The 269,514-nt window shown below is 38.6% G+C and overlaps 4 protein-coding genes across 5 annotated transcripts; 1 reads left to right on the forward strand and 3 right to left on the reverse strand.

Moving 5' to 3' along the window:
- Positions 1–95,911: 95,911 nt before the first annotated feature.
- Positions 95,912–97,151, reverse strand: FANCF (FA complementation group F). The gene has a single exon (XM_036325669.1). It carries the CDS (start codon positions 97,116–97,118, stop codon positions 96,036–96,038), a length of 1,083 nt encoding a protein of 360 aa, XP_036181562.1. The 5' UTR covers positions 97,119–97,151; the 3' UTR covers positions 95,912–96,035.
- A 24,084-nt stretch (positions 97,152–121,235) lies between these two features.
- GAS2 (growth arrest specific 2) lies at positions 121,236–241,213 on the forward strand. 2 transcript variants are annotated; one of them, XM_036325670.1, is made up of 9 exons: positions 121,236–121,542; positions 129,316–129,480; positions 140,706–140,827; positions 169,842–169,983; positions 181,174–181,237; positions 190,631–190,772; positions 197,953–198,060; positions 211,795–211,848; positions 240,025–241,213. In XM_036325670.1, the coding sequence occupies exons 2-9, from the start codon at positions 129,336–129,338 to the stop codon at positions 240,241–240,243; spliced, it is 996 nt and encodes a 331-aa protein (XP_036181563.1). In that variant the 5' UTR covers positions 121,236–121,542; positions 129,316–129,335; the 3' UTR covers positions 240,244–241,213. The 2 variants fall into 2 exon arrangements, with proteins under 2 accessions (XP_036181563.1, XP_036181564.1); XM_036325671.1 differs by lacking the exons at positions 121,236–121,542; positions 211,795–211,848 and having other exon boundaries at positions 129,224–129,480.
- Positions 241,214–246,483: 5,270 nt separating this feature from the next.
- LOC118664932 (small VCP interacting protein) lies at positions 246,484–253,536 on the reverse strand. The gene is made up of 4 exons (XM_036325672.1): positions 253,326–253,536; positions 251,234–251,284; positions 250,624–250,737; positions 246,484–247,373 (listed from the first exon to the last, which is right to left on the reverse strand). The coding sequence occupies exons 1-4, from the start codon at positions 253,377–253,379 to the stop codon at positions 247,359–247,361; spliced, it is 234 nt and encodes a 77-aa protein (XP_036181565.1). The 5' UTR covers positions 253,380–253,536; the 3' UTR covers positions 246,484–247,358.
- A 6,809-nt stretch (positions 253,537–260,345) lies between these two features.
- On the reverse strand, positions 260,346–263,359 carry CCDC179 (coiled-coil domain containing 179). Its single transcript, XM_036326890.1, has 3 exons — positions 263,315–263,359; positions 261,571–261,615; positions 260,346–260,474 (listed from the first exon to the last, which is right to left on the reverse strand). The coding sequence occupies exons 1-3, from the start codon at positions 263,357–263,359 to the stop codon at positions 260,346–260,348; spliced, it is 219 nt and encodes a 72-aa protein (XP_036182783.1).
- Positions 263,360–269,514: the final 6,155 nt, after the last annotated feature.

Genomic DNA, 269,514 nt, shown 5'->3' on the forward strand with positions numbered 1-269,514 from the left:
TGGGGGTAAGGGGGAAAGATCAACCAAAGGACTTATATGCAAGCATATAGGCCTAATCAATGGACATGGACAACGGGGGGGGGGTGAGGGCATGAGTGGGGGGGTTGGGGGGTAGAGGGTAACGTGGGGACAAGGACACATATGTAATATCTTAATCAATAAAAAATATATTAAAAAAAATAATAATGATTGTTACTATTATCCTATATAATAAAAGCCTAATATGCAAATCAACCAAATTGTGGAATGACCAGTCCCTATGACACACACTGACCACCAGGGGGCAGATGCTCAATGCAGGAGCTGCCCCCAGCCCGCAGGCCCCAGGCCAGCCAAGGTGGGTTCCAGTGGGGACCCCCCAATTGCCCCTTCAGTCTCCCCACAGATCGGCCCTGATCGCTGCCAGGCCTAGGGACCCTACCTATGCACAGGGCCTCTAGTATAGATATAAAGTTGATTCTGTATGAAAATATTCTAATATGCTAGCATGCTCAAAGATTTAAAAGATTAAGCAAAAGTTTGTGAGGCAGTAAAAGGGTACAGGAACTGAAGCTACTTATGTAGATGAGATAGCATTATCTGTTAGGGAAAATACAGAGGCTAAAAAGTAGTATTTCTACATCTAGTCAGCATCAACTATAGCAAAAGATCAGTGGCCAGCATAACTGATCATGATGGGACTTGGGGAACTCCTGGCTCAATCATTAAATAAGCTCCATTAGGCTGAGTTCCATGAGGGCAGGTGCAGATCATTTATTTCTTCATTCTTAGTGCTTATCACGAGACAGGCATTGACGGGAACACTTTTCACATTCTTGCTCAGAATAACCCTGTGAGTTAGACATTATTGTCCCCACTTAATAGATGAGAAGTTTGAAGCGAAATGGGTTAAATGGTTTGTCCGAAGTCAAATGAAGTAAACTGGGAGCCAGGTCTAGGACCACATTTTGGCCACCAAGATGTACTGCCTCTCATTGTCTGTTAAGTGCATCTATACATGTGGTACAAAATAGGTTTCTGGTGGAATATTTTATGTTTGTCATTTTAATCTAACCATTTTTTTTTTCCAGAAAGGAGAAGCAAAGAGATTATTAATATCATAAGCATTCTCAAAAGTCTACCAAATGCCTATGTATCCCATCTCAGTGATTTTTAAGCATACAAACTCCTTTGAGAACTGATGGAAACTATGAACAGTGTATATACAAAAGTTCTCTTGCAAATTAGGGGCTTCACAGTCAACCTGCAGGCAGGTTAAAAACGTCCTCAGAAAATAAATAAATAAATAAATAAATAAATAAATAAATAAATAAAACACACAAAAAAAAAGAAAAGAAGAAAATAAAAAGAACGTCCTCAGATATCTCACTTAGTCCTCAGAATAATCCCAAGAAGTAGGTATTATTACACCCTTCTACCAATGGAGAAGCTAAAACTACAGATTGAAAATAATTTGTTCAATGTGACATCATTGATGCGGAGTAACACCTAAGCTAAACTCAGATGAATCTGGGCCCAAGTTTGATCTATTTAAGTTATACCATGTGGTTTTATATCTAGCTTTTGGTGGTTTTTTTTTTTTTTTTTAATGTTCTCTATTACTTGGCATCTGCATTTTTCCCCTTGAAATTCAGATAAATTAAAAAGAAAAAGATGTGGTTCCTCTGGTTGTCCTGTGGCAATTATAATTTGAACTTTGAAATCTGGATATAAAAATAAGATGATTAAAAATGTCTGTCTGCTAGGAGTTTTTGACTTTGGAAAATAATGCCTCATTAACAAACACAGAAAGGCATTCTTACTGCCAGTCTTACTTTGATTTTGCAAACTGGGCACTGGTGTTATGGTTTGATATAGCTCTGGGGTCAAAGAGTTTATGGTAAGTTAATTCAGTTCAGGGTTTGGCCTAAAACACTAATTGGTTTTAGATGCAAAACTATATCCAAATTGTCTGAAAGTTTGAGTGGTACGGCACAAATAAAAAAGTACAATTAAGTTCCTAGTATTATGCTGGAAATGACTTCTGGCTTGGGAAGTGGTCCCAGGTCCAAAAGGATTGCAAAGACTTTAGTCTTTGAGAAATCAATATTGTGACATAACCATTGCTGCAGTTGCTTGGAAGATTCTAATTGAAATGAGAAATCAGTCAAAGAACAAAGAACAGCTCATTGTTTATTGTTTTTCCCATAAGGGAAAAAGTCTGAAAGCAAAATTCATAAATGAATGTAATCATCAACATGCAGTTCAAAACTAATTGACATCTTATCTATAGTATCATTTCTATTGTAGCTTTGATCTTTAATAAAAATGAGAATTGTGCACTGTATTTCACTCCCAATTGACCATGGGGGTGGGGTGTATGCATTGGGGGGGTGGGGGGGTGGGGGAGGGGGACAATGCTTAACAATATCCTTTTCAAGTTTTGAAAGAAATTAGCTTTGTGGTCTTGAATCAAAACCAGTGATAAACACGGATTCCAAATAACAAAGCTTTTCCATAATAGAAAGTCTGACTGACTTCTTTTGAGAGCCAAGGTCTCAAGATAAATAGCTCATTTCAAAGTATTTTATTTTTTTTTAAATTTATCTTTATGATTGAAAGTATTACAGATGTCCTACTTTTTCCCCCCATTGATCCTCTCCACCCAGCACCCACCCCTCCCAGGCCTTCACCACACTATTGTCTGTGTCCATGGGCTGTGCTGATATGCATGTAAATTCCCCAGTTAATCTCTCCCCAGCCCCCTACCACCACCTTCCCCCTGAGATTCTTCAGTTTGTTCCATGCTTCTATGTCTCTGGATCTATTTTGTCCATCAGTTTATTTTGTTCAAAGTACTTTTTTGTAATGTACTTGTAAAATAAACATGTCATTTCCATAAAGAAATGTAACATATGAGGAAAGTGCTGGAACTCATGGGCCAGCTATGTTGTGAGTCCTACACTATTTCTTTCCTAAAATGTTTTCCCTTCTCATAGCTTTATTGAGGTATAATTTACATAACATAAAATGTACTCAGTGTAAATATACAATTTAATGATTGTTAGTACATTTACAGAGTTGTGCAACCATCGCCATACTTGTTTTTAAAACATTTCTACCATTCCCAAAAGTTCCTTTGTGACCTTCTCAGTTTAACTCTGAGGTCCACACCCAGCCTCAGGCAACCATTGATTTGTGTGTGGGTTTTTTAATTTATTTTTGTTTGTTTGTTTGTTTTTGTCTCTATGAGCTTTGTCTTCTATATACTCACAAAATGCAGTCTTTGTGTGTCTGGCTCCTTGAACTTTGCACAGTGTTTTTGAGGTTCATCCATGTTGAGGTGACTCAGTAGATCATTCCTTTTCTATGGCTAAATATTATTCCATTAGATGAATACATTAAATTTTGTTTCTCCATTTGTCAGTTCATAATGTGGATGAAAAAGGGGCCACATGCTAACCTGACAAGTTTAGGGAAGGCCTTCATGGCAGTCTTGCAAACACAAAGACCTAAAGCAGGGCTGGGCAACCCCTGGCACGCATGCCAAACATGGCACGCCAGTAACTTTTGCTGGCACGCAAAACCCTCTCTTATAATCTTCCATTTACAATTTTTTTCTTAATATCGACTTTTTCATTTTTCAGATAAATTCAGTGTAGGTGCATCTTAGATAAATAAATAATTTTACATAACAAGTTAGCTTAAAGACCATAAACATGGCTGACTTTGAAATGCAGTTGATTGAATTTCAGAGTAGCTCAATTTGGAAGCAGAAATTTAATGACCTTAGAGTTGACTTGGAAAACATTGAAAAAAAAAAAGCAATTAGAGACAGGAGTACCAGAGAGAAGTGTTGAAAATGAACTATTGAGGACTTGGAATGCCATTCCAGAAAATATTTCCTGTTTAAAAAACTTTGCAACAGCGTTATTCTCCATGTTTTCATCCACATACGCTTGTGAATCTTTGTTCTCAGTGATGAATTTTGTTAAGCCTCGTAATAGGAGTAGCCTGACGGATGAAAGTAGTAGCTCGTGCATATCTCTGAAGGTCACGAAATATAAACTTGATGTAAAATCTGTCATCAGTGATGCAGCAGCAAAAGTCCCACTGATAATATCAAACGGAGTCATAACGTTTTCTGTCGGACTATCAGTGTACATGTATACATTAAAAAATAAATGTATTTTTCATCATCATATACTGTATTTTTGTCGCTCCAATGAATTTTATTATTTCTTCAAGGTTCTTCACATATGTACACCTTAAAAGATATCAAGCCCTAACCGATTTGGCTCAATGGATAGAATGTCGGCCTGCAGACTCAAGGGTCCCGGGTTCGATTCTGGTCAAGGGCATGTACCTTGGTTGCGGGCACATCCCCAGTAGGGAGTGTGGAGGAGGCAGCTGATCGATGTTTCTCTCTCATCGATGTTTCTAACTCTCTATCCCTTTCCCTTCCTCTCTGTAAAAAATCAATAAAATATATTTTAAAAAAAAGTGATATCAAGTAGGTGTAACATGTTCTCAAAAAATTAGGGTTGGTACGCAGAAGAATTTTGAGTCAGAGATTTTGCTGGTTTTGGCACACACTCACAAAAAGGTTGCCCACCCCTGACCTAAAGTAACCACAAAGGATGATCTGAAATTAAAACTTTAACTGGAAGCACTTAATGCTGGGTAGTCTCATCCTAGGCCTGTATCTTTTCTGACAAAGGTCAATCTTTCCCTTAACTGAGCCTATTGTCTTTGAAATGTCAGAGTAACTTTGTAACTTCCCTTTTTCCAGACCCCTCAGGGCACAACCAAATGTCTTGGCTTTAACAAATCCCTTCATTGTTATTGTTATCATGTTAATTGTTTACTGTTAACTATCCTACACCCACCTAAGTAAAAGAAATATCTGTCTATCATCTTTTTATCCAATCCCAGAGGTTCCCCCCTCCTTTTGCTCTCTCCCACCTCTCTAATCACCAATGGATTCCTGTAACCCACTTACATCTCCTTTGATTGTAATGTATAAAACAAGGTGAAAAACTGCCATTCCCCAGAGCAATACATTGAGATTCTGCTTCCTGGCAATTGTCACAGTTTGGCTCAAATAAACTCACAAAAATTCTTTACAGGTTTGAATATTTTTTTTACATTGACAATGGACATTAGAATTGTTTTATGTTTATAGCCATTATGAGTGATGCCTCTGTGAATACTCACAAGTCTTTGTATAAACATATATTAATCATTTTTTGTTGGATCGAATTAGCAATTTCTACAGAGGCATCTTAATCTCTCATCTTATTGAGGATATCATTGTCTTCTGACTTCTATTCTTGCTGCCAACAAATCTAATTATTATTCCTTTTTAGGTAATACTAGAGGCCCAGTGCATGAATTCATGCACAGGTGGGGTCCCTCAGGGTGGCCTGCTGGGATCGGGCCCCAGCTCACGCCCCCAGCCTCACAGTCCTGCAGCCCTGGCTGGCACTTTGCTATGGTCTGGCACCACCCCCTCACTTGCTCCACCATCCTGCCTGCGGGGCCAATCAATCGGGGCCGGGCTCCTTGCCCAGCTCCCTCAGTGGCTGGAAGCCAAGCCATGGCCTTGCCCCCTGATGCCGCTGCTGGTCGCCATTTGTAGGGTGATCAGCAGGGCGATCAGGCTCCAGCTTGCACCCACCTGGGCCTGGTGTCACCCGCTCACTTGCTCCACCATCCCGCTGTGGTCCTGCTCTCATTGGGGCCCATCTGGGCCAGCAGCACCTCCACTGCTGGCTGCTGCCAGTACCATGTCACTGACGCTGCTGTGTTCCGTGCCACCCCCTAATGATCAGCACACATCATAGTGAGTGGTCAAACTCCCAGTCGAACAATTTGCATATTAGGCTTTCATTATATAGGATTACTCTGGCTCTCCTCTTTGGTTGCTTCTAAAATGTTCTCTTTGAATTTGGCATTTTAAAGTTACATGATAACATGTCTTTGTGAGGATTCATTTGTATTTGGCCTAGTTTAGTCCTGATGTGATTCATAGATATAAGGATTGTGCTTTTCATCAATTACAAAATATTCTCAATCATTATGTTTTAATTATTAATTCTCTCTAATTCATTTTATTTACTTATTTGAGAAATTGTATGAGATATACGCTGAACCATCACCCTTTATTCTCCATTTCTCTTAACCTTTTACATTGTCCACATATTTATGATATTTATCATCATACATTTATAAAATTTTATATCACTACCAATTCTGGGTAATTCATATATATATATATCTTCTAGTTCATTACTTCTCCCTTCAAGTATACCTGATATATAAATCCATTAAAAATATAATTTCAATATTAATATTGTCAATTTCTAGAAGTTCTACTTATTTTCAGGTCTAATGTTTATTTTACAATATCCTATAATTTGGTATGGTCTTGATTTTTTTAATGATCATCTTTAATCACTTTATACCATACATACTTAGCTTAAACAGTCCTTTGGAATGTTTCATATGGCATATCAGTTCTCATGTGATTCCTAATTTTTTATTGTAAGTTCATTTCAACCACTTCCTGCCCTTCCCCACTGTGGTCATTCTGTGTTCACAGGGTATTAGTTCTATAAACACTTGTATAGGCTTTTGGCAGGTGCCTCAGAGGTTTTCCTCCTCAGACAAAAATATTTTCATTAACTTATTAGCTTGAGATAGCTTGTAATAGACTAGTATTTTTTATAAAGGTGGGGCCCTGATCCTATAGGATTAGTGTCCTTAGCAGAAAGTGCTTTCTCTCTCCCCCTCCCCGCCCCCTCTCTATCTCTATCTATCTCTGTCTCTATCTATCTCTATCTCTATCTCTATCTCTATCTCTATCTCTATCTCTATCTCTATCTCTATCTCTATCTCTATCTATCTATGTGAGGACATAGCAAGAAGGCAGCCAGCCATCTGTAAGCCCGGAAGAGAGCCTTAACAAGAAAATGAACTAGATTGAAACTTGATCTTGGACTTCTAGCTTTCAAAAATGTAAGAAAATAAATTTTTGTTTTTTAAGCTATCAGTTTATCCTATTTTGCTATGGCAGCTGAACTAATATCTAGTTTAGTTGAAAATAGCTAAATTTTGAAGCCACATAATTTTATTTTTAATGTAGGTTTTTGTTTTGTTTTTGGTCAGAATCAAGCTTCCTGTCCTTTTTCTAGACTGAGATTTTTTTTTTAAGTTCCACTTATATGAAGGAGGCTATTCTAATTGTGTCCTAGCTTTAAGGTCTTATGCTCCTAGGTAAGGAATAAAACCTTGAACCTAGATTATAGGACCTATATCAGAGTTTTTCTCTTACCTTTGCCTTATGACTTCCCTTCATTTTTTTTTTTCTGGGATCTGATATTTTTATTATTTCTTTGGATCCAGCTTTTATTTATTTACTTACTTATTTCTGTTAAACTTTACCCAGCATTACTCTGCATTTTCAGGGGAAAGAGCCTATGTTGGATCAGGTATTCCTTCTCCTCTCACACGTTTTTGTATATAATGCTATTACAATCAGCTCATTTATCCCATTCGAAATTCAAAACCTACAATAAGAAGGAATTTTTCAAGGGAAGAAGTAAAATTTTTCTAAACTAATGAAGAATTTCCTAACTTTTCTTTACATAAACTCAAAAAAAAAAAAATGTGGCAGATGTAATTGCTCCTTTTTGGAAACTATTCTTAGACAAATTTTTTTAGTTTCCACTGAATTGCAGTCAGTGCTCCCAGGTCTCGGAGCACTGTTAATAGGTAGGAAAAAAAATGAAAAGTGGATATATAAGAAGGAAACTCAAAGTCATAAATATGCCAACTGCAGTTAAGCAGTATTAATTACAGGCACTTGTGGATGACAGAAAATTAAAATACCCCTTTACAAGTTGCTTGATTTCTAAACCTCCACTTTCTCTCTTATTAAAATAGTTCACTGTGTACTTTGGCAAGAGCTGCATGGCATTACTCTGAAAGTACCTAGAGTTGGAATACCAGACTCAGAGTCCAACCATCAACCTCCTCACACTGTGTTCTGTTGGGAGGTTGCCATATCTCTTACGCTTTTTGTTGAGCCCTAATGGCAGGAGAGAGTTAAACTAAAATTTTCTTAAGTTTTTATATTCTCCTGGAAATGATCTTTATGGATACACTACACTTACACTTAAGTACATACAGAATGAATGATTTACTTAATTTAAGTCAATGCTTAGGCAAATAATCTTTATTGTATAAGATTTCTTAAGAGTGAGAGAATTGTATGTGGTAGGGAAAAAAGACTGTGGGCTTAATAGGCACAGACACAGCTTTGTCATTCATCTCTGTGTGACCTTTGGCATATCAGGCTACTCACTTGTAGAATAGAGACAGTATAAAATAGAGTGTTAGCGAGAACTCAAAAATAAAATAGATATACGGTATTGAGCCCAGCCCTAGCTGCTCAATATACGTTAAATGCCCTCCTTGCTTTTCTAAAATGTTAAAATAAATGCTCCAATTAAAAGACAAAGTTTTTTTGTTTTTTTTTTAGGTAGGATTGATAAAATACACATAATAGACTGTTTATAAGAGAAATATTAGAAACATAAAGTTTCAAAAAGCTAAAAAATAGAAGAATGAAATAAAGATATCTACCATGGAAAAACCAACTAAAAATTGTGTAGTTATTATCAGATAAGCAGGCATTAAGGTAGATAGCATGATATTAGAATAAGTCACTTCATAATGACAAAAAGTTCTACTCACTAGAAAAGTCAATAATTCTGAAATTGTAGTTCCCATAAATTTTACATATTTGTGATTTGTGTGATTTCTTTTCTTGTTCTAAATACACATATTGTGCTGGGCTGCATATCTGGCGCTTAGGCCAGGCGGGGCATGCTGTACTCTCTGTTCCTAGAACACATAGATAGGAAGGTAGTCACTATACTGATACTGTACTGTGTCAGGAACAAATCGTGTAAACAAGGCTTTGTAACTAACTTTGTGGTTTTTGCAAATAAAAACGCTGTAACTCCTGTAGTCGGCACTGCAGTTCAGCCTCTGCTTCGGCAGGGTGCTGTAACTGTAGTCACTGGCCAGCTTAATAAAGGCTCCTAAATCTTAATCTGAGTCCCTGGTGGTCGTCTCCACGGGTCACCCCATTAAAATCCTGAAATAATTTAAAGAATTTTATAACTATAAATTTGAACATAACTTTGCAGGTCTTCTTTTCCAACACAAGATTGTTGTGGAGGCTAGGAAATAATGAGTTAAAGTCACTCAAAAGCAGTGGTTCTCAACCTGTGGGTCGCGACCCTTTTGGGAGTCGAACGACCCTTTCACAGGGGTCACCTAAGGCCATTGGAAAACACATATATAATTACATATTGTTTTTGTGATTAATCACTATGCTTTAATTATGTTCAATTTATAACAATGAAAATACTTCCTGCATATCAGATATTTACATTATGATTCATAACAGTATCAAAATTACAGTTATGAAGTAGCAACGAAAATAATTTTATGGTTGGGGGTCACCACAACATGAGGAACTGTATTAAAGGGTCGCGGCATTAGGAAGGTTGAGAACCACTGATCTAAAGCTACCTCGAAGCCCTAATTCTAATTCACATTGACAGCCAATGTTGATGGCTTTCTGCTTTTTCTGTTGTTTAATAAAATGATGACTCTGTGCTACCTCTGTGAATCAGAAGGTTATCTTTTTCTGTAGGGTTTAAAATAACATTCTTTGTGTCTCGTGATATTGGTCTTGTTTTTTCTTTCCAATCTCTTGTCAATGCCTTTTCCCCATCTCTGCGACTGTTTTCGTGATGCTACTTGCTACCTCCAAGATTCACCTCCAACTCCTTACCTCAGTCCAGGTACAAGTGAGTCTAAGGAAATTCACCCCTTCCCTGACACCCAGAGGGTGCTGACAGACCTCTATACTAGGGGAACAGCCAGAACTATAGACTCTAAGAAATGGATAAAAGAAGAAAACAAAAGGGGAGAAGGGTCTTTAAAGGTTAGACTCCTACAGATTCTTAGGGAGAAAATGTCTTTCCCTTTCTATGGGGACATGAATGAATTTTTTATCTAAACCAAGCTTCTGAGACTGAATAGCTGGAAAATGACGAGCATTAATAATTTCTTCTTTGAGAGGTATGACTATAAAATGAAAGAATGAGTCATATTCTACTGTTTAGTCTATGAAACTAAGAACTGGTTTTTCCTTTGTTTCTTTTTCTCTTTCCCTCCTCAAAGGAACACATAGATGATTTAAGCAGCCTTCGATTACAACATACCTGAAATAATAAAGAATTGAGTGGGGAGGGGGAGTCAGCTGAAGGTGTAAACCCCCTCCAGGCTGAATGACTGCTTATTTCATCTTCTCATTCTAAATCAATGCTAAGCAAAGCACAGAAATGTTTACCTTTGTCTGATCTCTAATTCCCTAAATTTATGTGGAATCATGCACAGATGCGCTGGAAACCAGCCTGGAAAAGCATGGCATTTTAATTGATCCCAGAGCTTCTTGCCTCACGGCTCCTGCTGTGATGAAGTCGGCTACTTGTTCCAAAGATTCTCTGCCTGGTTGCCTAGCCACCAGCAGCTGGCCAATCAAGGTGTCCACATGGAGCAGAGGAAGTAACCAATCAATTTTTTAATTTCCTTTTGTAAACGGGAGTGAATCAGGGTGGATTTGAAATCTCATTAGTCAAAAGCACGATGTGTAGTGTGCATTTTAGCATATGTATCAGTTGCATACGTTTAGCATTGAGTCATAAATCCTGATGAATAATTTGAAAGCCCATTTCAGACAAGTTTGAACATCAAGTTACTGACATTCTTTTAAATCAGTTTTCTATTCTTACGAGCTCAGACTATGTATAAAAACGTCAATAGACTTTCCCCCTAATTTAACACCTGCTTCTTTGAAAAGCACCTCTTTATCAAAAATTCCTTCCAGAAACAATTACACCTCCTGTTCCAAATCGTTGAGATTCAATATATTAGATTCACATAACTAAATTTTTGCCTGCATTCTTCAATCCACCCACTCATCTGGTTTTTGTTTTGCCCTCCCCCTCTCCCCCCCTCCTCCCAATTTTGACCCTATTTCTCCATTCCCATGACCAATACTCTGGTCTAAGGCCCAGATTTCTTCACATTTGGATTCAAAAATAGACCTTGGCTTTAGTTCCTCTAGTGCATTCTATAAGCCATCATCATCTTTCATCACTTCTATTCTCTTCTGGAAAACCTTTACTCAGATGCAGACCAACATGAGTTAAAGTCAGCACTTATCAATTGGTATATTCTAGCAAGTTGTCTTGCATCTCTGTGCCTCAGTTTCCTCATCTGTAAACACACAGATAGTTAAATTAAAGGAGATAATGTTTGTACTTAATCCGGCTCATGTTATGTACATATTATTTAGTGTCTAAATATTTACAGGGTGGGACAAAGGTAAGTTTACAGTTGTTCATATGGAAAATAATACAAAATTAATAAATAATAATACAAGAAAAAACTCTATGTTTCGTGTACCTGCAACTGTAAACCTACGTTTGCCCAATCCTGTCTATTTTTATACATATCTTCTACTAGTATTTGCACTACTATCATTTAATGATCCCTATTTTCTTGTATTTTCAAGATCCTTCATAATCTGGCCTATATCACATTCATCCATCTTTATTTCCAATATCATTCTTCTCATACTCCTTTCCTTGCCATCATGTACCCATCTCTCTAAGCCAGTGGTTGGCAAACTGCGGCTCAGCAAACTGTGGCTCGTGAGCCACATGCAGCTCTTTGGCCCCTTCAGTGTGGCTCTTCCACAAAATACCGGCTCTTCCACAAAATACCGACTTCTGCACATGGGCCAGGAAGTTTCAATCGCACTGTACATGCATGCCCACAGGTGGTATTTTGTGGAAGAGCCACACTGAAGGGGCCAAAGAGACACATGTGGCTCTCAAGCCACAGTTTACCGACCACAGCAGTCTAATCAAATAGTCTCCTTACTGAATCTCAGATTCTTTCTGTTATATTCACTTGTGTCATCCCTAACTCTTCTTTATTCTTCAAACTCAAGCACTACTTCCTAGAGCAGTGATGGTGAACCTATGACACGCGTGTCAGAGGTGACATGTGAACTCATTTTTTTGGTTGATTTTTCTTTGTTAAATGGCATTTAAATATATAAAATAAATATCAAAAAAATAAGTCTTTGTTTTACTATGGTTGCAAATATCAAAAAATTTCTATATGTGACACGGCACCAAAGTTAAGTTAGGGTTTTTCAAAATGCTGACACGCCGAGCTCAAAAGGTTCACCATCACTGTCCTAGAGGAACGTTCCTTTATTGTATGCTTCCAAAGAACAACGTTCATTTACTTCAGAAGACCTTTTCCCATTTGTAACTATATATCTAGAATGACTATTTAATTAATTATTGTTTGTTTCCCTATTATACAGGGATTTCTGTAAGAACAGGGACAATGTACGTTTTTGCTTACCACTCTATTCCTAGTGCATAATGTGGTAAGTGTGGTATAAATATCTGTTATGAAAATGTTGCTGAATTTATGGAAATGTCCTCTACTCTTTGCCTCCTTTCAGACCTCAAAAAATTTATCTTCTGAAATATTTTATTAATTCCATTAAAGGAAATCAATATTCAAATAAACATTTATTAAAATCATTCCATGTGCCCTATACTATGATGGGTAATATAGAGGAATTATTTTTCTTGACTTTATGAAGAAATTATGAATTTAAAAAAATATTAGAGCAAATGTTTAACTGTGTGTGTGGGTGTGAGAGAAAGAGAGAGAGGGAGAGAGAGAGATAGTGGAGTTGGGGGTGAGTACTTAGAAAAAGTAGAATAAGGCAATGTGGTCCAGCAGGGAAAACAACAACAACAAAAAACAAACAAAAAAACAAGAGACTGAGAAATAAGAAACCTGCCATTTGATATGAGATCTTAGATAAACTTGAGTAATCACTTCTCCTCTCTAGGCCTCATTCCTTATCTTTTATATGAGCACATTGGACCAGTATTTCTTTAGGTTGTCTTTAAGTTCTGTGGGTCAAAACAAAACATGTGCTACTATTAACAAATCAACTGTGTGTCTTTGAAAAAAAATTTAATCCACACCTGAGGACATGTTTTTATTGATGAGAGAGAGAGAGAGAGAGAGAGAGAGAGAGAGAGAGAGAGATCAGTTGTCTCCTGTACACTCTCCAACCAGGGATTGAAACCCAACCTAGGTATGTGCCCTAACTGGTAATTGAGCTCCCAACCTTTTGGTGTGCCAGATGACACTGTAACCAGATGAGCTATCAGGCTAGGGCTCAGCTGTGTTTCTTTTAACTCCTTAAGTCTGAGTTCATGTGGATAAATAAAGGTATTTTATAATCTGTTATTAGAATGTTGTATTGTGCTTTTCTCTTGAATCGTATCCTATATAATAAAAGGCTAATATGCAAATTGACTAAACAGCAGAATGACCAGTTACTATGATGTGTACTGACCACCAGGGGGCAGATGCTCAATGCAGGAGCTGCCCCCTGGTGGTCACTGCACTTCTACAGGCGGAGTGCCACTCAGCCAGAAGCTAGGCTCTTGGCTGGCCAGTGCACAGCCGCAGTGGCAGGAGCCTCTCCTGCCTCCATGTCAGTGCTAAGGAAGCTGTCAGTCGGACATTCTCCAAGGGCTCCTGTACTGTGAGAGTTAGCAGGCCAGGCTGAGGACCCCTCATCCTGAGTGCATGAATTTTGTGCACCAGGCCTCTAGTAGAGTAATATGAGCCTTTCTCATGGTGTTACAAAAGACATTATAATCATCTTTTTTATTAATTCAATTCATACATGTTGAACAAGGGCTCTTTGATCAACACTGTGTGAAGGACTGTAGATAAAATGTAGACTGGGAGAGATGTGGTCTTGGTCCATAGGGAACTGATTGTTAGTGTGGGCTATATCTGCTAAGTGTAAGCTGCATATTGGATTCACCCTTTTTTTAGAGTTGAGATCTCACACATTTCAATACATGATTATTTACCTTGTCTTATGATTATTGGTTTACTCATGTGCAAGTAATGTATGTCTTTCAAAATTATAAAAATTTTAGAAGCTTCAGTATGTGTGTGTGATCCTAAATCACAGAATTTTCATGCCAATTTTGATTTTAAATATTTTATTTTATTATCACAAATGCACATAAGACTTGTCCCACAACATGTCCTAATGTGTATTTAGAAATTTACTCATGTATATGTAAATGTATGTAATGGTAACATATGTGGAATGCTTATTAGGTGACAGTACTTATCATGGACTATTTCATCTAATTCTAATAACTACAACTACCTTATGTGATGAATACTATCATCCCCATTTTATGGATGGGAAAACTGAGGCCTAGAGTGTTAAAACACTGCCCTGAAATCACATAGATAGTACATGGTATATGTAGAATTCCAAGCCAATTTCTGACCACTATGTTATACTATGCCTTTCCCATGCTATGCTTTTTTATGTATTTCTGTTCCTATACTTTACTCTGGTAACAGAATAAATGCTCAATAATTTCTTAGTGAATGTTATTTTGGAAATTTTATTTTGGAACCACATACATCTTTGCTTTTTTCTTATGAGCCATATCAGATTTAATAAGATGATCTGCATGAGAGAAAGGGGAAAAAACAGAAAGAAAGAATCCTGAAGATATTTTATGCCAACTTGGGAATCTCAATGATTCTAAATTCTTAGAGAAATTTTTAAAGGCATCTACTTTCCAACCACCAGACTTAGTGCTTTGGGTGCATGATATTATATGGTCTTCACAAATAATCCTATGAAGTAGGTGCTATAAATGTTCCCTTTTCAAGGATGAAGAAATGGAAGGTTTGCAAGATTAAGACACTTGCCTAAATTATTTACTCTGGATTGTAACACGGAGGGCTTTAAAAATACCAGTTGCCTTTACCCACATTATATTCAATAGTAAGATACCTTGTTCACTCTCTTCTCATTCTCTTCCCCTGCTTCCTTATTGAATTTTTAGTCTCCAGTACATGTTGCTTATTGTTGTCCCATTATTATTCCTTGCTGTAAGGAGCTGAGATAATGTTGAAATGTGTTAAGCATATATGCTGGTATAGTTGATTAGTTCCATTAATATTATCTATTAATAGTAGTAGTATAAGTATCATGTGCACTTGCATTTTGGGCACACATAAGCTTGCTTCCTCATCTCCATGAGGAATTGCTCTGTGTGTGTGTGTGTGTGTGTGTGTGTGTGTGTGTGAGTGTGTGTGTGTCCCCATCTGTCTGTCTATAATTGGTAAATAGTAGTAGTGTTAGATAAAGAGGGGACTCTATAAACCAGTATTCCAACAAATATAATAATTTATTTTCCAACTTTCTTGACAGTTTTGTTCTCTCACGTTCCTCTGACCTCTAGATGAATTCTGCTTAGGGAGTTCACTAGAAGACCTATTCACTTGATGGCTCTAATTTTTAGAAAGTCTTGTTTCATATTGAATTGAAGTCAGCTTTTCTAGAATGGTAGGTGATTGTACAGGGGGAAAATGGTGCATCCTTGCATCTTGAAATCAACTAGGTCTGGTCTTCACATATGACTCTATTATTACTATGGCTCTAACTGAAGTTACTCAGTATGTCTGCACCTCACTTTCTTTTCCTTAAAGAGGGATCATAATCCTTATTGCAGAGGATTATTGTGATGTTTGATTAGGTTACATCTGCATTGTCATGCTGTTCTCTCACAGAGTGCCTTTTACTCCTTCGCTCTGCCCCAATTCTTTCACATCTGGCAGGCGGTACCCTGTCCTTTGAGCTGCATTAGGCTAGCAGGAGGATCTTAGTTCAAATAGATGGAAAACCGGGGCTAAGGTGGCTGCCGGGGAAATGTGTGCTGGCTTCATTAGCTTCTATTAGATCCATTTTGCCACATTGCTCATAAGCTGGCCCTCTACAGTATCAAAGAGCAGAAGCCCTCACAGAACTATTGACCTTACCTCAAAATGGCTACCGGGGTTTCACTCAGGCACAAATCAAATCTGGAAACAGGTTCCCTAGAGAACTTAGCTATGAGCTGTGATGCAGCGATAGTCACTGGGGTAAAGGGAGAATGGGAGAAAGCTATTAGTTTCTGTGGACTGACAGACTGAACAGCTCACAATGTCAGCATTGGTCTGGAGGAGGGTAGTGGGTATTGAATGTTTGAAAAACATCAATTCTCTCAACTTCATAATGTAAAGAATTCTTCTAGAAAATGATGTGATGTATTGATATAAATAATACTCCTAGACAATAACATAGGAAGTGTTCCATAATATTCTTGGCAGATTAAATGCATGCATGATTCTATAAATTAATGTGTGACTAGAGAGTGCGTAAGAGTGATTCAAAGGTATGTATTCATCATCTATCCTTTGAACCATCCATTCATTTATTCATCAGACATTATATGCCAAACATTATGATAGAAGCTAGTGATTCAAATATTAATATACCACAATGGCTTTCTAATAATTCTTTAGTAAGAAAGGATGTGAATATATGTGTGTATGTACATATTCACATCCTTTGAACCATCCTGAATATATGTATTCAGGAATAACTAATACATAACATGATTAGGGTAGTAACATCATAGCAGGAACTATATTAGAGGAAAAAGAAAAGTGATTTCCGCTGTAGGATCTGACCTAGGAATGAAAGTGACATTGAAGAAACCATTTGAATTTGGCCTTAAGGAAAGAGTAGGAGTTTTCCAGATGGTAGAAGGAGGATGAGAAGTGCATTCCATGCAAAAGGAATAGCATTTACATTTACATGCAGCTTGGGGAAAGAGCAAATAACTGGGGTAAAGAGAGGTCTTTGAGAAAAAGCTATAGGATCTGAAGCTCTAGAGAAAGGTTGAAATAAGACTTGGATGGACTCTAAATTGAGAAAGGAATTGTTTATGGTAGATCAATAATTCTGACATTTATCTGGGCCTTTTAGGTTGTTGCGTACTTTCCAACAGGTTCATGGGTTTGATCTGCCACTCTTCCTACAGACAATGTCCTGCTGTGCTCAGCATTGCCACCTCTGGCCTGGCAACGTGCTGTCCTAACTAGGAGTCTTACAATTTTTCCCAAAGCTGTAAAACCCTGAAAGTAACTAAATAATGCTACTGTTATGACTTGTTAAATTAATGTTGGTCAAGTGGCGCACAGGATGCCAAATGGGGAGCCACAGTTCAAAACGAGATCACAGGAGAAGTTTATTACTCACATGTCCTGGGGGAAGTGTGGGACATGTGGCAAGGGGCCACACAGGGGGGCCGAAGCTGAGTGCAGGCAGAGAAAGAGGCAGGGCCTGGGACACATTAGTGTCCCTGGGTAAGTGGTTTGAGGGTCCCAGATTGGTCTATTCGAACCAAAAAGAACAGGGCCTTGGTAGCTCAAGGGGGCTGCTTATCTAAGGCCCACAAATGAAAGGCCACAGGAGGTGGGGAGACTGTTAGGCACAAGGGCTTTTTGGGAGTCCTATCAGGAATTTACATTTGCCTGGGACTGTCCTGTCATGCACTTGCATGAGGGGCTATTGTCACTTTAAGGCCCCTGCAGGAGAAACAAAATCAATAGTGAGACAGCAACACCATCAAGTAGTTTAGCTTCTGAACACCCTTGTGCCTGACAGTCTCCCCACCTCCCGTGGCCTTTCCTTTGTAGGCCTTAGATAAGCAGCCCCCTTGAGCTACCAAGGCCCTGTTCTTTTTGGTTCGAATAGACCAATCTGGGAACCTCAAACCACTTACCCAGGGACACTAATGTGTCCCAGGCCCTGCCTCTTTCTCTGCCTGCACTCAGCTTCGGCCCCCCTGTGTGGCCCCTTGCCACATGTCCCACACTTCCCCCAGGACATGTGAGTAATAAACTTCTCCTGTGATCTCGTTTTGAACTGTGGCTCCCCATTTGGCATCCTGTGCTCCACTTGACCAACATTAATTTAACAAGTCATAACAGTAACATTATTTAGTTACTTTCAGGGTTTTACAGCTTTGGGAAGAATTTTAAGACTCCTAGTTAGGACAGCACGTTATATTTTCCTGATTGCAAAGTCTTCTCATCCCTTTGTTTTAAATTTGCTGTCATGCTTTTCTTTTTAAAGCTGCCTTCTGTGGAGTTTCCTTATCAAGTCTGGCTCATTCATTTACTCATTTATGTCTTTTTAAATTTGATAAGTATTTAGCAAATACCTGTGGGTGGAGTGCTTTGTTTCTGGCAAAGGCCAGATTGGTCAAATCAAACCAAAGCCCATTATTATTATTTAATCAAAACCATTATTATTATCTTAATTCCTTCGATGTCATCATTCCTTGGATCTTCATCAGCTTAAATTTGCCTTATTCTTTCCCAGGTAGTTCTCACCCAATCACTTTTGTGTTTCTCAGATTAAAACACAAAATCCCTCAGGCGTATTGTCCCTGGGTTGTTTATTTTCACTGGAACTCTGCAAGTTCTCAGTTCTTAATTTCAGGACTTACCTTCCAGATCCTTTTAGCAAAGAAGCTACCATAGTAAAGAACTCACTTTTAAGATGGCAAGAATCAGCTGGACTTTCTGCATCTATTGTGAGCAATATTGTTGACTCATCAAAAAATACGAAACAACCCAAATATTTAGTATGCCATTATGCATAGGCCACTTTCCAAGAAATCCCCAATTATTTACTCAGTCCAACATAAAATTATGTATATCTTCTTGTGGACTACACTGCAGGGGCGGGGAACGTTCAGCCTGTAGGCTGTGAAGGCATTAGAGGTGAGTTAATTAATTAAATGTTAGGAGGCTAATTTTTAAGTTGATAATTTTATGTGGCCCGTGAATGATGTTATAAGTATCCAAATGGACCTTGGCAAAAAAAAGGTTCCCCACCCCTGGACTAAAGAGTATTCATAGAAAAAAAAATGCATCCTTTAGTTCTGGCATTATTTTTTCCAAGAAAATGAAATTTAATGGTAGAAAATAGAGTAAATGTTTGAGTGGCTAAAAAAAAAAAAAAAAAAAAGTCCTAAAACTTTCAATGAACTTATAATGATTCAGTGGCATTTCAAAATGTAAGATATTTACTGTAGAAAATAATTTTGCAAAACAATAGAGATATTACGATATCTAAATTTTGTATTTGCTATATTTTTCTGAAAATACTAAAAACATTGTTTATCACCAGAAAGCTCCAGTTAGCATGTGATCAGCTTGGAGAACAGTACCTAGAACACACTATTACTGTTTTCTAATGCAAACTAAGATAGTTTTTACAACTGTAGGGCGTGGATTAGTGAAAATGCCAAATGCCCAATTTAATGACAAAATTCTTGGACAAAAATCGGAAACACAAGTCAAGTTTAATGGACTGACAACACCTCATTAATGAGCTAAAACAGAGTTCTATGATATATTTTAGATTTTTTATTTTGTATTATTGCATTTGTTTTCTTTTCAGTTAAGTTTTTATTTCCTCAAATTAGTGACCATATTTCTCAGAGGCATATGAAGTTGTAGACATAAGAGTTAAGAAGGCACCAAAAGAACTGTATCCTAGTCCTAACTCATCCACTAATAGTAACCGTAGCAAGTCATTTGATCTCTGATTCCTATATAGTTTACTTATAGTGCCCATTCCCTCCCTTATAGAATTACAGTGAGAATTATGTGAAGCAATGCATGCAAATGTTTAGGGATTTTAGACTCTGTACAGTTTGTGGGACTATAATTCTAACTCATTCACATGTAAAAAAATAATCAGTAAATACATCAGATTTGTCAACAAATAATATGCTTGTGTCTCTTTGGGACCAAAGGAGGTTAGCTATTACTGCAAATTATACCTATATATTTTTTTTCAAAATCATTTCGTTTATACAGCTGGTTTAAACACACTGAGGAATGATGACTAAAACATTTATACTTAAAAAGCATAATTGTAATAATTTGATGTTCCCCTAGGTCTTTATTATGAGAATATTTTTTAAAAGCACGATTGAAATGATTTTTGTAGCTTTTGGCCTGAAAGGAACAAGTCCCATAGTGATCACAAGGAGCTGGGGCCTTTCCTACTCCGTGAGTTTTACAATCCTGAGTTAAACAGAATACAGATGTCTGCAGATGAAAAGAAAACATATGAAATTCTCACTCTTGGGCCAGGAGAATTCAAGCCAATTCAAGTGTGAAGGCTAATGTCACAGCTGAAATAGAAGTCAAGAGGGTAGCTTTGAATCTAATTAAGATATGACAGTTTCACTCAGATCCAAAACCCAGGCACCTAAAAGCTGAATGTTCTCCAAAGGTGTGAAGGTGAAAATAAAACGTTTCTGGGAATTGGGCTGTGATCCAAAACTAATGAATTTCCCATAGAGTTACTCATCATCTAGAGCCATGGCCATCGGACACAAGACTGGGGAGATGGCAATCCCCCTTGAAACTATTTGAACCTCTCCTCCCTTTGAGGTCTGCAAAACTATTCTTCTCATAAAGAGGAAAAAAACTGAATTTCAGAAATAATGGAATTCAGATTTTCTCTTTTTACCTAGATCCCTGTCTTCTAGGCATACTGTGTGTGTTGACTCCTTGCCAAAATTGCCAGGCATCACAAGGAAAATACCAGCACAGCTAGCTTAATGTTAACATTGTATAACCAGGTACGGATCTTTTGTTCCACCATGAGGCACTCCTTCCCAGAATGTTTCAAGTTTATTAAGGGTCACCCAGAAAGTACCCCAAAATGAAGTAAATAAAAAAAAACCCCATAAAACTGTTTAGTTGTGTTTATTTTACACACACACACACACACAAAAAAAAAAACCACATTGATTTTTTATCTTAAAGAACAGGAAAGATTATTCAACAAAGTCCACTTCAAAAAAAAATATATTGGAGAGGAAAATTGATAGCAGAATGAGAAAGAAATAAAAGAAAATAAAAAAGAGAAACGGGAAGAAAGGAGAAGAACCTGGGGACAGAAAAAGGAAAGAAAGCTGAAATGGGTGCTCTCACATGTCTCTTACTTTCCTAAAGTTGATTACATCACACCAATTAACGTATATTTGGCTTCAACTATGTGCCATCTACACTGTTAGAGACCTAGATGAGTTAGACCTGGTGCCTGCCTCCAAGAGTTCGCCATCCGCTGACGAGATGAGCTGCAAAGTAAGGAGAACCAGTATTTATAAAGACCAACCATGACCAGGCACAATGATGCTTTACATACATAATTTCAGCTTTGCGATGTCCGCGTTACATTCCCCTTTTATAAATGAAGAAACTCAGGCTCAAAAAGAGCCCCTACTATATGATGGAAACAAGACTAAAATCCAGATTTACTTAATGACCAAGCCCATGCTCTTTCCACTCTATCTTGCTTACAAAGTGATAAGTACTATATTTGATCTATGACCATAATGTTTTTGGAGAGCAGAGAAAAAATAATTTATCTTATCTGGAAAATGTCAATAACCATTGTTTTAAAGCTTTAATATCTTCAACATTCAAGACTTGAATTTAGAGCAAGGCTTACTAAAATATATTTTGCAAAATTTGAATTCTTTAAGTTATTGGCTAATGAGAAGTTCAGTGTTCAAAAAGTATGGGAAACTGCAATTGTTATATTCTTGTGAAAATCGTTAGTGTCTCCTGATCAAGAAAAGCCTCTCAAATCTCTTGTTGGCTTTAGTTCATTGTTATTCCAAGATTTATGGAATACGCTCTTGGAAAGTCTGATATAGAGGTAACATCTTGAGTGAGATATTTAGAACTTCTCACATCAGAGTGATCAGTTGAGATCAGAATGATAGTACAAGTGCTTCTTTTTTTTTCTGAATTAGTCTTTATGCAAAAATAATAGGTTGCTAGTATATTGCGGCAGAAATTAATGGTCATTATTATGGAAAATACTGACTTATCACATATCAACAATCACCATTCTTGCTTTCACAGCATCTAACAGTGTTTCCAACTGTGCCAAAAGAGTTCTAAATTGTAGCATTCATAATTCACTTCATGACTATAATGTTCATATTTATGGTTAATAAATATTTCTGTTGAAATAATCATCACATTATACCCTCCACTTAGTCCCTATATCCTGATTTTTAATCTAAAAATATGGTCTTATTATTAAAACAAGTCATTTATTGTTAATTTTTCATTAATTGATACGTTTATTAAAGTAATGTATGTTCGTGATAAAAAGTTCAATGAGTACAGAAGAGAATAAGATAAAAAAAATTTAAAGTCCCCTTTCTCACCCTCAGCCATTACTTCTTTGCTCTGAAGCAATTATCTATTACTTGTTTATAATTCTAGAAAGGCACATATATATGCATGTAGATTTTTTAAATAAAAAAGATCATTTTATACATGTTGTTCCATAATAATTTGACTTATAATTTGATACCTTTATTCTCTTTCCATAATGAAAACATTTTATTTATTTTATCAGCTTTATTGAGGTATAATTTACATATAATAAAATCCACCAATTTTAATTGTGCATTCTGATGAGTTTTGATAAATATGTATAGTTAATATAGTCCCAACACAATTATATTTCCATTACTAAAAAGATCCCCTTATATCCCTTTGCAATAAAGCTTCTTCTCATACCCTGGCCTTTAGAAACTACAGATCTGCTTTTTATTTCTACTGGTTTTACCTTTTCTAGCAATTCAAATAAATGAAATCACAGCTTTGTAATCTTTGTAGCTGGCTATTTTCACTCAGCAAAATGCCCTTGAAGTTCATCCAAGTTGTTGCATGCATTAATAGTTTATCTCTTTTTCTTTTATTTTAAGAGTTCATATCTTTTTTTATCGCCAAATATCATTCCATTGCATGGATATACCACAGTTTGTTTATCCATTCATTATATGATGGACATTTAAATGCTGCCCAATTTTTGGCTACTATAAATAAAGCTACAGTAAACATGCATATATTTTTGTGTGGATGTATGTTTTCATATTCTTGAATAAACACATAGAGTCAAATAGCTGATTTATATGGTAAATGTGTGTCAATAGGAAACTGCCAAATTATTTGCCACCAAGCTGTATCCCATCAACATGAGGGTATAGTTTGTGTATATGCTTTCAAGCTGGCATTATCAATATTTTTAATTTTAGCTCTTCGAGTGGCTATGTAGTGATATCTCACAGTGATGGTTTCAATGTACATTTCTATAATGATTAATGACTTTGAGCATCATCTTATATCAGCCGCGGGCCGAATCCGGCCTGTTTGAAATTAATAAAACTATTGAAAAAAAAGACCGTACCCTTTTATGTAATGATGTTTACTTTGAATTTATTTTAGTTCACACAAACACTCCATCCATGCTTTTGTTCCGGCCCTCCGGTCCAGTTTAAGAACCCATTGTGGCCCTCGAGTCAAAAAGTTTGCCCACCCCAGTCTTATATACTTATTTGCCATTTATATGTCTTTTGGTGAAATGTGTCCTTAAAATTGTTGCCCGTTTTTAATTGAGTTATTTTTATCCTTGTTATCAATAAGAATTCTTTGTAGGTTCTGACTACAAGTACTTGTTTTGCAAATATTATTCATAGTCTGTGGCTTGTGGTTTGATTCTCATCATAATATTTCTTGAAGAACAATTTTTAAATTTTAAGTAGGTCTAATTTATCATTTTTTATTATCTATTACTTTTTGTATCTTAGATAAGGTATTTTATTCAAGCCATGATCACAAAGATTTTCTCCTATATTTTCTCCTACAAGTTTAATATGTGTGATTCTTACATTTAGGTTTATTGTTACCCAATTCAAATTAATCTTTGCATGTCTTATGGCTTAAGAATAAAGGTTCATTGATTATCCAAATTTTCCAGCACAATTTGTGGAAATGCTTATATTTAGAATTGCTTTGGTGATTTTGTTTAAAACAATGAAGGATATAAAAGGGAGTCCATTTCTGGACTATCCTGTTTCATCTAGGTATATCCTATCTTTACATTAATATTACACTCTCTGATTATTGTAGCTTTGTAGTAAGTCTTAAAATCATGTAGTGAAAATTCCTAACTTTATTCTTCTTTCCCAAATTTATTTTCGTTATCCTATGTCCTTCACATTTTTATATAAATTTTAGATTTAGCTTATCAATTTTCACCAAAAAAAGGTATATTGAGATTTTAATTGTAATAGCGTAGCCATTTGAAGAAAACTGGCATCTTCTGGTCCATGAAGACATACATATACTTTATATATGTTGTTTTAGAACTTGTTTTTGACTTGTGTGTAAATAATTATTTCTTAACCAATGTTTCCAAAAGTAGAATTCTTGGCTCCAGGTGTATGGGCATTTAATATTTTGACAGATGTTGCCAAATTGCCCCCCCCCCCGAGGGTGTTAATAAGCATTCCTACCTATAATTATTAAAAAGTACCTTTACTGATACTGAATACTAGCAAATATTTAAATCTTTGCCAATATTACAGGCATTGTACTTCCTTATTTTAATTTGCTTTCCTTTAATTATATATTTCATAATGGTGAGGAATGATGCTGTGATATCAGTCATGTGTTGATGTGTTATTCCAGAAGTGTGGATATGAGTGCTGTCTGCACAAGAAAAATACTAGCAGCCAATTGAGAATCATTCACCATGTGCCAGGCTGCACTGCCCCAAGTCCTTTTCTCACGTTATATCATTTAATTGTCACCACAACTCTATAACATCTGTAATGGATAGAAAAATTAGATATTTGCCTAACTACCCAGCATCAGAAGAGTGCCCATATATCTCACACATTGAAACCAACCAATGACCAAACTAAAATGCCGATCCCAACAAATGAAATAAGAATTGCAATTCTAACTTCAAATCTTTCTAAAAACAAATTAAGGAGTCAGTTCAATAATGTTGTTAACAATTCACTGTTTCTTATGGCAAGCATCTTTTCTCATTTTTTTCTAAATATATAGGAAATGATACCGCCATCAACTGACTTCTATGTTTTATTCCTTACCTTTCAAAACAAGTACTCCATTAAATATCGCATAAGAGTGTAACTATGATAAACGGATTCATTTACAGGCCTCAGTTCTTCCCAAGCCCAACTCATTAGGTTTGAAGTGGTACAATTAGACAACATGGGGGATGGTCTGGAAATGTGAAGCCCAGAGAGCTCACGGGAATTGCAACTTTAATTTTAATTTGTGGTACTTCACTTCCGATTTCTTCTCTTTTCACTTCCAATCAGAGCTGCCAACTACTTTTTACATGCTTTCTGCAGCCTTGTCTGACTTCCCTGAGGAACTTACACTTGTTTTTCTCTCTATTAATGTGTGATTTCTCCTCCTGTTTCATTGTGTATAGCTACAGAGGTGAAGTAATTGAAAGCGCCCCTTTCTTTTCACTCCTGTAAATGAGGAGATCTTTTTTCATGTTGACAGCGAGGTCTCAAAGGCCAGAGTCTGTTTGTACCAGAAACTTGCTTTTCTAAACCTCAAAACACTTCACCATATGTTCAGCTCACTTGTTCTCCTGGCTGGTTAATTTAACCCATGCAAGACTCCTCTCTGCTTGGGGTAGGCACTGGGGACATAGCCGGCTTGTGAATTATTATTTATGGGGACGTAAACTTGCAGGTCACTTGTGATGACCCCTGGGTGCTTCACTGAACTGTGAAAGACACCTCCGAGGAGTGATTATGGATGAAAGATATTTGGAATTTAAAGATGAAACAGAATACCCAGGTCTGACACCTAGAGTTTTATTTAGTTCATAGTCAGTTAATACATTTAAAGCAAAGCAAAACATCCCTTCAAAAATTATCAACCTGGTGGCATCCAACCTGTTCCAAATGTCAGTTTATACAAATGCATGTAATGCCACTGGGTAACATTAAAATGAGATGAAAAAAATAGAGGTGACAAAAATTAAAGTAACAATTAAAGGAGAGTTGTTCCCAAAACATAGGCTATAGGACCCTACAACTTTGCTAGAAATCGGTCATATATTTGACTTTCAATTACCTATGGTAAAAGCAAAAAACTTAAACAAAGCAAGTTTCAAAATTCACTTTAGACATAACATGTGAACAACCCAGTGTCTCAGCAGTATATTTTACCCAGAATTATGATCTGAGCTACATTTCTACTGGAGCTACACATTAAGGAAACTCTAGAAGAAGGATGATCTGGTGAGATTAGAAAGATCAATTCTATTTATTTATTTATTTTTACTTATTTACTTATTTATTTATGCATTTGGAGGTTATCTTCTCATCAGAGATCAACATTCATATTCACAGTCCTATGATCAATATTATAACTGACTCTTTAATATACCTCAATTTTAATCTCTTTAATATCAATTGCAATTTAGAGGACATTTTATTAAGAGGGGTCAAAACAATTTAGTCCAGGCACTCAGTTCTCTGATATTTTGTTCATTCAAGAACAAAATGTCAACTGTCCAGAGGAAAAACTGGATAGAATATTACCAAGGCAATCCTCTCTATATCTCTTACAAAGAGGCTTTTGAATATTACAACTGAGAAACTAAGATTTCTAGTTTATATTATCCAGTAGGAACTCAGAGTACCGATAAGTTTTGTTAATCAACTGGACAAAGACTAGAACTAATATTTTAAAAGGCTGTTGTTAACAAATATGGTGTTTATTTTGGTTTTCATTTATTACTTCCAGGCCTGAAGCTAAAACAGGCTGAATGGAGCAGGCATGAGCCAGCATGTTGCTCGAGCTATGAGAAGCCAAGTTGAGGAAGTATGGCAAGGGGCTGCTGGAGTTACAATAGTTGTGAGGCCCTGAGCTACGCTTGTGCCTGCCCCACCCACCTGGCAGAGCATCATTACTGCATTACCTCTACTTTCTAACTTACATGTGGGGCATCTTAGGATGCCGAAAGAGATCAAGGCCATACTCTCAACTGCAAACTCTCCCTTCGAAGCTCTAAGTCTTATTATATCTCCTTAAGTCATGGAGATCTGTAATGGATAGAAAAATTAGATTTCCACCCTGTTCAGGACTCTAAACACCTTTATGCAATATTTTGTGCAGTTTTGGAGGGGTTATGTAACTTGTGATAACCGGATTAAGAACCCTGCTTTTAAAGACTTTGCAGTTTACAGGAAAGTTCAGGCTCTTTTAATGGCCTACATGTTCACCTAGATAGGCTGTGTCTCTGTCTGTGTGCCCCTTTCTCTCTAAGCTCATTCCTTACTGTTTCTCCAACCCCCAAACCTCGAATACTTCAGTTTCTTAAAGCATGTCGATCAAAACTGCCTGGTACTGGCACAAGAACAGACATATAGGCCAATGGAATAGAATAGAGAACCCAGAAATTGACCCAAACCACTATGCTCAATTCATATTTGACAAAGGAGGCAAGAGCATACAATGGAGTCAAGACAATCTCTTCAATAAATGGTGTTGGGAAAATTGGTCAGATACATGCATAAAAATGAAACTGGACCACCAACTTACACCTTACACACAAATAAACTCAAAGTGGATAAAGGACTTAAACATAAGATGAGAAACCATAAAAAATATTAGAGCTATCCACAGGCAGCAAAATCTCAGACATATGCCGAAGCAATATCTTGAAAAATAAACAAATGGGACTACATCAAAATAAAGAGCTTTTGCACAGTAAAAGAAACCATCAACAAAACAACAAGAAAGCCACTGCGTGGGAGAACATATTTGCCAATGATATCACTGATAAAGGCTTAATCTCCAACATTTACAGGGAACTCATACAACTTAACAAAAGGAAGATAGACAACCCAATCAAAAAATGGGCAATGGACCTAAATAAATATTTTTCAAAAGAGGACATTCAGAAAGCCAAGAGACATATGAAAACATGCTCAAAGTCACTAATCATCTGAGAGATGCAAATAAAAACTACAATGAGGTATCATCTCACACCTGTCAGAATGGCTATCATCAACAAATCAACAAACGACAAGCGCTGGAGAGGATGCGGAGAAAAGGGAATCCTCGTGCACTGCTGGTGGGAATGCAGACTGGTGCCGCCACTGTGGAGAACAGTATGGAGTTTCCTCAAAAAACTAAAAATGGAACTCCCATTTGACCCAGTGATCACACTTCTAGGAATATATCCCAAGAAACCAGAAACACCAATTAGAAAGGCTATATGCACCCCTATGTTCATAGCAGCACAATTTGCCATAGCTAAGATTTAGAAACAGCCTAAGTGCCCAGCAACAGATGAGTGGATTAAAAAACTGTGGTACGTCTACACAATGGACTACTATGCTGTGGTAAAAAGGAAGGAACTCTTACCATTTGCAACAGCATGGATGAAACTGGAGAGCATTATGCTAAGGGAAATAAGCCAGTCAGAGAAAGATAAATATCACATGATCTCACTCATTTGTGGAATATAATGAACAACATAAACTGATGAACAAAAACAGATCCAGAAACAGAGAAGCATTGATGAGACCGTCAAACCTCAGAGGGAAGGTAGGGGAGGGTGGAGGTAAGGGCGAGAGATCAACCAAAGGACTTGTATGCATGCATATAAGCCTAAGCAATGGTCACAGATACCAGGGAGTTGGGGGGGGGGGGCAAAGGGGAATAAGGACACATATGTAATACCTTAATCAATAAAGAAAAAAAAGGAAAAATAATAAATAATAAAAATAAAAACATGTCAATTCATGCCTCAGAGTATTTGATTATGCCCTCCCCTGTTCCATCTTCCTGGTGAACTCTCACGGAGCCTTCCAGAGCCAACTCAGAACACTAAGTTCTCCTTAGTTGCTCACTTACCTCTTTGCCCACAGAGTATTGTACAGACTTCTATAGAGCATTGGTCACTCTCTACTGCAATTATTTGTTGCCATGAGTGTCTCCCATATTAGAAAGTGACTTTTAAGAGCATCAACAATTTCTTAGTTGCCTCTGCATCCCTAGGATGTAATTCCTATAACATGGTTGTTGTTTATGAAACTTTTCAGTGTTTAGAAACTATCCAGAGCCTTGCAGTCCTCCTATAGATTATAGAAACAGAAGCTCTGAGAGGCATTTATGGAGACAAATGCTGTATGAGATTCCAGAACTAAGAAGATCTATAGTATTTTGGAACATATTCCTGTGCAGAAAATTGGTTTGGCCAAACATCTTGATGTGTTAAAGAGGATATTTACAAGGAATTTGATTTAATTAAGGTACATTCCCCATGATTAACTGCTAGACATTGTAATGACTGACTTGGAAGTGTTACAGAAATGTCTAACACCAGAAGATTTTCTAGAACAGCTTATGCTCCCTCATTTTCAAAATACACAATCATCAGTCAAATTAGTTGGAATATTTTGCAAGTGGATCATGGATTGATAACTTTATATTCTTCCAGACTTGAGAATGAGAATCTTTGCTAAAAATATAGTATTGGCATGGTCAGTGTGGTTCAGGGGTTGAGTGTCAACCTATGAAACAGGAGGTCATGGTTCAATTCCCAGTCAGGGCATATTCCCAGGTTGTGGGCTCAATCCCCAATGTGGGGTGTGCAGGAGGCAGCCAATCAATGATTCTCTCTCATCATTGATGTTTCCCTCTCTCTCCCCTTCTCCTTTCCTCTCTGAAATCATAAAAGTATATTTTTGTAAATATTGCATTGTGCTGGATGATATAATGGAGAAGAGCTTTATCTCAGCATGTCACCTAATAAGTATTTTTAACCCCTTGGGATCCTTAATTATGAAATGGGCTCAGATGCTAGGTGAGGATTAAATGGGATAAGGGATGGGGAGAAGGGTGGTATATTTAGCAGGGCCAGAGTTGTTTGTGTTGAATGCATGGAGCATGCTTGGAACAAAAGGTATGAGTGGCAGGGCAAGATAAAGACCGTAAGAAACAGGAAGTCTGATACTGGCCTGTGAAAGTAGAGCAGCCTCTAATTCTTTTTGCAGAATTACTCCATTGCTTTAAAAGTTTCCTGGAATCGTTAAGCAGTTTCAGGGAATTAATATGGTAGTGACAATAAAGCTTCGCTTTGAATTAAACTCTTGACTTTGCCTCAAATTAATGTCTACCATTTTGAATCTTAAATGAGGTGGTAAGCTTAGTATGTGTTTATAGTTTTATTTCATTCTTATAACAATCTGAAAAGAAGTTATTTTGTTGTCATTATTTCCATTACACAGATGAATAGACTGAGACATAGAAAGATTAAGTAATTTGTCCAAGGTAAATTAGTAAGTGGTACCTAGATGCAAATCCAGGTCATTTAAAACATAACTACATCACCATACTGCCTCTGTGATCTTCAATAAGTTAACCTTATTGAGCTTTTAGATTCCTTGTCAATGAAATGGAGGTCATGATTTCTACTACCTGTCTTGCAATGATATTTCAATAAGTCAACACATAAACATTTCCTCACCATAACTGCAGGATCTATACAGCTTGTTAAAAATAAAGATTGATCTCAAAAGTGTGTGTGCATGTGAGTGTGTGTGTGTGTGTGTGTGTGTGTTCATCTCAGTCTCAGCCTGAGGAGTGAGATATTTTTTACCTGCTCACATTGAGGTGCCACAGGAAATTGACTGGTAGTTGGCAGGCAGCCTGGGGTTATATGACCCAGGCTCAGGGCTCCAAAGCCTGCCAGTGTGCAAACCAGTCAGGCTCTGAGGCAGGCAGGAGGGATCCATGACCAGGATGGTGATGTGATGAGGTAGTTTGCACCCACTGTTTGTGCCTTCTAAAGAACCTATAAAGAAAGCAGAAAAACTTCGTATCCTTGACTCAGCTTACACTATGGGGACCTAAGAGGTGGGAAAAAGGAAACTGGGCTAGAATAAAGGGTTTGCTTATTTTTCTTCCTGCTTCATGAACAACCAAGGCCACGCTGTTTTTGTAACATTTTTCCTCTGGAGTATTTGTGTAGAAAGACAGCAAAGAAACTAAAGAAATTTTGCTTCTATAATTTAGGTCCAAGAGCTTCAATAATTCTCTCTAAATGGCGGGTTAGACACACACACACACACACACACACACACACACACACACACACACACAGAATTGCTATAGAATACTTAGGATACAAATTCTATACTATGCCTCAGATATAATAATGTAATTAGCCTCCAGTATTACATAGTTGAAAGCGTATAGATTTAGTGAGAAGACATACTTAGTGTGCAATACCAGTTCCACCACATGTGCCTTTTGGTCCATTCCTTAACCTCATAGCCTCGATTTTGCTCCTCTATAAAATAGGAATAATAATAATACCTTGCAGAGTCTATTTGACAAGTAAATGACATAGAGAACATAAAAGCAACCAGAGCAGTGCCTGGATCAGCAAATGTTGGTTGCCCTTCTCTACAGCAGGGGTTTCTCATAGATTCCTGAACAATGTTATCATGTTAACCGTCACTACTACACTACAGTTTTTCTTCTGTATTTTTTTTTCCAGGATATAGCACTCACCCTTCGCCCTTAGGTGAAGGAAATTCTTTTTTTGCCCTCTCACTTTACCCCATCCATAATATCCATTTTATAATCTCACACTTGATTACTGAGCAAGGAAAAGATGTGTCCATGCAAGAGTGCTGGTGCCTTTTAAATGTTCCTCTTCCTGAAGCAGAAATCCTGCTGAACATGAATAGGCTCATGCACAGTATTTAGCTATTAGATTGCCTAAAACTCTAACTTACTGTTCCATGCTGTACTGTTCACTCCATTTTCATGAATCCCCTGTTTACCAATTTTTCATGTTTTCTGTCACTTTATTCTTGCTTTATTCTTTGCCTCTAATTATGCTGCCATGTCTCTGAATTGCCTACTTTGAATATAAATAGTATCTTTCTACTTAGACTTGATAGATTAGTGAATTATCACATAAGAGAGAAGGAATCAAGGTGCCAAATATGGCACTGGAGGTCAAGCATGAAGTTGGCGCAATCAGCAAGGATGTTGTTTTGTCAAATAAGGTGTCAAGTAGGACTTTCCAAAGCAGTCAGCATCCCGTGAGGATGGGCACAAAGAGAATCAGGGCATGGAGACAAGTAATGCAGGGTCTGTAGAGCCTCATTTAGGATGGAGAGTAAAGAACTGCTGAAAAGCATGGAGGGATGCGAGAACTAGAACAATAGAAGCAGTATTTGTTTGTTCATAGAGTTCCCATGGCCTTCAAATGGTTAAGAATGAAGCATTTAAAGAAATATTGTGTGTGGTAGACACCTTGGGTTTTATGATCAATACTCCATTTCTAGGAATCGCTCCTTCGTTTAAACTTACATTTGCAAGGGAAGAAGCTACGTTTCAGTGTTTCTCCTGCTCCTTGGCCACTCTAAAGTGGTCCAGGGGAAGAAATCGAACTCATATTGGGCCAAAGATCCTCTTCTCAAGGACTTCTAGACTTGGGATCTAAAGTGTAAGAAAAAATGCTCAGAATCTATGTTTCTTGCTCCATAAGAGGAAGGGAGAAGCCAGTCTTTTGAGAAAGAAAACACTGTACCTATGACAAAGGGTAAAAAAACTAATTCTAAACATGCCAAATTGTCACTGGGGAGCCCTTGCTGAAGTCATTCTCCTGATTGGGACAGCCTCCTTTCCTCTTCGACGTTGCCCATGCCTGTCATAACCCATTCATTCCTCCCGTCTCTCCTCTCCTGAAAAGCCCTCCCTGATCACATCTGATGCCAGTCTTCTGGGATGTTCCTTACATGTGCAGCTTGATTAAACTATTGATGGATTGAAAATAAAAAGGCTTTTTGTATTTTCTTTACTTTGAGTTTGGTCAATCCTTCAAATTCCCTAAACAATTTTTACACATTCAACTTGGAGACAGATTCCTTTGTATTAAAGCTACAGAATTTTGTATCACAAAAAAAAGCACTTTTCAGTGCATAGTAGTAGAGATGTCCATTATTAAGGTATATAGACATGGAAATTTTTATTAGAATATTTCCAATGACCCCATGAGGTAATATTATCTGATAACCTGCTTTTGGACAAGTGTGGGTCTAGTTTTATGCTTTTCAAAACAAGGGAATATTGCCCTGGGTGGTGCTCAGTTGACTGGGTGTTGTCCCATGCACCAAAAGGTTGCTGATTCAATTCCCGGTCAGCGCACATGCGTGGGTTGCAGGCCCTGTCCCTGGTGTGATGCCTGCAAGAGGCAGCTGATTAATATTTTGTTCTCGCCTAACTGGTTTGGCTCAGTGGATAGAGCGTCGGCCTGCAGACTGAAAGGTCCTAGGTTCGATTCCGGTCAAGGGCATGTACCTTGGTTGCGGGGACGTCCCCGGTGGGGAATGTGCAGGAGGCAGCTGATTGATGTTTCTCTCTCATCAATGTTTCTGACTCTCTATCCCTCTTCCTTTTTCTCTGTAAAAAATCAATAAAATGTATTACAAAAATATTTTGTTCTCACATTCATGTTTCTCTCTCTCCTTTCTCTTTCTCTAAAAAAAATCAATAGAAGTATATATTTTTTTAAAAAAGTGAAAGACAGGAATATTAAAAGATCTCAAGTGGTCATATTGGTCTAAGTATGTAAATAAAGCTCAGATAAATGTATTTGGATTTTCAATTCCACATGAAACAGTATTTAGGATAGCCTTTTTGTCTCAGTTAAGGCTTTAAAATGGAAAAAAACAGTGGCCTAAGAGAAGAGAACAGAGAGAGAGAGGGAGAGAGAGAGAGAGAGCGCATGCTCTGGCTGTGTCTGTGGCAGCATTATGAATTCAACTGCTGTACCCAATAGTGAGTATTGACAATAGGAGAGGCGACACAGCAGACGGTCAGCACATTCACCCAAATGTCAGGCCGTGGCATCATTAACATAGTGCAGTGTCCAATAACTCTGAGCTCCCTACGGATGGGGACTGTGCAGGAATAATTACTTGGACATCACATGTACTTCATCACTTCCAAATTAGATTTTACTAATCCACCGCTTTATTCTCAGTATAATCTCATTACCACGATGGTGTTTCTTTTTTTTTTTTTTTTCAACACCTTGGAAGATTTATTGCTTCAAACCAATAACAAGATTTAGTGATTGCCAAAGGACATATTATTTTAAGATTTAGACTGATGTGACTGGGGCTGTGGAAATGCATTCCTCTTTTTCTTCCATCCCCCACACTCTAAGAAAAATTTTAAGGTGAAAAATAAATTATAACTCCATATCTTAATTTTCTTTTTTATAATAATACAAATAAAACCATATTGCAGAATGCTGCTAATTATCTGGAAAGGAGAATAAGGGTCAACTGGTCATTATACACAGACTTTCCTTGTAAAAATGCCTCTAGAAAAAAATGTCATCTGCTCTCTAGATATTTTGTCATATGTATTTTATTTTTTCTCCACTAATAATTAGGTAAAATGGATGTTCTTGGTGTTTTCTTTTTCCATTCATGTTGACCCAGAATAGATGAAGTTAGAGAATGCTGAATGATTTTTTCCTCCCAGACAGTGTTGTGTTTCAAGAGCTGCAAATTCTAGACCAGGCCAGATAGGAATTCTTTTGTTACTCCACAGGGTAATTCAACACAGCCTGGTTATTTTAATTGACAAGAACAATTTTATAATATCATGGAAAACAAGACAAATTGTGATGAGAAATTACCAAAAACCAATGTCTTCCTCTTATATTTCTTTTATTAATTGCCTGAGATTATTTTCCTAATTACACACATACTTATACACACCTTATATAATGTCACACATCATCTAATTTCCATATTAGAGTATTAAAATATGAAATTAATGATAGACCAAATGACTGAACATTAATATATATGTTATAATATATATAATTAGTTGTAATTCCTTTACAAGGAGGTTGTAATATGGGACAGATATTGTCATTATAAAAATAATCAAGATCGGCATGTTTTCTGCTCTGAGGGAACATAAAAAGTAATGGGGAAAACAAACAATTACATAGATGGTTATTACGTAACGTGATGAGTGAAGTACAGGGTACAACAGACGAATTCTCCTTAGGAGCATGAGCAGGGTTTACTTTTGTAGAATGTTTGATATTTGATGTGTTCCTAATTCCCTCTTCAGAGATCCAGCCTTCATCTGGGCTATGTCCTTTCTGTGCATGCCTATGAATTTGTCAACTAATTGCCATCATATGCCTTATACTCAGGGTGTTAGCTAGTAACTTTTCTGCTAAAGGAAGAAATACAAAGCTTTGGAAGACCCAGATTTTGGTCCTGGGTTGGGCAGTAATTGATGCTCTGTTCTTGGGATGAGCTCAAAGTGTACCCAGACTTCAGTTTCCATGTCTATATGGTGAAGATTTGAACTAAAGTAACCCTATGGATGTTTGGAATTCTGAAAAGTTCATGAATTTAGTTATCTTTGCAGACTATCCCCTTGCATTTTTACAGAATATATTCAAAGATCATTAAGACCTACAAAAAGGGAAAGGAAAATAGGAGAATTAACAATAACTAAGTACCTGTTATGTGGCATTGATACTTTACAAAAAAAAAAAAAAACACACAAAAAATAGGGCTAGAAATTATATCCCAGGAGTACTCTGTAAGTCTACTAACCCACCCAGAGTATATATGAGTTGAAATTCAAACACAAAGTAAACACTAGTGATGGTATTTCAGGTACCTACACATGGAATTAGGGACAATAATCAATAATTTGAGTGAGAGAAGACTTCCTGGAATCTGAGGGCACACAATTTTTTTTAAAGGCTGACCCTGTACATCTACACTAATAAAAGAGAAACATGCAAATTGGTGTCACTCTGCTATGCCCACCAGCCAATCAGAGTGACTATGCAAATTAACCCAACAAAGATGGCAGTTAATTTGCATACACAGGAGCAGAGCGAAGTGTGAAGGCTCCGCCTGGAGTGAAGACTGAAGACTGAAGACTGAAGAGGCTTGGCTTCTCCACTGCAGCAGGACCAAAGGCCTGGGTCCCGGGTGCCAGAGGAAAACCAGTGCCGGCAGCCAGGGGAAGGAAGGCCTATTGCACGAATCTCTTCATGCAACGGGCCTCTAGTCTGAAATAACCATGTTTGAGAAGTCAGGAAAAAAAAGAAAAACAAACAAAGAAACAACAAAAACTGAGATTTTGTACATGGAATTAGCTGTAAAAACTCACAATTAACCCTAATTTACAGATGTATCCTAATACCATCAAGTCAAGATCCTTGGATGACAATTTCAAGCAGTACCAAACCAGGAATGTGTTTTCTTCACTATTCTTTGGAATGTGTACATTAATAATGGTTTTTCTGGAAAAATAGATGTATACCATTCTGCCATCGAGACTAGAAAGACAAATGTTTTTCTCTATGACAACAACATGATTAAGAAGTTGCATACTCAGGTTTGCCTTAGAAAGCAATGGGTCAAACATGAATTATATTTAGAAAGAATGCCTCAAGATTATAAAACTAAAATTATTTTTTTTTTATGGCAGAAGTCTTCCACTTTTTAATTGGCTTACTTTTAACAATTTGATGCACCAGGTCAAATCTGTCAGCTACTAAGGAAGTACATTTCAGAATTAATTTACCTCACAGGGATTGCCAGGAAGTTGCTCTATTGTGAATTTTTATGGCTATGGTGAGTGATTAGTAACACCTGTTTCAAAAAAATTTTCCAGTCATACTTAATAGTGTAGAACATTGAGCCTTGGCTAGTCATTTATTTCTGTGTTAGAGAAGAGCCAAATCTGCTTCCTAAGGGAAATTTGGACCTATCTCCTAGGCATTCCTTAGAGCAATCTCTGTTTAGAACTATGTGGCCAAATAGCCAAATGTGCTGGGTAGGCTCCTCAGCTTTTCTTGTTGTATATAAACCTTATCCTGTCCTGAGTGATTGAAAATATACAGAAATGCTCTTAATCAAAATCTATAATGTCTGCACTCCAGCCCTTTACTAGAGAGTATTACTACAAAATAATTGCCATCCTTTTCTTAAAGCCCAATGAAAAGAATCAACATCCATGGAAGATTATCTGAAACATATTCAGCCTAATGTCTCTAAAAGACCAAGTATGAGAGAATTGCATAGCTGGGCTCCATTGTTTTAACACCTGGTTGAAGTTTTCTTACTAAATTGCCACTGGTTTTGATGGCAACAGCCTGCATTACAGGACACTACAATAGACAAACCCTTTGTTAAATGGATATTATTGAGCATGTTGTATATTACACTGGTTTAGAATAGCAGGGAAAAGATGGACTAGGAAGCCCCTAACTTCTGTGGAAGCTACAGCAAGATATAGACCGCAGAATTTGCACACTGTACACAGGCATTTTCTCTACTTCTTCATTCTCCTTTAGCCTGATTTCTCCAGGGTTTAATTTTTGCCCTGCTTTATTTTATATAATTATAAAGTACATTCACTTAATAAGCTTATTTATTAAATAACCACACACACTGAAGTGAGTATAGCTTGATGAATTTTTGTTAAGTGAATATACCTATGTGCCCACCACCTGGAGGAGGAAAAACATAGCAGCACCCGTCTCAGAAACCATCCCAAGAGCCTCTTCTCAGGCACCATTCCCCATTCCTAGCTTTGCCAGGTTTTGAACTTTATCTAGAGGGAATCGTATACTATATATTATTTTGTGTTTGGCTTTCTTTACCTCAATATTACTTGTTTATGAGATTTACCCATGATGTTTCTTTGTGTAAGTGTAGTGTGTATATTTTCATTGATCTAAGCAGGGGTCCTCAAACTTTTTAAACAGGGGGCCAGTTCACTGTCCCTCAGACTGTTAGAGGGCCGGACTGTAGTTTAAAAAAAACTATGAACAAATTCCTATTCACACTTCACATATCTTATTTTGAAGTAAAAAAACAAAACGGGAACAAATACAATATTTGTATTTGCATGTGGCCCGCGGGCCGTAGTTTGAGGACCCCTGATCTAAAGTATTCTACTTCATGAACATACCATGATTTACTTAAAGATTCTATGGTTGATTAACATTTTGGATATTTTTGGTTTTGGGCACTCAAATTATGCTTCTATAAACATATGTGTCCTGTTGGATTTATATGGGCTATTTAAATAATTTTTGCAAAGAATAAAGAAGAAAGTGGATATACATGCAAATATACATAACATTGTGGGATGTGGATGAACTTCGAACTCAATGATCTGAATTGTTTAAAGCAGAAAAGTAAAATGATCAGAAATAAATTTTTCAGCAAAATCTTGTAAAGAATGTGTTGTAATGGAAAAACAGTAATAGAGGACAATTGACATGATCCAAACGGAAAGTGATGAGAATGTCCACTAGGGGGAGGAAGAGGGAAAGATTGAATCAAAACCTTTGAGGAGATAGAACTGAACCTAAGGACATGATTGACTATGAGAGGTTGAGAAATAGACAGTCATGATTACTTGAGCACTGGGAAGATGGTAGTGAGTCAGGTTGTTTTTCCTGATGAAAGGGTGATTTCTTTCCCGGATTCTTGTCCAGATGGACTTGAAGAATGAAGCCATGGACCAAAGGTGGTAGATGAAAAGGGTGGAAATTTCTTGGAAGTAAGTACAGACTCCCACGTAGGGAGGGGGTTTCAAGGGGGTAACCCACTAAGCTCCTTTTTCTAAGGTTTATAAAGAAAAAGTTATTTGTCTCTTCATACTGCCTTCCAATGGGTAGAATATCAGCTTCAAAGCTCAAAGCCCACGTGATGACCCCCCTCCCCCTCTCCCCCTTCAGTGATAGAATTCTCTCCTGTGAAAATCTGTTTTCCTCCTGCTCCCCATACCCTGTGGCTTTCCCCTATCGTATGTGAATGGATGTCTGCCTCTTTCCTTATCCTGTGGCACTTTTTTTTTTTTTCCTGTGAATGTATGCCTTTTGGCAGCTCCAAGCCCTCATCTATGTAGTCCTCCCCCATGGACCCTCTTTATTCCTAAAACTCCCTAAACCTGCCTATTTTACCCCTAAAACTCCATTCAGTAGTCAGTGCCAAAAGATGGAATAGTGGAAGAGAGAAAACTTATTGGGTAGGAGCAAAGATGCTGAATCATGAATTCCTCTTTGGCTATCTTCAGTATGAACAAACTTCCCCCAAAAAGGATGAATCTGTGTGAACAACTGAAAACTAGACCAGAGGAAGGATAACCAGTGAGTGTTCTAACTCATTTTATGAGTATGAGCAACTGCTTTTGTACATATGTTGATATGTTTGTGTTGAAAGAAGAGACCAGGTAATCAATATGCCTAAATGGAATGTAGGTTGTATATGGAGGTAAAGAGGAAAATAATTTATATGTATTTATATTGTGCTAGAAGTTTCAAAAGTCTCTAAATAAATTCCCTCCTCTCTATCCTACATTTTCCTTTCTCACTGCTAGCACTTCTGTTCAGAACCTCAGAATCAAAACTATATTCTTCAAAGGGGCCCTTAGAGCTTATTCCTCCCAATCTCTTTGACTTTATGCTGAATAACTGAGACTGAAAGAGGCAAAGTGGCATGTCCGAAGCACAGAGTTAGATAGGGAGCCAAAAACAGCACCCAGGTCTCATTTCTCCTTGCCTTCCTCTCTTAGAAAATCAATATCAACTTCTCAACTGGTCTCACCATGCCCGATTCAACTTTTATCAATCATGTTGCCTAAGGATACTGAAGTTTCGAAGTTGTCAATTTATGTTCAAAAGCCTTTTATTTTTTTTCTCAATATCTGCAAAATAAAAGACTAATCTTTTGAGCTCAGTGTCCAAGGTCCAACTGAACAATAGCCTCATCTTTCACTCCTAGAACCCAATCAAATAGAATAATTTGCCATTTCCCAAATATTTCTAATTCTTGTCACCTCCAAGACCTGATCTTTACTGGCAAAACCTCATTCACCTTCCAAAGCCTGTTCTAACTACCAACTACACCATGAAGAATTTCCTCCTCCCCCTAAATTATGTCCCTCTCTGAGCATGTTTTCTCATCAGATAAATGGGTATAGACTTGTGCTAGGATTAAAATTACAAATGCAAAACTCCTAACAGACAGTTGGTCGTGGAGTGGGCTCTACCTCTTCTTTGAAGCATTCTTCAAACCCTCATACTTTTGTATCTGTTCCTTACTTGCACCCTTGTATTTTGCATTTGTAAAGTTTTATGTGTATTTGACTTAATCCTCTGGCTATGTAGTAAGTATTTCAGGGATCATAAAGTACTTAGTGCTGGAACCAGGCCTCATTCTTCTTTGTATCACCAACTCTAGCTCTGTGCCAGGCACTAAGTAGGTGTTTAATAAATACTTCAAGTATTAATGTGAACTGATTAAATCCACAGCCCAGGATGCCTCCTCAGCCTCTAGACCTGAACCACTGAATTTTGCCAGAGAAAACATTACAATGAAGGAGTTTGGGGGCTGCAAACGATTAATTCCTCCCACAGAGACCTTAGCTTTCTAACTGCCCCTAGGCAGTACTCTTTTTCTTTCATAGCGATTTTTATTTAAACCCTCTAAGCCAGTGGTTCTCAACCTTCTGGCCCTTTAAATACAGTTCCTCATGTTGTGACCCCACCATAAAATTATTTTTGTTGCTACTTCATAACTGTAATGTTGCTACTGTTGTGAATCGTAATGTAAATAAATATCTGATATGCAGGATGGTCTTAGGCGACCCCTGTGAAAGGGTCGTTCGACTGCCGAAGGGGTCGCAACCCACAGGTTGAGAACCGCTGCTTCTGAGCTCTCCTCAAACTTCCTACTTTTTTATCTTCAAGTAAGATACATGGCATGCTACCTCCCTATTTCACAAAATAAAAGTAGAAACTATTTCCTGCAAACTCATTCACCAATTTATTCATATTCCCCTGACAGTCCTTCCCCACCCCTTATTCTTACTTCCAGTTTTGCTCTCCCAATGAATTGGTTGTTGCTCCTTCTCTGTTAGGCGACTTCTTCAACTGAGTTCTTGGTTTCTAAACTTGCCCACTTCCTCCGGTATGTCTCCCTACTAATTATCTTATTTCTCATCCTCTTCTCCACTGACTCCTTTCTAACAGCATACTTAGTTGTCCCCAACCTTAAAATAATAAATCATCCCTTGATGTTAAAATTTCTTAGATACCACTACATCATGTTGTTTCCTTTCTTGAGTCACCTACATTTATTGCTCCTTCTCTCTCATGTACCCCACAACCTACCTTTAAGTCTACCTTTTGCCTCTCAAATGAAAATTGCCGGAAGCCGGTCCATCCTTGCTGCTTGACACAGTCGCTGCAGGAAAGAAACATCTGCACAGCATATGTTTCAAGGGACCTGGCGTATATAGCATACTGTTCTTAATATGTTTGCTCCCCTTAGCGCTGTGTGTTTTAACCAAGGTTACCTCTCCGAGAAAGGTTGTTTCCCCTGGTAGGGATTTTTCCCTGAAGTCAGGGAGGGGAAAAAACTCCTTAACTAAGTGCCAGACGGGTAGTTAATCACTTTAACTACAAACAATCATGCTTAAGCTACATAATCTTTACTCCCTGGAATGGAGATAAGAAACGCCCTAACCTTTGTAATAGAAATTGACAGGATTAAAATCAACTGGTATAAATACGGATGTAACAAGACAATAAAAAGCAGAACTTCGCTGGAGATCCAGACCAGAACTTGGCTGGAGATCCCGGCTAGAGATCCTGGCTAGGCTGCTGAACAACTGAACGCTGTCTCTGTGTCATTCCTTCTTCGCCGACTCCATCCACACCTTTGGGGACCCCTGGACCTGCTGGGGTTGGACTCCGGCAGAAAATGTTCTGGTAGAGAATGACAGTGGTTTCTTGATTGCCACATCTGAGAGATCGTCTCTCTTCCATGGCCCACTCATAAGCCCCCATCACTCTACTGCTACCTTCATGGCCTCCTCTTCCTCAGCCTGTTCCTTAAGTGTCAGTATTCCTCAAATCCTCAGCTTTCTTCTTTTCTTTCTCTTTAAGTGATCCCATCATCTCCCATTACTCCATGAATTTTTTATATAATAATGGCTCTAAAAGCTGTAATTCTCCACCTGATCTCTCCTCCTTCCTCCAGACCTGCATTCCACCCAGGCACAGCACCTCAAACTCAGAGCATGCCTACCGTGAAGTCCCAATCCTCCACTTTCCTCCTCACAGCTCTCTTCCTCCCTCTCTCAGGGATAAACACTACCATCAACCCAGTGGTCCAAATCAGAATGTGTGGGCTCACCAGTGAAAACTCCTTTTCCTCACCTTGTTTCTCAGCGTGCTAAATGACTTGTCACATTGTGTTAATTCTATCTTGTTACTAAATCGCAAACCTGGGCACTTCTTTCCATTTTCATCACCACAGCTTTATTTCAAAGCTGTATTCCTTTTTATTTCTATTACTGGATGTACCAGTTTTCTAGGGATGCCAAGTAAGTAAATAAATAAATACCACAGACTAGGTAGCTCAAACAATAGATATTTATTTGCTCACAGTTCTTGAGGCTACAAGTTCAAGATCAGGGTGCCGGCAGGATTGGTTTCACCTGAGGTTTCTTTTTCTTGGCTTATCGATGGCCACCTTCTTCTTTTGTCCTCACCTGGTCTTTGCTCTGAATGCACACATGCCCGTGATGTCTCTTCATGTGTTCAAATTTCCTCTTCCTGTAAAGACACCAGTCAGATTGAACTAGGGCCCAACCTAACAGCCTTATTTTAACTTAATCACCTCTTTAAAGGCCCTATTTCCAAATAAAGGCACAATCTGAGGTTCTGGGGGTTAGGGCTTACACATATAAGTTAGGGGAAGGGGACACACAGTGCAGCCTCTACATTGTTATAGCTTCAGTATTACTTTCCTAGGGCTGCAATTACCATGTTATGTAAACGGTGGCTTGGAATAACAAATGTATTGTCTCACAATTCTAGCGGCTAAAAATCTGAAAACAAGGTGTTACAGTTGGAGTCATACAATATTGGCTTCTTTCACTTAGCAATGTGCGCTACCGTTTCCTCCATGGATTTTCAGAGCTTGATAGCTTATTTCTTTTTAGCACTAAACCATGTTCCTTTGTCTGGATGCACACAATTCATTTATCCATTCATCTACTGAAGGACATCTTGGTTACTTCCAAGTTTTGAAAATTATGAATCAAGCTAATATATGAGCAAATGTTTGTGTGAATGTAAGTTTTCAGCTTTTAAGGGTAAATGCCAGAGAGCACAATTGCTGGATCATGTGCTAAGAGTATGTTTAGTTTTGTGAGAAACCACCAAACTATCTTCCAAAGTGGCTGTCACCATTTTGCATTTCCACTGGCAATGGACAAAAGTTCCTGTTGCTCCACATTCTGTCCAGCATTTGGTGTTGTCAGGGTTCCATATTTTGCCATTCTAATAGATGTATCATACTATCTTATTGTTCTCATTTGTATTTCTCTGAGGACATATGATGTGAGCATCTTTTCATCTGTGTGTTTTTTGTTTGTTTGTTTTGTTTTTTTTGGCCATCTGTATATCTTTGATGAAGAATCTGTAAAGCTCTTTGGCCCATTTTTTAGTCTTTTTTTTTAATTGTTGAGCTTTAAGAGTAGGCTTGGTATATTTTCAATAATAGCCCTTTACCACATGTGTCTTTTGAAACTATTTTCTCCCAGTTTGTAGCTCATCTTGTCCTTCTCTTGACATTGAGTTTGTTGAGCAAAAGTTGTTGTTGTTGTTTTTAATTTTAATGGAGCTTATCAATTATTTCTGCCAGGAATTGTGCCTCTGGTGTACCAGAATGATTATATTTTCAAAGTCAAGCAAAAATGGTTCCAAAAATAATTTCAGGTTGAAAAACTGAGAAAAAGATTTGTGTTAGGAAATTTCAAAACAAAATTTGCCTCTGCACTTCAGAAACTTTGTGCATCTCTTTCACTTAGTCTTCCTGCCTTCATAAGTTCTTATACAAGTTTTATAATCATGGGAAGTATTAATATTTCAAATCTTGGTTATTTGTAGAGTAAGGAGAGACAGGGAAATTAAATGAAATGGCATTAGGATCTCATTTTCCTTCTGCAGAGTCCATTCATCTTTAGGAAATATAATTATTCTCTCCTTTATATTAGTACTTTCCTCAACAAAAATTAATGGCCCTATAATCTAAAACCTTTTCCTTTGACTTAGATGAGTACAGCTTGAGGACTCAAATAGCCTTCTGATTTTTAGTCGTTGTGGAAAAAAGAAAATGATGGCATTTTAATAGGTCAAATCACATTATAAGGAACCATACATATTCTATGTATAAAATTACAATACTCTTGATATATTAATCTAATAAAGGGACAGCTTTCTAAACCCTTATGGATTCTAATTGCTCAACACAGAATATTTTGACTTACTTATGAAGTAAACATTTGTATTATTTGTGACTAATGACAACTTTCCAAATTTTAATACCTTATTATTTTTAGTGATCACCACACTGTCTAGGACAATGATAGTGGACAAATTTGTTTTGTATGTGAACTTTAAAAATATCTTCTAATATTTTGTTATTAAAAATGATGTTTGCTGAAAATGTATTGAAGATGCCCTTTATCAGATTAAGATAATTGCCTTCTATGACTAGTTTGCTAAAAAGTCCTTATCATGAATGGGCACTTAATGTTCATCTGTTAAATAGGATCATGTTTTATCTTTTATTCAATTAATGTTGTGGATATATGTGTTTGTGTGTATGTGTATATGTGTGTGTATATATATATATATATATATATATATATATATATATATATACACACTAGAGGCCCGGTGCACAAAAATGTGTGCACTCGGGGGAAGGGGGGGTCCCTCAGACCGGCCTGTGCCCTCTCGCAGTCTGGGACCCCTCGGAAGATAACCACCTGCTGGCTTAGGCCTGCTCCCGGGTGGCAGAGGGCAGGCCCAATCCCTAGGTGCAGCCCCTGGTCGGGCTCAGAGCAGGGCCGATTGGGGAATTGGGGCGCCGCCCCCTGTCATGCACAGAGCAGGGCGGATTGGGAGGTTGTGATGCCACCCTCAGTCACGCTCAGGGTAGGGCCGATTGGGGGGTTGGGGCACCGCCCCCTGTCACACTCAAGGCAGGGTCGATGGGGAGGTTGCAGCGCCACCCCCTGTCACGCACAGAGCAGGTCCCATCAGGGGGGTTGGGGCTCCATACCCTGTCATGCACAGAGCAGGGTCGATCAGGGGGTTGAGGAGCTCCCCCCTGTCACTCACAGAGTAGGGCCGATAGGGGAGTTGGGGAGCTCCCCCCTGTCACAGACAGAGCAGGGCAGATCAGGGGGTTGGGGCACCGCCCTCTATCACCCACAGAGCAGGGCCAATCAGGTGGTTGGGGCACCGCCACTGTCACACTCAGGGCAGGGCCGATGGGGAGGTTATGACTCTACCCCGTCACACACAGAGCAGGGCCCATGGGGGGGGGGGTGGGCCCGCCCCCTGTCACACACAGAGCTGCAGGGCAATCAGGGGGTTTGGGCGCTGCCCCCTGTCATGCTGATCCCGGTGCTGGGAGGCATATTACCCTTTTACTATACAGGGTAGAGGCCTGGTGCATGGGTGGGGCTGGCTGGTTTGCCCTGAAGGGTGTCCTGGATCAGGGTGGGGGTCCCCACTGGGGTGCCTGGCCAGTCTGGCTGAGGGGCTGAGGGCTGTTTTCAGGCTGGGACTGAAGCTCCCAACCACTCCGTTTTTTCTTTTTTCTTTTTTTATTCTCGGCCAGCTTTAGCTCTGAGGCCTCCGCTGCTGAAAACAGGTTTCTGGCCTTTGTTTACCGTCTGTATTTGATACAATGTTGCGGTCCGGCTGGCTGAAGCTCCGCTGAGTAAAGCAGGTTTCTGGGGGTTTTTTAGCTTCTTTATTCGCAACATAGTTGCTGAGAGTTGCAGCTGAGAGGCTGGCAAGTCAGGCGGGGAACGTTGGAGCCCGTCACTGAAGCAAGCAAGCCTCCCTGTTCGCATCAGCTGCCTGGCTGCCGGCCGCCATCTTGGCTGCCAGTTAATTTGCATATCTCGGCCCTACTCTGTGAGTGACAGGGGGATTAGCCAATGGGAAGGGTAATGGAGTGACACTAATTACCATGTTTCTCTTTTATTAGTGTAGATATAAAATAAAAGCCAAATGACTGAACAAACAGTCGCTATGATGTGAACTGACCACCAGGGGGCAGACGCTCCATGCAGGAGCTGCCCCCTGGTGGTCAGTGCGCTCCCACTGGGGGAGCACCGCTCAGCCAGAAGCCGGGCTCATGGCTGGCAGGAGCCTCTCCCGCCTCTGCAGCAGTACTAAGGAGCAGCAAGCCGAGCAGTGAGGAGTGAGCAAGTGGGAGGTAAGGGGTGAGGGATCCCGGACTGCAAGAGGGTGCAGGCCGGGCTGAGGGATGCCCCCCCCCCTCCAGTGCATGAATTTTGTGCACCGGGCCTCTAGTATATACTAGTACAGACAGTCCTCAGGTTATGTCAGACTCAATGTACATTGTTTCATGGTTATATTGCCATCTCCCATTTATTTATTTAAAAAAAAGTTCTGTCATTTCAATGTATGTACATATGTGCTTTATGTCTTTTATTATTTATTTACCACAAGTAAAGGTCAGGAATTGTTATCTTTCTTTTAAATTGTTTTTGCTGTTTCACTTCATTACTGCTGTGAATGTGCTCCATGTGAGTGACATAGGTGCTTATGTAGGTGGGTTCTGACTTAAGGCAAAAATTGCATTACTATACGTCATGCCATAAGACCGGATCTCCGACATAACCCAAGGACCTACTGTATACTAGTACATTAATCCTCAGCCTGGGATTTTTTTTTTTCATTGACTGTTTTAGATAGAGTGGAAAAGAGGGAGAGAGAGAAAGAGAGAAACATCAATGTGAGAAAAATACATTGTTTTGTTGTCTCCCACATGAGGACCAGTGATCAAACCTGCAACCCAGGTAGGTGCCCTTGACTAGAAATCAAACCTGTGACCCTTCTGGGTGTGGGCTGATGCTCTAACCACTAAAAAGCACCAGCCAGGGCTTTGGTTATATGTTTTATTAAAATCTGTGTAAGGTTTTATTTTTCTGTTGCTAATAGTTACGTCAGCTCTTTTGGTTTGCCTTTGCTTAATATATCTTTTATTATCCTTTGAATTTTAGCCTTTTTATGTCCTCAATGTGTTCCTTGTAGGTACAATAATCAGTAGTTATTTATTAAATGACCCCTGGAAGCCAGACTCTATGTTAAGCACTGGGAATACAAGAGAATAAGATATATACATTTCCTGACCCTATAGGATGTACATTGGCATGGGAGAAATAAAATAAATATGTACACAAGTAATAACTAACTAAATCATTATAGATTGTGATCCACACTATAAGGAACAGAAAGAATGTTAGGATAGAGGATAATGGATGCTAGCTACTTTACTAGGAAATGGTAGAGATAGGGAAAACAGCTGAGAGAAAAAGCCAATGATGTGAGCAGCAAGGAAATCCAACGTACCAGACAGGAAAATGCATGCATGTGTCCAGCTCTGTATGAACTTTGCATGGTCTACGAATTTGCAAAAACAGCACTCTACCGTGAACATTGTGAGCAAGCAACTGGAGGGTCCTAGAGGCTATTAGAAAGAGACAAAAAGGAGAGAAGATACAGAGCACTGATGCCATAATAAGTCATTAGTGTTTGATGATAACAGAAAAATATTGAAAGATTTTAGATGCAACATTTCTTTCTTTAAAAGCAAGGATTTTTTTAAGATTGAATTTTAGGGAGAGAAAAACTTTGATCCCACAACCTAGGAACTGAACTGGCTAACCTTTCCGTGCTCAGGAAGATGCCCGGCCAACCGAGCCACACCAGGCAGGCAACATTTCTGACTTACGTCTCTAAAAGTTCAGAATGATTTCCATGTAGAAAATGGATCGAGCGCTGGTGGAAACATAAGGAGAGGAAATACAGACACCAGATGAAATGCTCTTGCAGTGAGGAATGCTGGTGGCTTGGATTGAACTGGGTAGAGCGGATGGATTTGGAATGCATCTTGGATATAAAACTAATAGAACCTGCAGGTATTTTGGATATACGGAGTAAGTGGCCAAGAAGAGTCGACATGCTTCTCATGTCCAAGTCTTATAGTGGTGACTTTAACTGATAAGAGAGAGATGGGGTGTGGAGAGAACATAATATTTGTTTTGGGGTAAATCCATGTGTGACCTCTGGGGAATGGTTGTGGAAAGAAAGAGATCAATTTTGAACACATTATTATTGAGATGCCTCTGAGACATACAAATAATAATGTCAAGTTAACAGTTATATACACACATCTGTAACATCGAGGGAATGTGTAGACTAGAGTTACAAATTTTAAATTGCCATCATATAGAATAGCAGTGAAGAGAATGGTTGTGAATCAGGACTTCCTGGGTTTATGTTGTTTTGCAATTTACTAGCTGTGCAACTTTGGGCTCTCTAATTAATGACTCTCTAATCATGAAATTTCAGGTGGAGGCAAACATCGTGGGGGAAATTATTACAGGATAAATACTTTTGGAAGCAGGATATGTTTTAGCTTTCGATCAGAACGCGCCAAACCAATAACCTACACCACCCTTGGTATGAGATCCACCTTTGATCCTCGCCCATTCAGTGCCAAACATATAGTAGGTGTGAAGATAATGTTTGTGGGCTGAATCATACTAAAATATATTGATGATCATCTGGATTTTTAAAATTATGTACTCTGCAGAGTGTTCTAGGAAATTGCTGAACACTACTGGCTCACTAAGATGTTAAAAGGATCTCTTGCCAAATTTCATGCAAGGATTGCGTGTACATCAAGCTGTTCTAGTACACTTGCCAAACAGACTCCCTTCTCCTCTTCCAGTACAAACTTACAATTCAAAATACACACACCAAAAAGAGTGATTCATTACAATTTTGTCCACTCAATGACGTCATAATCCTCGTCTGATTCAAACAACTGGATTTTTTTTTTTCTATCAGCTAGTGTTCCTCGACTGTGTATAATCTCTCAGAGACGTAAATGTTTATGTGATAGAATTGTCAAAGGGAAAGAAAAGATGAGAACCTATAGTTGAACCAGTCACTGGGCTCTCCATGCTGGTAATAAATATTTTGGTGCACTCTAGTGGTGGAAGGAGATAGGCTAGAAGACCTGATGATACACTAGGCTTAGCAATAGCGATTGTAATTTTGAAAAATATTCCACCAATTGTGGATTTCAAAATGTGACCAATGGAATGTTTCATGTAAAAGGTAGAATTTGCGTATGAACCTTGACCCTCTCAACCCAGAAAATACCTAGAAGAGAATAACTACATTTCTTTAATAGAAGAGCACCTTAACTTAAATATAAATGTAATGTGTGTTGCTGAAGGTTCCTGTCTTTTGTGACCATTTTATTTTTAACAGGAGTGGAGTTCATTGTGTTCTTCTCATAGTGGCAATAAGAACTACCTTTCTCTAAAGCCATTAGGGACTAGAGTATGCACATATGAACAAAAAAGATGGCCATAAATGCAAATTAAATATTTGCACACACATGGATAACTGTTCATTTTAGATGTTTGGTGTTTTGTAGTTGCTTCCTACCTTCTCACCATACCTCCTGTGCTTAACCCTAACTCCAAGATCTCTGATCATTTATTCCTTGGCTCACGAGAACTTCATTTTGGCACCTCTTTTTCTATTTTCTTGCTACCATTTATATTTGGAGAGGTAATTTGTATCCCCACACATTGTAAATTTCTGGAAGACCCAGCTGTGCCTGAACACCCCTGCTACTTTCATAATAGCCAGCACGGTGCCTACTACGTAATGGGCATTTGGAGTATCTGATCAGTGAGCAAATTTGTGAACATCCTGACCTGCTGTTTTACTAAAGTTCTCAGCTCAGGCTCAAAAGCTAGCTAGGAGGAAGCGTGGACCTCTTCAGAGCTGTTGTTTCTTTGAGCAAACCAGGTGCCATGAAGAAGAGTGGATTTCACATTATCCCCTTTCTCTTAAGGAATCAGCATGATCTTCTGGTTATGGTATTTCTCTTTGGGGTATGCTAATGAGAAAGGGAAAATTCACTCAGACAGCTCATTTTCCAAATTACCTTACCAAATTAAAAGTGTGTGTGTGTGTGTGTATAAAACCAAAGGTGAGAGAGAGACAAAATCCATCCATATGTGGTTCAGTAGAAAAACACCAGGTTTGGGAATCTGGAGAACTGCGATAGATGCTCTGTAATCAACTTACCACGTGGCCTGAAGCAAGAAATGGACTGTCCATAGGCCCCATATCTTACCAAACAGAACCATCATACACAGAAACTAATGAATCAACAGATATGAAGTGTCCATATAGCTCTAAGGGGTAAAGGTTTTTTGCCGTTATTTTTTGTAAAACATCTGGCTTTGGGTATATTATGTTGTAGCTGTGGGGGAAATGTCTTTATTCATTCAATCATTTATTTAACAAATATTTTTTGAGCATCTATTATGTCAGGCACTGTTCTTGGAACAGGAAATATATACCACTGTGAGCAAATCAAATACACTTTTGCCTTCGTGGAACTTGTATTTTAGTGAGAGAGAACAACAGTGAATAAGCAAATAGCATCTAAATATACATAAAAGCCTAAGTGACCAGAATGACCAGAATGACAGGTTGCTGTGATGCGCACTGACCACCAGGGTGCAGATGCTCAATGCAGGAGCTGCCCCCTGGTGGTCGTGCGCTCCCACAGCCAACCTCCCCTGGCTGGCCAACCTACCACAGTCCCTCTCCCCTGGCCAGCCAACCTCCCGTGGTCCCCTCCCTCCAACCGGCAAGTCCCAATTGCCTGATCGGGGCTGACCCCTGGGACAGGGAACCGGGGGTGGGTGGCAGCAGACACAGTGTCTTTCCCAGGGGCCCGAGGGCCAGCTAGAAACTTCCTCAGGGCTGGCGGCCAACCTCCTGTGCCCTGTCCTTCCCCCAGCCAGCATGTCCCAATTGGCCCGCCGCCTGCCTTCCACAGTGGCAGTGCAGTAGTGAGGGAAGGAGGAGGGGAACTGCATGGTGGTGGGGCACCCACGATGGCAGTGTTTGGCGTCCAGCATCTATTCCTTTCACGCCCACCCCGGTGATCATCACCTCTTCTCCATCTCGGATCAGCCCTGATCACCAGCCAGGCCCAGGGACCCCACCCGTGCATGAATTTCAGGCACCGGGCCTCAGTATAATTATATGAACATAACAAATTCAGCATTGTGAAGAAAAAACAGGATTAAGAATGATGGAGGATACAGTTTCATATTTGTTGGCCAAGGGAATACTCTCTGCAGAGATGACATTTAAACTAAGACCTGAATGATGTGAGAGAGTGGGCTATGTGAGTATGTGGGGAGGAGCATCTGAGACAAAGAAACAGATTGAGCAAAGGCCTTGAGGTAGGACAATACTTGAATGGGCTGCAGAACTAGCAGTGTCACACCTTGGCAGTGGTTGGAGCTTTGGCTCTTGCATCAAAGAGTCGCAGGTTCAATTCCTTGTCAATCTCTCCCTCTCCCTCCCTTTCTTCCACTCTCTCTGAAAATAAAATTAAATGGGGAAAAAAAGTCACTGAAGTGATCTAGCAAGAGGGAGGGAATAAGGCGATAAGATACAGAGAGGTAGCCAGGTGTCCTATCATGTAATAACTGGTAAGCCATAAAGAGATGTTTTTTTTTTTTTTTTTTTCTTTTTCTTTTTTTTATATATTTTATTGATTTTTTACAGAGAGGAAGGGAGAGAGATAGTCAGCAACATCGATGAGAGAGAAACATCGATCAGCCGCCTCCTGCACATCCCCCACCGGGGATGTGCCCGCAACCCAGACACATGCCCATGAACCGGAATCGAACCTGGGACCCCCCAGTCCGCAGGCCGACGCTCTAGCCACTGAGCCAAACCGGTTTCGGCTAGTGCTCAGTCTTAAGAGCATTTTTTTCCCACAAATGAACACAGTGAGGAGTCACGCACTTTTTTTTTTTTTTAACTTTTTAACATGAGGCACAAAAAACGATTCTCTTCGCGTGCGCTGTTTTACAGCTACCGGCTGAGGGGAGAACGGCTTCAGGGAGCAGCCTCGAGGCAGTCAGGCCCCACCACCTGGGACGGAGGAAGGGGAGGCTGCAAAACGGCCTCGTCCGAGCTCAGAGGGACGCCTGCTCGGGGGCTGCCTTGGACGTTCCCTGTGCCACGGCCCGAAAGCGGGCTGAGCCCTCGAGGGAACCGTCTGCCCCAAGCTTTCCGTCTTTTCAGGGCTAAAGTCTCACTCTTCCTATCGACCAAGTGTAGCAGCCGCTTAAAATCTGAGAGGTGACCCCAGAGCCAAACCTCGTCTGTGCCATGAACGTGAGGCCTAGCTGCCCAGGGGATGGGCATGACTTTAACAGCCAAGATGAGGGGAAGGGAATAAACCACGTGCAACTACAACATCTGAAGTCATATTTACATTTGGAAGCTTGGGCCGGGAAGCTGGGAACGGCGTCGAGGCTGGGCGACCCGCCCTTTTCCTTCACTTGCCTGAAGCCGCACCTCCTCTACCTCGCGCACCTCTCCTGCCGCTTGCTTCCTGAGGCGAACACCCGGCCTCAGCCCGGGTCTAAGAGATGTTTTTAAATAGATTTTTTTACAATAGTTTTAGAGTTATAGAAATGATGCAAAGATAGTACCATGGACTCCATGCCCAGTGTCCCCTATTATTAACATCTTACATTAATTTGGCACATTTGTCAGAACTAATGAACCGATATTAATACATTTTTACTAACTAAAGTCATACTTCATTTACATCTCCTTAGTTTTCCATAACACTTATTTTTCTGTCTTTGGATTTTTTTCAAGATATCACATTACGTGTATTTGTGTCTCTTGGGGCTCCTCTTGGGCTGTAACAATTTATTAAACTTTGGTTTTTGATGATTTTAAGAGTTTGAGAAGCCCCAGTCAGATATTTTATAGAATGTTCCTCAGTTTGGGTTTGTGATTATTAGACTGGGATTATGGATTCTTCAGAGGAAGACCACAGAATTGAAGTGGCCCTCTCATCACATCGTACCAAGAGTGCATGTTGCTAACATGACTTATCACTGGTTTTGCTAACTTATCACCCAACTGAAGTGTGTGTGTTGCATGCCATGACGTTGGCTCCGACTCCAGTCCCCCCTGTAAATGAGTGATGGCCACACTGAATGATGTGGCCTGTCCTCAACAGCTCGACTCAGCTCCTGTAGACTCATGCCTATGACTTTTATGGAGTCAGCCATCTCGTATTTGGTCTTTCCCTTTTCCTGACTCAGCTAGTGTTTGTCAAATTTCTGTAAATTTATTTTTCGCCCATGTTTATACTGTACCCTTCGTAAGGGCATTGCCACCAGCTTCCTACACGTAAGGGGTGGGGAGTTATATTCCAGCTCCTTGAGGAGAGAATATGTGCACAAACTATTGGAAGCTCTTCTGCACAGGAGATTTGTCTATTCTCATTCATTCACTCAACCCTGTATTTATTTTATTTTATTTTTTAATATATTTTATTGATTTTTTACAGAGAGGAAAGGAGAGGGATAGAGAGTTAGAAACATCGATGGGAGAGAAACATCGATCAGCTGCCTCCTGCACACCTTCTACTGGGGATGTGCCCGCAATCAAGGTACATGCCCTTGACCGGAATCAAACCTGGGACCATTCAGTCCCCAGGCCGACGCTCTATCCACTGAGCCAAACCGGTTAGGGCTCAACCCTGTATTTATATCAGTGTGAACTCATGGATATTGATTTCATACTTTGGGATATAATCCAACACTACATTATTTATTTATTTCTCAGCCTGTTCCAGGTGTAGCCATTGGGAGCCCTTTTAAGTAAGTTCCTATGGCAAATATAGAAGGAGGGGGCTTGTAAGGTGGCTCTTCAGTGTGGCTCAGAGGTGGAAGGTGGTTTGGCAAAGAAAGGTGCAACAGTGGGAATGAGAATGGGCCAACTTTGGTATATACTTTGTAGGTTGAGCTTACAGTATTTCCTGATGGATTGAATGTGGAGCATGAAATCCAAGGTGACTCTGAGGTTTCTGTTCTGAGCAATTGAGTAACTGGTGATACTATTTATGTGGTGAACATTGGAGAAGGAGCAGTTTAGGGACTCTAAATAATACAAGATATATAACCCAGCCATGTTAAATAAAACTCTACTCAAAAGAGCAGTTCCCTTGAAAACCTTGTTTTGACTGGTTTTTATGAGGGAAATCAGCAGCATGATTCAAACACAGGCTCCTGGGCCAAGAGAGGCAGATGGTAGCTGTTTCTCAGGCTGGAACCGTAAGGGAAGAGTTTTGGATTTTTTTCTGAATATAGTTTCCAGTATCTTAGTATATAAATATTTCCTTAGTTTATGGGCTTGTTTTGTCTGTGTACATTCAACTATCATAGCCCTGGGTGAAGTTAGTTTTCTGGGAATCAGCGAGCTCAAGCTGAGAATCAAATCGAGACAGCCCTTAGGAAGATAAAAATACTCTTTCCTACGAGTGAAAATATTGAAAGTGAGACTTGGATTTTGGATTATGATATTAAGATATTATATAAATTTCCAAAAGAGTTTATGAGTGATTCTTTCAGCCAACAGATCTTTCTAGGGGCCTATTATGTGCTAACCCTGCTTATATATATGGGAAAGAGTTGCGTCTGTCTAATCACCCAGGGGATAAGAGATAATACTGTGTAGAAGGAAGCTAGCCTAGGCCCTGCCCCATTGGTCTCCTATCAATGGAACATATTACTATACTATGCATCACATACTTCTACCCCTTTGGCCCATTGTACATGCTGCTCTTTATATCTGGAAGATAATTGCCTCTCTTCTCTGCCTTATACATCTTAGCTTGTTCAAGACACCACTCTAATGCCATTCACTCCTTTTCTTACCATTCTTAATTCTTAAGCACTTGGTTGGTTCATATTAAAACCAGCAATCTTTTCCAAACTTCATTCACTTACCTATCTCTTGAGGTTTTTTTCCTATAGACACATACACTTATAGCATTATTAACCATATAATTTGATTATATTGACACATTATTTGTACTTAATTCAATTTCAGCTTATGCAATAATACTTGTAAAATCAAATCAAAACTTTATGGTTCTTATTGTATTATTCAACACATTAAAATTACATATATATACATATATAGATAGATAGATAGATATATAGATAGATAGATAGATAGATAGATAGATAGATAGATAGATATATACTATCTAATAAAAGAGAAACATGGTAATTAACTGTAACTTTGCTACCCTTCCCATTGGCTAATCTGGGTGATATGCAAATTCACTGCCAACCAAGATGGCGGCCAGCAGCCAGGCAGCTGAAGCGAACAGGAGGCTTGCTTGCTCCAGTGACAGAGGAAGCCAAGGTTCCCCACCTGCCGCTGCCGGCCTCTGAGCTGCAGTCTAAGAAACAATGTTGCAAATATAGAAGCTAAACAATTCCCAGAAACCTGCTTTCAGCCAGCCGAGCCTCAGAGCTGGAGTTGAAACAGTGTTTCAATTACAGAACCCAAACAAACCCAGAGACCTGCTTTCAGCAGCTGAGGTCTCAGAGCTGGAGCCAAGCCTCAGAGCTAAAGCTGGCTCTCAGCTCCAGTGACAGCCATAGAAGGTAAATAAATCCCAGAATAAAAAAAAAAAAAAAGGAGGGGTTGGGAGCTTCAGTCACCCACCAGCCTGAAAACGACCCTCAGCCCCTCACCCAGACTGGCCGGGCACCCCAATGGGGACCCCCACCCTGAAGGGGGTGTGACCCACTGCAAACAGCCATCATCCCCTCATCCAGGCTGGCCAGGCACCCCAGTGGGGACCCCCACCCTGAAGGGGGTGTGACCCGCTGCAAACAGCCATCATCCCCTCATCCAGGCTGGCCAGGCACCCAAGTGGGACCCCCACCCTGATCCAGGACACCCTTCAGGGCAAACCAGCCAGCCCCCACCCATGCACCAGGCCTCTATCTTATAAAGTAAAAGGGTAATATGCCTCCCAGCACCGGGATCAGTGGAGCCTCGAGGCCTCCCGAACCCAGGATCAGCGGAGCCTCCCAGCACCGGGATCAGTGGAGCAGCAAGGCCTCACTGCCCCTGTGTCAAGCGGAGCCGCGAGGCCTCCCAGCACTGGGATCAGCAGAGCCGCGAGGCCTCCTGGCCCCGGAGCAGCGTGACAGGAGGCAGCGCCCAAACCCCCTGATCGCCCTGCGGCTCTGTGTGTGACAGGGGGTGGGGCCACAACCTCCCTATCCACCCTGCTCTGTTCGTGACAGGGGAAGGCGCTCCAACCCCCTGATCGGCCCTGCTCTGTGCCTGATAGGGGGGAGCTCCCCAACCCCCTGATCAGCCCTGCTCTGTGTGTGACAGGGTGTGGCGCCCCAACACCCCCCCCCCCATGGGCCCTGCTCTGTGTGTGATGGGGTGGAGCCGCAACCTCCCCATCGGCCCTACCCAGAGCGTGACTGGGGGTGACATCGCAACCTCCCGATCCACCCTGCTCTGTGCATGGCAGGGGGTGGCGCCCCAGACCCCCAATCGGCCCTGCCCTGAGCCCGACCAGGGGCTACACCTAGGGATTGGGCCTGCCCTCTGCCACCCAGGAGCAGCCCTAAGCCAGCAGGTCATTATCTCCCGAGGGGTCCCAGACTGTGAGAGGGCACAAGTGGGGCTGAGGGACCCCCCCCCCCCCCCCCCCCCCGCCGCCAGTGCACAAATTTTTATGCACCGGGCCTCCAGTACTATTCATAAAAACAATATGATAAAAAACCATTTCTTACACCATCAATGGAAAGTATACTATGATTTGGGAATCCTGGGTTTATTATGATGAATTATTAATAGATTGCTTTAAATAGTTCCAATTCTCTACCCTCCTTCTAACCTTATCCTTCACTGTGCACCTTTGTAGTGCTCTCCCACTAAGGACAGTGTACAAATCCTTACCTTTGGGCTTGACCATGTGACTCACTTTGGCTAAAGGAATGTTAGTAGACAGAGTCCAAGCGAAAGATTGCAGGCCAGGATTAAGGTACTTTTAGTGAGGTAGTTAGGGTGCAAAATTTAAGGGAGCACTCACTCTCAGAGTTGTGCCTCAAATTTTATAGACTTGAAAAGCTATTGGGCTTTTGTCTTGCATCTTTTCCAAGACAAGGAAAAGAACATACCACTAGTCCCAGGAGAAGTATGAGAGACACATGAAGCAGAGCTGCCTCAGCCTAGGTGCCTGACTCAGCCGAGCCTGAGGTAGAGCCCCCAGCCAACTAACAAAAGCCAGTCAAGATCAGCCAACCCTCATCCACTTCCCAGCAGATACACTGACCTGTGAATTATCATAGTAAACAATAATGATTTTTATTACATGTAAGCATTCAGTAAATGCTTACTCTAATAGTTATTACCAGTTGTGTTACATTCAGTTAGTTTCTTAGCCTCTCTCAGCCTGTCACAGAAAGGGATATAATAACTACCAACTACCTGTTAGGGTTCAACAAGATTGTGTGGCCGAAGCCGGTTTGGCTCAGTGGATGGAGCGTCGGCCTGCAGACTGGGAGGTCCCGGGTTCAATTCCAGTCAAGGGCATGTGCCTGGGTTGCGGGCACATTCCCGGTGGGGGATGTGCAGGAGGCAGCTGATCGATGTTTCTCTCTCATTGATGTTTCTAGCTCTCTCTGTCTCTCTCCCTTCCTCTCTGTGAAAAGTAGAATATATTAAAAAAAAAAAAAAAAAAGATTGTGTGTCTATTTCTATTCTTCAGTCACCACCAGAGCTTTTGGTAATACCACATATATGATGCTGTCTAATCAAAATGTTCTAAGTGGAGTTTCCTTTAATAATTCATGAGTGTTATTATTTATCTTCTTTCACATATTGTTTGACACCAGGATTGCCATGAATAACATAATAATATTTTTTGGAGAATTCTTTAAATGCTATACATGCATTAAGTCACTTAACATTGACAACTTTATGAAATAGGTGTAACCTCATTTTGCAAAAGAAAGACCTGAGACATCAGAGTTGCTATATAACTATAAGGTAACACATCCAGCAAATATCAGCCCAGCCTAGATCTGTCTCCTTCTTTTCTAGTAGTAAGCTGTTTTCTAAATACCACCTATAATTACACTACCCCACCATAACAATAGTTTTTTTAAATTTCTGTGCTCATTTGTCATATACATATTATTCTTATAGTTGCACAAATGTAACTTAACACTCCACTATTCACCTAATGTTAATAATGTTATTTATTAAATTTGTTAATATCCTTCCTAGTGACAAATAAAAACAATTGGGTGACTTTTCCCTATTTTCAAAGTTAATGTTGTCTTCAATGACTTTGCACTTAGGGGTAATATTAAAATTAGCATGTTAATGCATGCAGTATTTTACTTCCTTTGAAATATATTCTTTGGAAAAATTATCAAAAACAATATTAGTCAGCTAAATTTTATAAAATGTTTTATTATTTTGATAAATGTTGACAAGTTTTAATGTATTTACCCATTTTCTCTGTGACCAACGGTGAATGTACACATTTCCCCACTATTTTTTGGCACAAAGTATTGCTATTTTAATTAAGTTAGTAAATGTAACAGACATCTCTGTGTTTTACTTTGTTTTTCTTTGATAGTGAGTCCATTTGTAGTACACTGTCACCTAACCATTTGGTGCAAATATTGCTTCAAAACAACATAAAATGATTTTTAAATCCAGAGGTATTTTTAAAGCTATTTATTTATTGGATTGAATAAAAAATTATAAATTTGATGGTTAGATATTATTTTTCTAGAAGAGGAATGCTACTCTGTGAGATATTTATCACAGTTTTAAGAACCCGTGATTTTTAAATTTTACTTTAAGCTTGACCTGTCTCCCATGAATGTCTTATGAATAATATATGACAGCTTCAAAGGTGTTATGGCAGCAATTAAGTACCTCACAACTTATAATAATACCAACCCTTTCCTAAAATCTTGGATTTAAATGTTAATTAAGCAATTAGAGGCACAGGGGACAATCGCCAGATGATGCCTCCTGGTAGAGTGTAGTTGGCAGACAAAAGTGATGAATTCTATTAAGAACTTGTTAAAAAAAAAAAAAAACACCAAAAAACCTCAAACAACCTAAAATAAAAACCAAAACAACAATCTGAGAAATAAGAGCTTACTTTGCTGTGGGAGGCTTTTTTCATTTTTATGGGAATTTTGACAAATGCCATTAATAAAACATACACAAGAACTCTTGCAAGCTTTTCCTTTGTGAATCATTTTTGAACTGCTGATTTAAGCAAATCCTTCAAAATGGAGCATTGTATTAAAACCAAATGCATGAGGTACAGATGGAGAGGCCAGCTCTTAGCATATGTTTGGATTTTATGGATGGATGCTTCTTTCTGATTGGCCCTACATATTAATGAATTTTCCTATCTTGGTATAATCCAGACTAGTTCACCCAGTTCAAAAGCCTTTCTCCTGTGATTTATCTGCCCACTCCCTCAACACCCACCCTCCAAGTCTAACTGAGAAAGGCTCTGGCACTATGATGTCATCATGCAAGGTTCCAGATACCCTGTTTACCATATTTATGAATAAAATCTTTGGTTGGAGGAGTGAAGGCAGTAAGAAAGTCACCTATAGAAGAATTTAATACTAACTTGCAAAAGGCACCATCTTTTGTAGTTAACTAACACACAAATTCATTTTAAAAAGTTAATGACTCCACACACCTGCAAGATAATTTTATGCCATTTCTCAGAGATCGAGAGTTTTAAAGTAAATGTCATTGAAGTTTTCTATTAATATTCATGGGTTTTAGCCTTCCTTTTCCTCCCTCCCTCCCTCCCTCCCTCCCTCCCTTTCTTCCTTCCTTCCTCCCTTCTTTCCTTCCTTCCTTCCTTCCTTCCTTCCTTCCTTCCTTCCTTCCTTCCTTCCTTCCTGAACCAAAAGTTTAAACATTGATCAAGCTTTGCATTTCCAAAGACGAGGACCATGATATTGAATATATGCAAAGCAGTGTGGCAGGGATGAAGGAGGGTTCCTAAAATCTGCCCATTGCATTTATAAAATCAACTCCACTAAACTAGAACAGGACATAATGCAAATAAATAGGGTAAATTGAAAATGTCACAGCGCATCTCATGTAGTTAGAGTAGATATTGTATTGAGATTTTTTTTCATTTATGTATCTTAGGTAAACCTAACATCCTGCCAAACTGGGGTCCCAAGTGGTGCATTGCTTCATATTGTAATATTGATGTCCAACAGCTTATTAAATGACACATTACAGACACTGTGCTAGACCTGGGCACACAGAGATAAGAATAAATGGGTTTGCTTGTTGAATGGGTTCATCAATGGTAGAACTTGTTGAATTCTATGAGAAAGGACATGGGCTCTTGATGCACCTGATGTGAGGATAAGAGGAGAGAAGAGGGTTTTTCTAACAGTAATGAATGATAATAATAGACAACGCTCACAGAGTACCCACTGTGAACTGAACCTGTCTTAAGAACTTCACATGTAATACCTCCTTTAGTACTCAAAAATGTCCTATGAGGTTGAATTACTCCCACTTGATAGAAGATTAAAAAAAAGAGGTGTAAAAAGGGGAAATAATATGTTCAAGCTAATAAGAGGCAGAGCAGAGATTAGAGCCAAGTAGTCTAGCTTGAGTCCTCTCTTTTTTTAAAAGAAATATATTTTTATTGACTTCAGAGAGGAAGGGAGAGGGAGACAGAGATAGAAACATCAATGATGAGAGAGAATCATTGATCGGCTGCCTCCTGCATGACCCCCCACTAAGGATTGAGCCCAGAACCCAGACATGCGCCCTGACCAGGAATCGAACTGTAACCTCCTGACTCATAAGTCGATGCTCAACCACTGTGCGATGCTGGCCAGGCTTGAGTCCTGTCTTAATCAACATGCCATCGCAATTCTTACCATGAGGGACATAGGAGAGAGAGTGGAGTGTCAGTTTTCCAATGTTCTCTCTCCTCCCACCTTCCAGAACTGAGGCAGAAATCCTCCCACTTTCTTCTAAAGGAGCAGTGAACCTGTGAATTTAGTTCATTTAATCATCAACACTCTCCACCCACACTGGAGGTTAGTACCAGCTTCATGTGATGAATAATGAGTGAGGAAGAGCTGGGAGCAGGTCCTGAAAGCTTCCCTTATTCTCTGACTTCCCTTGGGAATATGCTAACAAACCTATTTCTCACTGTTACCTTTTTGTTGTCCATTGGCTCATATTCCATCTGGTATCTACATCCCTAGCATGTCACTGTGTTTTAAAGTTGGTTTTCTTTCTGAAAACTTACAAAGAAAAAAAAAAAAAAACCAGAAGAAAAATCAGCCACTGTCCATTTTGTGTTTTCTTTCCCTTCTCTGGAAACTTGCCTTCAAAACACTAATGTTTAGAAAAAGTATTCTGAGAAAATGAAGGACAATGAAAATCCTAAATACACGAACCAAAAAAAAAAGTGTGAACTTGGGAGAATTGAGTGTTTTGGCCTAAGAGCATTCCACTGGGATGGGGCCCAGGCTTCTAAATCTGTGGACCAGTCATTGCCACCTTCTTTTCTCTTTTTCCTATACAGGTTTTCCTGAATACTTGGCTCATAAATCAAACAGCTGCAACATTAATTATGTTAGACCTCTAGTGTTAGCTGTTAAATATGCCTCACCCTAGGGATTACTGCAACACTAACCCTCTCTGGTTAGTACTGGGCATATGAGTAGGCAAGTCGCCATTTCTTGTGTTCTCTGATTTGATGGAAATTGGAAAGCCAACACCTCAGCCCACACGCACCTAGGCTATAAAAATCTCTTTAACTTGGCAGACCTAGTTTTTTCTGTCTCTACCCACACTCTGCTGTGTCTGCTGATACCTCCTCCACCCCCTCTTCCTGTATTCATCTCTCAATTTCTGAGTCAGTGCTGGGGAGATCAAGAGGAGAGTGAGGAAAGTGACTAATAATGATTAAATATGAGCACCCACACTATGTCAAGTGGTGTCTTAGGCACTATCAACAAGGCAACTATTATTAGCTCTTTTTTAATAGATGAAAACAGTAAAGGAGGATATAATAAGTAAAGCAGTTAAAAGCAATGAAAATAACAACAAAGCAAACTAGTCCACATGGGGCAAACATCTGGTGAAAGGATGCCATTAAAATCCCCCAAGGACAAAGTGAAGTCTAGAGGACTCCTTTCTAGAAAGATAATTGCAAGATTTTCAGGAATCTAACTTCTGGCTAGAGGTATAGAGTCCTGGAAATATACCATTTACATTTTAAGAAAGCAGTTTTCTTATTTGCTTAACCCCTCCACCCCCAAAATGATGTCCAAATGTGGGAAATGCTGACTTACTATTGCTGATTTGTGTGATTCAGCATGCAGCTGAAATGTGAGGAGAAAACAAGGATATGAGCAGCTAGGGCCAACTTTTCTCCCCAAAATTGTAAACTTTGATTCAATTGTTGAATAAAAATTATAGTTGGAAAGAAGGAGTTTTCAGGCCACCTCTGTTTCATAAACCCATTCTTTCTATCTAATTCTTTTGATTTTGTATTTTTTTTAGTGATCTAGAATTTCTAGAATGGCCCATGGTACAGTGTAGCTTCACCCTAGGCTGCATTCAGTTACTTCTATATAAGAGAGTTCATCCTCCTGCAAAACAACACAAAAAGCAAAAGCAAAGAATATTCTTTATAATAAAGCATGACAGTGTTTTTTTAATCATAAACTGGAATTGATTAGGTATATTAATTAGTGCTTATAGACAATTATAAATAAACTTCTCTTTTTATGTATGTGTGCTTTAGTTAACCCCATGCAAAAGCCCTGTGTGCCTTTTACAGAATCTCATAAAAGCTTATTCAAGCCAGACACTGAGTTTTATAGAAACATAACACTTTCTAATTGCCTCCTAGTCCTACACATCTGAAAGACACACACATACACACACACACACACACTAGCCTGAAGACATACCTAGTTTATAATGTCCTTATTCATTGATGACCAGATCACCTCAAAATGACTGTGGGATATTTTTTCTCATGACTCACATCATAAAAGACTAAAGTTTAGATTATATTGAGAGATAAGGAAAATGTTGTTGTTCCTTTCCATGCCAAAATCTTTCATCTACCTTTTTTAAATATCTTATTTACTGGGAGAACACATTTTTTTTTAACTTTGTAAATGTATTTATCTAAATTTATTGGGATGACATTGGTTAATAAGATCATATAGATTTCAAGTGTGCATTTCTATGATACATGATCTGTATATTGCATTGTGTGCCCACCCAGAGTCAAATCTTCTTCCATATGTTTGACCTCTTTACCCTTTACTACCCTCCATTCCCCTTCCATCTGGTAACCACTATTGTAAGTTTCTATGAGTTTTTGTTCATTTTTCTTGTTTGTTCAATAGTTGTTTTCATTTTATATACCACATATGAGTGAAATCATATTGTTCTTGTTCACTTAGCATAGTATTCTCAAGACATAGCCATGTTGTCACAAATGGCAGTATTTCATATTTTCTTATGGATAAATAATATACCATTGTACATACGTTCCCCATCTTCTTTATCCAGTCATCTATCAAAGGACACTTCAGTTGTTCCCATGTCCTGGCCGGGGGAACTCTTTTGAACGCCTCAGATAACTTGAAATTCTCTAACCCTATTCCATAAATATAACATCAATAACCCTTAAGATGGCTTTCCAGTGACTTACATCTTTCCTGTGAGCTAGAATTTGCTTCAAACTTCATATAAAAGGCAAACTTTAATCAGCGAAACTTTTAAAATATTGTCTATTGTATTTCTAGCTCTGGGTTCTCTCTCCTCTCCTCTCCTCTCCTCTCCTCTCCTCTCCTCTCCTCTCCTCTCCTCTCCTCTCCTCTCCTCTCCTCTCCTCTCCTCTCCTCTCTAAGAAATCAATAAACATATCCTCAAGTGAGAATTTTTAAAAATGCCAAATGACACTGCCACAAGGTACATATCAATGTTTTTAGATCCACATGATCATAGTGAAGTCTTCAGGAACCAGGCACAAAGAAAATTAAATTGATTTTCATCCTTTTAGCTATTTCCATATGTGCAGTTTCCTCTCTCAGTACTAATACAAAGTGAGGTTTTTAAGAACACACACACAAAAAAGCATGTTTCTTAAGCTAAAAAATTTACCAAGCTCTGAGACTGATGCAATAGTTAACCGATGCTATATAACAAACATTCATCCCCAGAGCAGTGCCTGATGTTGAGGTTTTGCAATAAAAAAGACATCACGGCCCTGGTGATAGGTGGTGTTTCAGCCAATGGTTTTCAAGTGAGCACTGCTTGTGGGAGCCTGACAACAGGCTGACATCCCAGGTTCTCGCTGGGTTCTAAATTCCTTTCTGCAGCTGACGAGGATGTTTAGCAAAGCTGGAAATCCACCATAGTTCCTGAGGCTGAACAGAGGTGCTTCTTCACTCCTAAATAAGTGCAGGCACTGGAAATGACCAAGGGGAAAATCATGTGCTTCCAACATATAAGGATTTTTAGTATACGTGCTGCCGAAGTGAGCACAGACATATAATGATTTTTAAGCTTCATATTTCAGATGATAACACCAAAGAGCCCAGCATGTTACCTGGAGAAGCAAGAGTATAGTGGTCAAGAGTACAGCTCTGGAGGCAGGTTTGAACTGGGTGGATCCTAATTCTGCTCTTTATTGCTATGGAACTGAGCAAGCTATGTAAACATGTTTTGCTGTTTTCTCTTATATAAAGTGCCTACCTCTAGGGTTTTGTGAAAATTAATGGGATAACTTAAAAAAACAAAACAAAATTAAAGGGATAAATCATATGAGCTTTCAATTAATATAAGCTATAACAAAAAGGTAGTTTCCACATATAACCTAAATTGCCCTAATACAAAAAATAAATTATACAGGTTTCACAGTAGTAATAAAATAATGACACTTAAAAAAAAATAATGACACTATCTTAGATTTGAATAGTGTTTTAGAGTATGTGAGCGCTTCCACACCTCCAAGCTCATTCAATAATAAAGCATACTTCTCAATAAAATCGTGTTAGTGAAGCTGTGTCCAGCCGCTGGTGGGAAATGGATAAGTATAGTGAGCCAGGCAAGCTCAAGCCCGACAGCCATTAGTGAGAAATAACAGATGGTGTCTCATTTTTTGCTGTAGGCAAAGAGCCAAATGACATGACTAAATAGAAAGACAGCCCCATAGGACTGCATTTGGGCTCCTACTGAGCACAGAGCCTGAAAGGCAGGGACATTTTTAATAACCTTTTTTTGACAAGCTTAAAGCCATTTAATGTCTAAACCTGTCACACGTATCCAGCCAGGAGAATAGACCTCCAGAGAAAACCCTACAGTAGATGGTCTCACCTCCCGGTGAAAAAATAAAAATTGCACACACGCATAAAAAAATGATATAGCAATGTCACTAAATATGAACTTTCCATTTAAATAAAAACAGCCATTGCTCCTCTCAGTGGCAACCTTCTAGACCTACTCCCCATTTTGCACTGGATGAAAAAAGGGGTTTCTGTCCAGACATTATTTAAATAAAACAATAGAGGACTCATGCTTACTTTAGCTGAAATTTTAGTTCAGTGTAATTAGAAGAAAATGCATTATAAATTATTGTGTGTTGAAAATCGAGAAAGAGAGAGAGAGAGAGAGAGAGAGAGAGAGAGAGAGAGAGAATGAACTCATAATTTTTTATATATTGGGTTTCACTTTTTCATCAATCCAAGTGAAACAGCAAGTAATTGCTTCTTTTTTAACAACTTTGGAAGTAAATGGGGGGGGGGGGAACTAGCAATTAACATGATTAAAAAATCTTCATTATTTTGTCTATTATAGTACTCAGCAGCAGTGAGCCAGTGATTCTGCAAAAAACATTCACTACAGCAAATTTATCTAATAAATTGTATTTGTTTTCCAGCAAGTCAGCTAGTAAGAGCATTAGTGTGGACATGATTTGATTTTCCCTGGAGTCCATGGCTTCATCTTGCCCCAGCTGTTTCATTTTCTTCTCATCACCAAATCATTTTATTACAATAACTCTCCCTGCCTTGTTTTCCTATAGCTTTATGTGAATACAAGCACATCAAAGATACCTCCATGCTGAGTAGTAAGGTTAAGGCTTACATTTAAGTTCCACCTTAAATGTACATTTGTCAGGAGGAGGAAGGCTGATAGAAAAAATAGTTTGAAAAATATAATTGACCACTCCTTAACTATATTATATAAAAACTAATTTATAAGAGCTGCAGTAGGAGAAAAAACCATGTTAGTAAAATGTCATAATAATGTCTGTGTAGTTCTACAGATTAATGGAATTAATCTCAAATAAAATAGGTATACTCATTGATGTTTCTAGAAAGACCCCGCCTGATTTATGTATTTTCCCTTTTAAATCTCTCATGCCAGAAACATGATTTCAAATTTGAAATATATGCTTATTTGTAAATTCAAGAACACTCTGAATTCCATGAAAGTGTCAATTCTTCTTGTTTACCAATGTTTTCTATATACCCATGCGTGGTAGAAGTTCAATGACTGCTTAATATTGTAATGTAATTCACAGCAAAAGTTGTTAGCAAAAGGAGCGTGTAAGCACAGTGAAACAAATGAAGCAAGTTGAAACACCCATTATCTTGGCCATATCAGAATAATTTGCAGTGAAAAACGTGGATCCCAGTGATAGAAAAGAAAAATATTCAAGATCCTCCCCTCAGCAGTAACATTTTGCCTTCCTTCCTCCTAGTCCTCTCTTATAAACAAGGCCATGGTGTCTCCTCCTCACTCCTGCATAACCCAGCACACCCATGGTCATCTTTTTTTAAAAAATATATTTTTATTGATTTCAGAGAGGAAGGAAGAGGGAGAGATAGAAACATCAATGATGAGAGAATAATTGATCAGCTGCCTCCTGCACACCCCCTACTGGGGATCGAACCCACAACCTGGGCATGTGTCCTTGACTGGAATCCAACCCGGGACCTTTCAGTCCACAGGCTGACACTCTATCCACTGAGCCAAACATGTTAGGGCCCATGGTTATCTTGATACCCCACCTCATCATGACCACTCCTCTTGTTCTGATGCACCAAATATTCTGTTTAGGTCACTCCTTTCTGCTGTAAGCACACTGGTGCTTGTGTTAACCTTGCTCCTTCTGGTGGAGGCAACACAGTAAATCCTCAGAAAATGAGTAATGAGCAAATGCATGTACTGCTTTTGGAGTCAGAATGCACATGTTATTTTAAAACAAACATTCATTCAGCTTGTGAACCTTGAAAAAAGCAATGGGTAAAGAGTTTGCAACCAAACTGGGATATATATATATATATATAGCTTGACTGATTTTTCTGTGTCTAAAAAAAAAAGTATTGCATCATTAACTTAAAACAAGCTGTTCTAGCCTGGCCAATGTGATTCAGTGGTTGAGTGTCAACCTAGGAACCAGGAGGTCACGGTTTGATTCCTGGTCAGGGCACATACCGGGTTGTGGCCTCGAACCCCAGTAGGGGGCTGTGCAGGAAGCAGCTGATCTATAATTCTCTCTCCTCATTGATGTTTCTCTTTCTCTCTCTCTCTCTCTTTCTCTCTCTCTCTCTCTCTCTCTCTCTCTCTCTCTCTCCCTTCCTCTCTGAAATCAATAACAACATATTAAAAACAAAAACAAAAAACCACCACTACCAACAACAACAACAAAGCTGCTCCAGGAAGATACAATGACACATCCCATTCCAAGGGCTTGGAGACACACATGGCCTCTCAATGCTAAAAGCCTGGAGGGTTGTCCTCTCAGTATCAGATTTCTGTATAAACTGTGCAGCCTGGAGGAAGGAGTACTTTATTTAAAATACCAAACCAAACAATAGGCAGATAAGTAAATGCTCTTACCTTGTCTCTTTCCTGACATTCAAAATCCTAGTTATTTTCTAGGCTTCATGTCAAAATATTCCTTTCCTTATGGTCTTCCTAATATTTAAATACTGGAGGCCCGGTGCACAAATTTTTGTGCACTCGGGGGGTCCCTCAGCCTGGCCTGTGCCCTCTCACAGTCTGGGACCCCTCGGGGGATGGCCACCTGCTGGCTTAGGCCTGCTCCCCGGGGGATTGGGCCTAAGCTGGCAGTCAGACATCCCTCTGGCTTCCTGGGAGCCCTTGGGGGATGTCCACTTGCCAGTAGGGAGCAGGCCTAAGCTGCAGTTGGACATCCTTAGCGCTGCTGAGGAGGCAGGAGAGGCTCCCACCATCACCGCAGTACTGGCAGCCATCAGCCTGGCTTGTGGCTGAGCAGAGCTCCCCCTATGGGAGTGCACTGACCACCAGGGGGCAGCTCCTGCATTGAGTATCTGCCCCCTGGTGGTCAGTGTGTGTCATAGTGACCAGGGATTCCCAGTGGCTCTGCTATTAGGGTCAATTTGCATATTACCCTTTTATTATATAGGAGTGCCTGACCAGCCTGGGTAAAGGGCTGATGGCTGTTTGCAGGCTGGCCACAGCCGCTTCAGTGTGTGGGTCCCCACTGGGGTGCCTGGCCAGTCTGGGTAAGGGGCTGATGGCCGTTTTCAGGCTGGCTAAGCCCCCCAGGGGGGACCCTAACCCCATGAGGGTGTGGCCAGCCTGGGTGAGGGGCTGATGGCTGTTTGAAGGCTGGCCATGGCCCCCAGCCACCCAAGCTCCCAGTGGAGGCTGGCTGGAAGCAGGTATGTGGGATTTATCTATCTTCTATAATTGAAACTTTGTTGCCATGAGTGGAGGCCACAGCCAGCTCAGGGCAGGCAGGAAGCTTGGCTTCCTCCATCACCTGGGCAACCAAGCCTCCTGCATGCTCCAGCTTTGTGGCTGCCAGCCGCCATCTTGGTTGGGTTAATTTGCATATAGTCGCTCTGATTGGCTGGTGGGCATGGCTTGGGGCATAGTGAAGGTACGGTCAATTAGCATCTTTGTCTTTTATTAGTGTAGATATTGTTTATCATGGTCAAACCTGAATTACAGTAATGCTTTCTCTCCCACTAAATTTTAAGTTCACCCAACACAGACAAGTCCTACATTTATCTCTCATCTTTGTATCTCTCAGTTCAGCACAATGCCCAGTCATAGTGCCTAGTACAAATGGGCTTATTGAGAGAAAAAACAAGAACTAGTCCATTGTTTTTTCTAGCCTATGGAGGAACTCAAGGAGTAGGATATGTCCTTGACAGCATGCTCCTCCAGTTTCTGTTTAAAATATGTCAGGCTAATAGGTCAATTTCTGTATCCCCAATTTTTCCACTGATCATAATACTACTACAACTGATAAGTGATTTACATACATTTATCATATCATCAGAATATATAATTAAAATCTTATAATTTTTAAAAAATATATATTTTTATTAATTTCAGAAAGGAAAGGAGAGAGACAGGGAGAAACATCATTGATATGAGAGAACCATCATTTGGCTGCCTCCTGCACACCCCCCACTGGGGATTGAGGCCACAACCTGGGGATGTACCCTTGACCAGAATAATCAAACCTGGGACCCTTCAGTCCACAGACCAATGTTCTATCCACTGAGCCAAACTGGTTAGGGCTAAGTCTTATAATTTTATTTGTCAATTATATCTCAATAAAGCTGGAACAAAATTTAAAGTAAAAATATGCTAGTTTTCAAAAGAAAAAACCTTTGGCTTTATTCATGAAAGCCAAAGATAGTATTTATCTTCTGACTCTTGCCTAATGTTCCTCTGGAGAAGCAGCATGATCTTATAAGCCTAGAGTAAAGCTAAAGTGATATGTGAATAACAATGCAAATAATCTATAATATAAAAGCATAATATGCTAATTAGACCAGACCTCCTTCCAGGGCTACAGCCACGGGATGGAAGCAGCTGCTGCAGCTGCAAAGGCCTACTCTTGCACGAATTTTGTGCATTGGGCCTCTAGTAATTGTAATAAAAGGTCAGGTGTATATATACATTGTTTTACTATTTCAAATGTAATTCATCTCTATTTTTCAGCATAACCCTTTAAACTTCTTTTGTTTATTTAAATAAATATTTGAGGCCTCATTCTGTTAGATGTTGTATCAAGTGCTGGAAATAATAAGAATGAAGCAGAAAGAAAAATGTCAAAACACACAGATTATGACTCAACTGAGGGAACAGAAGGGATGTGGGTTAATGAACAAATGAGGAAACTCAGAGATAAACAACTTGCCCAAAACCTGATTAGCAGGACTGGTTTGAGACCAGGTTGATCCAACTGCAAAATCTAAGCTCTTAAAAAATTGCTATAATAGCTGCTCTCTCAAGACCTAGTAGATACCCTTCTCTGTTTCTTACTTCACAGGCAATATGTAATTTATATTTTATGATTCTTATAATTCTCAGAATATGAGGGGAATGATGGTTTATTTCATAAATTAACTTTAAGGATATTATGATTACATAATATGGATAACTTTGAACAAATGTTAAGAATACATTTTTTCTTCAAAATTGAATTCAGATTGTTAAAATAATTTGGCTTTATAAAAATCAGCAATAGTTTAGATTCCAAAGTAACAGCTTTTTGATTGATCAGATTTTCTTCCTACTTTCTACTTTTCTAAGAAATTAGCTATTTGACCTGTTAGTTGCCCTTTTTCTGAGGTATGATAAAAAATTACTTTTAGGGAAGTCTACAAATCATTTCCTTCTGCATCTAAGGTACTTTAAATGGGAGTTGGTGTTTAAATTGATAACTTTCAGCACTATAAAATTGCCTTCTCCAAAGATTCAATGACACCTTCACACTTACTAAGGCAACCCTCAATCAAAAAGAAAATCCACCCAATGAAAACACCTCATAACCTGAAATGTGCAACTATTCTATTGGAAATTTAATAAAGGATGAGTAATAATAAGGACAAACTGTGGAGATGGATAGGCAGAGAAAGTCATGGACATGGAACCCAAGCTCAAACAGTAGAGAATCATTACTGAGTAAAATGGAATGTTCATTGCTTTGGCCAGAAACATTGTGCAGGAAAAATAATCATTGTTATGAGAAAAGTATAACCCTGGGAGAGAATTTTCCAAGGGCTTATGCCAAGGTCTATAATGTTACTATTATTCTCTATATAAACATATGTTCTGTAAAATGGACCTACTGTGATTTGATACGAAGACCTGATTCATTAGCAGTGTCCAATAAATAACAGCTGTGACACAAACCCTCACTGAGCATCTAATCATAAGGCACATTTTACCCTCAACATTGGCTCTAACCAGAAGTGTCAAGTTATTAGGCTTGAGATTTTATAGACTGGCTTTAGTAGATTCAATATAGCCAAGGGATATCAGTTGGTATTAGAACACCCTTATGGAATTTTCCACTGAGGCCTAACTGAGGATAATCCCGGAAACTACATATTATAATTCATGTGTATGAGGGTATATATGAAAAGCTTTTACAGAGAAAATGAGAGCACTTGGCTAAGGATGTGTTCATTCATTCATTCAAGGAATATGTATTGAGTGACATGTGCCAGACCTTGTTCTAGGCCCCAGAGGGGCAAACGGGGAACAAGAGAGATAAGGCATCTGTCACTATAGAGATAATATTCTACTAGAAGGCGTTAGGTGATATACAACTAAAACAATAAATGAATAAGGTGATTTCTGACAGTGGTGAGATGTTTGAAAAATAAAACAGAATGATGCAATAGAAAGTAACTGGTCAGTGTGTGGGTAGCTAAATTCTGGAAGAGTCCACTGAAGTGCTGAGATCTAAAGGTCAAGACCCAGATATGCAAAAAGCTGGGTGTACTGGTACATTGCAATTACTTCCTTTTGATCCACCTGTGGTTTTGTGTTGACCTTTTACCATTTTTTTTCATGTAGCCATGTATGATTCTCTATATCTGAATCTTAAAACCTCATAACATTTGGATATGGTCATCCTTTCTGATTTTCCCTCTTAATACGTAGGTGTACCCCCGTAGCAATGTTCCCTACCTTGTGAACCACCTCAAAGAATCGAGGGCTCCTAGAATCTTCTGGTCAGTGTAGGTCTTACAGTGTGCGTACCTGATTCTGTGAGTTGATAATGTTTAAGTTATGTCCTCTTGGGAGTAGGATATTTTTGCCTTAGCACTACACTAAGCTTACGTATAGTGAATATAAAATTGTGGCAAATACCACACAGGTTCTCCAAAAGGTTGGGGAATGACAGATTGACTTGTAGAGCTAGAAGAGCACTTCAATTTTTCAAATAGTGGGACATTAGTGCCAGTTTACCCAAGGGAGACCAAATAGACTGAAAAACCATTGTTTTACATTCTTACTCTGCAGAGTCTGCATATGGTATGAAGAAATTTTAATCAAAGGCAAATCAAAGCTTAGTGGGAAAATTATGACATACATACTTGTATGAATGGGTTCAATTCAGGTACTCACAGCTACACTGTGTATTTCAGAAATGTGGAGTATGGGGTGTTAGCCAAACAATCTAATATTGTGTCTTCTTATGTGAGAAAACAGACTCATGGCTCAGATTTGCATTTTAGAATATTACCCTGACTTACCCAACCTTGCCAGTCATTAACATAGTTGAAATTCCTGCTCAAATAGTTATTAGAGAAATCATTAAATCATGAAAAATTAAAAGATGTTCCCAAATGCCCAGAACTCATCATGAAAAATATTATGAATACAAGATATTTTCATTAATCATTCATATGCTTTTCTATAATGATGGAAGTAGTAGCATACTTAGAAATTGAAACATTATTTCCTATTTCTGGTTTCTATAATTTCTAGCATTTCCTGTAGCTTTCATTTGGTAAAGTTCCTATGATATTTATTGCCAGGGTCCAACCCCAGCAGGTCCAGGGGTCCCCAAAGGTGTGGATGGAGTCGGCGAAGAAGGAAGGACACGGAGACAGTGTTCAGTTGATCAGCAGCCTAGCCAGGATCTCTAGCCAGGATCTCCAGCCAAGTTCTGGTCTGGATCTCCAGCGAAGTTCTGCTTAGGATCTCCAGCCAGGTTCTGTCCAGGTTCTCCAGCCAGGTTCAGTAGCCATGTTCCCTCGCTAGGTTCTCCAGCCAGATTCTGTCCAGGTTCTCCAGCCAGGTTCAGTCACCAGGTTCTAGTCAGGTTCTCTTGCCAATTTCTGTAGTCAGGTTCAATCCAGGATCTTTTGCCATGTTCTCTCCAGCGAAGTTCTTCTGTCTTCTGGTTCCTGTGTAGGTTCTGTCTTCTGGTTCCTGTGTAGGTTCTGTCTTCTTAGTTCTGTGTTCTAAGCTCTGTATTCTAAGTTATGACTCTTGCTGTCTTGTTACATCTGTATTTATACCAGTTGATTCAATCCTATCAATCTCTATTACAAAGGCTAGGGCGTTTCTTATCTCCATTCCAGGGAGTAAAGATTATGTAGCTTAAGCATGATTGTTCATAGTTAAAGTGATTAATTACCCGCCTAGCACTTAGTTGAGGGGCTTTATTCCCTCCCTAACTTCAGGGGAAAATCCCTACCTGGGGAAACAACCTTTCTCAGAGACCTTGGTTCAAACACATAGTGCCAAGAAGGTGAGCAAACATATTAAGAACAGTATGCCATATATGCCAGGTCCTTTGAAACAGCAAGGATGGACTGGCTCCCGGCAATTTATTTTTTCCAGGTATTTGAACTTAATGATTTGACTTTTTAATATCCATTACAGTAAATGAATTAAGAAAACAATATATGTTTAAATGTAATTTTTAATCATCAAAACATTTTTGTTTTGTAGCAGGGTTCCCTAAGATGAGAGTGGACCATGTCTTATTAACAACATATTTTCTAGACTTCTTTTATTGTCCTTTTCTATACACAGAATCTGTAAAGGTGAAAATTAAATTTCCCAGGCTTGAAGCTAGGGTTCCAGACATGATAATGGTTCTGTCAAGCAGGTGAATTCTAAGGAAAGAATAAAGCCCTGAGGCATACATTTTACAGGTGCACATCAGCAGGTAGAGCGTGGATCCAAACCCACCCTTCCCTGCAGGTTCCTCCTGACCTCCGTATCACTGCTAAGAAAGGATTTCCTGGATTGGATTATGGTTGAGGTAGTGCTACCAGAGCCAGTAGTTGGAATAATGATTTCCTGTTTCCTCACTTTCCTTACTGTGGTAGAGAGGCAGTTCCCAGAGAAAGCTAGTCTTGTAGTTTCTTATGGGAGTCTTTCCTAGGGGACCAAGGCTGGAGCTTGCTCCTGTAGCCTTCTAGTGATTTCTATAAGCACCTAACAGGCTGTTTCAACTGTCTTTCTACCCAGAGACCAGGTAGGGATAAGTTTTATTTGGACTGAGATAAAAGATAGAAGCTCTATTTAGATCTCAAATCTAAGCTGATTTTCCAACTGGAAGTTATCAGAGTGCTACATTGAATAATACTGGGCCCTTGACACCTTAATAAAAAAGCAGTACTTATTCTGCCATTGTTTGAATGTGGAGCTTTCTGTGGGACTTCTTGGGTCATGGTCATGCCATAATCAATTATTCTTGAGTTTTTAGTGATCTGATAATCAAAAACATCATCCTGAGTCCTAGACTGAAGAGTAATAGAGGTTTTTTTCATAACTCTTCTGTTAATCCTGTAGCTTTATGGACATCTTGCAACCCAAGCCTTAAAATTATAAAATGGAAAGAAATAGTCTAGCTGCATCCAAACTAAATATTCACACTTATTATAATATTTGCATGAATCCTTGACCTACTTAGGTAAAGATAGTTTTAAAACTGTCAGGCATTCTACTTAAACCTCAAGGGAGTTAGTAAAAGCAAGTACAGAAATAACTAGGACTCCATCACTTTTTGAAAAATGTTTTAGTGAGTTCTTATGATTCTTAATGTTATTCTCCTTTTATTTATTTATTTATTTATTTATTTTTTAAAATATCTTTTATTGATTTCAGAGAAGAAGAGAAAGGGAGAGAAAGATAGAAACATCAATGATGAGAGAGAATCCTTGATCAGCTGCCTCCTGCTGGGGATCAAGCCCTCAACCTGGCATGTGCCTTGACCAGGAATCGAACCATGACCCCTGGTTCATAGGTGGACACTCAACCACTGAGCCACACTGGCTAGGCAATGTTATTCCCCTTTTAAAGTGATATTGAGTTTCCATTTTAAGAGGGTATATCAAGGTAAAAGCAACATCCCCCCTGTTTAATTGGGGTACATACCTGATCAGCCACGTATATTTTATTAACTGTAAACAAATGCTAAAATGCTAAAGTCCTTTATAACATGAACCAAAGTCATATATACAATTCATTAGCTGTTTTAAAATATTTTATAGATAAGAAGATACGTAGGTAGATAGACAGACAGAGGCTAAGTAAAGCTAAATCTCAGGCCTAATCTTGGCAAGTTAGATTCCTTCAACCCGCTGCAGAAATTGATAACAAATACAGGAAGCCAGGATTTCGAGGTAGATTTGAGTAAGAAAGTAATACTAATGAAATCATGTTTAAACTTTTCTAGACACACTGTGTTCCTGACTCCATAGTTTACAGTGGTTTGCACACTGACACTCTCTGGCTGAGAATCTTGATCTGTTTCATTGGTTGACTCATTTGAATCCCAACTCAGCTATAAACACCTTAAAGGCAGGAATCCTTTTTACCACTTACCAAATACAAAGCTTGCCCACAGTAACATTTCAGTGATAGTTTGTGGAGTAAATTAACTATTTGTCAGTTGGATTTCCATCTAGGTTGATGACATCAAGAGTTCTAGCCAATGGCTTCTCAAACAAATGTGAATGTGATTACCTGAGGATTTTTGTTAAAATTCAGATTGCTATTAAAGAGATCTAGGGTGGGGCCCAAGATTTTGCACTTCTAATAAGCTCTTAGGCGATTTAGATGCTGCTGTTCTTCAGATCATACTTTCATAAATAAGAGTCTATCTCACTCCTAAGAGTCTTATTTCTGTGAGGAAATAAAACATAAGGTAGGCCCGGCCACGGTGGCTCAGTGTTTGAGTGTAGACCTGTGAACCAGAAGATCACGGTTCAATTCCATGGTCAGGGCATATGCCTGGGTTGCAGGCTTGATCCCCAGTGTGGGGCATGCAGGAGGCAGCCAATCAATGTTCTCTCTTATCACTGATGTTTCTCTCTCTCTCCCTCTACTTTCCTCTCTAAAATCAATAAATATATATTTTAAAAGACATAAGTTCAAATTCTATTTCTGTTCTTACAAATTTAGTAAATGTAGGACAATTATTAATATCTCTGTGCCTTATTTCTTCATATGTAAAAATTTGATAACAGAATCAATATTTTATATGGGTATCATAACATGTAAATGAAATAATATATGAAGATATTTAGCAAAGTACTTGGCATATAGCAAGCACTCAATAAATGGTAGCTATGCAGTCTCATGATTTTCCCTACTGACTATGCCTGAGGTTATATGCTCAAAAACACTCTTAGTAAGCTACGTGAGATTAATCTGAAGCCTAATCTTCCATGTTTGATTTCCCCAACCCGCTGCAGGAATTGATAGCAAATACAAGAGGCCCAAGGTTGTGAGGAAGATCCCAGTGAGAAGGCAAGACTGATGAAAAGGAAACTTAGGGGCACTGAGTAGTAATGTGGGGTTAATTACTGAAAAAAAGGCAGAGTTTTATAGTAAAATAAAGAAGAAAAAAAGGCAAAAAAAGAACAGATAGAGAGCCAATCTGTTTAATGGGGAAAGTGAAGCATGCACAAAATCTAAAAATGGCATTCAAAATGCTTCTATTTGTCATATCTTAAGTCAGGTAACCCACAAGGATTCCTGGTAAGTGGATTAGTAAGGAGATGTTCTAGAAAAAACAGTCAGAAGAGTGTGGGAAGCTGACTAAGAAAAGAGAAAAAGTCCAACAAATGTGGGCTGGCTCTCAAGCAAAGCCTCACAGAGGGAAACAGCCTGATCTCCAGGGAATTCCTGGAGTGTAAATAAGCCTTAAAGATGTCCGGATTTGAGGAGAGAGAATTGCAGTTTTAGTCATTGCTTTCAGGCTACCCAAGAGAAATGGGAGAGACATAACTTTAAATCCCCACACATTTCTAATTCCCCACAGTGCTGGTAAATCAGGCCCCAGTGTCTGAAAGCAATCTATAATAATAAAAGGGTAATATGCTAATTAAACCAGATATCCTTCCTGATGAAGCCGGGGTCAGAGGGAAGCCAGCCCAGGTCCCTGAAGGCAGCCCGAGGTAAGCCAGCCTGAGTCCCTGGTGCCTGCGGGCATCCAGAAGAGGGAAGCCCGGGTCTTGGGTACCAGGGGGAAGCCGGTGCCAGCAGCCGGGGGAAGGCCTACTCTTGCACAAATTTTCATGCATCGGGCCTCTAGTCCAGACGTGGGCAAACTATGGCCCGCAGCCGGATCTGGCCCATTTGAAATGAATAAAACTAAAAAAAAAGACCGTACCCTTTTATGTAATGATGTTTACTTTGAATTTATATTAGTTCACACAAACACTCCATCCATGCTTTTGTTCCGGCCCTCCGGTCCAGTTTAAGAACCCATTGTGGCCCTTGAGTCAAAAGTTTGCCCACCCCTGCTCTAGTCTATCTACACTAATAAAAGAGAAAGATGCAAATTGACCGTACCTTTCGTGATGCCAACTAGCCAATCAGGAGTGAATATGCAAATTGACCCATCACAGATGGCAAGTTAATTTGCATACACTGGCACCAAGTGGCCAGGGGCCACTCTGGGCCTCTGGGCAGCAGGTGAAGGCAGAAAGGCGGCTCCAAGCCTGAACAAAGGCAGAAAGGCGGCTCCGGCCAGAGCGAAGGTGGAAAGGCAGCTCTGGCTGGAGCGAAGGCAGTACCAGCAGCCAGGGGAAGGAAAGCCCATTCTTGCATGAATCTTCATGCATTGGGCCTCTAGTCCTATCTAATAAAAGAGAAACATGGTAATTAGCGTACGTCTGCTACCCTTCCCATTGGCTAATCAGGGAGATATGCAAATTAACTGACAGCCAAGATGGCGGCCGGCAGCCAGACAGCTTGAAACTAACATGAGGCTTGCTTGCTTCAGTGACGGAGGAAACCAATGTTCCCCGCCTGCCTTGCTGGCCTCTGAGCTTGCAGTTTGAAACATTGTAACAAATATCGCCGAAACCGGTTTGGCTCAGTGGATAGAGCGTCGGCCTGCGGACTGAAGGGTCCCAGGTTCGATTCCGGTCAAGGGCATGTACCTGGGTTGCGGGCATATCCCCAGTAGGAGATATGCAGGAGGCGGCTGTTCGATGTTTCTCTCTCATCGATGTTTCTAACTCTCTATCTCTCTCCCTTCCTCTCTGTAAAAAATCAATAAAATATATATAAAAAAAAGACCCACATGTATTTTAAAAAAATATATATAGAAGCTAAACAAAACCCCAGAAACCTGCTTTCAGCCAGCCGGGATCTCAGAGCTGGAGTTGAAACAGTGTTTCGATTATAGAACCCAAACAAACCAGATACCTGCTTTCAGCAGCAGAGGCCTCAGAGCTGGAGCCAGAGCTAAAGCTGGCCCAGAATAAAAAAAAAAGAAGAAAAAAGGGAGAGGTTGGGAGCTTCAGTCACCCGCCAGCCTGAAAAGAGCCCTCAGCCCCTCACCCAGACTGGCCAGGCACCCCAGTGGGGACCCCCACCCTGAAGGGTGTGTGACCCGCTGCAAACAGCCATCATCCCCTCACCCAGACTGGCCAGGCACCCCAGTGGGGACCCCCACCCTGATCCAGGACACCCTTCAGGGCAAACCTGCCGGCCCCACTTGTGCACCAGGCCTCTATCCTATATAATAAAAGGGTAATATGCCTCCCAGCACCGGCATCAGTGGAGCTGAGAGGCCTCCTGGCACCGGGATCAGTGTGACAGGGGGCAGCGCCCAAACCCCCTGATCGCCCTGCAGCTCTGTGTGTGACAGGGGGCAGGGCCACAACCTCCCTATCCACCCTGCTCTGTTCGTGACAGGGGAAGGCGCCCCAACCCCCTGATCAGCCCTGCTCTGTGCCTGATAGGGAGGATCTCCCCAACCCCCTGATCACCCTGCGGCTCTGTGTGTGACAGGGTGCAGTGCCCCAACCCCCCACCCCCCACCCACGGGCCCTGCTCTGTGTGTGACGTGGTAGAGCCATAACCTCCCCATCGGCCCTGCCCTGAGTGTGACAGTGGCGGCGCGCCAACCCCCTGATCGGCCTGCTCTGTGGGTGATAGAGGGCAGCGCCCCAACCCCCTGATTGGCCCTGCTCTGTGCATGACAGGGGGTGGCACCGCAACCTCCCCATCGACCCTGCCTTGAGTGTGACAGGGGGCGGTGCCCCAACCCCCCAATCGGCCCTACCCTGAGCGTGACTGAGGGTGGCATCACAACCTCCCAATCCGCCCTGCTCTGTGCATGACAGGGGGCGGCGCTCCAACTCCCCAATCAGCCCTGCTCTGAGCCCAACCAGGGGCTGCACCTAGGGATTGGGCCTGCCCTCTGCCACCTGGGAGCAGGCCTAAGCCAGCAGGTCGTTATCTCCCAAGGGGTCCCAGACTGCGAGAGGGCACAGGCCGGGCTGCACAAATTTTTGTGCACCTGGCCTCTAGTATATATATAAAAGGCTAATATGCAGTGTCCCCTTGGAAGTTCATCCAGGAGACTAGGAGTTCGATTGCTCACTATGACATGTGCTGACCACCAGGGGGTGGCATGGAACATGGCGGGTGACCAGTGGCAGTGGTGGGGGCACTGAGGGAGCAAGGGAAGGAGGAGGCAGGGAGGTGGGGAACCTGATTGGTCCTGATCACCGGGCTGGCCTAGGGACCCTACCCATGCACAGATTTCATGCACTGGGCCTCTAGTCCTATATAATAAAAGCTTATATGCAAATCGACCAAACTGACTGACCAGTCGGTGCGGGATCAGGGCCGGTGAGTGGGCAGCAACAGGCCAGCCAAGGCAGGTTCCAGCAGGCAGAGAGAGGGGATGGTGATCGGGGGATAGCAGCGACTGGCAGCGACAGTGGAGTGATGGGGGCGGGCCGGCCACTTGCCAGCCAGTGCCATCCCCCAATTAGCCCACGTATTGCCTCCCACAGAGGGAGGGCAGACTGTGGCTTAGGTGGGGAGTGTCAGACATCCCCCAAGGGCTCGCAAACTGTGAGAGGGTGCAGACTGGGCTGAGGTCCCCTCCCTCTCAGTGCATGAATTTTTGTACACCAGGCCTCTAGTCTTCCAATAAGGAGCCACAGGTCTTAGAGGTTTGAAGCCAAACCATACGAAATCATTTTTTTGGTTGATTTTTCTTTGTTAAATGACATTTAAATATATAAAATAAATATCAAAAATACAAGCCTTTGTTTTACTATGGTTGCAAATATCAAAAAATTTCTATATGTGACACAGCACCAGAGTTAAGTTAGGGTTTTTCAAAATGCTGACACGCCGAGCTCAAAAGGTTAGCCATCACTGCCCTAGACATTAGAGCAAAGTGAGCCTGGGGCAAGTTACTGTTGTGAGTGGGGGATGGAGGGAGAGCAAAGGTGAGAAATATAAGTAAAGTCAGAGTGTTGAGGAAAAATTAAAGGGAAGATATCCTGCAACTTCTAGGAAATCTTCACCAATGGAGTAAATAAATAAAAAGACCTCTATTCTGTGAGCACAAAACCAAACTGGGTTGGCGTCTCAGACAATTAGCTCACATGATTGCAAAGACAGACAGAAACCCCCAGATTGGAGAGGGTGTGGGTCAGGCTGGGGGACCCAATCCCCATGCACAAATCTACGTGCACCAGGCCCCTAGTTAATAAATAGTAATACAAGAATAAACTATCTTGCATACTCACAATTGTCAACTTACTGTTGACAACCCCTGTGTATATCACATATAGAAATTTGGATGAAAATTAGTTATAGCCAAGCTGCTTAAAAACTAGGGTTGTCATCCAGAGAGAAGAATGTCTCCAAATGACATGCTGCAATTAAACAAAATATAATAACAAAAATATGGTCAACCTATAAGACTTTTTGCTTGCCACTTTGCATTTCCACTTTTAAAATGAAGAAACCATCATGACATATACAGAGTTGAATCAGTGATATAAAAATTATGTCCAAAATAGCTATGCGAATTTAAATTTCATAACCTGACTGGCAGAAACTTCCAGGCTGAACATAGAAGTGTCTAAGGGTAAAAATAAGCAGAAATGGCCTGTTAATTCCAAGTCCCATATTTCACACTTCACACAAACTGAATCTGAGGTGAAAAGTATTTGAATATATACTTTTGTGCTTAAAAATGCTGAAATTGGAAGAAATGAGGAAATTGCCTTTTCCCAAGGACAAGAAATATAGACCAATTTCCCCTAAAATTTTAAGAGTTCAGTTAGATAAGACAAGCTTTAGATTAACCCTCAAATAGCTTCAGCTTAAACTAGCAAGCACAGTACATATGTGTAATGTGTGTGCATGTATGTAATATATACATGTATTTTGTGTATGTACATATATAAAATGATAATCCTAAAAATATTTTATATACAATAAGATAAAAATATAAATTATAAGAAATGACTGGCAGAAGTAACTGTCACTTATTTAGGGTCCTTTCCATGCTTCAGAAACAAAAAGCATTTCAAAAGAGCAACAAAAGCTATAAAATTCTTAGAAAAATATACTTAGTGTCCAAGACCTATGAAGAATAAATTAAATAACATAACATAAATGATTAAAAAACACAAAAGGCAATCAAATTCCTGAGTAAAAAGAGTTACAATTTTTCCAGATGGGAAGACTAAAAAATCATAGAAATATCAACCCCAAATTAAGTTAAATATAAATTCAATATAAACCAATGAGAAAGCCATTATATTTTGGGGTAGAATTTAGTGTAGTAATTCTAAAGTTCACCTGAAATAGAAAATCTGGTAGAATAAGAACTTTTTTGGGGAAAATAATACAAAAAAAAAATCCTATCTTACAGAAATTAAAACAGAGTGGTTGGGGTGGGGGGGGGGGAATAAGATCAAGCAAACAGAATAGAGAGTCTTGAAGCATTTGCATGAAAAATTTAGCATAGAAAAGGTAACATTGCAAATCAGTGGGGAAAATATACTAGTGGTGTTGGGGTAATGGGATCTCCATTTGTATTCACTAAAGGCAAAAATAAATTTCAGATGGAATACAGATCAACTTTAAATGAATTAAATGTAAACAAAAATATACATAAAAGAAACAAAATCGATCACATTTTAAAATAAAATAGAGGAAGATCATTTTGATAATATTAAAGTAGGGGAAGCTGTTTTAAGTAAGCAAATTAGAAACTAAAGAAAAAGCAGAAATAGTTTTTAAACATTTAAAACATCATTGTGACTAATGATGCTGTAAAAACAGTTAAAATGTAAGAACTGATTTACAGAAAAAGTATTTGGAATACTTTTAATACATGAAATAATAAAATCTCAAATACACAGGAGGCTAGAAAAAGGTAAGATAAAAAATAGGGGTAGTCTGGCCATTGTAGCTCAGTAGTTTAGCATCGACCTATGAACCAAGAGGTCATGATTCTGATTCTGGTCAGGGCACATGCCTGGATTGTGGGCTTGATCCCCAGTGGGGGTTGTGCAGGAGGCAGCTGATCGAAGTGTCTCTCTCACCATTGGTGTTTCTATCTCTATCTTCCTCTCCCTTCTTCTCTAAGATCAATTAAAATATTTTTTTTAAAAATAGGGGTAAAGTTTAAACATTTCACCAAATGAGAAATACCAATAGCCAATTACCATATAAAAATTCTCAATGTCACTGATAATCAGAAAAATATATTTTAAAATGAGAAGCTAGCCTGTAAAATAAGAATATATTCATATGTAATTTGGTAGGGAAAATTGTATACTTTCTATTTAATATTTGAATAGATAATATATCTGTACATGTCAAAATGCACAAGTACAAAATGGTATGCAATAGTCTTCTCACCCAGTTCCCTGCCAATGGCTTACTTCTTACAGGCAATTAATTTCTTTATCTTCTATGTAGTTTTACAAAAATGTTTTATGCATTTACAGGCAAATGCACAATGCTTTGCACTTTAATTTTACACAAACACACAGATAGCTTTCCCCTTATTTTTTACAGTGTTCCATTGTATAGACATGACATAATTGATGGACATATAGTTTGATGACAATGCTACAATAAAAAACTATATATAATGTATATATATTGCATCACATAGATTTGAATATATTCAGGGTAAATTTCTGGAGTAGAATTGCTGAATAAAATTATATTTGTTTTTTTACAGATGAGTATAGTCTTTTGAGGAGGAATTTTGGAGATAGTGTTAACATTTCAAATAGTTATTTTTTGGAACAAAGAACCTTTCCTGCAAAGTACTTTTGACATTATAAATAATGTCTCTAAAAGGATATATATTGCAGTATTTTAATAGCAATAACCTGGAGCTCTAAATGTCTTTTCTTTTGGAATGATTATAGTATATATAATGGCCTATCCATATTACTGAATAACATATGGCTATTAGAAGGAATGAATTAGGTCCATATAAACAAAGATGGAAAAATCTCCAATATATATATATAATTAAATGAAAAAAAACAAGTGGCCGAAACCGATTTGGCTCAGTGGATAGAGCGTCGGCCTGTGGACTGAAAGGTCCCAGGTTCGATTCCGGTCAAGGGCATGTACCTGGGTTGTGGGCACTTCCCCAGTGGGGGATGTGCAGGAGGCTGCTGATCGATGTTTCTAACTCTCTATCACTTTCCCTTCCTCTCTCTCCCTTCCTCTCTGTAAAAAATCAATAAAATATATTTAAAAAAAAAAAAAAAAAAAAAAAAAAAAAAAAGTGACTGAACAATATGTGACATAAAATTTATGTTATTTTTTAAAATATCTTGCCAATCTGAAAGGATACACACCAAATTGTTAAAAGTGATCATTTGTGAAAAATGGAGGGATGGGTGTAGGTGATATGGGGCAATGAGAAGGGGAATTTTACTATTTTTGCTGTATGTCTGGATTTACATTATTTTTAAAATAATAAAAGAAAATATTGGGAACACCTCACTATGAAAGTCAGCTTCTAAAATCTCTTGTGTGGATGCACTCTAAGATCCAAAGGTAGAGAGTGCAGATTGTAACAGATAAAAATGTATGTCAATAGAGATGACAAGCAAGGACGGCAAAGCAGAATCGTAGAGTACCTTTACTGGTATATATGGTGTTCCCATTATAAACGTGCCTTTTCAGCTAAAAGTAATAAATCTAATTTTAAACTAAAAAACAAAGTTAGCATAGCCACAATCTTTGCAATTTCTAAGTGATAAAATGTGATAACTTTGGCGAAATATATAAAATGCATTTTATACAAAAAGGAAAATGTGGAACTAATATAAATAAATCATGTTTTATAAGTTATTGGAAACTGACTACTTTATATGAACCTACCATCTGAGCCTATAATTACACCTTATAAACGTGAAAAATAACTAAACCAGCAGGAGAGATTTCTTTCCCTCAATAAAAGAACCATATGTCAGGTAAAAGGAAAATGATCACATCCACCAATGTTGTTTCTGAACCTCTATCCTGCTTAGTTCATAGTTGAACCATGCCATCCATCCTATATAATAAAAGCCTAATATGCTAACTGTCTGGTCATCCGGTCGTACGTTCAACCAATCAAAGTGTAATATGCTAAGGCCGCTCAACTGCTCACTGTGATGTGCACTGATCACCAGGGGGCAGACAGTCGACCAGTTGACCAGTCGCTATGACGTACACTGACCACCAGGGGGGAGACACTCCAACCGGTAGGTTAGCTTGCTGCCGAGGTCTGGCCGATTGGGACTGAGTTGGGCTGGACACACCCTGGAGCCCTCCCATGGTCCCTCCCCAGCTGGCCAACCTCCTGCATCCCTCCCTGACCCCAATCATGCACCGGTGGGGTCCCTCAGCCTGGCCTGCACCCTCTCACAATCCAGAACCCCTCTGGGGATGTTGGAGAGCCAGTTTTTGTCCGATCCTGCAGACCAGGCTGAGGGACCTCACTGGTGCACGAATTCATGCACCGGGCCTCTAGTTAATAATAACAGTACTAGGCATAGCTAATTTAACCAAAATATTCATTTCATAAAGTTACAAGCTGACATTTGGGAGCATTGAACCTTACATTTTTCCCAATGTTTTAATCTGAAGAATTTTTCTATCTAAAGGAAAACTGAAATCTGTTGTATTCATTTTAGAATTTAATCTTAGTAGCTTTTATTTTCACACATTTGTGGTGAGTTTAAAAAATATAATTATGTTAATATTATTTCATTTTGTTAGAAATTCAATATAGAAAAATGAAACATTAATATTTTATTGTGAGTCAATCACTGGAAAAATTTTCTCATTTCATCTGTTTTTAATATCATGTATGGCATTGCCTTCTATGTAAATGTGCCAATGAATAAATATCTAGTAAACAAGACAAAACAAAAGAACTAGAAGGTATTTTTTTCCCTGAAGTTCTAGTATTACATATAAATAATTCAAGAGCTTCCTCTTAATCTCCTTAATATTTCACTGAGAGACAGCCAATAATTAAAGTCTCCTGTACCCTTCTGACAGATGTGACATACATGTGATTATTTTTCTGTTTTTTTTAGGGCACATCATGCTTTCTGTTCACTGTGGTACTATGTCACCAATTCTCAAGATTTAATCTCTCTTTTACACTTGGATATTTTACTGTGATTGAAAATCTGATTTTTCAACTTGGTTGATGTAAAATAATTACTTTTCATCATTACATGCTTCCAAAGAACAGAAACCTGATAAGGCTTACTGATACTCGATGGTCCTCCTATGATAAAAAAAAATATATATATATAGTATATTCAGTGCTAATTCCCCAATAATTAACAGGAAGTTTTCCCGCCAAGGCCTGAAAAATCCTTCTGGTTTTATGAGTTCTCTCTTTCCAAAGTCTCCCTCATCCTAACCTTTTAACAAGAAAAACGATTTCTAGCAAAATAAATATTTAATAAATAATGATCAAAAAGTTCAGTTGTCAATTAAGTATAATTATTTAAAAGAAACATACATGAGGCTAATCTGATCTCTTTATTTATAGCTGTTTCACTTTTTCTACCTGGCCATCTGAAAATCCCTTCTTTGATTCTTGAAGGGCAGTAACTTAATCAGCACACACTACTTGACTGTATGTTCTTTAGGCTTATATTTTTCGTTTATTAGGTTTACATTTTTCTTATTTCAGGCACTTTTCTTTTCTATTAAATCTTTGAATATTTTCACTCATTCTCTTTTTGGGGATTGTCTCCTCCAAGAACATCAAATACCTAAATGACCTTGGACAAATGTTTTCACCCACCAAACTTCCAGTTCCTTATTTATAACATGAGGATAATGCTACTTATTCTGCAATGTTGATTATTAAATAAAATAATGTAAGTAAAAAGCTTAACAAAGAATCTGGAAAATAGTAGGTGTTCAATAAATGTTAATCTCTCCCCCTCAGGCCCCATCCTTGATATTTGATCACCCATGATATCTGATCAGATTTTTCATCCCCCACTTTTTTTTTTTTTTTTTTGATGCCTAAATCCCTAGTCTGCCTTTAGCAAGAATCTTGTAAGGCCAGGTTAGCAAGACTCCCCCTGTCTTCTGGCTCCTCTTAGTAATTTTCCAGCTACTCCCCTCTCGGCTAGTTGGCTATTAGTCCCCACTGGTCTTTGTTATACTTAAAGAGTTTGCCCCAACCTCTCTTCTCTATTTTAATTCCCTGATTACAAAAGTCATGAATAAAGTATTCCTTACCATTTAAACAAGTATCAGAATATTGTTTTCAATAGAAGAGTCACAATAGTAAGATAAATAAAACTTAAAAATATATTTTTTAAAAAAGTAAATCTATACTGGCTTTCCTATTGTTCCTAAAAGATACAGTCCAAATCCTCTTTATTTGCTGGGGTTATTTTTCCTAACTCCATCCTACTATGATATTATAATATATTTTTAAAAATATTTTTTATTGATTTTTTTTTTACAGAGAGGAAGGGGGGAGGGAGGGAGGGAGAGAGGGAGAGAGAGAGAGAGAGAGAGAGAGAGAGAGAGAGAGAGAGAAAGAGAGAGAGTTAGAAAAATCAATGAGAGAGAAACATTGATCAGCTGCCTCCTGCACACCTCCTACTGGGGATGTGCCCCACAACTAAAGTACATGCCCTTGACCGGAATTGAATCTGGGACCTTTCAGTCCCCAGGCCGATGCTCTATCCACTGAGCCAAACTGTTAGGGCTATATTATAATATTTTGATCCCCAATATTCCTTTTGGCCTCATTACTCCCTCCACCAGTGAATAAGTGCCATATTTCCCTGGGGAGAGAGAAGATACAACTTAGAACAATGATATCAAATAGGATCCTAAACACATTTTTCAGAAACGTTTACTGTGGTTGTTCGTCTGTTTTTGAATTCTGAAAACCTAGTTCTGCATATTAAGAGTACATGCCTGGAGGACTCAGACCACAGGATTATATAACAATGAGAGAAATTTATATGATGACATTTTATTACAAGTCTTTCCAAAGAAAAGAGATTAAAATTATTTTCTGGGATAGCATAGAAGTTTGGAGAGGGTTTGGAAGACAGAGTAAGAGAGTTTAGATGTGAATGTGAAAATCTGCTTTCAATTTTGCCTCCTCTCCTAGTCAAAACCCTGGAGAAATCATAGAAAACTCTTGATGGCTTGGCTAAACAAAAGCAAAGGGGACTTGTGAGCTTTTCAACTCTCGGTCTGGAACTCTGGAGATAGAATTGAGCGAGTCATGCAGAGGGCACCCACGCCATCATTAGGCATGGCAGGTCCCCAAAGATTAAGGGCTTCAGATTCATCTCTCTTCCCTTGAGTTTTAGTTACCTTCCACAGGATATTGACAAGGTGTGAAATTACTTACATGCCTGAGAATTAAGAGCATGCATACCTAATGACATGGCAGTGGGGATGTCTGAGAAAGAAGGGGTATCAGCTGGAGAATGGACAGCCTAAACTGCTGTCTGGATGGAGATGTGACATTAATACTTCTCATGACATCAGTACTGCCAGGGGCAGCTGAGGTGTGGACATATTCATCAAGAAGGGATCATGAAGTTTTCTGCCCAATATTTATGCCAAAAGAACAGATAATGTATATCAGTAGAAGAGTATTTACAGGTCAGAGACCCTTCTGTGGAGGATGCTAGGATGGCATAAGAAGCCCTCCTGCGCTGGTAACACCTACAAAATACAAAAACAGAATGGGGAGTATTTATCCAAAGAAGACTAAGATTTAATCCACAGACATTTCATTATCTTAAACTGGCAAAATCAAATTTTCTGCCATCAGCTTGAGAGCTAAGTTCAGTAAGAAATGAAAATTGTAGCACTCGAAACGTGATGCTATAATGTGAAATTTTAAACTGGCTACACTACCGTGACATTTACTCAAGAAATAAAACTTCATAGTTTCCACTGAAACCCTTATTTAACCATGGGAAAATAATAGTAACTCACCTCAGAAAGTTGTTATGAAGAGTGAATGTTTATAGTACATGCAAAAAACCTAAAAAGTATTAGCTATCCTAATATATAAAAGGCTAGGGTTGTAACGACCAAAGCCTGACCAACCCAGAAGTCCTTCAGTTAGCCTGGGTTGCCATGGCGACCCAGCACTGACTGCCCCGCTGCAGCCTGGCGACCCAGCACTGACTGGCCAGGGGGCTGAGACCCAGAGAGAGAGGCAGGGTCTGATTGGAAGCCTCAGTGGCTGCTGTTGATCAGTACTTGCCTCTCTCTTTCTCTCCCTCTTTCTTTTTGAGCTTTGCCAGCAGCCGGGCCTTTCTTTCTCTCCTGGCCTCAGAGGAGGCTGCTGTTCATCCCTGCCTCTCTGATAAGGCCCAGAGATAGGCCTGGAGATGCTGACTGGCATAGGAACCGACCAATCAGAACCAAATGTGGGTGCTGTGAAGAACCAATAGCTGCCTAGGAGGTGGAGCTTTTGACTCTGACTAGCATAGACACTGACCAATCAGAACCAAATGTGGATGCTGTGGGAAGCCAATGGCTGCCTAGGAGGTGGAGCTTCTGACACTGACTGGCATAGAAACTGACCAAACTGAACCATATCTGGGAGCTGTGGGGAGCCAATGGCTGCCTAGCCAGCAGAGCTTTTGATTATGACTGGCATTGAAACTGACCAATCAGAACCAAATTGGCCAGCAGAGGAGGGCAGTTGGGGGTGAGATGAGGCCTGCAGGGGAGGGCAGTTGGGTTCAAGATCAGGCCGGCAGGGCAGGGCCATTGGAGGCGAGATCAGGCTGCCAGGGGAGGGCAGTTGGGGGCAACCATGCCAACAGGGGAGGGCAGTTAGGGGTGATCAGGCAGGCAGAGGCAGTTAGGGGCAACCAGGCTGGCAGGGGAGGGCAGTTAGGGGTGATCAGCCTGGTAGGCAGAGGCAGTTAGGGGCAATCAGGCAGGCAGACAGTTGGGCAGTTAGGAGCCAGCGGTCCCAGATTGTGAGAGGGATGTCTGGCTGCCATTTTAGGCCCAATCCCACCAGGCCTCTAGTCCTATATAATAAAAGGCTAATATGCAAATTGTCTCCTCGACCTGGAGTTCAACAGGGAGTTCAACCTGGAGTTCTACCAGGGGTGGGGCCGGCCAACCGCCTGCGACCCCTCCCCCTGACCAGCCCCACCTGATTGCCCTCTCACCCCAATTGGGGGTGGTGCCGACTGGCCAACTGGATTCCACCAGTACACGAATTCGTGCACCAGGCCTCTAGTTTTATAATTACTGATTATATCTAGGATCATGTTGATTTTTGATATAGCAACTTGCTTTATACACTAAGGTACTGCATAGGGTAGCATGAGTCAACATAATATTTGATATCATTTACCCCTTTTGAGAATCTAATGATCATCCCAATAAAAGTGAACAATGAATAAAACATTTTGCATATAATTCCACAGATTCATCTTTTGAGCTCTAAAGGTTGATGGACCCTATGCTGAAAGTCCCTGCTATTCTATACATTTGCAATTATATCTACTACTAAGGCACTAAACCTTCAAGGAGCTAGGTTTTTTTCACTCACTTTTGATTGAAAATATAAATTCATCCCTTCAAAATATTTTCTTAGAGAATGAGAAAAGACAATAAACAGACATTAACACTGAAATGACACAATGTTGGCATTATCTAATAAGGATTTTAAAGCAACTGTCATTTATCAATAATTCATTGAGCAATTACAAGCACTTAAAACCAATAAAAAGGAAAGTCTCAGTAAAGAAATAGATGATATAAAGAAAAAAACAAACTGTAAACTTTAGAATCAAATAATAACAGAGATAAAAATTTAATGGAAAAACTCAACAACAGAATAGAGGCTGGAATCAGTGAAGTCAAAGATAGAATAATAGAAATTACCCAACATGAACAAAAGAGAAAATCTAGTAAGGAAAAAAAATATGAACAGAAACTTAGTGACTTCTTGGTATAAAACAGTATAGTTAACTCATGTCGTTGGACTACAGAAAAGAAAGGATAAAATGAGTGGGGCTGAAAAATATTCTAAGAAATAATGGCTGAAATTTTTCCAAATTTGGCCAAAGACATAGCCTATAGATTCAAGAAGCTGATCAAATCCAAAATGGGATAAACCTAAGGAAATATATACCAACATACATCATAATCAAAGTTCTGAAAACTGTAGACAAAGAAATAAAAAACTTAAAGAAGAAAGAGAGAAATGACATTTTACCTATAGGGAAAAAAACCTACTCAAATGACATATTTGTCATCATAGACCTGGATGCCAGAAGGAAATGTCCCATTTTAAAATGCTGAATTAAAACACACACACACACACACACACAATTCTTTATCTAGCTTTATTATTCTTCAGGAATGAAGGGAAAAATCAAGACACTCCCTGATGAAGGAAATTTAGGAGAATGTCACACCCTAATGAATGACTAAATTAAGTTCTTGAATATTCATGATATTGTTTTACTAAAGGAAGATATAATTATGATTATCCCAAATGTATAAACGAGAACATGGAAGCTTAAAATAATGATAAGAGTTTATCAAAGGTTGTCAATTAACAAGGCTTTTATTTCCCCCTTTTTGCCTCCTCTGTTACACTTCAGTACCCCCCACCATAAAAAAAAAATCAGTTTTTTAAATCTTTAACTCTTAAATGGAGTTATGTCTTTTAATTGTAATATTGTAATAGTAATTGTAATATCACATTCACAGAACTAGACTATAAAAATGGGTATAATACATTTAACAAATTGCAGAAACCATATTCTTCAAATATCCTGCCTTAGCTAAGGTTTATAATAACAAACAGCGAAATCATTTTGAATCTACTGGGGCCAATTTACTGGCGTAGTGCACAGGGTCCAGTGCTTCCAGCTATAATTAGAAAATGGAGCCTGCTCTCCATTAGTTTTGGTTACTATAATAATTCCATATGCAACCCATGCCTGCTGACTAGTGAACTAGATCATGTATCTTCTATAAATTGCTCTTGTTAGTCCCTTGTAATTTATTTTATGTTTCCAACAACAGTTTCAAACCAGCAGTGTCAGGAACACATGTTTTTACGCTTAATGAAAAAACAGACTAGTGAATGTGTGCCTCCAACCTCATCCTCACTCCTAGCTATTAGTGTTTATGTAAAATACTAAATATTTTTGAAAATTATCAAAGATTGCAAAAGTGGATTTTCATCTTTTGAGCTCTAAAGGTTGATGGACCCTATGCTGAAAACATACATAGAAAACATACATCCTTTCGCCAAGAACCTTTATTACAAAATTATGAAATCTCATCTCTAAACGAGACTATAAAATAATTTATAATCTGCATTATTTTTGCTATTCTTTATTTTGATAGTTTGTTAGTGTATATTATTTGAAATTTGATATAAACATCCATTGTGGATTTTAATTCAGTTAATATTAAGGTGTGTAATATGTCTTAGATTAGCAAAGAACTTTTACCGTTTTTGTCCTTGGGCACATCTACAGTCAGTAACCATTAACAGTATGCTATTTTCTTATTCCATTCTGGCATATTGTCAATGCTCATAAATATATGCATAGCCTCAAACAGAATATCTTACCAAATAAGTATTGATAATGTGTCAGATGCATGGTATTTCAATAGCTATTCTATAGAGATATATACAATTATGGAGGGTAAAATATCCAATATTGAGCTACACAAATATCTATGCCTCACATATTGCTTTTCAGATATGGCTTCTTTTAATAAATAAAAAATTTGGTTCATAACATAAAAATATATAAGCTAAATAAATTGGTTTTTAAATGTTTTAGAGCATTAAATTATAGTCTGACATATTAGTAGGTGATCAATGCTTATTAAATAAATGAGTGAAAACTTGCAACACAAATATAAAACTGAACAGTTAGATATAAAATGAGCCTTTGTAGTGATTAACATACAATTTTTTAGAACTTTTAGAATAAAAATATTTTAAACAGTAATGAGTACAACCAAATTTCAAATAAATCCCTAACATTGAGAGTATCATACATAGACTTCATTCACAGCATGATAATACTATTTGTAGAATATGTGTACATATAAAATATAAACTGATTATTCACATTTTATATCCCTATGCCTATACGTCTGAATTTCTGCATATACAATTTTTTAAGATTAAATCCTGATCATTTATGAGATAAAACTATAAAATCACAATAGACTTTAAAACACCAAAGCTCTTTTGAACCCAAACCTTTATCCCAATATTAAGAGTAATGAAGCTTCAAGAGACAGTTGTATACACATTAATTACTATCATCATTCAAGCTACTTTCCCTTAGGGCCACCATATTTCTAAGCCAAAAGGGCATTCTTAGCCCACTATGGCAATTAGTATCTGATAAATGATGCTACTGCCACACTTCTAATATAGTGATTGATCATTTCCAATTAATTCCTGAGAGAAATCAATGATTTCTTCCTGAAGCATTTACATTAACTAATTTATGTTAATACGAATACTCTATATCCGTAATTTGCTAGGGAAGATGGACCATTCTATTTATAACTGGTTACTACTTTAGAACTTTGGTATACTGTTTCAGAGCTCTAAATATAAATATAAAAGCTATAAAGATCAAGTAAAATTGGACAGTTTAACCACAGCAAGTAATCTTTACATTGGTAAATGTTGATCAAACTCAAATTCTAACAAAGAAGTGTTGGAAAATTTTTCAAATTGTTTGTAGCTTAGAAATGTTACCATATATTGGGGACCCTACTTTTGTATGGATTTATACTCTTTGTATCTACTACTAAAATGGCTTGCATTTTTAAAGCTATAACTCTAAGGGGGTTGTAATCAAATGTTTCCTCCATTCCTATTCCTTTTATTTTGTTTGCTCCGTTTCTAATGTGAGGGCCTTGGATGTTCAAGCAGCACAGAGTCTTGTCCTCACTGAGCTTATACTCTAATGGAAAAGACAGACACACATCAACACTAAAATGGGATACAATTAATGGGAAAAATGGGTGGTCTGAAGGAAAACAACAGAGTGTGATATATTTAGATAGAGGCATTATGGTGAGAAATGAAATTAAAGTGAGCAGTGAAGGACCTGGGTGATAACATTCTTGGCTAAGGAATAATGAAAGTAAAGGCTTTAAGACAGAAAAAAGCTCAGCCTATTCCAAGAACTGAAAGAAGACCTTTATTTTGGAGTCTATAGAAATTGGCTTAGTATGGAATTCCTTATCACTAAAAACAGAAGATGAATTATGTGGGTATATTAGTATAGATAGATGTAGTAGTAGACGTCTGCTTAAGTTCTCTTCCGATTACTTCAAATTTCTCAGTGAATATGGGAGTCCACTACTTGAGCTGTTAGGTGGAGATAGATTGTAGAAGTGCAGTAAAGAAAGTATAGAAACCAGCCAACTGCAGTGATCTGGCTGAGATATGATGGATGAATGACCATATAAATTATCAGCCAAACCAGGAAACTTTAGAGAATAAAAGGGGACACTTGTATTAATTATGCCAGGACAACAGGCATAACTCAAATCTGTCCTGAGCAAGCAATGATTTATGGTCATCCTAGCCTACGCTAAGGGGATGAGTAAAAATGGAGATAAGGAAAAATATACTGATGGAAGGAATGTGAAGGTTAGAAAAGAGGGAATATTTGAAGATAATTCCCAGTTTCTACTTATTGAGAAATACATGGGAATAAGCAGGCTTATAAGTGGGAATATAGATTTCTGTTTTGGATATGTTTGGTTGAGTGGCTTATGAGACATTTACAGACAGTCCTTGGGTTACGTCCAACTCCCACGTACGTCATTTCATGGTTATGTCGCCATCTCTCATTTATTTATAAAAAGTTCTGTCATCTCGCCGAAACCGGTTTGGCTCAGTGGATAGAGCGTTGCCCTGCGGACTGAAAGGTCCCAGGTTCGATTCCGGTCAAGGGCATGTACCTGGGTTGCGGGCACTTCCCCAGTGGGGGATGTGCAGGAGGCAGCTGATCGATGTTTCTCTCTCATCGATGTTTCTAACTCTCTATCTCTCTCCCTTCCTCTCTGTAAAAAATCAATAAAATATATTAAAAAAAAAAAAAAAGTTCTGTCATTTCGACATATGTACATATATGCTTTATGTTTTTTATTATTTATTTATCACAAGTAAAGGTCAGGAATTGTTCTTCTTTTGATTTTTTTTTTTTACTCTTTCACTTCATTACTGCTGTGAATGTGCTCCATGTGAGTGACATGGGTGCTTATGTAGGTGGGTTCCAACTTACAGCGAAAATCACGCCATGTGGCGCCACAGGAACGGAGCTCCGCGGTAACCCGAGGACCTGCTGTATATGGGGATATTGGTCACGAAGCTCTGATGAGAACTCTGGGCTGGAGATACAAATTGTGCACATAGGTAGTATTTAAATGGATGAGAACACATGGCAACCAGACTATTAAATTCTGAGAAATCCCAGCAAAGGTTGATTAGGGGAGAAATTAGCCAGAAAATTAAATTGAGAAAAAGTAGCTAGAAACCCAGGAGGAAACCAGGATAAAGTAGTATCACATAGGTTTTGAGAATAGAATTTCAAGCTTAGTTTCAATAAAAGGGAGGGGTCAAAATGTCTGAAGTTGCAGGAAAGTCTAGTAATTTGATACAAGAAAAATGTTCCTTTGCATTTGGCATCATGGAAATAATTGTGACCTTGACAAGAGTTATTTCTTAGTATTGAGGACAGAAATTAGATTGATGTGAGTTACCATATCTGACAACACAAAGAAAAGTCTTCAGTACTGGGGAGTTCAAAAACTGTTTCTTCTTCGAAAACTACGTTTGTTTGTTTTTTATTCTTACCTGAGGGATATGTTTTGTTTTTATTGCCTTTTTTTGAGAGGGAGAAGCATTGATGTTTCCCATACTGACAGGGATCAAACCTGCAGCCTAAGTATGTGCCCGGATCCGGAATGGAACCTGCAACCTTTTGGTACACGGGACGACCTTCAACCAACTGAGCCTCAGGCCAGGGCGAAGTACTATCTTTTCAGCATTCTTAGAAATGGTCCTTCTAAACTACTGTTAATTGCATGGCTTAAATGTCATCTCCTCTACCCAGAAAACCCATGGTACCACACACCAACCTTTCATATATTACCATTACAAGTTAGTACCTAAAATGTATTTTGGACACATGAGAGTATAGATTTGGTGGCAACACTGACATTTTAATTCTGTAAACCATATGTTCAAGTAGTCAGTAGAGAATGTTGCCCATCTAGAACTGGGCTTGGGCTGAGACCTGGACCTTGTCTTTCCCCAAAGGCAGCATCACGCACGGCTCCCAAGAGCTAACAACAGGTCGGTCCAGATGCTAAGGCCAGGCGCCTCGAAACCTCCATCCTGCGCCTTGCAAGTCTCCAGGGCACGAAGAGCTTCATCTTTCAGGGGCGAGGGGGCCTGACAGAGGCTCTGAAACCGGCTGTACAGCTCCTCCCAGGGCCCCTCTCGGGCCTCGGCGCCAACCCACAAGCCCTTCTGGAGATCGTAGTGCAGCCGCCGGCCCCAGTCGGTCAGCAGACCCAGGTAGACCGGGACGAGCTCCGGGTGGCGACCCACCACCGAAGCTAAAAGCCCGGCCGGGAGGCTGTGGCACAAAGCGGCCATGGTGTCTGGCTGGCCCAGAAGCCATTGAACCAGCTCGTGACGCCCCTCTCCCGGGGCCTGGGGGCTGTCCAGTTCCAGCTCCTTTTGGGGGGGCCCGGGGGGCAACGACGGCGGCGGCAGCAGCGCGGCTGCTATCACCTCCAGGAAGCTGTTCTGGGGCCCGCGCGCCCACAGGCCGCTGAGCAGCGCGCGGGGGCCCTCCGCCCCGGCCTCGCCCACCTCCTGCAGACGCCGCAGCAGCAGCTCGGCCTGAGTCTCTACCAGTGGGTCCCGCCGAGCGGCCGGGTTCTCTCCCAAACCGCTGGCGCGCAGCAGGTGGACGGCGGCCCGGCGGCGGGCGAGGAGGGCCAGGCGGTCTTGCAGGGTCTCCTCCTCGGCGTCCCGGACGCCGGGGCCGGGGCAGAGCTGCTGCAGCAGGCAGCGAAAGGCGGCATCCCCGAGGGCCCGGTTCCCTAGCAGGTACTGAGACAGCAGGAGGTCGCAGCGCCCCAAGGCCCGGAAGTTCGTCAGCCCCGAGAAGGCGGCGGGCCCGGGGCCGTCCTCCCGCCTCCACCGGTCCTGCAGCCGCCGCTCCAGGGCCGAGCGGATGCCGGCATGACGGCCAAAGCGCCTGTAGACGTGGCGCAGGTAGCGAGCCCACTGCAGGGCCCGGCGCACGGTCGCGGGGTCCCAGCTGCGGACGTGGGCGGTGCGGGAGACGGCCAGCACCTCTGAGAAACGCTCCAGCTGCTGCGAGAGCGACTCCATGGCGGCGCGCGAGGGCCTGACTTCCGTTTTCACCCTGGCGGCGGCGACTCCCTGCGAGCTGATTGGCGTGTCTGTGGAAATGATACGCCTCCCTACAAGGCTATTGGGCGCGGTCGCTGTCAATCTGACAACTCCACTTTAATCCGGGTACTTAGAAGCGTTTAAACTGGAGAAACGGCGGGGTGGTGTTACTTCGTCCTTTGAACTCTTAGGGGCGGCAGAGTAAGTGCAGGACATCCTAGCGGGAATTCCAAGAGCCACGTGAGAGATGCTCATTTAATGAAAATGTTATTAAATGAAATTTTAGGATCCATTCACCCTAGTAAAAATGTACTGACTCCCACTGATTAATGCCAGGCACTATGCAAAAGTCTGGACCGTGACATTGTTCTTTCATTATTAAAACTGAAGCCCCGGTTAATGGAAACGAAAAGTAAAATAAGATATTTTGAGAGCGAGACCACGGTCACATAACTTCTATTATAGTCTATTATAATTGATCTGTTTTATTATTAGTTATTGTTGTTAATCTCTCACTGTGCCTAATGTATAAATTACACTTTTTTTTATAGGTATGTGTGTATAGGAAAAAACAAAAAAAGTATATAGGAATCATACTGCTTGTGTTTGCAGCATCCACTGGGGGTCTTGGGCTTCCCACTCAGGTAAGGGGGCGGAGACATGAATGTAGTATAGTGTGCGCTGTGGATACCGCTACCAACCTCCCACTTCTTGATTATGATTTCTAAATTCCTGGGTTACAATAAATTAGGAGAGAGAATGCAAGAGCAAATTTCAGGAGATTTTGTTAAAATCTGACATCAATCAAACCATGGGAATTAAGCATCATGAATAAAAAGGGTTAGATAAAGGTGCTTTCACAAAGTGCCAACCTCATCGGGTTCTGGTGAAGACTAAATGAGATAATAAATGTAAAATGCCATTCTTGATATCATGGTTTTCTTTTAATATTCATTCTTCCATCACCTCGCCTTCTTTGCATAATAACGATGCAATTCTGGATACTGATTCCAGCTCAGCTCAAGGAGGAAGGCCTGATAATTTTGAGTCAATCATTTTAAACTATCCCTCCTCTTAATTCAATAATTAATTTAGGAACCCAGTCTTAAATCTATCTATGTATAGCATTTTTTCATAACAATTTTTTTCCAGAAGTGTCCAGGTGAATCAGTTGCAATCCATTAGGCCTTAGTAAGCAATCAGAGGAAGAGAGACTTTAGGGTTTTTATTTCTCTGTTCTCTGCTAAGGCATCAGTAGTCCAGCTTCTTCCTCAAAAATTCCAGGAGGCCTGCCTGAGCGTCTGAGAGCACATACTGCTCCCTGCAGCCCTGGAGTGTTCCTGCTGTTGCGAATTCCTGGAAGCCCTGGCATACCGTGTAGATCCCCTTAGTGCTGGCCCATCCCTATGAATACTGCTCTGTTAAACTTTCTAAATCCCTACTGACTGTGCCTGTTTCCCACCAGGATCTTGCTTGAAACAGTTCTTTCAGTTTTCAGCCATTCTTATCCTATCTAATAAAGAGGCAATATGCAAATTGACCATCACACCCTCACACAAGATGGCCACCCCATGTGGTCGCAAGATGGCCACCACAAGAAGGCTGGCAGGGGGGGCAGTTGGGGGTGACCAGGCCAGCAGGGGAGGGCAGTTGGGGGGGACCAGGCCTGAAGGGGAGGGCAGTTGGAGGGGACCAGGCCAGCAGGGGAGGGCAGTTGGGGGGGACCAGGCCAGCAGGGGAGGGCAGTTGGGGATGATTGGGATGGCAGGAAGGGCAGTTGGGGGTGACCAGGCCAGCAGGGGAGGGGTTAGGCATCGATCAGGCTGGCAGGGGATGGTTAGGGGCAATCAGGCAAGCAGGAAGGTGAGTGGTTGGGAGCCAACAGTCTGGAATTGTGAGAGGGATGTCCCAAATTGGAGAGGATGCAGGCTAGGCTGAGGGACACCACCCCCCCCTCCCCCCCAGTGCATGAATTTCATGCACTGGGCCTCTAGTAATTAATATAAATCTGTGAGTCATAATATTATCAACCATGTATTTTAGGAATGCAAATTGTAATTTAACTAATTGGGAAAAGTCTCTTTTCTTTTGGAAAAGAACAAGAGATTGATATTGATTTTGACTAATGCCAGTAATTGGAAAAGAGAATAAAAAACTCATAGCAAAGCATGACTCAGTGGAAATTGTTATAAAATAGTTTTCTTTGTTGTTTTTTTTTTTTTATCCTCACACTCTTCAGGATCCCCTGGATTAGCATATTATATAATAGAACACATAATTAGATAATACTATGGTAACTCCAGAAGACATAACGATTGCATAAGAGTTGAGTTATTAAAAATGTGATTGAATTATGTAAAATGAATAATTTAAACAGGAATTTCTCCCCTTCCTTAAATAATATCCAATTCAACTTCCAGAACCTGAGTATTTAATTTGATATCTCTTAGATTGCTAATATTCAGAAAACACTTAAATACTTGAATTGGTCCCACTGGGAGAAGTTCCACTGAGTTTTTTTCATTTATATATTTTTCCACTGCATGGATACTTGTTTTGAAAAAAGTAATCTCGATAATAAAGAAACAGCGGAGAACCAAGATGGCGGCATAGGTTAATGCCGGAGTTTGCTGCTTTGAACAACTACTTCAAAAGTGAAACTAAAAGACGGAACAAACATCACCCAGAACCACAGGAACGCTGGCTGAGTGGAAGTCCTACAACTAGGAGGAAAGAGAAACGCATAGGGACACTCAGAGGAGGCGCAGTGCTGAAGTCAAATTCTGAGGTGCGGAGTGCGCGGAGCGGGCTGGCGGCGGAGGACGCGGTTGGCGTTTTCAATCGGGAGGGAGTCGCAGTCTCTGAGCTCCAGATACAGGCGAGTCTTTAGGGACCCAGACTCAAACTGGAGAAGCGGGACTGTCTGGCTTTGGTCAGAGCGAGTGCAGCTTTCTCTCCAAGCTTTGCAGCGGGTGCTGGGACTCAGAGAGGCAGAGCCCCTGGGGACAGGACTGAGAGCCGCCATAACTGCTCTCTCCGGCCCACCCTGTTGATCCTGTGCGACCCACCCCGCCCAAGCCCTGCACAGAGGCATTTGCCGGATAGCCTCAGGCAAAGGCTAGATTAGCACCTCCCTAGAGGACAGAAGTTCTCTCACTGCAGACACAGCTGATTCTCATAGCCACTTGGCCTGGAGGTCAAACCCTCCCTGGAATTAGCTACAACAATCAAGGTTTAACTATAAGCTGCGCACAAAGACCACTAGGGGGTGCACCAAGGAAGCATAACAAAATGCGGAGACAAAGAAACAGGACAAAATTGTCAAAGGAAGATATAGAGTTCAGAACCACACTTTTAAGGTCTCTCAAGAACTGTTTAGAAGCTGCTGATAAACTTAATGAGATCTACAAGAAAACTAATGAGACCCTCGATGTTATATTGGGGAACCAACTAGAAATTAAGCATACACGGACTGAAATAACGAATATTATACAGACTCCCGACAGCAGACCAGAGGAGCGCAAGAATCAAGTCAATGATTTGAAATGCGAGGAAGCAAAAAACACCCAACCGGAAAAGCAAAATGAAAAAAGAATCCAAAAATGCGAGGATAGTGTAAGGAGCCTCTGGGACAGCTTCAAGCGTACCAACATCAGAATTATAGGGGTTCCAGAAGATGAGAGAGAGCAAGATATTGAAAACCTATTTGAAGAAATAATGACAGAAAACTTCCCCCACCTGGTGAAAGAAATGGACTTACAGGTGCAAGAAGCGCGGAGAACCCCAAACAAAAGGAATCCAAAGAGGACCACACCAAGACACATCATAATTAAAATGCCAAGAGCAAAAGATAAAGAGAGAATCTTAAAAACAGCAAGAGAAAGAAACTCAGTTACCTACAAGGGAATACCCATACGACTGTCAGCTGATTTCTCAACAGAAACTTTGCAGGCCAGGAGGGAGTGGCAAGAAATATTCAAAGTGATGAATACCAAGAACCTACAACCAAGATTACTTTATCCAGCAAAGCTATCATTCAGAATTGAAGGTCAGATAAAGAGCTTCACAGACAAGGAAAAGCTAAAGGAGTTCATCACCACCAAACCAGGATTATATGAAATGCTGAAAGGTATCCTTTAAGAAGAGGAAGAAGAAGAAAAAGGTAAAGATACAAATTATGAACAACAAATATGCATCTATCAACAAGTGAATCTAAGAATCAAGTGAATAAATAATCTGATGAACAGAATGAACTGGTGATTATAATAGAATCAGGGACATAGAAAGGGAATGGACTGACTATTCTTGGGGGGGAAAGGGGTGTGGGAGATTCGGGAAGAGACTGGACAAAAATCGTGCACCTATGGATGAGGACAGTGGGTGGGGAGTGAGGGCGGAGGGTGGGGCGGGAACTGGGAGGAGGGGAGTTTTGGGGGGGAAAAAAGAGGAACAAATGTAATAATCTGAACAATAAAGATTTAATTAAAAAAAAAAAGAAAAGAAAAGAAAAATAAAAAATAAAAGAAAAAAAAAAGAAAAAAGTAATCTCTACATAAGAAACAATGATGACAGCTATACTGACATAAATTGAATAAATAATATATACTTTTGGGACTATATGTCAATGCACAGATTATACACCCTCCTCCGTGTATATGTGTATATTTGCATAGAAGTAAATGGGATGATATTCCTAAGAAGGTACTTGAACTAAATAATTGTGAACTACATTTATGTTTAAAATTTCATTTTCAATTTTTTTCCTAATGTCCAAACCAGAAAGAAAAAAAAAAAAAATCAGGATCTCTCTTTTCTTTCGAATTAGAAGTTTGATTTCATGGAGGAAAGCTCTGAGCTCTGTAATAATGTCTGGATGCCTTTATTTTTATCCCACAGTTATCAGTATATTGCTATACAAGTACCTGCCAGCAAAGGCTTTTTTTCTGGTTCAATAACGTTTTAAATGTCTGTTGTTCCCATTTTCAAGTCTCCAAAACTTTTATGTGAATTCTTTCAGCACATTTTTTTCATTATGTCCCGACTTTCTTTTTTTTCTGGATGGCTAAAGTTTCCAGACATATAACCAGAAATGTCCTCAGAGAATTAATATATAAAAAACTAAAGCTAAGGACATGGAAAGCAAAGAAAAATATCATGTAAAATACATATATATATATATATATATACACGCAAATTCATTTTAAGTTTTCCTTTAAAAAGTAATACATGAACCTAATTTTCTTTATTAAAATATTCTCTTACTGAGTAGCAAATATTGTGGAAAGGTACCAAGAAATTTGTTTTTTTAATAACTCCCAGATCTAATCTTAGTTCTTAGATTGGGCTAGTCTGTTAATATCATTAATGTCAAGGACTGTTATTCCCAAAGATTTCTAGCATTTCAAAATAAACTGGCTGAAATAAGCCAAATAAGTGATTAAAACAAAATTCACAATATCACAGAGATTTTATTTGAATGTAAAAAATATTTTTGGTAATGTTTTTTATCAGTTACACATTTTAAGTATAAAGAAAGGCTTTAAGGGAATATTCCATCAAATTTGAGGGGCACACTTCATTTAAGGGGAGAGAGGTGTTTGAAGCAAAAGTGTCAGAATCTAATATTTCTTTTCCCTTTATTGTTTTGAGTGGATGAATAACTTATAATTTTCTAACAGTTTGCATAACTTTGCTTAAACAGATCTAAATGGGTAAAAGCCCCTATTTCTTGTTATTTTAGAATAGGGCATGTCTTCACTTCCCTTAGTTTATATAATTTTAGTAAGCATCTGCTTTATTGATGCTCTACAGAGAGGAGAAGATATATACATCGAGCAACATCTCTCTCTCTGTTACCAGGATGTTGGTAGTACCTGGATCCATTTGAAGACTTTTCAGTATTTCATGGCCCATTCAGCATGTTAGAAAATGCCAAGAGTTCAGAACAAGACACAATTACTGAGGGAGCTGTAGTGATAAAAATAAAGGCAAGAATGAAAAAGAATTATGTAGCCGATTAAATTTGACTATATAGTGGGGGAAATAGTGAGAGAATTTTCAGAGAAATATTTTCCTAAATAATAATGTTATTGAAATATGACAAAATTAAGGATTGCAATCAGCAACATAATTTTAAGCAAATAATTGCAAATTTCATAGAAATATTTTTACTTGTGAAAATTATAATTTTTAAAGTGTAATATTATTAACTTTTTCTCGTTCAAATGAAGTTTCTGTTCTGGATATTCTTGGCTATACAAAATATTCATTTGATTTTATTCATTTAGTGGGGAAAAACAAACAATTTGATGTTCTTATCCTTTGCCCAACCATGAGACTATCACTTAATAACTACACTTCTGTGTAACAAGAAATTATTAAAGTGAACACCGTGTTCTTCTCTAGCTCTTCAATGGAATTATGTCAACTAGTTTGTTTATAGGTTTTAGTAAAAAGAAAAAAAATTGCTTAATTTTAACAGGAAGACTGAATATCTCTACAGTGTGGCTTAGATTAATTTACCTTTTATTGCCTGTACCAGCTGCAAAAATTTCCCTTATTCTTCCCTACTTTTGAGAGCCTAGGCCCTAGGGGATACTAAATGTAGCTCTCATATCCTAGCAGTCCAAGTATTTTCAACTTTAAATCTATCTATGTGTTTTACATTTTGTAGTCTCATTACGCATATGGTTGAGAAACATAAACTATGAATATTAATCTGATGTCCAGGTGGTAGGAAATTGAAAGGACTTCCAGCATAGTATTAAAGGGAACAGCAATTGAAACCGCCAGAAGAAAAATCTATTTTGAGAAAGATGTGTGGTTTAGAAACAGAGTCATAAGATATTTGTCTATGTTAAATTATTTGTGTGTATAGGTAGTATTTGCACACTGCCAGGTTTGCTTTCTAATTCTAAAATGTCTTTTCTTCCTTCCTTCCTGCCTCCCCACTACCTTATTTCCCTTCCCTTCCCTTCCCTTCCCTTCCCTTCCCTTCCCTTCCCTTCCCTTCCCTTCCCTTCCCTTCCTCCCTTCCCTTCCCTTCCCTTCTGTCCAGCTTTGAAGAATACAAAGCACTCAGAAAAAGGGAGCTAATATTATTTGCGTAGCATAGTAGCTCAAAAGTAGTCAGAGATATATTCAGGCTTTATTTTATGATGTTTCCTTAAAAAAAAAAATGCACCTTACCTTTAATTTGACTAGCCTTATTTTTATCCCAGAAAAAAAGATCTGTTGTTTCCTTTCTCAATTATTTTGTGCCTCATGTTTTTTAGGCTTGGAACCATTTTCTTCACTTTCACTTCACATGAAACACTTCCTTCTATGCTACACATCAAATTCTACCTCTTTTATGAGTCTTTTCAGGTAACACCAGCAGAAAGTAATCTGTTTCACTTTCAGACTTCCTATAACACCTGTGGTTGAATTGTTAATTTGTCACTTACTATTTACTGCCTTTTATGACAAGTTAGGTCCTTTTTATGACCCAAATGTCTAATGACATGAGCCTACTGAATTCATCACCACACCAGGCATATTGCTACCTGGAGAATTCAATACACCAGGTTCACTGTGCAGGTCCCTTCTCCACAAAAAGGGCAGGAACACACAGCCCAATTACATTTTCAATTGGATATGTTTGTCTTAGGCCCACCCCAATAGAAATACTGCGTCTTAATGGTATTTTTAATGTCGACAATGCTTCCTGCAGTACCTTACGGGATGTAGGAATACAAGGTGATGGAGGGGAAAGAATATGTCGTTTCTTAGATGGTGAGCCTTCTTTTCATTAGACTTTGAGCTGCTAAAGGAGAGGGTCTAAGTCTCTGTATCCTTGGTTCCTAGCATAATCATTGATACCTGATTGGTGTTTACCAAATGTTGAGCTCAACAAAATTTTGGAATCAATCAATACCAGTGTTTGTTATAAGTTGTTATGAGGACTCAAGGAAATCATGTTTGCAAGGCACTTAGCACAGTTACTGGCACATCATCTATATACAATTGACATTAGAGGGTTCTTTTCCTCCTATCATTGAAGTGTGTGTGTGTGAGAACTGGTAGCTAGAGTAATGAAAAGGGTATTCTAGCTTTGAGGACTGGAAAGATGAAAAAAATGAGGTGGGCAAGATGCATTTGGAAAGTATTTTTCTCTTCAGCTAATACTTTTTGAACCCATATTATGTGCCATATTATGTTCTAGGGATATAGGAATGAATAGAGTCTTTAACAGCAAGAACCAGTCTAAGAGAAAAGAAAACTCCAAATAGTCCATAGTCAGAGGATTGCGATACTGGGTATGGCCATTTTAAACATGGCCTTAGAAATGTTTGACACTTCTCCCATTGAAAACACGGATTTGTGACCGATTTGACCAATCATACACAGTGAAGGGATGCTGTGTGACTCCTGAGGCTAGATCCTAACACGGCAGGCAGCTTCCACCCAGTTCTTTTGGACAGCTTGCTGTCAGAACATTCCTCTAGCAACACTTCCTCTAGGAATCTGGCCACCAAGCTGTGAGAAGGCCATTTCACCTTCAATCATCCAAGCCTTCAATCATCCAAGCCCAGGCACCAAATATATGAGTGACAAAGCCTGCAGATTATTACAACCCCTAACTGTTATCGTTTCTCCACTTGAGACGCCAGGCATTGTGGGACAGAGGGCAACCATTTCTCCAGTGCCCTATCTGATATTTCTCAGACTTCCTTAGCAAAAGTATGTGGTAGTTGTTTTACATCACTGAATCTGGGGTGATTTGTTGCATTGCAGTAGTAACTGGAGCTTAAGGTGATACCTTGGTAAAGATGCTTAATTCAAAACCAAATGTGAGGTCATTATTACTTAACTAGAGGCCCAATGCACGAAATTCGTGCAAAAGTAAGCCTTCCTTCCCCCGGCTGCTGGCACCAGCTTCCCTCTGGCACTCGGGCTTCCCTCACAGCCCTGGCTTCGTCCTGAAGGTCATTCAGAAGGACGTCCAGTCTAATTAGCATATTATGCTTTTATTATTACAGATGGTCTAATATTTTTAAACCCCTCTTGTTGAAGTTATTTAATTAATTTTCTTTTAAAGAAAGTATAAAATAACTTGTAAGAACTTGTAGGTCCAAGTAATGAGAAATAATTAAGAAATAATATAAAAGTTACTTAGTTTTTTCTGATAAAGGTGATATTTCCTTCCAACATGAAGCGTCTCCTTGAACCTTTATTATGATACTAAAATATAGATCATAAAGAGTTATGGTTATCATAGAGCAGTATAACTATCCCTCATGGTTAGAAAATGAAAATTATCATCATAGGAAATAATATGTAATTATGTAATGCTTATACCTAAATTAATTGAATTGAATCTTGAGTTATACTATTGAGTCCAAACTTTTTAATATGGTATTTAAGGCCATCCAAAATCCCCACTACTATCCTCTACCATCTGAACCCCACATCTCCAGACTGCCTCTCATTCCCTGACGACTGAGCATTTTCATAGCGTTAGGCCTGCATTCAACTCCCATACCTTATCCTGTAAGGGTCACCCTACCATGCTGTCTACCTTGATTCCCAGAGGCATACTGTTCTTGAATCTCTTCGCTCTTCTGTAGACTGTGGGTTGTATCTATATTTACCACTTATTTCATTCTGTGTTAAGCTAATTCTGTTTCCTTCACCAATGAAAGATTATTCAAGGGAAATGGTGTATCTAACGCAACTTTGTGTTTCCATACTACCCACTTTAGGTGCTAAATAAAGACTTTCTAACTGTCAAAAAAAAAAAAAAAAAAAAGCCAAAAACCAAAAAAACAAATGGAAACATTCTGAGGTCAGTTTGTGATATGACAAGAAGCATTCTAAAAACATTACCAGAGTCTCCATCTATGCTTTAATTCCAAAATTGAAAAGAAGGAACAAAAATAAAAATGACTGCATTTTGTTGAAATCATAAACTCCAAATTGTAGAAATCGCCATTTTGGTTTGGACAAAAATGAACATTTCTGTTCTTGAAGATGCCTATATCATTCCCATACACAATTTGGTTCCAATTCTAAACTCTGCCTTAATGAAAAAAATTAACGCATGACCTGGCAGGCCTAATGCATGGCTCCTCTGCTTGCTCAGCAAAGAAATTAAACCAAACCATAAGGTGTAAATCACACACTTTCTTGGTACAGAGCCTAGCTTTATTTCCTTACCTTCTATGTGTCTAGCACAAATATCTAAGGCTATATATTAAAATTTAATTAGAAAATTAGTGCAATATTTGAGGCCAAGTATATGAGATTTTATAAGTTATTTAATAATTCTGAGAAAGAATGTTAACTAACATTTTGTGTATAGTATATTTTTGTACTTCCTGTGCCTCTTGGATCTTTCCATTATTTCATAAAAATATTCTCATTTACTAAACAATAAAAATATCTCTATGTAATGTTATATTGCCAGGATAAAACTGCAGACCAAACTTATTTATGAACAAGAAACTAAAAATGTTTTAAAACAAACTGGAAACTTTTTATTTCAATCATATTATGACTTCTACAAGCTGTAAAACAGTAGCATACACTAATATTTGATCTGTCTTCTGGTTCTTCTCTTACATTTTTGGGTCTTGAACGTGGCTACATTTTCTGCAACTTGAAGCTTTTTGTAGTCTCTTTATGAGTTATAGCAACATATGCCATTAATGAAGGGAGTTGGGTAACCTTTTCGCTAATCTTAATACAGCACATGACAGACACCAACACCAATTATGGAGATCTGCCTCAGGCATAGAACATTGAAAATAGATATCTGTTGAAGCAAAGAGGATGAATGTAAGGAAAAGAAAAAATGGAACAGAGCTGTGTAAAGGAGAAATTGAATGAATGTTAAGATAATGTTTACATGGTGGGTGGGGAGAAAGAAGAATAAGGTATAATCAAGATAAACAATAAAGAATTATAGGAATTGACAAACACTCAAAAAGTATATAGAAGTTAACCTTATGCTTTGAAAAATCCACAACCCCATAATAAAGCAATACTAACGATTGAAAATCATCATAAGGTCTAAGATGTATGAGCTAGAGAAAATTCCCGATGGTGGAAATAGTCAAAGGCAATTCAAATATGCTTATTACTCTCCCATTGGATGTGTCTGTCATGAGTGTGTGTGTGTGTGTGAGTGTGTGTGTGTATGTGTGTGTGTGTGTGTGTGTGTGTGTTGTTTACAGCACTTATATGATTTTATACTGTATGCTGGACATTTTCATTATGACTATTAAAGTTTTAATATTGTTTTACTCATCTTTTCTTTCTTTTTTTTAAAAAATATATTTTATTGATTTTTTACAGAGAGGAAGGGAGAGAGATAGTTAGAAACATTGATGAGAGAGAAACATCGGTCAGCTGCCTCCTGCACATCTCCCACTGGGGATGTGCCCGCAACCAAGGTACATCCAGCCCTTGACTGGAATCAAACCTGAGACCATTCAGTCCGCAGGCCTACGCTCTATCCACTGAGCCAAACCGGTTTCGGCAACTCATCTTTTCTTTAGTGTTTACTTTTACAGAGGGTTTTGAGATAACTTACAGAAATTCATGAGCACAGGGAAGTTTGCATATGATATTTCTATAGAGGATAGTGGGATGGCAGGAACATTTTAAGAGAGGAGGAAAGTGAAGCAGGGCGAATCTGGTAATCCTGTAAGAGGAGAATAACTCTAGAAGCATGAATAGGTGAAGAAGGGGAAGTAGGATAAAAATAGAGTTCTCAACCCTTTGTCCTTGTTCTATAAAATGTAAGGATTCTTGCCCAGCTGGTGTGTCTCAGTGGTTGAGCGTCTACCTATGAACCAGGAGGTCATGGTTCAATTCCCGGGTAGGGCACATGCCTGGATTGCAGGCTTGATCCTCACGAGCTGGCTTGCAAGAGGCAGCCAATCAATGTTCTCTCTTATCATTGATGTTTCCATGTCTCTCTTATTCTCCTTTCCTATCTGAAATTAATTATATATATATATATATATATATATATATATATATATATATATATGTATATATATCTAATATTTTTAAAATTAAGGATCTTTTCCATGGCAGGACACATCAAAACATGCTGACACTTGGACAGATGACAATTAAGACTCTGTTATAGACCCAAATAAGAAAAGGCCACCAAGGAGAGCCAGGGTGAGGCCAAGCTAAACTTCTGTCTGGCAGGCTAAGAGACTTTAGTTAGTGTTCCAAAGCTCCCTGAGAAGTGACTAATTTTGTAGACCCTGAGGGCATTGGGACCCTCCTTAGTTGTCTGATTCCTGGCCCCAAAGAAATTAGGGTGAATGTGGGTCCATAGTAGCTCAGAGTATGAGAGCCCAGTAAGGAAGTGGTTAGAATATGGACTTAGTTGGCTGCATAAGAGGAGGAACTGAAAAGACTCTACCCAGGGTCTCAAAACTGGGTCAAGACAGTATAAAAACAAAGAAACAAATAATAAAAACCCACTATGTTATACTTTCCTGGACCAGAAGGGAAAAAAGTGATATATACATAATATATAGAATACATATATATTATAATAAAGAGCTAATATGCTAATTAGACTAAACATCCAAATGACCAAACAACCTTCCGGATGTCCTTCTGGACGACCTTCTGGATGAAGCAGGGGCTGCATGGGGCTGCGAGGGCCAACCCCCTTGCATGAATTTCATGCATCAGGTCTCTAGTATATTATAAATACATGTAATATATATATAGTGATATATACATAATATATAGAATACATATATATTATAAATACATGTAATATCTATTAAACTCTAAAAATAAAGAAGGCAAAGAGGAAAAGAAAAAATAATACGGAGGAGAAAATAGTAGGTTATCTCCTGAACAGGAGATTCTTTCTGAGGTTCTTTTCTTTTCTTAATCTGCAAGGTCAGGACCACTCTATTTCCTCACACTCTTTTTCCCCAGGGCTTCTGTTGTCAACATGGGCAGCCCAATTATGTGAGCATCATATCTTGGCCCATAATTAAATTTGCTTCTAATATATTTTATTAGGGTTTAAATTCACTTCACAATTTAGTAATGAACTAAGTCACTCCCAGAGTTACACAACAACTGGTAGCTAAGCAATGAGAAATGATAATCAGCATCCCTACTTTTATTCAGCAACTCCCCAATATTTGAGGAGAGAGACTTTAAACAATCTGGGTATTTTTGTGAGAAGAGGAGGAATGAAGACAACTGAATACTTGTATATACACGTAAGATTTGCTTTTAAAAGACTCAATTATTTTTATTTTTTTAAATCTTTATTGTTGAAAGTGTTACATATGTCCCCTTTCCCCCCATGTACTCCCTCAGCCTGCCCCCACCCCCAACCCCAGCACAACTCTATTGTCCATGTCCACGAGTTATACATATATGCATACACTTTCCCTCCGAGATTCTACACTCTGTTCCATGCTTCCATGTCTCTGGATCCACTCAGTTCATCAGTTTATTTTGTTAATTAGATTCCACATATGAGTGAGATCATGTGATACTTGTCTTTCTCTGACTGGTTTATTTGGCTTAGCATAATACTCTCCAGGTCCCTCCATGCTGTTTTAAAAGACTCAGTTATTTTTTATTCAACTTCTTACTGGGTTCCACTGACCACACAATAGCTTCCATTGGATATCAAATTGTTACCTCAAACTTAACTTGTCCGAAACTAGAAACACAATTCTTCTCTCAAAGCAAGATATGGTAAAACAAAGCAAAACAACTTCTTCCCAAAGTCTTTGCAATTTCAGTAAATGGCAGCATAGTTTCTGTAATTGTTTACATTAAAAAACCATTGGGGCCCAGATTGTTTGTCTCTCATACTGCATATCTATTCATCAGTGATAAAATTTAAATCAAAATTTAAAATAAAAATTATAGTGACATATATCATGGGTGAGGTAGTATTCTAGACTAGAATTTGGTGCTTACACAATTCATTTGCCTCATTATAAAATGAATACTAGTATACTGGGAGAAAAAGTATGAAGAAGAGAATAACCATATAAAAGATATGCGGAATCTAATTACTCACCATAACTTCACTGCAATCCCTCTCATCCAAGTCCCAATCACCCCTCAGCTGGATTATTATAATAGCCACCAATCTGCTCTCCTTGCTCACACCCCTGTCCTCCTGTAGTCCATTCCCTACCCAGAAGTCAAAGTGACAACTTCACACTACAAATCTGATCATGTCACCCCTCTGCTCAAAATCTTAAAGCAAAGTCCAGGAAAAGGCTTACAAGATCTACGGGATATGAAACCCCTCTTCTGGAACCCCAGTCTCTCTGACATTATCTCCTACTCCTTCTTTATTTATCTCTGCCATAGGAGCCTCCTTGATTTCCTATAACATTTGCTTTGTGGAATTTCCCTGAGACATTGCACTAGCAATTTCTTTGTCTGAAATGGTCTTTAGGAATCTTTGTATTGCACTTACTTCCTTTGGATCTCTGCTCAGATGTCACTTTGCTGGTGAGGCCTTCCATGACCATGTATAACATCTGCCACCTCTCAGCACTTCCTAACACTTTTATCCGTATGCTACCTTTCTGTAGGACACACATTATCACCAGATATATTATGCATTAATTTTTATTGGTTTATTTGCATAATTCTTGTCTCACTTCAGTACAATATAAGTTCTATTAAGTTGGGGACTTTGCTTCCCTTGGAAAGAACAGAGCATGCTTCATCTTAACTGGCAGAATAAATGGTACTTTAGAGGTAAAGATGTGTTTAGGGGAAAGATTCTGATTGACTTTCTATTCAAATATATGTAGCAATATGAGAACAGGAACAGTTACTGGCTACATTTGTTATATAAGACTAGAGGCCTGATGCACAAAATTAATGCAAGAGTAGACCTTCACAGCCACAGTGGCTGCCTGAATCCCTTGGAGCTGTGGTGGCTTTCTCAATCCTGCGGCTGCAGCCCCAGCTTCATCTGGAAGGTCATCTGAAAGAATGTCCGGTCTCATTAGCATATTATGCTTTTATTATTATAGATTAGTTGCATACATACATTTGTGCATTCATAGGTTAAGCAGTTTTTGATCCAGAAATGCTAACCCTATTACTGAAGATGAATATCAGAACCTCAGTCATTATGCTTTATTTCAAATGGAACACGTGAAAACCCTTCCTATTTTTTTCTCTCCTTGTTTTCAAGCTATGCATTTGAATATAAATTCATTTTAGTTTTATCTCAGAGGTAAAAACTGTTGATGTATAGTCTATTCCCTCTCCTTAAAAAGAAAATAAAAAGAACCCTGGCCAGGTAGCTCAGTTGGTTAGAGTGTTGTCCTGGTACTCCAAGGTTGTGGGTTTGATCTTCAGCTAGGGCACATATAATAAATACAATAACCAACCAATGAATGCATAAATAAGTGGAACAACAAATCCATGTTTCTCTCCCTATCTCTCACTCTTCCCCTTTCTCTATCGGTAAGATCAATAAAAATTTATTTAAAAAAGATAGCAAGAACAAAGCGAGAAAGGAAGGGAGGGAGGGAGGGAAGAATGAAGGAAGAAAAGGATTGAGGGAGGGGAGGAGGGAAAGAAGCAGGGAGGGAGGGAGGGAGGGAAATGAGCATAGACTTTCAAGTCACTCAGGATCAGACATGAATCTGAATCCCACCTGAGCTATTTAAGACCATGTTTTCCTGTTAACCTGTGAGCTCCTGGAGAGCCAGGCTTGCAACTTCATCTTCATGTAACAAGTGCACAGAGGAGATTGGCTAATGAATGAGTGAATGGACCATGAAGCTATGGATGTCTAATAGCGCATAGAGTGGGATGCCATAAATTGGAGAGGAGACAAAGATTCAGAGAAAGGATGCATAAAATTCTCTGATCTCCTGTATTTTTAATGATGTCTTTATCCCAGGGGACTGTTGTAACAAGTCAGTAAGATGATTTAGGTGCTCAATTAATAACAAAATACCTAACATCTATTAGTACTTCATACTTGCTATGCATCAGACAGTAAACGAAATATTTTACATATGTTATAGAATGCTCAAGACAGGCCTACAAGAGAAGGGCTATTTGTTAACCACATTTTACAGATGTGGAAATGGATAGTTAGGTTAATTAATTTGCCCATAATTGTTAGCAAGTAAGTGGAGGAGTTAGAACTTGACCCTCATTGTGTCTGTTTCCAAATCTGGACTCTTAATTATTAAGCGAACTACAGCGACTGTTAGTATCCCAATTTAAGATGTCTCATTCCCTGACAGCTTTGGTGGGAATAATGGCTGGTGAAATCTTTTGGCAAAAGACTCTGGAGTCTAAGAAGCTACTGTGCCAGCAGCTGATGGCATTTCCTTCTGCCTATCGAAGCCCCACTAACTCTGACCCCTCCCCATGCAGTTCTGTCACTGTGGGCTAGGCAAGCTACCTTTCCTAGCCTGGTCCAGTAAAAATAGTAGAAAACTCTTCCACAGTAAAATTTTAAGAGTCATTTCTCAAAATGCTTCATGTAAATCAGCAGTTGTCAAAGATCCCATGTTTGTAAAATGTGTGATCATTTCAGTGTTGGAAATTTCAGCACATTTTTTCATCCTTCAACAAAGTAACCCTAAATTTGTCATTACCAATGTTCTAAAAATATATGGATAATTGAAACAAGGTCAACCTGCAAGAGAGTCCCAAGAAAGGTGACAGTAAAATCTCATTTAAGTGTAAATTGTTCTATCAACAAGGATACAAAATCAACAATGGGTGCCATCTTCACAGGGAGATTTCCACTCATTTCCCCTTTGATGGGTGCAGTCCTTCCTTCTTGTATCTGTCCTATCACACAATGGCATCTGCTTTTTCTCTTCCAGGTATTCAGTGGCATTATGTCTCATTTACTCATTCAATCATTCAACGAGCTGAGGTTTGGCACTGTGCTGAGGACTTGATATGCAAAGATGGATAACCTAGTCCCTCCTCTCTGGGGATTCACAGTTTTAGTAGAGAGGTGCAGGTGTAAGAAAATAACTGTGACATACATTATAAATGATATATAAAAGAAATAACATATTCTCAGAGCAAAACAGACAGACATAGCAGTATTTCTGCCGGAGAGATCAAGAGAACCAGAGAGAAGATAACTACTAAGCTAGTCCTGGAAGAATGAATTTGATTTATTCAGAGAGAGAATGTAAAAAAGTGAAATGTCGTTCTAGTCAGCATGAGCAAAACTTGGAGGTGTGAGGGTGTACAATGTTTGGGATATTGTGATATTACATCATCTCAAGTCTACTGCCGACAATATATGCGCACATCTGTTTTGTACTTTATAATGAAACCATCTGTTCATTGATACCCTGCCTCAATTTTGATTTATTTTTCTCCTTAGTTTAGTTTCAAAATCAGATTTTTTTTTCAAACTATAGGTTTGAAATAAATTTCGCAGTTCTTCAACAGCATTTCTTTTCAATTGAATGGCATAGAAAAGACTAGAATAAAGCCAAATCGAAACATGTTTTGGTTATGTTGTCTAACTGTGTTTCGATGTGTCTGTAACATAAGGTATTTCATATTTTGAGTCACAATAAAACAAGTTTGAAAGCCACTGAAGTAGTAATATTTTTCTATTGCTTTTCAATGCACTCCCATTATATTGGTTATGATTAAACCTTGAGTCTAAATCAACCTTGGTTTTTAATGAAGTGACTAGTGACACAGACTGACCTCATTTGTAAAAGCCTGGTACACAGGCAAGCATCTGTTTTCCTGAATTCTAGTTACATTTTACTAGAAGAAATGATTCTAGCCTGGAAATTAAACCATTATTTATAATGTTATTTTAATATTATTTTCCTATTCTGAGGTCCAAACTACTAAATTAAAAACAATATATAAAAATATAACCAATTAGTAGTAAGCTTCCCAAGAGATTGGATTCTTCTATAATATTCATTCATTCAACAGTTATTTATTGAGTGCTTACTAGATGTCCAATGATATTCTAGATACTAGAGAAAACAGTGGTTCAAAAGAAATACAGGGTTATTGAAATAAAATATTTCATATTAAACATTCATATTAAATTTGAACTTCTTCCAATTAGAATGGCACATCTACACTAATAAAAGAGAAACATGGCAATTGGCGTACGACTGCTACCCTTCCCATTGACTAATCAGGGCAATATGCAAATTAACTGTCAGCCAAGATGGCAGCCAGCAGCCAGGCAGCTTGAAACGAACATGAGGGTTGCTTGCTTCAGTGACGGAGGACTCCAACGTTCCCCGCCTGCCACTGCAGGCCTCTGAGCGAGCAGTTTCAAACATTGTAACAAATACAGACACTAAACAAAACTCCAGAAACCAGCTTTCAGCTGCTGGGATCTCAGAGCTGGGATCTCAGAGCTGGAGTTGATACAGAGTTTCGAGAACCGAAACAAACCAGATACCTGCTTTCAGGAGCGGAGGCCTAAGAGCTGGAGCCTCAGAGCTAAAGCTGGCCCAGAATAAAAAAAAAAAAGAAGAAAAAAAGGAGCAGTTGGGAGCTTCAGTCCCAGCCTGAAAACAGCCCTCAGCCCCTCACCCAGACTGGCCAGGCACCCCAGTGGGGACCTCCACCCTGATCCAGGACACCCTTCAGGGCAAACCAGCCGGCCCCCATCAATGCACCAGGCCTCTATTCTATATAGTAAAAGGGTAATATGCCTCCCAGCACTGGGATCAGCGGAGCCACGAGGCCTCCCGGCACCGGGATCAGCATGACAGGGGGCAGCGCCCAAACCCCCTGATCGCCCTGCAGCTCTCTGTGTGACAAGGGGTGGTGCCACAACCTCCCTATCCACCCTGCTCTGTTCCTGACAGGGGAAGGCGCCCCAACCTCCTGATCGGCCCTGCTCTGTGCCTGATAGGGGGAGCTCCCCAACCCCCTGATCGGCCCTGCTCTGTGGGTGATAGAGGACAGCGCCCTAACCCCCCCCACCCCACGGGCCCTGCTCTGTGTGTGACGGGGTAGAGCCATAACCTCCCCATCAGCCCTGCCCTGAGTGTGACAGTGGCGGCGCCCCAACCCCCTGATCGGCCCTGCTCTGTTCGTGACAGGGGGCAGCGCCCCAACCCCTTGATTGGCCCTGCTCTGTGCATGACAGGGGGTGGCGCCACAACCTCCCCATCAACTCTGCCTTGAGTGTGACAGGGGGCGGTGCCCCAACCCCCCAATTGGCCCTGCTCTGAGCCCGACCAGGGGCTCCACCTAGGAGCAAGCCTAAGCCAGCAGGTCGTTATCTCCCAAGGGGTCCCAGACTGCGAGAGGGCACAGGCCGGGCTGAGGGAGCCCCCCTCCCCCCGAGTGCACAGATTTTTGTGCACCGGGCCTCTAGTACATTTATAAAAGATTTAGAAACAAACCACACAAATATTTAACGAAAACCTAACTTAACTTAGACAAGGAAAATCACACAACAGTATATATTACAAAGGATATTTAAAAGTAGGTGAGATAAATGGCATATTTCATGAAATGCTTTTTATCTACCTTCTGTGTAAAAATTAGAAGGCATATGCTCATATACAACACACATTTTGTGAAAAATATGAGCCGCACAATAGGGAATGGATACCTATACTAGTGTTATGTTCTGCTTTTACACTTCAAACTTTTCCTTGGAGAGTAAAAATCGAGTTTTTAAGTTGCATATCCAAATGAGAGTAAACCTTGACCTCTCACATGAAATTTCAGTCATTTGATTCATTCTTTGTAGTGTTATATATGAATGGTGATGAGAAGTATTAACACTTTTTACCGCTAATGTTATTTGCAATTACCATACTAGGACTTATAAGTCCTTTTTGTCTGACATTTAAAAAAATGTTTCAATATATATATCAATTCAAGGCCTATATTATGGTCCAAGATAGTAGATAGGAAAAGACAAACATAGTTTTCATTACTGATAAAATATTTCAATAAAAAGGAAATAAGTGTTTTCATTTATTACATTGCTTCATATATTTCTCTGGCACCGTTGCAGGTTTTTGTACTGCTTTCCATATCATATTTCTCACTGGCTTCTAACACTTGCTCATTTAATAGCCCTTTTGAAGCTATTTAGGAATATAAGAATGCCTTGGTCACCTTTGGAAATTTATTTTAGTTTAACCCAGTGTCTATTTGTGACGAGCTGGTACGGCCATGGCATACTCAACCCCAGGGTGCCTTATGTGCCACACCAGCTCAGCCAGGTTCAGTGAGCCCCGTGACCCTGAGAGGGGTGGTGAAGGATGGAGAAAAGACAGACAAGAGAAAAAGCTGGGTCTGGGTGGGACACTGTCCTCTCTGATGGAGAGCCTCTCTGAGGGAGAGCTAGTGACAGTGCCATGGACTACAAGCCGTGACTTTATTTTATTGCCAGATTCCACGAGGCAAAGTAAGGGCCAGCCGGCCCCGCCCCCTGGTCGAACTCCTGGTCAAACTCCTGGTAGAGGGGACAATTTGCATATTATCCTTTAATTATATTAAATTATATATATATATATATATATATATATATAGAGAGAGAGAGAGAGAGAGAGAGAGAGAGAGAGAGAGAAGGCACAGCTCATATTCGAGACAATGTTGAAGGTGTGGAATGCCCCAAAACACAGAGTAACCTAGAAACTTTCAATATTAAAGTCCTCTTTTAAACTTTAATATTTAGGTGATAAAAAGAAAAATTAAACTAAATATTTATTTAAATCTGGCTCGGCTTTTTTTTTTGTGCTGTCAAATGTCAGGAATGTATTTAGACAATTTTCACCTCAATAGGTGAGGCATTTGCTTCCATTACCTTCAAATCAGATCAGGGAAGATAAGTTGGACCAGGGTTTCCCAAGATGAACATGTTTAGGTTGAGAGAGACCAAAGCAGGACCTTTCTTGGACAAAAAGATTATCTGACAAATGTATTTGTGACTGATTGGAAGACATAAATAGAAATTTGATTTTGAAAAATACAAAATCAAAATCAAATGGGAATTGTTACAAATTCTGAAGAAAATTAAATGAAAACATAATTTTGATGCCTCTTTAGAAATCTTCTGTATTACTTCTCTTTTGCCACCAAAAGGGATTCAGCACAACCCTCAGCTGCTAAGGGAGAAAATGCACATTTCTCCTAGCATTTTCCTTTCTGCTCTTGCTCAAAGGATAGGGATCTGATGGGATGCATAATTCAAAAGTAGAAATTCCTGGAAGGAAGGGACTTTGGAGGGAGTAATTTGTATAATGATGTTCTCCCAATGCTTCTGCAAGCCTCCTTATTTTCCCAAACTGGGTTTGGCATTGTTCCTGAATTAATACAAACATTGATATACACTTTGACAAGAATAATGAACAATATGACAAGAATATTTACACCTGGAAGGTATAGGACAGTGGTCGGCAAATTCATTTGTCAACAAAACCAAATATCAACAGTACAACGATTGAAATTTCTTTTGAGAGCCAATTTTTTTAAACTTAAACTGTATAGGTAGGTACATTCAACTTTAAATTCAACTTTACATTCACGGTTTTCGTCTTCCGTTTTTCTTTGCTTCTTCTTTGTAGCCATCTCAAACAGGGCACCTAAAAAAAATATTTCATTTTATAATAATAAAGCCACCAACACAAAAGAATTACAATTCTTAAATTGATGACAAAAATACCTGTAGGATTTGCAGCTGGTTGGAAAAATACAGGTAACTTTATGCTTCGAGTAGGTACTTTTATCACCCGCTTGCGATTTGTGGAAGCGACTAGCACTAACCACTGAGACTGCTGACTGACTGGCTCACTCAACTTGTGCATGAATCCCGTGCTGCCTATCTCGCGGCCCGCCTGCGCCTTGTCTCCTGTCGCCCAACTGACTGACACCCCTCCCCCCCCCCCACTTCTTCTAACGCCACTTCTTCAAAATAGACTCGCCCAGGCCAAAAACTGACTTCTGCGCAAGGGCCACGAAGTTTCAAACGCACTGTACGTGCGCGCCTGCACGTGGTATTTTGTGGAAGAGCCACACTCAAGGGGCCAAAGAGCCGCATGTGGTTCGCGAGCTGTGGTTTGCCGACCACTGGTATAGGATATAAGATTTTCAAAATCCGAGGTGTTAGATTTTTTTGAACTCTTTTTTTTTTTTAATATATTTTATTGATTTTTTACAGAGAGGAAGGGAGAGAGATAGAGAGTTAGAAACATTGATGAGAGAGAAACTTCGAACAGCCGCCTCCTGCACATCTCCTACTGGGGATGTGCCCACAACCCAGGTACATGCCCTTGACCGGAATCGAACCTGGGACCTTTCAGTCCGAAGGCCGACGCTCTACCCACTGAGCCAAACCGGTTTCGGCTGAACTCTTATTTTATACCCTAAAGATACTAAAATAATGTTTATTGGCTGATGATGTTTGATCATGAAAATTTAGGATGTTTGACTTTTTAACTTAAATTGAATAAGTTTAGAAACTCAAAATACTTTGTTAGGGCTCTTGAAATATCAGATCTGGTTACTTTGGAAACATTTTTATTATTCAGAATCATTTCCTCAAATTCGTCTGTAACCTGTTGTGTATGATTTGTTGTTTATGTACATCCAAGCAGCAATATAGGCCTTTACATAGGCTGTTTCTCTTTAAAATGAGGTGACTCTGGGAAGCCAAGGAGGAACATGGAACTGACAGCTGCAACGCCGCCTTGAACTAAAGTAAAAAGCTTGGGGGGGGGTCAGTCAGTGCCACCAAACTTTTCAATCTGTTTTGTCCCCTTCTTCGTTATTTGTGCTGCTACAAGCAAGTAACCCATGCGGTGTCTAGATGTTTCAGAGCCATTAACCACTTCCAGACGAAAGCAGTAATAAATGCAACATGCATTCTTTAATGATATCTAAAATTATCCTGGTCACTTCGATATTGTGTATCTACAGGTAGTTTCTATTTGGGGGGTAGGGGTGTGATTTAAATGCCAAAGGTGACCAAGGCATTCTTATATTCCTAAATAGCTTCAAAAGGGCTATTAAATGAGCAAGTGTTAGAAGCCAGCCTCTTAGTGATTTAAAGGCCTACAAAACATTCCTGCTTTGTTACAGAATTGCTTTTCTTTTAAAAATGAGCCAATGGGAGTTTCATGCTGGCATACTAGATTTAGCTAGTATTAATTGAATATACCACCTACTTAAAATCTGGTATCCTTGAGAGAATCAGAGTCCTTGTGCCAATGCCATCTTATACAGGGGATGGAGATGCGCGGAGGAACATGAAAACAAAACAACAACCAAGTGTAATACTTTTCACCTACGCTCCATGGACCGTGGTAACCTGGGGGAGTAGGACACTCAGCCAGGGGTCACCAGTACACTGAGTGGCCAGATTATTATGACCACCCCATCAGTTCGATGACGTGAATTAGTTATGCAAATAATAATAATAAAACCTTGAGAGTATTTCCTTAGGAAGTTTTCCATATTCAGTATTTTTGGAAGTGTCAATGAAGTACTGATGGGGTGGTCATAGTAATCTGGCCACTCTGTATATTCGCGGGGAAGCAGACACTTGAACATCTGTCCAGTTCACACACAGCCAGGCTCTGCATCTCAGACTACACGCACTAATAAACAACAGTTGGGGAACACTGTCTGTGACATTCCCCATCGTGCCCAGCTGAGGCGGAGAGCAAGAAGGTGGAATTGTATTTCCTTTGGTAAAGCGGAAAACAGCCCTAAGTGCGGCCTCTTCTACACTCTCATCTTTAGAGAGACGTGCAAGAAATCAAATTGTTCAGTTTGGAACGAAGAGAGGCCGAAGTTACTGGAAAGCTCATGCTTCCGAGTCTGCAAAATCCCTGGCCAGGAAAGCACAACTTTTCCAACACCCCATTTTAATATCGTGCTAAAGCCATCGACGCTGTTAAAACCCCGGAGTTAAATATGATCCCCTCCCCACCCCCAGGCCCTTTCCCTCCTAGGTGAGTGCTTGGGGGTCACGGAGGGGGCTGGAGCTTGGCCCCAACCTCCGAACCGCTGCCAAGGGCTTGTAATACAATCTCTCCCCGTTTGAAGGGGAACTCGGTGTCAATTGCGTTTGCCGTCCACCAGAAAAAGTAAGCATTTGACTTCCGCTCGGTCTGTGCGGACTGATGAGATGTAGGCAATCTGTTTCTGGCAAGGGGGAGAGATCGTTTTCCCAAACGGCACCAAGAGGAGCCATCAGAGAAGTATGAAGAGGGGCAGTGCGGCGGGAGCTGCTGCCTGTGCCGCCGGGCTGCTGGGGTGCGGACCGCTGCTGCCGCAGGACCTGCTCCGGGAGGGGGCCGGGCCGCAGACGCTGCGGGAGCCGAGCCGGGAGCCCGGGCGCCTCTGAGAGCCGCCAGCCGCCAGCCGCCAGCTCCGGACGGACGCGGGGGTGAGCGGGGCGGGCGCAGCCCTCCCAGCCGCCGCAGGGTGCGCGCTCCGCAGCGCGGGGTGGCGGGAGGCCCTGCTTGCGGAGACTGCGGGGGCAGGGGGGGAGGGAGCGGGGGGGGGGGGGGGCAGGGGGAGGTCTTGAAAAATAACCCCGAGGACCTGGCCGGGCGGGGTGCAGAGCCGCGGACGGCTGGCCGGGCTCTGGCGCGGAGTGGGTGGTCACCGCAGTGGGCGCCTCTCTGATTCACGGGACACAACCATGTGTTCCTCATCCCTATTGTGGGCCAGGCCCAGTGACCGCGGCGCGAAAAGCCCGCTGGGCCGGCTCAGCCAACCAGGGCCAGAAGTGAGGGCTTCTGATTAGCACAGGGATGATGACTGCACAGGGACGCAGCCCTGCACCGGGGTCGCCGTGATGCGGGCTGTTGTTGGGGAGGGGGAGCGGAGTGGGGATTGATCCTGAACGTTTTGCTTGAGTCAGAAGGCCACGATGGGAAGGAGGAGGGCGACACGTGTGATTTGGGGTGAACCTCTGCTCTCCTTGATGAGTTCGACAGAGTTGAGCTGTTTAAAGTGGACAAACAATGGCTAGCCTGTGACTCAAACCCCCTTGGGGAATAATTCGCGCTCCATTGTTCTCTCTGAGTCCACAGTGCAGGGTTTTGGAATCTGGAATTGTCTGGGGAGCAGAGGAGACAACCCTGTTTTGAAGGCATTAATTATTTTTGGCAAAATTACATTGTATCAGCCCAGTGAGGGAAATTGCCAATAGCCTAGCCCAGCCATCCGAAGTGTCTACTGTTTGAAAGGAGAGGGCGCAAACGCGGGGCTTAATTAACCATTGTCTTCCACTCTCCAGCACAGTTGGGGGTGGGGTGGGTTGCTCAGTACTTTCCTCCAGGTAACCTTTTTGGAAATCAAAACCTGTACCCTCCCCACCTTCTTCCTCTTCCTCCTCTCCCCTCCTTCACCTTCCTCCTCATATATATATAGATTTGCAAAACTTTTCTGTCCCTCTTGCAAACTCCGCCCTCTCCGCAAGAACCCTCTCCAACAAAGCTAGATCAGTTGTGTATGGGAGTCTTATGCAGAGGAAATAAGATCTGCTTGTGCACAGGAACACCCATTTGGCCTCCTAGTGTTAAAATAAAGGCCCAGGCAGGTCGGATGTGCCAGCCGGGCAGGGGAAGTCCACCTTTCCTCTCCACCTGTCCCCTGAGATTCACAGAGGCAAGGCTGAGAACAAGCCCTTGTGCTCATTGCTTCTTTCCCCCCAACCTCTGCGCTGTGTGGACACTGATTAACTACAGCTGGGATCTAGTGTGCCCAGCCTGTCTTTGAAATCCATCAATGAGTTCCTTCTCGAGGAATGCTCCCCCCTAACTCTGGAGGGGGAGGTGGTGGCCGTGGTGGTCCTCTCCAACATGGGCATCCTGGTTCTGACTGCCTAAGAGAAGGTAAGGGACAGATGCTGAGGCGTGGGACCTTGTAGCCTTCACCCATGGCTCTCTGAGTGGGCTCTGAATCTGAAAGGTAGCTTGGATTTCAACCTGTATGCTACTATCCTTTGAGCTTCTTTCTTTACTTTGCAGCTGAACACCATACTTTTGTGAGGTGGACTGTGCTTTATTGGGAAACAAATTCACTTGGCAAAAGTTATTTCACCTGGTGCAAAAGGCCAGGTGGTTGCCACTGAGTTTCCTAGTCTCTTGCAAAGGAATCTTAGTTAAAACTTAAACTTGCAGGGGTGAAATGTCAGGTCTTTCTTATATTAATCCTAAGGATGGGAGGCAAGATTTTAGAATTCTGTTTCAAGGCTGCGAGTCTGAATTCATAGACTTTTGGAGCCTTTGGAAGGCCAAAATTACCTCGGTTGAAACCAGATAAGGAGGCTCTAGCAATTCGTGTGCAGAGGGAGTTTGTTAAGATTGCAGCTGATGTTAAGGCTATTTTGGTATCTTTGTGGTTTAGATAGGGAGGCACAAATAGGATCCCACTGTTTCTTTGCATTTCTCCTGAGCAACTACCAAGGTTTTCTACTCAATGTTTTCTGATTAGAGGAAATACCTGGGGTGAAGGTAAAACATATCTCTTGTCAAAGTGAGTAAGATGCATGTAATTTTTGTCTTAAACATTTTCAGGATCAATTCAATAGAGCTTTTGCTAATGCTCTCCCCTGACATGAGAATGAGAGAGAGAGAGAGAGAGAGAGAGAGAGAGAGAGAGAGAGAGAGAGAGAGAAGAAAACTGGTAGCTCTCAACATTATAGTTAAGAAAAACAGAAATCTTTGCATTACAAATAGCATATAAAAAACAAAATCTCATGAAGTGAGGTTTGCCTAATCAACTTGGATGAAATTTTGTTGGAAGTCTTTAAATATTCTAATTGACTTATGAATTTCAGATGGTTTTCTATTCAAATTATGTTCCAAGTTAATCTGGTAGGGGTCCAGAAACTTGTACTAAATTGTTTGGAAAAGTCGTCTAGTAGAATTAAAAAAGAAAAAAGAAAAAGAAAAAAAATTGCTAATGCCATAGAAATCAGTTCCCACTCAGTCTTAATATTTTGGTCATGATTTAAGAATTTTTATCACAGGCATATCATTAGCTGATTCAATACAAATTACCATGGGGTGATTTGAAAGATTCTCGGAAGAAAGTTAGATAGGAAAGATTCTCCGAAGAGAGTTAGCATTACTTGAGATTGGGCACCAGAAGGATAGGATACCTGTAATGACTCTGTGGCTACATAGCCTTGTTACATTGGGAAAAATATTTTAGGACTACAATCATTTATTAAGAATCAGGAATTTGACAAAATGTAAATCTTCTAATGTCCATTTAAAAGTTAAAGATGTGATGATATAATTAGGAAAACTGCTGAGTGTTGTTTTGACTTTATGCTTGGTGCTTCTTTAATCTGTGGACAAGTTGTTCTCCTTAGCCAGAAGTGGAGGTCCACTTATTTACAAGATCTAGAATTACTTTTTTGATTAAATTTTGAGCTTTCATTTTCTGATTAGACCCTTATGTTAAGCTTTTGCTTTCATGACATTGGTCGAGAATATGTAGCATTGTAGAGAGATTATTGGTGAGCTAAAATGAATCACATAGGAACGAAGAACTCAGAATGGTGAAAGAGCCATCCTTGGTTGTCAATTCTTTGAGTGTAGCTTGAAAGATACCATTTTCTCCTTCCAGATTTTGGGAGGGCGTTTGGCCTGGGGTATTGTTTGTTTGTTTTAAACTTTAAAAGGTAGTGTTACTGGCCTATGAATGTTGTTTCTTTATTGTTTCACACCCCAAACACACAAAATGGACTAGATAGAAGTGAGGTCAATGCTGCAGAGGAGAACACGGTGGCCTTTAGGGTGGAGACCTTCACTGTGAATTCATTAGCGTTCTTTGTTTTAAGTGGCCACAGTTAAGGAGTATGTGCAGGGTAGGGAAGATGTGTAGTGACATCCTCTCACATTTATTTTGGGAGGTCTAGCATTCTCCTATCTTAATAATTTATCGTTAACTGGTGTCAAAAATGCAGTATAATTTGTTAACAAAATTTGTTTTTAAAAACACATGTAAACTACTCATTTTAGAGCTCAACATTTCATTCATTTTTAAATTTTCCAATATTTATGATTTTATTTCATCAGTACTTTGTTTTCATTTCTCTTCATTACCCTTTGTCTTCTCTTAGTGATTTAAAGGCCTACAAAACATTCCTGCTTTGTTACAGAATTGCTTTTCTTTTAAAAATGAGCCAATGGGAGTTTCATGCTGGCATACTAGATTTAGCTAGTATTAATTGAATATGAAATATATGCCAACACTGACATAAATATTTAATCATAAAGATTATATTTGAGATGTTAGCCTCCATTGTGCATACTGAAGAACTCAGGTACAAAAACAAAAAGTTTCAAAACTAGAATAGAATAGAATAGCTATTAAGTGGATAGTTAATAGAGCTAGTATTTGACCCCAGGACTTCTGATTCCAATTCTGAAATTCAAATTATTATTCATTAATTCGGCTTTTTAGTGGAATCTCATAGCAGACAATAATGATATAATGTTTATCTTATTCTTATTTTTTTTCTTTCCAATCTGTTTTCTATGCAATATTGCAATGCATTTTTTTATAACATATCAACAAGGTCTAGAGATAGACCAGAAACCGTGTTGGTCATAATTAAAGCACAACTCTAGGTGGTGTGAAAGAATACTTTATCTTCGGAGTTAAAACTATGAGGTCTTCAACTAGGATTCTGGAGCCACAGACTAAACAGACTCTTTAAACATATGATATTTTACTTACGGAGTCATTCATTCTTTCTTCTTCCCCTGGGCTAGTTCACGTCTCATCATACTCATAATGGTTATTCCAGAACCACTTCTATGGAAAGAAAGAAAAAAAATACACATTCTTTGAAGAATTCTGTATTAAGTTTCTGCATGTTTTTTGCTTTAAAATTTATTTTCTGAATTCCAAAACCTGAGGGTTGAGTTGTCCATTTTTAGATAGACCCATAAACCTTGGAGAAGCCATAGTGTAGAGGACTCAAGGCAGCATTTGAGTCCTCACTCCACTTTCCAAAGCTATTGCCTTTGTTTAGTTCTTACTGAAATCACTTATCAAGCTTTTTACATATTTACATCATATGAATTTTAATGTTAACATCTTTCAGTGTTTTGATATAGTATACCAAAAAAAAAATGTTTTTTGGTCTCCCAAACTTTAACTTTGTTCTTCAAGTCTAGTGAATCATTAATCATTTCACTTCTCATCTTTAAAAGCTACCCCTTGGCATCGCTTGTGGTTTTTGAAAACTTTTGAATGCATTCAAAAGATCAGAAATGATCTTTTTGTTTTGGTTTGTTCTTTGTGATTTAATCCAACTCATCCACACTGATTAAACATTTGTTAAAAATTATAAATCATAAAAAGGCTACAACCTGTAGTGATCTTTTTAAGTTGGTAATATAACTTTGTTTGACTTTTGTTCACCCCATTTTAATCATTTCAATGGGAAACCATTCACCATGGAATAATTCTTCCACACTCCTGCGAGCTGGGTTCATTCCCATGTTTCTTATTCATGTCTCGGCCATATCTAAATCCAAGACCTCCATGTAGTGGCTGACTTTCAGCTGAACCACAGATGGTGATTTAAATTATGAAAAAAAAAGCTTCAATTTGGATTGAAATCCTCATTTTTTTTTTTTTCCAAAAGGGACTTAAACAGAGTTCCTATCCATGACAGCGACTTTTAAGTGCCAACCTATTTGGCATGTGTTTACTTGCTTATCTTCTATTGCATGTTGATGACCCACTAAGCCTTCTTTATCTCATTTTAACCTCCTGGTAAAATAAAACTTTTTTATTGTTTTGCATAGAATTTTGATCATATACAAAGCAGCATAACAAAAATTGCTTAACTCCTCCCACTGTTTTTACTTCATGATCATCTATAAATATTAGAAGATAGTTTGAATTACACGTCTGGCAAAATACAGGGCAGACTCCATGAGAAATAAATGTGCCACTGTCAAGAAAATAAAAACTTCACTGTTTAGAAGTATTGAGGGGAAGGATTGTGTCCCTCTGGCTCATTGAAACTGTTACATGCCGTTAGGCTTACTGTAAACTATCCCTTGATGAATTCTTTGTTGGACAATGAGCTTAAGAATCTGAGGTGTCTTCTTGCTTTTACTGAGCAGAATAGGACTCTGATGTTTAAATGGAAGTTGCAGAGCACATAATAGGATGTAGCTAAAGTTACTGACCTACCACATCTCACTTTCAGGAAAGTAGTGGGAGAGATTGTGTCTTGAGAAGAAAGGCATTTTAGAGGTAACCCTTTTAAGATTTCAATTAGTTATTTAAATATATGAATCATGTGCTTAAATGTAATATTACTTAAATGTTTGTTTCTGAGGCCAGCTAGCCTATAGGAATCCTAAGCAGCTACAGGGAGAGGTTTTGTTTTCCTGGGACTAGACCTATTTTTTCAAAGAATTGGGGCAAAAATGTTTTGGGTTTCTGATATTTAATGACAGGATTTGGAGAAAATTTTAGGATTTTTGTGTGAATAATGTGATGATTAACCACAAAAGAATAGGCAATGATAATGTTCTGGTTTCTATAATGATAATTTAGTAACATATGTTTCACATTTGCACTGGTTTACTATGGCTAGCTAGATATGGAGAGATTTATAAAAACATGTTTTCAAAGAAAAATTATGGTCCTTTCTTTTTGCAAAAATTACTCAAAGGCATAATTGTTTAGAAATGCATTTGTCTGTGCTTTTCAATTACATATTTATGACACCTTTTAGGTGCTTATGCTCCAGCTGTCTTTTCTAATACTACAGCAAAATGTTTGGGAGATGTTCACATCTGACATTTTTCTAAACACCGATATCTTATGTTGTCGAAAGCAGTCTTTAAAAGACAACAATTATCCTATGCTAAGAGAATTTGACTTTGAGATTAACTAGAAGGGAATACTATGTAACATTTCAAAGAATAAAACTGAAAAAAGTCTATGTACACTTGTATTGGAAACTTTAAAATACTATAATCATTGAAATATAGCTGAAAACTCCATTATATCATAAATCTCACCTCTTGCCAGTGTATTTTCATTTTTTGTTCAGTTATGCATTTAGTTACTTCATATGCACTATTTGTGTGCATAATAGAGACCTACACATTGTTAAATTTATGAGCTTCTTACCTTAGATGCTTCAATGTTACTTCTGTAGTCTTAGGTCCTATAAGTAATGCATACGTAAGTGCTACATTCAAGGCCAAGTATATATTCAAACAAATTTTCTACAACCCCCCTAGGAGACTGTGATACCCATGAGGTGACCAGGTTAATGAAATCAACTTTTATTTTGTAGATTTAAGATATTTAATCACTTCTACTCAAAAGATGGTTGCAAACAAAACCTAGGATGCAAAACACATAAAGTGAAAAGACACAAAGTAAGACAAAAGAAAAACTTACGGCAGTATTTGTTAGAATACTGGGTTATATTATGGTTATATTTTGTAAAATGTGTCATTCTGGAAAAAATATTAAGACCCAGGTTTAAGGCTGACTGTGCCATAATCTAGCTGTATGATCTTGGTTAACTCACTGATCCTATCTGGTTTTTATTTTCATTAACTGTGCAATGAGAAAAGTATAGTAGGGACTCTTTAAAAACACCTCTTCCCTGTTTCCTCCCCAGTTTTCTGAACTGTAAATCCATGATTGCTCAGGCATCTGCAAAGAACCAAGTACTGTGCTTAATCCCATAGGTAATGGTTTTAAGGGTAGTGACCATATGTTTACAATAAATTGTGCAAACATTGTCACTGCTAGCACTCATTCCTAAAGTTCTGTAGAAATCTATGGTTTAAAACATTAAGCCAAACAATGGGGATTTACAATTTGGATGCTGAAATTTTAATCAACAACTTTGATTGGGATTTCCTGTCTTAGAAATGGACTCTAAATATGATGTTTGACACAAGCTTAGTGCTAGCTGTTTGCTATTTCTCTTTGACCTTTGATTGCTGCTATTTTCTACCAACTGGCTCGTCAGCAGTGATAGGACCAGAAAAGATAAAGCAAATAGTGTTTCCTGGGGGTTAATAATTAATAACCCGACCTTTCATGAAAATCTCTATGGATCTGGTTCCTTACTTTGTCATTGGCAGCAAGATGTTAACAAGAGAAGTCTGTATAAAAAGCAATTGCTCTTTTGTTTCCCAAACAGGTATTACAAGTGGATAAATAATGTGCACTGCTCTGAGCCCAAAGGTACGCAGTGGACCTGGCCTCTCTGATATGCATCAGTATAGCCAGTGGCTGGCCAGCAGACATGAAGCTAATTTGCTACCGATGAAAGAAGATTTGGCCTTGTGGTTAACCAATCTATTAGGTAAGGTTATAAGATATCATTTTGTGAGCAAAGATAACAGGGTTGTTTTTTTGTGTCTCTTCCCCCCCCCATATAGTGTCCTTCACCTAAGCATGTGACAGAACCTTGGAAAGAAAGATTTCATTATTTGGGTTTTGCATCTGGGAAACCTGAAGCATGTGGAAAATTTAAATGAATTTCCCAATGTCTCTCCCATTAACTGTGCTTAGTACTTCCAATATCATGCCTCGAAATGTGGAAATATGTGGTCAAATTGCTTATTTCATCTATATGCCGATCTGATTTACTTTTCACTTTTCTTTTATGCAACGGATCAACCTGACCTATTCTTTGGACATTGCACCCAGGCCATAGCCTGTGAAATCTGACTTCTAAAGCTAGATTGCTTTGCCCTACATTTATAGCACACCTTCTAAAACTGCTGAATACCCAAACTCTAGAATGAACACATCTATCCTTTGTCCAAATGAGCTGACTAGAGTCATCTAACCTTGAGCTAAAATTTTTCTGTTCTTTTCACTTCTGTTTTTAGCTACTCTTCCAAAAGTACTATGTCTGAGAAAAAGGCTACCTCATGCTAAGGCTGTCTCTTTTTAAATTCTTATTGTGCTGGCATAGTCATTGGATAAAATTTCAACCATGTGCATTTTTTAACCATGTACATTTAAAGGGTCAGTATATAGAGCAGCAGTTCTCAACCTGTGGGTCACGACCCCTTTGGGGGTCGAAGGACCCTTTTACAGGGGTGGCCTAAGACCATCGGAAAACACATATATAATTACATATTGTTTTTGTGTTTAATCACTATGCTTTAATTATGTTCAATTTGTAACAATGAAATTGGGGGTCACCACAACATGAGGAACTATATTAAAGGGTCGCGGCATTAGGAAGGTTGAGAACCACTGATATAGAGAAACACTCTTTTTTTCCAATCGTTTTTTCACAGAGAACAAAATTGATTTATGACCCGAGGGAAGGACTCTTATAAACATAAGATATAAGATTTGAATATCGAGGAAACATTATTTGTATGATGCTTTATCATCTGCAGAAGGGATTCCACCAACATTATTTTATTACTTAAAGAGAAACTAAACAGCTTAGTGAGAAGCACCCTGTCCACCTGAAATCTTAGTGAAGTTTGGAAAGGGTTTAGCACATTTTAGCCAGGTTTTCCTTTCATGCACCATGGCTCAGGATTTTTCATGGCTTCTTTTCTTTTTCTCACTGTGCATACACTAGTTGGACAATTCTCTGTAGTGTAACCAGAGCTACTGCATATGCATATGCATGTCGTACTTTCACAAGGACACCCGATCAAAGGGCCAGGACAGAGATGCAGAAGGCTTTCCGGGAAGACCCTTCACCATGCTATGGAGCTGTGTCCACTAGAAGGAAGACGCTACCTACCCCCTTTTGTAATTCATCCATGCAAAGGAGGAACGTTTATCTCCATCTCTGAAGACAGCTCAAAGTTAATAATAAATTACTAGTGTAACAATCATGAGTGAACCTTGGAAGGACAAACATAAAGAGAGGACATCCACGTGCTCTCTTCAGACATGGGCTTTCACCAATACGGCAGTATAGAATGGAGGGTAAGAGAATAGGCTTGATTAGGGACTGCCTGTGCTTGAACCCCAGAACTGCCACTTACTACCAAGATGACATTGGGGCAGAAACACTTCCCCTCTCTGTGCCTCAGTGCCCTCATGTGTAATGTGGGAATAACAGTAGTGCCTACTTTGTAAGGTTGCAATGGGATTACATGACTAAAATAGGTATGCTATTTAGAAAGTGCCTGACATATTGTAAATACTCTGTGTTGTTGTTATTCCAATTATATAGTTTAGTGATACTGTTAATTTTGTGGATACGTTTATTTATTTATTGAACAACTATTTGAGTGTGCCGCAGCATATAGTATTAGTTGAGAAAAATCACTGGGGTCAGAAAGCTTGAATTCAAATCTCGGTTCTACCACCTGCTAGCTCTGTGATGCCGGGCAAGTGTCTAAATGAACCATGCCTCTGTTTTGTCATCTATAACTTAAGTATAACACTAGTATCAACCTCGTAGGATTGTTGGCAGTTTGAATGAGATGATCACATTTAGAACAAAGCCTGGTGCATAGTAATCAACTAGCTATAGTAAATATGTGCTGTTGTGATATTTCTGGCCCAGATGCAGTCTGCTAAGTACTGGAGGGAGGAGTGGTGATTAAAAATAGACAGAATGCCTGTTCTTAGAAATGTTGCAGCAGATTGAAAAGGAAACATTAAGTAAGTAATTGAATAATTTGTTAATTGGGCTTATTATAAACACGGAAAGATACAGGTTGCACTAAGAGGTGGGAGAGGGGCAAAGGATTGCAGCACTTAGGGAAATCTTCTTTAGGGAGTCTAATGTTTAAACTGAGGACCAAAGAACGATTAATAGACAAAGCATGTGAGAAGAGCCTGGTTAGAGGGAATGGTTTGTACTGAGGTAGAAAGGAGTTTGGTACATTGGGAAAACTGAATCAAGACTAGGGTCAACAGTGCAGATCAAGAAAAGGTGAGTTCATGACACATGTAGGTGCTAGATTATGTTAAAAAACATTATAATTTATTGTATAATCAGTGAGGAGCCATTGAGGTTCCAGATAGAGGGAGATGGTGATTCATTAGAATATAGGCTGATTATACAGGTATGGCCCAAGGTCCCATGACCTGTCATCAAAGCCATTTTATTTGGTGAATGTGATCATTTACAAAGCAGCTTGATCAGTGTGAGCAGCCCAAGACAGCCTCAAAGAATAGAGAGTCAGTATGTGTAATGGAAAGATCCTTGGAATAAAAATCAAGAGACCTGGCTCCTAACAGGATGTCAGGAGACCTGGCTCCTAACAGGATGTCAGGAGACCTGGCTTCTGGTTCTGGCTCTGCCACTCAGGAAACTTGCCCAGAGTCACTCAGCTATCTTTTCTGGGCTCTGTGTCCTCAACCATAAAGCGAAGGGGTTGTAGACGATCTCTAATGTCCTTTCCAGCTCCAAAAGTGTACGTTTCCAAGAAATCCATCTCTTGAGACCCAGTTTGAGATCATCAATATGCATAAACAAGGGAACATCATTTACATAAATGAATAATCTTTATTTTAAAGAATCAGACTAATTTTTTTTTATGCTAGCAGTTGGTAAAACAAATGCAACTAATGGCGTAGGAGATTTTCTCAGAAAAGGAATCTTAAAAGAATCTCAAGATATAGTAAAGTACCCCCTTGAATTGACTTAAGTTAATAGAAGTAGATAGATGGTAGACCTCAAGTGAATAGCCTTATGGCAACTTAAAAAGTAGAACAATAACTTGACATTATTTAAAAGTGGTAAACCACTTGGAGATAAGAAAATATGTACTAAAATGGTGATGATGTGAAGGAGAGAAAAACAATATGGCTAGTTTAGAAGATATTTTTATAACATATATTAGATACATTTAGAATTCACATATTTCAGAAATGAAGTCAGTAAAGTACACTTTAAAATTATATTTACTGGCCATTTTATCACTTCAGAAATTCTTGCTTTGTATGTACTTGAAAGTTAGAGATACCTTAAAAGTAGTTAGCTCCAAAGTTGATGCTGTCTTTATATAACATATCTATTTTTTTATTTTTTGGTGAGGTAGAAATTCACATTAAATCTTTTAATTATATTTTTACCATTGTGATATAGAACTTGTGGAAAGGCTTTCTACTTCTTTTTAGTAATACTTGATTAAATTGTAGCATTTTTCTTTTTATGCCCTTCAAAAGGAGTATTAATGATGTTCTAAATTCAGATATTTCTGGTCCTTCATATGAAATATCAAGTGAAAGTTGTAGTTTCTTAAAGAACACTCAATTTGAATTTAGATATTTCTGCTAGATAAAAAATATTTGATAGAGAAGAAAATTATTTCATTGGCCCATAGACCAGTATTCATATTCATATCACATATGGAGGCTTAATACTATAAATTTTAAGTATATGATACTTAATCAGTTACACTAATACATACCACTTTACTTTCTTAGGCCTGGAATTAAAGGAGCAATAGCAAATTTTTAGATTAAATATTATTTATTCATAAGAACATAGACTGCCAGCTGCCTTGTAAAAAGTTAACTAAGATGAATAAATAGCAGTGGTAGTTGGGATTTGTTTATGGGATAGCACATCAATGTGATTCATAAGATCATCATGTAATATTTACTGATTACTCATATATCTTTGAAAGTATCAACTGACCTTACTGAAAATAGTTTGTATAGTCCAAGTATATTTTTCAAGAGCTGGCTCCATGGAGCAGTTTTATGGCCATTATTAAGAAAAAGCAGCTAAAGAATCCTGAATATCCCTTCATTCTTCACTATAAAATGTTTCTTTGGCCATTGTCCCCCTATTACACATTAAATACAAACATTTCATCTCTATTTAAGACCTTCTGTTTTGTTATTATTGTTCATGAACTAGCTATTTTTCCATTTGTTATTGATCAGCATCCTTAGGACATATTTGAACATCAAATAATTATAAAAATAGCCCTAACCGGTTTGGCTCAGTGGATAGAGCGTCAGCCTGCGGATTCAAGGGTCCCAGGTTCGATTCCGGTCAAGAGCATGTACCTTGGTTGCAGGCACATCCCCAGAAGGGAGTGTGCAGGAGGCAGCTGATCGATGTTTCTCTCTCAACGATGTTTCTAACTCTCTACCCCTCTCCCTTCCTCTCTGCAAAAAATCCATAAAATATATTAAAAAATAATTATAAAAATACATCTTGGAAAAAAACTCAATTGTCACTTTGAATAAACAACATGCTATTAAATTAACAGTATCAGATCATAGCAAAAACACCATTCAAATAGAAGAGGCATAGTCTACAAATGTAATGATTATTGCTGGACTATTGAAAATTGTTGACTTAGCTTTGAAATGAATGTACTAGCATACATGTTCTCAAATTGTTTATTTCACTTGTGTTTCTTTGTTTGAAAATGACGATCTACCTTTATCTTTAATTAGTATTTGTTTAATAACACTACATGAAATCACATGGGAATATGTTTTTGAGAAAAGATTATAGTTAAGTAGCAAATAAATAGACACTGTTCTTAAAGATTGTAGATCTTTAGCTGTAGGCATATGTGTTTCAATATATGTAGGGACTTCGAATAAATCATAATGTATATTACAAATCAAGTTTTGCTGAATTGATTTTATTCCCATTTAGAAATGCATTGTGACAAGTGATGTTATGATGATTTCCCCCTTCTCTCTGACTTTCCACAAAAGAAAATTCAGTTGTTATGTGCTTAATCTGACTGATATGTAATTTTACTTTACAAGTTATTTATAAAAATAACCAGTTTCTAGCATTAAAACGTTAAGTGTCTACTTGATTGGTGTTGCTGCTGTCTAATGCAACTGCTGTCTAATAAGTTTCGAACAGCTTTCTTTACTTTTTGTTTTTCTTGAGGCCCTTTTACCAGAACTTTATCCTCCAGAGTTCTTATGTTCTTGACATAGTACATAAAAATTCCTTCGGAAAGGTGCCACCTTTTCCTAGTTCAAAAGTCTAAAGAATCAAGTTCATGTTCACAAGTTGACACCTTTCAGAGAAGTTACTGCCCATTTTTTTTTTCCTTTTACTCAACTTTTCCAACAGAACCAGCTTTGTCTTGTCATGATATAAATGCAGGGTAGAGAGTTGGAATCACTGTGGGGCAAGTGCTGATCTAGGGTTTCAGGATAGAATGAATCATTTTCTACCTCACAACCTTCGGATTTCAGTCTCAAAACACTGACTAATTCGAGTTAAGACAGCAGATGAGTTCTTTTGAGTTCTTCAATTAGAAAAAACATCCTGAGATTGAGAGGTGAAGTGGAGTTTCAAGGAGAGTTAGATTCTATCTGATCACCTGTAGAGATAAAATACGCCAGTTTTCTTCTGCAGTAACTTAGGTCACATATCAGAACATGCCCGCATGACATTCTCAGCCGTTCTCCAATTTACAAGGTGCACTGCTGTTCATTTTTCAGTACTGCTATCACTATCTTCAGCCCTAAGCTGTTTTTTTGTTTGCTTTTGTTTTGTTTTTTTCCTGAAGGGCTTTCTGTGGAGTTTCTATAGTGAAAGAGACAAATGAGTTAGGGAGAGTGCATTGTAAAAGGAAAGAGTCATATATTTAGCAAACATTTACTAAAGTAGAAGGGCATGGTGACTGAGCATAGACTCTAAAGAGCCAGATTCCTTGTGTGACTTTAGGCAAGTTACGTACTCTAAGTGTATCAGTTTTATCATCTGTGAAATTGATATAATGGTAGCACCCACATCACAGTTTTGTGAGCACATTAAAAAACATGAATGCATGTAAATTGCCTGGCATACAGTAAGAACTCAAATGTTTAATGTCCTTATTAAATGCTATCATGTTTTTAGGAACCTGGATTTAGTACTACTAACTTACTGGAAAGAAAACATTCTTTCTCAGCAAAGTATAAGGTAAAAAGGTTTCTTTTTCCCCAGGGCGGCTCCATTTGAAAACACTAAAGGTTGATACTTAATCTTTATGGATATTATGGCAAGCATGTGTGTTGATTTTAGTTACTTGACAGATGTTTATTTCATATAATTGTGCCCGCCCTACTATTTTAATAGGAAGTGACCAATGGCATTTTTTTAACCAAACTTCCTGATCTTTGTCTACTGGCAAGCTGTCAATCATGACTGAATTGATGGTGTGAAGATCAAAGTCAACAATATAAATTCAGGAAGTAAAGACATTACCTCTAGACTAGACTATTTTAGATTGAACTTCAGGTCAATAGTCTGTACAACCCAATGAGGGTTACTATGCCAAGAAAATTTAAATTAAATATTCATTGTCCTATCTTTTCCCAAACATATCAACAATGTGGAAGATGGGGCTGGGGAAGAAATGATTCTATGGTACAAGAATCCTACTGCTTCTAGTATTTATAACCTAAAGTCTCAAACCAGCTACACACATTAAATATCTGCTTCTAACAAAGATATTTAGCTTTAATGTATAATGTTTACTTGAGAAATTATAATTAGTTCATCACAGCCTGTTCTAATGGATTGTCATAGTTAAATTCAGCTAATTTTATGTTCTGTTTTTTAATACTTTTAATAAGAATGAGACAATATATCATGCCTTACAAGAATTATGACTGATTTTTTACATACTACATTTTAAATGTATATTTTATGATTCTTAATCTTTGGATGGAAAGTACATTACATGTGATGGTTGTTAAAAATACTTCTCCATCTTGCATTTTTCCTTCATTTGAGGCAGCACATTTCAACTATAAAGTATGTAACAGTGTCTGCCTTAGCCAAAAATAAAAAGATAAAAAAATAAAAAAAATCTCACCTTTTGGAGCTATAAAATATACAGAATTGAAAGCTGACACCTAATATATTTTTCATTAGATACAGATGTTCAATGTAGATTCTTCCTTCAAGTATTCATGGAAATCAGGATAAAGAAAAATTAGAAAAATTTTCAGGTATAATGCATAAAGTAAAATGCATACCTTTTGGTAAGTTGATAGTAACTTTTTAATGAAAAACATTTTCTTTTTGTAATTTATAAATTTTTTTAAATATTATAATTATCTTGCCACTTAACATTATGAATAGAATCTCTAAATTGCCATAGAGCTTAATGAAATAAGAATACCTAAAAACCTCATCTAAGTGTAGAAAATCTTAAAACTAATTCATATTTAACAATTTAAAGTTTACCTTTGTTTACTTTGGAATTTAATTGGTAATTTTGAAAATATTTCTAATACAAATGTGCACTGGAGGGGAAGGGGGTTCCTCAGCCTGGCCTGTGCCCTCTCGCAGTCCAGGAGGTGGGCCTAAGCCAGCAGATGGACATCCTCCGAGGGGTCCTTATAGCACTCTCGCCACCACTGCTGCACTTGCCAGCCGTTAGCCTGGCTTCTGGCTGAGTGGTGCTCCCCCTGTGGGAGTGCACTGACCACCAGGGGGCAGCTCCTGCATAGAGCGTCTGCCCTCTGGTGGTCATTGCGCATCATTGTGACTGGTTGTTCTGCCGTTTGGTTGATTTGCATATTAGCCTTTTATTATATAGGATTTATTTTTCATACTTGTCTGCAAAATAACTTTCTTGTTAGAAAATGCAGGCCAATATGGTGAATGCATGATACAAATTCAGTTGTGCTGGCTTTTTGTTCTTGAGATTATTACTTTAATTCCTGAATTGTGTTGAGCTGCATACAATCTATCTATCTATCTATATCTATATCTATATCTATATCTATATCTATATCTATATCTATATCTATATCTATATCTATATCTATATCTATATCTATATCTAATCTATATCTATATCTATCTATCTATATCTATCTATCTATCTATCTATCTATCTATCTATCTATCTATATGCAATGTATCCCCTTGGGAGTTCAACCGGGAAACCAGGAGTTTGATTGCTCACTATGACTTGCGCTGACCACCAGGGGGTGGCGTGGAATGAAGGAAGGCCCCGGCCTGCAGCGGACAGCCAGGGAAGGAAGGCCCCGGCCAGCAGTTGGCAGCCGGTGAAGGAAGGCCCTGGCTGGCAGCTGGAAGGCCCCAATTGGCCCTGATTGCCAGCCAGGCCTAGAGACCCTACCCATGCACAAATTTCGTGCACTCGGCCTCTAGTTTTGAAATAATAGTCATTTTGAATAGGCTATGTCTGTGGTGAGTAATTCGAGCTACTGATGTTTTGCCACCTGCAGAAGTCATTATTCTAACTGGGGGCTGAAATGTGAACTATCCAGTAGGGGAAAAAAGAACATTTTTAAAGACAGTAATTATCTTTCCCTTTTTAACTGCCCTTCCCCCAAATCTAAAAAAGAAAATCATTTCAAACAGATGTGTCTTGAAATACAAATATATTAGATATTGTGAATTTAACTTTAAGCCAGCAGTTTATCTATTGTTCCATATGGGTTATATTTAAGTGTTCATGGATTTGAGCTGAAAGCATTTTTCTTAAGATAAAGGTTAACTCTGAGAGACTCTGTATAAAACTTTAAAATACTTCCTTTTATTTTGCCTTAAGCACTTTTCACAAAGATAGTACCCAATGTTTTCTCAGTTTCCCAATAGTTTATTTCTTCATTTGTTAATTCATGTGCTCACTGAACACATTTACTATGTGCCTACTATGTGAATAACATTATGTTTACCTTTGTAGGCACGTGTGTGCGCGCACACACATACACACACCCACACACAGATACAGATTTACCTCAAGAGGTTTACAGTGTATTGAGGAAGACAAAAAATTTATACAAAACATATTACCAGCTACAGAAGTTTGACAATGCCAATGTGAGTGATACCCATGAGTATAACCATACAGAAAATAGATCATTGTGAACTGGGAGAACCTTTTTCTGGATTTCTGATTAAAGGGCAGCTGGAACTTGGCTAGACACATAGAAATAGGACATTGCAGGCAGGGGTCATGCCAGAATCAAAGCCCTGACAGTAGGAACTGGAAGATGGGCTAATGGAACTGTGAAGGCAGGGTGCAGACCACGGAGCAGAGTGTAAGGACGTTAGATTAGAAAGGTAGATTAGAGGATTTGGGAAGACCTTTAGATATTGGGTTAAAGTGGACATATTTTATATTTTAAGTAGAGACAAAGACTCTTCATAAAGATGAAGAAGGAGCCAGTGAGGGTGGTGTTTAGCAATAATAATTTTAGCAATGAGTGTGATATGTATTGGACAAAGAAGTTGAGGGTGCAAGGAATAGCTCTTGTTGCTAGAGGTTTAAGTATGGATCAGGACATTTTTTTTTATTAAGATGATGGCACAAGAAGTAGAAGTAAGCATGAATCTACAGGATTTGTCATTAATAACTTACAGGAAATTAAGGCAGGAAGATAAAATATTCTGAAATAGAGAGTTATAGAACCAGGAATAGGAGAGAGCTTTGAGGGAGATGAGTTTAGGGGAGCATAGAAGAAAAACTTTAGTGGTTTTATAGGAGCTGGAGGAATAGCGCAATCAGGAGTGATAATTAAATGGTAAAGGGTTTCTTTAGGGTGTTACAAAAATGTCCTAAAGTTGTTTGTGGTGATGATTGCACAAGTCTGTGAATACAGTGTCAGAAGCCATCGAATTTTACACTTCAATTGAGTGAATTGTAAAGTATGTGAATGATATCACAATAAAGCTGTTATAAAACAAAAGAAAAAGGGAAATATGCTTTGGGAACGTATGAGAAAGGAAAAACAATGGTTAACCAATTAAATGTCAGGGATGGACAGCTGTGAATCATGTTCAGAAGAGCAGTAGAAGAAGCTGAGAGTGTAGTGAGGAGAGAATGGTTAGAGAGAGTGGGTGTTTACAGAGAGTTTATCAACAGCATTGATTTTACCTGTACATATTATCTCAATTGGGAAAACAAATGCAATGGGATTTAGAGATGTGGCTTTATGCATTGGCCATGCTATTCAAGTAGCCAATGATGGTTGATTTTTGATATATGATGGCTCTACTTCAAATTAAAGAAGAGAGCAAAGGCGTATATGTAACACAACATACCAGTCTGCTTTATGCCCTTGCCTTGCAGGCCCAAGTAATTGACTGGGCCACTGAGCAAATCTCAGGTACAGTCATTGGTAGAAGCTGGTTCTTTGAGTTTCATTGACTGCTTGATTGCTAAATGGTGGGACTCTTTCACCCGGAATATCCCTTTGTCACTTTTAATATGAAATAAAGCACGCATGCAGTTGAAGCTATTTTATTCAAATGTAAAATGTTGAGATTCTTGTTACCAAAGGATAACATAAAACTCCGAAGTAATACAGTGGGGCCTTGACTTACAAGTGTCCCGACTAAGAGTGTTTTGAGATAACAGCTGTCTCTGGGCCGATTTTTTGCATTGAGTTGATAGAGTAATTTAAGTTAACGAGCTCCTTAATGAGCTCCTTAACGAGCTTGGTCTCGGAACGAATTAAACTCGTAAGTCAAGGTCCCACTGTAATTCTTTCCCGTGAGTTCCTATCCCAGACAACATAACTCAGCTGGAATAGAAATGTTGATGATAAAACTATGTCAGATATGCTGCCATGAAGTGTCACATTTGTGTGTGGGGCATGACTGTGCTTTTGTAATGCTTCTTCTGGTTATTTCAGGGAAGGAGATTACAGCAGAAACGTTTATGGAGAAATTGGACAATGGTGCCTTGCTCTGCCAACTTGCAGAAACTGTTCAGGAGAAATTCAAAGAGAGCATGGATTCTAACAAGCCCACGAAGGTAAAAGAGCCCATAACTAAGGCAAAATAACTATTAGGATGTGGATCACACTTGTAGTTGCTTATGAGTTGAATCTATTTTGAGAGTTTCATTGAGAATGGATGCATTACTGTCTCTATTAACATGGAATTTGTTCTCTAGTTACATAAATTTTATAATCCTTTTGGTAAGTTTAATTAAACAAAAGCTTATAGAAATTGACGGTGATTACTGTGGTATACAAATTAGCCCAATCTGATGCACTGAATAAAAATTTAGCAGAGAAATAATACATGCCAACAGGCAATGAACAAAATCTAGTCAAGAAAGACTTACTAAATAGGTCTTTGTTTTCAAGTAGATCATTATGGCAGAATATTGGAAAAAAATATTTGGAGTGGGTAACTTTTTGTTTGTTTTAAATAGGTAGCAGCATTGAATTAAGGACTTTGGACAAATTATTTTCTTTCTGACTCCTCAGATTTATTTTCCACGTATTAATTCTAATATTCTTTTCTCTTATTGTAAACATGTAATAAAAGTGTGATGTTTGATGTTTTTTGAAGGAAAGAAGAGAGATGGTACTTTACTTAACTTTTAATAGAGAAATGAAAAAAAGTAAGGTTAAAATAATGTTAAAGTCAGCTTAAAATACAAATAAAAAACAACAAACTTTCTGCACTCTTGGCAAAATAGATAAAAGTGATTATTTATGTATAGTTTCTTTATGACTACTGAACTAAAACCCAAACAGAAGATTAATCTTCCTAAAACACTGTATTTTTTTTACAGTTTTATACTTAATTTGGGCGTAATATCCTATATCACTTTGTATAGTGCTGTATAATAATAAAAGCGTAATGTGCTAATTAGACCGGACGTCTTTCCAGACGAAGCTAGGGCTGCAAAGGAAGCCTGGTTCCCAGGTGCCGGCCGGCAGCCGGAGGGAAGGAGGGAAGTCCGGGTCCTGGGTGCCAGAGGGAAGCTGGTGCCAGCAGTGGGGGGAAGGAAGGCCTACTCTTACACAAATTTTGTGCATCGGGCCTCTACTATAATATGAAAGCCCATCCATTTTTTTAATTTTAAAAGTGCCTCCATGAATGTATTAATTTACTGGCTCCCAAATTTGCTGCACATTGGAATCACCTGAGTATCTTTAAAAATGACTGAAACCTGGCCTGAGCATTCTGATTTAATCCCTATTGGGAGCAACCCGGGGATGTCTAAAAAGCTCCTCAGGTGATTCTAAAGTTCAGCAAAGTTTGGGTCCCTCTGCATTCATTTCTTCCTCCCCTCCCTCCACCCATTGTTTAGATGCAGACTAAGTGATTTGTGCAAGATCAAGAGTAGATTCACTAAAACCCGGATAGTTAGGCTTACATTGAATATTTCCCATAGAGAAAAAAGGAGTCTTTCAAATTGGGTATACATAACCTGGAGGCCACAATATTAGTCTGTGTGTGTGTGTGTAATTTCCTCCTTGGCATCTTGAAATGAGGGACAGTAGTGGCAGAGATAGATGAGCTGGTTACCTTCTCTGAATTAGTGAAACCGTGTTGTGTGTAGAGAGATGTTAAAGCAGAATTTTAAAAAAATCAACAAACTTGGTCCCATCTAAATTGATGTCACAGGAAGCCCTTAGTAATTTTCTTCTAGCAACTTAAAACTCACATTTTCATACTCATAGCAATATTTTTAGTTTCCTTGCACGATAGTTAATGTGGGGATTTTACAGCTGTGTAAACACATTTGAGTAGGTAAGTTATGCTTGGTATGTGTGAAGCATGCCTGTGTTAAGAATTTTTCAAACACTCTAATATTTGAGAGAAAATTTAATAAATATGTGAGACAGTTTACATATTTAATATTTTAGTTATAAGTTCATGACTGTTTTATTCTATTCTGGCTTGATAAAATACCCTGAATGAAAATAAATTATATTCTATCATATTTTTTTCTTTCCAGGCATCAATAGGTCAATAGAAAAAAATATATAACCAATGTTAGCTATAGTATTAATTTTAACCTTTGCATGAAAGTGTTGCAGAGAGTCTATATAATTAGGCAATGTTGGTGGAAGCATTTAAGAGTAGTGTGCAGCAATTTAATTGTAATTAATTTAAGTGCCATTCACTATAATTATAAATGTTAATATTCTTGGAGCTGAGGATCATTAAAGGCAAAAATCTAAACACAAAGTAATCTTTCTAACATCCTATCAGGATGAGAAAATGAACACAAGTGATAAGCCCAAGGTCAGGTTTTCTGCCCTTTGACTCTTAATTACCTGACTCAAAGTTGGCATATCCCGACAGACAGAATAATTGTTATATTGATGTATGAACTTTCACTTCCTGGTCCAGATAGAATCCAAATGTATATTTCCTCTGTTCTTTTCCTACCAGTCATGACTTGATTTTTTGTGCATGATTCTCTCAACCACTCAGGCATCAAGATGGTGCAAGATCCCTAAAGTGTTCATCCTCTCTCTTTTTCTTCTAACATTCTTTTCTGTTTGTCTCATTTATCTTGAGATTGCCCCAGACATCAGAGTTTCCCTGGGTTCAGAGCTTCCTTTGACTTCAAAGAGTCCTGGGTAGTTAGATCAGGTTTGAAGCACATGAAGAGGAAAGGAAAAAAAAAGAGAGAGAGAGAGAGAGAAGTTCTGTTATCTGGTAGAATGCTGCATTATGTTCCTAGGAAGGAACTGAACATTCACCATCTAAGTGTAGAATCTCGTCCTTGTTTGGCAGAAAGAACATCCTACTCAGATAGAATGCCCACAGTACTGTTGCCCATCAAGAATAGCTAGTTCTCTGAGCTGTAAGATAACAATACCTCAGGATGTTGTACCATCCAGGAATTAAAGACATAAAGATTAAAGTTTTGCCCTTCAAAAATCAATAGTATGTTTTGTTTAGAGAACACCTTGTCAAGATTGAATTCAGAGAAATCTAGAAATTTGTGTTTATTGCTGATATCTCTGACAATAAGAAAGTACGTATGGTAGAAGTGATAAAAATTTTTTCTTAAAAAGATTTCAGCTGCAGTTAATTTAGAGTTATTCATTCCTGGTTATATAACTAAAATGATTGTATATTCCTCAAGAAATTTATGGTTTTGTGATGCAAATATAATGCTAGACTAAACCAACAGAATGAATTAGGACAAAATGGAGGGAATATAGGTATAATGGTGTGGAAAGAAATGATTTTTAATGGGTTATTTTGCTGTTTGGAACTTAGGGGAAAGCAAGAAAGAGAGAGAAATTAGTGATAAAGTTAAATTCCCCAGTACTTAAAATAAATATAAATATCTTCAAGTTTTAAATATATTAAATTATTTTCCAGTATAAAAATAAATTCCCTTGTCACCATTTTTCTCATTCCCTGACCACCTGGAAAATTTTTCATCTCTATATCAGAGATAATGAAATGTCTTGCTTAATGTTTTCCTTATTGGGAGTGTTTATATTTTATACCATCTTAAAGGATTATGCCTAGCTAGGGCTCCATTGCCATAGTAATAAAAGTTAGTCTGTCATGTAGAATGATATGAAAAGAAGCTTTACTTTTTCCCCTACCCACTGTTAACTAGTCATAGGGGATTTGATATGAGCTAAATTATACAGGCTGAGATAAGAAAAAAAGGAGCAGCGTGAAAAAGTAGGTATAATAAGGAGTGCATGATGTACTTATTGAATTTACTTGGATCTTCAGGCCTATTGAACTAATCTCCTATGTAACACTTCTGCTCACTGACAAGAGTATTGCTGGGTATAACTAAAAATATGGACAAATTGATTATCTAGCCCTAAGCTAATGATTAACAGCTCAAGTTTCATGGCCTGGTACCCCAAGGTGGAGATTCAACCTCCATTAAACAACAGTAACAGGCTGGGAAGATTTTCATGATGTCCTTTACAAAGAAGGCAGTGTTCCTTCATAGCTCCTATGACTCAGCCAGAGACTTCCTTTTACTGCCAAAGCCTCCATCCTGGATTCCCATGGCATTCATCTTCTACTCTCTGGAATGCATGTATTTTATGAAACCACCTACTTTGTCTACTATTTCTGCACTTCCATATCAAGTCAGCAATATATTATCCTATCTAATAAAAGAGAAACATGCAAATTGACCATAACCCCGACACCCTTCCCATTGGCTAATCAGCAGGATATGCAAATTAACTGCCAACCAAGATGGCGGCCGGCAGCCACGCAGCTGAAGCAAACAGGAGGCTTGCTTGCTCCAGTGACGGAGGAAGCCAACGTTCCTGGCCTGCTGCTGCCGGCCTCTAAGCAACTATGTTGCAATTATAGAAGCTAAACAAGCTCCAGAGACCTGCTTTCAGCCAGCCAGGCCTCAGAGCTGGAGTTGCAGTTATGGCAACAGAGTTTCAATTATAGAAGCCAAACAAACCTAGAAACCTGCTTTCAGCCAGCTTCGGCTTCAGAGCTTAGAGCTGCTGTGATGGCAACAGAGTTTCAATTATAGAAGCCAAACAGACGCAGAAACCTGTTTTCAGCCCTCACAGCTGGAGCCGGCTCTCAGCTCCAGTGACAGCTATAGAAGGTAAATAAATCCCAGAATAAAAAAGAAAAAGAAAAAAAGGAGAGGCTGGGAGCTTAAGTTGCCCTCCAGCCTGAAAACAGCTCTCAGGCCCTCACCCAGACTGGCCAGGCACCCCAGTGGGAACCCCCCTGAAGGGGGTGTGACCAGCTGCAAACAGCCTTCAGCCCATCATCCAGGCTGGCCAGGCACCCAAGCGGAACCCCCACCCTGATCCGGGCCACTTTCAGGGCAAACCAGCCAGCCCCCACCCGTGCACCAGGCCTCTATCCTATACTATAGGCAGGGCGGGACAGCGCGAACTGCCATCCGGGCCCCATGTGCAGCCGTGGGTAGCGGGACATAAGCCCCGCCCCCAGCCGGGAATCCTGTGTGCCCCCTGAGCCCCCAGCTGGGACCCCCGTGCCGCCTAAGCCCCGCACTGCTAAGCCCCGCCCCCAGCCGGGACCCTATGACTATTGGAGAGCAGGAAATGCTTCTGGGCCCTGGGTTGCTGTGGTGATCCGGCCATTGGTAAGTAGAAAAGTGCGGCCTGTAGGCAGCCCCCAGCTGCGCCTTCTCCCCGGTCACCATGAAGATCCGGGAGCAGGAAAGCAAGCCTGGCCTGTGGGCAGCCCCCAGCTGGGCCTGCTCCCTGGTTGCCATGGCAATCCGGGAGCAGGAAAGCCCAGCTTGCAAGCAGCACCCCAATCCTGGCCATAGCTCAAGGGAGAGTACAACATGCAGTGGAGGCCAGGAACCTGAGAGTCAACACAGAGGGGCTCCTGCTCCAAGCCTCCATGGTGTGGCTGGGGGCAGGCCCCCAGCAGACACACACACACACACACACACACACACACACACACACACGGCAACTGCTTTGAGCCTACATGGCGCGGCTGGGGGCAGGCCCGAGCAGACAGACAGACACACACACACACACACACACACACACACGGGACACCTGCTCCAAGTCTCTGTTGCCAGACTGTGGCCATCAGTAGGACATACACTGAGGGCTCCCGGACTGTGAGAGGGGCAGTCTGGGCTGAGGGAACCCCACCCCCGAGTGCACGAATTTCATGCACCGGGCCTCTAGTCTATATATATGAAAGCCTAAGGGACCATTATGACTAGATGACTGGCTGGTAGCTATGATGTGCACTGACCACCAGGGGGGCAGATGCTCAATGCAGGAGCTTCCCCCTGGTGTTCAGTGTGCTCCCACAGCCAACCTCCTGCAGCTGGCCAACCTCCCGAGGTCCCTCCCCCCGGCCAGCCTGCCCCGATCGGCCATGATCGCCAGCCAGGACGAGGGACCCTACCTATGCACAAATTTGTGCACCGGGCCTCTAGTGGTACATAAGAGTTTAATGTCTTGTGTAACATTGAAATATCCATTGTCTCTGGGTTATGTCATAGAGCAGGATCTGATATGCAAGACAGTAAATTTTGTGGTTTTTGTCAAATGCATACACACTACTTCTGGAGTTTTCTATGAATCAAGATTAAGAAAATTTTCCAGATGGATAAATGCATGCCAAGTACCAGGATATTTACTAATATACTTCAATGAAAAGACCTCATCTGGAATAGCAACTCTGATTGAAGCTGTCACTACATTTTAATTTTTCTGTTGTTCTCTGTATCCCATCCATCTTTTATATTGGCTTAAATTGAGTGGAGATGTGATAGAAAAAAAATTTTCCTTACAATGTTTGGATCATTGATAGCAACATGAATCTATGCTTTTTTTTTTTTTTTCAAATTCTAGTGTTTTATTTGGTCCTTCTACCAAATAAAACATTATTCTATATGTCAAGCAATAAAAACTCTGACAGTTGCTGTTCTCATATCCATGACAATTACTCATTCAGGAAAAAATATGAAAATAAACCTCTGTTGTGTTCAAAGCCACAGTCCTCAGAGTGTGAGATGGACTTAGGTCAAAAATCTATCTATTGCCTCATCCCACAAGGTATTTCTTCTTCTCGGATGCATAGTGTATAGTTCAGGTCCCTTTGAAGATTCATAGGAAGCTGTACAGTAAGGACTTGAGATCATGTCTCCTTTCAGTAAGTGGGTCCTGGGTCCATGAATTGGCTCTAGTTTGGGAATTGAGTCATCAAACAGATTCTCTCACTTTGTCATTGTTGCTGTTTTTGTTATACAAGTCAAGCACTTAGGGAGTTGCCTTTCCATGTGCACCTAAAGGCCCCATGATTAATAAATCACAGTCAGATCTCCGGTGGGGCAGATCATGCTAGGATGTTTGATTAGCCTCTTTGTGTTCTGCCAGCTCTATCCATCTTGCCTATGGAAGTTAAGTGCCACCGTGTGTTCCTGTCACCCTGAAAATCTCTATTCTCGTTAACATGAGAGAGTTTCTGTCACCTGCATTCCTAATCTGGAGGGTCAAGTCACAAAAAGTTCTAGAACTTTCCTAGCTAACCTGTTCTTTACTTCTTAGTGAACAATAGAGCCTCTTTGGGCCCCACTGACACAGTAAATAAATATGCTTAGGTGAGCTATACATTATAAATTGTGTACAGTATTTCTTCCCCAGATTTTGAATTCCTTTTTCTATATTATACCAAATGATTTCTGGCCTTTTAGTGTCTTAGTGCGGGCTCGCATTGCATCTACGTTGGTCTTAGCAAAACTATCAGACTTTGCAGGATCAGATGATGGCCTCACCTTGACTGACATTTGGTGAGACTGAAAAAAAAAATGAGAGAGGGATTACTTTCCAAAGAAGGGGGAAAGGGATCCTGGAAGAGGAGAGATATTGCTTATGATCGCCTCCATATTTATGATTTCCCCATCTGTCAGAGGACCTGTAATATTGTTATACTTAGTTGATTGCTTGTCTTTATCCCTTTACTAGATACTCAAGGACATGGTTTATGCTTTATTCATATATAGGTCTATCATAATATCCAGCATATAGGTGCTTGATAGATATGCTTTTGGATAAATAGATGAATGAATGGCCCAATGTAGATGTATACTTTGTAGATCCAAATGTTGTCATCAGTGGGTTTTAGCAAGCCTTAGTTTTTATCCTTAAAGACTTTTATTCTCAGCAAATTTGAAATTCCTCCCTCTGCTGATTTTGCTTTGCTCCCAAGTCCTTGATGTTCAAAATCATAAGGAACAAAGTTGACCTTTAAGCAGTGGAGAAGAAAGAGGACTGGTCAGTTTCAGGGTGGTTCAGGGAAGAACAAGGATCTGAGGACATCAGAGGTGCTGACAGGAGATTGGCTGATGCAACAGACCCTGGCGGTCTAAACCAGTTAGGCAGAGAATTCTAGAGGAGGTTGATCATTTTGTTAATTGTAGATGTTATTAGATATTCATATGATGTGTTATTACTTGAGTTCAGAGCATGATCTAAAGATAAAAATAATGGCAACATGAGCATATTAATATCGAAATGTTTTATTCAACTTAAAGGTTATTTTTCAAGGTCTGTTTATAGTGTTTGCTTGCCATGGTCCCAAAAAAATAAGGAGCCATAACTGTGAATTTGCTCACCATTGAGAATTAGGAAAATAATAATTATAGGGCCTTTCATGTAATAGATATTCAAGAGATATTTTTGAACTGAAATGAGATATTGTTAAAGTAATTAAGAGTTGTATCTTTCAATTACTGAAGAAGCCCTAAAGATGAATCACTGTGAGTTATTTTGCATCTTTTTTCTCAATAGCTGCCTCTTTTGTCCAATAAAAATATTTGGTGAGTGAAATGGGAATATAAGAGCCATTGTTTTTTTCTCAGAGCCCCTAATTAGTCATCTACCAAAATACTATTTAACCACCGAGGTAAAAATACTCTGTAAGAGTGCAGGAGGGAATCAGAGAATTCCAGTGCTTAGGAACAATGAGCAGTAAATGCTGCTGTTGGCTCTCCAAAAATGTGTTATTTGATTAACCCAGGGATAGCGCAAAAAGGAGATAAAAGTTATCATGGGGCAAAGTAAGTTTAACACTTTATCAACCTTAATATAGAATATTATGAATACAAATATTTTATGATAATTGAGCCCTACTTATATATGTTATTTTAAAATTTGACAGAGGACTGATGAGTAGTATATTGTTAGGAATAAGAGATAATATTTACTGTAATATTAATGTGCATATGGGTTGGTGGTGAGAAAGGGTGTGATAAAGATATACAAAGTCTACTCAAAAAATTTACTCTCTATTAGGGAGAAATATGATGTATGTGGTAATACATAGATTTTGAAATCAAGCTTATTAAGGGGTTTCTTAAAAATTAATTTTTGTGTGGCTAACTTTAGAATTTAAAACATAGCGTACATTGAAATGTTTTTATACATGTAATTTTATTAAAATTTTATTTTTTATGTGTCTGATAATTTCTTAAGCAAATGATGTATTAATTAAAAATAATAGCTGCTTTATAAAATATACACAGAAGGGCCCAGTATGTTTATGTTCTTTATATATGCGCGTATTGCAGTGATTTTAAGTGGATTTTGGTACATTAATTTGACCATTCCTACTACTCATACGCTAATACATCCTTTAATCTTCTTTTTATTATAAAGTCAAAGCCTCATTTAGTTATCCTCAATGAATCATAGAGGAATTGCTACTCTCCCACTTATCATATAACTCTCTTGCTGAGTGGCAAAGAAAGTCAGTGAATATCTAAGAAGGTGGACTGAGATTCTTGGGAAAATTACTTAAAACAGCATAAATTTTGTTGAATTATCTATTGATGGAATTAGAAGTTAGACTACATCATAGCTTTACATACTTACTATTATTTGGACAAGTGTAGAGGTCTTGGCCAAATGAAAAATAACCATGTGCAAAGCTTGGAAGTAACCTTCTTGGCAAGCCCTCGTGTCTGAGACAGCTTTCTTTTTATGTACTTGAAGCAAATGAAATGGATTAGAATTATTTCAGAAATCCCCTCACATTAAAGTAGGTCCTCGGGTTACGTCGGAGATTCGTTCCTACATTGAGCGGGCAACGTAAAGCAATTTTCACTCTAAGTCGGAACCCACCACATAGGCACCTACGTCACTCACATGGAGCACATACATAGCAGTAATGAAGTGAAACAGTAAAAAAAATGAAAAGAAAGATAACAATTCCTGACCTTTACTTCTGGCAAATAAATAATAAAAAACACAAAGCACATATGTACATATGTCAAAATGATGGAACTTTTTTTTAATAAATAAACTAGTAGCCCTGCACACGAATTTGTGTGCCAGTAGCTCACCAGTAGCTCACTGCGGCCCTCCTGTAGCTCTCTGCCTGCTGCCCTGCCCTCCTGTAGCTCCCTCTGCTCCCCGCCAAACCCCCCTAATAGCTTGCTGCCCTGCCCCCTCCTATAGCTCTCTGCCGCCTGCTTGTAGCTCATTGCCCCACCCTCTTGCTGATCCGTGATCCTGTCCTTACGCGGTCGGTCATTATGCTTCACCGTGTGATGACCATTTGCATATTACATCTTTATTATATAGGATGGGAGATGGCGACGTAACCATGAAATGACATACTTCAAGTCTGACGTAACCCAAGGACTGTCTGTATAGGAGAGAAAAGTATAATTAAATGAGCAAGAGCAAGTCATTATTTTCCCAAATGCTAATGTTGTCCTATGGGAGTTTGTTTCTGATGAGGTCCTTGAGCTGAGATGTGAGAGAGGGTATTTCTAGCCCTATTCAGTTCTCTGCTAAGAACCCCCACGTTCCAGAGTGAGGGGGAGAGACAGACCAGGTCGCAGCATTTAGGAATTTGCCAGGTTTCAGACTACAAGTTTATGTGAAACTGCTGATAAAGGACCCTCCTTCAAAACTGTCCAGAAGTTCTTTGCCTGCAAAAGTTCAAGCTGAAGCCCTGGCCCGTGTGGTTCAGTGGTCAGAGTGTTGGCCCACACACTGAAGGGTCCCGGGGTTCAATTCCAGGTCAAGGGCACATACCTGGGTTGCAGGTTTGATCCCCAATCCTGTCAGGGTGTGTGTGGGAGGCAACAAATGGATGTGTCTCTCTCACATGGATGTTTCTCTCTCTCCCTCCCTCTTTCCCCCACCCTTCCTCCCTTCCACTCTCTCAAAAGCAATGGAAAAATATCCTCAGGTGAGGATTAAGTAAACAAAACAAAACACCGTTCAAACTAAGTGTTTGGTACAGTAAGTAACAGTAAGTATCATTAAAGGCACATGAGGCATAAGATTACAAATAAAACATGTTGAATTGAAATTTCAGAAAGCATGGAAAAATTAATACAAGCTCTGGGTTAGAAGATGGAGGTCCACACACATTTTTTAAATACATAATTTCACAGAACCAGCAGAATGATCCCCCAAGCATAAAAGTTAACCTGATCAAATTTTTTCATGACGACATCACCTCCTGCACTTACAGGCTCACATCCTGCACTTAACCGCATGCAGACACATGGGCAAGACAAGATTGTAAGAGGAGTGCAGCTGGGGAACGTGTTCATGATATTTGATAGCACTAATTGCGGCCACTGCTGTTTCGAAGCACTGAGGATATGGAATGCCATGTCATGAAAGTCACTCTCACCATATGGAAAATAGAAAATTAATTATTTTTAAATGAGCTGTTACTAAATGCTGTGGAGAAATTCAGGTCACTTGGACAAATCAATAATGGATTTACTAGTACATGCCATTTCTTAAAGGAGAACATTCCAAGATTTTTATAGCGGGCTTTTGTAAGGGACTGAAAATGAGGGGAAAAGAGTTCCTTTTCAATTTAAAAATGTCTGCAATTGCTAGGTGATTTATAATGGAAGTACTCACCATATTTGTGTGTGTGTGGTCTAAGGTGGTACTGGTACATTACAGAGCACTGGCATAATGTTTTTTAGATGAGGTAATCCAGTGTACAGTCTATAGAACTCTTTAACTGTATCTTACGCTTTTCGAGGCTGGCACATGAATACCTTCTATTGTTTCACTTAGCAGTTTGAAAATGCATTACATATCATGCATGAAGCCGCATAGTATGTATTTTGCGTTTATACTACTCTGCTAGTCATGTCTAATTTCACACCAACATAGGCTGCTTGTCTAATGGATGCCTTGCTGGCATCCCTGCTCCATATAAGACATAAACAGTGTAGCAATATGTGTATCTTGAAGTCAAAATATTTTTTTTTTAAAAAAAGCTTAATCAAAAGTTGTTAAAAATATTTAAACCTTTGAAGTAAAAAGTAAGATAGGAATCTCAAAATGGGAATGTACCCACTACATTCTGAATAAATTCAGAAAATCTCTTGAGAGTTCCTTTTGTTCTAGATGTTATGAAGGGTAGACTCTCCCTCTCAGGTCAGAATACTTGTTTGTGTACCATGTCTTTAGCAGTTGGGTGAAGCCCTTGACTCTCTTCTCAGAATGATGTTTTTAAATATGTGAAATAAAACGTATGCAATTGTAACTACAAAACAAAGGGAATCAATTATATTGAATGACAGTTATTACAATATTAAGAATAAATATTAATGCACCAACTAAAAACAAAGAAGATATATCTGCTTTTTAAGATTAACCTGGTTCTTAAAAAACACTGTCATTTTAAAATATAGGAGAAAGTAAACCCAGTATTTCCAGATATTTACAACATTTAGTATGTAAAATAGAAACTTCTACAATTTCTTCCCTAGCCAGGTGGCTCAGTTGGTTGGAGCATACTCTGACTTCAGGTTCGATTCCTGGTCAGGGCACATACTCAGGGCACATACCTAAGTTTTAAGTTCAATCCCTGGTTGGGGTGCTTATGTGAGGCAACGGATGTTTCTCTCTCTCTCTCTCTCTCTCTCTCTCTCTCTCTCTCTCTCTCAAATCAACAAAAACACATCTTTGGGTGAATATTTTAAAAATCTACAATTTCTATTGAGAGAGCTAATGTATTTGATTATATTCATAATGAAGAAATATATATGTATATATAAGTATATGTATCAATTATATATTTGTAAATGATAAATGAAGAACCAAAGCATATTTTGATCCATGTTGTCATATTTGCTATATTTAAATGTTGCTTAAAGATCAAAAAGTAGATATCTGATCTTTTTTTCTCAGACTTAATGAGTGTCCTGTGATGTGATGATAAAGAAATTTATTAAGTATATTTAAACAGTTACTATGTACTTATTCTGTGCCAGTTAGAGTAGGCTTTTAAAATAGATTACATCATCAAATAATTTAAAACTTAAGTCAGATCATGTCATTTCTTAGCTCAGCATTCTCCAATGGCACCTTGACTTACTTTGAGTAAAAGCCAGAATCTTTACTACTGCCTACAAGGCCCTTATGGTCTGTTCTCCAGCTATCTATCTAATCTCACTTCCTATGACTTTCTCCTCTCCCCACCTTGATGCACTCAACAAGCAGTTACCACCCACCACAGGGCATTTGCAATTGCTTGTCTATTTTCTTTGAGCATTCTTTCCTCAGGTATGTGTATGTCTTGTTTCTTCTCTTGAGGCTTTTGTTCAAATGTCATCTTTTGGCCGATACCTTCCCTGACAACCTTATATAAAGTACCTTACAAGGATGCTCTCCTAGAATTTTCAACTGATAGACATTGATGAAATGCTAACTATGTTTAAGAGGTTGGTAAATAAAAAAAAAGCAAAACATTACTGTCTTCGCTCAAATGCCTTACAGTTTAGTTAAGTAAATAAATAGGAACATATAAAATACAGAAATAAATGATAAGTGGTCAATAAATAATATATAGCAGTGATTCTCAACAAAAATAGAACCAGAGACATAGAAGCATCGAGCAGACTATCCAACCTATGAGGGAAGGCAGGGCGTGAGGGGTAAGAGATCAACCAAAGGACTTGTATGCATGCATATGAGCATAACCAATGGACACAGACAGTAGGGGGTGAGGGCATGTGCTGGGGGGTGGGAGCAGCCAGGGAGAGATCAATGGGGGGAAAAGGAGACTCATGTAATACTTTAAACCAGCCGTGGGCAAACTACGGCCCGCGGGATGGATCCAGCCCGTTTGAAATGAATAAAACTAAAAAAAAAAAAAAAAAAGACCGTACCCTTTTATGTAATGATGTTTACTTTGAATTTATATTAGTTCACACAAACACTCCATCCGTGCTTTTGTTCCGGCCCTCCGGTCCAGTTTAAGAACCCATTGTGGCCCTCAAGTCAAAAAGTTTGCCCACCCCTGCTTTAAACAATAAAGAATTTAAATTAAAACAAAACAAAAAAGTTTGTGTCACCATAACATACATTATATTGATGACGTTCAATCAGTTAATCAGCACATATTTATTGAACACTTAAAATAGTATGAAATACAAGGTACCTTGCAGAGCAGTAGAAAAGGGAGAATAACATCAAACTAACGCGTAAGCAAACAGTGAGTTACAGCTGTGTTATGTATATGCATGGGAGAGTCCAATCTCATGAGTGGCTGACCTAACCTACTCTTTTAGGATTTTTACATTATATTAAAGCAGGATTGGGACCTAAACAGACAGAGAGGGAATTCACAGTGTTTCAAATACAGAGAATAGCACATGTGAAGGCCCTCAGATGTGGAGGTGCATGGTGACTTTGAGGGACAAAGGAAAGTGAGTGTCTGGATTTTGGTACATAATACCAGAGCATCAGGAGGCGAGACCACAGCTAAGTCTTGCTGGATGTTGGCATTTATTTTAACAACAACATATTGCCAGTGAAGTGTTTTAAACAGGAGTATGATAAAAATCTTTTAGAAAGCTGACATTAGCAGTGTGGTGAGTGGATAGGAGGGGAGAGATGAAAATGGAACTGAGGACTCCACTTGGGAAACTGTTGCCCAGATCATGAGAGAGAGGATGACCATCTAGCAGTGGTGCTGGAAAGAAATAGATGTTTTGAGACGTATTGACACTTGGCAGTGAAGGGAAGGGAAACTTTTTCCTTCTTCCCTTCAGGGTTCTTTGGCTGGTCTAATCATTAAAATGACAGAAGGCCCACAACAGGAGAAAAACTACTTTTATACATATGGGAGCCCCATAAAGAGATCAGAGCAGGAAGCTTTTATACCTTTTAGACAAAGAAATCATAAATTTGTGAAGATTGGAGAAGACAGAGGGACTTGGGCTTTAGGTAGTAAATTGGTGAGGAAGTAACAAGGTTTTTTATACTGCATTCTTGGCCCTAAATTCCCTATCTCTGGTGATAAGAATGCCTTCTCCCCTCCTGGTACAGAAAGGGTATTTTTCATGTGGGAGATTTATCCCCTGTTTTCAGGGAGACAAAGGAGGGTCAGATTGTCCTTCCCTTCTTGCACTGATTGTTTCTCAAGTGCTTTTAATTAAAAAATAATTACTATGCCAAAGTGGAATATTTTGGGGTGGCTTATCCTATTCCCCTTCAGTCAGCTTAGCAGGATCTGGTGATTAATTGTACAGAAAGGGTAAGGGATATGGGTCTAGGGTTTCATATGTGAAGAAACGGGTGGATGGGGTGCTTTATTTTGCAAATGGACAGGCGAGGGAAGAGTAGGATTAGGGAAAAATCATGCGTTCCTAGGCACATGTACCCCTATGGGTACCCAAGGGTTATGAGCCCTGTGGGCGCCTTGTCCCACTATTCCTTTCATTTCTGCTCAACTTTGAATATGCCTTAGTTGGCATAGTCTGTAAAAGACTTAAATCTTAGCCAATTGAAACACATCCTTGTGTATTGACATCTGATAATATAGACAGTAGGTTCTACAGGGGTTCTAAAACAAGTCAGTTTGTTAGAGTGCTTCGAGATGTTTATATGGAAGGAGTGGGATCTGAATCGCCTAGACCTGGTGCAAATAGGTGGGCAGAGAGAAAAAAAAAGTAATATAAACTCACTAAATGAACCAAATATTGACGTTGGAAAAGTACAAACATATTCTAGGGATATTGAATAGACAAATGTAGTCAATGTGGAGAGGATATGTGGAGAATGTTGGGCACATGGACTTGTGAAGTTAATGATCCATACTATTGTAAAGCTTATGTATTGTAGTCTTGAGCTGGAGCAATACATTAAGAAAGATTAATATGATGATGATGATGTATAGATTGAATTGGAGAGATTTGAGGAACATTTTGTTTTTGCATTTGTTCAGACATAATATATTAAAAGATTTAGAGTAAAGGCATCGAAACTATACTGAAAAAGGCAGGATAATAATTGAAGAAATATTTATTAGAAAACAACAGTAAGTTGGATTGGCAACTTATTGGCCACTGCAGAAAGGCATGAGAGAAGAATCAAGACTATACTATCAAGACTAAACTATAATGATGAGAAGACAAAACTAAAAGAAGGAAATTCAGTTTGGAAGAAACAATAAAATGACATGATAGATATCTGAGATGGCAAGGTATGTAAATGAAATGAGGGATATTTTTGAGTTTGTGCCTATGTGTGTCAGTGATCATTAAAATCCTCAAGAGTTCATTGAATCTCCAGGCTCAATTTTATATCATTAAAAAAACAAAACTTCCCTTCAGTTTTCCAACCTACACATTTTTAAACTTTATTATATGCCAGGCACAATTTCAAGTACTTCCCATATAAACTCAACCTCCCTCACAGTAACCCGATGATATAGGTACTATTATTATGCCATTTCACAGATGAAGTTAAGTTACTTGCCTGAAATTACACAGCTAATACATGAATATCCAGGATTTAACCCAAGCAGTTTAGTTCCAAAATTTGTGCTTGTAACTACTCTACTCTGTTGCCCCTCATTGGAGGTAATATATGACTTAGCTACAGTCAGATTTGTATTTATTCAAAAAATATTCCATAAATACTATTTGATAGATATTATACCAGGTTCTGGATATAAAATGGTGAACAAAACCAGACACTGTTTCATTCCTGGGCAACTAAACAGTCTGGAGGGAGAGAGCTGCTAATCAATTAATCACGTGTGAGAACATAGACAGCAGTTGGAGCACTTGAATAATGTGCATTTTAACCAATTACAAGAAAGTGTGTGGGGGGGAGGGAGTTTGCGGGTAAGTGATCCTTCATCTGGGATTAGAAGTTAATCGAGCAAAGAGGTATGGGAAGGGCAGAGAGAACAGTTATGTGTGAGGACCATGTCAAGGGAGGAAGGGGGAGAATGTGTAGCGGGTAACAGAGCTGGTGTGGGAGAGAGTGAGGGCCATGTTTGTAGGTTGGCCGTTTAGCACCATGGAAGCCACAATATAAGAAGCTTTGTCTTTGTCCTAAAAGCACTGGGAAACTAAATTTGGCTTTTGAAAAGTCTGCTCTGATTAGAGTGTGGAGAACAGACACAAATGCATAGCATGGTGAAAAAAATTAGAAGATGGGTAAAAACAAATTGTAATTAAATCACCATACAAATGTAAAACATCTGTTTTAACTTTATTTGCCTACATAAATGTGGGCTTATTGCAGCAATTACAGATGTGATGATGTAACTATTTTCCAGTCTCATCAGGGAATTCTTTGTAAATAGAACTTAAGTAGACATGTATTAGAAAGAAATAACATTAAGTGAAGAGAGGCTATCATCTAGATTCTAGAGGTAGTATTAAGCACTTCCTAAAACATCTTAGTTAATCCTTAAAACATGTTACAAACAATGGACCTGAAGTTCATCCCTTACTTTCAAATTTGCTGGGAGTCTAGGGACCTATTATTAGTCAATCAATAGTCAATTGATGGACACTTCTAATGTCAGAGTGCCCAAAAGCTGTAGTGTAGTGAAGGTAGCAAAAAAGGGAGGCGCAGCTTTTGCTTAAAAAAAAAAAATGTTTAGAAATCTGTTAGTCACTGAAATAAATTGGGTTTCCTGGAATCCACCTATAAAATACCTTTAGACTTCTGAAAATGCTTTTCTTTGTTGGATACTTTGCAGATGGGTACCAAAAAAGTATATTAGACTATAATATTAGATTCATATTTTAAGTGACTCTGTGAATTCAAAATTTGCTGCCACTATTTATAAATTATTACATCTTTGAATATATAAAATATTTCTTGGAAAGACAAAATTCAAGATACATTTCAAAAGAATTTTCTTGTCTATTTCCTTAAGGTAGTTCCTTGATTGTAGAAGGGACACAGAAAACTGACACATTCTCAAAAATATATTTAAAACCATCCCCAATTTGTTTTAGCTCCTCTAATTCATTAATTATTAGCAGCTACTATTAATTTTGTTGAGAATCAGAGGGACTGTCACTCCTAGTATCCAATATTCCTTTCTCTCAGAAATATTTCATATTTAGAGAATAAGTTTTTCTTCCTCCATTCAAACCTCACTCTTTCAGTCTTGCTACACTAGCTGTGATTTACAGGTGTTCCAAGATGGAAGTGATAAAAAAAAAAAAGAAATCACTGTTTTTTGCTTCTGTAGAATTATCTACTTTTTTCTTTATTCCCTTAATCCATCTTTGACAACAAATGACATAGTTATTTTTCCAAAGCATATACATAATTTGGTTATTTCAGAGTTTAAAATTGAGATTGCAGGCCATCAACCACATACATCTGTCTATAGGATCCAGTGATTCAAATTCGGGGACTATTCACATTAAAATATATGGATTTCCAAATTCTTCTGGAAATTCGGAGGATCCAACAACATTGGCACTGCATCTCTTTATGGTAACAGTGGGGTAGAACTAAATGAATAAGGCTGCCCTCCTGGACATGCCGTGAACTCTTCCGTTTTCCAGTCTCCACCATTCCATTTAGTCCCCTGGAGCTCGCCATTGCATTCTGTTATTTAATCTGCCTGGCCTCGTTTGGCATAAAATGCCCTTTGTGATCCCGGCCCAGCTGACTGTTTTTGGACTCATCTCCTCCGCATGCGCTCTGTATTCATCCACAGCACACATGCTTGTTCAAGCCTCTGCCAGATGTTTCCCTTAATGCAATACACTGAGCATTTGAGATCCTTCCATTTTGTAAATTGCTTCTCCTTTGTAAGGCTTTCCTATAATGATTCCTAATCAACCTCTCCCCAAAGTGAAATACACACTTGTAAATTTCTCAAAGAACTAAATTTAAGCTTCTATTTAAATACTTAAACTTCTATTGAAGTTCTTACCATATGAGATCATGATTTTTAAAAAAAATATATTTTATTGATTTTTTACAGAGAGGAAGGGAGAGGGATAGAGAGTTAGAAACATCCATCAGCTGCCTCTTGCACACCCCCTACTGGGGATGTGTGCAACCAAGGTACATGCCCTTGACTGGAATCGAACCTGGGACCCTTCAGTCTGCAGGCCAACGCTCTATCCACTGAGCTAAACTGCTTAGGGTGAGATCATGATTTTTTAAGTCTGTTTTCAAAGACACTGAGGGTCTTCAGAAATACTATATCATGGCCTTGTCTTTCTTCTATTTCAGTCCCTGATGCCGAGTGTTACAACTGGCATAGAGCTGTGCTTTAATAATGACTGGTTGAGTGGAATCAGATTAAGTTTTCACTAAACATTTTTAGAAGGCCCCAACGTTTAACTGTATTTTAAAGTGTAGGGCTAGACATTTGGAATTTTTTTTTTTAAAATATATTTTATTGATTTTTTACAGAGAGAAAGGGAGAGGGATAGAGAGTTAGAAACATCGATGAGAGAGAAGCATCGATCAGCTGCCTCCTGCACACTCCCCACTGGGTATGTGCCCGCAACCAAGGTACATGCCCTTGACCGCAATCGAACCTGGACCCTTGAGTCCACAGGCCGACGCTCTATCCACTGAGCCAAACCGGTTAGGGCGACTTTTGGAATTTTTAAGAAGCCAGTCTCTGTCTAGTCATATGTAAACAATTAGTTGGGAGAACAGAAGCTTTTCATAGTAGCAGAGCATTTAGATAATGATTCCCATGTGGATGTATATGTAAAATTAGGCACAATGCATATACAAGTGGAAAGAATGCGTTTGTTGTTGAAGTTCCTGCATTTTCTCCTTAGTGAAGCCTTTGGTGCTTCTTAAGCAACTGTCAGTGACATAATTATTTTTTTGAAGACTTTAATTTTTAGAGCAAAATTGATCAGAAAGCACATGAATACTACATTTGTTACAGTCAATGAACTTATACTGACACATCGTTGTCCCCCAAATTCCAAAGTTCACTCCTGTCGCATATTCTCTGGGTTTTGACAAGTGTATAGTGACATATACCCACCATTATAGTATCATTCAGAATAGTTTCACTGCCCTAAAAATCCCATGTGATGAATGAATGAATCACATGATGAATCACCTATTTATCCCCTCATCCTCCCAAACCCCTAAATCATTTTTCTGTCTCTATAGTTTTCCCTTTTCCAGAATAAAGTTGGAATCATACAATATTTAGCCTTTCACGTGGGCTTCTTTCACTTAGTAACACATTTAAGGTTCCATATCTTTTATGACTTAATAGCTCATTTCTTTTTACGGCTGAATAATAGTCCATAGTCTGGAAGTACCACAGTTTATCCATTGATCTACTGAGGGACATCTTGTTTGCTTCCAAGTTTTGGCAATTATGAGTAAAGCAGGTTTTTATGTGTATATAAGTTTCCAACTCATTTACATCTTAACTTTTATTGTCCACTTCATCTTTTAAGCCTGAAATTTGAGTACTTTTGAGTACTAGGTCTGACTCTCACTTTCAACATCATTTTATATTATGCCAGAGATAATTTCAGATAATTCAAAATACTTAAAATATTATCCATTTTTGTTATTTAAGTGACTTTCCTTCGTTTTACAGGACAAACCAAAATTCTGCCATGAGAAATCTCTTTTTTCCCTATATTCATGTGAATGTTTTTATGATATTATAGCATAGAGATTGCACCAAATTTTGTTGTAAGACCTGTTCTTTCTCAAATGAAATCTATTGTGAGGGAGGAAATATAATTTTTCTTCTCCTCTTATAAGTTCTTCTGGTTGGTCCAATAATTCAATTGACATAAGCATATTAATAGGAGAAAAGAGCCAAATTTATTATATATTTACATACAGGGGTTTTATAAAAATATGGGGCCCTAGGATAAATTGGGCAGTTGAGGCTTATATGCCACTTTGAGCTAAGGAGTAAGTGGGATGTGTGGTTTGGGACTTCAAAGGGCAGAAAAGCAATTCACAGGGAGAAGGAAAAGCAAATGTTTGGTAAATAAATGTTTGCTGAGCCATTTTTAACAATGGGACACGGAGGGCTTTGATCCAATGGACCTTGCTAAGTTCCTCCCTGTCTATCACACCTCATTCATATTAAACTATCCTTATCTATGATGATTGCTCCCTTCCTGGAGCAGGTCCTCTATCTCATCTTTTTTTAGGAAGTAAGGGGGAAGGCGAAAGATTTTTCCTGAGTCTTTCGTTTCTTAACAATAACCAGTTTAAAATATTCAATATATCAAAAGGCATATTTTGGGTTGGCACATTCTGTTTCCCCTCAATATGTTGGAGGCAAAAGGAGTGGAAAGGTCCATTTTGAATTCAGTCCTAGTGAGATGAGTGGCTACTGTATCAAATCATAGCTCAATTTGTCTGAGGCATGAGGTCCTATTGCATAGCCCCCAGGAGAAATTGATGGTACCAGGAAGGATTTTCCTTATTTTTAATTTTTACAATTTTTGATCTTGAAGAATATATTTCCATCTTTTCTAAAGTCACTTAGTAGTTATAGTTAGATGTCTTCATGCTGTGAATGTTCATTGAAATGATTTTATTGAATTTTCTTTCAATAAAACACATAGCAAAACTAAAAATAGCAAGGGGATGGAAACATTGATTCCATCATGGAAAATGTGACTTTATTGACTGCGTATTTGCACAGCACATTCTGTATGCCCTTTGGAAAAGGAAATATATTAGTTTTTGGCATTTTCCACATCTTTTATATATCTGTTCTGTTTTATATCTGAAGTAACTGCAAATCAAGGGGAGTAGTTTGCCTCAAACTTTGTGAAGAATGGATTCTTTTAAACTAGTATTAAATTTTCAGCTCACTGCATATAGAGGAGTAAATTGCCATTCTCTTAATTTTTTTCTAGTTTGAATAGTTCAAAGAGAATATATAATTTTTTATTTTAATGTTACCTGGACAAAAAAGGGAAATAAATGCTGAAATATATTAAGTTAAAGGCATTGGTGAGCTGTCATAAGGCAATTAGAAGTGTATGGGCATAAGAGATGACACGATTTAATTTTAGTTTTGCATGAGTTCATTATTTTCATGGAAAAAAATAGAGATACTATTGGAAAATGGAGATACTATACCTACCTAACTCATGGTAGGTGATTCATGGCACCATTTTTTTTTTTTTTTGAGATTTAAATTGGGTAATCTATATGAATGAAAGTTTTGTGTGCCTAGAACATGGTAGGTCCCCATAATGTTAATTTCCTCTTCTTCCACCCACCATATGATTCAGAAAACAGTAAGTACTGCTTGTTTGTAAGACACAATATTTGGCACTATGACAGAATAATGGTAAATAAGATCCTGGTTCTCTAGGAATAGATTATTATAAGTTTTATAAATTGAATTAGTCATGACTATCCTTTTGAAGCTTTAATACCCATGACACCATAACTAAGACACATGCATGTTGAACTCTGCAGCATATAAGTAAAGTTCTTGTAAATGACCAACATAGTTGTGTTGGGAGGACTATATGAAGGGAGACTGTTGGATTTGAGAGGAGTTGAAAGGGCTGGGTATGACATTAGTTAGATGGAAACTAGTCAACTCGTAAACTATTGGACTCTCTTAACCTTCAAATAATGCCTTTACTCTCCTTATTAAGGATGAATGTGCTATCTAATATGAGAGCCACAAACCACATGTGCCTATAAATTTAAATTGAATAAAGTGAAATAAAATTGAAAAATTAGTTTCCAGTCACACTCACCACAGTTCAAGTACTCAATCACCATATCAATATAATGGATAGTATACTAATAGATATAGAACATTTCCATTATTATAGAAAGTTCTATTGGAAAACTATTCTAAAGGTGATATTCAAGTTTAGTGTGAAGATAGAAATAAATTTTTTTGCAATCTTTCTCTGAGTTCTTGTACCCATTCAAAAAAATAAAATGTTTGCAATATGAAAAAAAAGAAATTATAGGAAATTTAGTATATTTTACTTGCATTAATGATGATAATAAAGAACTTTTATTGAATACTTCTACACTTATATTATTTAATTCACATTCATATTATGCATAGCCAATGAAATGCATTATTTTCTGTGTTCATTGAATACAAGAGGAAACTGAGACACAGAAACATTAAATAATTTTCCCCAAAGTATCATTGTAAGAAGATGATATAGCTAAGTTTGAACTCAGGTAATTGGATTCCAAAGCCCTAGCAAGTGCCTAAATGGTAATGGATTGAATTAAAAACCTTTAGAAATAAATTTGAATTTTTTCTTTTTATTTCAACCTAACTTGGTTGTTGCCTGTGGGAATAGCGAGGACATTTTTGATATTCAAACAATTTTCTTGTATGTTAATCATCAAATTTGTAAGTATTTTGTTGGTCATGAGTACATATCTCAGGTTACTTCCATTGAGAGAAAAGGATAAACTTAAAACTCTTGGTATTAGAAAAGTTAATATGCATCTTATCAACTACTTGCACATGATCCCAATGCTTTACTAGTAGTCATTTCTCATTTTGCTAACACAAATATTGAATTCCACACCATGAAGGCTGGAGTACAGTAGCATGACCCTTGCTTGGTGAGTAAGTGAGCCTAAATTTCCACCCAGTTTCAGTTCAGCTTGGCAGTTGTTCTCTACGCATCATTCTGTATTTAGTAACTTTCAAAAATAGATGTTACTTAAAATTTTCAGTTATGCATTTCTTAATTTATGGGAAATATTTTATGTGTAATTATACTGTGAATTTTGAAGGCCCTAGAAATTTATCCCTTGAGAATTTAAAATCTCTAATACAGTCTTTTGCTCTTGTTATCAAATTGATTATGATCTAGTTTGAGGAGCACGGTCTAATCGTTCATTCATGTATCCATCAATCAGGTTTTGAGGACATCTATATATACAAAAGCCTAAGCGACCATTTGACCATTAGACTGTTCAACCCGTAGCTATGATGCACACTGACCACTAGGGGGCAGACGCACATTGCACAGGCATAGAAATATGGAACAGATTGATGAATCTCAGAGGGAAGGGGAAAGGGAGGAAGGTGGGAAGAGATTAGCAAAGATCTTATATGCATACTAGAGGCCCGGTGCACGGATCCGTGCACTGGTGGGGTCCCTCGGCCTGGCCTGCTGGGATTGGGCTGAAACTGGCTCTCCGACATCCCTCAAGGGGTCCCGGATTGTGAGAGGGCACAGGCCAGGCTGAGGGACCCCACTGGTGCACAAATGCATGCACTAGGTCTCTAGTAATATATAACAGCATTGCCTGGAAAAAGTAATATGAGTAAATAATTAAGGACATTATATAATTTAAAGGAGTTCTTTGGAGAGTTGAGTGGTAAAGGGAAGATATATCAAATGAGCTATGTGTAGAGCTTCTGTAGATCTGAAGAATTTCTCCCTATCTGTGATCTATTTTCAGCTATTCAAGTATATCTACACTAATAAAAGAGAAACATGCAAATTAACCATTACTCCGCCGCTCTGCTACACCCACAAGCCACTCCCACCAGCCAATCAGGAGCAAATAATGCCAATTAACCCAACTAAGATGGTGGCGGCCATGGAGCTGGAGCGAGCAGGAGGCTTGGGCAATGGAGGAAGCCAAGCTTCCTGCCTGCCCTGGCCGGCCCTGGGCTCCACTCAAGGCTACAAAGTTTCAATTATAGAAGATAAATAAATCTCACATACCTGCTTCCAGCCTGCCCTGGCCTCCGCTCAAGGAGGCCCTGAAAAATAAAAAATAAAAAAAGGAGAGGCTGGGAGCTTGGGTCGCCGGGGGGTGTGGCCAGCCTGAAAACGGTTATCAGCCCCTCACCCAGGTTGGCCAGGCACCCCAGCGGGATCCCCACCCTGATGCAGGACACCCTTCAGGACAAACCATCCGGCCCTCACCCGTGCACCAGGCCTCTATCCTATATAATAAAAGGGTAATATGCAAATTGACCCTAATAGCAGAACAACTGGGAATGACTGGTCACTATGACATACACTGACCACCAGGGGGCAGACGCTCAATGCAGGAGCTGCCCCCTGGTGGTCAGTGCACTCCCACAGGGGGAGCTCTGCTCAGCCACAAGCCAGGCTGCCAGCTGCCAGCACAGCAGTGGTGTCGGGAGCCTCTCCCACCTCAGCAGCGCTAAGGATGTCTGACTGCAGTTTAGGCCTGCTCCCCGCTGGCAAGTGGACATCCCCTGAGGGGGTCCCAGACTGCGAGAGGGCACAGGCTGAGCTGAGGGCCCCCCTCCCCCCCCCCGAGTGCACACATTTTTGTGCACTGGGCCTCTAGTACTTCCTTAACTACTCAGGGCCATTCTCTATTCTAAACCTATTCTTTAAGATTTCCTTGGAAAGAGGAAAGTTGATTTTATTCAATATTTCTGTTTTTCTTTTATTTACTGATATTAAAGAAGAGATTCAAGCAGAGCTGGCTTTTTCCCAGAATTTTCATGAGAACCTAGAAAAATTAACAAATTAAAAAATCATAGAGATGGAAAATATATAATTGCTAAGTTTTTCAGAACTTTATAACAATTTTTGTGTAAAATGTGTCAAAATATTTTTGTCACAAAAGTATTGAGTGCTGGTATTATTGAATCATTTGATATTTAATTCAAATGAAATTAGACTTCCTCCCTTAGACTCTTAATTATAAATGGCACGTCAACCCTGGGAAGACCCTTGACCCTTTGCTTTTTGGTTGACATGCAGTCAGGAAGAATTTTGGATCTTACAAGCTATGTACTACTGCTCTCAGCCAATGAGTAAAGATCCTTTCTCCTAGTGTGTGTGATGGTACTGTACTGTATATAAGGGTTCACTAGTTATTTGGACTAATGAAGATGACTTTAAATAATATATAGCAATAAAAAATTTCATCTGGGTGAAGATTGGAAGCTTCCTTTCACACTGTTTATAGTTTCTAGTCTTCAGCGGACATGGAAGCAATGACTTTAACAGCTCCATAACAGAAACAAATACTCCATAAATCACATAAAGGCCAGGTTGTTAAATCAGTATTACGGATGAATTTCTTTACACTGAAAATTCCCAAGTTATGAAGTATCAGTAGCTAACTTTAATTTTATCTGTCCTAAAATAACTTTCATGTCTTTCAATATGAATGAATTTTAAACAAATGCTTAGGTTCTGGTATATGATATGTAGATGACTTTGCAAGCATCACAGGCTTATAGGTAGGGAAAAAAAATGCTATTTTTATTTATATGCTCAGTGCTTGTCCTTGTACGTTCTTAAAGAGTAGGCTGAACAATTTGGGGGCTTGTTGCTGGTGGGTATTCTCTCAAAATGTGTTCCTTGGTGGATTAAGTATCAAATCAATCTCTAGCTTCCTTCATGCACTATGGATATTGTATGCCTTTATGCCATACAAATCATGCTCCTCATGTTCTTTAGCATGCCTTTAGCTATGTCAAATATTTTATAGTTCCTGGGTTATAGGTCCTGTATTCAAATTCATTTATCCCTTTGAAATGGTTTCACAAGTTATTTTTTCCCCACCCAAGGGAAAGAGATGGTAGATTTTAAAGTGGCTCAGTGTTTGGATTTATTTATGTTCTTAAAAGATGATCTTCGCCTTACCAGTATTTACCTTATGAAAAGTTTATAGTCACCTCTTGGAAATTTTGTTTCAGCAAATACAATTTTAATATGTTTCTATTGATTTCAGAGAGGAAAAAAGAGGGAGAGTGAGATAGAAACACCAATGATGGGAGAGAATCATTGATCGGCTGCCCCTGCACGCCCCCCCCCCAGTGGGGAATGAGCCCACAACATAGGCATGTGCCTTTGACTGGAATCAAATCCAGGACCCTTCAGTCTGCGGTCGCTGTTCTATCCACTGAGCCAAACTAGCTAGGGCAAATACAATTTTTAAAAATGTTTTGGCTGACATAAGTTACTTATTTTGACTACTTAATCTGAAAATATTGAAAAAATTACTCAAAATCCTATAACGTATTTTGAAATTATGTAAATAAGAAGTAAGTGATCCTCTATGCATCAATCACTTTCCTCAAATATAATTTCTATTGTTTAGATGCATGTCCTCCTTGAGTTTTTCCTAAGTTAACATTATATAAGGAAATACAGTATTCGCACTTATAATACAACATATTTATATGCAACTTAACTTTTTATATGTCCATTTGCATCATAGATATACATATATACACATATATATATGCACATACATATGCCAGTGTATATAATAATAATAATGATGAAATTATATATATATATGTGTATATATATGTGTGTGTGTGTGTGTGTGTGTGTGTGTGTATGTTTTTGCAAATTGTTGTTTTTGCTTAAGAGTATGTAATGAACATCTTATGGTTCAATACATGTATGTTTATCTTGGTATTTTTAATGATACATAGAGTTCAATTGCATTTTTATATTATATTTTATTCCACCAGCCCTCTCTTGACATATTCTTATTTCAAGTTATTTTTTGGTTCAGTCACTGTTGTAACATACATACATACATATATCTTTTTTTTTTTCTTTTTAATATATTTTATTGATTTTTTACAGAGAGGAAGGGAGAGAGATAGAGAGTTAGAAACATCGATGAGAGAGAAACATCGATCAGCTGCCTCATGCACATCTCCTACTGGGGATGTGCCCGCAACCCAGGTACATGCCCTTGACTGGAATCGAAACTGGGACCTTTCAGTCCGCAGGCCGACGCTCTATCCACTGAGCCAAACCGGTTTCGGCAATACATATATCTTTAAGTAGTAATGCTATTATATCTGTAGGCTATATTCATAAAAGTGAATTGTTAGATTTAAGAATATATGTATTTTAATTTTAATAAGTACTGACCAATTGGTGTTTGTGAATATCTTATAAAGAATATATTATGCTGTCTATATCTATTTGTTTTTACTATTCATATAGGAAAGTATTTCTCTGAAAACTATTACTTAACCAAAGTGGTTAAAGGGGTATTGCTACATAGTAATCTCATTTTTCATTTATATACATATCTATAGTACCTAATCTATATATATGTATATATTCATGCAAAAATTTTAATTATGTCTACCCTAAGTCAAATTCAGTCATCAACGAAGAGATGTAGTGACACAGCCTTTAACTGATATAGTAACTGAGTGTTCTAGTCTAGCCATAAAAATCCTTGCTCATGAAGAAGTCTAGTAGTAGTTTGATGTTAGCAGGACTTCACCAGTCCACCCATGGGCCATTGTTATATTTTTGAAATCCATCCTTGTGTATGGACTCAACAATCAAGCACATTTTGGTTATATTTGCTGGTTGACAGTGCATAGAGGAAACATCCTGTCTATGAATATAAATCACAAAGTGCTTCTCCCTTGATCTTTTTTCTCTTTGAGCTAAAGCTCTATATAGCCCAGATCATACAAATTCATAGTTCTATCTTTTCCTTAGAGTCTCACTGTATGACTTCATGCTATGCCATGGAAACTGGTTATAGTCTATTTAAGAAAAAACCCTACACAACTCTTTATAACACTTGGTATGGTACCAAGAGAGATTTCCTGTTTAAAATTATGAGAAACTGTTAATAGAAAAGTTTGTAGAGGTTCACACCTCCCTTATTTTAAGCATTTTTTTTTTTTATCCAGGAAAAAAAATGGTGTGGAATGTTAATAATATGTTTCAAGATCAGGTATCAGAAATCCAACCAGAATGATATAACAATACCCTATAGTTTAAAAGGAAACAGTCTAGAAGAAAGATGTTCGAGTGTTATTGTTAAAAAAGATTTTTCATATTAATTTTTATGATGAGGGTGATGAAGGCTTGTGTGTTAAATAATTCCACTGCTCTCTTTTTAACTGTATAGTTCTTGTGTAATTTTTCTAATGTGTGTACCTATGTACCTAAGAATGCAGGTATGTGTTATATATATTCATATACTATATTTGTATTTCATTCTTCTTTCACAAATGAGAAATACATTTATAAATACTTTGTGAGACATACTGATAGAAGAGAAGGCCAAAAATAATATAAGAAAGGAAAGAGGTCATTTGAGCCAGGGTAGGGACTTATGTATATTTACCATTAGTTACTAAAAAGCCTGTGTACAGGCACAGATTTTTATAGTCTCTTAATGCCAGCTAAAGTTCCATATACATTTCACTTCCTTTCTCTAGTTCTTTACTAACCTATTTATTGACATGAGGTCATCCCAAAGCATTTTGTTGAAAACATAAATGTATATTTAATGTGTCACTGTGATGACTTTTCCAGAATTCCTTCAGAGTGAGATTTCTTTGTTTTTCAGAATCTGCCCATGAAGAAGATTCCATGCAAAGCCAGTGCACCCTCAGGCTCCTTTTTCGCCAGAGACAATACAGCAAATTTCTTATCCTGGTGCCGAGATTTAGGGGTAGATGAAACATGTCTATTTGAATCGGAAGGTTTGGGTATGTATTTTCTTCAGAACTTTAACTGATTAAAAGTATTGTATTTGTCCGTATAACTACCAAAACTAACTTTTTTGTGAGATGTCATTTCACAGATGAACTTTAAAAAATTCATAGTTTGGTGTAAATGAGCTTTTGAAGGTAGTAAAATGCATGTCCTCTTACTATTTATTCTCTTGGGCATAAAGGATAGGAACATAAATAGCACAATTACTGTCAAAATAAGATCAAGTAAATACAATGCAAAATTGGGGGATATTTGAAAAAGGCAGGGTTCAATTTTCCCACCAGGTTCTAACCTGCACTAGAAAGGAAGTAGCTATGTATGTTCTAGCCATGGGAGCACCATTGTCTTTTTGCTTCTCTAAAGGTACGAAAACATCATTTCCCGTAAGTTCTCTTTGTGAAACTGGAGTTTGTTCATTTATTTATTTAATTTGGTGAGTTAAAAATCAGCCAAGCAAGTAGGAGATTGGATTAAAGATGGTGAAATAAAAGACCGATATCTTAGTGCCCAGACCTACCCAGATTATTGTGGGGTTTTTTGGTCTTGTTTTGTTTTATGATTGAATTTTGCCAAATCCACTTCCAGGCCATAGAATGAGCTTTTGCATTTCCTCTGGACAAAACATACAGTTTTTGGTGTTTCAGCATTACTCATGAAATAGAACTGAATGAAGAAAGGAGACATGTAGAGGGGAAAAAGCTTTCGTTCTTTTGCCTGAAGCTTTAAAAAATCAATTCACAAAAATCACATAATACCAAATATTAACATCAAAGTAAGCTGAGCATCCTTCAGAGAGAACAAGTCTACAAATTGCCTTCCAAACAGTCAGACTATCCTAGCCCCCAGGGCTCACAAAGCAATATTCTCCTGTTGAACCTAGGAAATTGATGGCAACAGCTACAATCTTCATTTTTTGTCCTCAAGGAAATTTGTATTTGTACTAAGAGGAATTGATGTGATATAGAAAAGATTATCATCAAATTTCTGAGAATTATCTCAGCAGAGAAGAAAAACACATTAATTTAGACTAGGAGAACATTTTATACTTGAAAGAAAAAACAGAGTAATTGCACAATAGCATACTACGTGTGCTCCTTGAATGTTCATTATATGAATGGGCTTTGACTGTTCTTACCATTTTCTCACCTGAAAGTAAAACAAATTTGGTGGGAGATGTGTGTGTACGTATATACCTCTTCTTCAGTCCAATATTAATTTTACAGATAGATTTTAACTTTTAGGTTAATAGGGAAACTCTGTGAGTGGAGGATTCCAAGAAAGGAGTGTGGAAGAATTATTTGTGAAAAAATATTCTTGAAAGATCTAGTGTGGGGCAAAAGTAAGTCTACAGTGGTTTGTATGGAAAATAATGCAGTAATGAATAAACAGTAATGCAAGAATAAACTCAGTTTCATGTACTCACAACTGTAAACCTACTTTTGCCCAACCCTTTATACAGCTATATAATCAAGTGTGGACAGATAACATCATGATTTAAAATTCTGGAGTGCCCCTACATTACCAACAACTGACAGAGGGAAACTGCTTTATTATTAATTTATTGTACAGATTTCCATTAAAGAAGCCTTTTTCAGTGGCAACTATAGGCCAAGTGGATTAGTAACTATGAATGTAAATGTGATCTTGTCTCATTTTTTTCATTGTCCACGAATTAGTTAAACTAATAAAACTTTTTTGTTAGTTAAACTAATAAAACTTTAGTTGGAATTGAAGAAGAGTCAATCTAGTAATAAATTTTCTCTGTAGTACATATATCACTGGTGCCAAGTACCTAATGAGAATTGAATGCATATTATTTACCTTGATGGCTTTTTAAAACCCCATTCAGATAATGACTAATATATTTTATCTTGAAATAGTCAAGTCTAAAGAAACATATGTAATAATGGTTGTAGTATATAAATAAGTATTCTGCAGCATATACAATCAAGTAAAGAAGAATTTTGAGATGGTCTAGTTCTTCACCCTGTTTGGAAAAAAACAACAACAAAAAACCGTATAAGAAGAAAGTCCATGAGAATTTAAATATAATAACTGCCAAGTATTTTGCTAAAATATCTTTGATTTTTATTACCTTCTATATTTTAACTTAAAACTAAGTTACCTTGCAATTAAAATGCATTAATATATCCATGGAAATTTAATAAGACCAAGTTTTCAAGCTATAAAATTTAAAAATAATTTTTAATTGTGTAAGTAGCAAATTAAAGCAAATAGGCATTCTAGTTTGAAAGATAAATGTGAACTTTCTGCCGCTCAGAATAGGACATGAGGTGATATATAATAGGCCCGGGGAGCTAAAAGAAGGGAGCCAATAATACAGCATTGACTTTCGGATTACTCAGAGAAAGGAAACAGCTGTGCCCATAGATGTGAAAGATAATCAAGAGGAAGGGCAATGAGAAATTCCATTTCCCCAAGTGGAACCCTTTCTCCTTGGATTTTTATTATCACTGTAGGTGAGGAAGTGATCGGGCCTCTGCTGATGGCCTTGGACTCTGTACTTGCAGAATTGACTTTCCTGCAACAATAACACTGTGTACTCTGCTTGATGTCTTTTCACACTTCACTTTTGAAAGGGAATTTAGGGCAAGGATTTTTTTCCTTTTTTCTACCTCAAGATTTCATTTCAGTAGCACACAAGATGAAGAGCATCCTTTGTGTCACAGTGTTTTGAATAGCAAATAAAATGAAAAGATGCCCTGATGAAGGGGAAAATCTGTTTGAATGAATGATAAAGTAGATCACTGTATTGAGTGTGTATCAAGAGGCTTCTGTCTTCAGCTGTTCAAAGGCCTTTGCCTGCATAAAGCATTCTTATCTTCATGGCAACTGATATGCTACCCTCTGTTGCAGTGCTTTTTGTACAATTATTTTGTGAGAGGATCTTGATTCACAGCTCACTCAATCTGTTCTATTTCCACAACAGCTAATGACAAGAAATCTCAGTGGGTGGGGAAGGTATGCCAGGGGTGGACAGGGGAGTATGGACAGCAACTTATTCCATGTGCTGCTCTCATGCTTCTTGTCTTTTGGATTCTTGGCAGATACATTTCTGTGCCACATGATACAATCACATACAGAGTATAATCTGCAATTTATTTTCTATGACATTCTCGGTAATTTTTCCTCTGTGAAATGTCACTTCTTAGATCATAAGTTCATGACTGTACTGAAGTATTTCCAAAACAAGCCAATAGAAAGATGGACACAGGTCTTAAAAAGCCTATTCATAAAAGATTTATAAAAATCCAATAAAGGTATGAAATGTTTGACACATTAGCAATGAAGTAAATGCGATTAAAACTATGAAAATTAGCACAGATTAGGAAAATTGTATGTTTAATGCTGTAAATATAGGAAAACAGGATATTCTATAGAGTACTGGAGAAAATTGGAAATTGATATGTCTGCTTTGGAGGGCAATTTGACATTACCCATCAGAGACCTGAGAAGTGTTCATGTCCTCTTATCAGGTTGTTCTACTTCTAAAAGTTTATCCAATGGAAATAAGTGGAGAAAGGCATCAGAATGTCCACTGAAACATTTTTGTAATAGTAAAAAAATATGAAAATGAATTAAATCTATGACATATAGTGATAGCTTAAACAAATTACAGTCATCCAGAGATACCAACAAAAGATAATATTTTTGAGACTTTAAGTATATGGGTAACTCATGACATACTCTGAAACATGAAGTCACACATGTATATCTAGTAAATAACAAGAAAATATATTTAGAATTTGAAAGAAAGATAAACAATAGTTGGGTTATAAATGATATCATTTTATTCTTCAATTATCTATTAACTAGGCAGTAAAACGATATGGCATATAATCTGAAACATAAACAATTTTTTTGTTAAGATACAATGTGAACCAATTTGCATAGAGAAGTGTTTATGGACATAAAATTTATACATCAGTGTGTTATAAGGTATGTTTTGTATCACTGAGATTTCAAGTGATTATAGAATTTTATACTGCTATGGGAACAGATGACATAAATCTTTGTGTGTTCTGTGGAGCATACTTTAGTCTTGAGATTTTACATAATATGCTCATTGACAACCCCAATTGTTCAAACCATGGTGACATAAAAGTGACTGGAGATTTTATTTTTCATGTGTCTGATTTATTAATAAATTGGTTCCATTGGATTCCTTAAAAATATTTAGGATGTGCTTTAAGCTAAAAAAGAACAACTTGAAATGTTTTTTATTTTAAATTTAAAAGTATGTAGTCTATTGGTCTAAAAATAAAATACTTCCCCAATAATTATTTTGAAAGAAATGAACTTTAATGTAGAGTAAAGGGAAAAAACATTTAGAAGGCTCTAGTTATAAAAGCATTTTCTGTTTTCAGTTTGGAAGAGATGTAAAAGTTCTTAAACTGTATTAATAATTATTATTCCTAACAGTAAGTGTAATAATTTTTCAAAGGTTAAGTACTTGAACTACCATTTCTAAAATAATGATGAATATTTTTATGTGGCTCATTTTTATTATTTAAATTAAGACCCAAGAATGTATGATTTATTTTCAGTCTTAAAAAGTTGTGTTTTGGGAGGTAAAGGAGGGAATGGGAGACATCTATAATACTGTCAACAATAAAAATATAAAAAAATAAATACTTTTTTAAAAGTTGTGTTTTAAGTCCTAAAATTGATGTTCATATGTGATTTTTTTAAAGATATTTTAAGCAAGAAACTAGTTAAATTATTCAAGTTCTTATATGGAAGATTTATTTTTTATAATTTCTCTTAGCACACAAATTAGAAATGTCATGTTAGTTTAATTTTTCTCTGAGACCTCTTTATTTTGTGTTATTTGTATGCATTCCAGTAACCTGGGAGATGGGGGGAGAAAAGGATGGGAAGAAATTCTTTTAAAATGCACAGTTTTTTGCTTTCTGTAATTGTGTCAATATCATTATATTATTGGATGATTATAGGATTTGGAGGCCAGTGACTATTCTTCATCTATTTCTCTGAGAAAGATCAACTCAGCGAGAAAAGGGTTTGCTATCTGCTGTGCTAGCATGCCAATGTGTGTGACTTGCTTTTTATTTTTATTTTTATTTGCTGTGTTCATGTTTGCTGTGTGGCACTGTCTTCTTTTGATGCATGACTTTGATGTTCAGTTTTACAAAGTCCTTTGTCCTTTTGAACATGGGTCAAGCACTGATCTATTTGCAATATTCCTGTGATGTTGCTGTGTCAAAGTAAAAAGGATTGTGTATGGATTTTAAACACTGTTTCCCATTTTATACTTAATGTCACCTGTTGCATCAGAAAAAGAACCTATGCCTGCCTTCCAGTGCTTGATGAATCATCTTTTGTTGTCTATATTGAGGATTACAAGAGTATTTCTGTAGAAAAAGCTACATTATTTCTATTAGTCTTAATGTGGGATAACAATTCCATGCATCTTTGGGTTATTTATATTCACCTTATTTCTTTCCTAAGAACAATGATTTTAGACTTTTTTTTACACCTGTTCTTATAATTCTAATTCACTTTTTACTTTTGAACTGAAAAATTCTTTCCAAATTTAGCCATTTTCCTTATGCCAGATAAAACATAAGCAAGAACAGTATGGAAGCTGATTGAGGGAACTAAATGTGTCCTTGGAATTGTAGGTGTATCAGGGCTTGATGGAGTCAGGGTCAAGGTAGGAAAGTAAACAGCTTTCTAATTTTTCCAGGTTAAAATTTTTACTGTACAATATTTAATAATGAAAGCTACATGCTCAATAATGAGAACTAAATAGTATACATGTGCTACCATTTCTACTCTCCCCAAAACCATCATGTTATAAATGAGAATGCTGGGACCTCGAGAATTGAGTAACTTACCCAGTGTTACACAGCTTCTCAATGGCCCAGCTGGGATTTTAACTCAGTGCCATTACCTCCAATGGTCATGTCCTATGTTACAGAAAGTTATGCTTTGAGTTAATTTTAGAAGTTCATGTGTTTTTTTTCAAATAAAAGATAAAATAAAATATACACAAAATTAGAAAAGATTCTCGCCTCTTTCTGCTGTTCTGAATGGTAGCGACCGGATCCATTAAATTAACATAGGGTCTGGGTGCTGGAGAAAAAAAAGAGTGCTACTTGCGCCAGGCAATGTCGATTTAATGGCAAAGGCAATTGACTATATTTTCTTCTATACATCTCCCATTGCTGATGAGATTTCTGAATGAACTCTAACACTGCGTGTAATTACATGAATGTGACGTTGTTTTCATTGTGAACGATGATTCTGAGAAATTTGGACACACGCACACTCAGCGTTAATGAGCCTGCAGGTCTCTTTCTCCGTGGCCTTCTCTTTGCTCACTAGCCTCCCTCGGGACAGTTTTTAAGGCACCTGAACTGCTGTGCCTTGCCTAATTGCCTCCAACCTTTAAACTCAAAGATTTCTGTGTCGTCTAACTGGGCGTCACATGCTGGCTGAGAGCGGTTTGTTACTATCCCTTCACTTGGTGGGGTGGCATCTTTTGTACCTTATAGATCCTGGCAGGAGAAAAATGCCCATAATACCCACTAAAGGCTAACTGAATGCATGACTTATTTCCTCCTTTATTCATCCTCATCACCTCATCATCACCACTGTTATCCTAAATATTTTTAGAGCGTATATCATTTATCAAAACACTTTCGAATGATTTTAACAAAATACAGGGGTGGGCAGTAGTAGGTTTACAGTTGTTGGTATGGGAAATAGATAATACAAGAATAAGTAATAATACAAAAATCAATTCTTGTGTTTCACGTGCTCACAACTATAAATCTACTTTAAATAAATAAATATATATATATATATATATATATAATGTTTTCTTCCTAAATATAAATATTAAAGCCAGTTTCCTTCAAGACCAACCTGAATATTTTAGCCTCTAATGTATGGAAACTAACAGACAAGACAATTTTTCATTTCTTTGTTCATCTGTTAAAACTTAATATATTTAGCTAAACTATACATTAATGGCCCAATGCATTTTATCCTTGGGTTGCTGTGACATTGAAACTCTACCCTTGGTTTTAGTGGAAGGCCTCATTTCCTATTCCTGGAGCTCGCAGCATTCTATTTGACATTTGATGCCCATGAGATTTTTATAGAATCTAGGTTATAAGAGTGAGTCTCTCGCCACATATTTTTGAATAGGGATCTGTGTTACTTTTCCCAGAGGTGTTCTGCATTATACCTTTCTTTGAAATGGCTTTTGATTATTTAAAAAGAAGCCTCCAGTGATTAAAAAAAAAAAAACCTTTTGCAAAATAATCACCATTGACTGGAGAGCTTTTTATTTGTTGTAAAGAGAATTTGTCCAGAGAAAAGAAAGCAGTAATGATCCCCTCTAATACCTGTAACTCAAAGTGAAAAACCATGTTAACGTTACAGTGATAAAGTGAAAAAAATGTTTCCTACTGGAAATTTCAGTGAAAGTGGAAGGTTTTTTGTATTTTTGAAAAGATTACTCAGGAAATGTGTTTAAAATGAATAGGACATATGACTCAATACGAAGGCTTTAGTTCACAGTCAGTAAAAGTTGCCTTTCTAATCTACCTGACAAAGGCATGCATTTAGCTATTTAATCTCCTAAAATATACAATTCATAATCAATTATAATAACTTATCGAAAATAGAGTCATGTAAAGTATTTTAGTCCCACAGACTGAGCAAAATTAATAGTAAGATGTTTTGTATCTCATAAAATGACATGTCCTAATGTAATTGTTACTTAAACGTTATACTTAGCACAAAATCATAATAGCTTCATGAGATCTGCTTTATATCTAGCTGTATACACTGGCTAAATTGCTGTATTTAACTTGAAATTTGATTAAATTTAGAATTTACTGTCTCTGGTATAATATAAATGATAAGATATTCAAATATAATAGGACCACTCTAAATTATACAAATCTATCAATAGAAATATGTGTGTGTGTTTTTTATTACAGTTTCTTCCCTTGCTTAGTATAGTAACTAACACATTGCCTGGACTGGTGTGGACATGATTTAATGCACAAAAAATGCTTTAAGAAAAAAAAGTCAATTAATTTTTACTAAAGCCAAATGATGATCATCTTCGAGTAAACGATTTATAACAATGAGAATAAAATGAACTTTCAACAAATCTTCCCTCATGTGCCACACACTGTGTTAAGATTAACAATAAATATTATTCTGTGTAATAGTCACAAAAATATCATGTGGTACGCAATATTCTTGCCCTCAGAAAACAGATTTCATCGAATGACCTCCTCAAATAACACAACTAGTGCGTGTTAAAGCTCACACTCTCTCATAGCCACTGCACTCTCTCCATCTATGAACTTAGGTATAATGTAGATAGTACTTGAATTATTAAATTTAAATTTCATAGCAGTAAGGTAAGAGAGTTTGTTTTTATAATGAAATATTTACATAATTTATATCTTGCCTTTTCTAAAAATGCTAGGTAAGATTTTAATCTTTATCAGTTAATTCATTGTCATAATCACTATCATCACCGCATAATTTACATCCCCTTAGATATTATGAGATATTATATTTACTGTGTAGTTACTCTGATCTAGGCACTGTGCTAATTAATGCACCTCTACAGATTTATCTTATTTATTGCTTACTATCAAATATTGATATATTTTGGCTATTATGGGCCCGGCTTGATATGCCTACTATGTAAGGAGTCATTAACATGTGAGACAATATTTTAGGTGCATTTTGAAGCAATTGTATTGCTTTATACAGGATAATATTTCCAAAATTACTGGGAAGTAACATGTTATATTTCTATTAGCATTTTCCTAAGAAGTGATGCTGAGGAAAATGTTTGTTTCTCTAAATTATATAGGCTGGTTCTGTTAAGGGTATAAGTGAAGAATCACGCTATTTCTTTTCAGTTTGCCAAATTACAGTTCTAATCCCTCCATGTAGAGTTGACATTTGAGTTTCGGCATAAAAAACGTGTTTTAAATTGTTAGTTCTGCTGAGGAAGCAAAGAAATACACACTAGTGATGCAGTCCTACATATCACATTGTTTTTCATATATTACCCACATTATTGTTTTTCTTCAGAATGATTATTTTCCATAAAATTTATTTGTTTACATACAATTCTTCTATAGCCCTCAGAATATGTACAACAAACTGGCTAAGGAATCATTATAGTTGGACAGGTACTAGTTTTTATAGTTGGTTATTGACTGCACATTGACATAATATGGTCAGTTCACTGAATTTTTTCCTTTTCTGACATTGTTGTCATCAAGAAATGCGTGAGATTATATCTCAAGCTCGTCATGCTTTAACCACTTGCTTCACACAGCTTTCCTTCAGTGAAGATGAGGGCATTAGACAGGACTTTAAAATCCTTCTCCTCAGTTTTCATGTATTCTTTTTTTTCCCCACTCAAAACTCCTGTTTGTCATTTGGTAGTATGGACAGAATTTTCAAAAAAAAAGTTCAAATAAAAATAAATTGATTATCTACAAAGGAAGATTGATCTCCATTTGTTTGCTTCTGTTTTGTGATGGTTGTTATTGGATGCCTATGTGATATGACATGCCACGAGTTACATTGCTCTGAAGTTGGTTTAATCTAGCAAAAGTTGTGAAGTTTGTGTCATTCTAGCCAGAGACAATTAATGGTGCATTTGACACTAGAGGTGTTAAGTATCTTTATTTTAAGACCTTTTAATTAAAAGTAACTTTAGGCTTCCCCAATTAGGATTTTGTGACAGTTTATTAAGGTTTAACTGAAACTAAAATTTGTATTACCAAGATTGGAAATATTTTAATTCAGAAATCCCATAATCAGTTTTGTTTTAATGAACATTGCTGATGGGATTAGAATTTATTTTAAAAGCTTTAAAAGTGATATTTTATAGCAAGATAAAAATTTGTTTCTGTTGAAATCCAAGTGAAATCATATACTTGCAATCCAAGTAAGAGTATTTTACTAATCACCACACATTCTTAACAAATCCTATCGGTTGTCCATGGACCAAGTAGTGCCACTACCTTAATCTGTGTAAATAAAGAATTAAATGTTTAAATTAAAAGAATGGAATATTCCATTATAAAATTGAATGGGATATTCAGTTATAAAAATGGGATATTCAATTATAAAATTCTATGTTTAATTATTAAAGAAATATGATTTTTCTTAAAGTGTATTAATAAGCTAATATACTTTTAATCAGGATATTAACTGTGTCTATATAAAGGTCGTTGTAATGCAATATTTTTTCCAATATCTGTTGTCTTTATTAGGTTGTATAAAATAACACTTAAAAATTCTCTAATTATGTTTTGAATAGAGAATAATATAAGCGGTAGGTACTCCTCTGGTAGGCCCAACAAATGCAAGTATGATTTGTCAGCATTACTGACTGTCCAAGCAATTGATAAAGATGTATTTAGTAATCAGGTTATATTAGAATAAAAATATCTATGCAAATAGTAGTCTTCTAATTTGTTCATTTTATGAACAAAGCTGGCAGATGGTATATATTCGTGTATATTCCCAAAATCCATCAGTTGGAAGTGTTTGTTTCTAAATTATCAATCAGATTTTATTAGAAGAGGACATTAAGTTTCAGGGTCTCATTTGTCATCTTGGCTTAAAGGATAACAACAATCTGTGATGTGTGATTTTTATTCTTATTCATTGCGTTATTCCTGCCAAAATCACTAGTGAAGGTAAAGCCAGGATTTAAAAAAGGCCAGTCCTTAAAAAAATAAAAATAAAATAAAAAGCCAGTCTTTGTTCCATAATCTTCTGTGTGCTGTATGTAAAATATCTATCAGCTATTTATATCATAATTATAGCCACATTTTGACTTACTAAAATTAATTGATGAAAATAATTTTAAGGTGAGATTTACACAGGTTGAGATTTCCTGAGACTAATGGCTTTGGGGAAGGGGGTCGGACAAAGAATTTTGAAAACTACCTTGAAGCTTTAGTAAAGTGAAGTCTTCTGTGAGGTAGGTAGGCTGTTTTTTGTGAATGTTAGAATGAAGACTCGCTAATTTCCTGGGACTGGGAGAGATGAGGGGGTGAATGGCAAGCCTGTTCACCATTGAGCTGCTTTATAATCCCTTCTATTGTAAATGTGTCCACCTCTGTCTTGTCTTTCAGTTCTCCACAAGCAACCCAGAGAAGTGTGTCTCTGTTTGCTAGAGCTGGGCCGGATTGCAGCCAGGTAGGTCAGAATACTGCTATTATGTCAAGACATGAACCATCTCAGCATCCAAGCATGTAAGAAGCTTAATGGCTTTTTATTGCTGATGTTGAGCCTGTTGAGAAGCTATTTATTCAAATATGTACCAACATCTCAAGAGCAGTCATTCAAACTAAAAGCATGCCACCAATGTTCTTACCATTGTGATCTTGTTGTTAAAGCCACTCATATAGCCCTAACTGGTTTGGCTCAGTGGATAGAGCGTCAGCCTGCGCACTCAAGGGTCCCAGGTTCGATCCCGGTCAAGGGCATGTACCTTGGTTGCGGGCACAATCCCAGTGGGGAGTGTGCAGGAGGCGGCTGATGTTTACCTTATTGGAAAGTCTATCCCATTATATTCTTTCCTTAATCTTTCACGCTTCTCTTCCTCTTTACTCTTTACTAATGTTTAGCCTCCTCTTTCGTTCATTTTTTTTTCTCATTTTCTCCACTCAATATCTCATCTCTTAGCTCTTTTAGTTTCTAATTCTGAGAAGGGGAATAGTTGTAAAATTATTCTCCATATTTTTATTAGGGGAATATGTAGAATATAATTATTCTTACATAGAGATATCTTTAGAATCTTTGTCTTCTAGCAAAAAATAAATAAGCAACTGTAGAAATCATAATTATGGTTGAATAGACAGAGGGAGGGACTTTATTAGTTAAGCTGACTTTATGTCATGTCTTCTTTTGTATCTTGCAAACCATTAAGCAGGGTTTCAGACAGCCCTAAAAATTAGAAATGAAGATTTAAATCTTTAAGAAGTCTTAGTGAAAAATTAAAATTAAAAATAAACTAGGTGTTTTCTCATCCAGATCTGGGTATACTTTTAGAGCTGATTTCAGATGAATCAATAAGATCTCAATAAATGACTTGTTGCCATCGAAATGCTAGGAAAGAGAAACATGGGTCATCTGGAGTTCTTAATTAGCAGATGGAGCAAACAACTTTTTGTTTAGTTGTTTTTTTGATTATACTGTCAGAATATTCTAAAATGCAGATTACATATTGTTGCTTTAATATTGTAACTATGAATCAAATAAGCATCATGAATCTGAAAGTTGAGATATAGAAGTAAAGAGGAGTTGCACTATCTACAGAGTTAGTTGGAGAATTGTCATTTTCTTCTTGTTTAGTTTCTATTATTTGCCTGTTTTCTGGATTTATTTATTTACATATTTATTTTTGTAAATATACTTTTTGTTACCTGAACACTTTGAGTAGGAGACCTGCTGAACTGAACATTTTAACTATGATCAAATCATCAAAGGAGAAGACATAATACCCAATGACAAAATCCCTTTAAAAATCACCTTTCCTCCAGCTCTACATCTGACATAAATTGCCCCTTGCCATAGAATATAAAGCAAATTAAAATCTTGGTTATTAAAAAGGAATCATGATGGTCTGTTCAGTTTCAAGGTAAAGCATATATGAAGAATGTGACATTTTCCTCCCCCCCCCCCAAATATTTTAAAATTGAGATTCTGTGTTGCTTTTTTTTTTTTAAAAAAAAGCCCTGTATTGAGATATGATTGACCTACAAAAAGCTGTATGTATTTAATATAATATATACAACGCAATGAGTTTGGGGATAACTATACATCTGTGAAACCAGCACCATAATCTATGCCATAAACATATCCATCACTTTCAAAACTTTCCTCCTGCTATCTATTATTATCATTATTATTTATGATAACAATGGGTTTCTCCATTTCTCTCTATACTTATGATCATGCAAGCTGACAAAAGAAGTTTTTATTCATGCTGCAAAGAAAATATTACTAATCTCATAAAGGAGTTGTCAAAGGAGTAAGACTACCCTTACATTATAATACTTGATTTGTAAATTTTGCTTTTTGTTTTCTTCACCTACTTGAGTGGTGTGAAGTATTGCACACTTTCACTGAAAAAGAGGAAGTATGCCAAGAGATTGTTCAGGGTGTGCCATTGTACATTTTGTGTGCCACATAAGGTTAAACAGTTGAAAATGAATTGGGTAGATGGAACATTTAAGTATCAGAGTCTATTGAAGATTCTCTCAGTAACACATTTGAAGATTTCTGTATTTATGGAAGTTCAATTGTGCTTTATAGAAAATGGCAAACTGATCAACCCAAATCCCATTTCCTTAGCTCTATGTTGAAGCATATTAGTTAAAGAGAAAAAAAGAAAATACATCCCCAATCTCATTTTTACTCCTACATTAGGGTGTGTATGTGTGTGTGTGTGTGTATGTGTGTGTGTGTGTGTGTGTGTGTGTGTGTGTGTGTGTGTGTATATAAAACCTTTATCTACATCCTTACTTTGTGCTTCTTTCTTGTTTAACTCCTCCATGGAGGCTTATATAAATTATTAAGGTAAGATAGTTTTAGCCAAAACTAAAAGTGATTTTGGGAGAGCTCTCAAGAATCACAACATTCATTTGTATACACAACGGATGAGTTTTGAGCATAACAAAGTTCCCAATACAATCTTGTGAGTTTTTTTTATCACTAATAGATGATGCTTTTTTATATTTGATTCTAAACATTTCTCCTCAAATTACACAAATGTCATCTTAAAAGCATCAACGTCACTTCGGATATGATTTGCAAAATGTTTCTGGTTTTCTGCCGTGTTCTCCTGCGTGGTATCATTCAGGGAAGCCCCTTGGGCTTCTCCGAGCTCTGAGATGGGAGGATGAGACCACTTACTTTTGTTCTCATGGGGGGTAAAACTTCCTTTTATTTTCAACCAAATAGAGTTATCATCCCTGGAGAGTGAAATCCCTCCATTAACATTTCAGAAACCATGTCAGTTTCTGGGTGTAAAATATGCACGTTTGCCTTCTGAAAAGGAAAACACTCAGCAACGGGAGGTCAATAAAACCTCACAGATCTTTTTAGTGACAGTGTTTTGATATTTATTCCTCAAAAAAAAAGTTGCTGTGAACTGAACTTTTTCTACAGACTGCAGAATTAAGATTAGCTTTACAATAATAGTAAAACACTTGATATTTTGGTTTGGGGCCATAATCAATCATCAGCATCATAGTGAAGCTTTTTATATTTTTGAGAACTTCCTTGATTTTGAACAAAATTTATTACTACTAAAAAGAAATGTATCTTATTTATTTTATTTTTTTAATCTTTATTGTTGAAAGTATTACATATGTTGCCTTTTGTTCCCCATTGATTCCTTATAACTTGCACCCACCCCATCCCCCAGACCTTCACCACCCTTCGTCCGTGTCTATGGGTTCTGCATATATGCATACAAGTTCTTTGGTGGATCTCCTCCCACCTGCCCACCTATCTTCACCTTCCCTCTGAGAGTTGACTTTCTGTTCTATGCTTCTATGAAAACAAAACAAAACAAAACAAAACAAAAAACTTTAAAATAATTTTGTTAGTCTTCTATTTTAATCCATGGCCAAACAAAATGTTTCATAAAAATATTCTTTTACAAGACTTATTAATTAATTCATCCTATTTAAAGCACTTGTCTCTGACTACTAAGAATATCATGTTTTCACATGGGTGAAATTTCCTTTCAAATCTAAATCTATCTTTAAATTATTTTAAGACAGAATAAAAATGGGGCAAAAACTATCTTGCAAGAATCTGTAAACTGTTACAAGTTTTAAAATGGGGCTGTAGTCAGTTTGCTCAGTGGTTAGAGCGTCTGCCTGTGAACTGAAGGGTCCCAAGTTCATCTGGTCAAGGGCACATGCTGGGTTGTGGGCTCAATCCCCAGTGCGGGGGGGGCGGGGGGGGGGCGAGCAAGAGGCAGCCAATCAATGATTCTCTCTCATCATTGATGTTTCTGTCTCTCCCTCTCCCTTTTCTCTGAAATCAATAAAAATATAAAAAAGGGGGTGAGAGGTTTTAAAATTTGTCCCTCTAACTCTAGTAAAGTTGGCCCCAGGTGTCTTTTATTTGAAAACTATAGTCTACTAAATAGTTTGAGTAAATGTTCTCACTCGGGACTCAGTTTGGGCTCAATTATTTTATCTAGAACAATCTCAAAAGTTGTGCCACATGCCAGAAAAACGAAGTCCATGTATAAAATCTCATCATGAAGTCATCAACCATAAGACTCTTCCCAAGCAGGGTGTAATATTTTTTAATGGGGCAAAAAAAATGTATTGCCCTTTCAGTATTTACCCTACTTTCTTATCCCTGGAACATACAAATGTGAGGATTTGGTGTTAGTGGATTCACCCTTCTTGCTTTAGTTAGACCCTGGGAGCTACAACAGCCTTCTCTTCCCCAAAACTCTAAAATCTTGTCCTTGGAACAGAGTAGAAACCAGTATAAATTTGTGAAGACCTCATAGACAAAATAGAAATATGAAGTGGTATAGAGTTAATCATGGAAACCATAACAAAGTGGCCTTTTGGAGCATTGGAAAAAAAAAAAAGACTTACTTGTTGTCTAAGTTGGCTTGCAGGTGTGGGCCCCCAACCTAAGGGGAATTTCATGATTTACAGCCTGTTGACATCTCCAGACAGACAGGAAGCCAATGAATCGTTATTTAAGTGTGCATTTCTGGACTGGCTGACTGTACTAGAGGCAGCCTGAAGTAGCCAAAAGCCAATATAAGCAGAGATTTGGGGCTTAGTGCTGATTTTTTGTGTTCAGCAACATAGCTAATTTGCAGCTTTCCCAGATAGAGAAAGCTCTCCAGCGCAAGGTTCCGTGTGTGACTGTGACCAACTTCATTCAAACTAAGTCCACTTTGTATCAGACGTGGAGTGGAACCTCCTGTCGCTCTAATAACATATTATTTTACTTTGTGAAAAAAGTAACAGAAAAAGTTAGGCAACCTTTTCCTGAAAGGTGGCATGAATCCACCTACAATTACAAATGAAATCATATTTTCCAATTGGCCTACTTTATACTTTCACATATGAGGTTTTTCACTCAGTATTGACTTTTAATTGGCTGTGACTCCTAGTGTTTTAAATTTCTCTACGTTCACTGCCCAGTTTGTTATTCTCTGAAGAATATTAAACATAACAAATTTTTATACCTTGATGGAACGAAGAATTCAAAGAAGTCTAGGGAGATTAAGAACGAGTTGCCTGCTGAAGTTCATGCAGCCAGCTAGTAGCAAAGCTGTATTTATAACTTGGTCTGCTCCACTTCAGCACTGAGATATTTCTGCTATTCCACAATTATAGCAAAATCAATGTAAAGAAAGCCTATAGTAAGGGTTTTGTTTTTTTGTCTTTTTTTTTTTTGGTAAAGGATACAAACAATAGTAATATAAACATTTTTTAAAATATATATATATTTCTTTTTTTTTTTAAATATATTTTATTGATTTTTTACAGAGAGGAAGGGAGAGAGATAGAGAGTCAGAAACATCGATGAGAGAGAAACATCGATCAGCTGCCTCCTGCACATCTCCTACAGGGGATGTGCCCACAACTCAGGTACATGCCCTTGACTGGAATCGAACCTGGGACCTTTCAGTCCACAGACCGACGCTCTATCCACTGAGCCAAACCGGTTTCGGCAATATATATATATTTCTTTATTGATTTCAGAGAGGACGGGAAAGGGAAAGATAGAAACATCAATGATGAGAGAGAATCATTGATTGGCTGCCTCCTGCATGCTCCCTACTGGGGATCGAGCCTACAACCCAGGCATGTGCCCTTGGCTGGAATGGAACCCGGGACCCTTCAGTCTACAGGCCGATGCTCTACCCACTGAGCCAAACAATATTGCCCACTGGCCAGGGCAATATAAACAATCTTAATACTACTTCACATCTTAATTATGATGCCATTATATTATTTAATTTGGTGGTATAATATACTTTAAAAGTAAAAACTTTGGCAAAAGTACATTCGTACTGCAGTTTTCTGGCTGTGCAACATTTGAAACATCAGTTAACAGCAACCTCAGAGGTTGTGATGTGTCAGAAGCTGCGCTACGAGTGTAATGGATACTGTTTTAATTCTTCCTAATAATATTCAAATACAAGGATTAGAATGTCCACTTTATATTGAAAGAAAGCTGAGGCTCAGTAGTAATGTATGTGAAGGTGCCCTCATGGGCCAGACACATGCTGGTGTTCAATAGCAGTTGCTTTTCTCACATTCTTTCTCCCTCCCTGCACTGCTCCATCAGACCTCTAGGGCAGGCCATTTTCATCTCTGCCTTCCTGACAGAAAGCAGACTCCTAGAGGTTAAGTGACCTGCTACATTTAAAGAGTAGGCTCTTGACACAGTTAGCTCAAGCCTACCTCAGGGAATAATGATGCACAAATCTCCATATGAGTATTGTTGGTACTTACCAATGGGAATGAAATGCTGGGTTGAGTTCAGTGTAATTAATACTAGTATCACAAAGGTTTTTTTTTTTTTAAAAAAAGTCTTCTCATTTTGGATATTGTTTAAAGTCACCTAGAACATTTTTTTTTGGTAAAGCATTTATGTACGTTCAATATTGGCATGTTTTATGAAAGTGATATGCATTTAAACACCCCAAACAGTGAAACCAAATACATACTTGGAACTCCAAGTTATTGTTATATGAGAATACAGGATATTTTTTTCTTTCATTTAAAGAGTATGAAGTACCTACTGTGTTCCAGGATCCATGCTAACTGCTGGGGATGCTGTGAGTCAGAGAGCGGTCTCTGCTGTTAGAGAATTTGCAGTCTGGCACATGTTTTAACTCATGTCCCAGTATGTGGTTAATATGATTGAAAGGTTAAAAATAAGATAAGTGGTGCCTAGGTCTTTGATTTTTGCAACTAAAAATGACTCCATTCATAGAGGCAGTTCTCAAAGCAGCATTTGTGCCGTTGAGTTATGCTAGCTTAAACTGTTTTGTACTGAATTCTAACGTTTTCCAGCACTCAAAGGGTACCTAACACATACCACCCAACCTTACCATCTAAATTCTGGAAAAAAATTAGAAGATAAAGGAGTGGCAGATAGAACAGCACACATCCTCTTTGTTGTTGATAAGGTGCGAGTTGACAGACATGCTTATTGTCTGTAATGTAACTGCAGAATCAGGCCAGTTAGCCACCTAATTGCAGGTGAGGATGAATCAGGGTGGAGGTTCCTGTAGAGACCTTCCTGTGGGCAGTTCTTTTCTAGATGAAGAAGGTAAACTGAGTCCAGCATGTTCAGTTTATTCTTATGCCATGATCTGCATGGTGGGTTCAGGATAACCTGTAGGAGGGCCGACGCACAATGAAGACACTATTCATGAAAAATGAATTTTAAAGGCCTGGGGGGGCCAGGTGGAACCTCTTTCGAGAAGAGGAACCACGAGTCCCAGTCTTGCCTGTTTTTTATTCAGTTTGGTTACACATTTGCCCCTTAGCAATGCATGCAGGCAGAGCAGATAGAAGCAAAGGCCAGTGAAGTTTAGTGAACAGTGTGAAGATGATCAGGTTAGGAAATCACCTCGAGCCATCACAATCACAGCATTGCAATATTTGCATTCTGATTAAGTGATAGTTTTTCACCAAAGAGATAACATCCAAGCTAAAACCTGCTGAGATCAAGGTCCATTGGCCTTCCAATGTCTCTTTTGCACTTTCAAGCTAATGCTGTTATGCGCTGGTCTTCAGCATGCTTAGACTTACCGATTTGATAAACCCTTTTATGTTGTTGGAGAGGAGAGAATAATGGAGGAGAGAGACCAGAAATTAAATGAATTGAACACCTTCTACAACAGCGGTTCTCAACCTGTGGGTCGCCACCCCTTTGGCGGTTGAACGACCCTTTCACAGGGGTTGCCTAAGACCATCCTGCATATCAGATGTTTACATTACCATTCATAACAGTAGCAACGAAAATAATTTTATGGTTGGGTCACAACATGAGGAACTGTATTTAAAGGGCCAGAAGGTTGAGAACCACTGCTCTACAAGAACAAAACATCGAGAGTGAGGAAATTGCTTCCCTTTGGGAATGTCCACTGAACACATGCAATGATGTCAGTTAAAATGACAGGCCATTAGAACAGGTTAGTATTTAGTAATCTAAGCCTTTACATTTAATACTGTTTTAATGTACTAGGTACTAGACATACCACCAACATATTTATTCTCTATCTATAGATTATTTACTTGGTAGATTATCCATGACCTGAGGCTTTTCCCTCTCCTTTCTAACTCACAATCGCCTGGTTAAAAGTAAGAGAAAATTGGCTTCAGTCCTGAAGTCAGAGAACCTGGCTTTGCATCTTTGTGCAGCTCCTACTTAGTTCTGTACCTTCTCTGGATCTGTGTTCTTAGCTGTACAGATGAAGTGTGTGATAGATGATCCCAGAGGCCCTTCTCAAATCTTAATTTCTGGAGTTGTCTTTGGCCTCCTCCACCTGGGTGCAATTGATGTACATCTAAGAAAGCAAATCAATTTTAAGTTTACCCTAAGAAAAATATGATCATGAGAGATAAAAATGCTAATAACAACTATATCTATTTTTTAAAACTTCTATGGCATTTATAATTTAAAAGACAGAAATTTAACATATTATTCTAAATTGTTTTTCTTTCTTCTCTGTTCATTTTCTTTCCTAGAAACACTAGACATGCTTTCATTATATTGTTTTTAAGAAAATAACCTGTATAACCCATAGTCCAATGTTCCTGGGCCCCATAGGAGGTATATAATTAATATAGAGAATTTCTTTTCTGTTAAATCATTTAAGAATGTTTGTTTGGGGGGATTATTGTTTTCAAACTTGGCTATGACTGAATTTATTTCCATCTTTAATAAGCTTGTGTCCAAAATAGGAGTTCAGTTACATCACTTATATCATTTCCTAGTGAATATGAAAACTGAATACTAAATGTTATATGGTTATTTGTATTATTGATTCATTAATATATTACATGTAGCATTTTATTTAATCTTAGTATGCTATTTGTTATGTGTTGATTCATATATGTGTACACACACACACACACACACACACTCAGCAGATATGTTTCCCCCCTGTTTAAAAGGTGCCATTTAAGAACCATTCCATGCCAGGAGAAGTTAAATTGTTTTAAAAAGTTATCAGTTTGCTCCTGTAGTCTTCATAATCAACTATAACATACTAGAGGCTCGGTGCACGGATTAATGCACTGGTGGGGGGCGTGGCCTATGGGGATCAGCCCACTGTGGGAGCGCCACTCATCCTGGTCAGCCAAGCAGTGCTCCCACTGTGGGAACACACTGACCACCAGGGTACAGTTCCTGCAATGAGTGTCTTCCCCCTAGTGGTCAGTGCGCATCATAGCAACTGGTCGACCAGTCGTTCTGGTCATTCCACCATTCGGTCACTGGGCTTTTATATATATATAGATAGTAAGTGTATCGTTGTAAGTTATGCATCTACATTGATCTTGTATCTTTTAAAAGGTATGGTGTGGAGCCTCCTGGTTTGATAAAATTGGAAAAAGAGATTGAACAAGAAGAAACACTTTCTGCCCCTTCTCCTTCACCTTCTCCTTCATCAAAGTCTTCTGGAAAAAAGAGTACAGGAAACTTACTGGATGATGCAGTAAGTAAAACTGGTCAGACTTTATATTACGTAGTCTTTTTTTAATTTCAAAACTCATCTTGTTTTATTTATTTTTTAATTTAAATTCCTTATTGTTTAAAGTATTACGTATGTCTCTGTTTTCCCCCATTGACCTCTCCCCAGCAATTCCCACCCCCCAGCACATGCCCTCATCCCCTACTGTCTGTATCCATGGGTTATGCTTATATGCATGTATACAAGTCCTTTGGTTGATCTCTTACCTCCTTTAACCCCCCACCCCCTGCCTTCCCTCTGAGGTTAGACAGTCTGTTCGATGCTTCTGTGTCTCTGGATCTATTTTTGTTCATCAGTTTTTATTGTTCATTATATTCCACAAATGAGTGAGATCATGTGATATTTATCTTTCTATGACTGGCTTATTTTGCGTAGCATAATGCTCTCCAGGTCCATCCATGCTGCTGCAAATGGTAAGAGTTCTTTCTTTTTTACAGCAGCATAGTATTCCATTGTGTAGATGTACCACAGTTTTTTGATCCACTCATCTGCTGATGGGCACTTAGGCTGTTTCCAAATCTTAGCTATTGTAAATTGTGTTTCTATGAACAAAGGGGTGCATATATCCTTTCTGATTGGTGTTTCTGATTTCTTGAGATATATTCCTAGAAGTGGGATTACTGGGTCAAATCATTCCGCACAATCTCTTATCAGTCTAACCTATGTCTATTTCAATTTCATTGAAATTCATTTTAAAATCCTGTGAAAAAGTCTGTACTTCTACAGTTCATTTTGAGATTCAAAACTGAGCCAGACTTTCAAATAAAATGTCACTTAATTCTGCTGAATAGTATCTAACAATGTAGGACAATAAATCAACTCCTTAAAAGTTGACTTTGAAAACACTTCAGATCCTTGCCAGTGGTTTGACTCCTCATTTCACAGGTAAGAAGCCTGAAGCATGAGATCTGGAGGATTGTTAAAGAGGCAAAGCAAACACCACAGAGAAGATAACTGCTCTTTACCGACTGCCTGCTGTGGTTCAGGGTCTAGCATTGTTTTCCAAGTGCTCTAGGTATCTGTAAGGCAGGTTTCTTACTGAGAAAACACAAACAGAAGTTGAATCACCTCCTGAGGAAAAAAGAGGAGCTCAGATTCCAACCCAATTTTGTCTAACTCTGAGGCCCCCATCCCTCTACTGAGCAGAGTCCTTGGGTCACAGTCTTTGGCAGATTAGCAGCTATTATCATTGTCCCTCATAATCACAGAAAACATCCTGGGTGTTACAGCAAAAGGAATGAATTAAAACTCTCTGGCAACCTCTGTTGCCTGTTAAGTAGTTCTTGGTGATAAGTAGTGTGTTCGATTTTGTGTATTTACCTCCCAGAACATGTGTTTTGGGTACAAATGTTAAAAAAAAATGGTTATTTGTTTTATAGCAAATAGTAACATCATTCAGAGCTGTTAGAGTGAAGTATGTCTCCAATACATGGGGAGAGTCCTGAGAAACTAGCAGCAGCCATAATGCCCATTCTAAGAAGTAGACAGGACTAACAAGGACTGCTGGCCCATGGCTGAAGGTTTCCTTCGCCAGGGGCTGAGCTGAAAAGGCTGGGACTGTGGCTGACTGGCACTACACAGTGAAGAAACAGGGTTTCCCATCTTTTTCTTTCCTCCATGTGGCACTCTAACGCACACTGCAGGTTCGGATGAGCAGAAATATAACTTTTTCTGGCAGATTGAGACTTCCCATTTCTGCTAAGGACAGCAGACTTAAACTTAGCCTGTTAAAGTATCTTAGCCAATAACAGTTTAATTTAGTTTTCTTCTGTTCAGTCCATTCAGGAATTAAAGAATAGGCAAGGACATTTTTTATCCTCACCATTGACTTGTGAACCAGGAGGTCATGGTTCAATTCCCGGTCAGGGCATATGCCTGGGTCGTGGGCTCAGTCCCCAGTGTGGGGTGTGCAGGAGGCAGCCAATCAATGATTCTCTCTCATCATTGATGTTTCTATCACTTTCTCCCTCTTCCTTCCTCTCTGAAATCAATAAAAATACTTTAAAAAATTTAAAATTATAGAACTGTTTTTAAGGAACAGTGACATGCCTTGCTTATCATAGTATTTTGTATTTATTTTATAAGTTGATTAAATAAAGTATTGTATTAATAGTAGGTAATAGTGCATTATTTATATATTGATGAGAACAATTTTCCCCGATTTATTTTGGGGTAAGATGTTCCTTTAGTCTTTCTCTTATAAATGTGTATCTCCGGGGCAACTGCACTTGATTTTAATCCCTTTCCCCTCAGCTGTCACTTCTACTCATTTTCTTTAATGTTTTATAGTCAGAGCTTTGGCCAGCATCTTAACCTCCTAATGAATTAATTTCTGAATCAAATACATTCTTTTAGTTCTCACATTGTGAGGCTTATTTCTCATGTTTGACATTGTTGAACAATGTGTTCTTGACATTATTATCCATAAACATTATTGTTACCTAGGTGCAACTCAGATTTGATGAAAATTTATAGGGGTTCCCTTTAACATGCAAGGTAAATCCCAAATCATTTATGTCACATAAGTCTCCATGTGCTGGCCTATTTTGTCTTTCCCCTCTAGACTCATCCTAGCATTCGGAGGTACCCATTGTAAAGATACCTGCTAACCCCAAATTCCAAAGGACATTTTATGCTCTGTGTTTTTCCTCATTTGCTTTCATCACCATATGGATGCCTATACATCTTTTAAATCTACCTTTTCATCTTTTAAAATTCAGGCTGTGAGCTTTCCTTGGCATCTCCCATTCCAGGTGATATTGACAAATTAGTCCTCGATGCCCCAAGTGTTTTTATATATTTCATGAGGTATTTACCTTATTGGGCATAAATACCCATTATTCTCTATGTGTAGTCCTTGTTCTCAAAGACATGGGCCATCTTTTATTAGTCTATGTCTATTAGTGCCATTTTTGTTGAATAGATTATCAATGTGAGTAATTAAGGTTTTAAGAAGCTTCTTCCTTGTTCTATTTATCTGGAATGGCCATGTGCTCTGGAAATGGGCTACTTTGCAGAGGGAGGAGATGTTGCCCCTTGAATCCATTTACATGAACCTGGGAGAAGTAGCTACAATGGTTCCCTTTCTTCACCAGCTTGTCCCATATCCCTCATCCTTGAGAATGGGAGGAAAAGGACAGGAGGGAGGAGGTGGTGAAATAACTATGAGAAGGATTTTGGAAAAGTTTCTTCAATATTTCAGTCCAAGCAAGACTGTCACCCCATGGTGGTTCTCCCTTCTCCAACTTCTAGTCCCCCAACTGGAAACACTGAGGGGCTCTCACAAGAGCTTTAAACCTCTTTTAAAGTTTACCACAAATTTGGGAACATAACCATCCATTTAGTTACGGGGTTTTAATTGAATGTAGGAATGTGCAAACTGGATATTTCTGTACCATTGCCAGCTAGAATACTATGTTCTGAAAGGTTTTAAACCAGCATTTCTCCAAGAATGTTTAGTCAAGTACTCACACCCCAGATGCCTCGCAGGGAGAAGAATTCCGTGGTTAGGTTGGTTTGAGAAACACAGCTCACTGTATTCCCTGGGTAGAGTTTGGCAATTCACTGTGATATATTAAAGGCACTAGTGAGTTCTGTAAGATCTTGTTTTACCTGGAATTTTCCAAATTATTTGGCCATGGAAGTTTCTTATCGTCTCTCCTTCATACTTTGTTGCTGAATTGCATTGCAATATTTGCATTCTTATTAAGTGGTAGTTTTTCACCAAATAATTTATTTCAGGGACAGTGGAACAGAGAGAAACATAATTTGAGTCTCACTAATGATGTAAATCAGAGATTCGTATGTCAAATATGAAAATTAAGTAGTCCCTATGGCAGTTGCTTCACTGCATGTGAAACATATATAGCGGCGGGAAATTGAAATTCTTGTACCCCAGTTTGTGTTTTAGAATGGGGATGTAAAATAGAGATTGCCTGCAAAGTTCCCGTGTTCAGTTAAAAATATTGGCTATTTCTGCTCTGACAAAATTACTATTTGTATCAAAAAGTAAAGAAGAAAGAGGATAAAGAGGGGGAAGAAAACAATAAAGAGGGGAAAAAGAGAAAAGAAAAAGAAAGGGCAGAGTAAGAAAAGCAGACCTGTGTTAAGATATCATATTGCAGAGAGCAGTTTCAACAGGAACTGCCAGTTTTGAAACTGTCAATATTTCCTCACATTTATTTGTTTGCTACTTAGGGGGATTGAGGAAATTTGGAAAAAAAAATATAGGTGACCTTTTATGTGGATAATTTGCCCTACCTTCTTTAATCAAGATATCATAAAAGAATACATAGTAGTGTCCATTCAGATTAATTTATTCTCCCGAGGTGATTCAGCTGCGATAAAGTGGTGGAGTCGGGTTCAGTTCTCTTTGCATTCCCTCATGGGGAGCTGGTTCCCACACAATGAGTTGAATCCAGTTCTAAGAAACCATTCTTACTTTCTTCCTCTTCTCCATCAACTTCCTCAGTCTGGGGATGAGAGATAGCGTAATTCTGAGTAATCAGGCTCCTCTTGAAATCCCATTTCAGCAGAATACTGGCTGGGTTCCTGGGCCCAAGCAGAACACCTGCCAGACTGACTTACCCCGAGGTAATGTAAGACGCACAGATGTCATCGGTCACTGTTTACTTAACAATCTATTTTCACTACCCCGCAGTCTGGCCTCATCTCTTCCATTTCTGCCCCCACCTCTCACACAACTACAAAAAAAGCCCTTGATTTAAAAAAAAAACCACAAGTTTGTTTTCAAAGCTCTGAAGGCACTGGGAGAAGGGCAGGCCACTTGAGGAAATGCATTTTGTATTTCACTTCCTTTGATTCCCACAGTTTCTGTGTTTTGTCTAAGAACACTTCAAGATGGAAACACTTACCCATACTTGCGATTATCATTTTATTTTAGCAGAGGAACAACTTGAACGCCAGTTTACCCTTTGCTCAATTACTGTGTGGCAGGAAAGCTGGGCCAAGCAGGGCTCTCCTAAAGTTTGGGCCACGTGCTTTCATAACGCTGACTTATTGTTCTATCATCACCATCTTATTTAAGAATATCCATTCAAAAATGTCTCTAGGGACAGAATTCTGTTAATATAGTGTGTGGGGGGGTGGATGTACCTATGGGTCAAGTATCATATGATAGAAAAAATTCAGAACTCAAATACACAGACCTAATCACTAACTTAATGACCTTAACAGGTTTTTTTTTCCTCCCCATTTTTCAATGAAAGCCATTTGTAACATTCTTTGAATCCAATTTTAATCTGTCGCATGATTTCCCCTCGTGTCCCATATAGGCTCATGTTTTTATTTAGACATTCATTTAGTTACTCAATACGCATTCATTGAACACATAGTATATGCCATTAAGGGATTTTGTTTTATTTGAAGGATTTAAAACAGTAATGAAATACTATCTTAACCCTTGAATAACTCACAACCCAGCAAAGAGCAATTAGGGTTAACCAATAACTGATAAACAATTTGATATGGTAAGAATAAGTATTAAGAATTGTAGGTTTATATGTTGGCAGAATTAGGGATTCTAGACAGGACAGATGAAAATATGTATCTCAAAGTTGGTTCCCTCTCCCTCAGCTATAGTGTCAGTTTTTCTTTATAGGTCTTCACTGAGGCATAATTGCATAGCACTTAATGTAAGTTTTCTTCAGGATTCCTCCACTTTTTTTTCTAGTTTTTTCTCTAGTTATTATGCTTCCATACTTTCTGGAATCTCTCAATCTGGGGAAACCAAGCTGTTTAAGTTCTGTACACCGACACACAAGTGAACTCATGTGTCACTCTTTCCACAGGTTTTGTTTAATAGAAGGCTGATTGAAGTCAGACATTGCTTTATTTGAAGGAATGATTGACTATCTTTGGTGATAAAACTCTAGAAACTATATCTTTGTGGAAGAAAGAACTTAAGTGGGAGAGACCAAGCCAATTCTTCAGAAACTAAATTTATTCTGTCTAGCTTTTCAATTGCAGGGTGCATGTTGTTTAGATCTGTGACTCAGAACACAGGAAATTGTTGCTTTGGTTTGTTTGGTTGGTGAGTTGAAGAGAGGGCAGTTATGAGACACAGCATGACAGGTTCCCAATTAAGAAAAACATAAATATAAACTTCATTCCTACAGTCATGGTCTATATACATTGCCTTCTAATAGTCACAACTACTTACAGGCATTGTGCACACATCATTTAGATTAGGTATTTTTTTTTTTTCAGAATAGAGAGATAGATAAAATCGAGGTAAATTCTGATATTCAGATGTGGTTTTATAAAATGTATGTAAATTGTAAGATACTGCCACTGAAGTAGGTTTTGGAGGGTGGCATTTACTGGGATGGAATACATTGCTGGGTGAGCCTGGGTGTACTAGAGATGACTTCTTTTTAAAAAATAATGTTTTTATTAACTTTTAGAAAGAGAGGAAATGAGAGGAATAGAGAGATAGAAACAATGATGAAAAACATCGTCAATTAGCTGCCTCCTGCACACCCCCAACTGGGAAGCAAGCTGTACAACCTGAACATGTGCCCCGACTGGGAAATGAATCGATGACCTCTTGGTTCCTGGGTCGATGTTCAACTGCTGAACCACTCTGGCCAGGCTAGAGATGACTTATTAAAGAAAACCTTTGAGTTCAAAATAAAATGAAACAATAGTCTCATTAAAACAACAACAAAGTGTTCCATTCTCTTTATTTTGAAATGGGTAAAATTCATATTGTTAAATTACAACGAGGAAGCACAGTTTTGACATATGTTCTATTCTAGTTTTCAATGTATTTATCTTGGCAACCCAATGTTCATGGTCTTTTTAATTCTCCCACAATGAGAGAACTCAGGTTCATTCTTACACTGCGAATTGATTTGCTTGTCATTATCCTCCAGCATCGTTTCTTTGTCATGACCCAGCTCGTGCCTTAGTGCAGTTATTGGCCTTCAGAAAATGCTTTCCAGGCCTGATCTTCACATGGTTAGGACGCAGCTGCTCATATCATGTTCATAGTGTGATACAGAACACATATAAAAGCGGCCCCGGTCCAGGGGCCTTTGAACCCACAGAACAGATTAATCTAAATGGGACTTGATGAAGGAGAATGAACTGGAGAATGAACTTGCTTGCTCTTCTATTTCAGGTGAAAAGGATTTCTGAGGATCCTCCTTGCAAATGCCCAAACAAATTCTGTGTGGAGAGGCTCTCTCAAGGAAGATACCGAGTGGGAGAAAAGATCCTCTTCATTAGGGTAAAGTTTTACTGCTCACATGATACCTTATCCTTTATGAGACTTTCAGGACTTGAGTGGGGGTTACAGGAAAGTATGACCAGTAACTAAGCAGGGACCTCCCCTATGGTGGTTACAGTTGGACTTGAAGACACGAGGTATGAACATTTAAAAACATATCACATAATTACTGCTGAGGGCTAAATAAATAGAACTCTCTCTCTCTTTTTACATATACCCAAACATGCACACCAAATAGACCACAGAGATAAAGTAGAATGAGGAAAAGAAAAAACAACAAATTCATTTTTGTTTATACATTCAGTTTCAAAGGAATACCCCCTCCGCCACCCTCCACACACAGATATCCCCAATGGGAAACAGAAATCAACATTCTGCCCTGATCTTTCATATCTCTACTTCAGGAATATCATCCTGTTGGTCCTGGCAATTTTCAAATTATTTGAACATGATTTTTAAAAGAAGTTTGGATTATGAACCAGGGTGAGGGGAATGAAAGCTCATTACAATGGCTGGGCTAAATAATGCCTGACATTTACTACTTAGTTTTCTGAGTGAATGAAGAAATGTGGACTTATGCCAATGAATGATTTGGTGGTCTCCATTTTACAATTGTCCTAATTAGATATCTGATTAGATAATTAGTGGCTCAATAAAGTCACACTTCAAGTCTTTCACTTGTGATCTGTTTTGGTAATAATCAAGAAAACATAATCTCTTAAAATAAGACTTTTCATAAGACCAAGAATTCTTCTTCTGAGAAATAAGAAAATGGAAAATATAGCACTGATACATTCCTATAATTGATAAGTATATTTTTCCACCATAGTTTTTAGTCATTACCTAAATAACAGCAATTAGGTTTCAGAGGAGCTATAGTCTCTTTTCTTTTGAATAAGTTACAAATTTCTTGCTTGTTATTTTATTTTGTAGGGCAGAATATTTGAGTGCGTACTTCTAGTACAATCAATGAATACTCTACACCAGTGGTTCTCAACCTTCTGGCCCTTTAAATACAGTTCCTCATGTTGTGACCCAACCATAAAATTATATTCATTGCTACTTCATAACTGTCATGTTGCTACTGTTATGAATGGTAATGTAAATATCTGATATGCAGGATGGTCTTAGGCGACCCCTGTGAAAGGATCATTCGACCGCCAAAGGGGTCGCGACCCACAGGTTGAGAACCACTGCTCTAAACACTACTCACAGTGATGGCCCAGTAGAAATTTTGCCTGCGCAGTATTTTCTTAATTTCAACTTTTGACTGAAATTTATTTGTGTGAACGGATTTTTAATGTTCTACATCATGTTATTTGAAGAAAAGTTTGATCATAATTAGCCTTCAAAATAATGTCAGTCAGTTTTTAAATCTAATTTAGGTCAGTGTTTTTTGGTGTGTGTTTTTAAAATAATTTTGGGTAAAAATTGATATTTTAGAATAGCAATGAAAGGAATATAATAGGTCAGTGTTAGAGTTTTGGTACAAATCTGGGAGAGTGGCCTCATTAGGATAAACAGTTGCCCCCATCAATGCTTATTGTTCTCTTGTATCTTATTATAAGGATAATATACAGGTTCATTTTAGCCACGCTGCCTGCCTTCCCTTTAGTACATTAAAAAAAGTGATTTGGTCATTCCAAAGATGTGTTTAAATTTTACTATGCTGACCTTTGTCAATTGTGAGTCAGGCTCCTTGAGAATATTAGATCCTTGAACCTAGAAGCAAAGCAAGGTTTAATTCATGTTAAAAGTTATTCCTTTTATGATCGAAGTGTTGACAAAACACATGATTAATAAACTAGATACATTTTCTTCTATTGTAACCCAATATCTGTAGGCTAAAAATATATACATATATGTGTGTAGCTATTATATGTTTATTTGTGTCTGGTCTTTAATTTAGTCAATTGTCAACAAGTTTGATATCGGTATTTATGAATAACATAAATTTACATTGCATTTAATGTTTAAGAAAATTTTTGGTGTGCCATTTTTCTTTTCAGAAAATGGTTTCCTTTTGGTAAAATCTGTGCATGTGTTGTTTATAGAGGACTTGGGATTTTCTTTACTGGAAAAAATTGCATCAACTTCCCTAGTGATAGCATTTGAGTTAAATACAGTGTGTTACAGCAGCATATACTGTGCACATTCAGTTTCATGCTTCCAGTGTTCCAGGTAAGCCTGCAATAAGGGAGTCAACTGTGACATGGTTTTCACTGACTGGCCAGCAAGTCATGGTGTCATGCTGCTATGCCGGATGTTTTAATCAATTTTAGTTATTCACTTTTTCTCATTATGCACTGTCCACATATAATGTGAGCTATTTTTTTTTCCAACAGATTTCCCTTTAAAATTAACCTGTTATTTTTCATATCTTAATTATTAAAAAGGAATATTTATATGACTGCTTAAATCAGAAGGTAAAACTTTGTCAAAAAAGAAAGTTATCTATTAATATATATTGAAATTCTTATCCTTTGGCTTGCCAGGGGTCTGTTCTCACCCTGATGGAGGAAAGTGATTCCAAAAAGGCTCCTCTGTTGTTTCTTAATTATCCCTCATGGCTTTTACCCCCCAGTCCCTGGAGTTTAGGAATTAAAATTTCACAGGCAAGCCATAGACACTGTTCATCGCCCATTTTCTCCCCGCATCCTTCTGTTCACTGAATGCAGGAACTAATACCGTCTTAGTGAGGAGTACAGGCTTTGGCTAGTCCTTTTGATTTGTGGCAGGGACTATATTTAATTGATTGCTATTCTGCACGAACTCACTACAAGGAACTGGCAGTTATTACTAAAAAACAACACCCCAAACCCTCAGAGGTACTGGTTTTTAAATGATCATATGGTTGTTGCTGCTAGTTTCTTACCTTATGGCTCTATGAACACCTGGATTAAGTAGTAAGTGCGCTGTAGTCAACTTCTCACCCACACTAGGGAATAACAACATCACAGGGGCTACATGCAGTTCAGCATTTCCTAAACTTACGTTTTTCACATTGGCATATTTTAAATTTTTTCATATCTTTTTTGAAGCTGCTAAATATGGTCATATTTACTATATAAGACATAGTAAGTAGATGCACTTATGCATATTATTGTTATTATATAAAATATACATACAATGAAATATATATGGTGTCTTAGCTTTTGTCCCCTAGTTTTCTGTCAGTCCTGGGAACGGCAGTGTCTTCGTATAGCCATGATGATACTGGCCATGCAAAGAACAATTCTGTCTTCTAAGGCTGTTGTTAAGACTGTTGACTTAGCTTTTACACAAAGATAATACAGTTATCAAAACAGTGATTCAGGAAAAAACTCTCTTAGAATTAATAAATACAAAATTATCTTAATAAGTCTGTATGTAACACATTTACTCTAGATTTAACAATTTCATTCCTAAGAAAATTATAAGGTTTGTTGACAATACCCAATCACTTTACTTATATATGGTTTTATGATTATTATGTATATGAATACATCTTCTCTTTAAACATTAAAACAGATACACTGTGACAGCAAGTAAGAATGAGAAATATAAGAATGTCAGCAGATTATTAAAAAAGAGCCCAGAAGACATTTTCTACAGAGGATATCTTTGCTAAACATATGTCTTTTCTGTGGGTTTCTAGAGAATGTATGCATGGACCCTTCACCTACATGGCTACCTAGTGTGCACTAATCTAGCTGCAACCCTATGCTTATGTAGGCATGTGTGCTTATGTGCATATGTCTTCGTTTCAAGGTGAGGGATTAATCTATACCCAACTATAAAGAATCCAATAGTATAAGAGAAAATCTCTGAGGTTTTTGACTGTGTCTTTTAGACAATCATGCTCATAATCCCCTGTCAGAGTGGGAATTGTTTCTAGCTTATAAAAAATAATTTTCAAAGCTACATTTTTGCTCTACATCTTCTAATGAGCAACAGTGTTTTTGACCAATCTGATAGACAACAAGATAAATGCAGCTAATTTGTATCTGTTGTGCAGATACAAACTTACTTTCCTCCAAGATAAAAATGTTTCAGTTATTTTTCAGTGACCTTTGAATTTGGACAGTGATGCTAAAACCTCCTTGATTTCTTAGGTAACAGGTTGGGATATTACCATTTCGCTATGGTATATATCTTTAAAATATAAAGAGAAGGGTCTCAGGCTTAATGGCATTATTTGAGGAGAAGAGAAGTAAGAATTTTACTTTGTTCATTTGTTCATTCAGTTAGTTGGTGTCTACCCAGGCTTTCAAGAAGTCAGTTGGCAATATGATTGTGTATAAGCTAGTGGGAAAGGTTTCCACATGCCATAAAAAGGTCGATGCTATTTTGTCAGCCTCCATTCCATGGTGACAATATTCCATGTAAATAATCCAACAGTAGCTTTTAAAAGGGATCCCAAGATAAGCAGCATCAGCATCACCTGAGAACTTGTTGGAAGTGCAGATTCTTGGCCTCACCCTGACTCATTAAATCAGAAGCTCCCTGGGGGTGGGGCCCAGCCACCTGTGTTTTAACAAGCCCTGCAGGTGATTCTGAAGTGTGCTGATGTTTGAAACGAACAATCTAAAAGAAAACAAGAACTATATGAAGGAAGAAATTTGTCATACAATACCACAACTAGAGATCATTGCACATCTGGTCATGGAAGACTACAACCACTCAGGTACTAGGAAATGACTTATTTAAAAGACGTCTAGGTATCCTTAGGGGGGGGGGTTGTGGGGGACAGACTTGGAAATCGTATTTACATATTCAAAATGCCACTTTGTGGAAATGATGTTTATAATTATGATTAAGACTAGAAGAGAATAGGAATCATTGAAAAAAGTTTTTAATTGTTGGGGGCATAAAATTATGAGTGAGCATTTACTTCTGATGATGACATTAATAACAGGAACTCTTCAGAAGAAAAGTCAGTGACCTGATACAGTTGCAGACTTGAGATTAAATAAAAGGACTTTCATAAGAGGTCATATTAATGAGCTGACTGTTCACTTATCTGGTCCTCTGGCCAAGGGTAGGGAAGTTCATGGAGTCATGTGTATAGACCAGGGAGGACTTTGCGTTTTTGTTGTGGAACTATAGCATATTTTTTCCTTGGCTGATGCTTTTACCTTTTATCTTTCTTTACTATTTTATCTCTCCATTTCAAAAACTCACTCCAGTTGTTTTGGGTTAGTACTAGAAAACATGCAAACATCTGTAAAGTGTTCCTTCTCTCTGCAGACCCCATAATTGAGACATGTACTCAGTTTTCTCTCTCTTAGGCATGAAAGCTTTAATCGGGATATCCTTTTCCTTTAAAGCTAAATTTTTAGGGACATGCAAATAACCTAATATGATGAACTGATCTTTGCTAATATGATACATTGATTTGTAAATGGCTCTAAGGAATAGAATGTTTTGAGGGTAAGAGCTTTACACTTACCATTGTTGCTCTAATATTCTGGTAATAAGACTTTCTGGCACAATAGCAAGCGAGCGGGGTCCTAGGTTGTGAGATTGTGTGTTCCAGGGAATAATAGTTCCAGAAGATGTTCAAAGGTATTATTTATAAAGAGGAGTTATTATGGAAAAGAGTTTAAACAAGTTTCTTCACTCTTATTACCGATAGTTGATTCCATTAGCCTCTGTCTGAGCACGTGATAGATCTCATCTCATCCTGGTATGTCACCATTCCCATTTTACAGATGAGAAAGCGGAAACATAGAGATTGAATAACTTCTCAAAGACATAAGCTAATAAGTGGTGAAGGTGGGATTCAAAGGCCAACTCTAGAATTTATGTTCTCTACTAGTAAGCAATATTGATTTGTTTAACTGGTATTATCTGGGATTTCTTGGAGGGATGAATATACTAATGTGAACTATTAATCCCACAGTATACAGTGAAATATACCATGTAGCATTTTTCCAAATGTGTCTGACCATAACTGACCATAGAAATTGGCCCTTGCCCACCCACTTTTTCTTTTAACCCTCCCCAGAGCATCATCCTGAGCTTAGGAGGTTATGAAAACATACTTTGGGAAAGGAATTATCAATTGAACCAAGTTAAATAATTAATTTATAACATAGAATTATACTGAAGTGAAAGTTTTCAACATTGGCTGGAGTTAAAACCCATATATATTAAAGTACTTCCAAGAAATGTTGAATTTAATATTCATTTTTACCTTAAAGTTCTGTTTGGAAGTTATGATTCAAGGAAATGACTAGAAACCCTTTAAAGGAAAAATAGCTAAAATTAAAAAGTGTCATGTGTGGGGGGAGCATTTTAGCAAGTGCTTTCTATACACTGTCTGAGTCCCCTCTGCCACAAAACTGGGAAATTGTTTTCACCCTTTTGTTACAAGTGAAAAGATAAGTTTGTTTGTTTGTTTTTTCAGACCTAGAGAGACTAAGTCTGAAGTAAGTAGAGTGATAAACAAAATTGAAGTTTTGACTCCCAAACCCATAATCCACTCCACTCCACGCTAGTTCCCTGTGGCATGTCAATTAAATGCAAAGGTTTTATTCACAAGCTTAGTATTCTGAAAAAGAGCTGCACCTTTTTACACAATATTTGAGGCCCAACTATATAGTAGTGTTTCCTTATATCATTTTTACTTTAAAAATATTCAGAACACAAAAGGCATTGCAATTGCATAATCAATAGTGCCTACTGTCAATAAAGGGATATAATGTGTATTGTTACAATTATAACAATACTCATTAGGTGTGTATTCGTATGCCAGACACTGTTCAAAAGCTTTATATGGCCTCTCTAGTGTAATACTCAAAACCATTTAAGCATCTGTACACCATGAGATGTATTGTTATCTGTCCTGATATATTTTTTAATAGAACTCAGAAGATAAATCTTCTGTATTTCCAGTTAAGTATTGTTGAGTATTCTTGCTAATTGCAGATATTTTTTAAGTGGATTAATATTATTCCAGGACATTTTTATAGCAGACTTTCATGTTAGGTAAGAACATATGACACGATGCAATATACAGATGATGTGTGATAGAATTGTACACTTGAAACCTATATAATCTTATTAACCAAGGTCACCCCATAAATTTAATAAAAAATAAAATAAATTAAAAATAAAATAAACTTTTGCATAAAAAACAAAGCAACACAAAACCATATGAGGTCTCTGCTGACACCCTAATGGTTCAGGATAGGATTTTTCTTTTCTTCTCATTTTAAGAAGTGTGACTATTTAAAGAGCCTGAAGAAAATACAATGAATAATTTAATTGGAAGTCAGCAAAGGGATTTGAAATGTTATGGAGTCGCCTTTTTTCTATTACTTTTAAATGAAATCATCTCAGATCAATGGAAAGGTCACACACATTGTTATTGATTCATTGTAATTTCTTCTTTACTATAAAAATTCTTCAGGATTATACCAGTGTGGTAAAAATCAACTCACTGTAACAAACCAAGCAAAAGAGCCACCAGAGCTCTGTTGCTATAGCAACCCAACCTGGCAATGTCTTCTGGGACTCACTCTAAGGGAAGGTCCAATGATAGCGAGTGATATTACTTCCTTTTCTGCTCTTATGACACATATTGATTTACTGTGAGTAAAAAAGTAGCATGGTTCAAATTGCATACCTTTCCTGGTAATGAAAAATGGGCTGTTATGTAAAAATGCAAAGGAGTTTTAAAGAAGTAGCAAGCACAGTAATACTTGCATTTATCTTAGTGGAAACATTACACAAACAATCATTACTCAACAGCTAAATGTCCAAAATTCATTAAAAAAAACACACATGAATATGAACCTTTCCTCTAATTTAACAATTTATGGGAGCAGTGATTAGGGTTTTAAAGCTGTCTAATGGATTACATTCATTTCAAGGAAAAAAAATATGACCGTGTTTGCCTCTGATGTATGTGAACTCTCAGATAACATGTATAATGCTCTGATCCATGGTGAGAGAAGCATGGCTGTAACTAGCACTTCCATATTTTCAAACTGGGTCCCTTTCTTTGCTCAACTACCTCAAAAGAACACTAATTCAGGAAAAGCAAGAAGCAACATTTAAAATGTGTTCAAACACTTTAATTTCAGATTTTAAATTTTTTAAATAATACTTTGCTCCTTTAAAGGCACTCATTTGCTTTTAATTTATTCATGTTAAATGAGGCTGGCCTAATAATATGCTTGTAATTTACACTTTGGTAACACATCTCTCAAGGGTCTTTGCAAATGTTATTAAATCCTCTTAAACTCCTTTTTCTGAGACAGGCATATGTCCTGCGTGAACAAAAAATAAATAATGATTAACCATATCTGTAAAAATAAATCAGGGTGTTGTTTTTCTGAGACTTATCCCTTGAGGTTGAAAAACCTTAAGCAGATACAATTTTAAAGTAGACTTTGTCGAAGATTGTACCCAACAATGCATTTGACACCACTTTTAAAAGCAAGAAAAAAAATGCATTCTTTTACAAGAATGGAAAGATTAGCTAATATATATGGGCAGATCTCTATATTGTTATTTAAGTTAGAGAATTCACTTATTTTTCCATGGAATTGTTAAGAGGTATATCAACTTTGAAGAACAATAAATAAATTAGAACTCAAAGCCAAAGATTCTTTTTCCCTGAGAATTTGTTATTTGGCCACTTAGCAATGAGTAGTGCTTTTAAAATTATGTCTATCTTTCACCTGATCTGATAAACAAAGTTTACAGTGCCTTTAAGTAGTGCAATATATTTGTGACTCTCTTCCACATTGCATCTAGAATAAATGGACAATTTCTTGCATTAGCCACACATCAAAATTATTTACATTTACAGAAGCACTAGAAAATTAAATGGCTTCATTGTGAAAGTGCACAGGTCAGTCTTATGATCTGCATTTCCAATTTCTGCATTTCTATAGCATTCCTGCCATTAATATATATTTATTGCATATATATATACATATATATATATATATATGATGTATGTATTGTAGTGTGATGTGTACATGTGTAGTGAAAAGGCACAATATGAGAAAGTTGAATTAATGTAATCATTTGGCATTTTATTTTAAAAGAAATATTAAGTTGATTTCTCTGTACTTGAAGTTTAACTCCCTAGTCAAGTATTTTGTTAGAAAAAGAAACTTTATGCCCAGCTGGCATGGCCCAGTTTTTGAGCATTGACATATGACGAAACAGGAGGTCACGTTCAGTTCCCAGTCAGAGCACATACCCAGGTTGCCGGCTCAATCCCCAGTAGAGGACATACAGGAGGCAGCCAATCAGTGATTCTCTCTCATTGTTGATGTTTCTCTCTCTCCCTCTCCCTTTCTCTCTGAAATAAATAAATAAATAAATAAATAAATAAATAAATAAATAAATAAATAAATAATATATATATATATATATATATATACACATATATATTAAACCTTTTATTTTTTTCTACATTGCATTACATATACTGTTTAATATTCACTGTTTTCTTTGTGTCAGGTGCTTTTCTAACAACTTTCCTTGGATTCTTTTATTTAGCCCTCACAACTCTTTGAGATAGACACTATTATTATTTCCATTTTATCTATAAAGAAACCAAGCATCAGGGAATTAATTATTTCTCAAAGGCCACACAACTATAAGAGTCAAGACCTTTTTTTTTTTTTAATTCAACATACCTAACTTCAGAGCCCAGGGTTTTAACTGCAGTATATGCTTTCATTCCCTTTCAGACTACTGGTCTTGGGCAGGTCATCTTTGAGTATTGCTCTTCTACCTTTCAGCATCCATTAATAACTGACCCGTACTTAATGTGCAGCTTTTAATTTGTTTATCCCTTTGCTTGTGAGCTTTGGAAAAATGTTAAATTTGATAGCCAATCCCTGTTGGGGAGTCAGAAAAAAGTACCCAGGAAACAAAGAGTATTAAAAAACAATAACAACCACCCTGTCCGCCACCCGCGCCCCATCGGAAAAGCCAACCAGTATGATTTTCACAGTGTACAACATCTTTATTAACTTTTTCAATATATACTGACTAGACTTGAAAAGCAAAAATTTATTCTGGGAATGAGGAAACTAAGCAATATTCTCAAATAGATTTCCATTTTCAGTTTGCTTTATGCAGTTAAGATTAAATTTGATTATGTATAAAAGGGGTTTCTGAGCATCTTATGGTGGGGTAAGGGGTGAAATTGTCTTGGGTAAGCTTTTAAACTTTTATGAAAGGGGCTAAATTGAACTTAGGACAAAGTTCAAACTGAAAACTTTTGGCATAGCAACTAAGGCTTTTAAAAGCAAGTTCCCTAAAAATAGATGTCAAGTAATTTTTAAAGAATAATGTTTCTTAGCTGTTTTTATCCTGTACTGAATGGTGGTACAGAATATCTTACTTTTATATGATTTGTAAAGTACACTCACTTATTCATCATCTTATTTTATTTTCATTACTACTCTTTGCGAAGAACCAGTGTGATTGTTTATTTACATGTCTCATTGAATTGAGGCAACTGCAGATTAAATAGAGATTTAACAACTTTCCCAAGGCAATCCAGCTAGTACGTGGTTGATAGAGGGTTAAATCACATTATAAATTTTTATATATTAAAATTCATATATTTTCAACTTCACACAATAAAATTTCCCTTTGAAGTTTTTTTTTTGTTTTTTTTTTTTAATCTTAACAAAAATGGAAACACTTAGCTGTTCACTGTGTTTTTGATTTAAGGATCATTTGCCCTGCATTACAAAATAGACATTGCATAGTTATGTGAATTTGTAAAGTTTGTAAGACTTTTCTCTTCTTTCCTTTTGTAGTCTTCCTAACAAGAACATTTCTTGGTTTATGTGTTCTATGCTGACACAAATGTGAGTAATTTTAATGATTAAAATGTGAGTGACTTTTTGCAAAAGGGAAAGAAATGAAACAATTATACATAATGTGTCATGGTCTTAAATTATTGATGAGTCTTCTAGCAGCCAAAGAATAAACCTGTGAAATATCTGTCAGTATAAATTATATTTAAACCTCCCATGGGCTTAAGTTGCATAAACAGGATGCAGCCAGATTTATTAAGAAGTGTACTTTGCAAATGTGGCCATCTTGAGTTTGTATTAGATGTAGTCAAGCGTGGTAGAAATTTTTTCATTCCAACAGGGACTAGAATAAAATAGGACTCATTTATTTAGTGGTATCTTTTTTGTAATATCACTGAGCTAAGCTTCTGCGTGACTTGGCCATTTTAGACCTTGCTTTGCATTTCTTCTCTAATACTTTTCATTTTGAATTTCAGTTCCTCAGTAAAAACATGGAATCTTGGTCCCGGACTCAGAAGGTGCCCCCTTTTCCTAATGCCCAGCCTTTCATTGCAGGAGCCTTACCAGTTCACAGCAAATTTTAGTTCACCGGGATGGCATGTTTCAATTCTATTAATGTTCACATTTTTATCTGAAGCTTGTTCATGTGTTGTTTTAGGATACCTTATGCCATTTCCTGCCATCTTGTTAGAAGCATACTAAGATCCTAAGGAAATTTTTGTGTAGATTTTGGGAGGAACAAAAGTATAAGGGATTTGGGTTTAATGTTGGCCTTAAGATATACGTGTATTCTCAATTTGTTTTATAATGAAAATCCTAATGTTAGTAAAAAAGAAAATAATTCCCTGGGAGTTATTTGGAGAGTTATTTGCTGTTTCCCTAAAAGAACCCCCCACAAGAAATCACTGCATTACTTTTCTCTTGATTGCAGCTTTTTTTTTTTTTTTTACATCACCATTTCTTTTACACACCGGCTTCTCTTGCCAACTTTCCATCCTCCTGCACTACCCCTCACACCTTGTCCTTCGTACACTCTTGGCTATTATGGGGAAATGCTCTCTCTCCAGCTCAGAGCTTTGCTAATCTAGTTTGCATTGTAGACACATTTTAAGGGGCTATAAACTCCATGGGAAAGTTTATAATGATTTGAGAACTCACCATGTAAAGGGTTTTCTCACACACACACCCTCACCTTTTTTTTTTTTTAAACCAATCAATCCATACAGTGTTTTACTGTATTTGTGCATTTTCCCAGAAACTGACACCTTGGTTAACAGTCTCTAACTTTCACTCTGAACACAGTCATTTGTCTTATCTTTTTGAAATCCAGCCTCATAGAAGATGTGGAGCAGAGATAATGGGATAGCCTCTGAGGCCTCATTTGAAAGCTGGGAAAGGGCAGGCCTGACTTAAAATCTGTCTTCTAACGTTGGCATCAGGCATAAGGTTTCTGAGAATCCCATTTCAAAACTGTAACACCTCAATAGTTGTAACACATGAATTTGTCATCGCCCATCAATGTGTTGTCCATAATAATTTTACCCAGTCCAGGACTCATTTTTGATATTCATGGTCTTTTGATACGATGGGTTAGTAGAAAAATTATGGAAACTCCCATGGCCTACAGAACACTAGGAACTCTTGAATTGCCCACCCACCTGCTAGGAGTAAGGCTAAGGTGGGCTTCAGCCTTGCACCAGGAAGCACTCGGGAGTACAATGCATATATCACAAAATCCCTCTCCCACAGTGATGTTTGCAAAACATCTTTCTGCTTCCTTCCATTTCCCTGACCATCTATAGTCAATATGACAAGGAACTAGAAGTGGTCTCGGAAGCAAGGTGAGGACTGTCTCTCATATCCAACCTTGGAGATCTCATCTGTCTCATTTTTTTTTTTTACTCGGCATCTTATAACAAAAAGAAACCCTCCAGTGTGCACTGAAAGAATTCCAGAGATACCTGAATTTAATTGACACCTTGGCATCAAGGATTGAATAGGATCTCCCTTCATGTTCAATACCCACAGATCTGACAGATGACACATGTATATATACTAACTAGATAAAGACATTATAGCCATAATAGTGTCTAATCAGATTAAGGGTGGAAAATGCCTCCCAAGGATGACTTTACTTGAGAACCGTGATGCTTCATTAGAGAATCTGGAACATGTCCTTCAATTCTGACGGAAGGCCTTTCAACAAATTACCTTTCAGATGACATAGGCGTCTCTTTGTGAGTGTGTGACCATTGTGAGATTAGAATGCTGCTTAAATACATTTTTAATTGCAACAGAAGGACATGTTAGAGTGCCTGATGGGTCACACAGTTTTCAGAGAATAAACAAAATGCTAAGGCCTTAAGAAAGGCAAGGGGCCAACATCAGTGATCTGGATGGGCACTAGGGAAGTCCAAACAAGATGGCAGGATATCCCCAACGTAGGAAGTTTCACACTGAAAATAATGGCTTCATTTACTTACCCTTTTTTTTTCTAGGACTTCATCAGACATTCTCTAGAGTCTGGTATCTCTTTTGGAAATGAGGCACGGACTTGACATCTGTTTCCCAGGCAAAATTATTTCCTTACATGTATCTCTTGTTTCTTTAGTAAGCGTTCTGAGCAATGAACAGGAAACCACAGGACCCAAGAAAACTGATAATCCTGGCATTTGTGTTTTAAAATGCCAGTGGCCAGCACAGTCTACAATCCTCAAATTATGTGTGCTTCAGTGATCACTCAGTGTGGATTATTAGGCAATAAAACTTCCCTTCACTGTGGGATGTGAAAAAAATATACAAGTAGACATTCTCATTTTAACTTCAAAAAATAAAAGGTTTCTTTAATCTTGTCACAAAAGATCCCAGTTTGCATTTTCAGGTAATGTTCCTGTGCTTTCTGCAATGGAGATGGAGAGCATTTGATGAACTTCCTATCTTCTTGTTTCAGTAGGGTCTTCATGGTTGTTACTATGTCTCCAAAGCCAAAGCAAAGCAGACATTTAAGGTAATTACTTAGATAATTAAGGGGAAACCTCTCTACTTGGCTTTCACCGTGGAGCTTTGACCTCTAGACAAATGAGGGAAGTTGGGCAACAAAAAGTGAATAATTTACTTTGTTTTTAGTGAGGTATTCAGATGATGGTTTTCCTTTGGTTTTCCCATTATACTTTGTAAAAATGGCAATCTGGGACAGATTGGGAGTGGGTGGCAGGCAGTGTCCTAGCGTTTTTGTCTTTTCTGAGTATAATTCCCATGCAATTCCAGAGTATTCCTTCATTACGTTTTTTATTAAAATTGTTCAAAAGTATAAACCTTGGTTTAGCTTCTATAGGCAATATCATCTTAGTCATTGCTTTAAAATATTGAAGATGACATACGTATGGAATAAAAACAAAGCAGCATATAACTTCAGGGTATTCCCTTTCTACTCCCAAAAGTTGCCCTTTGTGTCCTCTCACACCTGCAACCTCATGGACCCCTGCCACATCTCTGCTCCTGACACCATACTTACCCAATATATCAGCAGTGTCTTACCTAACACGTGGGATTTAGTACTTTGGTACAATACAGGTTAAAGAGGATAGGGATCAAATATGACTTGAGGTTGCCAGTGTGCATAGAAGGGTTGGTTCATTTTTAGTTTTTAAATATTTATCATTCTGATCTAGAAAGAGCAACTTACTAGAATAATTGTTAACTGTTTTTGCATAAATACAAAATAATCATTAGAAAAGCCCCATTTTGTAAATTATTTAAATAGGATAAATATATCTTGAAACTACATTATGAGAATTAGTTTAGATTTTATTAAGAAAGTATTAAATGCATTTCTTTATGCATAACTTATTCATTTAGTCACCAAATACATGAATATGTGAAATGTGCAAAGAACTACTAGAATTATGGAGGATACTATTTCTGTATAAACTCTGTTTCTTTGTAAAAATCATGCTGAACAATGTAAATAGTTGGTCATATGATACTAATGATTCTGACAGTGACATATTTAGTTGGTTATAGACATTAAAGATTGACAAGTATGAGAAAGAGGTTAGTTCTTGAAGAGTCACTTCTAAAGTCCCCCTCAAAGGACCTGAAAATCTATACTAATAATACAGGAATATGCAAATTGTCCAGGATACCATCACAGTAACAGTAATGACCAAACAGCAGGCTGCATGGGGTGACAAGGCCAGCAGGGGAGTTAGTGAGGGCAACTAAACAACTGAACAGCAAGCTGTTTGGGGCGACCAGGCCAGCAGGGGGGTTGATGAGGGATGATCAAACGAACAGCAGGCTATGTGGGGTGACAAGGCCGGCAGGGGGGGGCAGTTAGAGGTGATCTGGCCCAGGGGGGGCAAGTTAGGGGTGATCAGGCAGGCAGGCGAGCAGTTAGATGCCAGCGTTCCAGAGGGATGTCCGACTGCTAGTTTAGCCCTGATCCCGGGGATTGGGCCTAAACCGGCAGTTGGACATCCCCCGAGAGGTCCTGGGTTGGAGAGGGTGCAGGCTGGGCTGAGGGGGACCCCCCCCCCCCCCAGCCCCCGCTCCATGCACAGATTTCATGTACTGGGCCTCTGGTATATTTATAAAACATTAGGGTTTTATAAGTTTCTGATCATGTTGGGGCAGAAACAGCAGACAACTTTCCTTGGACCTGCTGAAGACATTGCATAAAGACTTATGAAGCAAGTTACCATTAAGTGAAGGTGAATACTTACCTGGAAGGGAAGTTTCCATGATCATTAAATGAAGGTGAAACCCAGGTCTCTTGTGCTAACCAGAGACCTTGTGCTATGACAGCCTTGACCCCATTTATCACCAAGATTGATTGAACCACACTCTTGCTGGCTGGGTGTGAAGTTTGCCTTTCACTTATTCAGATGTCACTTGGTTAACAGGGAAAATGTTGCCTGACTGGTTTTCTTGGTTCAAAGAATATGAGTGTCTGTATCCTTTTCACCACTTACATTGCCACACCTCTCCTTGCTTATCTTAAAAGTATTTTTTTTCATAAGTGTCTTTTTTTGAGGGCACAAATTGAATTAAAAAGCCAGGAATATAGTTATCTGATAACCCTAGTCACAATTCTTTGTACTTTAGGGTGAGTCTCCAAAGAAAATCTTTGAAGTTCATATGATCTCAGTAGACAGCATGGATTTTATAGGGAAGGTTTGTAATGGGGCTGGCATGCTAGTTGTTTTGGGGGAGGGGCAGTTCAAGCCCCACTTTGGAGAGGCTAAAATCAGTAGAGTTCATTTCTCTCCTTTTCTCTGCCTTCCCTTTTTCTTTCCAGAGAAGATGAGTTAGAGAAAGAGAGGGTTCTTTGCCAAGTTTCTGGAATGGCACCCTCATCCTAGTTCCTTGTTTTACTATTTAAATGTAGATGTAGAATGACAACACTGGCCTTGTCCTAAGTGAAGTGAAATGCACAAAAATCAAGGTCAAGACTTGCTTCCTGGAGACATTTCTCAGAGACCCAGTAATGCCCAGAGAACAGCTTGGAGCCGAGCTTTATCACTGGGCTCTTTTCTGGTCCTGGAACAATCAGAGGCCCTTCAGCAGTTGCAGCCCGTTCCAGGGTCATCGGTCCTTTCGGCTTTGAACCCAGGAGATTCTGGGAGAATATGAAGGGCTTCTGAGACCTTGGCAAGCAGGCTTTGGAAGGCTTTATCACATCTTGGACCCAAGGGCTGAAATACCTGGAGATCAGCAGAGGCCAACCCCCTAATTCTTCCTCCAGGGCTGCAGTCTGCTGCTTATGGTTCCACTTTGCTGTCATACCACTCCCTGAAGGAAGCTCTGCCTCCTGACCCTGAGACTCTTGCTGAGAGGCTTGCCAAGCTGTCTTCAACCTTGACTCTCACTCTGGTTTTGCTCAGTGGATAGAGCGTCGGCCTGCATACCAAAGGGTCGCAGGTTCGATTTGGGTCAAGGTCACATACCCTGGTTGCAGGCTCCTCCAGGCCTAGGCCACCCCCCCCCCCCGCCCCATCCCACCCCCGACCAAAAAAAATCACCCCGAGTCTCATGACCCTAGTCTGTACCTAGTTTTCAGTGTTTCCTGCCTTGTTTCATACGCCTTTTCACAGAAGGGTCTTATGTTCTAATCATCTTCATTCCTTATGCCCAGTCCCACCCCTCAGTCTTAGTCCCTCAGATTTAGACTTCCTTCAGGTCTTGCCAGGTGGGCAAAGGGCAGGAATTAACACTTGTTCTGGGACCTGCTTGGTGTGAACTGTTGTTCTCTTTGTAGCAAGATTATCTTTTCTGCCTGCCCTTGATGGCACGTCTTAGATCATTTCACTCCCAAGATCCCGCTATTTTTGTTGTTGTTAATCCTCACTTGAGGATTTTTTTCTATTTATTTTAGATAGAGTGGAAAAGTGGGGGTTGGGGGTAGAGAAAGAAACATGGATGTGAGAGGGCACATTGATTGGTTGCCTTCCGCATGCATCCTGACTAGGGCCAGGGATTGAACCTACAACCTAGGTATGCGCTCTTGACCAGAAGTCAAACCCACAACCCTTCTGTGTGTGAGCTGACATTTGGAACACTGGCCAGGACCCAAGATGGCACTTTTGACTCCCTTCCCACAGCAGGCTATAGAAAACATAGTAAACATTTTAACCATTTAGATTACAGCAGTTTCCACATAACCAGAGGTTACTGAGGCAAGTGTTGATGTACAGTGGGGCCTTGACTTACGAGTGTCCCGACTAACGAGTTTTTTGAGATATGAGCTGTCTCTCAGCCGATTTTTTGCTTTGAGTTGCGAGCTAAAATTCGGGTTATGAGCCAGCTTCAGATACCCCACCGCTAGTTGGAGCAGTGAACGTCACAGTGAACGCCACAACATCAGCCCAGCATCACGTGTCTTACTTGTTCACTTTTTGATTTGACATAAGAGTAATTTGAATTGCGAGCTCCATCACGGAACGAATTAAACTCGTAAGTCAAGGCCCCACTGTACTTAAAATGCCTCCACCCAGTCTTTGCTGCTCAGACATTCCCAGTCAAATACATCAAGGTAGTTTTTTTTTTTTAATTTTACATGTAATTTCACACTCAGTAATCTCCAAATCTATTTATTATAAGTATTTCTCCAGAATAAACTAGTGCTTTCTCATATTACTGCATGTTGGATCTACTAAAATTGGCTGATCTTCAACCATGTTTTTTCTCTGATTTCCTTAAAGTGAGGGGCTTTTGAAACAAGACATATCTGTGAGCAACATGTATTTAGTGTGCTATATTAAACAGAGACCTTTGACCATATTTTAAGAGAACAATCCTGGATTTTTTCCCCAGTAGCAAAACATTTGAAGATTTATCTAAGGGACACATAGTTGAGTTGCTTGGGAGAGAACTTAAAGCAGTACTTGGTATATTGACTTTAAGGACTTAGATCATGTTGGGAGAGACATCAAAGTTTAACTTAGACATCTACCTTTCATTAATCTTTCATGGGAAACATTCTTCAGATTTGGAGTTAGAATTCCCAATGTGATTACCTATCATAGGATTTTTCCATTAATCTGAACCTGTGGAACCAAGAAAGGCTATTAGGAGAAGGAAGTCTGAGATGAGGCTCTAGGATGCTAAGGAGAAAGGAAAGCATTTCAAGTAGAATCAGAAAGGAAACAGCATGCACGAAGGTTCAGAAGCATAGAGAGAAGGGACACCTTCCCTCTAGTGTCCTCTGTGAATTATTTAATCTTTTTAATGGGCTCTTCTCCACTCTTCCCAGTTCCATGGAGGATGTTAAGAGTGCCCATACATGCATTTGCTGAGTGAAAGGCATCAATATTTCTGTATGTAGGAAACAAAGAAAAATAATTCTGAGAAGTCAGCTTCCGCTAGAGGAGAGTTACATTTATTTATTTATTTCTGTAAATGAGAAGTATTGGGAACAGAGGGGAACAAGAAGTGTTCTGTTGAGAGGAATGACTTGCATATTTTAGCTTGGTCTGTTCATTCTTATATAAACTAGGGAAAAACAATGGTCCCATTAAGTGTTATCATTTATCACTTCAGTGTTTTTTCCTTTGGAGTGGGAAACAGCCTAGAATCAGGGAGTGCTTTGATTCTGTGGTGTGGGTTTAAATTCTATCTGCTCACCCACAAGAAAATTCTGAAGCATGGGCTCTAGAATTTTCTTCTTCATGAGCGCTAGTCACCTTTCTCAGTTTTTGTCCAGCCCAGTAGTTTGGGAGGTGATGGCGAGACAATAGAGAATAGAGTGAGAAGTTTTGGACCATGCCCACCTACCCTCCACTCTACCTGTCATCTCCCTCGCTCAGCTCTAGCCATATTGGACTTCCCTTCTTTCAGCACGCCATGCTGTTTTCTGCTGAACGGCCTTTGGGAATACTGCTTGTCTTTCTGGAATGCATATCCTTTCTCTGCCCATTTCCTAACATCTCATTTTTTTAATCCTTACCCGTGCTGTCCTTCCTCCAAAAAAACTTGCCTACCTCCCCACATGTCTGTCATGGGTTCCGATCCGCAGTGCCTCACCCTTCACTTGCCTTCTTCATCATGAGGGGCCGTTAGGGTGTGACTGATATTGGAGTGGCTCACAGATTCCTCTCAGTACAGCACAGTCTCTGGTCCTTGGTCTTGCATGTGAGTGTTGTGTGATAAATACAGGGTGAGGCAAAAGTAGGTTTGCCATTGTTCCTATAGGAAAGCATACAATGATTAAGAAATAATAATATAAGAATAAACTCTGCATTTTGGGTACTCACAACTGTAAACCTACTTCTGTCCCTCCCTGTGTTTGCCAAATGTATTGTACTCGAATAAACACACTGTTGAGACAGTGCAGGGTTTTGGAAAGTTGAGGGACTCTGAAAACATGGATGTGGAAAATGGATTGCATTAGTTGGCTGTGAGTAACAAAAACCAACAAGACGTCAGTGACTTAAAGAAGATGGAAGTCTATTTCTCCAGCGTGCAAGTCCAGGGCAGTTGGATGACTGCTCCTCAGAGTCCTCAGGGACCCAAGGTTTCTCCAGCCCATCACTCTGCCATCGCTAGTGCTGGGTCCCAGACACATGGCCCCGGGCGGAACCGTGGAGGAAAGGATAAAGAAGGGACACAGCATCAGTGCCACTTAAGGAAAGTTCCTGACTCACTTGACTCTTCTGCTTACATCTCCTTGGCTGTAACTTAGACATGTGGCCGCATCCACCTGCAGGGAGACTGGGAAAGTAGCCTTTTATTCTAGCAGCTCTGCCCCCACTAAACTTTCTACTGCCCTGGAGAGAGATAGAAGGTAGTAGGAATGGTCTGTCCTTCCCAGGAAGTCAGGGTTAAACACCATGAAGATCAGATGTAAGCCAGACTGCATGTGGCAGATCATCCAGCGTTAATTGTGGCCTTGAATTGACTTTGATTCTGGAATTTGTAATAAAACTTAAAGGCACCAGAGTTACTGATACTAAAATGATACATGCTTTTGAATAGCGGTTTTTGTTTGTGTTTGGCTATTTTTGTGGAATTCTTACAGGAGACAAACCTATCGTGGCTGGTTTTAATAAGGAAGAGCATGCTTTTCTCATGAAATGTATCAACTTGCAAGAAGCTTAATTCTAACTGGATGCAAGGTTGAATTCAAGCCATATAAGTCTTTAACTTTCCAAAGGAGAGTAAGCATGGTTTAGAAAGAAAGAAAAAGAAATAGTCACAGGCCCTGTTTATTTCATGCTTGACTATTTACAAAGCACTTTGAATTAAGGACATTTGGCCCTGTAACAGCCCCCAGAGCTAGACAGATTCACAGATGAGAAGCTGAGCAGTGAAAATCAGGCCAGAATCAGGCAGCTTACAAGTGATGAAGTCAGGACTGAACCACATTCATTTTTAAGTTATTCCTCCTGTCTCCAAATGTGTGTCAAAGCCTGATGAGGGAACATGTGGAAACATGGACAAGAAAAGACGCGTCTGCTCAATGTCTTTCTGGGAAAGCAGGCAATAGGAGGACTTAGGAAGTGGAGACGGATACCTGGTATTCTTTAGTCATAATTCGTAGAGACATTTCACATGGAATCCTCCGTGGTGGGGGACTTTTCGTGACGTAAGTATTGCACCAAAGGTAGCCATGTGGAGTGGCAGGGAATACTGTCTTTGAATAAACAAGGGACAGCACACACACACTGAAGACGCACTGTGGTCCACACGCTGGTGTCACTAGGCAACCGAGAGCAGATTGCTTTGTATTCTGAGTTATTTCCTGAGCGAGGGGAGTCCCCTAGCAGGCCCTTCAGAGCTAGGCTTTATGGAGAGCTGGATTAAATGAGATTCAAGGATATTATGGCTGCCCTCACAGGATCTCTATTTCCTGACGCAGGTCCCCGCCCCTGCTATTTCAGCAGGTCATGTATGAGTGCCGCTGCCACTTGGCCTGGTTCAGAATGTTTCACTCACAGGTTTAATTAAAATTTCTGGCAAGCACCATCTATCATTCCTCTTTTGTAATTTTTCTCGCCCAGAGAGAGAAGCGCAGTGCTCATTACCTCTTGCGTGTTTCCAGTGCCTTTGTTTCTACAGGCAAAGATTCGGAGCCCCTTTAACAGCTCACGGGATTTCATTGGGAACCTTAATGCAAAGCAAGGCACAATTGTGGATCTGTGCTTCTATCTAAAAATGTGTGAGTAAATATGGGGTTTATTATTTAACTCTGTGAAATATGGAGACCCAGAACGTAAAATCAGCAGGAATTATTTTGTATAATAATGTAACAAAGTAATCCACCTTGAGATAGCTAGACCCCCAGGTCTTGTGCTTGTAGAAATGAGGGTTCATAGGCTAATTTCAGTATCTCAGAAAGCAAAATGATACTTGTACCTTCACCAATGGCGAGGGTGTGTGGGTGCACCAAAACATCAGGCTTTAGGTCAAATTAGTATAATAATTATTTCTTTTGTTGTTGTTGTTGTTAATCCTCGCCTGAAGATATTTTTCCATTGATTTTTATGGAGAGTGGAAGAGAGAGGGAATGACAGAAAAACATCAATTGGTTGCCTCCTACACAGGCCTGGCCAGGGCCTGGGCTGGGGAGGAGCCTGCAACCAAGGTACATGTCCTTGATCAGAATCGAACCCAGGACTCTTTTGGTCCACAGGCAATGCTCTAGCTACTGAGCCAAATTAGCTAGAACAATAATTATTTCTTTATTCTAATCAATTGATGTTTTACATAGCATATATATCTCTATCTCTATCTCTGTCTCTATCTCTATCTCTGTATATATGTTTTGATTAATTAAAATGGGGAGTAAGTTATTTCTTAATAAACAGATTTTGCAGGCAAATTCTCTCAGCATGATATGTAAGAAGAATGGCAAGGGCATTCTCACTGTTGGAGAATGAAAAGGGGCTTTTGGGGGGGTGTATAGAGAAAACAGAGCCCTCCCTGGTATTCTTTTATCACTTGAAGTCACGCAACAACTGTGAGAATGAATTCTATCATCGATAACAAAGGGGATTCATGATATCTATGACATATTTGTTAATGAGAACTTGAAAGGATACCCAGTCCAGTAATGAGCACACAGTAGCTTATAAAGGTTGATTACCTATAAAAGTCATTGTCATTATCATCATCATCACCATCATCTTCATCCTCATTCCATCAAAACATGGGCTTTAAAAGAAAAATGAAGTAAAAGGGTTCCTTAATTGTGAACTGATTGGGGAGCACCATTTGAAGTCTCAACAAGGTTAAGACTCAGCTCATCCTGGCAAAGCCAGCTTGAGCAAGTCATGTCAATTAAGAGCCCCCTGTCATGATCTGTGAAAAGCAAAGCATTGGGTTGCTATCTAAGGTATTTTCTGGCCTAGATAGTTCATATTTCTCACCGCCCCACCAAGACCTCCCCTCCCCAGCTCTGCCATGACTGGCGGTGTTGCCTGGCGAGTCACTGCTCTCCTGGGAGCCTGTGTCCTCATCTGTAAAATAGATATAGAAATGCCTGCCTTCCAGGTTGTTGTGCAGTAAGAGTGTGGCCTGGAGCAGAAACTGCTTACACTACAAGGGGCAGCTGATCACTCTGAGGAGTTCGCTGAGCCCATCCCACGATCCAGGTCTGCTGGGTTCTTCGCCGTCAGGGCCACACCGTCTGGGTGTGCTCCTCTTGCCTGTGTCCTTCCTCCGGGGCCTGGGAATCACACCTGGTCCTGCACACGTGTTCTCACAGGTGGTCTAGGGCGGCCCTCTGCTTATCTTCATCCTCACTCTCACGGAAGCGCGTTTAACCTGCATCTGTAAGACATCCCTCTTAGTGTTCTTTCTTCCTGGTGTTCTTTCCTAGGTGTCCCCTCTATAAGGTCTGAGGTCATAGGTTAGACTCATTTGCAGACCCCTTTGCAGCTTCTGGAACGAGTACAGAAGGCTCCAATAAACCTAATGAAAGTAAACGCCTTCGATTAAATGGCAAGGGCATCCTCACTTTTGGAGAACAATAGGGCATTGGTGGGGGAGTGGGGGAGGAGTAGAAAAAATTCTAAAGTTCCCCTATCACGCTCTCCATGCTCTATCCTCAGTGATTCTGAAGGTCAAGGACACTTGTTTGATCTGTGTTTGAGTTGTAGTTGTTTTGTCAACTAAGCCCAACCTACTCTATGTATTATTGCTGAGAAGGAAAAACAAAAAAATAACCCACGGCACTCAGAAAGGACATCCTTATAGATTGCGTGGACAGTCAGGTCTCACTATCCTGAGTGGGTGGTGGTGTCCTCTCTCACACTCTCACCTAGCTTCTCTGATTCATTCTGTCACATTGTCCTCATTGGAAACTATTCTTCCTTTCTCCTGACACATTCTTACTGTGCTTCACCAGGAAGTGCCAGATGGCACTGAATCGCCAGCTGCTTAATATTCAAGAACAATTTTTTATACAGAACAGAACAATGTACGTGCTGATTAAAGGACTTAGCTGATGTCCTGGGAATCAGAGAATGTCCCAGTCACCTCCACAGCTGTGCCTGGACAGTTTGTGTGGATCGCAGTCTTCGTGGAGGCTCTCTGCTAAGTGCGTCTCCACCTTTCCCTTTGCTACTGCGGCTCTTGGAGTGTTTGCTCTGAGCTCCCTGCCACTCACGGTACTGGGTGACATGCCCCCATCACAGAAGGGTTGTTAGAAAGCCTCCAAGTGTTAGAAAGCCTCCTCTGTAGGATGAAGAGTCTACAGGAATATACTAGTAAATGACCCCAAAAAAACACCCAGAAATATTAACATGGATGGTTTTACTTTTACGGGAGAATTGCCATTATAATTCGAGAACATGTCAACATGTTAGCGTGTCCAGGAATTGCTTTCACGCTAATACTATGAGCTCCATGTCATGTTCTGAATGTATTCTGAGCGTAAAAGGCTGACTTATTGGATAAGTCCTGCAAAAGGAGTTCGTTTTCTATGGGGAACTTCGGTTAAAAACCAAAGGGGGAAAAAACAACAGCGCAAAACCCATTCTCTTATTATTGCATCTTTCCAAAGGCAAGCCACCTTTGCTGGGGCCACCTCAGAAGAGCGTAAAATGTTCCTAATTACGTCTCAGAGTTATGTTAAAACAATCGCAAATCTTGCCAGACCTCCATTATTTGAAAGCAGATCTGCATGTACATCAGTTGAGTTTGTTTGTTTTTTTAATTAGTGAAAAGGAGAACTTTATCTGAGATGTCACCATCGATTTTGACTATTTTGTAAACAATTGGCTGGATAGACATACTGGTGGAGACTACTTAGGAATGCCTTGAGGTGGATTTTTGAAGCTCAACCAATAAGACCAGCCTTAGATCTCATCACTTAACAAGTCACTGTGTGTTGCCCATTTATCCAGATACTCATTCAGCAAAAGATTATCACTCGTCCATTATGTGCAAAGATCTGTGTTCAATAATAGTCATTTATAGTTAGCACTAATAATAAATTACCTCTCAAGATACATCCTGGACATTTTGCTGCGGTCCTAAAAGGTAATCAGTAATGTAGGACGGAAATGATTCTGTCTGCCGCAGACCTCCATGAATGTTGTCTTTGTGGAAATACTGTTTATTTCAACAGGCAAACACAGATTCCTGCCTGTGTCACTGAAGGCACACAATTGATCACAAAAGGAATAGAACACCAACGGGTGGGATGTTGTTGGTGCTGGTGAGCTGCATACCTGTATCTCTTTCAGTGCCAAGCATCACACCCATAACCTCCTTCCTATTTGGTATTTTCAGTTCTATCTTTGAGGATTTATCAACAAGAAGTGAGGAAAGGCTTCTACAACTATTAAAAACTTACTCGTAGTCACCATCCTATAGATGCCCAGCAATAGCTATATAGGAGAACTACCTGGAGAATTTTAAGAAAACTACCCTCCCTAAGAAAATCCGATTCAATTAGTCTGGGATAAGGTCTGGCAATCCACATTTTAATATGCATCCTAGTAACTGTCTTTAGTTTCCCACATGAATTGTTTTTTTCTTAACACTATGAAATGGGAACAAGCTGTTTTTACAGCTGATATAGCACTTTGTTTGAGCATTTATCAGCCTTTGGTTAAGGGAGAATAGAAATTAAGACAAAATCCCTGGTCTCAAAAATACCACAGACTTCGAGTTCTGTGAAATGTGTAACATAAATCCCACTCTGTGGCTCATTACACTGTGTGTCCCTGGCCAAGTCGTTCAATCTCTGTGTTGCTTGGCAATTAAACTGCAAAGGGAGAAGCTAATACCTTTTACATAAGGTTGTCAAAGGTATTAAATGAGATAAATCGCTCAATGGGGAATCACTATTATTTATTATTGTATCATGTTCATCATCATTATGTATTGCATGTAAGAATTTATGCAATTAAATGTGATATATGTAATCTGTGTACATATAACATGCATAATTATCATGTCTATAATTAGTTTGTGTGTATATATGTGTATACATACAAACATATAAACTAAATGTTACTCTCACAAATATTCTACAGTGAAATGTAGATTTACATAGGAAAAAAAAAAGAAGCTTAGTGCTTTTTAAGCCCAGGAAAATAAATACAAGGCAGTGATGAGAAATGTTGGAGAAAAATGTGTTTACTGCTTTCATTCCAGTAGAGTTTTAACAATGCAGCACTAATTTTTATTCGAGGATGGGCCCACACTTGTGTGCTGCTGCCACCTAGTGCCGAGATGTAAGAACGTCAATTTTGCTACATTTTCGTTGACAGGTATTGAAGGTTAGAAAACAGCTTGCTTGGTACCTTGATAGCGACTTTGAAACAGACATTACATAACGTTGAGATGTGTCTGTGGGAATTTACTTGTTCCCTTTATCTCTTCAAGTATGAAATGGTTGACCCAAGTGAAATGGTTTGCAGGCTTTTTGCTCGTCACATGGCTTGTCTGTCTTGAAAGGCACCAGCGTGCCTTTGCAACATGAAATGGTGTACATTTCCTCCTCCGGTCTGCATTTCAGCACTGCACTGCTGCCCTGTGTAGCCACTGCAGCCCCTTTCTTGCGACTGTTCTTATTCCGATAGCAAAATATTCTGTGTCTTGCGTGTTAACTAATCGCGTGGGTGAAAACAACACCAAAAGGAGAGCTCAGGTGACAGGAAAAAACAAGAAATTACAGCTGAGATGGGGAAATAATTCAAATGTTTCTTACAGGAATGGTTTCAGCTTAATTTTACTTTGTATGAACAGTCATATGGTGTGGAAGAGGGTTCCTCAAATCCTGCATGGTTGACATATTGCACCAGATAATTCTCTATGGAGGGTCCTGCGAGTTGTGGGAGTGTTAGTAGCATCTGTGGCCTCTACCCACCAGACGCCAGTGCAACTACCCCTCCATTTGTGAGGACCGAAAATGCATCCAGAAATTGCCCAATGCCTCCTGGGTTGAGAACCACACATGTAAAAGCACGCTGTGGTCATTACATATAAACTAGTGATTTTTATCATTTTTAATTTATCTAGGGTTTGTAATAATTGATGACAAACATGATGTAATGCCTAGTGAATTGTAAGCAAATTCAACCAATCTATTCATTCATTTATTCAGTCATTCATATGTTTAAGGGGATGGCTGTAGATGGTAATTATGTGGCGTGAGTTGGTCAGTCATGTTGTCAGCATGGACACCTTTCTGTTAGCAAGTTCGGACTGGAGTCTGTATGTGAGGTCTTATATAAACAGGTACACTACTGGAAGTTTAGCTGAATTTGAAGCAAAGTGTTAGGAAATATAGGTTAGATGTGTGAATGAGGAGTAGGTATTGTTAATCCTTCGACATCATTATTTAACTTAAAATAAGAGGGACACAGGATGGTGTTTTACTTGAAAAACTATGGTTTCTTAGTGACCTGCAGATATTGCTATGTATCTAAGTCCCCCAAATATGTGAAGATGCTTGTACAAACAGGAACTTATCATGTGCAACGGGCGTTTGAGGAAAGAAAAGGAAGTGGCCAACGGACCCACATGGCTCAGGATTTGTTCTGTGGATTTTGTCATTTGAGAGAATTGGACTATACAGATAAACAAATAGAAAATTGTTCCAGTGCTCTGGCCAGGCCCTAGTTAGTCAAACAGTATCCCTCTTAACAGTAGGAGAAGGAAGACAAGACACAGGGATGATGGTAGATCCCAATATGTATGAGTATCAGATGGGATAAATTTATGTAAGTTATTTCTCTAATCATGTGTATATAACACACCTGTACACACATGCGTGCGCATGTACACACACACACACACACACACACGAAGAACTTTATAAAATCATGAACAGAAATGAGAGTACAGAGATAGAAAATTATGGAAATATAAAAATAGAAGATGGGCTGGTGAAAATTTTAGTGTAAACTTTGACAAGAAAAAAGATACTAGAATTTTTAAAGGTAAAAGTAAATTTAAGAGCCAGGAAAACCACCAGGCAAACTTTGTGAGGTTGTGTCTGAAAAGGGGGTGGATTTGAGGGGCAGTTTTGGTTGATAACTTCCTAGAGCATTAGATATGTGTGACTTTTACCAAGAGAGTGTGTGGCCCCAGAAAACAAAAGGCTCATTTACAAGTGAGCATGTGACCAGTCCCTAAAGAAAGAATGGATAGACACAGTTGGTTATGAATTGTTTAATTCTTCTGGACTTCATCTTTATGAAGGCCAAACAGTTTGGAAGCTTCTAAACTTCACCTACTCATATTGGAAAATGAATGATGGACATAGAACATTCAGTAATTTTTTTTTTAAATTCAAAACAACCCAATCTATTCACAATGTATAGCAAAGAGAATAGCTGTGTAGGGAGATAAAAACAAAAGATTTTTTTAAAAATCCATATACAAATAGTAATATTTTTACATATACTTTGATAGGTGAGATTGGTTTATATTTTTCCTCTATACTCTTGACCTGTTCACACAGCATGAGAAATGGAGTTAGGGGAAGAGCAAGCCTTTGGTGCCTCAGAGAAGGTTTGTGGAGCCAGTTAGGATCACAGGGACCACAGTGATCGAGCTTTGGAGAGGGTGTGGCATTCTATTAGAGTGCAGGGAGAAATAAGAACAAGGGGTCATGATCTTGGAAAGAAAGTTTCTAGAAGAGAAATGCTGAGACTTATGATTGTTCAAGAGTCAAGAACATGTTATAGAAAAGGGGAAGATAACTAAAAGGGAACCAGTACATAAAAGCAAAGTGAATGTCACAGTCTTACCTGAAGTTATTATGGTGGTTTTGCTTGGTGTTGGGAAAAATCCAAATATGTGTAATATGAAAATAACTTTAAAGTAACATTAGAGGATAAAATGAAATGAGCCATTAGGTACTATTAAAATGTTAGAAAACCCATTTGAGATTTGGGTAGCCCAGGGGTACGTAGGGTCTGAATACTGTTCCATTATACACTACTCCTGAAGTGTATCAAAGTAGGGAAAAAAGATTATAATTAATTTTGTAGTGATTTCAGATTAAATTACATCTTTATGTAGTGATGTATATGAGAATTTGCCAGCTAGTTTTCAAAAGAAGAATGTGATTTTTATAGCAATAAATTGTTTAAGGATGATGAATTATATATATTTCCTTTGTTGATGTTTTAAAAATTCTATTTTCCCCATTTTTCTTGTTTTCTTAAATAGAAGAACTGAGTATTTTAACTTTAATTTTTATAAAGAAATTCATGTATGTCATTAATAAAATGGTGCTATAAGATGTCTGACCCCAAAGAGCAAACTTGCCTCCTCCCTTTCCTTCCCTTCCCACTCCTTTCTCCTGCGTTCTCCCTGGAAGCAACTAGTTTTACCTCTTGTAGCTGCTTCTTTTGTCTCCAAGTTCTCAAGCCACACCAGTGATGCTGATGTATCTTCGTTTTTAAATTTCAGACATTTCCTATGGTACAATCATGAGCTACCTTGGGGCTTATGCGTGTACCATAGAAAATGTCTAAAAATCAATACTCAGCATTTACTTTATTGTGATCATGTAAACATTGTAGTGTGTCACAACTACTTTTCCTATTATAATAATTTCTATTTTCCTTGAAGTCCATAATGTCTCATTTTGTTGTCGTAAGTCTGAGTAAGAAGCCCTTAGCCAGAGCCCCTTGGAGAACTGTAAAAGCCATCACAATGATGTCACAGGAAGACACACCAGTTCATCTATCAGTTTCATTTCCGGTCCTTGCACATCTCCCCCTTCCTCGGGTTGGCCTCACTGTGTCACCTGAGTCTTTAACTTGTTCTTACACTGGACCCTCTATTTCCTGGATCACACATCTTTAGCTGTTTATTCCATTGTTTTTGCAGAGGCCATCCTGAGAAAATGTGTAATAACTCATTAATCTAAGACATATTTATTGAACATATATAATGAAAAAGCAGTGTTATAGGGGCTAAGATATATCAGAGAACAAAGCAGTAGGTTCCTGACTCCCTTGAGGACTTTATATTCCTGTGTATATGTATTTGTGTGTGTGTGTGTGTGTGTGTGTGTGTGTGTGTGTATGTATAGGGTTGCTAGATAAAATAATGTTCAGTTACACTTGAATTTTAGATAAACAATTATTTTTAGAATTAGTATGTTCCAAATACAGTAGGGGAATTACTTATTCTAAGAAAGTTCTTCATTGTTTATTTGAAATTTAAATTCAATGGGATATCCTGTATTTTTATATAATAAAAATCTGGCAACCCTAGTTAGGAGGAATTATGCTATATAAACAGTAAACATCAATTGTACATTGTAGAGCTTACTAGAAAGTAGCAAATGTCATGGTGGGTGGAGAAGGAAGAGTAAGGCGGGTAAGGCAGATTGGGAGTGCCAGGAGCAGAGACTGTGATTTTAAAAGAGTGATTAGGGTAAACCTCATTGAGAAGGTGAGAGATTAGCAAGAGCGTGAAGGAGGTAAGGAGTTAGCTCTGCAGTTACCTGGGGGGTAAATGTCTTCTAGACAGAAGGGACACCAAATCAGGAGCATGCTGGGAGTGGTGGAGTGTCTCAGAAAAAGCAAGGAGACAGTGTGGCTGTAACAGAGCGTATGGGGGCCCAGTGCTGAGACAGGAAGTCAGAGAGGTCACGGGAGTCCAGACCACACAGGAACTTGAAGGCCGTTGGATGTGGGGAGCCTGCAGGGTTTTGAGTAAGTTGTAGCATGAGTTGCCTTCTGTTTTAACAAGATCCCTCTTGTTTCTCTGTTGAGAATATACTGAGGGGCAAGGAAGGGCAGATGCAGGAAGAGCAGTTAGAAGGTCATTGCAGTCATCCAGGTGAGATGAAAGAACCTAGGACTAGAGATAGCAGTGGATATGGTGAGGACAGATTGGATTTGGGTGAATTTTTTCCTCTACCATTTTATTGTGAACATTTTCAAAAACACACAGAAGTCAAGTCAATACCCATAGAAGTACCATTTGGGTTGTGTAATGGACACTTTGCTTTAAGAGGAAGGAAGCTTATGTTTTCAAATGTTTTGTCAATAAAAAAGATCTGAATATATTTGGGTAATACTTTGTTTTCCATTTTAATGGGTTTACCAATATGCTAAAGGTACATGAAAAACAGCAGCAAAGTAATAGCTTTTCCAGTGTCTGGATTACAGACAATATTGTTACTTTTCAGGACTGAAGATGACACAGGTTGGAAATTGCTGGCGTGTATCATCACAAAATAACATGTGGCTCCCTGAGGGCTGATTCCTGTCTGTTGGGTTTTGGCATCAGCGTGTAAAAGAGAGAATGGGAGTGCAGACTGCATCAGACAAACGTTTGATGAGTGGAAGGAATGGGTTTCCATTGCCCCTCAGATCCCAGCTTTCCTTCCTGAATAGTTACTATATTTTGGGGGTGGATGAATTCTAGTTTCCATCAGATCAGCTACAAATCCTTCCTCTGGGCAGCTGTTCCTTCCAGCACCAGCCTCTTCCACCTCATTGCTCTCCCTGTGCTGAGTGTTCTATGAAATATTTATAACTTTGCCTTCCCTGTCTGAAGTGATGCCATAGGTAGTTAGATTGTGGTGAGGCACCTTAATTTTATTTGGCGCAGGGCTGGGGAAGTGGGGGCCTTATACCACGATAGGTAAGAACTAACCCGCTGTTGGAATCAGGTGCCCCTACATACGTTCCAAGCAGAGGCAAATGGCACTCTTGCCAGTCAATCCTTATATTCTTTCGTTAGCCTCTTCTCATGTTTGCTTCCAGAAAGGAGCTACTAAGAGTCATGAGTCTTCAATGAGACTGGGAAGTGAACTTCCTCGGAAGGAAACAACAAAAGCAGCCCAGACATTTTTTTCTGACCAGCTTCAGTAGCCAGAAGATTTCTGACTCAAAGCCCTGTTCTAGTTGGGAGGTTGGGTATTACCATTTATGGTCCCGTAGTAGTAGTTCACCCTTCAAATGAGAGTTTGAGGATTATATGTGCCCTAATGTATGTTTTATTATTAAAGACAACACATCACAAAACTGGGAATCAGAAGAGTAAATCTGTGTTCTTGCTCTGTGTTCGTGAGCCACTCAAACTCTTTAAGCCTATTTCTCCATTTGTGCAATGGGAATAGTACTGAGCAGGGGTGACAGCAAAATGACATGAGACAAGAGAAAGTACTTTGCAGACTATCAGGGATCTCTCCCCTATATGATTCCTTCAACATTTTTTTTTTTTGTTTGGGTGAATGAATCAGGTTCAAATTCATATATATTCTTCCGAGCATATATTAAACATCTTCTTTGACCTGTGGTTGGGGTATGTGCAGACTGGGCAATATGATGAGCAATGGCGACATTATAAAAATGTCAAAATGCATTCCCAAGAAAATAAGTGTTATCCATGAGAAGACAACCATGGAACTCAAGACAACCAGGACCCCTGGCAAAGCTCCTTTAGCAGGTATAGTGAAGTAGTAATGAGTATTGTCTTTAAGTCAGAGAGAATCAGATTCAAATCTAAATATTGTCAGTTCCTAGGTAAGTGATCTTGGGAAATTTTCTTAATTTTTCTGAGCTACCATTTTCTCATATGTAGATGTAGATAATACACACCACTTAAAAGTTGTTCCAAGAATTAAATAAAATCTATAAGAAGCCTATCATTATCATCACAACAACAATATTATTGTTTTAATAATAATAACAATCATCACAACAACAATATTATTGTTTTAATAATAACAACAATGGCCGGCTACTATTGAGTATCATGTGCCAGGAAGTTTTGCTACATGCTTATATATATTGATATCTTTGTCCAAACAACTCTAGGAAGAAGAAATTGTTATAATCATTTTACAGACGAGAAACTGAGGCATAGAGAGATTAACTAAATGTCTCAGAGTTGTACAACTAGTTAGTAGGAACCATATTTAGGCAGTCTGGTAAAGAGAAAACAAATGCTTACTGTTAAGCCATCCCCCAGAAGCCTTATCTAAGAAAAAGGCATCATTATTAAAGGACTGTTAGGGAAATAAAAATGAGACAGTAGATATGAAACCTGCTTTATGAACAGTAAAGCAATAATTCCAAAATATTATTTATTTTAGTAATATTTAACCCTTTATCATTTCAAATAGCTAGAGATGATGACAAACGAGTGTGCACATGTCAGCTGTGGTTAACAGAGCCTCAGTTGCCCCGGGAACAGGTAACCTGATCACTTACCTGCAAAATGCAGGTATCAGGCTTTCAACATGGCAAACCAGAGATGGAACACCTGCCATCTTACTCCTCCGTGTGGCAGGGTCCTGCAGGCAGAGAGCTGAATTCCCAGTTGCCCAATGTTGAACATATGCCATTTTAGCATAATATTAGATGGTGACAGAGTCTGTTGTCCTATAAATTAATTTAACACTCGTTCTCTGGAGAGCAGACGCCTGCATTCTAAAAACAATATTTTCACTCAAGTTATGATGGCTTGTAAAAACACACCGAACAGGGTTGACAAGGAGGTATTAGGAAGCGTATGATATCCCTGGAGGCTGGACTGATCTAAATTAAGGTAGGGTATCTCTTCTAGGCAATCCGTGTCAGAGATGGTTGCCTCTTGAAAGGATGGCTGCCTGGAGAGTGGTTAACAGAGTGGGCAGAAATGTGAGCCGTTGTGGTCCGCTAAGTGGGAAAGGACTTAATGAGAGCTGGAGTTGTGCTGAGTGTACCAAAAACTCATAAATTAAAAGATAAAAGGGAGGGGGTGAAATTTTTACTAAGTAATTTGTCATTATGTGAGCGATATTTTAAAAAATGCCAGGTGTAATGAGGACTTGTGAAGAAGTTCGCCAAGAGAATAGTATCATTAATTAATTCTGGATTCGTTCTTCCTCTTTCCTCCCTTCCCTCTTCTCCTTTTTCTCTTTCCTATCCAATTAAAAAAATTGATTAACATGAAAGAGGGAGAAACATCCATTTGTTTTTCCACCCATTCATGGATTCACTGGTTAATTCCTGGATGTGCCCTGACCGGAGTTCAAACCTGCAACCTTGGCATATGGGAATGACGCTCTAACCAACTGAGCTACCCAGCCAAGACTCCTGTCCATTTTTTAAAAATTGATTCACAAAAGACTTTCCCTTTTTCTTTTTTATGTGATTCATTCATTCTTTGACCTAAAAGCTATCTTTCAAGCAATTCTCTAAACAGTAGTTGATGTGGATTATCTTTCACATCCCAGTTTTTTCACTGTGTCTTCTAAAGACAAATAATTTCCTCTTTTCCCTTATCTTTCCAAAAATATGCAATGTCTGCTACTTATCACATATTGTAATTGTTGACAGGTATGCAAACCATGCCACCCTTTCAGGAGGTCACAGGGAATTAGAGAGAGATAGACAAGTAAATAAGGTAACAAAGTATTAAAGGCACTTTGCAGGAAATTCACAAGGTTCAAAGAAGGCAATGTAAAGGTTAGAGAGTACAAAGGTCCTATATAATAAAAGCATAGTATGCAAATTGTCCCCTTGACCTGGAGTTCCTCCAGGAGTTCAACCAGGGGTGGGGCCGGCCAGGGGAATGGAGGGAGGCACCAGAAGGAGGGAGGCTACTGCTGGGGGAAGGGAGGGAGCACCTGGCTGGCAGCTGGCAGCCCCTAGGGACCCTATCAGTGCACAAAATTCGTGCAATGGGCCTCTAGTATTTCATAAAGGCATTGATGCCTGGGTGAAGCATTAGTAGGTGTTAACTTTGTTCATTCACTCATTTAGCAAATATTTACTGAGTGCCCATTGTATACTTGGCACTGTGCTGGGCCCTCTGGGGATGAAATATCACAAGGAATAACTTTGCCTGGCACTTAACAAATGAATATTTGTTAAATGGCCAAAGGAAGGGACTTCATTTGAATTCACCTGGTGAATGAGGAGCATTTTTCTGCATGCAGAAAAGCATAACACTTTCAGGGGATTCCAAAGAATTCAGAATATTTATGGGGTAGGTACTTTGGAGGGTGGCATGGGCACAGACAAGAAGGGCACAGTATAGCTGCACAGGTGTGCAGTGCACAACCTGCACAGTTGTATGTGGTCATTCTGGCATAGAGAGAAATCAGGTGGGGAAGGAATTCCTGCTGGGCCATGAAGTGCCTGGTGTGTCAGACAGTTGTTCTCAAGGGGGTTGGTGGGACAGAGGTAGGTGAGGGGTATCAGGTTTGCTGGCGGATTGTTTCTCCAAATTATGTATGCTTTTGCCCTAACCTGGAGGTACAGATTCCACCCAGTCCCAACACATACACAATAGTGATCTCCCAGAATCTTTGACTTCTTGTGAGGATAGAGTCCTATTCCTCGGGTGGGTTGGAGATAAAAATAGCCGAGAAACTCTGCCGAGAACCACTCATGGTGTTTAGCCATGGCAGTGGCGTGATCAGATCGTCCCTGTAGTAAGACCACTCTGGCCCTGGACTACAGGGTGAATCAGTGGAGAGTGAGAGACCACGAGGGCACCCGCTGGAGAGCTTTACATCCTCAGGGTTTAAGGACATTGGTATTCAGAGCACTCGGCAGATACTCCTGCTTGTCTCTGTTTTCAAGGTCACCGACATAAGATTGGAATCAGAATGAAACAGATTTGTCAGTGTTGTCCTGACACCTGAAGCCTTTCACAGGGATTATGATTTAGGGCAGATGTGAACATGCAAGCTGGTCTCTGCTGGGGAATTAATGAAGGAAAGCTACCAGATAGGAGCATGAAGCATTTAGCTTGAATGGCATAGAGGTATACAGCTTGATCACCTCAAAAATCAAATGCATTACCAATAAATCCACAGTAGTTTCTGGCTGTTCTGTGAGACAAATGTATTTGTTTCTTTTTGTTTAGTAAAACCTAGGATAGTCTGTGATCTCTATAAATATTGGCTATGCCTCGTCAACAAAAAATGAAGTTGATGTATTTGTTTTTAAAGACTAATTAATTTTCCCAAGAGAAGAAAAAGACCTATTTTTTCTTGCTTTAAGCTCTTAGTATCTACTCTACATAATGTGATTCTACTCTGTCTCTCCAAGCTCCATAATTAAGCGGGAAAACATCTCTTTTCTGAAATCCTGGTGTCATATATGAGAGCCAGAGTACTGACCCCTGATACCACAGTGACATCAGACTTACAAGGAGCTATTGATTAACCACTTCTACACCTTTTAAAGTTTCCTGTTATGTTCTAAATTGATATGGGAGAATTAACATTTCTTTTCAACCCATTTTTTTTTCTTTGAATTCAGTACCTGGGTGAGCTGTAGCACTTGTTGGTTATGAGACAGTTTTTATCTTATAATGTCAGGAAGGTAAGATTGAAAGGTGGTACTAGAAAGCAGGCTTTAGGTCAACACATACTAGCCTAACCAATTGTGCATTAAATCTAGTTAAGACAAAGTTAGGACTGATCTGAGGTTGCAAACCACTGCTGGGTCAGTATAGTAAGCGATTCACCCACCTTTAAGTATTGAATTCATTTTAAAGTAACACTTTTTGGATTAGTACAGGTCAATCATAAATCCAAGTATTTGGTTGGGAATAAAGTGGATGTGATTTCTAGCCTGGCTCTGGGGAACCCCCTCTGTGACCCTTTGTCTGTCTGTACATCTGTGAAAGGAGAGTATTGCCAATGACCTCAATGTTGTGTGTGTTTTTTAATGTTCTTCTTTTTCCCCCCCAAGGTATATTTGTGGACTACCTGGCATTTAGTATGTTCTCTAATATTATGACTCTATGTCATTTGAGGGAAAAAGGTTCCCTTTGGCTGGCACATAGGAAGAGGCCTTCTTTGAAAACTACACATAATTAAGCATTAGTATAGGCCCAAGTCATTAAACAAAATGCGTTTGATAAGAATGAGAAGGCTTCTTCCCATTACTGAAAAAAATTACTAAAAAAACAGCAACATAACATTGAGGCAGATAGATTCTTTTCTCTGGGGGCAAGAAATGTGACTCAGAGACATCAAAAAAGAAAATGCTTGCAACATGTGTAACAACCCAGATCTGCTTACAGAACACCCTTAAGGCCATTGGGAGAAATACTGAGGCAAGATTTTTATTATTGTGTCCCCTTCCTCCTTTCATACTAAGAAATGTTGTCATCTGCAGGAATCTCTTTCCCTTTGTTGGGATCAGGGGCATAGTGAGAAATGAGGCTGATTGTAAAAAATAGTAACCGTCAGAATAGAACTAACGTGCAAAAAAACACTGTTTGCGGCATGCACTGGGGAAGACTTATAACAACTCTCACTTATTTTTCTTTACTCAAGAAGAAATGCAACCAGCAGCAGCATAGAAATTCAATATTAAATACCCAATTGACATGTGCACTGATGCTCCTGGGGTCAAGAGGAGTTATGTTTTGGAAGGAAGAACACAAAATTGTTCAACGTTGTGAAGCATCAAAAATAAAAGAGCCGTAGATATACCCTCATCAGAGAATCAAAGCCCAGTCTTGCTTATGCCAACAGATACCTGGCAAAATATATCCTGTCATTACTGGACACATGCTTATTTCTGAAATAATTAGGGCCCCTAGGGGATGATCTTCTGAAATTCAATCCAATGTTTAGTTAGGGTTTACTAGAACGTAAACACTAGAAATCATTTTACATGAGCATTTAATCTGCTTAAGCTACTTATGACTATTTCTAACATTGATGTTCCATTCCCTGCCTGTGATGAATTATCACAAGTAAGTAATTAAGCAGACAGACATGAAAAACCAAATCTAGGAATTTGACAGAATAACTGGGCATGGTAATAATGAACTGGTTCTGCCCTGATTTGCTGAGTGAACTTGCACAAGCTATATAAGAGCATCAGCTATTCTCTCAAGAGCATCCATTTTTCACAAAATGGGAGTAATACTGATAGTGATATACCGAAGTAGAGCCTGTGGCAATATACCCGGAAAGGACTACTCTATGATTGCAGTATTAACATTGTTCTGAGCGCCCATACATGAGATTCCCAAAATGAGAAATACGTCACCACTCTCTTCAGAGAGCCCAAACATTATTAAAGGGGGCATACAGGTAAAGTAGCAATTGCAATATGGTAGAAGGAGTGAAACAATAAAATCAGGTGTAAACTAAACAGAATACAGTCAGGAATACTTCCTTGGTGAGAGGTGTGATCATAGATTTTTCAGGTGGAGGTGATGTTTGAATTGGGGAGGTTTGTGGTCATGGTAAATAGGGAGAATAAAGCAGAAAGTCCACAGTTAGAGCAGATGTGAAAAATGTGCCAAAAGAAAGAGTATTTTTTCTGGGCACAGAAAACTGAAAGAATTCATGGGTCCCAAAGCACAGAAAACTGAAAGAATTTATGGGTCCCAGAGCTCAGGGCAGGGCAGTTGAGGTTTCAGGGCTGGTCATGGAGAATAATGTATGCAAATAAAGGGAACTAAATCTCAGCCTACTGGAGAGAGGGAGCCAGTGAAGGTATTTAGGCAGGAGACAATCAATTTTGCATTTTAAGGAATTCTTTTTGGTAGTAAATTAATAAATGGATCAAGAGAGGGGAAGGCTCGAGGCAGTCAGGCATTTACAGTAGCCCAGGGAAAAGGTGAGGCACTGAATGAAACAGTAGCAATGGTAGCAAATACCCTGAGAAATGTTTAGGAAGGAAATGAATGTGTTTGGTTTCTGACTCATTACAGAGATGCGCATGCCATCAACCTTACTAGCAAAGGCTTGAGGGCCCTTCCAGTGTGAGGTGATGGACAGGGATGTCTTTGCATTTTGATTCTCAGGGAAGAGGCAGGGGCTAGCGTTATAATTTGGAAATAAGAGTAGGTTGGGTAGTGAAAACCATAAGATTGCAAATAGAATGAGAAAAGTCATGGAGAATGGGTAAATCCTTCAGGATCCTTTAGAGCAGCAGAACTTAAAAATAGCAGAAATCGCACCTATAAAAGAGGCAGAGGGAGAATAATCAGATAGCTAGGTAGCAGGAGATCCAGGGCAGAGAGTCCTGTCAGAGAGAGTAAAGGAGTAGGGAGATTCAAGGAAGGAATGGTGGATACTATCAGAGAGCTTACTTGAGTGATCAAAAATTATAAGGATTGAGGACCATCTATTGGAGTTGATAACTCTAGAAGCCACCTGGTTCCTTTTCCCAGTGCAGTCAGTTGAGGTTAGGGGCAGAAGCAAAGCCGACTGTGGGTAGGACAGTGAATAGCAAGTTAGAAGTGGTGACACTGAGTGAAAACTGAGCTATCAGGAATATCAGATGTAAGGAGAAAGCATGAGAACAGAGTAGATGGGGTGGAAGGAGAAGAGTTTTGCTTTGGACACAAGTGGGAGAGGCTTGAATATGTTTACTTCCTGAAGGTTATGGACCATTATATGATAAATTGGACAGCGAGAAGAGAGAGGGGATGTTCCATGCAGCAAGGTTCTGCATGAGTGGCAATGGGAACGGTGATGTAGGGAGAGGAATTGACCTTGGGCAGAAAGACATTTTTTTCTGTAATTAGAAAGGTGGAAGGAAGGATAAATGTAGGATGAAGTAAAATAGCCAGTGAAGGTGCCAAGAGAGAGGAAGCCGGGCCTAATAAAGGTGAAGCCATCAGAAGATGGATGACAATGGAGAGAGGGAGGGTGAGAATAAGAAGAGAGGAATAGGACATGGAGCCAAGTAAAACAGAAAGGAAAAGAATTAATTGCAATTGGCCCTGGAGTTGGAAAGAGTTCTTCGGCAGAGCTCAGCAGCTGGCCCTGGTTTAGAAGGACGATTTCTACACTTGCTCCAAGATTGGGGTTTTGTAGGCAAGCACTGGTGGGGAGGGAGAAAAGAGTGACAGAGATCTGGTTTATAGCATGTTGATTTGCTTTTAGGTTAAACAAGAGGGGTTTTGTTTAGGGAGATGAAAGTGGGTGTTACATTTTTTTCTTGAGACTGACCACATACCAAGAAAAGGCAGGGGACTTCTACAGGGCTATGAACCCCAATGGTCCTTATTCCCAGGCTTGAAACTGTTGCCCACTGGTCCACTGACTTTCTTAGCAAATTATAGGTTGCTGATTATCTACAGGAAGGATATGGAAGAGGAGGTGGTCAGACATTTAATTCCTATACTATGCACATTCAGTATGACTGTTTCATGTTGGATCCACTTTGCTTGGGCCTATGGATTCACTAGATTCTGCAAAGAGAGTTTGCACTTAAACATTTACTGTTTTTCAAAGTTGTTAACTAATTGTTTAAAAATTATTCTTCTGGTTGAAATAGCCTCACACTGAAATGAACTTGGTCATTCTGCCAAAGATGTTTAGAAGCAATTCTAACTGTAATTTTCAGGGCTAAGAGATGCCAGCAATTCAGCAATAGGCAAAGCCACTTTCCAAGAACAGTGGGAGGAAGGGTCAAAGTAGGATTTTGACACCAACCTTTGTTCCAGCAACTCCCAAGTTTTGGAAGCAGGCAGTACAGGCACACACAGGAACTTGTGGGACTGGGAATAGGACAGCCTGGTTAAGCCCTGAGGAACTTTATATATACGGAGGATCTGTCGTGGTAAGAGCACTAGATTGGAAGTCAGGAAACCTGGGTCCTATTCTAAGCAAATCACAGAAAAGACCTTGGCCTCAGTGTCTTCATCTGAAACAAAACAAAACAAAACAAAACAGAAAACATGGACTGCTGTGGACTGCACCAGGGGAGGCAAAATAGTTAAAAGCCAAATCCTGACTCCTTGTACCTGCTTTCTATTTCAGGGACTCCCATGAGATTTTGTTTAACATGTAGAATCTGCTGCTAAAATAAGTTTAAAAACTCTTAGCTAGAATGTGTTCCCTAAGACTTGTCTATTCTAAAATTCCAGTATTCTAAATGGGAATAACCTGTGGTCCTACTTGATGTAACTCTCATGAGTCTAACAGTTTTAATTTTTGACACTCAGCACGTTTGTTATTTGATTTTGAAGACAGCTTCGTGCCAACCACGACTTGGGATTTCTTAGCTTGAGTCCGTGGGTGGATTTCTGGGCTCTGTGAAACCCCTAAGCACACATGCAGGACTTGGTGGGTATGGGCACACAGAAAGATTTCAAAACTTTCACCAGGTCCTCAACAAGTGGATGGAAGCAGTAAATGAACACAAGCTATCCCCGGCTTGGTGGGAGTCAAAGACATAGAGCATCAATTTTAGGGATAGTGGGTGCTGAACTGGCATTTTCCACTTTAAAAAGTCAGCTACACATTTCACTTTCACGTTACACCGTCGGTAACATTCACAAGAAAATTGCACAGGTCTTTCCAATAAAGGGAGGAGAAAAGACCAAGACATACTCTGAGAAGAGCTGTCCGGATCGCAAGTTGACACACAGATTTAAACAGAACGGATAGTTCCTGCAATGAGAACAACTTCCCAGATCCCCAAGATTACATGGCCAGTATGTCTTCATAACATTGTGGGCCGGGGACAGTGTCAGCAAGGTCTGGTGATGGTGCCACCTTGCCCCGTGAGCTTACATTTTCCGAGAGATGCCAAGTTCAAATTCTGTGGCTCTCCATGCCAAACCTCAACTTGCATGTTTTTGCTGGAGAAAGAACCACACATTCTTCACCTTTTCAACCTGTAGCCTTGTTAACCTGGAGTTCTGAACGGCTCACAGGCCTGAAGGTAAGTTTTCTTAAAAAGATGTATTCTAAAGTAATAAGGAAGCATAAGAGTAGAGGAAAACAAACGTGTTTGGCCAATTCAATAACATCTTGCCTTGGAAGACCTCTGTTTTCCTGAGTGCATTTGCAGTTCTATTTGGCATCAAATATTTGTGTGATTATTAGTGTTATATTCAATAGCAGACATTTCCGTAATCTTCTAAGTCCCGGTTCCAAGGCGGATACCCTGGTGGGGAGAATAGAAGCACTGATCTGAGGCAGCAGCAGGAAAGGGGGCGGGAGGGTCAGAGATGGCCTGTAATGGGATATCAGGTGTCAGAGAAACGCCTCCTGACACATTAAACCAATCCAGGGGTTGGACTCAGACCCATTCACAAAGCCGGGCGAGCCTGGCTTCTGGGATGTGGACCCGGACCCACTCGCGTGGCATAAACGAAGCCTCTTTCATAAACGGTTCGCTAAGTCAGTCGCTATGACGCCCCGAGCAGACAGACAACCGGGCGTGAAAAACCAGACAGACCAAACGCAGTAACAACACTTAGAGCTGAAAGCTGACTCGAGATACTGTAAGAATGCTCGGAATTTAACACGCTTGCTCTCCTTTCATTGCAGATGCTGCACAACAAACACGTCATGGTCCGCGTGGGAGGAGGATGGGAAACGTTCGCGGGGTATTTGTTGAAACACGACCCCTGCCGGATGCTGCAGATCTCCCGTGTGGATGGCAAAACGTCCCCCATCCAGAGCAAGTCTCCAACCCTTAAGGACATGAATCCAGATAACTACCTGGTGGTCTCTGCCAACTATAAGGCTAAGAAGGAGATTAAGTGAAACTAGTTGGTCAGGACAAGGGGACTCTCAGAATGGCCTGTATCCACTTCTCCAGGGTAGTCAGCTTAGTTCACATGCTCTGAAAATTACTTTGGAAAAAGGTGTCACCCACAGGGAAGTGTCATCATATTGGAAAAGGTTCACAGAGTAGCACTATTTATTTTAATGCTTCTGTAGAAAATGACCTATGAAAAGGCATTCTAAACTCAGATTTAGATTAGACAAACTGGAAGCAAATTATTACTTCTCAACAGGCGAATACAGTATTTAGAAATACAAATCTAGCTAGAGGTAAAAAAAAACACAACCTGTTATTAGAAGAAAAAAAAATTTTTTTTTTAGGATTTCTAGATAAAACAGAAAGTGCCTGCTTTATGTCTACAGAGTAAAAGCACCCCAGACATTTTTTTTAACTGCCAGATTTTTAAAAAGTGACAATTAGTGTGATAATGTGCTACTAAAAACATCCAACAGCACTATCAATAAGTACAGAGTATTCACAACAGTAAAACTTTACTGGAAAGGCCACTTTAGAAAAGTTTACATTCACTTGGAAGATTGCCTTAAAGTTTATCCCTTACCTGTGACCAAGTATCTTGGTACTTTTGGAAGTTTTCAGTACACCCACTAGAGAACCGCTTATGAATTGCCCCACACATTCCTGAGAAACATGGCTGTGTCGAGGCTGACAGTGTCATTCACACACATAAGCTGACATACATTTATATTTTGACAGAGTAAATTGTACAGTCCAATGTTCATTGACTTCATGTTATTTGAAAGCATTCTTATTAAAATATATCTTTAGTTAATCCTACTTTGCTATGCTGTCTAGTAAAGTCTATTCACTGTAGCTAATAATGTTACAGACTTATGTATACCCTTGTACACCCAGGACAGAGCTGTTTTGTACCCATAAACAGCAAAATATTGTCCTTGCTGATTCAAGAATTAAAGAGATAAATTGAAAAAAAAATATGTCTCGATATCAATGCTTCATTCGGAAATGAAGATAATCTTCAAATGGCATCTTTCCCTGAGAGTTAAAGGAGAAGTCAAATTTTAGTTAGTTGGTACCTCCTGTACTGTGGGCCACTGAATGATGGTGTGTGTTCGTCTAAGCCAGGGGTTCTCAACCTTCCTAATGCCGCGACCCTTTAATAAATACAGTTCCTCATGTTGTGGTGAGCCCCAACCATAAAATTATTTTCGTTGCTACTTCATAACTGTCATTTTGCTACTGTTATGAATCGTAATGTAAATATCTGATATGCAGGATGTATTTAGGCGACCCCTGTGAAAGGGTCATTCAACCCCCAAAGGGGTCGCGACCCACAGGTTGAGAACCGCTAGAGTGGAGTCTAGGTTTTTCCATAGGTGGCCCCTCAAGTGCTGCTACCTTGAGGATCTATAGTCGGAGTTAATGTCATTTCCTCATTTTTCAACAACAAACGCCCACTTTTTAACTTTTTTCTCCAGAAAGTCAGGGATGAAGTATCTGTCTGCCACATGACCGATTTAATCAAAGCAGACACAACCTGTTAGTAGGGAAGTTGTTTTGTGTGTTTTTTTAAAAAACATTAAATTGGGGTGACATTGGTCTACATGAACATGTAGGTTTCAGGTGTGGTTTCTTTGTTACAAGATCTGCATATTGCACTGTGTGTCCACCACCCAAAGGCAAATTTTCGTGTCACCTTATATTAGGACACAATATGGACGTTGTTTAACAGGCATAGTGTAATGTGGTGCTGCTGGAAGTGGGAGTAATCCTTCTGGGGGAAAAAAAATTAAAGTTTTGTAGGAAATGAAATCACCTGGGAACAGTGAACAATTGTACTCTCTCAAAAAACAGATATTGAGTGATAGGATTTTTATGTTACTAAACGAACACTGAATTTCCCTGTATAGTAACTGGCAACAACAGTATTTCCATCAAAACTTTCTCCTGTGCTTAAATTTTTCCTGTAAATATATTTTTAATAATTAAAAATAATTTTGTTTAGTTAAAAATATCTAGGTTAACTAAACTATTAATCTCTTCATGAATTTTGTTTTCTGATGTTAACACCACAAATGTATGTTACAGTACTGCAGTCAGAGTATGAGAGGGTCTCCTTGGGCTACCACGGTATCAGAGAACTGTGTTCCTTTCTGAAGAGAGAATCCATTTCTTTGCCCTTTCTACCTTCCAGAGGCTGCCTGATTTCCTTGTTTCATGTCCCCCTTCCTGTCTTCAGAGCAAACAATAGAATCCCACAATGATGCTTCTTCGTTTACATCTCTTTGACCACAGGTTGGAAAGGTTCTCTGCTTTTAAGGATCCATGTGATCACCTAGATAATCCGATATCATTTCCCCATGTTATGATCATTAACTGAATCACATCTGCAAAATACCTTTTGCCATGTAATGTAACATGCTCCCCAGATTCCAGGGATTAGGATGTGAACATGTTTGGGGGAGAGTGGCATTATTCTTCCTGCCTATATCACATCATTTAAGTGTCACCAAGAACAGGGTGGTAAATGACATTGGGGTCTAGCTGCTGCTAGCTGGATGGCACTCGACACCAGGAATATGGACAATGAGACCACATTCAGAAGGAAATGGCCAAATGCAGATCGCTCTTACTGACTGCCTACTGAAAATACTGTTCTTTTTTTCAAATTTGTTTTGGCTATTATACATGCTCAATCTCCATATAAATCTTAGGATCATCTTGTCATTTTCCCTGAAAAACCTTGCTGATATTTTGCATTGAATTCATTGAGCAACTTGAGAATTGCTCTCTTGACAATATTGATTCTCCCAGTCTGTGAACATGCAATGTCTCACCGTTTGTCATAAAAAATTATTTCAGCAACATTTTGTAGTTTTTAGTTCAGATCTTTTACTTGTTTTTCCTAAATATTTTATCCTATTTGATATTACAATTGGAGTAATATTAATTTTCAGATTATTTTATCTTTCAAATAGAAATAGAATTGACCTTCATATATTTAGTATTCTGCAAACTTGCTTAATTCATTTCATCTTGCGTAGGAATTTTATCTTGTGTAGGCATTTTCTACATGAGACACTTTATATTCTTTTTAAAACCTATGCTAAATAGTTCTAATCTCCAACTAAAAAATTTAGAATGAGAAAATGGTACGTTAGGAGTTATTAGGTAGATTGAGGAGTTTAGGATAACTCTTTGACTTCTGACTTATGGGATGAAATAGATTCCAAGCAATAGCCTACAGAGAGCCAGTTTCTGTGTAGAACTAATTAGTTCCATTTGAGATAAGTTTGAAGTACTTACAACAGATTGCTCAAACCTGTTTTTATGGCTGAAAGATATTAACTCAAAACTTCACAACTCAAGTATGGTGCTACAAGAATAGACAATGCAATTCAGGATACAATAAAAATATGATATCCAGGTCAAGTACTTGATGAACATTCAGTTCTTAAACCACAATGATCATATTTGGAGGCAAGATTTGTAAGATGAAGCATATCTAGAAGAGGAAGAACAAGACAATAAAAAGCCATGTCATATGAGAAATTTAAAGGGTTTGAGTTGTTGGGACAAAAACATCTCTGTGAAATCAGAATTTTTTCAGTCTGCTATATCTACAAATGCCTGTCAGTGGCTTTTGAGAAAATTAAGGAAAATGGCCACAGTACCACATTTGAGCCAACTTAAAGCACATACAGTAGTCATGGGAATCTGAGATGCTTGCTTGGAGATGTTGAAGGGAATACACTTCAAACCTCAACACAGATAGGCAATGCATATCTACTGACCTTTTACTGATTTAGTTATGCAGAAGTTATTATTCAAATTAAAATTGACAAGTTACTCTTTCTTCTAAGGCAGTGGTTCTCAACCTTGGCTGCACATTAGAATCACCTGGGAATCTTTTTAAAATCCTGATTTCTGGGCCTCATCCTCCAGGATTTTAAAAAGATTCCCAGGTGATTCTAATGTGCAGCCAAGGTTGAGAACCACTGTTCTAAGGGCATAGCATGATTCTTCAGCAAATAAACAAGTTGAACTATTGGAAGAGAAAAAGAAAATTCAAGTTTTATGCCAAATGCTCCTGGGGTACACCAAGGATGATAGCTGAACCCTCTTACAGTATTATTTCTCTAAGGAAAGAGGAGACTAAAAATATTTCCTTTTTCGAGTATAGGAGAAGAAACATGCCTACTTATAATTCAGGGATTGTATGAACACACCAAACGGCTCTTAGCTCTGTTCTCATTAATCCCAAAGAGATGAAAGCATCACTGAAGTTAACCTAACCACTAACCCAAGTTCTCATTATTTAAGATGTAGTGAGATAAAATTTTGTTAAACAGAGAGAGCCAAGGCCAATTTTTATATGGGAAAAAATGCATATTTATAATCCTATATGGCAATACAGAATTTATAACAAAAAATTGTGTGGGAAAACGCAATCGGCAAAACAAGTGTCCCTCACATATAGATGTTTTAAAAATCATGCACTGTGTCAACAAAGAGGCCATGTGATACACAACTTTTTGTTACCAGCCATACTAATATAAATAGTTCGGTGACTAGAATAAGAAAGCAGTGATTCAGGCATTTTACATTTTAACACAGTAGTTACATATGTGCATTTCACTGTTACATTTACATTTTACTAATTTGGTTGGGGTGTTTGGGTGCCATATTAAGCATTATGTTTCCCTATTTAAACTATGAATTATGGTAAATTGGCTCTAAAATATGGTTTTCATTAGGAAGTGATGCATAACTTTATGAGAGGGATGCCCTGTACGTGGCTGCATCTGTACGTGTGTGTACACATTTTCTTTAGTAATTTAGTCAGGTTTCCCAATAGGCATTTAGTCTCCCCCTTTCCCTTCCCCTTTGTGACACTATTCCTAACATTTGAGTATCACCCCTTAGCCCATGTAACTTAGGTGGTTTTGGGAAGCCATGGAGGCAGGTCATGGTTGGCTGGAGCAGGACATCCCACTGTTCCATAAAGCAATACACCAGCCTATCATGCGTGGTTCAACAGTTAAGTAAGCGTGGTATTTGGAAATAGGGCAGTATCCCCTAGATGTAGACCTTTTATTTACACTAACCCAAGTGGTAATTCTTTAGGATGTAGTGCAAGATAAAATTGTTCTTTCTGTTTTAAAACAGATGGAAGGATTTGCACAGTCCAAGGATGATACGTCTAGTTCTACATCCATTCAGCTGTCAATGATCCTTTTTCCTTTCAGCCTTGGAAAAGTTAATCATGTTCATAAAGTCAACATTTTATTTCTGAAATGCAACTCAATGATTTCACTATCCTTTATGAACAAAAACACCACACTAATCCTCCAAGAGATGAAGAAAATTGAGCCTAACTATATATTTGCATGGATATCATGAAATACTTCATGCTATAACAGAAAAGCTAGTTTTTCCAATGAGTAGTCAAGAGACCTATATTATAGTTCAAACTCATTAAAATTAACATACACAATATGTTGCAATATAACACAAGTCTTATGGTAGGGAGGAGCGAGACAGGGGCTGTTTTCTTCCTGTAAATCAAATGAGCTGGTCTACACTGAGTGGCCAGATTATTCTGACCACCCCATCAGTACTTCATTGACACTTCCAAAAATACTGAATATTGAAAACTTCCTAAGCAAATACTCTCAAGGTTTTATTATTATTATTTGCATAACTAATTCACTTCATTGTACTGACGGGGTGGTCATAATAATCTGGCCACTCAGTGTATTTTGTCCCTATTGACAGTAGCCACAGATTCTACTATAGGGCTCAGGTTACAGTCTTGCCATCCAAAAGAGTTAGCGATCACAATAGCTCATTAAAATATATAGTGATTCTTCTATTTTAGCTCATTATATATTAAACAGAAATATTCAAAAAACAAAAATGCGCCTAGCTGGTGTGACTCAGTGATTGGGCATCAACTTATGAACCAGATCAGTTTGATTCCCTGTCAGGGCACATACCGGGTTTCGGGCTCCATCCCCAGTAGGGGGCATACAGGAGACAGCCAATAAGGATTCTCTCTCATCATTGACGTGTCTCTCTCCCTTCTTCTCTGAAGTCAATCAAATATTTAAAAAAAAATGCTATAAAACTCATGTTAGTAATAGAAACCTACAAAGTTTATAACTATGCATCATACAGAATTACCTCATAATATTTTTATGTTTAAAGTAGTCCTTTTAAAATACAGTACTTACACGTTTATATTTCATACATTTATATTTGTCTTGGCAAATGCTTATCTGTATAAATCTTATGACCACTTTTTAACAAATACAAAAGAATACAAACATCTATGAAATCTGGACAAATACATTGCCAGTCAGTATGATCATCTAGATTCTTAGTTTAACTCATTCAGTTACTATAAAGATCTCCATGGAGCTGAATTTAATATTGTACAACAGCACATCACTGCCCTCTGATGGTACCACACTAATATATAATTTTAAACTCAAGCAAAATAATTATTATAATGTGAAATATCTGTTAAAGTTTATAAAGCTACACAAGTAAAAACTAAATTAGGAAAAATTAAATCTTTTCTACAAATATTCATTATAGTAAGTTATAAAAATTTACAGTGTTCCTTCACATAACCCCTTCAAATGATTTTTCAAGGTTTTCCCTGATGATCAGTTTAAAGGCACTAAATCCATACAGTTTAAGCAAAAGTCTTCATTATATAATGAAACAAAAGGAACTATCAGGCTAAGCAGCACAACTATAAATAGCTAGGAGGAAAAATGAAATTGTAAATTTTAATATTTGAGATGTATGCAAAATCTTCACATGCGATGCGGATATATTCACGATTTAAATTTAACTATTATCCACCTCTTGCAAAAGAAGCAAATGTAGGAAAATAAGTATTCAATGAAAGTTCTGGCCATTTTCTAAGTCTGGAAATCAAAAGCATGTTTAATATTTCCATACTGAAAGAGCACTGCGTTTAATGGCACTAAAATTACAAAGTCTAAATCTCCATTTATTCAAAGAGAGTAAGTTAAATGGAGGATGTCTACTTGATTGCAGATACTAGTCATTGGCAGGAGACTCTCACTCATATTATCCTTTATGAAACGGTCCACTAGAAAATAAAAACATACAGAGAAAAGTAATTTTATTTAGGGTTACATAATAATATGTAATATGTGAAGAAACAGGCAAAGAGAGGACGATGGGATATGCCAGCGATTTTCAACCAGTGTGTTGCGGCACACAGGCGTGCCACGAGAATTTTGAAAACACATGATACCAGACTATTTAGTCAGGGGCACTGACCTCTTTTCCCGTAGACTGTCAAATAGAAAAATGACATCGGCCAACACAATAGCCATCCGGTGTGAATGAGTCAAAATTATACTTTTTTTTTGTCTTATTGGCAAAAAATATAATGTATTTTTTGATGTGCCACAGAATTTTAGTAATTCGTTTGTGTCCCATGAGATGAAAAAGGCTGAAAGTTGCTGGGATATGCAAATGCAAACTAATAGCAGTGCTTAGTAAAATTTCACTTCGCAGTCAGTGTCTGAAAGAAGATATATGATCATTTAAAAATAGAAAAATATCTGGTCAAATTAATGGGTAGCTAAAATCGAAATATCCAATAATCAGTGAAGGAAAAACCCCCACAAAAACACCACCAATCAAAAACAACAATGAAGTTACAAAATGAAAATAAAGGAATTCTTGTTTGAGGCACAGAACCGAGAAATGGTAGAAACTATTAAATAATGGTTTGGCAGTCTTTGCCTTGCTTGAGTTGAGAAATTATTCCATTTGTTGTTCTGATTAAATCCGCAATAATAAGTTCTAAAACAGCCATTGGGACAGGACCAGAGATATTTTAAGTCTATTGGGTAGTATTTTCCAAGTATATCGAAGATCTATTATTGGGGCTATAAATACGTTTAAAAAAATAAGGTTTATTCCAAATAAACTTGCTTTCCTTTATTGCAGAACGTCTTAGAGACTTGATTACTGTACCCTTTTTAATCTTCAAGAAAGGGATACTGTGTACAATATAGTATTCAGAATTTTAAACAATTTTTTAGCACGGGACTCTCTTTTTCACAATGTATCTATCTCTTAGGACTACAGTTAAAAACACTAGAGCAGCGATTCTCAATCTGGCTTGACATGAGATGGCCTTGGGGAGCTTAAACCAGTACTGATGGCTACACCCGACTCTCAGAGATTCTGTCAGCCTTGTTTGCAAGCTCCTCCTAAGTCTCTAATGTGCAGCCAGGGCTGAGAGCCACTGTCCTCGAGGTCTGCCATTACTCCTGTAGCGGTGTAGCCTGTACTCATGCTGGTCTGCATCCTGATGCCATCATCACCTTGACTTCTTAAGATCAGGCTGCCTTTCCAAAGGACAGTGCTGAGTATTATGCTGGGAAGAGGCAGAGCTAGACAAGAGGTGACTGTGTGGAGGGCAGGCAGACGGGAAAAGGACATTTTCCTCATACTATGGAGTCGGGTCAGATCAGGAGGACTCTGTGTACATTCCAGGACATTCCAGGCCAGCCTGAACAACAGGCCTGATAGCAGCCCTTAAAGAACTCTAGGCCAAAGGGATTGAGAATTAAAGTTATTCTCTGCCTTGCATTTTCCCTTCTGTTATCCTTGAGCCCCCTACATTTTATTATGAACTTAAGGGAATACTCTGGATGAACCGTGCATGTGGTCAAGGGGAAAGCAGAATGCCCCTTAAAGCCAGTGTGTTGATGGTAGAAGTGGTTAGGAATATTCCATGGAAAAAAGACAGTGGCAACGGTAGTTGGTTCATGAGAATGAGCCACTCTTACTGGGAAAATCTTCTCACCACTGCCCAGTCTGATGGCCTTGAGGGCCATTTTTATTAGGGAAGCCAGAGAGATTTCCTGTAAGAACAACATTCAAAGAGATAAAGGTACTAAATTTACATTGGGATGTTTTTCATTGTGAGCTCTTCTGAGGGACCAGAAGCGGTATAAAGCCTAATTTATGTTTAATTTATAGGCTTCAGGGCATGGAAGCTTTAGGGCTAATTAAGACAGCCCTTTCTTTCGTAGAATTTAAGAGTTGATGTTAAATTTGTTAGCTGAGGAGTTGTAAAATAAGTACCTTCTTAATTCTGACAAAATATAAAGTATTATTTTCTTATAACATTGTATGTGGCTTTAAGTCACTTAGTAATTCATTTTTTTTTCCTACTACGAAATCAATCTCAGCATCATTATCAGTCCTGTAATTTAATTTTCACGAATTGTTTTTGAGAAACCTCTATGAAGTAAACCTGATGACACAAATCTTTATCGCAACAGAATACTGAAAGTAAGCATCTATACTTTTCATAAAGTATTTTACCTTCTATCTCCCAACTGTTTTACTTTATATTAAGTTTATTCTATTCCATTGTCAGGGGTATATTAAAAAACTAAGCAAAATGGTCATGGCTATTTACTTCAATATTGAAACCAATTACTTAATACATTTATAAAGTTAACAATCAAAAGTGTTTTAATTTCATTTAAGTGAAATTAGATAAAGTCTCATACAATTATAAAACACAGGTAAATCTTCTCTGTGTGACATTCCGAGCCAGAATCACATCTGCACTTAGAATGCTCCTAAACTGCCTGCCCCACAAACATGTATGTCTTTATCTATAGTTTTGAGAGTAAACTGAATTGATTGAATTGGCTAAATAAGTGGTATGTGAACCCTATTTTTCTAAGTCTTAACATGCAAAATAAAACCCAGATGCTCCTAATAGGTTGCAAAGATCCCCAAGTTCAAGGGCCTCATTTAATTTGCCCACCATTATATTTCCAGTGACAAGAGCTGCGATTGTTACATGGGGAGGTGCATGTGTCACACTCACTGGGGTGCACCCTACTGCCCAAATTAACATTTCCATAACTGTGGTATGAGTGACCATGAGAAGAGCAAAAATATCAAATCACTGAGTAAACACATTGTAGGTTACAAAAACAAATTTACAGTGTAACAGAATTTAGTAGGATTGATGTGTAAGTGGAAACGAGAAATGATGTTTCAAAATGACACTGGATTTGGGTGATTCTGACTCCTTTATACTTTTCCATAATATTTGACTTTTCTACACATTTAAGATTAGTATTAATTATATGAAGTATTAAGATAATCAGGAAAACTCCATTTGAATTTTGGGAAAAGGACGTAAACCTATTCCAGATAAATGTATTATTCACGCTTTTAAATTAATTCATAATGTTCTGGCAACCCATATCAATAGAACATTATTGAATGGATTGCTACTTAAGTTTTTTAAAATTCCAGGTAAATTTAAATTTTAACTAAATTTTAATACTTACTCTAAGTCCACCTTCAGGTGCTCCCCCAGATGTAGCGATTTGTTTTTCTATTTTTTCCTTCCGCTTTCTCTTTTGTTCCACAGACTGAGCATCCAAAATGCCCCGGGATGCAGCCTTTAAGAAATTTAAGGGGTACAAAACAACAATAAAAATTAGTATTGAAGGACTTTTTTTGTCTGTTTGGTTTTTTGCTTTGGAAGCGGGGTATTGGTCTATTTTGGTAACAAAGAATTAGACTATTTCTACAACAGCTTTATGTAAAAAAATTATCATTTTTTTCATTTGGTATTTTGAAACTGTACAAATTTTTCTCCTAAACTTATTTCATATCTGTCAGTGTTTTATTAGGCATGGTCATTTTATCCCAGGGAATACTGCCGTTAAAGGGACATCTCACATAGAATACATATGTGTAATAGTTTTCATATATTAGATAATACAAGTGCATTGATGTAGCCTATAGAAACACAGAGATCGTTTTGAAAAATAATTACCTTTAAATATAAATTTAATAGATATGGATAATGGATAAATACTACTAGTCATAGACATCTATCAAGAATAAAGTACTAAATTCTCTAAACAGGTAAAATTTCATTTTTAGTCCCACCTCCTTCTGTCTTCTTTCTGCAGCCTCTGCAAGCTTTGCTCTTTTCTCTTCCTAAGGAAAATATGTAACAAATATGTTTTAAAATAAAACCAAACATTAGCATGGAATTTACATACCTATCTATATATTCAACGTAATATAACAGTTCATCGAAAAATGTTTAGTACTGCCCCAAAATGGTCTAAGAGTGCCAGTACTATACTTTTATAAACTAATCGACTTTCTGAATCTCATTCTCACAATTAATGAACACACCTTCAAATAGGAGCATGCTAAAACATGTATGATACATACTGTATGTCATATACTATATGTACAAATACACACACATATAACACAACACAGGTTGGTCTATAAAATAATCTATTTCCTTGGGTTCAAAAAAAAGGCTTACAAGCAAGTCAGGACAATAACACAAATAACCTTTAATAATACAAGGTTTAATACTGCCAATTATAAGGGAGTTTGAAGTAGGTTGGTGTTTTTAAGAAAGGTTCATGGATGAAGTGGGAGAATCTCCCTGTGTATGACAGGAAGAACTGTAGGAAATGATGAAAGGTACTGTTCTAGGTTGGGAAACAATAATTTTCTATATCATGTATGAATTATAAAATCTTTAAATAATAAGACAGTAAGTAGCATTCTCTTGGGAGCTATGCTAGTAATTCCCTTTTTTTCCCCATACCAATTCATTCATTCATTGTACAAATACAGTATTTACTGAGTGCCTGTCATGTCTACAGAACCTGCCTCGGTGCTGAGATACAGCAATGAAAAAACTCAGATAAATGTTTCCACTCAAATGAAACTTAAAATTACAACGAGGGCACACAATCAAATATAGTCAAGTAAATATGTACCAGGTGGTAGTAAGTAGTTGGGATATAGGAAGGATAAGAAAGAGAAGGATGGGTGTTATGGTAGGGGATCTATTTTATTTAGTGTGATCAAGAAAAACCTCAACAATAAAGTAGCACTCACTACTGAACCAGATGGTTATCTAAGGGGATGGGTGGGGTTTAACAAATACTGACAGATTAGGATTTTATCAACAGCCAGATAAACAAAATTAACAACATTTAAAAGCAACTGTAGCAAGAAAGACAAGGGGAACTTTCTGGTTCCAACTTCCAGGTCATTTTTAGTACCTATAATCAAATGGCTGAAGAGTTAATGCTCTTTCTTAAATAACTAATGTCTTTCAACGAATTTTTTGCTAGGCAGGAATGTAGGTTTTCTGTTATCAATTCCCAGTAAGGAATACTCATGTAAAGATACCGTTAAAAACTGAAAGCTACGAAAAGAATAAATGCAGTGTACCACAAACCACAAATCGCTAAGTTACATTTGGATTTCCAATAAACAACGAATAATTCCTAGAATAAGTAACCCCCATTACTGTGTGCGAGAAATCTACTTTTAAAGGGCATTCCTTGTTTATCTGACAATTGAAATGGGCGTCCTGTGTTTAATTGCTAAATATGGCAACTTTACAAATTATAAACTCTGTACCACATAAAATACTTTTTTTTTTTAAAGGACATAAAGGGATTACTAATACAATATCCAAGAAAGCTCGGGAGTAAGGGACTTTAAGCACCTTCTTTAAACAGTTGATACAGACACAGGAAAATGCACATCTCCCACTTAGAAGACGCAACACTCCAGTTCAGGAAAAAAGAGGCATTTCATTTGCACCCCGTCTCCCGCGTCGCCAAGAATGGCCCGCCCCCCACACCGCCCGCGTCGGGTCCCACCAACTTCCAATTTGGCCCAAGTCGGCGAAAAAGACCCAGGAGTTGCCTTCGGGCAATTTTTATGTAACCGAAGTGGGGGGACCACGGAGGCGGCGGCCCAGGTGCCGCGGGCAGGACCCCAAGGTCCCTCGGGGCGCGGCCGCACGACTCCGCCACCGGGGTGCCCACCCGCGGGCTCTGCGGCGCGCGCCCCCCGCGTCCAACCGCCCGGCCGGGTGCTCGCGGCGCCGGCTCCCCCCCTCCCCCGCCCCCTCCCCCGCCCCCTCCCGCAGCGCCCGTCCCGCGAACAGGTGCGCGCGGCGCGGGCGGCGACGCGCAGACGCGGCCTTACTCACAGGGTCCGGCGAGGGAGGCTCGGGCTCCCCGAGACAGGGCAGACACAGCCCCATGGGGACGGCGGCTGCAGGTGCCCCCGCCTGGCCGGTAAGTGCCCACGGCACGGCGCGGGGACACGCGCGTCCCACCCAGAAGGGCCGCGCTCCCGAGCCCCGCCGCGGCCGCCGGTGTCTTCGCGGCTCGGCTCCGCCCCTTGTTGCAACAATCCTGCCGCTCGCGACTCCGCCCCGGCACCGCGGCTCGCTTCCGCCCCCCAGAGGCGACTCCGCACCCCACCTCCGGGGGCCCCGCCCGGCCAGTGCCCGCGGGCGGACCCGGCCTGGGTGCCTGGAAACGCCTGCGCCCGCAGCGAGCTGGCCCGGGATGGAGAAAGGGGATTCGCGGCTCCCTTTGCCTGTCCATGTATGAATCAGTGCCCCGACACGGATAGTTTATGCGACTTCTTCTGTGAAACGGGACCCTGGCCTCCTAGAAATCCAAGTTTAATGGAACTAAGCTGGCTGAAATTGCAAATGGACTGCAGTGCCATTTCCTGCCTTCTCAGTGGCTCAGTATTATTCCCATTGAGAGAGCAGAGTGCGCAGTTCTTGGCTGTGCGTTAGAAGCCAGCCTCGTGAATGTGGCATTAGTTGAGGGGCCCATTGATTTCTGGTGTTTTGGGAAATGATGGAGGTTGATTTATTCAGAAATATTTTGGTGCTCAGATTTTAGTAAGCATAAAAGTCATCTGGGCATCTAGTTAACATGTGGTTTATAATTTAGTAAGTTTAGGGTAAAACTTGAGATTCATTTCTGGGAAGCTCCTGGGTAATGCTGAAGTTGCTGATATATTCACAATTGCTTTTGATATTTTTCCTTGCATTGTACTAGTTTTTCTTGCTTGTTGGAATATCTTAAAATCTTAAAAAGGTAGGATGTGAAATAACAGCTCCTCAGAAAGAACCGGTATGTGGTTTCAGGTCTAATGTTTAAGTCTTTAACCCATTTAAGTATTTTTTGTGAGGTGTGTAAGATTGGGGGCTAATTTCATTCTGGGGCATGTCATTATCCAGTTTTTCCAACACCATTTTTTGAAGAGACTATCCTTTCTCCGTTGCATATTCTTAGCTCCCTTATCACATAGAAGTGGCTTATTTCTGGAATCTTGATTCTGTTCTATTGGTCTGTGAGTCTATTTTTATGCCAGTTCTCTACCTTTTGATTGCTATAACTTTGTAGTATCGTTTGAAATCAGGAAGTGTGATGCCTCCAGTTTTGTTGTTCTTTCTCAGCATTGCTTTGGCAATTTGGGATTTTTTTGGTTCCATACAAATTTTAGGATTGCGAGTTCTATTTCTGTGAACAATGCCATTGGAATTTCCATAGGAATTGAATTGAATCTGCAGATTGTTTTGAACACAATGGACACTTTAACAGTATTAACTCTTCTGATCCATAAACACGGCATATACATTTATTTGTGCCCTAAGGAAACACAGATTTGCTTTTTGTGGCTCTAGAGCAGCCGTGCGGCCTGTGGGCCGGATCCGGCCCATTTTAAATGAATAAAACTAAAAAAAAAAAAAAAGACCGTACCCTTTTATGTAATGATGTTTACTTTGAATTTATATTAGTTCACACAAACACTCCATCCATGCTTTTGTTCCGGCCCTCCGGTCCAGTTTAAGAACCCATTGTGGCCCTCGAGTCAAAAAGTTTGCCCACCCCTGCTCTAAGAGTGACTATATTTTATAGTTTCAGGTAATTTGGATCATGTGTACTTCTTCAACACAAAGTGTTAAAATTCATTAATGTTATCGTGCGTGTATCTTCAATAACATTCCATTTATATAGATGAATCACATTTAAAAAATGAATTTACATATCCATTGACATATGGGCTGTTTGCATTTTGAGGCTATTAAGAACAAAACTCTATAAATATTGGTGTACAGTTCTTTGTGTGAACATGTATTTTTCTCTTTAGAGACACCTAAGATTGGAATAAGTGGGTTATATTTCACAGTATGGAAAAAACTGTTAGGATTTTTTGTTGTTGTTAATCCTCAGTGAGGATATTTTTCCCATTGATTTTTAGACAGAGTGGAAGGGAGGGGGAGAGACAGAGAGAGAAACATCAATGTAGGAGAGACACATAGATTGGTTGACTTCTACAAGTGCCCAAATGGGGACTGGTGTCTGGGATCGAGCCTGCAACTGAGATACATACCCTGGATGGAATTGAACCTGGGATCCTTCAGGCCTCGGGCCAACAGTGCAGCCACTGAGCCAAATTAGCTAAGGCTTTTAGGAATTTTTTTAAGGCAAAGTACTTAAACCATTTTCATTTATATCAGCGATGTAAGAAAATACTAGTTAGTTTTCATCCTAGCCAACAGTTGGTATAATCAGTCTTTTTCATTTTATGAATTCAAATGAACATATAATAGTATTATTTCGCATTTCCCATGTTTTCATGTACTGTACTTGTTTACTTGCATGTTTGTTTAGAAATGTCAGTTCATATATTTTGTACATTTTATTGGATAGTTGGAGTTCAAATTTTTAAAATATATTTTGTGATCAAAAGACACATTCGGTATCACTTCAAGCCTCTATGACATTCACTGAGATTTATCTGGAGGCCCAGCAGATGGTCTATTTTCATCTTCCAGTGTACACTTGAAAGGATAGGTGTTCTGTTGATGTTGGGTGGAATGTCTTATAAATAGCAGTAAAATTCTTGAATGGTAGTGCTATCTTCTACATCTTTAATAATTTTCTATTTGTTGCATCAGTTTTCAAGAGAGGAAAGCTATGTTTCAGTTATAATTGTGGGTTTACCTATTTTTAAGTTCTAGTTTTTGCTTAATGTCTTTTGATGCTTTATTATTGGGTGTATCTATTTATGATTATGTCTTTGTGATGAATTGAAGCTTTCATTATCATAAAGTGTTCATCTATACACCCGGTAATATGATTTATTCTGAAGATGAATTCGGGTGCGAATTAGTAACATAGCCATTCTACTTTTAGGATTTGTGTTTTCATGGGACATAGTGTTGCATCTTCTTATTTTTATACCCGTCAATGTTCATATGCAACGCATGTTTGCGGTAGATATACTGTAGTTCTTTTTGCCTTTTTTAAAATCCAGCTTGACAATCTCTGCCTGTTGGGAGAAATTTCTCCATTCGTCTTGCATGTTTCTGTATGTTCTCTGAGCAAAGGTTTTAACATTTTTTCCTAGACCCGTGGTCGGCAAACTGCGGCTCGCGAGCCACATGCGGCTCTTTGGCCCCTTGAGTGTGGCTCTTCCTAAGCTTTAGGAGTACCCTAATTAAGTTAACAACAATGCATCTACCTATATAGTTTAAGTTTAAAAAATCTGGCTCTCAAAAAATTTCAGTCGTTGTACTGTTGATATTTGGCTCTGTTGACTAATGAGTTTGCCAACCACTGCCCTAGACTGTCTTTTTAAGGATGTTATATAGTAAGTAAACTTGGATGCTAGTTTACAGCAGATTTGTTTACTGTCCAATATAGTGGAGATAATATCTTTCTCTGGAGCAAAGTTGGGCAAGTTTCTTAGCAGCCCCGTATGTAAGATTGGGGCTTTCTTAGTTGTACCATGAACCCACGGTGTACAGTATCCACCTGGCACAGCTCTGCCTCTCCTCATGGGGCTTGGCGAGTCAAGGGAACCAACGAAAGCATGGGTTTGATACTGCCCGCTGTGCCAGACATAATACAGTTATTGTTCTCCACCCAGTAAGTCTGTTTTCTGCCAGCGTCTATGAAACTGTGGCAGTTCAACTTGTTTCTTCTAAGTAGAATAACATTTTGAATTCTTCACAGATACTGCCTTTTCTTTGAATTCTTCTTGATACTGCCTTTTAATTGGAGTGTTTAGACCATCTAGGTTTCATGTAGCTATTGATTATTTGGGATTTAATCTATTATTTTGCCATTTGTTTTCTTTATTATTAAATCCGTTCTTTTCTTTTTCTATCTTCATTTGGATGGATTTTAAGTATTCCATTTTTATCACTACTTAGTTATATTTCTCTGTGTGTATGGTTTCTCTAGTACCTACAACATGTCTTTAACATATCCAAGTCTACCTTTAAATAGTATACTTTTTCTCCTAAAATATAAGAAATGTTTGATGATTGTACTCTCCCACCCTTTGTTATTGTTGTCATACATTTACCTCTATGTGTTATTACAGCCATAATAATTAATTTTGCTTAAAAGAGTCAGTTCATTTTAAAATTAAATATTAGAATAAAGTTATTTTATATTTACTTGTATGTGCATTATTTCCAGAGCTTTTTATTGTTCTGTGTAAATCTAAGAATCTATCTGATACTATTTTTCTTCCACCTAAAGAGCTTTCTCCTACTGTTGATATTTTTTTTGGAACTTCTGAAAAAATGTCTGCATTTTTGCCTTCAGTTTTGAAGGACAGTTTTGTTCCATATAAAACTTTAGTTTCACAGGTTTTTCTTTAATCAATTCTTTAAAGATGTCATTCTGGCTTACATAGTTTTTAATGAGGTTTGTGGATGTTTATGCTTGTTTCTCAATATTTAATGACCATTTTCCCCTGCTGTTTTCCTTTCTCTTTTCAATTATTCAGCAATTCAGTTATGAGGTAATTTGATACATTTTGGTCTTTATATTGCTTGTTTATTAAGCTTTTTGGATCCATGGGATTAATTTTAATTAAATTTGGAAAAGTTGTGGGAATTTGTTTTTACTCCCATCCTCCCCTATTTAGACATTCTCAATTATTCATATGTTAGACCACGTGATATGGTGTGACATGTCAGCAAGGCACTAATAAATTTTCCAGTCTGTTTCTTTTGTCTCAGTTTGGATTATTTCTCTTGCTATATCTACTATATCCTCAATTTCATGACTTTTTTTTTTTTACATCTAATATACTGTTAATCTCATGACTTTTTAAAGTTTAGATTTTTTTCAGTTATACAAGTTCTATTTAGTTCTTTTAAATATTTTTTATTCCTCTCTTTGTTCATGTTTTTCTTTAAATTACTGAACATAGTTAACATATATTTTATTTAAATTAATTCTTCTAATTATGTAACTTCTTTTCATTTCTGTGTTTCTTTCTATTGACTTGATTTTCCTGATTATGTGTTACATTTTTTCTGCTTCTTAACATGCCTAGCAATTTTGATTGGATACTAGACATTGGACATTGATAGTGGACTAAGATTACACAGATCTGACTTTGTTGAGTTTCACACTGTGAACGTGCAGTTTAGCATTCAGCAAAGACTCAGTGTAAGCCAGTAAGAGCTACAAAGTGCTGTGTATAGTTCCTTATGCTCTGGAGATTCTGCCTACAACTTCCAGCTGCCCCAGACTTCCTGAATTGTTATCTTGTTGCTCAACTCATCCTCAACCCAAGAAAATTGCTGTACTCTGCTTATAACTCTTTTTTCTGCATCAATATCTGGATTGCTCCCCAACCCAGTAAATGGGTAGTCATTGGGTTCACCTATTTCTCCTCTGTTAGGGGTCACAGCCCTTTTTTGACTTTTGTCTTATATCTGAAAACCATTGTTTTACATATTTTTTCCTGTTTTCTAGTTGCTTAGTGTGGAAACATAATTCTGGTATTTCCATCATGCCCAGAAGCAGAATCCCCTGTATTTCAAGTTATATTTTGGAGGCTGCAAATGATCACTGAATGTAATGACCCTGTCAGTCTAATAGCTGGCAGTTCTTTAGTTTTAAAACAATTGTGATAATTTTATTTTTTTTTAATAATTATGTAATTAAGCAAGCATTTTACAGAGGCATATGATTATCATCCATATCAAACACAAAATTAATATTTAATTCAATATTCAAATTTTACCTTGAATGAAAATTATAATTGCACTATAGCTTATTTGCAATATCAACCCATAATACAGGTTTTAGTTAAACATTTTGTTTAAACACAGGTCATTATAAATATATAGCAGAGGAAATCTGTTTTTCCTTATTATTAAAACATAATTTTAAATCTTTACATAAGTCATAAATCTAACTAAACAAATTTCAAATTTCCAAAAAGTGGTAGGGAGATATGCTGTTTATTGAAATTCTAGAGCCTGTGGCTTGGATGTGAAATGGTTGCATTCTGTTTATTTTGCGGAAAGTGCAGAGTATTGCCTTTATTTTTCAAGTGGAGTAAAACCTGGAAATGCCACTTGGTGTCAGAAATCCACAGATTTCTTCTATACAGGCTCCAGCTTTATGGCCACTAAGAGATCAAAATACATAAGAAAAAGAAATTCAGTTTGTTTACCTGAAGAAATATTTATGCAACTATAAATCATCTGCAAAAGGTATCAAAGGGAGAAGCCTTTCTTCTGCTAAGAGAATTATGTAAGAACTAGAAACGCTATTCCCAATTAAGCCGCGTTCAGATACAATCCAGATATGAAAATCACTAATATCCAATATCACTAATATCTGGGGGAAATTTGATAGAAACATTTTTTTTTCTGTGAGTCAGGCAACAAATACTAGGAACAGAAAGAATTCGTGGGAGATGAGGATAACAGTTTGGCTCAAAGTCATTTCTAAACATAATGGGTGTAACAGAAATGTTAAACATGGGGATTTTCTTTTCGTAGCCGTACGCTCTGTTTGGTGTAGGGTTTTCTGATGTGTTCAGGCCTAGTCTGAATAACCATCTGGCAGAAGATTTTGTCATTTATTTTCCAATTAATATAATCCAAAATACTTAAGTGAATAATTTTGTCAGATAGTATATGGCAAAGCAAAAAATGGAATCCAGAACATGGTTTCAAAGATCACACTCTTCATTAAACCACAGCACCTCCAGGGATGATTACAAAGGAGATTTCAATAATGGATGAGAATTTCATTAGAGGAGCTTTAAGGTACCTTCCCAGACTGCAAGTACACATTTCTCAAAGGAAAGTGGAAAAACACAATTTAGATTCTTACATAAATTAAGAATGAGGATATCTGGTGTATTAAGGGCCCATTCATTAGATGGAAATCTTCATACTTACTAGGAGCCCTGGTTCTGGAACAGGAGCGGGCTTTGCAAACCGCTTATTAAGTTTCATCTTCTCTTTCTTTAGGGCTTTCATATTCTGAATACGTTTATTTATGGACTTGTGGAAAATAAAAAAAATAAAAACTATTTTTATAACAAAAAAGTAACATGCTGATTATATTTTTGGTTTATGTCAATAAAAAAGATGAACCAATCAGTGCATATGACTTACATAGCTACATAAAAGTAGGAAAAAAAAATCTTCTTTTCAAATGTGCGGTTTATAGATGAAAAAACATATGGGCCTATCAGTAGAATTTTCAAAAAAGAATATTTACTCTTAATCCCTACTTTACCAACCATTTAGTACATTTAGATAGATCCATTAAAGGCACTAAAAGGGCATGGCCAGTATGGCTTAGCGGTCGAATGTCATTCTAGGAACCAATGTTCTATTCCTGGTCAGGGTACATGCCCAGGTTGCGGGCTTGATCCCCAGTAGGGGGCATGCAGAAGGCAGTGGATCTATGATGTTTCCCTCTCATTTATGTTTCTATCTCTCTAACCCTCTCCCTCTTTTGCAAAAAAAAAAAATAAAAATAAAAAATAAACATAAAATAATAAATAAAAAATAAACATAAAATAAAAAACCCAAAGGGACTTTTATAGTAATTAGAGAACAAAATCCATGCACATTCTTTAGTTCTCTTAAATGCTGCATATCACACAGAGCTTTTTTTATGTCCCCGCTGTATGACATCTATAAGTAGCAGGTACCTAAGGGATCACACTAGGATGCATTGAAGAATATTACGGTGAAGAGGATATGAATAATAGGAACTTTTATATACTGCCAATAGGAGTGTCTTTGGTTCAATTGCTTTGAAAACAATGAGGCCTTACTTCATAACAATGAAAAACTCTCTTTTCCTATGATCCGATTATCTACTCCTGCCTAAATAATAAAGCAAAACTTTTGTTCACTGGGAAAAAAAGACATACTGGACTGTTTGCAATAGCGTTGTTTATTACAGGCAAATGTGCAAACTACCCACTGCCCATCAACAGTAAGTCCCAAGATTCCAGAGTCCCAAGAAAGATAACACAGAAGTGTCTATCTAATAAAGGTTCTCTCATATCCGGACCATCACACATAAAGGAACAAGATAAAGTCACAATTTTGAAATACCCAGAATGATTTATTTAAACATTACCTGCCTTTCAGTGACATCTGAAGGACGAGAAATTCTTGGTCCTTCCTACAAAATATGTGCAATAATTAAAAACAAACAAACTATCAAGTCATAAGCAAACAGAAAGATTAGTTATTGTAACAGGAAGTATATGGGTACAGTTTTTTATTAATATACTAGATATCTGGTGCACAAATTCATGCACTGGTGGGGTGCCTCGGCCTGGCTGGTGATCGGAGCTGATCGGGGCTCTCTCCCAGTCCCAATCAGGCCAATGGGGGCCAGCCAGCTGGGGAGGGACCACAGGAGGGCTCCAGAGCGTGTCTAGCCTGTCTCGCACAGTCCCCATTGGCCGGACCCCAGCGGCAAGCTAACCTACCGGTTGGAGCGTCTGACCCCTGGCGGTCAGTGCGCATCATAGTAACTGGTGAAACGGTCAAACGTACAGTCGAACGAATGGTCAGACACTTAGCATATTACGCTTTTATTATATGGGATGCATATTACGTTGATGGCAAGTGGCAGGAGCAGAAGAATATCAAGGTAAAAACCAGGTTGGAGATTGTTGATAGTACTAGAAGAGAACCAGCTATGAACAACATTATTGGCATGAAAATTGATAAAGGGAAGCTTCATTTAAAATGGAGTTGGAGACCAGGAGGAGGAGACCTCAGGCAGCACCACTTGACATCAATTACAGACCCTGTCAGGAAGGACTGCCAGTTATGGGTCGCAACAGGGAGAGACTTAACCACTCCAGTAGGTGGAAGCAAGGTTTTCTTCCTTGCAACTCAGCCAATGAGAAACCACTTTCACTCCCCCCCCCCCCCATGGGTTTCCTTTCAAAACAATCTCTACCAACTTCCTCCTTTGTCTCTATAAAATTCGTCTCCTTTGCTTGTTGGATTAACCCAGCCGTGGCCCGTTTGAAATGAATAAAACTATTGAAAAAAAAGACCGTACCCTTTTATGTAATGATGTTTACTTTGAATTTATATTAGTTCACACAAACACTCCATCCATGCTTTTGTTCCGGCCCTCCGGTCCAGTTTAAGAACCCATTGTGGCCCTCGAGTCAAAAAGTTTGCCCAGCCCTGGATTAACCTATAGTTTTTGCTATAGCATACTTGCCTAGAATAGCGATTCTCTTACTGTTCTCAGGTGTAGCCATTATGCTGCTAAAATAGTTGTCTGTTTTATTTTTTGGACAACACAGGGAACATATTGACCACAGAGATTTATTCTGGAAGAAGAGATGTAGGATAAATCCAAACACTCATGTTTCTGTTGGTACATGACTTCAGTGGTGCCATGCTGAGCTTTGCTTAAGGAACTGGTTTTTAGTCCAGGTTCTAAAGCCTGGGAAAGCTGGGGTGATTGAGAAACTCCACCAGATGGTCTGATTTTCTGAGGCACAGCGAGTTTGGCTGGTAGTTAATAGGTTTCCACAAAGACCTAAAAGTAACCTCCTCCGCATCTGAATATTGAGAAGTTCATCCTTTTGCCCACCTCTGTAACTCTCACCCCACCGTATAGGTCGGCTCAATGTGTCAGTTAACAAACATGATGGAACAGTGGCGGCACCTATAAGGCACAGTGTAGGGCTTTTCCTTGTCCTGGGCAGGGCAGGTTTTGAAGCCCAGGATCAAGTCTGTCTACGTCACCAGGGATTTCCCACCCCCCAGCACCAAACGGCATTCTCTGGCCTACGAGCTCATAGCCTGGGCAAGGGTGACCGAGGTGGGGTTAAGGGCAGGAGACTCACGGGGTTAACTTGGGTGCTTTCGTCCCCTATACAGTGCAGGCACATGCTTCAGAGCCTCAGAGCGCTCCTGGCGCCCACTGCGTGATCTCAACCAAGTAATTGCAGGCAGGCCACCTGCTCCTAGGAGCCCCGCCCTATCTCATCACAATTCTCTTTATCCTCCCCCTGTGAGCCCCGCCCTCCCTTTAGCTGTCTTTCCATCCCAATGAAAGGAAGGTGAAGTCTACAGCTGTCTAGCTGTCTAGAGAGCACCAGTGGCATTAGGGATGCCAGGTTACCTCAGTTCCATATCCTTCCAGCTCTTTTGCTCAGACAACCACAGAATACCAATTTTTCATCTTTTCTGTCCTTATCTCTACTCTCCACCAAGTCCCCTTCACTTCGATCCCATGGCCCCTCACTTCAGCCTATGGTCAGGGTTCTCAATTCCTTGATCTCACTGTTCTTCCGTCATAGCTTCCAGTTGGATGCATCCAACTATTGGCCTTCTCCCTGGGCTGAAATGGGAGAATACTTGAAGATTCCTGCAATACATACATACCCATAATCTCCAACTTAACTTGTGTGCTCATCAGGGCTTATCACTTCTCTTATGTTGCACCTCTTTCTTTTTATATTCTGTAGCATCCCCTTCAACCCACCTCCCTGCTATTAAAATCTCTGAACCCAGCATCTCCCAGGCGCCTCCCTGCTATTAAAATCTCTGAACCCAGCATTTCCCAGGCGCTTTCAGCAGAAGTTGGACGGCTCTTGCTCCATTCCCTGACAATAGCAAACACACGTAGAACGAGTGCTCAGCATTGTTAGATGAATTTATACATATTAGCTCACCAACTCCTTACAACAGCCCCAAAAGGGTAAGTATGTGTGGTTGTTATCATCTGGGAAACAGGGCACTGGTGCGTTAAATCACTTGTCCAAGGTTATACAATTAGTGGGTGAGCTGGGATTTATCTACACAGGCCTCAGAGCCTGTGCTCTTAATCACTATGCTTTGCCACCAATAGCTTTTAAAAGCCCAGAGGTGCTAGCTATCTCCAGTCCTTGCCGTGTATGAGCCTATATATAACCGTGTTTGTATCCACATTACCCTTTTCCTGTAATCCTATTGGGATTGAAAAAGTTGTCCCCCTCCTCCTAACTGAAATAAATTTCTTTACTTCTGTTCTCATGCCATTTCCCTCCTAGAAACCTCTTCAGAGATCTTACTCCACATATTGCTTCCTCTTTTCGTTAGCCTCTCTATATTTCCTTTCCTTTAAACATTTAAAATTCGTATACTCAAATCTTCTCTTCAAATGAGTAAACCAAAACCCTTGAACAACAACCGATTATAACTATTGTCCATCACCTCTATTTACAGGGAAACTTTCACAGGAGTTGTCTGCAATTCTCACCTCCTCTTCTTTACATCCAGTGTAATATTTGGCTCACTGCAACTTTCTTCAACCCTTACTACCCTATGGGTACTTGTTTCGAAATGGTCACTAATGGTCTTCCTGCTGAATTCAATGAACACTTTGTACCAGGTGACTTTTGCATTGTTAGAAGCTGTAGAGATATCTTGAAAGATTATCTTAGGAAATTTACTCTTCCCCCTGTTTGCTCTGCCTTTTTATTTATGTTGGGAGTCTGTGCCAGGCCTAAGGTTTCTGTGGGGCTCATGACATCTGCTAGCTCATTGCTATATGCAGCCACAATTAGAGCCCTGACTTATCTGCTGGTACAGAAGGAACTTAAAAACCAGAAACAGTGACATGTCATTTATATCATACCAAAGAGGATATATGATTAAAAGTACATAAAGATATTGTCAAAGACAATTTCTCAAAGGTAATAATGCCTCCCCCCGCGCCCCCCGCAAATGCTCCCTGTTATTTCCAGCATTCTAACTGCAGTAAGTGGTTATCTGCGTTCCTTGCAGTGGCTCAGTGGCCTAGAGACACATTAAGTGTGGCCCGAGCTAGTGCTACACCACAGAGGTGAGAAGTTACAGCTCTAGGTGGTGGAAAGAACAAGCAGGTCCTTGTGAAATTAACTCCTATCCAGTGTCAGGTTCAGGTATATAGTAGCCCTAAGGATGAAAGTGCATAATGCCCTTCCTACATTTATTTCAAAATTGAAGGGCTAAATTATCTGTGGTAGGTTAATAACAGTTCTCAAAATACATCCAAGTCCTAATGCTTGGAACCTATTTATATTTCCTTATTTGAAAAAGGGTCTTTGCAGATATGATTAAATTAAGAATTTTGAGATAAGATTACCCTGGATTATCTGGGTGGACCCTATATACCATCACCAGTGTCTTTATAAGAGGTAAAAAGAGAGATTAGACACTCAGAGAGGAGAAAGATAAGTGAAGGTGGAGACAGACGTGAAATGTTGTGGCTTCAAGCCAGTGAATGCAGGAAGCAAGCCAATGAATGCAGTCAATGAAAGGGTTCTACCCAGCACCCTGGGGAGAGCAAGACCCTGCCAATATCTTCATTGTAGATTTCTGGCCTCCATAATTGTAAAGAATAAACTTCTGTTGTTTTAAGCCACCAAGTTTGTGGTCATTTGTTATAGCAGCAATAGGAAACTAATACACTAACCCATGATATAAATGTAAAACAGTCCAACAAAAAGTGCTGGATTTGACCCCTAGTTTAACTCCTTCATTGATTCCTTTGTTCAATATTAACTCTAGAATTTTATCTAAGTTAATTTCTCATGTGGCTAGAGTTTATATGGGGACAACAACAGAGAATATAGATAATGAGTTACCAAAGGAATATATAGGGTATCCCAAAAAATGTATACACACCCTTTGAATAATTATAAAGGCAGTGTTTATTAAAATTAATTTCATTTTAAAAATTGATCTATCAGCTGTTAAAGTGTGTATACATTTTTGGGGGAGACCCTACATATAGTCTCTTTCTCCATGAGAATAAATAGAATCCATGATAATTCTTTAGAATATTATATATGAATAATTTCTAATTCTTAGAATCAGGAAGTTTACTTGCTTTAGCAAACATCTTTTTTTCCTAGAGTGACTAGAAGTTATGCCCAGCAGGTGGCACCACAATCATAATATTTACAGCTTTGTAACAATTTGCAGTCAGGGAGAAAACAAAAATTATTACATAGCCAGAAGATGGTGCTAGGTGACCAGTCTTTAAAAACCAAGTCTGCATTTGAAATAGACAGCTTCATTTTTACTCATTCCAGGATATATAATCAAGGTATTGTTGACATCATTTTTTTTTAATTCTTCAGTGCTTTTAGTAGCTTCAAATTTAAGCTTCAGATTTATTACTTTTACAGTAAAAGAACTCACACTGACCAGCGCATAAAAGCAAGTACTTTCCTACTCTACTTTTTATCACTCCCAGTCCTTGCAAAGAAAAATATATTAAAAAATAGTTTATTGTTTCTCTATCTTCATATGTTTTAAGATTATACCTTTTAAAAATTATAGACACTCATCATGTCCACAAGAGTGGAGCGTGGACACTGAGGTGCAGGTGCAGGAAAGTCTCATATCTCTAAATTGCCAGTAAAAGCCATTAGTGATAGGGAAATGGTCCTGTCTCCCCCCTGCCCTCCAAATCTCTCCCAAGTATTGACAGTAACAATTTGCATCCAGAACACTAGCTGCAAGAGTATTGGAGGGATTTAGGTTATAGCTTTCCAAACCCTCCAAACTGAAGAAGAGTGGACTGGAGGTTGAGAATTAAAGTATTCCCTCCTATAGAGAAGCTCCAAGTAGGACAAAAATCACTGATCATCCAGATAAAATATGATCATCCAGATAAAATACCTATTAACATTCTGTCACTTGTCTATTATTATCCATTTTATGCTATGAAAGTTTTCCCTGTACATTATTACATTATCACTATTGCCATTGTTGTCTGTCTTAGAAAAGCAATTGCTACTAGCAGCCTGTGCTTTTTTTTTTTTTTTTTACATAAAGACTTATAAAATGTACTTTTTGAGATGGAATAATGCTGGTGACTCAGACTTAAGATTGCTTTCTGGAGCAGATAATACCAAAAGGGAAACTTCATAAAGAAGTTCCTGTTGTGTGGGGATTATTTCAATGCAACCCATTCCATTCGCACAGGCCATTGCAAAGTCTGTTGTGTGGGCACGGATATTGATTGGGGACTTTCTGTGCTGAGGTCCATTCTGTTTGGATGTCTACCCCAAAGCCTTCTGTTTTCGCAGCTATCCCAACCAGTCCGCAGCATTTCTGTGGCACAGTCAGAGGCGTTTTCAGCTGAGTCCCTCCTCCTCCTTTAACATTCATCGCCACGGGCTCCTCAGGGTTGCGCGGCCCATACAAAACAAGATTTACACCGGCTTTTGGCTCTTTTCTCTCCATGTGCAGGGCTCACCCCACAGCAGTGCGCTGTGCTGTATCTCAGGAACCTGCTGAGAAAGCACTGGTGTCATTCATCTCCTGCACTTGCACGTCCCAGCTCTGCTGCTTCTGCGATCCCTGCTGCCTCCTAGTGCAGCACAAACAAGATAAAAGTGGACGGGAGCAGAGGTGTTGGCTGCAGTAGCTAAAGATGATTCCTCACGGGGAAGGTCCCCAAAGCAGTCCTCCTACCAGCAGACTCTCATTTTCGACTGCACACTACAGTTTACTCAGGGAGCGGTGCCGCATATCCCCTTTGGACTAAAACTCAAATTCTGTTTCCACACATCTGCCTTTTCTCTGGTTATGTTTTGAGTAATAGGAGGAAAGAGCAAAGATAGCCACCTACAGCGTCCTGCCTTTCTTTACTCCTGCTCCGAGCTAGGGAGCTAGGGCGGCAGACATTGTTGGTTGTACATTCAAATGCATCTCTTCTTTCTCGCTAACAGGATTCCAAATGGGTTTGGGGAATAAGGTGCCCAGCTCCATGATTATTATTCTGGAGTTGGAAGGCAGTGAGGTAGAAGGCAAGTTGGAGGGGAATATCCTAGGAATAATTTCCCTTCCAGGTAAAAGAGCCAAGAAACCCACCTTGCCCGTGCCCCTTTCCCCTGCTTCAGATGCTGCCATGCCCCAGCTGTGGCAGCACCCCTCAGTCACATGGGGGTGCACTCCCCACACTGCACTGGCAGAAGAGGGGGAGGAGTCTGGGTCTTTGATAACAGTGCTGAATTGCTGCTCCCATACCAGCTTCTCCTACCCCTGCATTTGGTAAGAGGATAAGTGCCTGTGTTGTTAAAACTGGTTTTAATGGGAGATTTTGTTCGTTCAAGGGCAGACCTTCTCCCTGATAGACATGGCATTTTGATACCTTTAAAATAAGTTGTTGTTTTTTTTTTAAGTTGAAGCAGCTGGCGCATCATTTCGGTGGACTCTGCCAGGATGTTGTGGGCTAGAACTGGGTTGGGAGGGATGAGCATCTGAAGCATCCGAATGAGGTAAAAGTCTCCCCATACAGTCAAGTTAATTGCCAGGAAGCTTAGAGGCTCAAAGCCAGAAAACCCATAACGCCCAAGTACACCTGAGGCTGAGAATGGAAGATAAAGCACAAAAGATCAAAAGTCCCTGGATGGGTGAGCAGAAGCAAGAGCATGGGTCAAGTGAGGGAATCACGGGGAATCATGAAAAGGACAGGAGCCCAAGGCTGGTAGTTGTTGGATGCTTTCCTGCCCCCTAAGGAGTGTGTGATCCTGGCTTAAAAGCATGACTTCAGAGAGATAAATGAGTCCTTTTTCTAACATCCCAGCATCTCTTCTATTCCCCTTTCCCTAAGCTCTGAAGCACGGAGGGCATCTTATGTTAAGAAAGGGATTTGTAGGTATCCGAATGAAAAGTTCTGCTATGTGATTTTCTGCAGGATAGTTCCTATGCTAAAATCACCAGCCACAGGAACATTCTGTTCAGAGAGTGGGAAAAATGCGATTAGGGGATTTTCACAGAGTGTGCTTTGTAAAGTCAAGTTAAGAAGCCTTTACTTAGAGCCTTTTATGAGCTGGGCACTGGACCCGTTGCCATCTTCCAGGAATAACAATGCCACATTGTACAGGAACCTTGGAAAATCCACACAAAATGTAGCAAAGGACACACTTTCTCTTTCAGTCAAGCTAGTTTTGCTCTTTGAAAGCAATCTTGATCTAGCAGAAGTAGAATCTTTTTGTCTCATACATCATGAAATACACACCTGTGATGTTTCTTTTCCAGCATGTGGACACCAGGAAGGTCAGCC

Source organism: Myotis myotis, unplaced genomic scaffold (genome assembly GCF_014108235.1).
Source record: "Myotis myotis isolate mMyoMyo1 unplaced genomic scaffold, mMyoMyo1.p scaffold_m19_p_10, whole genome shotgun sequence".
Taxonomy (NCBI): domain Eukaryota; kingdom Metazoa; phylum Chordata; class Mammalia; order Chiroptera; family Vespertilionidae; genus Myotis; species Myotis myotis.

Excerpts from the sequence above, each read along its gene's own strand:
- FANCF (XM_036325669.1), bottom strand. The coding sequence starts at position 97,118 with ATGGAGTCGCTCTCGCAGCAGCTGGAGCGTTTCTCAGAGGTGCTGGCC.
- GAS2 (XM_036325670.1), top strand. The coding sequence starts at position 129,336 with ATGTGCACTGCTCTGAGCCCAAAGGTACGCAGTGGACCTGGCCTCTCT. Across the intron at positions 198,061-211,794 it reads AAAAGATCCTCTTCATTAGG|GGTCTTCATGGTTGTTACTA; the intron begins GTAAAGTTTTAC and ends TTGTTTCAGTAG. Across the intron at positions 211,849-240,024 it reads AAGCAAAGCAGACATTTAAG|ATGCTGCACAACAAACACGT; the intron begins GTAATTACTTAG and ends CTTTCATTGCAG.
- LOC118664932 (XM_036325672.1), bottom strand. The coding sequence starts at position 253,379 with ATGGGGCTGTGTCTGCCCTGTCTCGGGGAGCCCGAGCCTCCCTCGCCG. Across the intron at positions 251,285-253,325 it reads AGCCTCCCTCGCCGGACCCT|GAAGAGAAAAGAGCAAAGCT; the intron begins GTGAGTAAGGCC and ends TATTTTCCTTAG. Across the intron at positions 250,738-251,233 it reads CAGAAAGAAGACAGAAGGAG|GCTGCATCCCGGGGCATTTT; the intron begins GTGGGACTAAAA and ends AATTTCTTAAAG.
- CCDC179 (XM_036326890.1), bottom strand. The coding sequence starts at position 263,359 with ATGTGCCTGCACTGTATAGGGGACGAAAGCACCCAAGTTAACCCC. Across the intron at positions 261,616-263,314 it reads AAAGCACCCAAGTTAACCCC|GAAGGACCAAGAATTTCTCG; the intron begins GTGAGTCTCCTG and ends CATATTTTGTAG. Across the intron at positions 260,475-261,570 it reads CAGATGTCACTGAAAGGCAG|TCCATAAATAAACGTATTCA; the intron begins GTAATGTTTAAA and ends ATTTTCCACAAG.